Raw genomic sequence first — 288358 nt, forward strand, 5'->3', positions numbered from 1 at the left:
GAGAGTGACAGAGAGAGAGAAAGAGTGAGTGACAGAGAGAGAGAGACAGAGAGAGAGTGAGTGACAGAGAGACGGACAGAGAGAGAGACTGGGTGACTGTCGTGTTTGTATGTTCACCCTGTATCTCTGGATTTCCTATGGATGCTCGGTTTTACTCCCACTGTTGACGATGTGTAGCTTTGATGGGTATATAGGGCAGGGGACTGGGCCTGCGTAATGTGCTCTTTTGGAGGTTTGGTGCAGACTCGATGGGCTGAATGGTCTCCTGCACTGTAGGAACTCGATGGTTCTAAACCTCTTTGCCTCCCTTTGATAAGACACTGCTTGACACCAAGTTTTTGGTCACGTTGGGTATCTTCACTGTGGCTCGATGTCGCATTTTGTCTGTTCACACTTTTGTGAAGTGTATTGAGTTGTTTCAGAGTCATGGCGCAGAACGAGGCCATTGGGCCCAATAAATCCATGCCAGCTTCCCACAGAGCATTTTGGTTACTCCTGCTCCCTCACTTGATTCCTGTCATCCTTCAAATTCTGCTCCGCCCAAGTGCCCACTCAATTCTCTTGAAGTAATTCATTGTTTCTGCTTCCACTAGAGAGAGGCGAGAGAGGCAGTGGGCAGAGTTCCAGGTCTTTGTCACTCACTGCATAAAAACGTTCTTCCTCACATTTCCCTGAATTCCTTGCCCACAGTTTTAACTACTTGTCCTTTAGTCCTTGTGCCATCAGCTTATGAGAAGAGCTTTTTCTTCTGTACTTTCTGCACACCTGCTGTAATCTTGTACACCTCTGTCAAATCCTCCCTCAATTTCCATATTCCAAGATCCAAGTCATTTATATATTGCAAAACAAACATGTCCTCGCACTGACCCTCGGGAGCATCACTCTCCAGTTACCACAATTAGTTGCTTTACCGGTCTTCCTATTCCTTGAGCCTTGTAGCGCACAAAGACGCCGTGAGACGAATAGAGTGAAGTCGATGAGGCTTTATTAAGCGTGTCTGTTCCCCAGCAGCCCGATGGTAAACTGGCCTGCGGGGGAAGACACCGGCTTCTTATACTTCGCCTTCAGGGCGGAGCTTGAGGTCAACGGCCAACCAGGACCCGGGATCTGTCAGCCAATGACATTAGGGCTTCCAGTCCCACATGACCCCCAATACATACTACCACAAGCCTCAATTTGGTTAACCAGCCTTTTTATATGGTACCTTGTCAAACTCATTAAAATCCATATAGACAATGTTCACTCAGTACTCCCTTCATCAACCTTCTCTGTTACTTAATCGAAAAAAATCATTTGGATTAGTCAAGCGGGACTTGTCTTTTACAAATACTTGCTTGGTCTCCTTAATTAACTCCCAACTTCTCCCAAGCTCCTGTTGACTTTTTCGCCCTGATAATGGATTCCATAACTGTACGCACCATAGACTGACCTGCAGTCGCTATCACTGGCATTGCATTGTTTCTTGAATAAGCATGTCATATTCTCTAATCCTTTGCCACTTCCCCCATCTCTAAGGAAGCTTGAAAGATTAAGTGAGACCCACTACCATCTCCACGTCCTTGCTTTAGCAATCTAGAATGCAAACTATCCGGACAAGTGACTTATCAACCCAAGCACAGTACCCTTTGTGGTACCATGTCCATTTCGATTTTCAATTGCCTCCACCTCTATCTCCACTTTGATGTTTTGTGAGATTCCCCTTAGTAAACAGTTTTATAATTCTAGCCTTGCTTTGTATCTCATATCACGCCCTTTGTCCCGAATAGGACTCAATCCTCTTCTTCCCATTTAAAATTTATATGCCAGTAGAAGGTTTTTGGGTTGGATTTGGATGTTTTATTGTCACGTGTACTGAGGTACAGTGGAAAATATTGTTTGACGTAGAGTCCAGACAGATCGTTCCATGCATGAAAAACATCAGACATATGATAAATCCACAATGTAGATACATAGACACAGATATCGGGTGACGCATACGGAGTGTAGTACTACTCAGTAGAGAAAATGCGTGGAGAGATCAGTTCAGTCCATAAGAGGGTCATTCAGGAGTTTAACAGCGGGGTAGAAGCTGTCTTTGAATCTGTTAGTGCATGTTCTCAGACTTTTGTATCACCTGCTTGATGGAAGAGAGAATAACATGGGTGGGAGGGGTCTTTGGTTATGCTGCCCGCTTTCCCAAGAAGGCGGGAGGTGTAGACAGTCAATGGGGCGGGTTCGCGTGATGGACTGGACTGTGTTCTGGGCTTTAGAGTGGTTTCACAGGTCGGCGCAACATCGAGGGCCGAAGGGCCTGTACTGCGCTGTAATGTTCTATGTGTTCACAAATCTCTGTAGTTTCTTGGGTTGAGCACTTGCCATACCAGGCTGTGATGCAGCCAGATATGATGGTTTCTATGGCGCATCTGTAAAAATTGGTAAGAGTCAATGTGGACTTGCCGATTTTCCTTATTTTCCTGAGGAACTATAGGCACTGTTGTGTTTTCTTGGTCGTAGCATCATCGTGGGTGGACCAGGACAGATTGTTGGTGATGTGCACCTCTAGGAATTTGAAGCTGTTAACCATCTCCACCTCGGCACCATTGATGCAGACGGGTGTGTACGATACTTTGCTTCCTGAAGTCAATGACCAGCTCCTTAGTTTTGCTGATTTGAAGGAGAGATTGTTGTTGTTACACCACGCCACTAGGTACTCTATCTCCCTCCTGTACTCTGACTCATCGTTCGAGATCCGATCCACTACGGTTCTGTCACCAGCAAACTTGTAGATGGAGTTGGAGCCAAATTTTGCCTCACAGTCGTGTACAGGGAGTATCGTAGGGGGCTAAGTACCCAGCATTGCGAGGCCCCGTTATTGAGGACCATCATGGAGGAGGTATTGTTTATCCTTACTGATTGTGGTCTATAGGTCAGGAAGTCGAGGATATAATTGCAGATGGAGCAGCCAAGTCCTAGGTTTTGGATCTTTGATATGAGTTTGGCTGGGATTATGTTGTTGAAGGTGGAGCTGTAGTTGATGAATAGGAGTCTGACGTAGGAGTCCTTGTTGTTGAGATGCTTTAGGGATGAGTGGAGCGCCAGGGAGATAGTGTCTGCTTTGGACTAGTTGTGGCGGTTTGCAAATTGCAGTGGATCAAGGCCTGTTGGTCTGCGCAGGATCTGAGTGCATGACCAGGGACTCCGTCAGGACCCGTTGCTTTTCGAGGGTTCACTTTCAATAAGGCCAATCTGACTTTGGAAACTGTGACGGTAGGTATGGTGTGTCTGAGGCTGCTGGGTCAGTTGTCAACGGTTTGTTGGTTTCCTGCTCGAAACGAGCATAGAATGCATTGAGTTCATAGGGGAGGGATTTGGCACAAAGTGTGCAAAGGCTGCAATCCTTATAATTGATCAATCCTAAAAACGACCTTAATTGTGTCGCATTTTGAGGATGTGGTGTTCTAAGATTGCTGCCATCGTCTTTGGTTCCTTATGTAAGCCACATTTATCGATGATATGACCCAGATAATTAATGGATGACTTTGAAAAAGTCAAATCTTTCCTTTTTAACTTTCAGGCTGTGGCTCTGTAAGCACTTCAGAGTACCTTCCAAATCCTCCAAGTGTTCTTGTTCACTTGAACTGGTAATGAGTGTGTCATCTAAATAACATTGTACCCCATTCAGCCGCTTAGAGTTTGATCTATGGATCGCTGAAAAGAGCAGGCACAGATGTTACCTCAAAAGGAAGCCTTCTGTAATGAAACAGGCCTTTGTGCATCACAATGGCTGTGATTTGGCAGCCACATTCATCTGCAGATATACTTGTGAACGATCAATTGTATTGAAGTTTTGCCCTCCAGAAAGTCCAGCAAACAAGTCTTCAGTCAGCGGCAATGGATAATGATCTGCACATAATACTGGGTTAATATTTTTAGAATTTACACATATCCTTACTGAGTATTCACGTTTCAATACAGGCACCAGTGGTGTTGCCCAATCACTTGCAGCAACTAGTTCCTGTTTAGACTAGTCTTTCTGGTTCTTCAACTTTTGGTCTAATGGCGTATGGTACAGTTCTAGCGTTGACACATTTTGGTGTACTGTTTGGCTTGATTTTTAAGTCCACCTCGACTCCAGTCCTTAAATGTAGTGAATCTTCGAACACCACCTTGTATTTCACCAGAACTTGTTGCAAACATAGAAACAAAAAACATAGGTGCAGGAGTAGGCCATTTAGCCCTTCGAGCCTGCACCACCATTCAGTATGATCATGGCTGATCATGCAAATTCAGTACCCCACTCCCGCTTTCTCTCCATACCCCTTGATCCCTTTAGCCGCAAAGGCCACATCCAGCTCCCTCTTGAATATATCCAACAGACTGGCCCCAACAGCTTTCTGTGGGAGAGAATTCCACAAGTTCGCAACTCTCTGAGAGACAAAGGGCGAGATTCTCCACTCCCGCGCCGATTGGGAGAATTGCCTGGGCCGCTAAAATTTCCCGGGACGCCGGTCCGACGCCCTCCCGCGATTCTCCCAAGCGGCGGGAACGGCCTGGTTGAGTTCCGCAGGCCGGAGAATCGCCGGAGACACCCAAAATGGCGATTCTCCAGCACCCCCGCTATTCTCAGGCCCGGATGGACCGAGCAGCCAGGCCAAAACGGCGGGTTCCCCCCGGCACCGTCCGCATCTGGTCGCTGTCGTCGGGAACAACGCGCGAACGCTGGGGGGGGCGGCCTGCGGGGGATGCGAGGGGGGATCCTGCACTGGGGGGTACCTCAAATGTGGGGTGGCCCGCGATCGGTGCCCACCGATCGTTGGGCCGTCCTCTCTGAAGGAGGACTTCCTTCCGCGGCTCCGCAAGATCCGTCCGCCATCTTCTTGCGGGGCGGACTTAGAGAGGACGGCAACCAGAGGTTGGCGCTGGCCAACCCGCGCATGAGCGGATGCCGCCAGGTATGCGGCGCCGGCCGCGTCATCTATGCGGCGCCGCCTTTACGCAGGTGACAAGGCCTGGCGCGTGTATATGACGCGGCCCCGCTCCTAGCCCATTGTCAGGGCCTGAATCGGTCGGGATCGGGGCCGTTTTGCGCCGTCGTGAACCTCAATGGCGTTCACGACGGCGCGGCCCCTTCGGCGCGGGAGTGGAGAATCCCGCCCAAAGTTCTTCCTCATCTCAGTTTTGAACGGCTTACCCCTTATTCTTAGGCTTTGACCTCTTAAGTTGCTCTTTGAATCCAAAAGATGATTTACTACTTTCGGTTGAGTCTAATCTTCACCAACCATGCTCAACCAAATAAAGCTGGAAAATTTCCACATACAACGTGAAGAGGCAACTTCATCATCTGGCCATTTGCTTCTATTTGCAACATACTGCATCCTTTTAATGGTATGACTTCAGTGTACGTCCTCAGGATCACATTTGACGGTTTTAAAGGCAAATGCTTCAGGTTCTGATTATAAATTGTCTCCGGTATTAAAGATACAGCTGTGCTCATAACCACTTCCATTTTGGTCTTGGATATGCCCCAAAATGCTGTTGATTGTCCTCCACCGAGAAGACACTTTGCATCAGCTCCTGCAGTAGCTCAGATATGTTGTCTTAGTGTTCTTGAATTTTGTCTGCTAATTACAGACACGGCTAGCCTGCTTTGATGTGTTTTTTTTCTTGCATGTTCTTGGTGTTCAGAAGTTTTGTGAGCCCAACATGCCTTGGCATTAAGGACCTTTTTGCCACAGGTCTTGCATATACTTGGCTCTACTCCAGCATTCCCCCACTGACTGTCTAACCTGTGTATATCGGTGACATGGTTGTACCCTTGCAACCTTGTTCCTTGCGGTATCCATTTTGTCAATCTTTGTCCCAGCACCCGTCTGAAGCTTGTTTCGTTGCTAGCTCCATAGATATGGCAACTTCCACAGCAGCTTTGAGAGTTAAATCACTTACAGTAAGCAGCTTCCTCTGAAGAACTTCACTGCGGAGTCCACAAACTAGCCTATCACAAAGAGTATCATCAACTGTTGCACCAAACTCACAATGTTTTGGTAACCTTAAAGTTGCTACAATTTGTAAAATGTTTTTACCTTTCTGACTGCAACGGTGGGACGAAAATCTTTCTGCATTCAATAACGGTCTAGGAGAAAAATTCCCCATCTTAAATTAAATCGTCGTGTGTTGAGTAAATTGATGTCGCATCAATTTAATCAGCTTAAATACAACTATGGAATCAGCCGTCAAACCTGACAGACTGGAACTCGATCCGCAGGCCGCGGAGGCGAAATAAATTTTTTCGCACTGGCTTCGATGCTTCAAGGCCTACCTCGCCGCGTCGTCCACGCCATCCGTCACTGATGAACAGAAGCTGAGCCTCCTCCACGCATGGGCGAGCCATCGCATTTCTGTCCAGCTCGACGAGGCCGCCTCCTATACAGAAGCCCTCGTACTGCTCGAACGCCTCTATGTGCGGCCTGTGAACGAGGTCTACGTGCGACACGTCTTCACCACTCGCCGCCAGCGCCCCGGGGAGTCGCTAGATGACTACCTACGTGACCTCAAAGCCCTCGCGCGCGACTGTAACTACCAGGCTGTTATGGCCACTCAGCACATGGAGCTCGCCGTCCGAGAAGTCTACGTGGCGGGTGTCCGGTCGAATTATGTGAGACAGCGCCTGCTCGAAAAAGGAGCCCAGGACCTGGACGACACGGTAAAGTTAGCCACCTCTCTGGAGGTTGCTTTTCAGAACCTTACTGCGTTCCCGGCCGACCACGAGACCCCGTCGTGGACCCCCGACCAGAGACTTCCCCAGGCCTGTGCCGCGCGGCCGCCCGCCCATCATGGGGGGGCTACCCTGCTATTTTTGCGGCCAGTCTCAACACCCCCGGCAACACTGCCTGGCCCGCAACGCGAACTGCAGCAGCCAAGGGCGAAAAGGACACTTCGCCAAGGTCTGCCTGGCCAGGTCAAAAACTCGAACTCACAGACCCGATCCACAGACTCACTGGCCCGCAGACCCCGCAATGTGGCAGCGTGTCTGCTGACTCCGCCCCCTCACAACACGCGCAATTCACGGGGGCCGCCATCTTGGCTATCCTCCCCCACGCGGCCAGCCACGTGCGATCCATGGGGGCCACCATCTTCCTCACCACCTGCCACGCTCGACCAACGGGGGCCGCCATCTTGTCCGCCATCTGCTACGCCGCTCGTCGCGTACAATCTACACGGACAGTCATCGCGGGGCTGCCCCAGCACCTCCGATCACGCCGCCGGCTACCCGCAACTCAGCGCGGTCACCCTGGACCAGTCGTGACTCAAGCACCTCTGGAGCTCCATGATGGCTGTCCGGGTTAACGGGCACGAGATGCCCTGCCTTTTCGACTCCGGGAGCACAGAAAGCTTCATTCACCCGGACATGGTAAGACACTGCTCGCTCCCAATTTTCCCGACGCAACAAACCATCTCCCTCACCTCTGGGTCGCACTCGGTGCAAATCCAAGGGTGCACTGCTGCAACCCTAGCGATACAGGGCACTGAGTACGCTAATTTTAAACTATATGTGCTCCCAGACCTCTGCGCTCCTCTCCTATTGGGTCTCGACTTCCAATGTAACCTCAGGAGCCTTACTCTTAAGTTCGGGGGGCCCCTACCCCCACCCACCATATGCAGCCTCGTGACCCTAAAGGTTGACCCCTCCCCCTCACTTCGCAAACCTCACCGCCGACTGCAAGCCAGTCGCCAGCAGAAGCAGGCGGTACAGCATGCAGGACAGGACATTTATTAGGTCCGAGGTCCAGCGTCTCTTGAGGGAGGGAGTCATCGAGGCCAGCAATAGCCCCTGGTGAGCTCAGGTGGTGATCGTCAAGACCGGGGAAAAGTTCCGGATGGTAATTGATTACAGCCAAACCATTAACCGGTACATGCAACTCGATGCGTGTACCCCTTTCCCCGGATTGCAGACATGGCAAATCAGATCGCACACTACCGCGTGTTCTCCACGGTGGATCTGAAGTCTGCATACCACCAGCTCCCAATCCGTCCGGAGGACTGCCACTACACGGCTTTTGAGGCAGACGGCCGCCTTTTCCATTTCCTCCGGTACCCTTTGGCGTCACAAATGGGGTTTCGGTGTTCCAAAGAGCAATGGACCGAATGCTGCGGGCCATATTTCTGTACTTGGACAATGTCACCATCTGCGGCCATGATCAGCAGGACCACGACGCCAACCTCCACCGATTTCTCCAAACCGCCCAAAAACTCAACCTCACCTACAACAAGGAGAAATGCGTTTTCTGCACAACCAGACTAGCCATCCTCGGCTACATCGTGGAGAATGGGGTCCTAGGGCCCGACCCTGGTCGTATGCGCCCCCTCCTGCAACTCCCTCTCCTTCACTGTCCCAAGGACCTGAAGAGGTGCCTTGGATTCTTCTCCTATTCTGCCCAGTGGGTCCCCCAGTATGCAGACAAAGCCCGCCCACTAATTAAGGCCACAATTTGTCCACTGGCAACTGAGGCCCGCCAGGCCTTCAGCTGCATCAAGGCGGACATCGCCAAAGCCGCGATGCGCACGGTGGACGAGTCCGTCCCCTTCCAGGTGGAGAGCAACGCATCGGAGGTCGCTCTTGCCACCACCCTCAACCAAGCAGGCAGACCGGTAGCGTTCTTTTCCCGCACCCTCACCACCTCTGAAATTCGACACTCCTCGGTCGAAAAAGAAGCCCAAGCCATTGTGGAAGCCGTGCGGCACTGGAGGCACTACCTCGCTGGTAGGAGGTTTATCCTCGTCACCAACCAACGATCGGTAGCCTTCATGTTCGACAATACGCAGCGGGGCAAAATCAGGAACGATAAGATCATGAGGTGGAGGATCAAACTCTCCACCTATAACTACGATGTAGTATATCGCCCTGGGAAGCTCAATGAGCCCACAGATGCCTGGTCCCGCGCACAAGATGACTGACTACGGGCTATCCACGATGACCTCTGCCACCCGGGGGTCACCCGGCCCGTCCATTATATAAAGGCCTGCAACCTGCCCTACTCCACCGAGGAGGTCAGAGCCATGACCAGGGACTGCCAGATCTGTGCGGAGTGTAAACCGCACTTCTATCGACCGGATAAGGCCCACCTGGTAAAGGCAGCCCGGCCCTTTGAACGCCTCAGTATTGATTTCAAAGGGCCCCTCCCCTCCAATAACCGCAATACATATTTTCTCAACATCATAGATGAGTTCTCCCGCTTCCCATTTGCCATCCCCTGCCCCGATATGACCACTCCACTGTCATTAAAGCCCTGCATAGTGTCTTCACCCTGTTTGGTTTCCCCAGTTATATCCACAGTGACCGGGGCTCGTCATTCATAAGCGACGAACTGCGTCAGTACCTGCTCAGTATGGGCATCGCCTTGAGCAGGACGACCATAGAACATAGAACATTACAGCGCAGCACAGGCCCTTCAGCCCTCGATGTTGCGCCGACCTGTGAAACCACTCTAAAGCCCATTTACACTATTCCCTTATCGTCCATATGTCTATCTAATGACCATTTGAATACCCTTAGTGTTGGCGAGTCCACTACTGTTGCAGGCAGGGCATTCCACACCCTTACTACTCTCTGAGTAAAGAACCTACCTCTGACGTCTGTCTTATATCTATCTCCCCTCAATTTAAAGCTATGTCCCCTCATGCTAGACATCACCATCCGAGGAAAAAGGCTCTCACTGTCCACCCTATCCAATCCTCTGATCATCTTGTATGCCTCAATTAAGTCACCTCTTAACCTTCTCTCTAACGAAAACAGCCTCAAGTTCCTCAGCCTTTCCTCATAAGATCTTCCCTCCATACCAGGCAACATTCTGGTAAATCTCCTCTGCACCCTTTCCAATACTTCCACATCCTTCCTATAATGCGGCGACCAGAACTGCACGCAATACTCCAAATGTGGCCGCACCAGAGTTTTGTACAGCTGCAACATGACCTCATGGTTCCGAAACTCACTCCCTCTACCGATAAAAGCTAACACACCGTACGCCTTCTTAACAACCCTTTCAACCTGAGTGGCAACTTTCAGGGATTTATGTACATGGACACTGAGATCTCTCTGCTCATCCACACTGCCAAGAATCTTACCATTAGCCCAGTACTCTGTCTTCCTGTTATTCCTTCCAAAATTAATCACCTCACACTTCTCTGCATTAAACTCCATTTGCCACCTCTCAGCCCAGCGCTGCAGCTTATCTATGTCCCTCTGTAACTTGTAACATCCTTCCGCACTGTCCACAACTCCACCGACTTTAGTGTCATCTGCAAATTTACTCACCCATCCTTCTATGCCATCCTCCAGGTCATTTATAAAAATGACAAACAGCAGTGGCCCCAAAACAGATCCTTGTGGTACACCACTAGTAACTGGACTCCAGTCTGAACACTTCCCATCAACCACCACCCTTTGTCTTCTTCCAGCTAGCCAATTTCTGATCCAAACTGCTAAATCTCCCTGAATCCCATGCTTCAGTATTTTCTGCAGTAGCCTACATTGGGGAACCTTATCAAACGCTTTGCTGAAATCCATATACACCACATCAACTGCTTTACCCTCATCCACCTGTTTGGTCACCTCAAAGAACTCAATAAGGTTTGTGAGGCATGACCTACCCTTCACGAAACCGTTTTGACTATGTCTAATCAAATTATTCCTTTCCAGATGATTATACACCCTATCTCTTATAAACCTTTCCAAGATTTTGCCCACAACAGAAGTAAGGCTCACTGGTCTATAGTTACCGGGGTTGTCGCTACTCCCCTTCTTGAACAAGGGGACAACATTTGCGATCCTCCAGTCTTCTGGCACTATTCCTGTTCAGTATGAAGTCTTACAACACCAGGTTAAAGTCCAACAGGTTTGTTTTGATGTCACTAGCTTTCGGAGCGCTGCTCCTTCCTCAGGTGAATGAAGAGGTATGTTCCAGAAACATATATATAGACAAATTCAAAGATGCCAAACAATGCTTAGAATGCGACCATTAGCAGGTGATTAAATCTTTACAGATCCAGAGATGGGGTAACCCCAGGTTAAAGAGGTGTGAATTGTATCAAGCCAGGACAGTTGGTAGGATTTTGCAGGCCAGATGGTGGGGGATGAATGTAATGCGACATGAATCCCAGGTCCCGGTTGAGGCCGCACTCGTGTGCGGAACTTGGCTATAAGTTTCTGCTCGGCGATTCTGCGTTGTCGCGCGTCCTGAAGGCCGCCTTGGGGAACGCTTACCCGGAGATCAGAGGCTGAATGCCCTTGACTGCTGAAGTGTTCCCCGACTGGAAGGGAACATTCCTGCCTGGTGATTGTTGCGCGATGTCCGTTCATTCGTTGTCGCAGCGTCTGCATGGTCTCGCCAATGTACCACGCTTCTGGACATCCTTTCCTGCAGCGTATGAGGTAGACAACGTTGGCCGAGTCGCACGAGTATGTACCGCGTACCTGGTGGGTGGTGTTCTCACGTGCAATGGTGGTATCCATGTCGATGATCTGGCACGTCTTGCAGAGATTGCCATGGCAGGGTTGTGTGGTGTCGTGGTCACTGTTCTGAAGACTGGGTAGTTTGCTGCAAACAATGGTTTGTTTGAGGTTGCGCGGTTGTTTGAAGGCAAGTAGTGGGGGTGTGGGGATGACCTTGGCAAGATGTTCATTGTCATCAATGACGTGTCGAAGGCTGTGAAGAAGATGACGTAGTTTTTCCTCTCCGGGGAAGTACTGGACGACGAAGGGTATTCTGTCGGTTGTGTCCCATGTTTGTCTTCTGAGGAGGTCGGTGCGGTTTTTCGCTGTGGCACGTTGGAACTGTCGATCGATGAGTCGAGCGCCATATCCCATTCATACTAGGGCATCTTCCAGTGTCTGTAGATGTCTGTTACGCTCCTCCTCGTCTGAGCAGATCCTGTGTATACGGAGAACTTGTCCATAGGGGATGGCTTCTTTAATGTGTTTAGGGTGGAAGCTGGAGAAGTGGAGCATCGTGAGGTTATCCGTGGGTTTGCGGTAAAGCAAAGTGCTGAGGTGACCGTCCTTGATGGAGACGAGTGTGTCCAAGAATGCAACTGATTTTGGAGAGTAGTCCATGGTGAGTCTGATGGTTGGATGGAACTTATTAATGTCATTGTGTAGTCGTTTCAGTGATTCTTCGCCGTGGGTCCAAAGGAAAAAAATGTCATCGATGTATCTGGTGTATAACGTCGGTTGAAGGTCCTGTGCGGTGAGTAGGTCCTGTTCAAACTTGTGCATGAAGATGTTGGCGTATTGGGGTGCGAATTTGGTCCCCATGGCTGTTCCGTGCGTCTGGATGAAGAACTTGTTGTCGAAGGTGAAGACATTGTGATCCAGAATGAAGCGGATGAGTTGCAGAATTGCGTCTGGAGATTAGCAGTTGTCGGTGTTGAGTACTGAGGCTTTTGCAGCAATGCCGTCGTCATGGGGGATGCTGGTGTAGAGTGCCGAGACGTCCATTGTGACGAGGAATGTTCCTGGTTCAACTGGTCCATGGTTGCTGAGTTTCTGTAGGAAGTCCGTTGTGTTGCGACAGAAGCTGGGCGTACCTTGTACGATGGGTTTCAAGATGCCCTCGATGTAGCCAGAGAGGTTCTCACACAAGATCCCATTGCCTGAAACGATAGGGCGGCCTGGTGTGTTGGCCTTATGTATTTTCGGGAGGCATTAGAGATCTCCAATGTGGGGAGTACGTGGGATGAGAGCACGTAGGGTGCTCTGAAGATCTGGATCCAAGGTCTTGATCAGTCTGTTAAGTTGGCGGATGTGTTCCTTGGTCGGATCTGCGGGTAACTGTCTGTAGTGTTGGTTGTTCAGTTGTCGGTATACTTCTTTGTAGTAGTCCGTTCTGTTCAGTACGACAGTGGCCCCTCCTTTGCTGGTTTGATGACGATGCTGCGGTTGGTCTTGAGAGCGCGGATGGCATTGCGTTGTGCTTGGCTGATGTTCGGGGCTGTCTTGTGAATGCGACTGATGAATCTGGCATTGACGCGACTACTGACGGCTTGAGCCTACATGTCGAGTCTAAGGCAGCGGCCTTCCGGAGGGGTCCAATTCGACTCTTTCCTCTTCGGTTGCCGCACCGCAGATCTCTCGGTCTGCTGTTCCGGTTCATTGATAGTCTGCTTGGGTTCGCTGTTGGCCTCTTGGGGTCTGTGGAAGAATTCCCGGAGCCTCATTCGCCTGATGAATTCTTCCGTGTCTGCCGCGAGACTGATGGGGTCCATTTTGGTGGTGGTGCAGAAATTGAGCCCTCTGCTGAGGACTTCGATTTCGTCTGGTTGAAGGGTGGAGTCTGACAAGTTGACAGTAGATTTCCCTGTATTGTTTTCTACTGTGGCCAGGTACGCGGTACATACTCGTGCGACTCGGCCAATGTTGTCTACCTCATACGCTGCAGGAAAGGATGTCCCGAAGCGTGGTACATTGGCGAGACCATGCAGACGCTGCGACAACGAATAAACGGACATCGCGCAACAATCACCAGGCAGGAATGTTCGCTTCCAGTCGGGGAACACTTCAGCAGTCAAGGGCATTCAGCCTCTGATCTCCGGGTAAGCGTTCTCCAAGGCGGCCTTCAGGACGCGCGACAACGCAGAATCGCCGAGCAGAAACTTATAGCCAAGTTCCGCACACATGAGTGCGGCCTCAACCGGGACCTGGGATTCATGTCGCATTACATTCATCCCCCACCATCTGGCCTGCAAAATCCTACCAACTGTCCTGGCTTGATACAATTCACACCTCTTTAACCTGGGGTTACCCCATCTCTGGATCTGTAAAGATTTAATCACCTGCTAATGGTCACATTCCAAGCATTGTTTGGCATCTTTGAATTTGTCTATATATATGTTTCTGGAACATACCTCTTCATTCACCTGAGGAAGGAGCAGCGCTCCGTAAGCTAGTGACATCGAAACAAACCTGTTGGACTTTAACCTGGTGTTGTAAGACTTCGTACTGTGCTCACCCCAGTCCAACGCCGGCATCTCCACATCACTATTCCTGTTGACAAAGATTACAAAGATCAAAGCCAAAGGCTCAGCAATCTCCTCCCTAGCTTCCCAAAGAATCCTAGGATAAATCCCATCCGGCCCAGGGGACTTATCTATTTTCACCCTTTCCAGAATTGTTAACACCTCCTCCTTATGAACCTCAAGCCCTTCATGTCCAGTAGCCTGAATCTCAGTATTCTCTTCGACAACATTGTCTTTTTCCTGTGTGAATACTGACGAAAAATATTCATTTAGCACCTCTCCTACCTCCTCGGACTCCAAGCACAACTTCCCACTACTGTCCTTGACTGGCCCCACTCTTACCCTAGTCATTCTTTTATTCCTGACATATCTATAGAAAGCTTTAGGTCCTTGATCCAACCTGCCAAAGACTTCTCATGTCCCCTCCTGGCTCTTCTTAGCTCTCTCTTTAGGTCCTTCCTAGCGAACTTGTAACTCTCGAGCGCCCTTACTGAACCTTCATGTCTCATCTTTACATAAGCCTCCTTCTTCCTCTTGACAAGTGTTTTGACTGCCTTAGTAAACCACGGTTCCCCTGCTCGACCACTTCCTCCCTGCCTGACAGGCACATACTTATCAAGGACATGCAGTAGCTGTTCCTTGAACAAGCTCCACATTTCCATTGTACCCATCCCCTGCAATTTTCCTCTCCATCCGATGCATCCTAGGCCTTGCCTTACCGCATCATAATTGCCTTTCCTCCAGATATAACTCTTGCCCTGCGGTATATACCTATCCCTTTCCATCACTAAAGTAAACGTAATCGAATTGTCACTATCACCAAAGTGCTCACCTACCTCCAAATCTAACACCTGTCCTGGTTCATTACCCAGTACTAAATCCAATACGGCCTCGCCTCTCGTTGGCCTATCTACATACTGTGTCAGGAAACCCTCCTGCACACATTGGACAAAAACAGACCCATCTAAAGTACTCGAACTATAGCGTTTCCAGTCAATAGTTGGAAAGTTAAAGTCCCCCATAACAACTACCCTGTTGCTTTCGCTCCTATCCAGAATCTTCTTTGCAATCCTTTCCTCTACATCTCTGGAACTTTTCGGAGGCCTATAGAAAATCCCTAACAGGGTGACCTTTCCTGTTTCTAACCTCAGCCCATACTACCTCAATTGACGAGTCCTCATCAAACGTCCTTTCTGCCACCGTAATACTGTCCTTGACTAACAATGCCACCCCTCCCCCTCTTTTACCACCTTCCCTGAGCTTACTGAAATATCTAAACCCCGGCACCTGCAACAACCATTCCTGTCCCTGCTCTATCCATGTTATAACCCCAGGGGAAATGGGTAGGTGGAGAGGGAGAACGCGACCGTCTGGAAGACAGTCCTACTGACCCTGCGGTCCAGGAATCTCCCAGTTTCTCACTGGCAGGAGGTCCTTGCCGATGCGCTCCACTCTATCAGGTCCCTCCTTTGCACGGCCACAAACCAGACTCCTCATGACCGCTTGTTTGTTTTCCCAAGGGGAGCTACCTCAGGGGCCTAGCTTCCGTCCTGGCTGAAGACACCGGGACCAGTCCTCCGAAAACACGTTCGGAGACCGACCCCCTGGTAGAGAGGGTCCAGCTCCTACACTCCAACCCACAATATGCTTATGTCGAACACCCCGATGGCCGACAAGATACCATCTCTCTCCGAGACCTGGCGCCCGCAGGCTCCACCACCACCACCACCGCAGCCCCCACACTATATCCCGTCCAACCCGCCACACCGGTCCACAGGAATCAAGCTGCAGAAGAGCCGCTCCCGGAGTCCATGCCTGTGCCCGCACTGGACCCACATCCACAGCCACCCGGACTGGCTGCAACACCAGTACTTCGGCGATCGCAGCGCACGATCCGTGCACCAGACCGGCTGAACCTATGAGCCCGTCACCGCCGCCAGACTTAATTTTTTAACAGGGGGTGAATGTGGTGAATGTATTGTGCTAATAATTCACCAGTGCATTTGTATCATGTTCTGCTGTTGTGTTATGTTGTTAACCCTGTGGGCTCCATCTATGGGCCATTGTGTGGCTTCACCCACAGGGGGATATGTTGGGGCATGTACGGGCTCCGCCCATGGCTCCTCCCCTTAAGAGGAAGTATAAAGAGCATCTGACCTGCAGGCAGTTCCCAGTATTGTACCAGTCGCAGGCAGGCACTGTTCTAAGCTGATTAAAACCACGGTTTACTTCTCATCGTGTCTTTAAGTGATTTGATGGTCGCATCAGTGGCGTTTGCACATTTTCCCCTGAAGAGGTAGATTTGGGTATAAACCTATATACTCGGTTTAAATTAAACCCAAGGGCTCACATGAGCACCTGCTTGCAGAGACGTAAAAGGTTCTGGAGATAGATAATCTCGGGTCATTGCTACGGCAACAGATACAACTCCCAAGGACTTGTAACTGAGGCAAGAATGCCTGCATTTGCATGGTTGATTGATACCAGGCAGCTACTGCTTCTGTGGTAATCAGAGAACACAGGACAATGGAAGGGAATTTGCTCAGGCATCTACTTAATCAACTAACTGTGAGAGCTTATAGAAAAGAAGAGGCACCTACGTGCCTGGCACCTATTGTGTACGTGCCTTGGTTATGAATGGCAACTATATACATGTATAATGCATTATGCAATCCTAATTTTTAATTGTGAGTGGACATAAGTAATTAATATACACCATTAAAATAATACATTAGTTCAAAAATTATCTAAGACAACACAAAGTATAACTGACCTGCATTTTCTGTGCTCGGGAACTAGCAAAACATCTGGTGGTAGCTTAGTTTCCTGGCTATAGCTTGTAATAAACGTTCAAAGTGGACTTCAGCACTGCAGAAACTGAAGCGGGAGAATCTGGCTAAGAAGGTCGTGCAGTGCTGGTCCGAGGAAACAGAAGAGCTCCTACCTGACTGCTTGGGGTCAGTGGACTGGTCCATAATCAAGAACTCAGTGACCAACCTAAATGAGTATGCCACCACCCTCATAGACTTTATCAGTAAGTGTGTAGAAGACTGCATGCCAAAGAAGGTAGTATGTAAGTTCCCCAACCGGAAACCATGGCTTAATCGGAAGATTGACTCTACTGAAGGCCAAGTCTGAGGCGTTCAAGACAGGTGACTCTGACCTACACAAGAAATCCAGGTACAACCTCCGCAAAGTCATCAGGGATGCCAAGAGACAATATCAGACTAAGCTAGAGTCACAGACTAACATAACGGGCCCTTGTTGGTTGTTGCAAGGATTAAACAACATAACGAGCTACAAAGCGAAGCCAAGTAGAATCTTTGGCAGCAGCGCACCCCTCCGCGATGAATTCAATGCATTCCATGCTCGGTTTGAGCAGGATGTCATCAAACCCAGCAGCCTTGGACGCACCCATACCCACCGTCACAGCTTCCAAAGTCAGATTGGCCTTCTTGAAAGTGAGCCCTCGGAAAGCGACTGGTCCTTGCGAGGTCCCTGGTCGTGCAGTCCAATCCTGCGCGGACCAGCTGGCAGGTGTGTTGGGGGATATCTTCAACCTCTCCCTACTCCATTCCGAGGTCGCTACTTGTTTCAAGAAGACCACCATCATACTGGTGCCAAAGAAGAACCAGGCAACGTGCCTCAACGACTATCGTCCGGCAGCCATGATTTGATTTATTTCTTGTCACGTACCGAAGTACAGTGAAAAGTATTTTTCTGTGGCCGAGGGAACGTACACAGTACGTACATAGTAGACAAAAAGAATAATCAACAGTGAACATTGACAAATTGTGCATCGACAAACAGTGATTGGTTACAGTGCGGAACAAGGGGCCAAGCAATGCAAGTGCAGCATAGGGCGTCGTGAATAGTGTTCTTACAGGGAACAGATCAGTCCAAGGGAGAATCGTTGAGGAGTATTGTAGCTGTGGGGAAGAAGCTGTTCCTATGGCTGGATGTGTGGGTCTTCAGACTTCTGTACCTTCTGCTTGATGGAAGGGTCTGGAAGAAAGCAATGCCTGGGTGGGAGGGGTCTCTGATAATGCTGTCTGCCTTCCTGAGACAGCGAGAGATGAAGACAAAATCAATGTGAGGGTGGCCAAGTTTGTGTGATGCGTGGGCTGAGTTCATCACAGTCTGCAGTTTCTTGCGATCTTGGACCGAGCAGTTGCCATACCAAGCTGTGATACAGCCGGATCGGATGCTCTCTCTGTCACACATTTGGAGAAGTTTGTGAGAGTTGATGCAGACATGCCACATTTCTTTAGCTTCCGTAGGAAGTAGAGACGTTGTTGGGCTTTCTTGACGGTTGCATCTATGTGAGTGGACCAGTTCAGATTGTTGGTGATAGTGACCCCCAGGAACCTAAAGCTATTGACCATCTCCACTTCAGAGCCATTGATGCAGACGGGAGTGTGTGTCGTGCTACGCTTCCTGAAGTCAACGATCAGTTCCTTGGTCTTTCCGACATTTAGAGAGAGGTTGTTTTCGGTACACAATGCAACCAAGTGATTTATCTCCCTTCTGTAGCATCTATCTGACATTTATCATTATGAAGTGCTTCGAGAAGTTGGTCATGAGACACATCAACGCCATACTCCCAGAATGCCTAGATCCATTGCAATTCACATACGCCCACAACCGGTTCATAGCAGGCACCATCTCCCTGGCCCTACACTCATCCCTGGATCATCTCGACAACAAGGACTCCGACATCAGACTCCTATTCATTGACTATAGCTCTGTCTTCAACACCAGCTAAACTCAACTCAAAACTCCAACACCTAGGACTTGGCTCCTCCCTCTGCAACTGGATCCTCAAGTTTCTGACCCATAGACCACAATCCGTAAGGACAAACAATAACACCTTCTCTAGGATAGTCCTCAATACCAGGGCCCTGCAAGGCTGCAAACCTAGCCCCTATTATGCTCTCTATATACACACGACTGTGAGGCTAAATTTGACTCCAACTCCATCTACATGTTTGCTGATGACACAACTGTAGTGGGTCAGATCTCAAACAACGATCAGTCAGAGTACAGGAGGGAGATAGAGAACCTAGTGGAGCGGTGTAACAACAATCACTCCCTCAACGTCAGCAAGACTAAGAACTGAACATTTACTTCAGGAAGCAAAGTATCGTACACACCCCTATCTGCATCAATGGTGCTGAGGTGGAGATGGTTGACAGCTTCAAATTCCTAGGTGTGCACATCACTAACAATTGTCCTGGTCCAGCCATTTCGATGCTACGACCAAGAAAGAGCACAACAGCGTCTATACTTCCTCAGGAAACTTAAGGAAATTTGACATGTCCGCCAATTCGGCATGTTACCAACTTTTACAGATGCACCATAGAAAGCATCCTATCTGGTTCCATCATACAAAGAACAAGAACAAAGAAATGTACAGCACAGGAACAGGCCCTTCAGCCCTCCAAGCCCGTGCCGACCATGCTGCCCGACTAAACTACAATCTTCTACACTTCCTGGGTCCGTATCCTTCTATTCCCATCCTATTCATGTATTTGTCAAGATGCCCCTTAAATGTCCCTATCGTCCCTGCTTCCACCACCTCCTCCGGTAGTGAGTTCCAGGCACCCACTACCCTCTGCGTAAAAAACTTGCCTCGTACATCTACTCTAAACCTTGCCCCTCTCACCTTAAACCTATGCCCCCTAGTAATTGACCCCTCTACCCTGGGGAAAAGCCTCTGACTATCCACTCTGTCTATGCCCCTCATAATTTTGTATACCTCTATCAGGTCTCCCCTCAACCTCCTTCGTTCCAGTGAGAACAAACCGAGTTTATTCAACCGCTCCTCATAGCTAATGCCCTCCATACCAGGCAACATTCTGGTAAATCTCTTCTGCACCCTCTCTAAAGCCTCCACATCCTTCTGGTAGTGTGGCGACCAGAATTGAACACTATACTCCAAGTGTGGCCTAACTAAGGTTCTATACAGCTGCAACATGACTTGCCAATTCTTATACTCAATGCCCCGGCCAATGAAGGCAAGCATGCCGTATGCCTTCTTGACTACCTTCTCCACCTGTGTTGCCCCTTTCAAGGACCTGTGGACCTGTACTCCTAGATCTCTTTGACTTTCAATACTCTTGAGGGTTCTACCATTCACTGTATATTCCCTACCTGCATTAGACCTTCCAAATGCATTACCTCACATTTGTCCGGATTAAACTCCATCTGCCATCTCTCCGCCCAAGTCTCCAGACAATCTAAATCCTGCTGTATCCTCCGACAGTCCTCATCGCTATCCGCAATTCCACCAACCTTTGTGTCGTCTGCAAACTTACTAATCAGACCAGTTACATTTTCCTCCAAATCATTTATATATACTACAAAGAGCAAAGGTCCCAGCACTGATCCCTGTATAGCCGAGTATGGCAGCTGCTCGGCCCAAGATCTGTAAAATTACAGAGAGTCGTTAACACAGCTCAGTTCATCAAGCGATTGTCTACATCCTCCGTTGCCTTGGGGAAGCGGGCAGCATCATCAAAGACCCCTCCCACCTGGCTTATTCATTCTTCCAACTTCTTCCATCGGGCAGGAGATACAAAAGCCTGAGAATCATAGAATCATAGAATTTACAGTGCAGAAGGAGGCCATTTGGCCCATCGAGTCTGCACCAGCCATTGGAAAGAGCACCCTACCTAATCCCATACCGCCACCCTATCCCCGTAACCCCACCTAATCTTTTTGGACACTAACGGCAATTTAATATGGCCAATCCACCCAACCTGCACATGTTTGGACTGTGAGAAAATCGGAGCACCCGGAGGAAACCCATGCAGGTGAGAACGTGCAGACTCCGCACAGACAGTGACCCAAGCGTGAATCAAACCTGGGAACCTGGAGCTGTGAAGCAACAGTGCTAACCACTATGCCGCACTAACAGATTCAAAAACAGCTTCTTCCCCGCTGTTACCAGACTACTGAATGACTTATGGACTGAACTTATTCTCCTTACCTGAGAAAGGACATACTGGCGTTGGATGGTGTGCAGAGGAGATTCAATAGGTTAATCCCAGAGTTGGGGTTGGATTACGAGGAGAGGTTGAGTAGACTGGGACTGTATTCGTTGGAATTTAGAAGGATGCGGGGGGATCTTATAGAAACATATAACATTATAAAGGGAATAGATAGGCTAGATGCGCGCAGGTTGTTTCCACTGGCGGGTGAATGCAGAACGAGGGTGCATACCCTCAAAATAAGGGGAAGTAGATTTAGGACTGAGTTTAGGAGGAATTTCTTCACCCAAAGGATTGTGAATCTATGGAATTTCCTGCCCACTGAAGCAGTTGAGGCTCCTTCATTAAATGTTTTCAAGATAAAGATAGATCGTTTTTTTGAAGAATAAAGGGTTATGGTGTTCAGGTGGGAAAGTGGAGCTGAGTCCACAAAAAGATCAGCCATGATCTCATTGAATGGCGGAGCAGACTTAAAGGGCCAGGTGGCCTACTCCTGCTCCTAGTTCTTATGTTCTTATGAACTGATCTCTTCACACATCTTCTCTACTGCACTCCTGTATGTTTCACCAGATGCTTGTGTCTATGTATTTACATTTTGTATTAATGTATGCCCTATGTTTTGCATGTATGGAAAGATCTGTCTGGACTGTACGCAGAACAATACTTTTCACTGTACCTCGGTACACGTGACACTAAACATCCAAATCCAGGTGTTGTCTGGTCAGTTGGAATGTGAAGTATGCTACTGTTATGGGTGAGGCGTTTTCAGAACCCCAAAATATATCATGGAGTTCAACCAACCTCTCCCTTTAATGTATTTGTTGCTTTTCCTAGCACACGGCTTGTTCCCTAGGAGTGGGATTACAATTATGGACACGTGGGTTTTTAAACACAAAACACTGTTTATTCCATGAACTCAACTTAACATCTTAAATAAACATTGGCTCTCTTAACACCCCTTACTTCAAAGATAACGCCGAAAATATTGCAACAGTAAATAATTCCTCAAAATGTTCCTTCAAATTTCCAAGAGACTTAACATCTTTAAACAGAAACACATCAGGTTAAAGGCTTTACTATTATGAGTTTAAATCACCCAAATGATCCAGAGATAGTCTTTCATGGCAGACATCACAGCAAATCCAGCTCACTGCAAAACAGACACTCCCCAAGCTCTTTTCCTCCAAACTGCAGCTCTCTGGAAACACACAGACACACACAAGCTGCTTTTTCAAACTGAAACTTCAAAAATGGCTGATCTAAAGCCCAGCTCCACCCACTCTGTGACATCACTGTTTTCTTAAAGGTACGTTGCTTAAACATCTATGTCTTAATGGTACTCTCACATGATACTATATTTGGATAACTACCGGTGAAATTTCCACCGTACGCCGCATCCGTATGAGTTTCCTCTGGGCGCTCCGATTTCCTCCAACAGTCCAAAGGTGTCCAATTTAGTTCGATTGGCCATGATACAATTTCCCCTTAGTCTCCAAAGATGTGCAGGTTACAGAGCTGTGGCAATAGGGTGGGGGAGTGGGCCTAGGTAGGGCGCTGTTTTCGAGTGTTGATGAAGACTTGATGGGCCGAATGGCCTCCTGAACTGTAGGGATTCTATGAAATCTTCATGAGTTCCAAGTCTCAGTCTTCAAATGCCTCCATAGCGCCCGTTTTTCCCACCACTTCAGATCCCGGCTCCAAGGGTGTATACTTCAACCAACTTCCTCCCTCCTGAACCTTTTGATTGTATGGCACAAACGATTCCCTTATTCACAAGCAAATAGAATTTCTGCTTGACTATAGTTCGATTTTTCCTCCAGTAGAGGCCTGTGCAGAGTTGGGAGGCTTATGAATCCCCGCTACCCGCGCCCGTCTAGCATTGTCATGTGTGCAGTTCCTGAAACCCAGACTCTACCCATTTCAATGGGAAGCAAGTTTACCAAACTGTCATTCTTCTTTACTCACTGTTGTAGTCAGAATTCTTTTCAAAAACCTTCAGCATCGGTGGTTGTAATTCGTCCGATGTGTATGTACGTCAGAGAGGGGCTGGTTTAGCACAGTGGGCTAAACAGCTGGCTTGTGATGCGGAACATTGCCAGCAGCGTGGGTTCAATTCCCGGACCGGCCTCCCTGAACAGGCGCCGGAATGTGGCGACTAGGGGCTTTTCACAGTAACTTAATTGAAGCCTGCTTGTGACAATAAGTGATTATTTTTATATTATTAGAGTCCGATCCCGAGAATCTTCCTTTGCTCCCGATGCCGTCTCCATCATCTTTGCATAAAATTTTAGGTTGAATTTATATGTATTATATATTTGTGTTAAGAAAGGTGAAAATGCTTTCTGCTTCATTTAAGTTTTGTTTATAAACCTTGGTGTCGAAGTAGACGTGTGACTAAAATGTTTCCTGGTCTTCTGGGTTTGTGTGCGTATGTACGTTTTCTACGAGATCCTACAACCCCTGAAGTTAAAGAGATGGGTTGAAAGTTCAGTGATTCTGGAAAGCAAAGTACAAAAGTGATCCAAGGACGAATACGCAGAAATGGCAGTTGAGAGAGGGGACTGTAAGCTCTCAGAAGAAAAGCTACAGGTCCGGTGGGACAGTAGTTAACCAAATAAGCAGTTATGTGACTCCGTAAAGTGATCAGTTTAGTGCAGGTGCTGCTGAAATCAGTGAACTCAGTTGTTTGGTCTGCAGTTGAAGTTTAGAGTGCGTTTTTGGGTGTCTTGGGGCGAGATACAAGTTGGGTGAGAAGCATCAAGAGAATGCTCATGAATTAACTGGAAGAAAACCATTTGCAACTATGCCAGTCCCTTTGTGTCAAGCCAGTGGTAACTCTTCACTGGCTTATGGTGTCTGTAAAGATATTGTTGGACTAAAGGAATAGTGGGAATTTGAATGATGAACTTGTGATGGTATTGAGATATTTAAAATCTTTTGGTGTGGTGTAATGTAGTTCATTTGTTTAATAGATATTTTATTCTGTTGTGTTAAAAATTCATCAGTTTCCTGTGAATTTGTTCAGTAACCTTCCTCCACGTTTTCTACAGGATTTATCAAGCCAGGTTTCAATCTGGGACCTGGCTTGTCCAGTTTTTTTTTATTTTAAAAAAATATATTTTATTCAAGATTATTTGGCCAAACATAACAGTACGTAGTGTTTCTTTTAAACAACAATAAAGCAATATAAATAACAGTGGCCAGTTTTAAACAAATAAATAAATAATATATGAACAGAAACAAAAACCAAACTAAATGGCAACTGCCTTGTCCAAAATAAATACTCTCCAAAGATACAATCCAACAGTCCAATATACATTACCTAAAACAAGTGCCTATACTACTTGTCCAGTTTTAACAGTTGTTAGGATCATAACAGTTGCCCGATTTAATCCTGTTCTCTAGATTTCCCCCCCAATATCTTTCAAATGAGGCCTCTTCAAGTACATGTCTGCCATTATTAAAAAATTTTTTTTAGAGTACCCAATTCATTTTTTCTAATTAAGGGGCAATTTAATGTGACCAGTCCACCTACCCTTCACATCTTTGGGTTGTGGGGACAAAACCCTCACAAACATGGGGAGAATGTGCAAACTCACAAGGACAGTAAACCAGAGCTGGGATTGAACCTGAGACCTAGGTGCCGTGAGGCAGCAGTGCTAATCACTGCGCCACCGTGCTGCCCCATGTCCGCCATTCGAGTGAATCTCCTCTGTGCCTCGACTTTGGCATCCTCCGACAAAGGTAGTTTCCCGAATTGGTCACAATACCCCACATGAAGTCTAACCATTGATTTGTAGAATCTTATCTTGACTTCTTCAAAGATTTAGAGAAGCTGAGGTTTAAAGAAAGAATTCCAGATGTTAGGACCCAGATGGTTGAAGGCATGCCCACCAAATGTGGAGTAGAGGACGCATAAATTGTCAGAATTAGATTAATACAATATTGAAGTAAATAACCTGAAGAGGCACCCTGACATTGCTGATGCTACCTGGGCACCTTGGCATAGCCAACCTGGCACCGCTGCACTGGCACTGCTGGTGTGCCCAGTGGCACTGCAAGGCTGGCACAGGCACTGCCAAAGTGGCATTCTGCCCACCCAGGGGATGCCATGCCCTTGTGAGGTGGGGTGCGGGGTCAAGGACCTACCAACAGGTGAGTTGGGAGGGGCTGTTGGTCGTGTTGTGAGGTTCAAAAGATCAGGTGCCATTTAAAAATGGCACACCAATCTCTTCCTGCACTGACGAGCGGAGCTCCTCAATGCAGGAAATGTGATTAAGAACAACAAAGAACAAAGAAAAGTACAGCACAGGAACAGGCCCTTCGGCCCTCCAAGCCCGTGCCGACCATGCTGCCCGACTAAACTAAAATATTCTACACTTCCTGGGTCCGTATCCCTCTATTCCCATCCTATTCATGTATTTGTCAAGATGCCCCTTAAAAGACACTATCGTCCCTGCTTCCACCACCTCCTCCGGTAGCGAGTTCCAGGCACCCACTACCCTCTGCGTAAAAAACCTGCCTCGTACATCTCTAAACCTTGCCCCTCACACCTTGAACCTATGTCCCCTAGTAATTGACCCCTCTACCCTGGGGAAAAGCCTCTGACTATCCACTCTGTCTATGTCCCTCATAATTTTGTAGACGTCTATCAGGTCACCCCTCAACCTCCTTCGTTCCAGTGAGAACAAACCGAGTTTATTCAACCGCTCCTCATAGCTAATGCCCTCCATACCAGGCAACATTCTGGTAAATCTCTTCTGCACCCTCTCTAAAGCCTCCACATCCTTCTGGTAGTGTGGCGACCAGAATTGAACACTATACTCCAAGTGTGGCCTAACTAAGGTTCTATACAGCTGCAACATGACTTGCCAATTCTTATACTCAATGCCCCGGCCAATTAAGGCAAGCGTGCCGTATGCCTTCTTGACTACCTTCTCCACCTGTGTTGCCCCTTTCAGTGACCTGTGGACCTGTACACCTAGATCTCTCTGACTTTCAATACTCTTGAGGGTTCTACCATTCACTGTATATTCCCTCCCTGTAGTAGACCTTCCAAAATGCATTACCTCACATTTGTCCGGATTAAACTCCATCTGCCATCTCTCCGCCCAAGTCTCCAAACAACCTAAATCCTGCTGTATCCTCTGACAGTCCTCATCGCTATCCACAATTCCACCAACCTTTGTGTCGTCTGCAAACTTACTAATCAGACCAGTTACATTTCCTCCAAATCATTTATATATACTCCAAACAGCAAAGGTCCCAGCACTGATCCCTGCGGAACACCACTAGTCACAGCCCTCCAATTAGAAAGGCATCCTTCCATTGCTACTATCCGCCTTCTATGACCTAGCCAGTTCTGTATCCACCTTGCCAGCTCGCCCCTGCTCCCGTGTGACTTCACCTTTTGTACTAGTCCACCATGAGGGACCTTGTCAAAGGCCTTACTGAAGTCCGTATAGACAACATCCACTGCCCTACCTGCATCAATCATCTTTGTGACCTCTTCGAAAAACTCTATCAAGTTAGTGAGACACGACCTCTCCTTCACAAAACCATGCTGCCTCACACTAATATGTCCATTTGCTTCCAAATGGGAGTAGATCCTGTCTTGAAGAATTCTCTCCAGTAATTTCCCTACCACTGAAGTAAGGCTCACCGGCCTGTAGTTCCCTGGATTTTCCTTGCTACCCTTCTTAAACAAAGGAACAACATTGGCTATTCTCCAGTCCTCCTGGACATCACCTGAAGACAGTGAGGATCCAAAGATTTCTGCCAAGGCCTCAGCAATTTCCTCTCCAGCCTCCTTCAGTATTCTGGGGTAGATCCCATCAGGCCCTGGGGACTTATCTACCTTGATATTTTTCAAGACGTCCAACACCTCGTCTTTTTGGATCTCAATGTGACCCAGGCTATCTACACATCCTTCTCCAGACTCAACATCCACCAATTCCTTCTCTTTGGTGAATACTGATGCAAAGTATTCATTTAGTACCTCGTCCATTTCCTCTGGCTCCACAGATAGATTCCCTTGCCTATCCTTTGTGACACCTTCTAGCCCTCCTGACTCCTTGCTTAGGTTCCTTCCTACTTTCCTTATATTCCATACAGGCTTTGTCTGTTCCCAGTCTTTTAGCCCTGACAAATGCCTCCTTTTTCTTCTTGACGAGGCCTACAATATCTCTCGTTATCCAAGGTTCCGGAAAATTGCCGTATTTATCCTTCTTCCTCACAGGAACATGAATTCCTTTCAACTGACACTTGAAAGCCTCCCACATGTCAGATGTTGATTTACCCTCAAACATCCGCCCCCATTCTAGGTTCTTCAGTTCCCGCCTAATATTGTTAGAATTAGCCTTCCGCCAATTTAGCACATTCACCCTAGGACCACTCTTATCCTTGTCCACCAGCACTTTAAAACTTACTGAATTGTGGTAACTGTTCCCGAAATGCTCCCCTACTGAAACTTCTACCACCTGGCCGGGCTCATTCCCCAATACCAGGTCCAGTACAGCCCCTTCCCTAGTTGGACTGTCTACATATTGTTTTAAGAAGCCCTCCTGGATGCTCCTTACAAACTCTGCCCCGTCTAAGCCCCTGGCACTAAGTGAGTCCCAGTCAATATTGGGGAAGTTGAAGTCTCCCATCACAACAACCCTGTTGTTTTTACTCTTTTCCAAAATCTGTCTACCTACTGCTCCTCTATCTCACACTGTCTGTTGGGAGGCCTGTAGTAAACCCCCAACATTGTGACTGCACCCTTCTTATTTCTGATCTCTACCCATATAGCCTCACTGCCCTCTGAGGTGTCCTCCCGTAGTACAGCTGTGATATTCTCCCTAACCAGTAGCACAACTCCGCCACCCCTTTTACACCCCCCTCTATCCCGCCTGAAACATCTAAATCCTGGAACGTTTAGCTGCCAATCCTGCCCTTCCCTCAACCAGGTCTCTGTAATGGCAACAACATCATAGTTCCAAGTACTAATCCAAGCTCTAAGTTCATCTGCCTTACCCATAATACTTCTTGCATTAAAACATGCACTTCAGGCCACCAGACCCGCTGTGTTCAGCAACTTCTCCCTGTCTGCTCTGCCTCAGAGCCATACTGGCCCTATTTCCTAGTTCTCCCTCAATGCTCTCACCTTCTGACCTATTGCTCCCGTGGGAGAAGGTCACACTTAAGGTAGCTTCCGCTATGGTTTTTATTTTTTGGACTTTTACAACCTGGTTCACGGGGATTTTGGTTACGTAAAACGGCCCATCGTAAGGGATAAGGAATTTGTTGGCAAAAAATATGTCAAAATCTATGAAGAAGGTTGGTGGCAAGAAGATTCACAGAATTTACATAGAATTTACAGTGCAGAATTCGGCCCATCGAGTCTGCACCGGCTCTTGGAAAGAGCAACTAACTTAAGCCCACACCTCCACCCTATCCCCGTAACCCAGTAACCCCATCTAACCTAAGGGCAATTTAGCATGGCCAATCCACCTAACCTGCACATCTTTGGACTGTGGGAGGAAACCGGAGCACCCGGAGGAAACCCACGCAGACACGGAGAGAATGTGCAGACTGCACACAAACAGTGACCCAAGCAGTAACCGAACCTGAGACCCTGGTGCTGTGAAGCCATAGTGCTAACTACTGTGCTACCTTGCTGCCCCAAGATTGTAGGGGGTAATCCTTCGATGCAGCCAGAAAGCCCACGAAGCTCAGCAGGAGGGAAGGTGGCGTTCCGGCCTTGGGTCTGGCTGCTCATATCACCGTGGAAACGCTAACCCGGGTGATAAATGAACAAAGAAAAATACAGCACAGGAACAGGCCCTTCGGCCCTCCAAGCCTGTACCGTTCATGATACCAACCTTTGCCAAAACCCTCAGCACTGCCTTGCGCCGTATCCCTCTATACCCATCCTATCCATGTGTTTGTCAAGATGCCTTTTGAACGCCGTGCAGGAGTTTGAAAAACTGTTTGTGAAACATTTTGAGGTGCAGGGCAGGGTGATGATGGAAACCCATCAATTGTCTTCAATTGAGGAGGCACTTGGCCAGATTCGGGAGAAGTTGGAAAAGACCTTGGAGACTGAAGGAGCAGGGGGAGGTGCTGAAGGTGTGGAGGCGGCCTTGTCGCGGCGTGGGGATTGTATAACCGTGTTGGAAGCTGAGATGTTGCTGGTGGAAGAGAGGAATCAGTCTGAGGGCAAAGGTGGATGACTTGGAGAACAGGTCGTGGAGATGGAACCCCAGAATCATGGGGTTGCTGGAGGGGCCGAAGCCTACTGAATACTCTTCTCAGATGTTTTCCAAGCTTTGGCGAGGTTGGGGGTTGTCCTTTCCAGAGTTGAATCCGGCCCACTGAGTACTCCGGTGGCAGTGTCAGGCGAATGAGCCACCACGGACGGTGATTATTGGATTCCACAGCTTCCAGGAAAAGGAGCGGGTTCAGCAGTTGGGCAAAGTGAATCGGGACGCGAGGTGCAAGGGAAGCATCATCAGGATACACCAAGATGTCGGAGTGGAGTTGGCGAAGTGGCGTGCGGCTTTTAACAAGGTGGAATAGCGCTATTTAGGAGTGGAGTCAGGTTTGGAGTGGTGTACCCGGTGAGGCGGAGAGTGACTTTTCGGTTGAAAGATCATTTTTTCCAATATGTTGGCAGAGACTTGGACTTGACTGAATGGATTTGATTGGGACTTTAATGGTGATGGGCGGGAGGGATTGTAGTTTGTATCTGTTATATGTTTGTGATTGAAGGGGTTACGGTTGTCAGGGAGTAGTGAAGGCAATGAAATGGGGACTATGTGGCTCCCTGGGGGAGTTTCTAAGTATTGTAAGGGTGTTGGGATTTGGTTACTCATGCGTAGCAGATGGGCTGGGAGGCGTCATTCTTCTTTGTTCTTTGAGCATGCATGCCAGGTGGGGAGGGGGGGTTACCTTTGCTAGCTGTAAAGTTTCTGGTGAACGGGAGTCAGGCAGCGGAAGGGCTGCGGCTTGATGGACCTGCTTGAGCAAGGTTGAGTGAGCCTAGCTTATTTGTTTGGAGGTTGGGGGGAGTGGAGGGGGGGGGAGAAGAGGAGGGAGTCGTTTTTCTGGAAAGCTTTTTCCTGGGTAATGGGAGGGGAGGCTGGGCAACCTTTAGGTGTCTTGCCCTAGGATTGGGGTTGGTGGCTGTCTTGGATGGTCCTGGGCCCTGGCCAGCCGGAGATGGCGAACTTTGTCTTTTACCTTTACGAATTGGTCACAGTCAGTGGGCCGGCGGGGGGGGGGGGGGGGAGGATGCGGTTTATGGTTGGGGCTTTTCTATCTCTTGAAGGATAGGGGTTTGTAAATGTTATTTTATTTTGTTTGTATCGATTTCTTTATTTTGTGTTTTCTATAATGAAAACTTCAATAAAAATTATTTATTAAAAACTTTGCAAGACTTGGTCCCACCCATTGTGGACGGGATCCAGATCGGAGATCTCGTTAGATCTCGCAAGATCATTGGGAATTCTGGAAGAGTACCCTAATTGCCCTTGAGAAGATGGCGTTGAGCTACCTCCTTGAACCTCTGCAGTCCATATGGTGTAGGTCCATCCACAGTGCTGTTAGGGTGGGAGTTCCAGGATTTTCATCCAGTGATGGTGAAGGAACAGCGATATATTTCCAAGTCAGGTGGTGAGTGACTTGGACGGGAACCTCCAAGTGGTGAGGTTCTGAGGTATCTGCTGCCCTCGTCCTTCTATTTGGTAGTGGTTGTGGGTTTGGAAGGTGCTGCCTAAGGGGTTGGTGAGTTACTGCAATGCATCTTGTAGATGGTACACACGGCTGACACTGTGTGTCAGTGGTGGAGGGATTTAATGTTTGTGGAAGAGGTGCCAATCAAGCGAGCTGCTTTGTTCTGGATGGCGTTGAGCTTTAGTGTTTTTGGAGCTGCACTCATCCAGGCAAATGGGGAGCATTCAAAGAACAAAGAACAAAGAAATGTACAGCACAGGAACAGGCCCTTCGGCCCTCCAAGCCCGTGCCGACCATACTGCCCGACTAAACTACAATCTTCTACACTTCCTGGGTCCGTATCCTTCTATTCCCATCCTATTCATATATTTGTCAAGATGCCCCTTAAATGTCCCTATCGTCCCTGCCTCCACTACCTCCTCCGGTAGTGAGTTCCAGGCACCCACTACCCTCTGCGTAAAAAACTTGCCTCGTAGTAAAAAACTTGCCTCGTAATTCATCATTGTACATTCCATCACACTCCTGACTTGTAGGTGGTGGACGTGCTTTGGGAAGTCAGGAGGTGAGTTATTTGCCGCAGGATTGGATGTGAATGTAGAAGGTATAATTAGTAAGTTTGCAGATGACACAAAAATTGGTGTTGTTGATAGTGAGGAGGGTAGTCTGATATTGATCAGCTGGTAAATTGGGCAGAGCAATGGCAGAAGGAATTTAATCCTCTAAGTATGAGGTGATGCATTTTGGGAGGTGTAATAATAGTAAGATATACACAATGTACAATGAAGGTCCCTCGGGAATATTGAGGAACTAAGGGACCTTGGTGCACAAATCCACGGATCCCTGAAGGTGGCAGCACAGGTAGATAGGCTGGTGAAGGAGGCAAATGGAATGCTTGCCTTCATTAGCCGCAGCTTAGAATATAGGTGTGGTAGTATGTATTAGGGGTCATGTGGGACTGTGAAGCCGTGATGCTATTGGCTGACAGATCCCGGGTCCTGGTTGGCTGTTGACTCCTGATTCCGCCCTGAAGGCGGAGTATAAGAACCCGAGCTTCTCCCCGCCGCTCCATTCTGTTGCTGAACTGCTGGGGACAAGTCTCGCTCAATAAAGCCTCATCGACTTCATCTCTACTCGTCTCTCTCGTAAGTCATTGTGCGCTACAATAGGAGCAGGGAATTTTGGTACAACTTTATAAAACGTTGGTTAGGCTACAGATGGAATATTGTGAGCCGTTCTGGTCGCCACACCATTGGAAGGACGTGATCGCACTGGAGAGGGAGCAGAGGAGATTCACCAGGATGTTGTCTGGGATGGAAAGTTTCAGCTGTGAGGGGAGACTGGAAAGGCTGGGTTTGTTTTCCCTGGACAGAGGAGGCTGAGGGGGGATCTGATTGAGGTTTACATAATTATGAGAGGTATAGATAGGATAGATCGTAAAAATATTTTCCCCATGGCAGAAATGTCCAAGACCAGAGGGCAGAGGTTTAAAGTGAGGAGTAAGTGGTTTAGACGGGTCCTGAGGAAACATTGTTTCACCCAGAGAGTGGTGGAAATATGCAGCTCGCTGCCTGAGAGGAGTGGGAATATGGAACATGCTGCCTGAGGGGGCGGTGGAGGCAGGAATTCTCACAACATTTAAGAAACATCTGGACGGACACTTAAATCGCCAAAGCAGACTAAGCTATGGACCAAGTGCTGGTAAATGGGATTAGTATAGATTGGTATTTGATGGTCAGCATACATAGGGTGGGTTGAAGGGCCTGTTTCTGTGCTGTATGACTAATAAAGTTTTTTAATGAAATCTTGTGCCATAGATCTATTTGTTAAAATGATTTATTTTTGAATGTTAATGGTTCCTAACCTGATCGTAAGTATTTGCCCCAAAACTTGGTTTTATGGAGTCTTAAAGTTGTAAAAGCCAAGTGCCCCAGATAGTTTATTAATGTAAGACAGTCCTTCAAACCAAACCCATCCCAGTATCTTCTCGTGTGACTCGTGGCAAATTAATCAGATTCTGCTCCTGCGGTATGTTTATGGGTGTTGTGTTTCACTTATGCTTAAATCACTCAGTAAGTGCTTTCATACAAATGCAAGTTTTTTTTAAACTGATTTAGTCATAATCATCTTCTTTGATTGTTGTTTTGGCAGAATCCTATTTTGGTGATAAAAGCTCGAATGCGGGGAATCGAAGCCTGTTCACCGCTGCCTCGGTGCAGAGCAGTTCTTCACTGAAGGGTTATGATGATGCCAGAATCAGGAAGACTCCTGTGTCCACTACCAGCAGCAGTCGAAATGCAAGGCCCACTTGCAAACTTCGTACTCCACAAACCAGCCATTCAGGTTCACTGATAATCTTATTTTTAAAAAAATCTTTCATCGAAGAATGTTCTTTCTTAGTTCCAGTAGTTAACTGTCATCATTGTCATCAAAGCACCGGTGAACGAAACAGACTTTGATAATTGCCCTTCCCCATTCTATTTATCTCACCTATGGGGGCGATTCTCCGATATGGAGGCCAAGTGTTTGCGTCGTTGTGAACGCCGTCGCGAACAGGGCCCGGGCACAACCTATTCTGGCACAGGGGGCCAGCACGGCGCTGGAGCGGTTCACGCCGCTCCAGCGTCCTTATGTGGCACCAAATGGGCGCTGCGCCAACCCGCGCATGCGCGGGGAATGTCTTACGCACGCCGGCCCCTCACCAACATGGCGGAGGGAGGGGGGGAGGGAGGGGGGGAGGGGGGGGACCCCATCAGAGGCCACCCCAGAGAAGGAGCCCCCCTCCCTCCCTCCCCCACAGCCCTTCCCCTCCCCCCCCCCCCCCCAGTGTTCCCGCAGAGTTCCCGCCGGCAGCGACCAGGGGTGGCCGGCGCCGGCGGGAACCTGTCGTGTCGTAGCGGCCGCTCGGCCCATCCGGGCTGGAGAATCGCCGCTCGCCATTTCTCCGAGCAGCCCGGTGCGAATCGCGCGCCGCTGGTTTCCGGGGGGGGGGGGGGGTGGGAGAATCGCGTGCGGGGGTCAGGGCGGCGTGGCGCGATTTGCGCGGCGCCCCGGCGATTCTCCCACCCGGCGTTGGGGGGGCAGAGAATAGCGCCCTATATCTTTCTCTAACCTTTTATATCCCAGCTATGAGTATGCCCCTGTCCTTCTAGATGGCAGTGGTCGTGTGTTTGGAAGGTGCTACCTAAGGAACCTTGCTGAGTTTCAGCAGAGCAACTTGTAGATAGTACACATGGCTGCCGCTGTTTGTCGGTGGTGGAGGGAGTGAATGTTTGTGGAAGGGGGAGCAATCAATTGTGGTGCTTTGTCGGGAATGGTGTCGATCTTCTTGAGTGTTGTTGGAGCTGCACTTATCCAGGCAAGTGGGGAGTATTCCATTACACTCCTGACTTGTGCCTTGTAGTTGGTAGAAAGGCTTTGGGAGGTCAGGACGTGAATTACGCGCCACAGGATTCCTAGCCTTTGACCTGACCTGGTATCCACAGTATTAATGTAGCTAATCCAGTTGAGTTTCTGGTCAGTAGGAACCCCCAACATGTTGATAGTTCGGGATTCAGTGATGATAATGCCATTGAATGTCAAGGGGTGATAGTTAGATCCTCTCCTGTTGGAGATGGCCATTGTGTGGCACAAATGTTACTTGCCATGTCAGTCCAAGCCTGGATATTGTCCTGGTCTTTTTGCATTTGGACTTGTACTGCTTAAGTGTCTGATGAGCTGCAAATGGTGTTGAACATTGAGCAGTCACCTGCAAACATCCCCACCTCTGACCTTATGATGGAAGGAAAGACATTGATGAAGCAGTTGAAGAACGGTAGCCTTGTGGATAGCACAATTGCTTCACAGCTCCAGGGTCCCAGGTTCGATTCCGGCTTGGGTCACTGTCTGTGCGGAGTCCGCACATCCTCCCCGTGTGTGCGTGGGTTTCCTCTGGGTGCTCCGGTTTCCTCCCACAGTCCAAAGATGTGCGGGTTAGGTGGATTGGCCATGATAAATTGCCCTTAGTGTCCAAAATTGCCCTTAGTGTTGGGTGGGGTTACTGGGTTATGGGGATATGGCGGAGGTGTTGACCTTGGGTAGGGTGCTCTTTCCAAGAGCCGGTGCAGACTCGATGGGCCGAATGGCCTCCTTCTGCACTGTAAATTCTATGAAATTCTATGAACGTTGGGTTTTGGACTCTGAGGACCTCCTGTAGTGATGTTCTGGAGCTGTGAAGACTGTTCTCCAACCACCACAACCACTTTCCTTTGGGCCAGGTGTGTCTCTGACAAGCAGAGAGTTTCCCCCCTGATTCCCATTGAGTCCAGTTTAGCTAGGGCTCCTTGATATCTCACGCGATCAAATGCTGCCTTGATGTCAAGGGTAGTCACTCTCAGCTCACCTCTGGCATTCAGCTCTTTTTTTTTTCCACGTTTGAACCAAGGCTGTAATGAGGTCAAGAGCGGAGTGACCCCGGCGGAACCCAAACTGGGCATCCGTGAGCAGGTTATTGCTGAGTAAGTGTCACTTAATAGCACTGTTGATGACTCCTTCCGTACTTTGCTGACTATTGAGAGTAGATTGATGGGGTGGTAATTGGCTGGGTTGGATTTGTCCTTTTTTGTGCACAGGACATTCCTGGGCAATTTTCCACATTGCCGGGTAGATGCCACTGTTGTAGCTGTACTGGATCAACTTGGCTAGGGGTGTGGCAGGTCCTTGTGCACAAGCCTTAAGGACTATTGCCGGATTATTGGCAGGGCCCACAGCCTTTGCACTATCCAGTGCCTTTGACCGTTTCTTGATATCACGTAAAGTGAATTGTATTGACTGAAGACTGACATCTGTGATGCTCAAGACCTCAGGAGGAGGCTGGAAATGGATCATCCACTCGGCACCTCTGGCTGAAGATTGTTACAAATTCTTCAGCTTTATCTTTTGCACAGATGTGCTGGGCTCCTCCATTGAGGATGGGGATATTTGTGGAACTTCCTCCTCCAGTGAGTTGTTTAATTGTCCACCACCATTCTCGGCTGGATGTGGCAGGACTGCAGAGCTTAGATCTGATCTGTTGGTTGCAGGATCGCTTAGTTCTGTCTATCACTTGCTGCTTCTGCTATTTGGCTCCTGTGATGTAGCTTCATTAGGTTGACACCTCATCTTTCGGCATGCTCTCCTGGGGGAGGGTGGGGGGGTGTTGAATACAATTCTGCTGCTGCTCATGGATGCCCGGCCTAGAGTTGGTAGATCTGTTCGAATTCTATCCCATTTAGCATGGTGGTAGTGCCACACTATACGATGGAGGGTATCCTCAATGTGAAGATGAGGTTATTTGTCCACAAGGACTGAGCGGTGGTCACTCCCAGAAATGCTGTCATGAACAGATGCATCTGCCAGTTGGTGAGGATGAGGTCAAGTATGTTTTTCCCACTTGTTGGTTATTTCATCACCAGCGCAGTCCCAGTTTAGCAGCTCTGTCCTTTAGGATCCGGCCAGCTCGGTCTGTGGTGGTACACCGAGCCACTCTTGGTGATGAGCATCAAAGTCCCCCACCCGGACCATATTCTGTGCCTTTGCCACCTTCTGCTTCCTCCAAGTGAGGTTCGACATGGGGGGAGGGGCGGGGAGTACTGATTCATCAGCTGAGGGGAATAGTACGTGCTAATCAACAGGAGGTTTCCTTGCCCATTTTTCGTCTGGTGAGACATGGTGTCCCGAATCAACGTTGAGGATTCCCAGGGCAACTCCCTCTGACACTGTCCTGCCATCTCTGCCGGTGATCCAGGACATACCAGGAATGGTGGTGGTGGTGTCCGGGATATTATCTGTAAGGTATAATTCCATGAGTATGACTACAGCACTACAACAGGCTGTTGCTCGACGTGTCTGAGACACAGCCTGTTGTAGTACTGTTGTTTCCAGCACCTAGGTTCATTCCTTTGTGTTTTCTTTGTAGCGCCCACTTAAAAGTCAACCACATTACTGTGGGTCTGGAGTCACATGTAGGCCAGACCAGGTGAGGATGACAGATTTCCTTCCCTAAAGGACATTATTGAACTAGTGAATGGTCATTAGATTTTTAATTCCAGATATTGTATTGAGTTTAATTGGTGCCGTGGTGGGATTTGAACCCAGGTCCCCAGGGCGTTGGGTACCCGGGGTCTCTGGATTGTCAGTCCAATACCTCTGTGCCAGCGCCTCCCTCCAATCATTATCACATTCCTGTTTGTGGGAGCTTGTTGGCATTACAACAGTGATCACAGTGATCACACTTCAGAAGCAACTCAGCGGTTGTGCAAGGTGCAGTGTAAATGTGGGTCGTTACTTTCTTCAAAATGGCTCTGTTTGGATTCTCTATTTGTCTGTTTTTGCCCCACTTTGCTTGTTGGTGACCTCACATTCAGTGTTAGCACATCATCAGTAGCTGCCAATCAGCTTTCAGTGTTGAATGATACTTCTGTTATTCCTTTATTTACTTTTTTAATACCCAGGCGTGTGGAGGGTAATTAAAGCTGCAAACACCGGATGCCGAGGTCTGGGAGAGGGTGCAGTGGTATAAGGGATGAGGGACTTCAATTATGTGGAGAAGATTTTTTTGGAGCAGAGATGGTTAAGGAGAGACTTATTAGAGGTGTGCTAAATCTGGAAGGTGTTTGATGGAGTAAATAAGGACGAACTGGAGAGTAACTCACCAGAGGACACGGATATCTGGTGAATGGCAAAGAGAATCGGAAGGGAGATGAGGAGAATTTGTTTTATTGAAGCGAGTTATGAAATGGAATTCACTGCCTGAAAGGTGGTGGAAGCAGATTCATTCGCAACTTTCCAAAGGTAATTGGGTGGCACGGTAGCACAGTGGTTAGCATCGTTGCTTCACAGCGCCAGGGTCCCAGGTTCGATTCCCGGCTTGGGTCGCTGTCTGTGCGGAGCCTGCACGTTCTCCCCGTGTCTGCGTGGGTTTCCTCCGGGTGCTCCGGTTTCCTCCCAGAAGTCCCGAAAGACGTGCTGTTAGGTGAATTGGACATTCTGAATTCTCCCTCAGTGTACCCGAACAGGGGCCGGAATGTGGCGACTAGTGGATTTTCACAGTAACTTCATTGCAGTGTTAATGTAAGCCTACTTGTGGCCATAAAGATTATTATTATTAATAAATCCTTGAAGTAGGAACATTTGTAGAACTATGGGAAAAGAGCTGGAGCATGAGTCTATTTGAATAACTCTTTCAAAGAGCTGGGCACGGGCACAGTGGGTTGAATGACCTGCTTCGGTGCTGTTTCATTCCACATGATATTATTGACGTGGTACAATACAGAAGGCCGGTAAGCTCAGTTGGCTGGATGACTAGTGTGTGCGGATCAGATTAATGCCAAAAGCATGGGATTAAATCCCCTTTACAGCTGAGGTAGACTCAGAGCGTCCCTCCTCACCCTACCCACAGTAAATAACGACAGCACTTTCCAAAGACTTATAACCAGTAGGGCAAAGAGATTGCTCCTCATCTCAGTCCTAAATAACTGACTCCCTTATTCTGAAATCCACCTAACCTGCACATTTTTGGGTAGTGGGGGCGAAACCCACGCAAACACGGGGAGAATGTGCAAACTCCACACGGACAGTGACCCAGGGCCGGGATCGAACCTGGGACCTCGGCGCCGTGAGGCAGCAGGGCTAATCCACTGCGCCACCATGCTGCCCTATTTATACCTTAATCAACGCATGAAGCAGTTTATCTGGTCATTTATTTTGTTGCTCTTCATGGAAGCTAACTATGTGCAAATTGGCTGCACCATTTCCTAATATTGCAACAGTATTTGCACTTCAAACGTACTTCACTGCGAAACACTTGGGCTGTCCTGAGGTGGTGAAAGACACAATGTAAATGCAGTAAGGATAGTGTGGGAAGGAAAGGACAAAATTCAATCCAGTCCACCCAAACTCTCCCATAAAATTGTTTATGAAATTATTTGCACTCTTGACCCACCCAAATACAGAACCCAATGCAAGTTTTAATTTGAATTTCTGGTAAAGCACTGTGTTTTCTTTAATGCAAAAAAACATTTTAAACAAGACAACTGTCAAACTAACAGTCCACATTTAAAATGAGATTTCCTCCCATTTCAGTTTGTTTTTCATTAAGCTGAAACTTGTAGTCTGCACGAACAGACACACATACAAGTAGAGTACGTCAAATCCATCTATCCAAAAACTGGCTTTATCCAAAAGCCAGATGATTTATTCCCATGCTGATAAGGTTAGGGGAGTTGCTGCATTGGCTTGGTGCTGTCCCAGCTGTGACAAATGGAGGATTTTAAGAAAATTAGATTACAAATGTATTGGGCAATTTAAGGATTAAACACCTGGGATTCGAGTGTGATTAACTGCAGTGGTCCTGTTTTTAAAAAAAAAAAGAATTCTGTTTTGCAGGCCCTGGAAGCTTTTAACAGCCAGAAGGTGAAATTGACAGAGAGATGTGTTTTTCAGTCTGGGCAATGCACTGTGTTTTGACTGGGAAAAGTCCATGGGGAGTTAACGTGCTTTCAGCCCTTGGAAAGTTAATTTGTTTTTCAGCTCAGCGAGATGATGTCGGTGCTGGGTGGAGCGAAGGGAGAGAGAGACATTTTGAAAAAAGCTTTTGGGGAAAAGAGTTGAAGTCCGATCTGGCACCGCTTGTTTATTGTTCAGACCACAAGTAAAGGCCGTTCTCTTGCTCAGTAGGATAGTTTAAAAAAGGGTAATAATATTTTAAAGTGGAGCAGTCTTGTCTGAAGACAAGGAAGAGGCTGAAACAACCCAGTTGAAGCAGCTATTTGAAGATATTCAGCCAGAGTCTGAAGGGGTTCCAGCCGGAGCCAAATCTGTTCTGCAAAGCAAGCATGACTCTATGCCCCGCTGATTTGTACGCTGAATTGAGAGCTGTATGTTCCATTTCTTGTTGGGAATTGAGTAGTAGTATTAAGCGGTAATTGTAAGCAGTTTGGGTGGAGGTTAAAGAGTTTAATATTGTATTCATATTAAAGTTTTGTTTGCAAATACCAAAGCCCTATTTTTTCATGCCAGCACTCAACAAAGAACAAAGAAAAGTACAGCACAGGAACAGGCCCTTCTGCCCTCCAAGCTTGGGCTGACCATGCTGCCCGGCTAAACTAAAATCTTCTCCACTTCCGGGTTCCGTATCTCTCTACTCCCATCCTATTAATGTATTTGTCAAGATGCCCCTTAAACATCACTATCGTCCCTCCTTCCACCACCTCCTCCGGCAGCGAGTTCCAGGCACCCACTACCTTCCGCGTAAAAACACTTGCCTCGTACATCTCCTCTAAACCTTGCCCCTCGCACCTTAAACCTATGCCCCCTAGTAATTGACCCCTCTACCCTGGGAAAAAGCCTCTGAATATCCACTCTGTCTATGCCCATCATAATTTTGGAGACCTCTATCAGGTCGTCCCTCAACCTCCGTCATTCCAATGAGAACAAACCGGGTTTATTCAACCGCTCCACATAGCTAATGCCCTCCATACCAGGCAACACCCTGGTAAATCTCTTCTGCACCCTCTCTATAGCCTCCACATCCTTCTGGTAATGTGGTGACCAGAATTGAACACTATACTCCTGGAGCGAATAATTCCTTATGCACAGTCTTATGAAATAAACTAAAATATTGGGGTTTGTCCCAGTGTCCCAACCACTGTCGGGGTCTGGTCTGGGACGGTAATGAGGGTACTGATCAGCTTTACATGCCCGACGATTCCTTGTGCTCCAAGTGGCTGAGTGAACCATGACCCCAACCGCAGGGAAGTGGAGGAGGCATGAGAGAATTATTAAATCCAATCTGTGAGAAGTGAATTACTATAAGCAGTGACAAGGCCATTAACCTAAAGTGCTTTGCAAACATATAATTTGGATTTCCTGTATCCCTTAATCACTGAATTAAGGAGTTCCAATTATTTTTCCGAAAATAAAGCGGCAACGTCTGAAACCTGGCACGACTCGGATCCAAATTGCCGGATTGAGGTACTCTTCCTGTGATAACCTTTTGATGAAAGTTGTCAAAGTGCAATATTGTATTTACTGCAATAAAACCAACTGCTGTTCTATTTGTAGTATTTCTCTCCCGTTTTCTTTTGTATAGTTACTTCTTCTTCAGCTGTCTCTGCGCACGTTATTGCTTCAGTAATTGTTGCTGTGGTAGAGGGCCGTGGGCTTGCTCGGGGCGAAATCGGAATGGCGAGCATTGACATGAAGAGCCCTGAGCTAATATTGTCCCAATTTGCAGACAATACAACATACGCCAAGGTAATATTTTACCAAAAATATCTTCATTTGCTTAGACTTTCCGTACCCTGGGTAAGATATTCGACCATTAACTTAGAAGCGCAGATTTTCACCCAGCACAAGAAGGCCAGTTGGTCTATTGTGACTATGCTGCCATATCTTGCAGCCTCCCATCCAGCTGCTGCTGTGTTCAAGAAGAACTTTGACGAGGAAGGTGGGAGGTGGGATGGGCAATAAATGTGACGTACACATCTTTGGGAGAATCTTTCACATTCCCCCCCAAAAGAACTCACCCTCCACTAATCAACCGAACAATGCTTTTATATGAATAGAACTGGGTTTTGAAGAATAAATAAGGAAGAGCTGTTTTGACTGGCAAGCAGAGCGGGGTCACAGATTTAAGGTCATTGGAAAATGAACCAGAGGGAAGACGAGGGGAATTTTGTTTTTTTACACTTGAGTTTTTATGATTCACAATCTGCCTGGATTATATGGAAAATGCTTGGAAAGGGAAATTTTACCGGACTATAGGGAAATAGCAGGGAGAGTGGGAATAATTGGATAACCATCAAGAGTGTGGACACAGGCACGGTGGGCCAAAGTGGCTTTTATACGGCATAATTCAATGCCTAAATTCACATTAAGATCAGATTGTGAAGGGCAAAGCAGTTGGGATTTTAAAGCAATCTGACAGTGTGCACAGCGTTTTGTTCTTGGGCTAGTCCATGAATTTCCAGATGCATTGAATCAGTCCCAGAACTTGTCATGATGTAATTTGAACGCATTAAAATTCTGGGTTTCTATTCTAGTGCCCGTAACCACTAGGTCAGCATATGCTTAAAAATAATTTTGAGAAAGTAACTACTGATGCAGCAGACAATATATGATAAACAAATATTCACAATCGCTGCTCGACACTGAAATATGTATTTATTAAGTTCTATGGGTTTTTTTTAACGTATGTAAGATATGTCCTGAGATACGAGCTTATCATTTTAGGTGGTAACTTTTTATAAAATTCTGAAATTGTATGATAAAAGACAATGTGCAGTTCTCCTTTGCCATCCATTCCTGCCTCACTGACTTTGACGTAATGTTTTTTTTTGGCAAAAGACATCCTCGGGTACCTCTGCCCATTGCAGTCCCAGAAAATGAACGTTGGGAGCTGCCCGTTGTGAAGGGTATCACACGGAATTATGTAGGATTGGCAGCACGAGACATTCCACAGCAGTGTTTATGCTCTGCTTGAACATCCTCCCAATTTTCCTCATCTAAATTTATCAGCATAACTATTTTCTTCTCCCCTCATAGCTTTTCCTTAATTTTGTATTGGGTAGCGGGTAGCAGGTTCCATAGTCTTGTATATCATATGTATTATATATATTGTGTAACAGGGGTACGTTCTATATAAACTGTGTGTGTTTAGTGATTCATACAGCTTAATCGGGTGAGAGTAGTCCTGTTTGTGTGTATTTCTTTAAAAATAGTCTTCAGTAATTGTTACCTGTTGACTGGGCTGTTTATTCTTACTGGGGTTTCACTTGTCTCCTCACACCAAAACAAAACTATACATCCCCACAAACCTGTTTTCCAAGTTTGTAGAATCATAGAATTTACAGTGCAGAAGGAGGCCATTCGGCCCATCGAGTCTGCACCGGCCCTTGGAAAGAGCATCCTACCTAAGCCCTCGCCTCCACCCCATCCACGTTATCCAGTAACCCCACCTAACCTTTTGGACACTAAGGGGCAATTTTAGCACGGCCAATTCACCTAACCGGCACATCTTTGGACTGGGGGAGGAAACCGGAGCACCTGGAGGAAACCCACGCAGACACGGGGAGAAAGTGCAAACCCCACACAGACAGTGACCGGAGGCCGGAATTGAACCAGGGACCCTGGAGCTGTGAGGCAGCAGCGCTAAGCACTGTGCCACCATGTCGCCCCTTTGGGATAACATCACGCTTCGTGACAGTTACCCTTCAGCATTCCCTTTACAATAGTGAAGTGCTCCAGAGTGTTCATCCTTTTCTTTAGGTGTAACCTCATCCTTGTCATGGGCGAGCCCATTCTTTTCCAATTCAAAAGGTCAAACATGCATTCCAGTAACTGAGAACTGAACTGGGAATCCCCTGCTTATGTTGCACTGTTTTATCATGCTTCATAGGTCATCACTTATTCATCTGTTATTGATATATTAATTTACGAAATAAACAAAATTGTCACAGTACTTTGTAAAATCAATTGGGTTTGAATATTTATTTTACTAGGTGAGGCTATTTCTTGCATTGTGTTTGTTTTACAGGTTATTACCAAGTTGCAGATTTTAACACCTTTAGAAATCATAATGCCAAACACCACTTGTGATAAAGGAAGTGGGACCAAGCTGTTTACACTTATCACAGATAACTTTAAAGTAAGAATGATACCGAGCCTGTCAACACTTTTTTCAATCTGTGTTTTGTTTTTTGGACAACAGAATAGTCAGTGTTATAGTAGCTGTACAATCCTTGGAGATCTCTGAATTCTTCCAGTTCTGGCCTTTTGCACATTCCTGTCTTCTTTCAGACCACCATTCCAACCATGCGGCCAGCGGTCTGAAACCATTCTGACCCTCCACACCTCTGTCCTTTAAAAAGGTCCTTAATGCTGATCTCCTACACATCTGTACGAACATAGGAACAAGGAGCAGAAGAGAGCCATTCAGCCCATCCATCCTACTCCGCCATTTAATAAGATCATGGCTGATCGTTTGGTAGCCTCAAATCTACAAATCGCCTCATCTCCATTTTAGATGGGCAACTCATTTTCAAACAGTTCTCCCACAAGAGGAAACATCCTCTCCGTATCCAACCTGTCAATATCCCTCAGGGATCTTAAAGGTTTCAATCAAGTCTTTTCTTCTATTCTAAACTCCAGTGAATATAAGCGTAACCTGTCCAATCTTTTCCCATAAGACAACCCATCCATTCCTGGTTCAGGAAGATTATTGGGCGTCTTTGTGGCTTTTTCTAAGTGCCTGCCTATTAAGTGCCCAAAAGGCAATCACTTGAAGAAACCTGGCAGTGTAGCTGATGTCATGACCCTAAATGGATCTGCGTGTTATAAGGAGAGCCCCAAAGAAAGACCATTGAAGCAGCTATTTTTGATTCCCCACACACACACACACACACACACACACTCACACACACTCACACTCACACACACTCACACACACACTCACACACCTCGCATGCTCTGGAATTAGGGGCTGGTTTTGCACAATGGGCTAAATTGCTGGCTTGTAATACAGAACAATGCCAGCAGCACGGTTCAATTCCCGTACCAGCCTCCCCGAACAGGTGCCGGAATTTGGCGACTAGGGGCTTTTCACAGTAACTTCATTGAAGCCTACTTGTGACAATAAGCGATTATTATTATTATTAATTTAGAAGAAAGTGCTGTTCCCTTGGTAATGTAGAAAATTCTTAGAAGTCACAGAGTTAACGCTGAGAGACTGGCCTAGAGAAACTATGGGGCACAGTCTCAAGTTAAGTGATTGACCACGTAGGACTGAGGTGAGGAGAAATTATTTAATTCAGTGTTGTAAATTTTTAGAACTCTCTATCCCAGGGAGCTGTGGATTGTTCAGTCTTTGTACACTCAAAATCAATTGATTTTTGGACACTAAAGGAATCGAGGAATATTGGGATGGCGTTGGAATGTGAAGTTGAGGTGGTGATCTTTTTAAAAAAATATATATTTTATTGAAATTTTTTTTTCCCTGAGCAACATTTTTCCCGCTTACAAAACAAGCGAAACGATAACAATAACAAAACAGAAATTTTTTACTTTTTAACAATAATAATAATACACAAGTAACAAAAGCTCATACTCTATTGACCTATCCTCAACTAAACCTCCTCCCCCCTCCCCCCTCCCCCCTGGGTTGCTGCTGCTGGTCATCCGTCTTCCCTCTAACGTTCCCCTAGGTAGTCGAGAAATGGCTGCCACCGCCTGGTGAACCCTTGAGCCGACCCTCTCAGAGCAAACTTTATCTGCTCCAGTTTAATAAACCCCGCCATATCGTTTACCCAGGCCTCCAGTCCGGGGGGTTTCACCTCCTTCCACATAAGTAGGATCCTGCGCCGGGCTACTAGGGACGCAAAGGCCACGACATCGGCCTCTTTCGCCTCCTGCACTCCCGGCTCTTCCGCAACTCCAAATAGAGCTAACCCCCAGCTTGGTTTGACCTGGGCATTCACCACCTGCGAGATCACTCCCGTCACTCCCTTCCAATATCCTTGCAGTGCCGGGCACGCCCAAAACATATGTGCGTGGTTTGCCGGGCTCCCGCCACACCTCCCACATCTGTTCTCCACTCCAAAGAACCTGCTCAATCTTGCCCCCGTTATGTGTGCTCTATGTAGCACCTTAAATTGAATCAGACTAAGCCTGGCGCATGAGGAAGAGGAGTTTACCCTGCTTAGGGCATCAGCCCACATACCCTCTTCTATCTCCTCCCCTAATTCTTCTTCCCACTTTCCCTTTAGTTCTCCCACCGACTCCTCCCCCTCTTCCCTCATCTCTCTGTAAATCTCTGACACCTTGCCCTCTCCGACCCACACCCATGAAAGCACCCTGTCCTGTATCCCCTGTGTCGGGAGCAACGGAAATTCCCTCACCTGTTGTCTAGTAAACGCCCTCACCTGCATATATCTCAAGAAATTTCCCCGGGGTAACTTATACTTTTCCTCCAATGCTCCCAAGCTCGCAAAAGTCCCATCTATAAATAAATCTCCCACCTTCCTAATTCCCAACTGGTACCAGCTCTGAAATCCTCCATCCATTCTTCCTGGGGCGAACCTATGGTTGTTCCTGATAGGGAACCCCAACCCCACCAGGGCTCCCCGCACCCCTCTCTGTCGCCTCCACTGTCCCCATATGTTCAGTGTTGCCGCCACCACCGGGTTCGTGGTGTACTTTTTAGGTGAGAGCGGTAGCGGTGCCGTCACCAGCGCCTCTAGACTCGTCCCTTTACAGGACCTTCTCTCCAGCCTTTTCCACGCCGCTCCCTCACCCTCCATCATCCATCTACATATCATTGCCACATTGGCAGCCCAATAATAATCTCCCAAGTTCGGTAGTGCCAGTCCTCCTCTGTCCCTACTGCGCTGAAGGAACCCCCTCCTTACTCTCGGAAGTTTCCCTGCCCACACAAAGCTCGTAATGCTCCTATCTATTTTATTAAAAAAGGTCCTGGTGATTAAAATAGGGAGACATTGAAATACAAATAAGAACCTCGGGAGGACCATCATCTTAATTGCTTGCACCCTGCCCGCCAGCGATAAAGGCTGCATGTCCCACCTCTTAAAGTCCTCCTCCATTTGTTCTACCAGCCGTGTCAGATTAAGTCTGTGCAAGGTTCCCCAGCTCCTAGCGATCTGAATCCCCAAGTATCGGAAATTTCTTTCCACTTTCCTTAGCGGTAAGCCTTCTATCTCTCTACTCTGGTCCCCTGGATGTATCACATATAATTCACTCTTCCCCATGTTTAACCTAGACCCCGAAAATTCCCCGAACCTCCTCAAAATTCGCATAACCTCTATCATCCCCCCCCGCTGGGTCCGACACGTATAACAATAGGTCATCCGCGTATAACGAGACTCGGTGTTCTTCTCCCCCTCTAGTCACCCCTCTCTCCATTTCCTGGTGTCTCTCAACGCCATGGCCAGAGGTTCAATTGCCAACGCGAACAACAATGGAGACAGCGGGCATCCCTGTCTTGTTCCCCTATATAATCGGAAATACTCCGATCTATGTCGACCTGTAACTACGCTTGCCGTTGGTGCCCCATAAAGTAGTCTAACCCAGCGAATAAACCCGTTCCCAAACCCAAACCTCCTTAACACTTCCCATAAATACTCCCACTCCACCCTATCAAATGCCTTCTCTGCGTCCATTGCCGCCACTATCTCTGCCTCCCCCTCCACTGAGGGCATCATTATCACCCCTAATAGTCGTCGCACGTTAACATTCAATTGTCTCCCTTTTACGAACCCTGTCTGGTCTTCGTGCACCACCCCCGGGACACAGTCCTCTATCCTCGATGCCAGCACCTTTGCCAGCAATTTGGCGTCCACGTTCAATAGTGAAATAGGTCTATACGACCCACACTGCAACGGATCTTTGTCCCTCTTCAAAATTAGCAATATCGTCGCCTCCGACATCGTTGGGGGTAGAGTCCCCCCTTCCCTGGCCTCATTGAACGTCCTCGCCAACAACGGGGCCAACAAATCCACATATTTTCTGTAGAATTCCACCGGGAACCCATCCGGCCCCGGGGCCTTCCCTGCTTGCATGCTTCCCAGTCCCTTAATAACCTCGTCCACCTCAATCGGCGCCCCCAGGCCTGCCACCGCCTGCTCCTCCACTTTCGGGAACCTCAATTGGTCCAGGAACTGCCGCATCCCCTCCTCTCCCTCTGGGGGCTGAGACCTATACAGTTCCTCATAGAAGGTCTTGAACACCTCATTTATCTTTCCTGCCCTTCGCACAGTGTCTCCCCTTTCATCCCTAATTCCTCCTATCTCCCTCGCTGCTGCCCTCTTTCGCAGTTGGTGCGCCAACAGGCCTTTTCCCCATATTCATACCTCCTCCCCTGTGCCTTCCTCCACAGTACCTCCGCCTTTCTGGTGGTCAGAAGGTCAAACTCGGTCTGGAGTCGTCTCCTCTCCCTGTACAGCTCCTCCTCCGGGGTCTCTGCAAATTCCCTGTCCACCCTTAAAATCTCCCCCAGTAATCTATCCCTTTCCTTGGCCTCTGTTTTCCTTTTGTGGGCCCCAATAGAAATCAACTCTCCTCTGACCACCGCTTTTAGTGCTTCCCAGACCACTCCCACAGGGACCTCGCCGTCGTCATTGACCTCCAGGTATCTCTCAATACAGCCCCGCACTCTTGCATACACTCCCTCATCCGCCATCAGTCCCACATCTAATCGCCAGAGTGTTCTCTGCTCCCTGTCCTCTCCTACTTCCAGGTCCACCCAATGTGGGGCATGGTCCGAAACCGCTATGGCTGAGTATTCAGCTTCTTCCACCCTAGAGATCAACGACCTTCCTAAAACAAAAAAATCTATCCGGGAGTACACTTTATGGACGTGGGAGAAGAAGGAATACTCCCTAGCCCTGGGTCTAAGGAATCGCCATGGATCCACTCCCCCCATTTGGTCCATAAACCCCTTAAGTACCTTGGCCGCTGCCGGCCTTCTTCCAGTCCTTGAGCTGGATCTATCTAGCCCCGGGTCCAGCACCGTATTGAAGTCCCCTCCTAAAATCAAATTTCCTGCCTCCAGGTCCGGAATACGCCCCAGCATCCGTCTCATGAACCCCGCATCGTCCCAATTTGGGGCATACACATTAACCAACACGACCTCCATTCCCTCCAGCCTACCACTCACCATTACATATCTACCTCCACTATCTGCTACGATGTTCTTTGCTTCAAATGCTACCCGTTTCCCCACCAAAATGGCCACCCCTCTGTTCTTTGCGTCCAGTCCTGAGTGGAACACCTGTCCCACCCATCCTTTCCTTAGCCTAGCTTGGTCCGCCACCTTTAGGTGCGTCTCTTGGAGCATAACCACGTCTGCCCTTAGTCCTTTCAAATGCGCGAGCGCTCGGGCCCTTTTTATCGGTCCATTTAGGCCTCTCACGTTCCACGTGATCAGCCTCACTGGGGGGCTACCTGCCCCCCTCCCATGTCGACTAGCCATTAGCTTCTCGAGGCCAGTCCCATATCCCGCCTCCGCGCTCCCGCTCGCTCCCCCAGCGTCGCATTCCGCCCCCGACCACCCACTCTTTAGCCATTTTCTTTTGGATTTCCGCAGCAGCAACCCAGTTGTCCCCCCCCCCCCCCCCCCCCCCCCCGCTAGATCCCTATCTAGCTTGATTGCTCCCCCCATATCACTTCCGTAAGTCAGCTGACTTCAACTGACCCCGGCTACTCCTGCTCGCTCCTCGACGCCCCCCCGGTGTGAGGGAACTCCCATCCGCCTTGCGCCTGTTTTCCCGCCTTATTCTTTCTGGCGCGGGAACATCCCTTTACCTGACCCGCCTCTTATGGCGCAGCTCCCTTTCCCCTCCCCCTCTCCTTCCCCATTCTCCGACTATGTCCCGCCTTTCCCCCCTCACCGGCGCCCACATTTCCCCAGTGTCCCCCCCCTTCCCTGTTGACTTCTCGATTAACTTTCACCATCACATTAACAATAACAATAACAGCAATAACAGTTCCCTGCAGCATCAGTCCCTCAGTTCCGGTCCAGTTTCTCTTCATTGATGAAGGACCATGCTTCCTCCGCCGTCTCGAAATAATAGTGTCTCTCCTGATACGTGACCCATAGTCTTGCCGGCTGCAGCATCCCAAACTTCACCTTCCTTTTGTGCAAAACCTCTTTGGCTCGGTTGAAGCTCGCCCTCCTTCTCGCCACCTCCGCACTCCAATCCTGGTAGATCCTTACCACAGCATTCTCCCATCTGCTACTCCGCACCTTTTTAGCCCATCTCAGGACCTCTTCTCTGCCCTTAAGGCGGTAGAATCGCACGATTATCGCCCTCGGTGGTTCTCCCGCTTTTGGTCTTCTCGCCGGGATCCGATTTGCCCACTCCACCTCCATGGGGCCCGCAGGGGCCTCAGCACCCATCAGTGAGCTCAGCATCTTACTTGCGTACGCTCCACAGTCCACTCCTTCCACACCCTCCGGGAGACCTAGTATGCTAAGGTTCTTCCTTCGCGCTCCATTTTCAAGGGCCTCAATCCTGTCAGCACACTTTTTATGAAGTGCCTCGTGCGTCTGAGTCTTAACCGCCAGGCCCGGGACCTCGTCCTCAATACCTGACACCTTCTGCTCCACCACGCGAAGCTCAGTCTCCTGGGTCTTTAAAGTCTCCTTAAGCCCCTCTATTGCCTGTAACATCGGGGTCATTACCGCCTTCTTCAGCAGATCCACGCACCGTCTCACAACCTCGTCCTGCTCAGGCCCCCATGCAACCTGCGATTTCTCTGCCGCCATTTTGTTCTCCACTCCCTCTGACCTTGTGGTTGAAGATTCTTCGGGCTGCAGCCGCCGCCCCGGTTTTTCCCTCCGCTGTTCGGGGGGGACTCCCTTCCCACGCACCTCACATCGGGTTTTTCGGCCGGCAAAGTCCCCGTTGGGGCTCTTAAAAGAGCCCGAAGTTCCGTCGGAGCTGGAGCTGCCGAAATGTGTGGCTAGCTCATTCCCGCCGCAACCAGAAGTCTCGAGGTGGTGATCTTATTGAATGGTGGAGCAGGCTGAATGGATTGTTCGGCACTCTCTTGTTCCTGTTTTCTCCCAAATAACCTTTGGGCTTGAGGGGCTGTCAGCCACCCCTATCTAGTATTGTCCAGGGCGCCTAACCCCATCCCTGATCCTAATGCAAGGCCCTATACAGGCCAGTGCTAAAAACATACTTTGATCACGCAAAGGACCCGAAACAGGAAAATTGCGTACATCTCTCACTTACAACAACAGGCAATAGCAACTCGAATTTATATGTAACTCCTTTAACATTTTGGGAGGATGAATAAAAAAACAGAGTATTACTTACATGGTGAACGACTGCAGAATTCGGAGTTGCAGAGGGACCTAGGTATTCTCGTGTATGAGTCACAAAAAGTTAGGTACAGTATATAATCAAGAAGGCTAATGGAATGCTATTCTTTATTGTAAGAGGAACTGAGCTTAAAGTTATGGATAATATGCTTCAGCTATACAAGGCATTGATGAGACTGCATCTCAAATACTGTGTGCAATTTTAGTCTCATTATTTAAGCACGGAAGTAAGTGCGTTGGAGGAGATGTACTTGATACCTGGACCGAACGAGTTGTCTGATGAGGATAGGGTGGACAGGTTTGGCTTGTTTCCACTGGTGTTTATAAGAGCGAGGGACTTCCGGTGGCGGCCATGGAGGAGTAGGTCGCACATTTGATAGCTCCCGCCTGTGACGGACCTTTGGACCTTTTCCCCCCCCGTTCTTTTCTGGATTTTATGGGATGAATCGGTGAAGAGTGAGACAGTGAGGAGAATTCCCCCTCCGGTGTACGGAGAATTGGACCAGAAGTGGCCATGTGAGAAGACAAAGTCCTATAAGAAAGACGCGAGCAGAGCCGGTAACGTGGGAAAGCATAGCGGAGAGCAAGGGCCGCGGGGAGACGGCACAGTGATCGACGGAGCAGTTGGTGAAGTTTTTCGAGGATTGCTTCGCCAAGCTGAAGCAGGACATGCTGGACCCCATAAAGGCTTCTATTGATCAAGTTGTGCAGAATCACGAGACCCATGGAAGAGCGATCCAGGAGGCGGAGAAAAAGGTGTCTGAGCACGAGGAATACATAACCGTGCTGAAGACCAAGGTGGAGATGATGAACGACTGCCAGAAAAGAATGCAGGAGAAGCTGGAGGACCTGGAGAACAGGTCCAGGAGGCAGAATCTTAGAATTGTCGGCCTCCCTGAAGGCAGGGAGGGATTGGATGCGAGGGCTTATGTGACGGACATGCTGGAGAAGTTGATGGGGGCTGAGGCGGTCCCTCGGCCCCTGGAAGTGGATGGAGCGCACAGAGCCCTCGCGAAGGAGCCCCGAGGGTGATGGTGGTACGCTTTCACCGATTCCTGGACAAGGAACACGTTCTGCGGTGGGCCAAGAAGGAACGGAGCAGCAAATGGGAGAATTGTGAGCTGCGCATTCATCAGGACCTGGGCGCGGATCTGGCCAAGAGGCGAGCTGGGTTCAATCGGGCAAAAACGTCCCCTTTTAAGAAGGGGGTGAAGTTTGGGATGTTGTACCCAGCCCACTTGTGGGTCACACATGAGGAAAGGGACTTCTACTGCGAAACACCAGACAAAGTATGGACTTTTATGAAAGAAAATAAGAGGCTGTTTGGATGGCTAAAGATAACTTTGGCTTTCAGGGAGCTGGTTAGAGGGGCTTTGGGGCTGGTTCTGTTTTTGGGTGGTTTCTTTTTTGCTAAAGTGGCTGTTTCTTCACTGTTTTTTCTGATGTTTGTTTACTGGGGAATGTGATGTTCTTAATATGTTTGTTCAAGTGGGGGGAGAGGGGAGAGAACAATGGGGAGACAGACTGCTTGGTGCCAGGGGCGGGAGCTATCGAGTCAGCGTGGGTCAGCTGACTCACGGAAGCACAGTGGGGGGCGGCGAGCAGGTGTTAAGCTGGAGCTTGGGGTTGGGTTTCTAGTGTTGTTGCTAGGGGGGAGGGAGAGGGGGGGAGCTGCTTTGCTGACAGGGGAGGAACTGTTACTAGGGGACAACTGGGAGGTTGGGGACGGCAACTGCCCGAGGGGGGGCTCGAGGAGGCGGAGGGCACGAGCTAGAGGCAGGCCTAAAAAGGGTAATGGCTAGCTGGCGGGGAGGGGAGGGGCATCGGTAAGCCCCCCCGACCAGGCTGATTACATGGAACGTTAGAGGGTGGAATGGGCCGGTCAAGAGGGCTCGCCTGTTTGTGCATTTGAGGGGGCTGAAGACGGACGTGGCAGTGCTGCAAGAGATACACCTAAATGCTACAGACCAGACGAGATTGAGAAAGGGGTAGGTTGGCCAAGTATTCCGCTCAGGGCTGGATTCAAAAAGGGGGGGGTAGCGATCTTGATCAACAAGCGAGTGGCATTCGAGGCAGGAAGAATCGTGTCAGACAAGGGGGGTAGGTACATAATGGTGAGCGGCAAGCTGGAGGGGGAGCGGGCGGTACTTGTGAACATATATGCTCCGAATTGGGAGGATGTGGAATTTATAAGGCGGGTGTTAGGTAAGATCCCAGACTTAGAGTCACATAATCTGATGATGGGGGGAGATTTTAACACAGTCATTGATCCAGAATTGGACCAGTCAAAATCCAGGACAGGGAGGAGGCCGGCCACGGCAAAGGAATTGAAGGGTTTTATGGAACAGATGGGGGGAGTAGACCAATGGAGGTTTGCACGTCCAAGGGCAAAGGAGTTTTCTTTTTTCTCACATGTCCGACAGTTATACTCTCGCATCGACTTTTTTGTTCTGAGCAGGGCTCTAATACCGAGGGTGGTGGATACTGAGTACTCTGCAATCGTAGTGTCAGATCATGCCCCACATTGGGTGGATCTACGGGTTGGTGTGGAGAGAGGGCAATGCCCGCTGTGGAGACTGGATGTGAGGTTGCTAGCGGACAAAGCGATCTGTGGGCGGGTGAACAAGTCCATCCAGAACTACCTGGAAACAAATTATACGGGGGAGGTCTCTACAGCGGCGGTTTGGGAAGCTCTGAAGGCAGTGGTCAGAGGGGAATTAATCTCGATATGGGCCCACAGAGAAAAGGTGGAACGAGCTGAGAGGGACAGGTTAGTTGAGGAGATACTCCAGGTGGACAGGATACTCGTAGGCCCCGGACGCGGGGCTACTGAGGGAGCGGTGGAGGTTACCGGCGGAGTTTGGGCTGTTGACGACAGGGAAGGCGGTGGAACAGCTGAGGAAGGCAAGGGGGGCGATTTATGAGAACGGGGAAAAGGCAAGCAGAATGTTAGCGCACCAGCTCAGGAAAAGAGAGGCAGCCAGGGAGATGGGTAAAGTAAAGAGTAGATACCCAGTGGTGTTTAAGGACTTTTATAGTAAACTATATGAGTCTGAACCCCCGGCTGGGGTGGAGGGGATGAGGCAGTTTTTGGATCAGTTGAGGTTTCTGAGGGTAGATGAGGATCTGGTGGAAGGGCTGGGAGCCCCAATTGAGATTGAGGAAATAATCGAAGGGCTGGAGGGCATGCAGTGGGGCAAGGCCCCGGGCCTGGCGGCTATCCGGTGGAATTCTATAAGAAGGTTTCAGAGATATTGAGCATTGCTGCTGAGGACATTTAATGAAGCAAGAGAGACGGGAGTCGCAGGCCTCGATTTCATTGATCCTGAAACGGGAGAAGGATCCGGAGCAATGCGGGTCATACAGGCCGATTTCTCTACTGAATGTGGACGCCAAACTTCTGGCTAAGATACTGGCCACAAGGATAGAGGACTGTGTCCCGGGGGTGATAGGGGAAGACCAGACGGGATTTGTAAAGGGCAGGCAACTCAAGGCCAATGTTCGAAGGCTTCTGAATGTTATTATGATGCCCTCAGAAGGAGAGGAGGTGGAGGTGGTGGTAGTGATGGATGCGGAGAAGGCGGAGATCGGGTGGAGTGGAATTACCTGTGGGAAGCGCTGGGAAGGTTTGGGTTTGGTGAGGGCTTTATTGACAGGATGCTGTTGCTCTATCAGGCACCAGTAGTGAGTGTGCGTACGAACCGGCTGAGGTTGGGGTATTTTAAACTACACAGAGGGACGAGGCAAGGGTGCCCCCTCTCCCCGGTACTGTTTGCTCTGGCCATAGAGCCATTGGCCATGGTGTTAAGAGCCTCTAGGAACTGGAAAGGCTGGTTCGGGTGGGGGTGGGGGTTGGGGGTGGAGCACCGGGTATCGCTTTACGCAGATGACCTCCTCTTGTATATTTCAGATCCGTTGGAGGGGTTGGGGGAAGTAACCTGGGGGGGATTTGGCAATTTTTCGGGGTATCCGTTGAACATGGGGGAAAAGCGAGATGTTTGCGAAAAAGCGATGTTCCAGGCAAGAGGACAGCAGAAGAGACTGGGAGAGCTGCCACTTAGAATGGTAGGAAAAAGCTTTCGGGATCTGGGAATCCAGGTGGCCAGGGAATGGGAGACACTGCACAAGTTAAACGGCTGGTAGAGCAAATGGAATGGGACTTAAGAGATGGGACATGCTCCCGCTGTCACTGGCGGGGAGGGTACAGACCATGAAAATTACGGTCCTCCCCAGATTCCTGTTTGTCTTTCAGTGCCTCCCCATCTTCATCCCTAAGGCCTTTTTCAAGCGGGTGAATAAGGTTATTTTGGGCTTTGTGTGGGCGGGTAAAACCCCGCGAGTGAAGAAAGTGTTGCTGGAGCGCAGTCGGGGGGAGGGTGGGTTGGCGCTGCCGAACTTCTGCAATTACTACTGGGCGGCTAATATAGCCCTGATTAGGAAGTGGGTAGCGGGGGAGGGGTCGGTGTGGGAGCGGATGGAGGCGGCGTCATGCAAAGCCACAAGTTTGGGAGCACTGATAACGGCACCTCTTCCGTTCTCACCGGCCAGATACTCCACAAGTCCGGTGGTGGTAACGGCTCCGGTGGTGGTGGCGGCTTTGAGAATCTGGGGGCAATGGAGGAGATATAAGAGAGTGGAGGGAGCATCGGTTTGGACCCCGATTTATAATAACCATCGGTTTGTACCGGGTAGGCTAGATGGTGGGTTCCGGAGATGGCAAAGGGCAGGAATTAGGAGGATGGGGGATCTATTTATAGACGGGAGCTTCCCCAGCTTGAAAGCCTTGGAGGATAAATTTGAATTGCCGGCAGGGAATGGTTTTAGGTATTTGCAGGTGCGAGACTTCCTGAGAAAACAGGTGCCGGCCTTTCCGCTGCTGCCGCCACGGGGGATACAGGATAGAGTAGTCTCCAGTACCTGGGTGGGAGAGGGGAAGGTATCAGATATTTACCAGGAGCTTTCGGAGGCGGAGGAAGCTCCGGTGGAGGAGCTTAAGTGCAAGTGGGAGGAGGAGCTAGGAGGAGAGATAGAGGTGGGTCTGTGGGCGGATGCCCTAAGCAGGGTTAATACATCCTCATCATGTGCCAGGCTTAGCCTGATACAATTTAAGGTAGTCCACCGGGCACACATGTCAGTGACTAGGATGAGCAAGTTTTTCGGGGTAAAGGATAGGTGTGCGAGGTGTGCGGGAAGCCCAGCAAATTATGTCCACATGTTTTGGGCATGCCTGAAGCTTGGAGGGTTTTGCTAAGGCAATGTCCACAGTACTAAAAACACGGGTGGTGCCGAGTCTGGAGGTAGCGATCTTTGGAGTGTCGGAAGAGCCGGGAGTTCAGGGGGCGAAAGAGGCTGACATCCTGGCCTTTGCCTCCCTGGTAGCCCGGAGACGGATCTTGTTAATGTGGAGGGGAGGGACTAGAAGAGTGTAGAGACCTGGGTTAGTGACATGGCTGGGTTTCTCAGTCTCGAGAAGATAAAGTTTGCCTTAAGAGGGTCAATGGTCGGGTTCACCCGGAGGTGGCAGCCGTTCGGCGACTTTCTCAGGGAAAATTAAAATGTCAGCACAAGCAGTATTCCGGGGTGGGGGTAGGGGTGGGGGGTGGGGGCGGGAGGGTGGGGGGGGGTGGAGGAAAGAGGGCCGGATCGTTGTTTGATGGTTGGAGTATGTGAAGATTGGGTTGGGGGTGGTAATGTTTATTATACCATGTTTATGTCATTGTTATTATTATAAACATTTTCAAATACCTTAATAAAAATATTTAAACAAAAAATAAGAGCGAGGGGTGACTTGGCTGAAGCGTATAAGATCCTGAATGGTCTTGACAAGATGGACATGGAAAGGATGTTTCCTCTTGTGAGTGAGTCTAGATCTCGAGGGCAGAGATGAGAAATCCTCTCCCTCAGAAGGTTGTGCGACTGTGGACCTCTGCGCCTCAGAAGGAGGTTGCAACCTCCCATGATGCCTGACAGGCCCATTATCGGTCAAAGATTGACACTGAGCCACATGAGATATTGTGATCAAAAGCTTGGTCAAAGAGGTAAGTTTTAAGAATGTGTAAGAGGAGGGGAGCGAGGTGGAAATGCAGAGCGGTTTCCAGGGTCCAGACAGCTGAAATCATGTTCGCCAATGGTGAAGCGATTAAAATGGTGGAATGCATAAGAGGCCGGAATTGGAGGAATCGGTCGGTGAGTCGTTGGGCTGGGACTGGTTCCAGTGATGGCAGCTGAGGAATGCCAGGAGGAAAGTTAGCACCTGACATTTCATGGCAAAACTATTCAAGGGTGACACATCCATTCCTAAATGAAGAAACTGAAAAGAAATGATGGAATTAAATGCACTTGAGAGTTTGGTGTTTGCAGCTAGTCTGCAATTGATTACACAATTGCCATTAATGAGCCACATTTAGGCATGATGCATTCTGATTTGTGTGGAAACTGTGTGTGCACTTGTTATGCTCAGTTTGATGGAACCTTTATAGGGATGCCAATGCGTGGGGTTGCAATCAAAGACTGATGAATTCTCTCCAGCTCTTGAATGTTTTCTTCCTCTTTCCCACAGAGTGTTGCTCTCAGTACTGTTCAGAGAAAGTACTTTAATGAAACAAAGGGACTGGAATACATTGAGCAGCTTTGCACACCCGAGTTCAGCACGGTGCTAATGGAGATTCAGATGAAGTACGGAATTAAGTTTAAGATTAAAGGCAATGGGTCTAAAGCCCAGAGCTAACTGTTTCACAGCAAGATTTGATTCATAAATACTTTATAAAACAAACAAAGAACTTAAATCTCTGTAGCACCTGTCTCAGGATATTATAGCCAATGGAGTACTTTTTTCTGGACTAGAATTACGCTTTGAAATGTAGGGAAATACAGCCAATTTGTGCCCAGAAAGATCCCATCAAGCAAAAATTAAATGATGGCCACGTAATCGGTTTTAATGATGTTGGTTGAGGGATAGATGTTGGCTGGGACACTGGGAAGGACGTGCTTGCTCTTCTTTGAAACAGTGCCATGGGATATTTTATGTTCCCCAGAGAGGGCAGTCAATACCTTGGTTTAACGTCCTTTCTGAAAGGTGGCACCACTGACCGTGCAGCTCTCCCTCAGTGCTGCACAGAGAGAGTCGGCCTGGATCAATTCTCTGAAAGACGTCTTACAACACCAGGTTAAAGTCACCAGGTGAGTCACCTGATGAAGGAGCTCCGCTCCGAAAGCTAGTGATTCCAAACAAACCTGTTGGACTTTAACCTGGTGTTAACCTGGACTTCTTACTGTGCTCACCCCAGTCCAACGCCGGCATTTCCACGTCAATTCTCTGAAGTGAGAGTGATACCTTTCACGAATTGCACAGAGTTTTGTTTTTTTAGATGATATAATTCTCTCCCGTTTCGGACATTGGCTTTCCACCTGCAGTTCTGATTTCTTGGACACTGGCAGCGCTTGACCCCTCAGCAAGGTGTCTGTTATTAACAGTGACCGATTTTCAACAGCACGGATTTCAGAGCTGAGCCTGATTCTATCCTCCACGCCCTTGCCGCACACCATTCGGGAACGTGAGCTTTGGCAAATCTTTCCTGGGGTACTCAACGCCAGTGGTGGTGCTTCTGTCATTCGACAGCTGGCACCAAGCACGGGGTCTGTTGACGGCCATATCTCCGAGAGGAGGAGCTGAATGGTGGTCAATCGCTGTCCCAATGAAAATAAACCCGAGTAAGAATTACCCTATTTTGCCATTTGGCTGCTTGTCTAGAGTTACTTTGATCGAAGTCTGCAAGCAGAGCACATGTGTCCCTTTTTTGCCATAGCTACAATCTTCCACTCTCACCAGGTTTATGGACACCCGTGCTTATATCTCCCTACGTGGCTTGGTGTCAGATTTTGTCTGATAAAATTTCTGTGAAGCACCTTGGCACTTTAGTTTTGCTTTTTTCATGATTCTATGTAGCTGCATGCGACCTGAGCTCGTAAATGGCCTGGTGGCTGCGGTGAAAAGGACTAGGGGAGATGTTGAGGCACGACACAGTTGAGAATTTGTTTCACTGTTGATTTGCAGGTATTACTGTTTGGCAGCAGCCGCGGCCTTGCTGAAGTATGTGGAATTCATCCAGAATACGGTCTATGCTCCAAAGTCCCTCAAAGTCATCTTCAAAGGGAGTGAACAAACAGCGATGATAGATTCGGCTTCAGCTCAGCAGCTAGAACTGATCATTAACAACAGGGATCCCAGGTACACAGACAAACATGTTATCTGAGGGAGGAATTTCCCAGGTGTGGGTGAAAGACCCGTTTTTGACCAAGGTGAAGTGCCTTAGAGGGAATAGAGAGCCGATTCATCAGAATGATAACTGGACTAATGGGGTTAATACTGATGTTATGGGTCCGGGTTTACAGAACCCCAAAGTATTTCATGGAGTTCAACCGACCCACAGCTTTTAATAGATTGTGGTGTGGGAAGCACACAGCGTGCTCTCCAGGTGTGACACAGCAATTATGGACAAATGGTTTTTAAAACAAAACAATGTTTATTCTATGAACTCAATTTAACCTTTAAAAAACAAATATTGAATATCTTAACACCCATTACTTCAAAGATAACCCCAAAAGACTACAACACTAAATAATCCTTCAAACTGTTCCTTTTAACATCCGAAAGACTTCAATCTTCAAAAACAGACATGAGGTTACCTTCAATATATTTATACTCTTTGGATTTGCAGACATCAACAGACCAGCTCTGTTTCTTCCTGCAGCTCTCAGCAAAACACACAGACACTCCCAGCGTTCTCCTCAAACTGAAACCAAAAGCAGAAGTGAGCTCAGCTCCCCCGACCCTCTGACATCACTTCAGTAATCTGATCAGCTCCATTTCTTAAAGGTACATTGCTGAAACATCCATTTCTTAAAGGTACTCTCACATGACACTGAATAGTAAGAAGTCTTACAACACCAGGTTAAAGTCAGGTGAATTCACCCGATGAAGGAGCTACGCTCCAAAAGCTAGTGATTCGAAACAAACCTGTTGAACTTTAACCTGATGTTGTAAGACTTCTTACTGTGCTCACCCCAGTCCAACGCCAGCATCTCCACATCATCGTTAATACTGAAGACAGGTTGCACAGTCAAGGATAATGGCCTCTTAAACATAGAAGATTAAGGGGTGATTTGATTTGAGGTGTTTCAGATGATTTAAGGATTTGATCAGGTAGATGGGAGAAAGTATTTCCTCTGATGCAGAGTCCAGAATAATGAGGCAATACCTTAAAATTAAGCTAGATCATTTAGTGGTGTTGTCAGGAAGTCAATCTACACACAAAGGACAGTGGAAATCTGGAACTCTTACCCCCCCCCCCCCAAAAAAAAAAACAGCTTCTGCGAGTGGAGGTCAATTGAAAATTTCAAAACTTGTTAAGCCAGGGCATTAAGAGTTACGTAACCAAGATGGATAAATAGAGTTATATTGCAGACCATCCAGGACCGATTTGAATGGTGAAATAAGCCAAGAAGCTGAACGGCCTCCCATCTACTCTCCGTCCCTCTAATACTGCATATCTATTGGAACACTATCTGGCTCTGGCTTGCATTTTCCCCGGTTTCTCTCAAGACTGCTCCATGTGCTTTGCACCACCGTCGCTTCTTTTTTTTAATTAAATATTTTATTGAAAATTTTTGGTCAACCAACACAGTACATTGTGCATCCTTTACACAATATTATAACAACACAAATAACAATGACCTATTTTATAAACAAAAAATGAATAAATAATAAATAACAAAAATGAAAACTAGCCCTAATTGGCAACTGCCTTGTCACAAGTAACACTCTCCAAAAATATAATTTAACAGTCCAATATATAATTATCTGTAGCAACGACCTATACATACTATACAGTATATATTAACAACCCTGAGAGTCCTTCTGGTTCCTCCCCCCCCGATCCTGGGCTGCTGCTGCTGCCTTCTTTTTTCCATTCCGTCTATCTTTCTGCGAGGTATTCGACGAACGGTTGCCACCGCCTGGTGAACCCTTGAGCCGACCCCCTTAGGACGAACTTAATCCACTCGAGCTTTATAAACCCCGCCATGTCATTTATCCAGGTCTCCACCCCTGGGGGCTTGGCTTCTTTCCACATTAGCAATATCCTGCGCCGGGCTACTAGGGACGCAAAGGCCAAAACATCGGCCTCTCTCGCCTCCTGCACTCCCGGCTCTTGTGCAACCCCAAATATAGCCAACCCCCAGCTTGGTTCGACCCGGACTCCTACTACTTTTGAAAGCACCTTTGTCACCCCCATCCAAAACCCCTGTAGTGCCGGGCATGACCAAAACATATGGGTATGATTCGCTGGGCTTCTCGAGCACCTCGCACATCTATCCTCCACCCCCAAAAATTTACTGAGCCGTGCTCCAGTCATATGCGCCCTGTGTAATACCTTATACTGAATCAGGCTTAGCCTGGCACACGAGGACGACGAGTTTACCCTGCTTAGGGCATCTGCCCACAGCCCCTCCTCGATCTCCTCCCCCAGCTCTTCTTCCCATTTCCCTTTTAGTTCATCTACCATAGTCTCCCCTTCGTCCCTCATTTCCCTATATATATCTGACACCTTACCATCCCCCACCCATGTCTTTGAGATCACTCTGTCCTGCACCTCTTGTGTCGGGAGCTGCGGGAATTCCCTCACCTGTTGCCTCGCAAAAGCCCTCAGTTGCATATACCTGAATGCATTCCCTTGGGGCAACCCATATTTCTCGGTCAGCGCTCCCAGACTCGCGAACTTCCCATCCACAAACAGATCTTTCAGTTGCGTTATTCCTGCTCTTTGCCACATTCCATATCCCCCATCCATTCCCCCCGGGGCAAACCTATGATTGTTTCTTATCGGGGACCCCCCCAAGGCTCCAGTCTTTCCCCTATGCCGTCTCCACTGTCCCCAAATCTTCAGTGTAGCCACCACCACCGGGCTTGTGGTGTAGTTCCTCGGTGAGAACGGCAATGGGGCTGTCACCATAGCCTGTAGGCTAGTCCCCCTACAGGACGCCCTCTCTAATCTCTTCCACGCCGCTCCCGCCTCCTCTCCCATCCACTTACTCACCATTGAAATATTAGCGGCCCAATAATACTCACTTAGGCTCGGTAGTGCCAGCCCCCCCCTATCCCTGCTACGCTGTAAGAATCCCTTCCTCACTCTCGGGGTCTTCCCGGCCCACACAAAACCCATGATGCTCTTTTCAATCCTTTTAAAAAAAGCCTTCGTGATCACCACCGGGAGGCACTGAAACACAAAGAGGAATCTCGGGAGGACCACCATCTTAACCGCCTGCACCCTCCCTGCCAGTGACAGGGATACCATATCCCATCTCTTGAAATCCTTCTCCATCTGTTCCACCAACCGCGTTAAATTTAACCTATGCAATGTGCCCCAATTCTTAGCTATCTGGATCCCCAGGTAACGAAAGTCCCTTGTTACCTTCCTCAACGGTAGGTCCTCTATTTCTCTACTCTGCTCCCCTGGATGCACCACAAACAACTCACTTTTCCCCATGTTCAATTTATACCCTGAAAAATCCCCAAACTCCCCAAGTATCCGCATTATTTCTGGCATCCCCTCCGCCGGGTCTGCCACGTATAGTAGCAAATCGTCCGCATACAAAGATACCCGGTGTTCTTCTCCTCCCCTAAGTACTCCCCTCCACTTCTTGGAACCCCTCAACGCTATCGCCAGGGGCTCAATCGCCAGTGCAAACAATAATGGGGACAGAGGGCATCCCTGCCTTGTCCCTCTATGGAGCCGAAAATATGCAGATCCCCGTCCATTCTGACCACGCTCGCCACTGGGGCCCTATACAACAGCTGCACCCATCTAACATACCCCTCTCCAAAACCAAATCTCCTCAACACCTCCCACAAATAATCCCACTCCACTCTATCAAATGCTTTCTCGGCATCCATCGCCACTACTATCTCCGTTTCTCCCTCTGGTGGGGCCATCATCATTACCCCTAACAACCTCCGTATATTCGTGTTCAGCTGTCTCCCCTTCACAAACCCAGTTTGGTCCTCGTGGACCACCCCCGGGACACATTCCTCTATTCTCATTGCCATTACCTTGGCCAGGATCTTGGCATCTACATTTAGGAGGGAAATAGGTCTATAGGACCCGCATTGTAGCGGGTCCTTTTCCTTCTTTAAGAGAAGCGATATCGTTGCTTCAGACATAGTCGGGGGCAATTGTCCCCTTTCCTTTGCCTCATTAAAGGTCCTCGTCAGTACCGGGGCGAGCAAGTCCACATATTTTCTATAGAATTTGACTGGGAATCCATCCGGTCCCGGGGCCTTTCCCGCCTGCATGCTCCTAATTCCTTTCACCACTTCTTCTACCTCGATCTGTGCTCCCAGTCCCACCCTTTCCTGCTCTTCCACCTTGGGAAATTCCAGCCGATCCAAGAAGCCCATCATTCTCCCCCTCCCATCCGGGGGTTGAGCTTCATATAATTTTTTATAAAATGTCTTGAACACTCCATTCACTCTCTCTGCTCCCCGCTCCATCTCTCCTTCCTCATCCCTCACTCCCCCTATTTCCCTCGCTGCTCCCCTTTTCCTCAATTGGTGTGCCAGCAACCTGCTCGCCTTCTCCCCATATTCGTACTGTACACCCTGTGCCTTCCTCCATTGTGCCTCTGCAGTGCCCGTAGTCAGCAAGTCAAATTCTACATGTAGCCTTTGCCTTTCCCTGTACAGTCCCTCCTCCGGTGCTTCCGCATATTGTCTGTCCACCCTCAAAAGTTCTTGCAGCAACCGCTCCCGTTCCTTACTCTCCTGCTTCCCTTTATGTGCCCTTATTGATATCAGCTCCCCTCTAACCACCGCCTTCAACGCCTCCCAGACCACTCCCACCTGGACCTCCCCATTATCATTGAGTTCCAAGTACTTTTCAATGCACCCCCTCACCCTTAGACACACCCCCTCATCTGCCATTAGTCCCATGTCCATTCTCCAGGGTGGGCGCCCTCCTGTTTCCTCCCCTATCTCCAAGTCCACCCAGTGTGGAGCATGATCCGAAATGGCTATAGCCGCATTCTCCGTTCCCCTCACCTTTGGGATCAATGCCCTACCCAGCACAAAAAAGTCTATTCGCGAGTAGACTTTATGGACATAGGAGAAAAACGAGAACTCCTTACTCCTAGGTCTGCTAAATCTCCACGGGTCTACACCTCCCATCTGCTCCATAAAATCTTTAAGTACCTTGGCTGCTGCCGGCCTCCTTCCAGTCCTGGACTTCGACCTATCCAGCCCTGGTTCCAACACCGTATTAAAATCTCCCCCCATTATCAGCTTTCCCATCTCTAGGTCCGGAATGCGTCCTAGCATCCGCCTCATAAAATTGGCATCATCCCAGTTCGGGGCATATACGTTTACCAAAACCACCGTCTCCCCCTGTAGTTTGCCACTCACCATCACGTATCTGCCACTATAGTCTTTGCCTCGAACATTACCCGCTTCCCCACTAATATAGCCACCCCCCTATTTTTTGCATCTAGCCCCGAATGGAACACCTGCCCCACCCATCCTTTGCGTAGCCTAACCTGGTCTATCAGTTTCAGGTGCGTTTCCTGTAACATAACCACATCTGCCTTAAGTTTCTTAAGGTGTGCGAGTACCCGTGCCCTCTTTATCGGCCCGTTCAGCCCTCTCACGTTCCACGTGATCAGCCGAGTTGGGGGGCTTCCTAAACCCCCCCCTTGTCGATTAGCCATCACCTTTTTCCAGCTCCTCACCCGGTTCCCACGCAGCTGTATCTCCCCCAGGCGGTGCCCCCCCGCCCATCCTCCCCCATACCAGCTCCCCCCTCTCCCCAGCAGCAGCAACCCAGTAATTCCCCCCTCCCACCCTCCCCGCTAGATCCCCCGCTAGCGTAATTACTCCCCCCATGTTGCTCCCAGAAGTCAGCAAACTCTGGCCGACCTCGGTTTCCCCCCCGTGACCTCGGCTCGCACCGTGCGACGCCCCCTCCTTCCTGCTTCTCTATTCCCGCCATGATTATCATAGCGCGGGAACCAAGCCCGCGCTTCTCCCTTGGCCCCGCCCCCAATGGCCAACGCCCCATCTCCTCCACCTCCCCTCCTCCCCCCATCACCACCTGTGGGAGAGAGAAAAGTTACCACATCGCAGGATTAGTACATAAAACTCCTCTTTCCCCCCTTTTTAACCCCCCTCTTTGCCCCCCACATTCGCCCCACCACTTTGTTCAAACGTTCTTTTTAATAACCCACTCATTCCAGTTTTTCTTCCACAATAAAAGTCCACGCTTCATCCGCCGTCTCAAAGTAGTGGTGCCTCCCTCGATATGTGACCCACAGTCTTGCCGGTTGCAGCATTCCAAATTTTATCTTCTTTTTATGAAGCACCGCCTTGGCCCGATTAAAGCTCGCCCTCCTTCTCGCCACCTCCGCACTCCAGTCTTGATAAACGCGGATCACCGCGTTCTCCCATTTACTGCTCCGAGTTTTCTTCGCCCATCTAAGGACCATTTCTCTATCCTTAAAACGGAGGAATCTCACCACTATGGCTCTGGGAATTTCTCCTGCTCTCGGTCCTCGCGCCATCACTCGGTATGCTCCCTCCACCTCCAACGGACCCGCCGGGGCCTCCGCTCCCATTAACGAGTGCAGCATCGTGCTCACATATGCCCCGACGTCCGCTCCCTCCACACCTTCAGGAAGACCAAGAATCCTCAGGTTGTTCCTCCTTGCGTTGTTTTCCAGTGCCTCCAACCTTTCCACACATCGTTTCTGATGTGCCTCCTGCGTCTCCGTCTTCACCACCAGGCCCTGTATGTCGTCCTCATTCTCGGCTGCCTTTGCCTTCACGACCCGAAGCTCCCGCTCCTGGGTCTTTTGTTCCTCCTTTAGCCCTTCGATCGCCTGTAGTATCGGGGCCAACAGCTCTTTCTTCATTTCCTTTTTGAGCTCTTCCACACAGCATTTCAAGAACTCTTGTTGTTCAGGGCCCCATGTTAAACTGCCACCTTCCGACGCCATCTTGGTTTTTGCTTGCCTTCCTTGCTGCTGTTCTAAAGGATCCACTGCAATCCGGCCACTTTCTCCTTTTTCCATCCGTATCCAGGGGGGATTCCCTTCTGGTTTACCACACAGTGTTTTTAGCCGTCAAAATTGCCGTTGGGGCTCCTATCAAGAGCCCAAAAGTCCGTTTCACCGGGAGCTGCCGAAACGTGCGACTCAGCTGGTCATCGCCGCACCCGGAAGTCACCACCGTCGCTTCTGTTATCTGATCACCTCCTGCCCTCCACCTCATTGCACACTTCTCATTTTGGGGGTTTCCCACTCACCCCTCTTTACCCTCTTCCTAAGTTGTTCATCTGGGTCATTTAAGAAATAGCAACAGTGATAGGCCATTGGATCCCTTGAGGGTACTCTGCCATTCAATTTGATCATGCTCGATCCAACTGCAACCTTGCTCCACTTTCCTGCCTGTACCCATAACCTTCTTTGTCGATCAAAAATCTGAGCAGCTCCACCTTGAAAATATTCAGTGACCCAGCCCCCACCGACCTCAGGAGTGGAGAATTCCAAAGATTAACGGCCCATTTGAGAGAAGAAATTTTTCCTCACCTCCATTGTCAATGGGAGACCCCTCACTTTGAAATTGAGCCCACTACGTCTCAATCACCCCAGAAGAGGAATCATCTTCTCGCATCTATCCTGTCAAACCTCTCAGAATTTGCATATTTCTCCTCTCATTCTTCTAAACTGCAATGAGTATAGGGCCCAATGTGTTCAAACTTTGTCATAGGACAACCACTTAATCCAAGGAACCAACCTAGCAAATCTTTGAACTGCTCCTAATGCATGAATATCCCTCCTTAAATAAGTAGACAAACACTGTACACAGTAATCTAGGTGTGTTCTCAGCATAGAATCCCTACAGTGCTGAAGGAGACCATTTGGCCCATTGAGTCTGCATCAATCCTCCGAAAGAACACTCTGCCTTGTCTCAGTCCCCTGAACATTGATCATGGCCAACCCACCTAACCGGCACATATTTGAAGTGTAAAGTTGGAGCAAATTTCCCCTTTTTATACTCCAACCCCCTTGCAATAGAGTGACACATTCCATTTGCTTTCTGATTTCTTGCATTTCCTGTCGAAATTTCTGTACTTGCATGTCGAATGTTTGTCATTCATGAACAAGGATATCCAGATCCCTCAGCACTGCAGCATTCTACTGTCTCGGTATTTGAACAATGTTCTGCTTCTCTACTTTTCCCAATAAAGTGAACAATATCACATTTTCCCACATTATACACCATCTGTGTTTATCCCTATGCAGATTCTGCATGTTCTTCTCACAACTTATACTCTTGTGGTTCTCATCAGAGGCAGTTTTTTGTAAGGGCCCCGAAGAATCCAGCATGAGTTTTAAGGATACAAAATAATAAAGTTTATTTACTATAACAATATATACGTAGCAGTAACTTCCCTTGCTACCTTCTCCTTCCTCCTGGTTCCTGGACTGGCCAGCTTATTTATAGTAGGAGTTTCTCCGCCCCCCTCATTGGGGAAGTTCATACTCCCATAGGATTGTGGGATAGTCATTAGTCCCCAGCCAATCGTCAGTAGGCAGGTTATAACATCCCTCCCCCCCAAAGTCCAAGGAATCCAACGTAGGCCCTGGCGAAGGAAGGCGTCGAACTCATTTGGCCGCAGGCCGGACGCCATTTGCACGCGGCGCTGGATCAGGCGGCGTATAACGAGACGGAGACCGGCGCTTCCGTGATGAACGGCGCGGTTGTACATCCACGGCCTGTGGACCCGAGGATTCCCCCTCTGATTCATCCTGTGTCTCCATCTCGGAGTCAGAGTCTGCTGCCTCCGTCATGTCAGCGTCTCTGTCCCCATTCGGTCCCGTCATGACCTGCGCAGGCTTTGAGTGAGGCACCAGTGGAAGATTTGGAGGACTACCTTCCCTTGTTTCTGGCCTTTGCCGCTGTTGAACTGAGCTCCGGGGGCGGGGAATCTTTTGCGGGGATGATCTTCTGAACCGGACGTGGTCTACATGTTTTCGCTGGAGACGACCCTGGGCTTGCACTTGGTACGATATAGGGCCCGTTTGGCGAAAGATTACCCCAGGAACCCATTGGGCACCACCAGCAAAATTCCGCACGAATACTGGGTCACCGGGCGCAAACTGCCGAATCGGACGATGCCGAGACAATCCCGGTCCCTGCCGTTCTTGTGTGCGGCGTACTTTTGCGCCAATGTCCGGGAAGACCATACTAAGGCGGGTGCGAAGTCTCCGGCCCATTAGGAGTTCTGCGGGAGCTACCCCAGTCACTGCACGGGGGGTGGTCCTGTACGTAAACAAAAACCGAGCCAGTCTCGTGTCCATTGATCCGGAAGACTGCTTCTTTAGGCCTCTTTTGAATGTTTGCACTGCACGCTCTGCCAACCCATTTGAAGCCGGGTGGTAAGGGGCAGTGCGGATATGGCGGATGCCGTTCATCTTTGTAAACCTAGCAAACTCCTCACTCGTGAATGGAGTGCCATTATCCGTGACCAGCACCTCGGGGAGGCCATGCGTGCTAAATGATAAACGCATTTTTTCAATTGTTGCGCAGGACGTTGTCCCCTGCATCTTATGCACCTCCAGCCATTTGGACTGGGCGTCAATTAGTAGAAGGAACATGGATCCCTGAAAAGGGCCTGCGAAATCTGCATGTAAGCGTGCCCAAGGCCGCCCTGGCCATTCCCAGTGATGTAGGGGCGCGGCCGGCGGAGGCTTCTTATGCTCCTGGCAAATGGAGCAGTTTTGGGCCACCTTCCCAATGTCGGTGTCGAGGCCTGGCCACCAGACATAACTCCGGGCCAACATTTTCATCTTGGTCACGCCCGGATGCCCATTGTGCAAGTCTGATAATATCAGCTCCTGGCCTTTTTCCGGGACAACCACACGCGTCCCCCACAAGAGGATGCCGTCTTCCACGCTGAACTCTGACAGCTTGGAGGAAAATGCCCGTAACTCGCCTGGGAGCTGTCTATGCTGCCCACCATACAGGACTATGTGCCGAACCTTTGACAGGACTGGCTCCGTCTGGGTCCACTCACGGATCTGTGATGCCGTGACAGGCAAGGTGTCCATAAAATTTAGGGTTGCGACCACCTCACCGGTCGTGGGGGTCGACATGGGGCCGGTCGATAAAGGCAATCGGCTCAGTGCGTCGGCATTTGCTATCTGCGTACCTGGTTTGTGCTCCAGAGAATACTCATATGCAGCAAGCAACAAAGCCCAGCGCTGGATCCGTGCAGAAGTAATGGGCGGTATCGGCTTATCCTCTCTGAAGAGTCCCAGCAGGGGCTTATGATCAGTCACGATAGTGAAATGGCGGCCGTACACATACTGGTGGAAGCGTTTCACCGCGAAAACCACTGCCAGGCCCTCCTTCTCGATCTGCGCGTACTTCTTCTCCGCTGCAGTCAATGTGCGGGAGGCGAAAGCTATCGGTCGCTCGGCCCCGTTCTCCATCTTGTGGGACAGGACAGCCCCAATACCATACGGGGATGCATCATATGTGACGAGCAAAGGCTTTCCCGGATCATAGTGGGTTAGTAACCCAGACGACGACAATTGTTGCTTTACCCCGCCGGAAAGCGGTTTCTTGCGGCTGACCCCAAACCCAGGTGTGATTTTTCTTTAGCAGCAGGTGCAATGGGGCCAGCGTAGTTGCCAGATTGGGGAGGAACTTCCCGTAATAGTTTACGAGACCGAGAAAAGAACGAAGATGCGAAGTGTCAGTCGGGGTGGGGGCATGTTGAATTGCACGCACCTTCTCTGCGACGGGGTGCAGACCCTTGCGGTCCACCCGATAACCTAGGTAGACTACTTCTTTTGCCTGAAATACGCACTTTGTGTGACGTAAACGGACTCCAGCCTCCGAAAGGCGTTTAAGGACAGCCTCCAGATTTTCCAAATGCTCTTGCTCCGACGTACCTGTAATCAACACATCATCTAGGTAGACAGCCACACGTGGTAAACCTCTCAAAATGCCCTCCATAACACGTTGAAAAATTGCGCAGGCAGAGGATACTCCAAAGGGCAACCGTGTATATTCATACAGGCCCCGGTTTGTATTAATCGTTACATATGGTCGGGAGGCAGGGTCCAGCTCCAACTGCAGGTAGGCGTGACTCATATCTAATTTTGTGAATGAGAGTCCGCCTGCAAGTTTCGCGTAGAGATCCTCTATGCGAGGCATTGGGTATCGGTCGAGTCGGGAAACTGTATTCACTGTAAGTTTATAGTCGCCACACAAGCGAACTGTGGCATCTGGCTTCATTACTGGCACAATTGGTGCTGCCCAGTCAGCAAAACGGACGGGCCTGATAATACCCAAACTCTCCAAACGAGTGAGCTCCCCTTCTACCTTCTCGAGCAAAGCGTAAGGCACTGGGCGCGCCCGGAAATAGCGCGGTGTGGCTCCTGGTTCAACTTGGATACGGGCTACGGCCCCTTTTATTTTCCCCAGACCAGGCTGGAATACCTCTGGGTATCGTCCTAGCACCTCAGTCAACCCTCCAGAAACTGTTTGGAGGATGTGCTGCCATTGCAACCGCAAATGGCGCAACCAGTCCCGACCCAACAGGCTGGGCCCATGGCCACGCACTACGATAAGTGGGAAACGCCCCTCCTGGCGTCCATAGACAACAGGGGTCATTGTAGTTCCTGCAATGTCCAGTGGTTCCCCCGTGTAGGTGGCCAACCTGGCCTGTGAGTCAGTTAGTGTAAGGGTCTGTATACCCTGCTTGATGCGGTCGAATGTCCTCTGGGCGATCACGGAGACCGCTGCGCCAGTATCCAACTCCATCTCCAGCGGGTGGCCATTGACCCGTACTGTCACCTTAATGGGGGCCACACGGGGAGCTGCCACACAATGCAGCTGCAGGCAGTCGTCCTCCGTCTCCACGTCCTCAGGAGTGGTCGCCGCAGGTTCATCCACATGGAAGGTACGGCCTCTGGGCTGGTCCCAGTTACGGCCCCTGGGCTGGTCCCAGTTTCGGTCGGAACGACGGCGCCTCTGGCGTCCCCAGGACCGCCGTCCGCGACGGGGTCGGCGCCTACAAGTCTGACACGGACATGGCTCCTCATCCATTGGCTCTGGAGAAGGCTCCCTTCGGGGAGGAATGTCCGATGGCCACTGGCGTTGCCTCGCCCAAGGTACCGCAGGAGTGCGGGGGGACGTTTTTGGGCGGAAAGGGTTTCGCCCCAAGGCATGCACTTCCATTCCCTGTAGCTCCTGTACTCCTCGCTCTGCGCTCTCTCGGGACAAGACTATTTGTATTGCCTGTTGAAAAGTCAATGTTGGCTCCGCTAACAACTTTCTCTGGGTGGCCGCATTGTTAATACCGCAAACCAAACGGTCGCGTAACATTTCTGACAAGGTCTCACCATAGTCACAGTATTCCGCAATCCCGCGTAGCCTGGATAAAAAATCGGCAAGGGATTCTCCAGGGGTCCTCTCAGCGGTATTAAACCGGTAACGCTGGACTATCGTGGACGGGGTTGGGTTAAAGTGTTGCCCCACTATATTCACAAGTTCGTCAAACGTTTTGGTGTCCGGCGCAGCTGGGTACGTAAGGCTCCTAATCACCCCAAACGTATGCGGCCCGCAGGCGGTGAGCAATATGACCACCTGGCGATCGTTTTCAGTGATATTGTTTGCCCGGAAATAGTAACGCATCCGTTGCGTGTACTGGTTCCAGCTTTCCAGCGCAGCATCAAAAACATCCAAACGTCCGTACAGAGGCATGGTATAATAGAAAACAACTTCCAACCTGTATCCAACAAAAATCCAGGGAGGTGGCTTCAGCAGTGTAGACAGCTATTCACTTTAACCCTCGTCGCCAGTTTTGTAAGGGCCCCGAAGAATCCAGCACGAGTTTTAAGGATACAAAATAATAAAGTTTATTTACTATAACAATATATACGTAGCAGTAACTTCCCTTGCCACCTTCTCCTTCCTCCTGGTTCCTGGACTGGCCAGCTTATTTATAGTAGGAGTTTTTCCGCCCCCCTCATTGGGGAAGTTCATACTCCCATAGGATTGTGGGATAGTCATTAGTCCCCAGCCAATCGTCAGTAGGCAGGTTATAACACAGTTGTTCTGAAATTTTAGCCCCACTACCTTCGTCTTCACATGTTGGGGTTTCCAAACTCCCCAGAATTGCCTTGTTGTCTCCGGAAACTGCTGTGAGCTGGGATAAAGCTTTCAGGCTCGAAGGGTTGAATGGCTTCCTCCTGTTCCGAACACTTACTTTGTTGAGTCGTGACTTGTTTCTTTCAGAAGTGAAAGCATTTGATTGCTTGTTTCTTTTCTTTTTGCAGAAATAACCACACGCTGTATGGGGTCCTGAACTACACAAAGACAGCTGGAGGGAGTCGGAGACTTCGCTCGAATATTTTGGAGCCCCTGGTTGACGTGGAGACCATTAACACAAGATTGGATTGTGTCCAAGAGTTATTGGAGGATGAGGATCTCTTTTTCAGCCTTCAGTCCGGTCAGTCGCTTTCTGGGGAAATTAGGCCCGCAGCAATAAGATTCTTCAGTTCTCTGCCTTTAGGCAGGTCTGACCCACTGTGCTGCAACCGCCACCACAGGTAGCAGAAGGAGGCTTGTCCCATATCCACCCAGCCGGAACAGGGTGCTGTTAGCACCAACCTGATCCACACCAGCTGTCAAGCCAACTGGGCCTACGAACCCCCGAAGGAATTGGGACAACATACACATTTACACGCATGCTGTAGTCCAGAGGCATGGATAATTATGGGAGAGGCTCCAAATTCCTTTCCATTATTGGGCTGACGAGGAATCTCCCCTTGCCGCCTGCCGCAGGTGTACAATAAGGATTTAATCGGCCACACGTAGAGAAAATGCTTCATTTTTCGGGGACTAAAACCAGGGACCAAAAATAAATAATAGCCACGAATCCAATAGGGAAGAAACCTATTCTTCTCGAAGGTATTTGAGGTGATGAAAAAAAATGCAGTTAAGGGACAAACTGAATAAACCCATACAGGAGAAAAGAATAGAAGGATATGCTGATGGGATTAGATGAGGCACTTCTAGAACATGGAACATACAGTGCAGAAGGAGCCCATTCGGCTCATCGAGTCTGCACCAACCCACTTAAGCTCTCACTTCCAACCTATCCAACCCCAATAGGGTTAAGGAAAATCCCAAGGCTTTTTACACGTACATAAAAATCAAGAGGGTAGCCAGGGAAAGGGTTGGCCCACTGAAGGACAGGGGAGGGAATCTATGTGTGCAGCCAGAGGAAATGGACGCAGCACTAAATTAATACTTTGCATCAGTATTCATCGAAGAGAAGGAATTGGTGGATGTTGAGTCCGGAGAAGGGTGTGCAGATAGCCTGGGTCACATTGAGATCCAAAAAGACGAGGTTTTGGGCGTCTTAAAAAATATTAAGGTAAATAAGTCCCCAGGGCCTGATGGGATCTACCCCAGAATAATGAAGGAGGCTAGAGAGGAAATTGCTGAGGCCTTGACAGAAATCTTTGGATCCTCACTGTCTTCAGGTGATGTCCCGGAGGACTGGAGAATAGCCAATGCTGTTCCTTTGTTTAAGAAGGGTAGCAAGGATAATCCAGGGAACTAAAGGCCGGTGAGCCTTACGTCAGTGGTAGGGAAATTACTGGAGAGAATTTGCGGACGACACAAAGGTTGGTGGAATTGCGGATAGCGTATGAGGACTGTCAGAGGATACAGCAGGATTTAGATCGTTTGGAGACTTGGGCGGCGAGATGGCAGATGGAGTTTATTCCGGACAAATGTGAGGCAATGCATTTTGGAATCCCTAATACAGGGAGGGAATACACAGTGAATGGTAGAACCCTCAAGAGTATTGACAGTCAGAGAGATCTTGGTGTACAGGTCCACAGGTTACTGAAAGGGGCAACACAGGTGGAGAAGGTAGTGAAGAAGGCATACGGCATGCTTGCCTTAATTGGCCGGGGCATTGAGTATAAGAATTGGTAAGTCATGTTGCAGCTGTATAGAACCTTAGTTAGGCCACACTTGGAGTATAGTGTTCAATTCTGGTCGCCACACTACCAGAAGGATGTGGAGGCTTTAGAGAGGGTGCAGACGAGATTAACCAGGATGTTGCCTGGTATGGAGGGCATTAGCTATGAGGAGAGGTTGAATAAACTTGGTTTGTTCTCACTGGAATGAAGAGGTTGAGGGGTGACCTGATAGAGGTCTACAAATTTATGAGGGGCATAGACAGAGTGGATAGTCAGAGGCTTTTCCCCAGGGTAGAGGGGTCAATTATAGAACATAGAACATAGAACAATACAGCGCAGTACAGGCCCTTCGGCCCACGTTGTTGCACCGAAACAAAAGCCATCTAACCTACACTATACCATTATCATCCATATATTTATCCAATAAACTTTTAAATGCCCTCAATGTTGGCGAGTTCACTACTGTAGCAGGTAGGGCATTCCACGGCCTCACTACTCTTTGCGTAAAGAACCTACCCCTGACCTCTGTCCGATATCTATTACCCCTCAGTTTAAGGCTATGTCCCCTCGTGCTAGCCATTTCCATCCGCGGGAGAAGGCTCTCACTGTCCACCCTATCTAACCCACTGATCATTTTGTATGCCTCTATTAAGTCTCCTCTTAACCTTCTTCTCTCTAACGAAAACAACCTCAAGTCCATCAGCCTTTCCTCATAAGATTTTCCCTCCATACCAGGCAACATCCTGGTAAATCTCCTCTGCACCCGTTCCAAAGCCTCCACGTCCTTCCTATAATGCGGTGACCAGAACTGTACGCAATACTCCAAATGCGGCCGTATCAGAGTTCTGTACAGCTGCAACATGACCTCCTGACTCCGGAACTCAATCCCTCTACCAATAAAGGCCAACACTCCATAGGCCTTCTTCACCACCCTATCAACCTGGGTGGCAACTTTCAGGGATCTATGTACATGGACACCTAGATCCCTCTGCTCATCCATAGGGGGCATAGGTTTAAGGTGCGAGGGGCAAGGTTTCGAGGAGATGTACGAGGCAAGTTTTTTACACAGAGGGTAGTGGGTGCCTGGAACGCGCTACCGGAGAAGGTGGTGGAAGCAGGGACGATAGTGACGTTTAAGGGGCATCTTGACAAATATCATAGATGAATCATATCATAGAATTTACAGTGCAGAAGGAGGCCATTCGGCCCATCGAGTCTGCACCGGCTCTTGGAAAGAGCACCCTACTCAAGGTCAACACCGCCACCCTATCCCCATAACCCAGTAACCCCACCCAACACTAAGGTCAATTTTAGACACTAAGGGCAATTTATCATGGCCAATCCACCTAACCTGCACATCTTTGGACTATGGGAGGAAACCGGAGCACCCGGAGGAAACCCACGCACACACTGGGAGGATGTGCAGACTCCGCACAGACAGTGACCCAAGCCGGAATCGAACCTGGGACTCTGGAGCTGTGAAGCAATTGTGCTATCCACAATGCTACTGTGCTGCCCCTAAATACATGAATAGGATGGGAATAGAGGGATACCCAGGAAGTGTAGAAGATTTTAGTTTAGACGGGCAGCATAGTCGGCGCAGGCTTGGAGGGCCGAAGGGCCTGTTCCAGTGCTGTACTTTTCTTTGTTCTTTGTTCTATCCCCATAACCCAATAACCCCTCCCAACCTTCTTGGTCACTGAGGGCAGTTTAGAATGGCCAATCCATCTAACCTGCACGTCTTTGGACTGTGGGAGGAAACCGGAGCACCCGGAGGAAACCCACGCAGACACAGGGAGAATGTGCAGACTCCGCATAGACAGTGACCCAAGCCAGGAATCAAGATTGGGACCCTAGAGCTGTGAAGCAACTGTGCTAACCACTGTTACCGTGCTGCCCTGCAAGAGAGTCCGGCTTCCAATCTCCCCCTATCACCCATCAAGTTCCTCCCATCCTCCTTCGTACTAACTACCTCTTATCACATACTGAAACTAACAGTAGCCTGACCGAGAGTTGAAAATGAAAAATGAATGAAAATCGCTTATTGTCACAAGTAGACTTCAATGGGCAGCACGGTAGCATTGTGGATAGCCCAATTGCTTCACAGCTCCAGGATCCCAGGTTCGATTCCGGCTTGGGTCACTGTCTGTGCGGAGTCTGCACATCCTCCCCGTGTGTGCGTGGGTTTCCTCCGGGTGCTCCGGTTTCCTCCCAAGTCCAAAGATGTGCAGGTTAGATGGATTGGCCATGATAAATTGTCCTTAGTGTCCAAAATTGCCCTTAATGTTGGGTGGGGTTACTGGGTTATGGGGATAGGGTGGAGGCGTGGACCTTGGGTAGGGTGCTCTTTCCAAGAGCCGGTGCAGACCCGATGGGCCGAATGGCCTCCTTCTGCACTGTAAATTCTATGATAAAGTTACTGAGAAAAGCCCCGAGTCGCCACATTCCGGCGCCTGTTCGGGGAGGCTGGTACGGGATTTGAACCGTGCTGCTGGCCTGCCTTGGTCTGCTTTGAAAGCCAGCGAGTTAGCCCTGTGCTAAACCAGCCCCTATTATAGCACACTGATCCATTGAGCCTAATTAAGACCCTTATTGTGAATGTACAGTCACATAACAAAACAAAGAACAAAGAAATGTACAGCACAGGAACAGGCCCTTCGGCCCTCCAAGCCCGTGCCGACCATGCTGCCCGACTAAACTACAATCTTCTACACTTCCTGGGTCCGTATCCTTCTATTCCCATCCTATTCATGTATTTGTCAAGATGCCCCTTAAATGTCCCTATCGTCCCTGCTTCCACTGCCTCCTCCGGTAGCGAGTTCCAGGCACCCACTACCCTCTGCGTAAAAAACTTGCCTCGTACATCTACTCTAAACCTTGCCCCTCTCACCTTAAACCTATGCCCCCTAGTAATTGACCCCTCTACCCTGGGGAAAAGCCTCTGACTATCCACTCTGTCTATGCCCCTCATAATTTTGTATACCTCTATCAGGTCTCCCCTCAACCTCCTTCGTTCCAGTGAGAACAAACCGAGTTTATTCAACCGCTCCTCATAGCTAATGCCCTCCATACCAGGCAACATTCTGGTAAATCTCTTCTGCACCCTCTCTAAAGCCTCCACGTCCTTCTGGTAGTGTGGCGACCCGAATTGAACACTATACTCCAAGTGTGGCCTAACTAAGGTTCTATACAGCTGCAACATGACTTGCCAATTCTTATACTCAATGCCCCGGCCAATGAAGGCAAGCATGCCGTATGCCTTCTTGACTACCTTCTCCACCTGTGTTGCCCCTTTCAATGACCTGTGGACCTGTACTCCTAGATCTCTTTGACTTTCAATACTGTTGAGGGTTCTACCATTGACTGTATATTCCCTACCTGCATTCGACCTTCCAAAATGCATTACCTCACATTTGTCCGGATTAAACTCCATCTGCCATCTCTCCGCCCAAGTCTCCAGACAATCTAAATCCTGCTGTATCCTCCGACAGTCCTCATCGCTATCCGCAATTCCACCAACCTTTGTGTCGTCTGCAAACTTACTAATCAGACCAGTTACATTTTCCTCCAAATCATTTATATGTACTACAAAGAGCAAAGGTCCCAGCACTGATCCCTGTGGAACACCACTGATCACAGCCCTCCAATTAGAAAAGCATCCCTCCATTGCTACTCTCTGCCTTCTATGGCCTAGCCAGTTCTGTATCCACCTTGCCAGCTCACCCCTGATCCCGTGTGACTTCACCTTTTGTACTAGTCTACCATGAGGGACCTTGTCAAAGGCCTTACTGAAGTCCATATAGACAACATCTACTGCCCTACCTGCATCAATCATCTTAGTGACCTCCTCGAAAAACTCTATCAAGTTAGTGAGACACGACTTCCCCTTCACGAAACCGTGCTGCCTCTCACTAATACGTCCATTTGCTTCCAAATGGGAGTAGATTCTGAGGGAATTGCTCAGTCCACTTGTCGACTTCCAGGACGTTGTTACCCTGCAATTGGGAGCCTGAGGATGCCATGTACCCAATGAGAGCAGATAAGCTCAAGTCAGGAGCACACTAGGTTTTGGCACTCATAAGTGATGCCCCATTGCAGAGGAAGCAGGGGGTCAGCAGTGCTCATCCCAACCAGAGGACACGTGCACATCAGCCTTTCTCTGCCTCTCTCGGGGCAGAGGCCTCACCAGTGACCCTCACCTCTCCAGATAACTCGCTGTCTCCTCCTGGTGAGACTGATTGTGCTGACTGCCTTTGCCATCACCTCCCAGGCATTGTACATGAGGACAGGCTTGAGTCTGCGGCCCACGCTGGGGAACTGGGTGTCCGCACTGCCATGGAGCTGTGGGTCCACCTTGGACTCCTGACCTTGCGGGGTAGGTCTTCTCAGAGCCGTGATGGTGGTTGCAGTGATTGTGTGGTAAGTGGAGCGCTTAAAAACAGTTCCAGCTGGCAGGCTCTTTGATGCTAACTCCGCTCCCAGTGATAAGAACAGGGTCGGGAATTGCTTGGAATGGCCCATTAATATATCCTGAATTGCTCCACAAATAGCACCCCAAACGGGAACCGCAATTCAACACTTCGTCTCCTAAACAGAGAATTGCGCCCAGAGTTTTTACATGGCATTGAATTCACTTACGTGTCAGTTATCCCCGCTGGGAGTGATCTCGGACAATGCCCTTTACAATGTACAGAAAGGAGGGCCAGCTGACCCTGCGGGATCAGCCATCTCTCCCACAACGGTGAGTAAAACACAAGACACAGAACATTCAATGAAAAGTCAATGCAATAGCACATTCACAAGAAAGAAATATCCCCAACTACCATTAATGTGTGCCATCTCAAGGTGTGCATCTAGCTCTCAGACTAAGCTGGTCTCAGGGCAGCACGGTAGCACGAGTGATTAGCACTATGGCTTCACAGCGCCAGGGTCCCAGGTTCGATTCCCTGCTGGGTCACTGTCTATGCGGAGTCTGCACATTCTCCCTGTGTCTGTGTGGGTTTCCTCTGGGTGCTCTGGGGCGAGATTCTCCGACCCCCCCGCCGGGTCAGAGAATCGCCGGGGGCTGGCGTGAATCCCGCCCCCGCTGGTTGCCGAAGTCTCCGGCACCGGAGATTCGGCGGGGGCTGGAATCGCGCCGCGCCAGTTGGCGGGCCCCATCCCGCGATTCTCCGGCCCGGATGGGCCGAAGTCCCGCTGCTAAAATGCCTGTCCCGCCGGCGTGGATTGAACCACCTACCTTACCGGCGGGACAAAGCGGCGCGGTCGGGCTCCGGGGTCCTGGGGGGGCGCGCGGGGCGATCTGGCCCCGGGGGGGTGCCCCCACGGTGACCTGGCCCGCTATCGGGGCCCACCGATCCGCGGGCGGGCCTGTGCCGTGGAGGCACTCTATTCCTTCCGCCTTCGCCACGGTCTCCACCATGGCGGAGGCGGAAGAGACTCCCTCCACAGCGCATGCGCGGGGATGCCGTGAGCAGCCGCTAACGCTCCCGCGCATGCGCCGCCCGGAGATGTCATTTCCGCGCCAGCTGGCGGGGCACCAAAGGCCTTTTCCGCCAGCTGGCGGGGCGGAAATTAGTCCGGCGCGGGCCTAGCCCCTCAAGGTTGGGGCTCGGCCCCCCAAGATGCGGAGGATTCCGCACCTTTGGGGCGGCGCAATGCCCGACTGATTTGCGCCGTTTTTGGCGCCGGTCGGCGGACATCGTGCCGATACCGGAGAATTTTGCCCCTGGTTTCCTCCCATAGTCCAAAGACGTGCAGGTTAGGTGGATTGGCCATGCTAAATTGCCCTTAGTGACTAAAAAAGGTTAGGAGGGGTTAAGTGGGTCAGTGCAGACTCGATGGGCCGAATGGCCTCCTTCTGCACAGTATGTTCTATGTTCTAAATAACCACGATGCACACATGAATTAAATGAAACCAGTGGAATATGACATTTAAATTTGAAACAAATTATGCCACGTTTGTGCTCTCAAGTCTTCTGTTAATGGCAATGGAGTTGGGTAGGCTCGTTGTGGTCATGACAAAGACCACCTTTGTCCTGGAAGCTCTTTTATAGCCCGCCTGTATCTGCTGCATTTTCAGCTGAGCAGGTTTCACCATTGAAAGACTTTCCCCAGTGTGTGATTACATGTGTCTCCCATACACACCACTGGCACTTCAAACTTTAATTGTGGGAAAAGAAAGAGAGCGGAAATGTGGCCCACTTCCTTTTCTGCCATCAGGAACAGCATATCACGGTTAAAATTCCACCCGAGTGCTTAGGCCACTCTTGCAGCTGAAGGCCTGCTCTGTGCTGAGTGACCTGCAGATTCCTACAGTGGACTTGCGTGGTCCCACTTAGTGCAGCAAAGAATTGTGACAGCAGGTTAGCTACTGGTTCATGGCAGTGGAGGTTCCCCTCCAAGTCACTCCCCACCCTGACTTGGAAATATATCGGCCGTTCCTTCACTGTCCCTCAGGCAACATCCTGGAACTCCATAATAGCACGGTGGATGTACCTACACCTCAAGGACTGCAGCGGTTCAAGAAGGCATCTCACCACCACCTGTAGGGCAACTAGGGATGGGCAATAAATGCTGGCCTGACCAGCGACACCCACATCCCGTAAATGAATTAAAAAAAGAAGAATGGGCACCCTTCTCAAAATGACATGGTCTTTGCTAGAAATGGTTGCTGGTAAGCGTGGACCCTTCTGGAGACGGATTCAGCTTCCAAAACACTGCCTTCAGGGGAAGAAATTCGCAATTACGGCCGGGATTCTCTGACCTCGGCTGTTGCCGTCTCGGTGCAAGCAAGAACTGAGAATTTGGAGTCCCAGCCAAAACTCCAATTCACTTCCAGCGGGAGCGGAGAATCCTGGCTTGTGTGTTTTAGAAAGAAGCATTTTAATTATTTCAGTATTCCCCTGATTTTCTGAGAAAATAACAAAAAGTGTCAAACACTAGCTTGGTACAGACCAGTAACAGAGATACATTTGCTGTCTTTCTTGGACACTATGGTGAGTGATGTGGGTTAGAGAGTGGCATCTCACCATTGGTATCTGGGCTCCAGTCCAGCCTCATGCGATGGGGTTGCTGAAGGTCTCCTCTTGTTCAGTGGTAGTAAGAGCCCTATAATGAAATGCGTTTGTGTTTCCCCGAGCCAATTTCTCATGGGCACGAGTCCACGGCAGAAAACTGCCTGGAATTGGGTGGAGACAAGGTGGAGTGCGTTTGCCTTACTTCGCATCTAATTTGGAAGTGCTTGACCCTGACAACATTGATTTATTTATTTTTATTATTTTTATTAAGGTATTTAAAAGTTTTTATAATAACAATAAAAATTACATAAACATGGTATAATAAACATTTCCACCCCCATCCCAATCTTCACACAACCCAACCAAAAACAACAATCCCCCCCCCCCCCACTTTGGAATTCTGCTTCTGTTGACATTTTAACTTCCCCCGAGAAAGTCGACGAACGGCTGCCACCTCCGGGGGAACCCGACCATTGACCCTCTTAGGCAAACTTTATTTTCTCGAGACTGAGAAACCCAGCCATGTCGCTGACCCAGGTCTCCACACCCGGGGGATTCGAGTCCCTCCACATTAACAAGATCCGTCTCCGGGCTACAGGGAGGCAAAGGCCAAGACGTCGGCCTCTTTCGCCCCCTGAACTCCCGGCTCTTCCGACACTCCAAAGATCGCTACCTCCAGACTCGGCACCACCCGTGTTTTTAGTACCGTGGACATTGCCTTAGCAAAACCCTGCCAAAACCCTCTAAGCTTCAGGCATGCCCAAAACATGTGGACATAATTTGCTGGACTTCCCGCGCACCTCGCACACCTGTCCTCCACCCCAAAAAACTTGCTCATCCAAGCCACCGTCATGTATACCCGGTGGACTACCTTAAATTATATCAGGCTAAGCCTGGCACATGATGAGGAGGTATTAACCCTGCTTACGGCATCCGCCCACAGACCCGCCTCTATTTCTCCTCCCAGCTCGTCCTCCCACTTGCCCTTAAGCTCCTCCATTGGAGTTTCCTCCGCTTCCGAAAGCTCCTGGTAAATATCCGATACCTTCCCCTCTCCCACCCAGGTACTGGAAACTACTCTATCCTGTATCCCCCGTTGGTGCAGCAGCGGAAAGGCCGGAATCTGCTTTCTCAGGAAGTCTCGCACCTGCAAGTACCTAAACCCATTCCCTGCTGGCAATTCAAATTTAACCTCCAAGGCTTTCAAGCTGGGGAAGTTCCCGTCTATAAATAGATCCCCCATCCTTCTAATTCCTGCCCTTTTCCATCTCCGGAACCCACCATCCAGCCTACCCGGTACAAACCGATGGTTATTATAAATCGGGGTCCAAACCGATGCTCCCTCCATTCTTCTTATATCTCCTCCACTGTCCCCAGATTCTCAGAGCCGCCACCGGACTTGTGGAGTATCGGGCCGGCGAAAACGGAAGAGGTGCCGTTATCAGTGCTCCCAAACTGATGTCTTTACATGACGCCGCCTCCATCCGCTCCTGACAACATTTATAATAGTGCCTTTTATAGGAGTTTTAAAAAACTAGAAACACCGATTGAGAATTCTGCCAAACATAACTGGCCATCAGGACACATCAGGAGATGAAGTTAGAACATTCTCTCAAAAGTTTTGTCAAACAGGTAGATTTTAAGGAGGGTCTTAATGGAGGAGAGAAAGGTGGAGAGATTTAGGGAGGGAATTCCAGAACTTAGGGCCTTGGTACCAGAAGATCCAGTGACCAATGTTGGGTGAAGTAAGTGGGTAATGGACAAGAAGACAGAGTTTGAGATGTGCAAGGAACCTGGGATTGTAGAGCTGGGGAAGGCTACAGAGATGGGGAGAGAGCGAGGCCTGAGAGAGATCTGAACACGGGGATGAGAATTTAAGATTTGATGCAACTTGTCCTCGAACTTGTTCTCCTTTGGGATAGCAGTTGTTTACGTGAGACAACTTTCCTGACAATGCATGAGTTTAATGTTACTTGTTGGCAGTGTGATTGCATTCCACTAATGCACGTATAAATATATAAACTGTAATTTTGTGCTTTATCTCTGCAGTAATTTCACGGTTCTTGGACACTGACCAGCTCCTATCTGTCCTCGTGCAGATTCCAAAGCAAGACACTGTATGTTTCCTATGCTACTTTCTATAAACTGTTGAGATTTGTTTCCCTAAATATGTATGGTATTGATAAAAATTATTGTGCATCTGGTCCTCCTCCACTTCACTGCCTAAAGGCCGGTCCTGTGATTATTTTGCATTTGACAAAGTACTGCGATTTTTGCTTTGCCAAGGGTCGGACGAGGAGACAGGCCCCGAGTCTGCTTCAGCTGGGTTGGCAATATGAATCTTTGGTATTAATCTGATCCACATGGTAGCCATTTCTGCACCCACCCCCCCCCCCCCCACCCCACACACACACACACACACATGATACAGACCGTCAAAGTTTGCAATGGTAATATGGAGTCTTCTCATATTGCCCTCTAGAGTTCTTGAGTGTAAATTATTTTTGGTTTGAGGTGGATGAATCTTCCAGGCATATTTGATTTATAATTTTGCATTCCTTTAATTAGCTCTGGTTGCTGCTAAGTGATAGCAATGACGCCATACCTTGCATTTATTTAACAGGTTCAGGCAGCTGAATCCAAGATCACAAACTTAATTTACCTGAAACACACATTGGAGTTGGTGGAACCGCTGCAGGTATGGTACGGAGCGAGAGTGCATGTGGAGTGGGTGAGCATCCGAGGGAGACTCTGCCTTGGCAGTGTGATGACTTTATTGATCGGGAATAAGTAAATACAATTATTTTTTTCCTAGCGGTACACAGGAATAAACAAACACAAAATCGAAATAGTGTAGATGCTAGAAATGTGAAATACAAAAAGAAAACGCTGGAGTACCGCATTCAAAGGGTTGTGAATCTTTGGAATTCTCTACCTCAGAGGGCGGTGGATGATTCATCGTTGAATACTTTTAAGACTGGGATAGACAGACTTTTGGTTCCTCAGGGAATTGAGGGATATGGGAAGAGGCAGGACAATGGAGTTAAAACCCAAAATCAGGCTTGATCATATTAAAAGGTGTAGCAGACTTGATGGGCAGTGCAGTCCACACCTGGTCCTGTTTCTCGCGTTCTTGTGAAACGCTCAGAGGGCCGGCAAAATCTGGAGAGAAAAACAGTGAAAGGTTCCAATGACATGTCACAGACCTGAAACATTTCTCTCTTCACAGATGCTGCTTGACTTGAGTACGTCCAACATTTCCTGTTTTTATTTTATATTGAGAATAAGCTGTATCACCCACTCCGCTGGGTAGAGATGTAAACCTGGTGGTTTTCCTTCGATCCTCGCTCTTTCTCCCTGTTTCATGTCTCCGTTCTTGCTGTGTCGAAGGTTACCAATTTGGACTTGATCGTGGGGGAAATTTGCAGACGGCACAAATATTGGCCGAGTAGTGGAGAGTGTAGAGGATAGCTGTAAGCTCCAAAATGGTGTAGATGGGTTGGTGGAGTGGGCAGGAAAGTGGCAGATGGAGTTCAACCCGGGTAAGTGTGAGGTAATGCATTTAGGGAGGTCAAACAGTGAAAGGGAATACACAATAAATGGGAATATACTGAGAGAGGTAGATGAAAGAGATCTTGACATGCAAGTGCACAGGTCCCTAAAAGTAGCAGTACAGGTAGATAAAGTTGTAAAGAAGGAATATGGAATGCTCTCCTTCATTGGCAGAGGTATTGAATACTAAAGTAGGGAGTGTTTGAGACACTGGTGAGGCCACAACTGGAGTATTGCGTGCAGTTCTGGTGACCACATTACAGAGAGGATGTAATTGCTCTGGAGAGAGTGCAGAGACGATTTGCCAGAATGTTGCCAGGACTGGAAAATTGTAGCTAAGAGGAGAGATTGGAGAGGTTGGGTTTGTTTTCCTTGGAACAGAGAAGGCTGAGGGGGTGACATGATTGAGATGTACAGAATTGTGAGGGGTAGAGATAGTCAGGAGGAATCTGTTTGCCTTGGCAGAGAGTTTAAAAAACAGGAGATATAAATTTGAGCTAAGTGGCAGAAGGTGTAGAGGACATGTGGAGAAACATATTTACACAGGGTGGTGGGTGTCTGGAATTCGCTGCCTGAGTTGGTGGTGGAGGCAGAGACCCTAAACTCTTTTACCAAGTACCTGGATCGGCACCTTGGGTGCGGTAAGCTGCAGGGCTATGGATCGGGTGCAGGAAGATGGGATCAGAAAAGGCACCTGGGTGTCTTTGGGTTGGCATGGACAAGATGGGCTGAATGGCTCCCTTCTGAGCTTCTATGGTTCTAACTATAATTAAATATAGCCATGGAGGTTTCATCACATGACTTGGCCAATACATCCATCCTTGGAACTTCCTATGCCATTGGAAAGCAAAATGACTCATTACCTTGACCGTCACCCAGTCATTTCCACCCCTCCCCATCTTCAAGAATTGGTAAAGGGAAATGTTCCAAGAAAATGACTAATACAACTTTTTTAATAGCCCTGTGATATTGTTTTTCCAGCGTCGCGCACACAGCAGCATCCTGGAGATTGAACTTCAATTCCAGCAGACTCCAGGGATGCGATTCTCCGTCCATTCACAGCAGCGGGATTCTCCGGTCCGGCTGCAGAGGATGGGAGATTTAACGAAGCGCCAATTTCTCTGTCCTCGCTAGCAAGGGTAGCGGAGCGGACATGCCACGGAGAATCCCGGCCGCGGTACAACAGTGGTTAGCACTGATGCTTCACAGCGCCAGGGTCCCAGATTCGATTTTCGGCTTGGGTCACTGTCTGTGCGGAGTCTGCACGTTCTCCCCGTGTCTGCGTGGGTTTCCTCCGGGGGCCCCGGTTTCCTCCCACAAGTCCTGAAAGACGTGCTGTTGGGTAATTTGGACATTCTGAATTCTCCCTCTGTGTACCCGAACAGGCGCCGGAATGTGGCAACTGGGGGCTTTTCACAGTAACTTCACTGCACTGTTAATGTAAGCCTACTTGTGACAATAATAAAGATCATTATTGCTGGAAGGTTTATTCAACCAGGTGTGATCCAGGTTCTGTGGCTCCAATGTCACCACTTATACATTTTGCTTCACTTTACTTTGCATGCAAAGCAATTTAATTATGATGAGATCTCGCCTTTGGATTATCGGATCATAATCTCACCCGTCTGCTTTTACTTCCCTTGACCTGGTACGCAATGATTGGATGGAGTTCTTATCAGTACCTCAGACGTTATTATCAAACCAGTTTCAGTTGACTGTTGCATCAGCTGAAAATTACTCCAACACCAGTACCACACAACCCTTATTTAAAAAAAAAAAATTATTAAAGTTTTTTAACACAATTTTTCTCCCTTACAAACAATAACCCCCGCCCCCTGTACCAAAATAACAAGAAATCGCACTGAGCAAGATATATACATGGCAAAATGGTATATTTACATAGCTTTGTACACTGGCCCTCTCCCGCACGTGCCGGTTTCCCCAACCCTTCATGTTGTCTCTTGCTCATCCACCCCCCCAAGCAATCCCCCATTCCCCCCCCCTTCCCAGGACATTCCCCCCCCCCCCCCCGGGTTGCTGCTGCTGCTGACCGACCTTCCTCTAACGCTCCGCGAGATAGTCTAGGAACGGTTGCCACCGCCTGTAGAACCCCTGCGCAGACCCTCTCAAGGCAAACTTTATCCTCTCCAGCTTTATGAACCCAGCCATATCATTTATCCAGGCCTCCACGCTAGGGGGCTTCACCTCCTTCCACATTAGCAAGATCCTTCGCCGGGCTACTAGGGACGCAAAGGCCAGAATGCCGGCCTCTTTCGCCTCCTGCATTCCCGGCTCATCCACTACTCCAAATATTGCTAGCCCCAGCTTGGCTTGACCCGGACTTTCACCACCTGAGATATTGCTCCCGCCACTCCTCTCCAGAACCCCTCCAGTGCCGGGCATGACCAAAACATATGGACATGGTTCGCCGGGCTCCCTGAGCACCTTCCACATCTGTCCTCTACCCCAAAGAACCTACTCAACCTCGCCCCCGTCAAGTGCGCTCTGTGGACCACCTTAAATTGTATCAGGCTAAGCCTGGCACATGAGGAAGAGGAATTAACCCTACCTAGGGCATCAGCCCATAACCCCTCCTCAATCTACTCCCACAGCTCCTCCTCCCATTTACCCTTCAGCTCCTCTACCAGCGCTTCCCCCTCTTCTTTCATCTCCTGGTATATTGCCGACACCTTACCCTCCCCGACCCATACACCCGAGATCACCCTATCTTGAATTTCTTGTACCGGGAGCAACGGGAATTCCCTCACCTGTCGCCTCACAAACGCCCTCACCTGCATATATCTAAAAGCATTTCCCGGGGTATCTCAAACTTCTCCAGTGCCCCTAGGCTCGCAAATGTCCCGTCAATGAACAGGTCCCCCATTCTTCTAATCCCCGCCCGATGCCAGCTCTGGAACCCCCCCGTCCATCCTCCCCGGGACAAACCGGTGGTTACCCCTGATCGGGGACCACACCGAGGTTCCCATTGCACCCCTGTGCCGATTCCACCGACCCCAGATCCTTAGCGTTGCCGCCACCACCGGACTTGTGGTGTACCTTGTCGGCGAGAGTGGCAGCGGTGCCATCACCAACGCCCCCAGGCTCGTTCCTTTACATCTCCATCCTCTTCCATGCCATCCCCTCTCCCTCCATCACCCACTTGCGGATCATCGACACATTTGCTGCCCAGTAGTAGCTCCCTAGGTTGGGCAGCGCCAACCCTCCTCAGTCCCTACTTCGTTCCAGGAACCCTCTCCTTACCCTCGGGGTCCTATTCGCCCACACAAACCCCATTATACTCCTACCTACTCTCTTGAAAAAGGCCTTGGTGAACACGATGGGAAGACACTGAAACACAAACAGAAACCTCAGGAGGACCACCATTTTGACCGACTGCACTCTACCCGCCAGCGAGAGCGGTAACATGTCCCATCTTTTGAAGTCCTCCTCCATTTGCTCCACCAACCTCATCAGATTCAGTTTATGCAGGGCCCCCCAACTCCTGGCTATCTGGATCCCCAGATACCGAAAGCTCCCCTCCGCCCTCAGCGGTAGGTCCCCTATCCTTCTTTCTTGTCCCCCTGCCTGTAATACAAAGAGCTCACTCTTCCCTACATTGAGCTTATAGCCTGAAAACTCCCTTAGAGTCTGCATGACCTCCACCATCCCCTCCATTGGATCCGCCACGTACAACAACAGGTCATCCGCATATAGCGACACCCGATGCTCTTCTCCCCCTCGGATCACCCCCCTCCCTTTATTAGACTCCCTCAATGACATAGCCAAGGGTTCGATCGCCAATGCGAACAACAGGGGTGTCAGGGGGCATCCCTGCCTCGTTCCTCGGTATAGCCGAAAGTACTCCGACCTCCGCCGGTTCGTCACTACACTCGCCACCGGGGCTCTGTAAAGGAGCTTAACCCAACTGATAATCCCTCCCCCGAACCCAAACCTACGCAGCACCTCCTAGAGGTACTCCCACTCTACTCGGTCAAAGGCCTTCTCCGCGTCCCTAGCTGCCACTATCTCCGCCTCTCCCTCCTCCGCTGGCATCATTATCACGTTTAAGAGCCGCCGCACATTAGTGTTTAATTGCCTGCCCTTTACGAATCCCGTCTGGTCCTCGTGGATCACCCCCTGGACACAGTCCTCGATCCTCGTGGCCAGCACTTTTGCCAACAACTTAGCATCCACATTGAGGAGCGAGATCGGCCTGTACGATCCACATTGCAGTGGTTCCTTGTCCCGCTTTAAGATCAAAGAAATTGTCGCTTCCGACATTATCGGGGGCAGGGTCCCCTCCTCTCTTGCCTCATTAAAGATCCTCACTAGTAGCGGGGCCAACAGGTCTACGTACTTCCTGTAGAACTCCACCGGGAACCCGTCCGGTCCCGGGGCCTTCCCCACCTGCAAACCCTTGCTCAGCTCCTCCAACCCAATTGGTGCCCCAAAACCAGCTACCTCTTGCTCCTCCACCCTCGGGAATCTCAGTTGGTCTAGGAATCGTCTCATCCCCCGCTGGGGGCTGGGATCTGTACATCTCTTCATAGAAGGCCTTGAATACCTCGTTTATTTTCGTCGCACCCCGAACCGTGGCTCCCCTTCCATCTTTGTCTCCCCCTATTTCCCTTGCTGCCATCCTCTTACGGAGCTGGTGTGCTAGCATCCGACTAGCCTTTTCCCCTTACTCGTAGGTCGCCCCCTGCGCCTTCCTCCACTGTGCCTCCGCCTTCCCTGTGGTCAACAGGTCAAACTCCGTCTGGAGCCGTCGTCTTTCCCCAAGTAATCTCTCCTCTGGTGCCTCTGCGTATCTCCTGTCCACTCTCAAAATCTCCCCCACTAACCTCTCCCTTTCCATGCCCTCTGTCTTCTCCCTCTGAGCCCTGATGGAGATTAGCTCTCCCCTGACCACCGCCTTCAACGCCTCCCATACCACCCCCACCCGCACCTCCCCGTTGTCGTTGGCCTCCACGTACCTTTCGATACACCCCCTCACCTTCCCACACACCACCTCGTCCGCCAGCAGTCCCACCTCCAGCCGCCACATCGGGCATTGGTCCCTCTCCTCTCCCAGCCCCAGTTCCACCCAGTGCTGGGCGTGATCCGAAACGGCTATGGCCTAATACCCCGTCTCCTCCACCCTCGGGAGGAGCGCCCTGCCCAGAACAAAAAAATCTATCCGGGAGTAGGCTTTGTGTACATGGGAGAAGAAAGAAAATTCCCTGGCCTGTGGTCATTCAAACCTCCATGGGTCCACTCCCCCCATCTGATCCACCTTGGCCGCCGCCGGCCTCTTTCCAGTCCTTGATCAGGAGCGGTCCAGTGCTGGATCCAACACTGTATTGAAGTCCCCTCCCATTATCAGGCATCCTACCTCCAGGTCCGGAATGCGCCCCAACATGCGCTTCATGAATCCAGCATCATCCCAGTTCGGGACGTATACATTTACCAACACCACCCACGTCCCTTGCAACCTACCACTCACCATCACATATCTCCGTCCATTGTCCACTACGATAGTCTTGGCCTCAAATGACACACGCTTTCCCACCAATATTGCCACTATTCTTCGCGTCCAGTCCTGAGTGGAGTACCTGTCCTACCCATCCCTTTTTTTTTTTAATTAAATATTTTATTGAAAATTTTTGGTCAACCAACACAGTACATTGTGCATTCTTTACACAATATTATAACAACACAAATAACAATGACCTATTTTATAAACAAAAAATGAATAAATAATAAATAACAAAAATGAAAACTAGCCCTAATTGGCAACTGCCTTATCACAAGTAACACTCTCCAAAAATATAATTTAACAGTCCAATATATAATTATCTGTAGCAACGACCTATACATACTATACAGTATATATTAACAACCCTGAGAGTCCTTCTGGTTCCTCCCCCCCCCCCCCCCCCCCCCGATCCTGGGCTGCTGCTGCTGCCTTCTTTTTCCCATTCCGTCTATCTTTCTGCGAGGTATTCGGCTACAGGGGCTCAATCGCCAGTGCAAACAATAATGGGGACAGAGGGCATCCCTGCCTTGTCCCTCTATGGAGCCGAAAATATGCAGATCCCCGTCCATTCGTGACCACGCTCGCCACTGGGGCCCTATACAACAGCTGCACCCATCTAACATACCCCTCTCCAAAACCAAATCTCCTCAACACCTCCCACAAATAATCCCACTCCACTCTATCAAATGCTTTCTCGGCATCCATCGCCACTACTATCTCCGTTTCTCCCTCTGGTGGGGCCATCATTATTACCCCTAACAACCTCCGTATATTCGTGTTCAGCTGTCTCCCCTTCACAAACCCAGTTTGGTCCTCGTGGACCACCCCCAGGACACATTCCTCTATTCTCATTGCCATTACCTTGGCCAGGACCTTGGCATCTACATTTAGGAGGGAAATAGGTCTATAAGGACCCGCATTGTAGCGGGTCCTTTTCCTTCTTTAAGAGAAGCGATATCGTTGCTTCAGACATAGTCGGGGGCAGTTGTCCCCTTTCCTTTGCCTCATTAAAGGTCCTCGTCAGTACCGGGGCGAGCAAGTCCACATATTTTCTATAGAATTCGACTGGGAATCCATCCGGTCCCGGGGCCTTTCCCGCCTGCATGCTCCTAATTCCTTTCACCACTTCTTCTACCTCGATCTGTGCTCCCAGTCCCACCCTTTCCTGCTCTTCCACCTTGGGAAATTCCAGCCGATCCAAGAAGCCCATCATTCTCTCCCTCCCATCCGGGGGTTGAGCTTCATATAATTTTTTATAAAATGTCTTGAACACTCCATTCACTCTCTCCGCTCCCCGCTCCATCTCTCCTTCCTCATCCCTCACTCCCCCTATTTCCCTCGCTGCTCCCCTTTTCCTCAATTGGTGTGCCAGCAACCTGCTCGCCTTCTCCCCATATTCGTACTGTACACCCTGTGCTTTCCTCCATTGTGCCTCTGCATTGCCTGTAGTCAGCAAGTCAAATTCTACATGTAGCCTTTGCCTTTCCCTGTACAGTCCCTCCTCCGGTGCTTCCGCATATTGTCTGTCCACCCTCAAAAGTTCTTGCAGCAACCGCTCCCGTTCCTTACTCTCCTGCTTCCCTTTATGTGCCCTTATTGATATCAGCTCCCCTCTAACCACCGCCTTCAACGCCTCCCAGACCACTCCCACCTGGACCTCCCCATTATCATTGAGTTCCAAGTACTTTTCAATGCACCCCCTCACCCTTAGACACACCCCCTCATCTGCCATTAGTCCCATGTCCATTCTCCAGGGTGGGCGCCCTCCTGTTTCCTCCCCTATCTCCAAGTCCACCCAGTGTGGAGCGTGATCCGAAATGGCTATAGCCGTATACTCCGTTCCCCTCACCTTCGGGATCAATGCCCTACCCAGCACAAAAAAGTCTATTCGCGAGTAGACTTTATGGACATAGGAGAAAAACGAGAACTCCTTACTCCTAGGTCTGCTAAATCTCCACCTCCCATCTGCTCCATAAAATCTTTAAGCACCTTGGCTGCTGCCGGCCTCCTTCCAGTCCTGGACTTCGACCTATCCAGCCCTGGTTCCAACACCGTATTAAAATCTCCCCCCATTATCAGCTTTCCCATCTCTAGGTCCGGAATGCGTCCTAGCATCCGCCTCATAAAATTGGCATCATCCCAGTTCGGGGCATATACGTTTACCAAAACCACCGTCTCCCCCTGTAGTTTGCCACTCACCATCACGTATCTGCCCCCGTTATCCGCCACTATAGTCTTTGCCTCGAACATTACCCGCTTCCCCACTAATATAGCCACCCCCCTGTTTTTCGCATCTAGCCCCGAATGGAACACCTGCCCCACCCATCCTTTGCGTAGCCTAACCTGGTCTATCAGTTTCAGGTGCGTTTCCTGGAACATAACCACATCTGCCTTAAGTTTCTTAAGGTGTGCGAGTACCCGTGCCCTCTTTATCGGCCCGTTCAGCCCTCTCACGTTCCACGTGATCAGCCGAGTTGGGGGGCTTCCTACCCCCCCCCCTTGTCGATTAGCCATCACCTTTTTCCAGCTCCTCACCCAGTTCCCACGCAGCTGCATCTCCCCCAGGCGGTGCCCCCCTGCCCATCCTCTCCCATACCAGCTCCCCCCTCTCCCCAGCAGCAGCAACCCAGTAATTCCCCCTCCCACCCCCCCCGCTAGATCCCCCGCTAGCATAATTACTCCCCCCATGTTGCTCCCAGAAGTCAGCAAACTCTGGCTGACCTCGGCTTCCCCCCGTGACCTCGGCTCGCACCGTGCGACGCCCCCTCCTTCCTGCTTCTCTATTCCCGCCATGATTATCATAGCGCGGGAACCAAGCCCGTGCTTCTCCCTTGGCCCCGCCCCAATGGCCAACGCCCCATCTCCTCCACCTCCCCTCCTCCCCCCATCACCACCTGTGGGAGAGAGAAAAGTTACCACATCGCAGGATTAGTACATAAAACCCCTCTTTGCTCCCCACATTCGCCCCACCACTTTGTTCGAACGTTCTTTTTAATAACCCGCTCATTCCAGTTTTTCTTCCACAATAAAAGTCCACGCTTCATCCGCCGTCTCAAAGTAGTGGTGCCTCCCTCGATATGTGACCCACAGTCTTGCCGGTTGCAGCATTCCAAATTTTATCTTCTTTTTATGAAGCACCGCCTTGGCCCGATTAAAGCTCGCCCTCCTCGCCACCTCCGCACTCCAGTCTTGATAAACGCGGATCACCGCGTTCTCCCATTTACTGCTCCGAGTTTTCTTCGCCCATCTAAGGACCATTTCTCTATCCTTAAAACGGAGGAATCTCACCACTATGGCTCTGGGAATTTCTCCTGCTCTCGGTCCTCGCGCCATCACTCGGTATGCTCCCTCCACCTCCAACGGACCCGCCGGGGCCTCCGCTCCCGTTAACGAGTGCAGCATCGTGCTCACATATGCCCCGACGTCCGCTCCCTCCACACCTTCAGGAAGACCAAGAATCCTCAGGTTGTTCCTCCTTGCGTTGTTTTCCAGTGCCTCCAACCTTTCCACACATCGTTTCTGATGTGCCTCCTGCGTCTCCGTCTTCACCACCAGGCCCTGTATATCGTCCTCATTCTCGGCTGCCTTTGCCTTCACGACCCGAAGCTCCCGCTCCTGGGTCTTTTGTTCCTCCTTTAGCCCTTCGATCGCCTGTAGTATCGGGGCCAACAGCTCTTTCTTCATTTCCTTTTTTATCTCTTCCACACAGCATTTCAAGAACTCTTGTTGTTCAGGGCCCCATGTTAAACTGCCACCTTCCGACGCCATCTTGGTTTTTGCTTGCCTTCCTTGCCGCTGTTCTAAAGGATCCACTGCAATCTGGCCACTCTCTCCTCCTTTTTCCATCCGTATCCAGGGGGATTCCCTTCTGGTTTACCGCACAGTGTTTTTAGCCGTCAAAATTGCTGTTGGGGCTCCTATCAAGAGCCCAAAAGTCCGTTTCACCGGGAGCTGCCGAAACGTGCGACTCAGCTGGTCATCGCCGCACCCGGAAGTCGACCCATCCCTTTCTTAACCTGACCTGGTCCGCCACCTTCCGGTGTGTCTCTTGGAGCATAACCACGTCTGCCTTCAGTCCCTTTAAGTGCGCGAACACTCAAGCCCTCTTCACCGGCCCATTCAGGCCCCTCACACTCCACGTTATCAGCCGGATTGGAGGGGCTCACCCCCCCCCCCCCCCCCCCCCCCCCCACCCCCCCCCCGGGCCGACTAGCCATCTCCTTTTCTGGGCAGTCCCGTGTCCGCGTCTCCCTCACCCTCCAGTCCCCCAGCCGGGGGACCCCCGTCCCGACCACCTCTTCTGTGTCCCATTCCCTTTCGGCCAGTGCAGCAGCAACCCTTTCCCCCCTTCCCCCCCCTCCCCTCCCCCCGCTAGACCCCTGTCTAGCTTTTTTGCTCCCCCCATATCACTCCCGTAAGTCAGCTGACACCTGCTGACCCTGGCTTCCCCCACCGTCCCGTTGACCTCCCCGTGTGGGAGTCTCCCAATCAATATACGTTCCTTCGTTCCCCTTCCCGCCTTTCTTCCCGTGCGCGGGGAAAACACCCGTGCTTTCCAAAGCCTGCCCCGCCCCCTCTGGCGCAGCTCCCTTTTCAGGCCCGGCCCCCTTGCCCCCAACCCAGGCGAGGATGAAGGATATTGAGATGGACGATGAAGAGGAGTTCCAGGAGGTCGAGGAGGCCGACCATCAGGCAGTGGCGATGGCCAGACGAACTCAGGAAGTTCTCGTAGCCGACTGATTCATGATGGTGATGGTTCGGGCCGATGATCACGTTGTATCATCTTGAGGTCCTGTCCACGAGCACAGCTCTCCCATTGACTGCTGGCAGCGTACACAGTTAGTGGGGAGGAAGTGGTTGCCCTTAGGTGCAGGAGGTTGATGATGACTTGCAGTGGGGCAGTGCATTGTTCCACAAGGAGATACTGCCTGACTCCTGATGGTTGAAGGCAGCTCGCTTACTCTCAGTGACCAGGGTCACATCATGCTGATGTTGCACGGAGAATTTAATCTCTCCTGATCAAGGCTCATCCTCGGTGATCTGTGCCTTTGGGATTCAGTTTCATCACATGCTGCTGGACAGCATGTGTAGAGAGCACAATGGTTGAGTGACGTTAGCCCTGAGCTTTGTGGGGGATGTCCAAATCACCAATGAGATAGAATTTATCATAGAATTTACAGTGCAATAGGAGGCCATTCGGCCCATCAAGTCTGCACCGGCTCTTGGAAAGAGAACCCTACCCAAGGTCCACATCTCCACCCTATAAAACCCATTGGTCTGAGGTAAGTACCATATTTTATTATATTATTATTATTTTTTATAAAAATTTAATTTAGTTGTTAGCCAGATCTTGGTAGAAAGTTAGAGGAATGGCAGGGAAGGGAGTGCAATGTTCCTCCTGCAGGATGTTTGAGGTGAGGGATGCAGTTAGTGTCCCTGCTGATTTTACCTGCAGGAAGTGCTGCCATCTCCAGCTCCTCCAAGACCGAGTTAGGGAACTGGAGCTGGAGTTGGAAGAACTTCGGATCATTCGGGAGGCAGAAGGGGTCATAGATAGCAGCTTCAGGGAATTAGTTACACCAAAGATTGGAGATAGATGGGTAACTGTAAGAGGGACTGGGAAAAAGCAGTCAGTGCAGGGATCCCCTGCGGTCGTTCCCCTGAGAAACAAGTATACCGCTTTGGATACTTGTGGGGGGGACGACTTACCAGGGGTAAGCCATGGGGTACGGGCCTCTGGCACGGAGTCTGTCCCTGTTGCTCAGAAGGGAAGGGGGGAGAGGAGCAGAGCATTAGTAATTGGGGACTCTATAGTCAGGGGCACAGATAGAAGATTTTGTGGGAGCGTGAGAGACTCACGTTTGGTATGTTGCCTCCCAGGTGCAAGGGTACGTGATGTCTCGGATCGTGTTTTCCGGGTCCTTAAGGGGGAGGGGGAGCAGCCCCAAGTCGTGGTCCACATTGGCACTAACGACATAGGTAGGAAAGGGGACAAGGATGTCAGGCAGGCTTTCAGGGAGCGAGGATGGAAGCTCAGAACTAGAACAAACAGAGTTGTTATCTCTGGGTTGTTGCCCGTGCCACGTGATAGTGAGATGAGGAATAGGGAGAGAGAGCATTTAAACACGTGGCTACAGGGATGATGCAGGCGGGAGGGATTCAGATTTCTGGATAACTGGGGCTCTTTCTGGGGTAGGTGGGACCTCTACAGACAGGATGGTCTAGACCTGAACCTGAGGGGCACAAATATCCTGGGGGGGAGATTTGTCAGTGCTCTTTGGGGGGGTTTAAACTAATGCAGCAGGGGCATGGGAACCTGGATTGTAGTTTTAGGGTAAGGGAGAATGAGAGTATAGAGGTCAGGAGCACAGATTTGACGTCGCAGGAGGGGGCCAGTGTTCAGGTAGGTGGTTTGAAGTGTGTCTACTTCAATGCCAGGAGTATACGAAACAAGGTAGGGGAACTGGCAGCATGGGTTAGTACCTGGGACTTCAATGTTGTGGCCATTTCGGAGACATGGATAGAGCAGGGACAGGAATGGATGTTGCAGGTTCCGGGGTTTAGGTGTTTTAGTAAGCTCAGAGAAGGAGGCAAAAGAGGGGGAGGTGTGGCGCTGCTAGTCAAGAGCAGTATTACGGTGGCGGAGAGGATGCTAGATGGGGACTCTTCTTCCGAGGTAGTATGGGCTGAAGTTAGAAACAGGAAAGGAGAGGTCACCCTGTTGGGAGTTTTTTATAGGCCTCCTAATAGTTCTAGGGATGTAGAGGAAAGGATGGCGAAGATGATTCTGGATATGAGCGAAAGTAACAGGGTAGTTATTATGGGAGACTTTAACTTTCCAAATATTGACTGGAAAAGATATAGTTCGAGTACAATAGATGGGTCGTTTTTTGTACAGTGTGTGCAGGAGGGTTTCCTGAAACAATATGTTGACAGGCCAACAAGAGGCGAGGCCATGTTGGATTTGGTTTTGGGTAATGAACCAGGCCAGGTGTTGGATTTGGAGGTAGGAGAGCACTTTGGGGACAGTGACCACAATTCGGTGACGTTTACGTTAATGATGGAAAGGGATAAGTATACACCGCAGGGCAAGAGTTATAGCTGGGGGAAGGGCAATTATGATGCCATTAGACGTGACTTGGGGGGGATAAGGTGGAGAAGTAGGCTGCAAGTGTTGGGCACACTGGATAAGTGGGGCTTGTTCAAGGATCAGCTACTGCGTGTTCTTGATAAGTATGTACCGGTCAGACAGGGAGGAAGGCGTCGAGCGAGGGAACCGTGGTTTACCAAGGAAGTGGAATCTCTTGTTAAGAGGAAGAAGGAGGCCTATGTGAAGATGAAGTGTGAAGTTTCGGTTGGGGCGATGGATAGTTACAAGGTAGCGAGGAAGGATCTAAAGAGAGAGCTAAGACGAGCAAGGAGGGGACATGAGAAGTATTTGGCAGGAAGGATCAAGGAAAACCCAAAAGCTTTCTATAGGTATGTCAGGAATAAGCGAATGACTAGGGAAAGAGTAGGACCAGTCAAGGACAGGGATGGGAAATTGTGTGTGGAGTCTGAAGAGATAGGCGAGATACTAAATGAATATTTTTCGTCAGTATTCACTCAGGAAAAAGATAATGTTGTGGAGGAGAATGCTGAGCCCCAGGCTAATAGAATAGATGGCATTGAGGTACGTAGGGAAGAGGTGTTGGTAATTCTGGACAGGCTGAAAATAGATAAGTCCCCGGGACCTGATGGGATTTATCCTAGGATTCTCTGGGAGGCCAGGGAAGAGATTGCTGGACCTTTGGCTTTGATTTTTATGTCATCATTGGCTACAGGAATAGTGCCAGAGGACTGGAGGACAGCAAATGTGGTCCCTTTGTTCAAAAAGGGGAGCAGAGACAACCCCGGCAACTATAGACCGGTGAGCCTCACGTCTGTAGTGGGTAAAGTCTTGGAGGGGATTATAAGAGACAAGATTTATAATCATCTAGATAGGAATAATATGATCAGGGATAGTCAGCATGGCTTTGTGAAGGGTATGTCATGCCTCACAAACCTTATTGAGTTCTTTGAGAAGGTGACTGAACAGGTAGACGAGGGTAGAGCAGTTGATGTGGTGTATATGGATTTCAGCAAAGCATTTGATAAGGTTCCCCACGGTAGGCTATTGCAAAAAATACGGAGGCTGGGGATTGAGGGTGATTTAGAGATGTGGATCAGAAATTGGCTAGCTGAAAGAAGACAGAGGGTGGTGGTTGATGGGAAATGTTCAGAATGGAGTACAGTCACAAGTGGAGTACCACAAGGATCTGTTCTGGGGCCGTTGCTGTTTGTCATTTTTATCAATGACCTAGAGGAAGGCGCAGAAGGGTGGGTGAGTAAATTTGCAGACGATACTAAAGTCGGTGGTGTTGTCGATAGTGTGGAAGGATGTAGCAGGTTACAGAGGGATATAGATAAGCTGCAGAGCTGGGCTGAGAGGTGGCAAATGGAGTTTAATGTAGAGAAGTGTGAGGTGATTCACTTTGGAAAGAATAACAGGAATGCGGAATATTTGGCTAATGGTAAAGTTCTTGAAAGTGTGGATGAGCAGAGGGATCTAGGTGTCCATGTACATAGATCCCTGAAAGTTGCCACCCAGGTTGATAGGGTTGTGAAGAAGGCCTATGGAGTGTTGGCCTTTATTGGTAGAGGGATTGAGTTCCGGAGTCGGGAGGTCATGTTGCAGCTGTACAGAACTCTGGTACGGCCGCATTTGGAGTATTGCGTACAGTTCTGGTCACCGCATTATAGGAAGGACGTGGAGGCTTTGGAGCGGGTGCAGAGGAGATTTACCAGGACGTTGCCTGGTATGGAGGGAAAATCTTATGAGGAAAGGCTGATGGACTTGAGGTTGTTTTCGTTGGAGAGAAGAAGGTTAAGAGGAGACTTAATAGAGGCATACAAAATGATCAGGGGGTTGGATAGGGTGGACAGTGAGAGCCTTCTCCCGCGGATGGATATGGCTGGCACGAGGGGACATAACTTTAAACTGAGGGGTAATAGATATAGGACAGAGGTCAGAGGTAGGTTCTTTACGCAAAGAGTAGTGAGGCCGTGGAATGCCCTACCTGCTACAGTAGTGAACTCGCCAACATTGAGGGCATTTAAAAGTTTATTAGATAAACATATGGATGATAATGGCATAGTGTAGGTTAGATGGCTTTTGTTTCGGTGCAACATCGTGGGCCGAAGGGCCTGTACTGCGCTGTATTGTTCTATGTTCTATGTTCTATCCCCATAACCCAGTAACCCCACCCAACACTAAGGGCAATTTTGGACACTAAGGGCAATTTATCATGGCCAATCCACCTAACCTGCACATCTTTGGACGGTGGGAGGAAACTGGAGCACCCGGAGGAAACCCACGCAGACACGGGGAGAACGTGCAGACTCTGCACAGACAGTGACCCAAGCCGGAATCGAACCTGGGACCCTGGAGCTGTGAAGCAATTGTGCTATCCACAATGCTACCGTGTTGCCCAATACATGACTGATGTGTTCTGTCATGGTGAGGGGACACCACCAATGTGCTGGCAACCTTGCAGAGAACAGATGGAACCGGCTCTAAACTGAGCATTCAGCCTTCTGTGGGACAAAAACACAGTTGCCTGAGCAACAGTGACGGCTCTTTGATCTTCAAATTGGTCTCTGAGGTGGGCTCTTGGACCTGGCTGGTGGAGGCCCTGGGTTTCTTCCCAGGTGTGCCGGCAAGGTGAGGGAGATTTCATTAGTGCATGGCAGGGTCCTTCAGGTAAAAGAGACCTAACTCACGTTAGATGAGTGTGATGGATGATGGGTGTTCAGTTCCTCACTTGGTTTGTTGGTGCCCACCTCACCCTCGGCAGGAGCAGTCGAGTTTGTTCCCTGCCAGCTGGAGGGCTCTTTCCTTCAATTCCGAGAGGATTTCCAATTCTTGCATTCCTCCCCCATCTGGAATCTCTCTCGTTTACTGTGAGCCAACTTGTCCTGCATGAAAACAGATGGAGAGAGAGTGACCAGGCCACATGCCGGGGCAGCTGGTAAGGATGCCTTGCGTGTGGATGCTGAATGGGAGTAGGGAGGTAATGAGGAGACTAGAATCTGGAGAGATAAAGATCTGTGATGGAGAGAGAGTGGTGATGTCCTTTGAAGTGTCAGTGAGTGAGCTCCCTGAAGTGTGATGGGTGTATGAGTGATGGAGGGAATGACTCACCTGGCAGAACGGAGGAGATCATTCATCTTTTTTGTGGCACTGGATGGCTGACCTCCCCTGCGGGGAGTTGGCGCTGACCAGCACTGCCACTGCCTCTCATGCTGGGATTGTCTCATTGCTTGCTGGCCTCCTCAGCGTGCATGGGTGGAGTACATCACTACGTTGCTCCATGGCATCCAGCAGCCCGGTGAATGAGGCCTCCAGAGATTGTGGGGCAGACTTCTTAGCAGCCATTCTCTGTGTTGTACCAAGAGGAAGTGGTTGCGGAGCACTAGGGCGGCCTTTTAATGGAGTGCCCGCTGATTGATGTGCTCACATGATGGTGGGGCGGCCAAATCCAAGACGAGCCTCCACAGAGGCAATGTGAAACCCATGGGGAACTTTTCTTTTTGGGTGCTAAAAGTACAGCACAACAACGTGTCACTGCTGCCGGCAAGCTAAACACTGCTTTTCCCGCCCGCTGCCCCATTCTGCCAAAATATGGGAAAGTCCCACCCTAGGCTTTTTTTCTGTCTTAACATTTCGTCTGTAAATATCCAGGTAAGTAAGTCAGAACTATCCAAAATCTCTGGGCGCAATTTAATGGCCGCGTTGCTCTTAAGCCAGAGCGTAACAAGACCGTCAAATCGCAGGCGAGACCAAAAACGAAAACCGCGCCTATCTGTTTGCTATCTAATTGGTCCTCTCCCGTTGGTGAAATCAGGAACCCACTGTAGTGTGGCGAGAAACCAATAATCACCAATTCAGCCCAATCTCCATACAATTAACGGGAGCGTCCCCCGACCTAACGGGGAACGCTGCCGTGATCTAATGGCCTCCCCAACAGGTGGTCACGTGGGTACTGATTAGTACACCAATCTCCCGATGGTGCTGGCCCACTCACCCCACCCCTCCCAGATCTCCCCCACCCCCCAGTGCCCCCTCATTGATCCTCAACATGTTTAGCCTTCCGTGCTCTCCCACTGCGTCAAGGTGTGTCCCTGTGATGCACATCAGAGGTGGAGGCAGCCTACTGCTTACCACGCCCCATGGCCTTCGATGTCCCTGGCAGATGTCCTCTGGGGCTGGAGGGCCATGGCGCACTTGCCGGCGGCACATACCCTGCCGTGCCGCACTGTGCTGGTACTGACTGTGAGACTCGCCGTTGTCAGGAGAGAGGCTTTCGGAGGAGCTGGCAGCCGCTATCGCCACTCCATAGGATGGCTTTGGGTTGATGCCCAGTGACCCCCCCCCCCCCTCCACAGGGCCAGTATCCAAAGGGTCCTGGGGATGGAGGGGCAGCTGGATCGAGCCCTGGCTGCCCCTGCGTCATTTAGCTCTGCCAGCCCTGGCAGCTCCCCAATGTCTATTGAATCCCTTTTCTGATCTGAATGGGGAGAGATAATGGTGAGGTGGGTATGCATATCCCTGTATAGAGCAAAGAGAAATGTCAATACAGAGAACCTTTGGAACTGAGTAACGTTACAGCAGGGATATGAACGAGGAAAGAATCAAAATTGCTGAGTAAAATTTGCTTATAATTGAAATCAGGGGCGCGATTCTCCGACTCCCCACCGGGTCGGAGAATCGCCGGGGGCTGGCGTGAATCCCGCCCTCGCCGTGTCCTGAATTCTCCGCCACCAGAGATTCGGCGGGGGCGGGAATCGCGCCGGTCGGTGGGCCCACCCCTGGCGATTCTCCAGCCCGCGATGGGCCGAAGACCCGCCGCTGTCAACCCTCTCCCGCCGGCGTGGATTAAACCACCTTGTGAACGGCGGGACAAGGCAGCGCAGGCGGGCACCGGCGTCCTGGGTGTGCCCCCACGGTGGCCTGGCCCACGATCGGGGCCCACTGATGGGGCAGGCCTTTGCCGTGGGGGCATTCTTTTTCTTCCGCCTTCACCATGGTCTTCACTATGGCGGAGGCGGAAGAGACCCCCTCCCCTGCGCATGCGCGGGGATACCGTGAGCGGCTGCTGACGCTCTCGCGCATGCGTTGCCCGGTGAAGTCCTTTCGGCGCCGGCTGGCGTGGCGCCAAAGGCCTATCCCACCAGCCGTCGGAGCGGAAACCACTCCGGCGTGGGCCTAGCCCCTCAAGGTGAGGGCTTGGCCCCTAAAGGTGCGGAGAATTCTGCACCTTTGGGGCGGCCCGACGCCGGAGTGGTTCCCGCCACTCCATTACGCTGGAACCCCCCGCCCCGCTGGGTAGGGGAGAATCCCGCCCCAGTTAACCTTTTCTTTCCAGAAATTGTCGATTAATTGTGATCATTGCTTTTGTTGTACAGGGAACTTTGAAAACTTGCAAGACACCATTACTTAAGGCTTATTGCAGTTCACTTGCAGACAGCAGGTAACCGAAATAACGATATTATTATTATGAAAAGATTATTATAAAAGTATTGGCCTTGCCAGCAATGCCCATATCGTGTCATGAGTGAACATGACTTGATTATCCCAAATTGTCCTCGAGACGATGGTATTAAAGTGCCTTCATGACTGACCTTCTTGAACCCTTTAATCTGCTCTGCTATAAGGAGATCAATCCCAGCTTCTCCAGTCTCTCTCTCCACATAAATGAAGTTCCTCATCCCCGGTGCCATCCTGGTAAATATCCTCTTCAACTTCTCTGACCTTTTTAATGTGTCCAGAATTGGACATTTGGGCCGGTGAATTATAAAAAACGTAACATAACTTTTATGCATTTCAGATTTTGTCCCAAGTTCATAAAACTCAGGAATTTGTTTTGTTTTTCAAAACTTACTTTGGTTAACTTTTTAATGTTTCTTTTTAAATGTGTGTTTTCAATAATTCATTGCATTTGTTTTTGCACTGTGAATATTCCAGATTCAACCTCATTCTGGAGCAAATCAAAACTGTCATCAACGATGACACCAGGTACATTAAAGGCTGTTTGAACATGAGGACACAGAAATGCTACGCAGTCAGACCAAATATCAATGAGTTCCTTGATATTGCTCGGCGCACGTACACAGAGATTGTCGATGATGTGGCAGGTACGGTTGTCATATTGGAACCTTACTGTGTCTGATAAATCAAAATGTAACAGTTCAGATAAACAAGTTTAAATAGTTAAAATGGAGCAAAGGTTCCACTTTAAAATTGTGCTGGTCAGATTACAGTTGCACTTTCTGCTCATTTGCAGAATCGTAAACCCTAAATTTTCCATGAACCAGCTTGTGCAATAAGGCCGTGTCATGTTTCATTTTTTTCTTTCCATTATAAGTATGTAAGATGGTAGTCGGATGCAGTTATATTTCACCATCAGCGGCAAATTAATGGTGCTTGACTCCTTTTCTCAAAGAAAGTTGCCTATAAGCATCCAGCAGGATCTGTGATGTGAGTCCCCTTTCTTGACAACAGTTTCAATCTGAGGCCAAGTCAAGGGGATCTCCAGGTGTCTGGGGATATTGGTCTCATCAAATTGGGTGAGCATCCAGTGACCTTTAAGTATCCTCATAGACAGCAAACTGGGCAGTTGAAAGCACCGAATCCCTTCACTTTTAATTTTCATGATGTGGAGATGCCGGCGTTGGACTGGGGTGAGCACAGTACGAAGTCTTACAACACCAGGTTAAAGTCCAACAGGTTTGTTTCGATGTCACTAGCTTTTGGAGCGCTGCTCCTTCCTCAGGTGAATTCACCTGAGGAAGGAGCAGCGCTCCGAAAGCTAGTGACATCGAAACAAACCTGTTGGACTTTAACCTGGTGTTTTAATTTTCAGATAGAGGTTGAATCTAATTTTCTTAAGGTCGAAGCTAAAATATTGTAAACAAAATTCATCAAAAATAATTTATTATTTTAAAATTAAATGTAATTTTATTATTGTAATGGAGACATTTAGCTTTAGCTTCTTGGTGTCAGTGAAGGTGTTTAGCATTTATTATGAACTTGCATCATACCTCAATCAACAAGTTGTAGCCTACCTAAAGGTTTTTACGAGTCTAGCCGCGTAAAATGCAAGTTTTCATCAACTCACTGATTGCTTAAGGATTGCTCTGGGAAAACCTCACCATCACATCTGCTGGTGGAGTGCTGAATGACAGACAACAATGTCTAAATTTCCATGTCATTGTGCATGGGCAGACTCCTGAAGTTCAGTGTGTATGGATCCTCCTGTTTAAATCCGGTTTCCCCTACGTATACCTTTTATTTTCTGGGGTTTTTTTGCTTTCATAACATTTATGCCTTGACAGTTGCTGGGACTTATGTGTTTCAGATGGATTGCACCTTTAATTTAAATTATGGGACATCCCTGGGCAGATGTGCGAAGGGTATCCGCATGGGTTCCAGTTTTGCTTTATGGGGTATGTGGAACATCCTTGTTCCAGTCCTACTCTGGCCCCATCCCACAATGCCCTAATCAGTGCATCAATGACTGTTTTGGTGCGGTTTCATGTTCCCGTCTGGACCTGGGAAAATTATTAATTTTGCTTCCAGTTTCCATCCCTCTATCCCCCTTACATTGGTCCATCTCCTTCACTTCCCTTCCCTTCTTTGACCTTGCTATTTCAATTGCTGGGAAGAGATTGTCCACTAGTATCCATTACAAACTCACCGCCTCCCACAGCAAACCTCATCTACAGCTCTTCACACCCCACATCCTGGAAGGACTCCACCCATCCTCCCAGTTCCTTCGCCTCCATTGCATCTGTTCCGATGATGCCATTTTCCAAATGGTGTTGCTGACATGTCTTCATTCTTCCTTAATCGTGGTTTCCCACCCACTGTGGTCGTTAGGGCCGTCAACCGTGTCCGACCCATCTCTCCCACCTCTGCTTTCACCCTGTCCCCTCCCTCCCAGAACCAGGATAGGCTCACCCTTGTCCTTACTTTTCACCCCACCAGCCTCCACATTCAAAGAATCATCCATCGCCAGTTCCACCAACTCCAGCATGATGCCACCACCAAACACATCTTCCCCTCACTCCGCCTTTCAGCATTTTGCAGGGACCGTTCCCTCCGGGATACCCTGGTCCACTCCTCCATTATCCCTAGCACCTCACCCTCTTCCCACGGCACCTTCCCATGCAATCGCAGAAGGTGTAACACCTGCCCCTTTACCTCCTCCCTGGTCACCGTCCCAGGATGTAAACATTCTTTTCAAGTTAGGCAGTGCTTCTCATGCACCTCCTTCAATCTGGTCTATTGCATTCACTGCTCCCAGTGCGGTCTACTCTACGTTGGAGAGACTAAACGCAGACTGGGTGACCATTTTGCAGAACACCTCCAGTCTGTCCAAAAGCAGGACCCAGACATTCCTGTCCCTGCCATTTCAACTCAGCATCCTGCTCTCACATCCACTTGTCTGTCCTTGACCTGGTGCAATGTCCCAGTGAAGCCCAGCGCAAACTTGAGGAACAGCACCTCAGATTCCGATTAGGCACGTTACAGCCTTCAGGACTTAACATTGAGTTCAACAACATCAGACTGTGAACTCTCTCCTGCACCTTCACCCCATTTTTATTCCTATCAATTTATTTTAATTTCTTCCATTGATCTGTTTTTCCCTCACCATTGTCCGCCCTCCTCCCCCCACCACGTATAAATCTCACCCTATTTCCAGTTCTCTTCAGCTTTGACAAAGAGTCATCCAGACGGGAAACGTTAGCTCCCTTCCCTCTCCCCAGACGCTGTCAGACCTGCTGAGATTGTCCAGTATTTTCCGCTTACGTTTCAGTTCCTTTAAATTCCCAGGCTTTACCGAAACCTCGCTGCTTATTAGTGTTCCAGAATTTTCTGCTAAGAAAGGCGGTCCCCAATTTTGGTTTAATTTGAACTTCGATCTGAACCGAACTCTTTTAAATGTCTCTCTTAGAAAGGGTAGAACTCTCTCTCTCTCTAATACCGTGGCTGGGGTTCACTCCGGGTAAACGGAGCAGGCAGTGTTTTTCACTCTATCCGGCTGGTGAGTGTTTAAAGCTTGAAGACAGCTGGGTGTGTGTGGGGGGGAGGGGGATCTTTCTGGATTTCTCTCCGTGTCAGATTACCAGATCACTCTTAAGGCCTCGTGGAAGCTGCTTCCCTGATACTCTGTTGTTTATCTAAGACAAGCTGTTGGTCAGTCTGCTGGCGTGGGAAGCAAATAGGAAATTGAACAGACCTGAAGCACAAATATTCAAATCTCCGGCCTTTAACAAAGTGCCAACGATATCTCTCAGAGCTACATTAATTTTCCGTATTATGTCTCACTTTTTAACTGTGGAGAATCAGAAATTATTTTTATTTTTGTATTTTTATCTTTCGACCTTAAAAGAAGGGGGATCTGTCAATGTTAGAAATGCAAGTCGCAGGTCGAGCTTCAGAGTGAATTGAGAGCAGGTGATGCTCATTGAAGCTTTTATTTAAAAGCTGGGGATTATTTAAGAGCTGGGGATCCCCTCCCCCATCGGCGGAGAGAGAAACAGTTAGCATTTAAGTTTTGATGAAAATAGTAATAAATATAGTTTAAAATTGTGCAAAACTGATGAGTGTCTTTGAGTCTAATCTGAATGACATGGAAATATGGTTGTGAAAGGCTGTAGCTTTCTCTCCCAGGTGGACTGATGTACACTTTTAATCAGAAAGATGCTAATAGAGATCTGTGATAATTGTGATTCAGCAAAGACCTTGACGCACTTTTCAAACAAAAAATTAACGCATCTCTAAGATAATCGTTGGCACTTTGCTAAATGCCGGAGATTTGAATTGTTATGGGCCAGGGTTTAGAGAACCCCAAAGTGTATCATGGAGTTCACCTGACCCACAACTTTTACTAGATTGTGGTATGGGGAGCACACGGCCCACTCTACAGGTGTGGTACAGCAGAAATGGAAAAGTATTTTTTAAAGCAAAACAATGTTTATTCGATGAACTCAAGTTTAAAAAAAAAATATTTTTATTCTCCTTTTTCACATTTTCTCCCAAATTTACACCCACCAACAATCAGTAAAAAATATGACAATCCCCATAACAATAACAACGATCCCATCCTCCCACCAACCCCCAAACATTAGCCCGCATGTTTACATAAATAAATGACAAAAAGGAACCAGGGATTACCCATAGTCACCCTTAATACACACAGCCCCCCTTTCCCCCAAAACTTCCCCCCCATCCCCCCCAACTAATGTTCAATGTTATCCAGTTCTTGAAAGTGCATAATGAATAATACCCATGAATTGTAGAACCCCTCCATCCTTCCCCTCAGTTCAAACTTAACGTTCTCAAGAATCAAAATTTCCAACAGGTCCCCCCCACCACGCCAGGGCGCAGGGTGGAGAGGCTGCTCTCCATCCCAGCAGGATCCGCCTTTGGGCGATCAACGAGGCGAAGGCTACGATATCTGCCTCCACACCCGTTTCCAACCCTGGCTGGTCCGACACCCCGGATATGGCCTCCCCAGAGACCCAGGTCCAGTTTCACACGCACCACCTTGGAAATTACCCTAAAAACCTCCTTCCAGTAATCCTCTAGCTTTGGACAGGACCAAAACATATGAACGTGATTAGCGGGGCCGCCCCCGCAACACTCACACACATCTTCTAATCCTTCAAAGAATCGGTTCACCCTCACCCTCGTGAGGTGTGCTCTGTATACCACCTTCAGCTGTACTATGAATTCAAGTTAACCTTTTTAAAACATACAGTGAGCATCTTAGCAACCCTTAATTCAAATACAATCCCCAAAGACTGCAACACTAAGTAATCCTTAAGCTGTCCTTTTAACATCCATAAGACTTAAAAAATAAATTTTAACATAAGCACATCAGGTTAAAGTCACTACTGAGAGCAGTTATTAGTTTTAAATCACCAAAGGATCGATTTACAGTTTTTAGATTACAGAGAGAGAGACTAATACCCCTTCTGGCTGTGACTGCAGCTATCCGGCTCTGAAAACGAAACTAAAACACACCCTGCAGCAAACAGCCTAAAACGAAAGTAAAAAAGCTGACAGACAGCCCAGTTCCACCCACACTCTGACATCACTGCAGTAATACCCATTTCTTAAAGGTACATTTCTTAAACACCCATTTCTTAAAGGTACATTTCTTAAACACCCATTTCTTAAAGGTACTCCCACATGACAGAATGTTTGTGCTTGTTTTACAGAACTCTTTGAGTTCAGTGTTCACTCAGATGAGGTAGAAATGAATTGCGTAGAATTACACTGAAATTGCAGCACAGAAACATGTTTGCGTCTATGCTCCACATGAACTCTTTACCCCCCCCCCCCCTCCGCCCCCACCTTCATCCAGTCCTGAAATATATCCTCTGCTTCTTTCTCCCTCATGTGTTCATCCAGCTTTCCCTTAAATGCATCTATACTATTCACTCAGATTTCACTTAAAAAGACATTGCTATTTGTACTGGGACTTGTCTGAAAATCGGCCATTGTGTTTCCTACATTACACCAGTTGCCACATTTTAAAATGATGTTGAGATGCCGGCGTTGGACTGGGGTGGGCACAGTAAGAAGTCTTACAACACCAGGTTAAAGTCCAACAGGTTTGTTCCGAATCACTAGCTTTCGGAGCACTGCTCCTTCCTCAGGTGAATGAAGAGGTGGGTTCCAGAAACATATATATAGACAAAGTCAATGATGCAAGACGATACTTTGAATGCGAGTCTTTACAGGTAATTAAGTCTTTACAGGTCCAAAGGGAGCACCTGGATATAGGGATAATCCCAGGTTAAAGAGGTGTGAATTGTCTCAAGCCAGGACAGTTGGTAGGATTTTGCAAGGCCAGATGGTGGGGGATGAATGTAATGTGACATGAAACCCTCTTCATTCACCTGTGGAAGAAGTGCTCCGAAAGCTAGTGATTCGAAACAAACCTGTTGGACTTTAACCTGGTGTTGTAAAACTTCTTACTGTACATTTTAAAAGTATTTAATGTGCTGTAAAGTACTTTGATACATCCTGAGGTCATGAAAGATACTTCTCTGTTCTTCCTATGATTATTTCTTTCTTTCTACTACTCCGTTTGGCATATTCTCTATACTTGGATTAAAACAACACAGGTCAAATCTCCTTTAGACAAGAAATGCTTTTATCATAGATATTATGTTGTGCTGACTGCATCTTGTTTGGTTTGCTTAATCTGTAAGTGAAACTTCATTAACCCCTGCAAGGCTGAATAATTATGTTCACTGTTGCCTGTTAAATTGAGTAGGAATGATAACCCAGCTGGGAGAAAAATACAACCTGCCTCTGAAAACCAGCTTCAGTACAACCCGAGGATTCTTCATTCAGCTGAGCTCCGAGGGAGCTTCATTCCCGAATGGACAACTGCCTTCAGAGTTCATGAAGGTGCGTTACCCATTGCAGCGTCTATTATCTATGACACCTTTAAAAACACATTCTTAAGTTCTGCAGGGTTCCAGTTACAAAGAAGAATATCTTTGGTGGATATTTCCCACATAACTGTAGTTGGAAAATCAGGCCGAACACTCCCTTTTCGACAATAACAGCCTGCATTTATACTGCTCCTTTGACATGGTAAAACATGGCAAAGTACTTCACAGCAGCTTTATCAAACAACATTTGATGTTGTCCCACATAAAGGGATATTCGGACATGTGACCAAAAGCTTGGTGTTAGGAAAACAAAGATAGTTTTAAGGTATAATATTTGTATTGGCAAACATTAGAAATAAGGTATAGTTTTAAGTGCGTTTAATGTTTTGGTCTCTGGAAGGGTAAAACCTGTAGTTAGATCCATGCTGGACAAAGGTGTTTGTATGTGTACGGTATGTGTGCGGTAAGTTAAGTTCCAACTGTGTTTCTATTGTGCTTAGAGAGAGCTGTGGCATGAGGAACGAATAGCAGTAGCAAGGGCTTTGCTTAGCAACAGGAGGTCACATCCCTTTGTTCTTAGTTTTAACTGGAAGCCAGGGCAGTTGGAGACAGCATCTCGGGGAGTGAACATCTATTAATTCTGTCAGAAGAAAGACTGGATAGGATGGAAGCTGCAAAAAGGCAGGCTTATATTAAAAAAAAGTTAATGTTACAGTCTTTTGAGCAAAGGTTTCATTCCAGGATCTCCTGTCCAGTTATTACATCTACTGGCTTCATAACACTTGGTCAAAAAAGTAGGTTTTAAGGAACATCTCAAAGGAGTGTCAGGAGGGGCAAGGTGGCGAGGCAGACGGGTTTAGTGGTGGTGGGGGGGGGGGGGGGGGGGGGGGGGGGGGGATGGAGCGGCAGAGGCAATACTAAGGGAAAGCTTCACTGCTTTCAATACTGGGCAGAGGTTAACGGAGGTTTGTTTATCTTCTCGGGAGGACATAAAAGGTACAGATGCTACTTGGAGCGAGAGCAGTGGAGTTTCCCCAGGCACCATGTCCAATATTTATCTCTCATTCAGTAATGATCATTCACTATTATGTTGCTATTAGTGGGCACTTGCTGTGTGTAGATTGGCTGACACTTTTCCAATGTTAGGGATATGACCACAATTTAACATTGTTTTTTTGGCAGTGCAGCGAGTTGGGTTGTCCTCTGCTTCTGAAAATTGCGATCCAAGTGCAATTCTTTCCTTCCTCCCTGTTCATATCGGCCTCCAATTAGTAATTTTATTCTAAATCCATGAGTTTAGCAGACAAAGTGACAAAAAATCGTAAGAACTTAATGGTACACGTGCAGAATGTACATGTATAGCCATGTATACTGATATGGATTGATAATTGGTTAACAGATGGGAAACAGAGTAGGAATAAATAGGCCATTCTCAGAGTAGCAGGCTGTTAGTAGTGGGGTATCGCAAGGATCAGTGCTGGGGCCACAGCTGCTCACAATCTGTATCAATGATTTGGATATGGTGACCAAATGTAATATCTCCAAATTTGCTGATGATGCAAATCTAGGTTTGGAATGTATGTTGTGAGGAGGCTGCAAGGAGGCTTCCAGGGGACTAGGACAGGTTAAGTGATTGGACAAGAACATGGCAGATGAAATATATTGTGAATACGTGTGATGCTATCCACTGTGGGGGGAGGGGGCGCTGCTGCGGTTTAGCTCAGTTGGCTGGGCAGCTGGTTTGTGATGCAGGGCAAGGCCCGTATCGACAGGTTATTCATGCCTTCTCATTCGTGGTGAGGTGTGGTGACCCTCAGGTTAAACCACCACCAGTCAGCTCTCCCCCCTCAAAGGGGAAAGTAGCCTTTGGCCATCTGGGACTATGGCGACTTTATTTTATCCACTTTGGTTAAAAAAAAGCAGAGAAGCAGTGTATTTCACGTGGTGAGATGTCGGCAAGGGTTTGTCCAAAGGCTTTTGGGTGTCCTTGCTCATGAGTCACTAATAGCTAGTGTGCAGGTGCTGCAAGCAATTAGGAATGCAAATGATATTTAGCCTTCACTGCAAGGGGACCTGAGCACATGAGTAAAGATGTCTTGTTGCAATTGTACAGACTCTTGGTGAGACCTTACCTGGAGTATTGTGCACAGTTTTGGTCTCCTGATCTAAGGAAGGATAAACTTGCCATGGAGGAAGTATAACAGAGGTTGACCAGGTTAATCCCAGGGATGTCAAGGTTGTCTAATGAGGAGGAATTATGGAAACTGGGACTGGATCCTTCGAGCATTTTGAGGAATGAGAGGCAATCTGATTGAAACTTGAAAAATCCCTACAGGGAGTGAAGGGGTAGAAATAGATGGGATTTACTATCGGAACGAAGGGGGAGGGGGGGCGGCATGGGGGAGAGACTCACTAAAACCAGTTGACACAATCTCAGAATAAGGGGAAGATAATTTAGGACTGAGATATGAGGTTTGCTAGTGTCACATGGGAGGGTTTAAACTAGTACGGCAGGGGGATGGGTACCGGAGCAATAGGTCAGAAGGTGAAAAAATTGAGGGAGAACTAGGGAATAGGGCCACTATGGCTCTGAGGAAGAGCAGACAGGGAGATGGTGCTGAAAACAGCGGGACTGGTGGCCTGAAATGCATATGCTTTAATGCAAGAAGTATAACAGGTAAGGCAGATGAAGTTAGAGCTTGGATTAGTACTTGGAACTATGATCGTGATGCCATTACAGAGACCTGGTTGAGGGAAGGACAGGATTGGCAGCTAACCATTCCAGGATTTAGATCTTTCAGGCAGGATAGAGGGGGATGTAAAAGGGGTGGAGGAGCTGCGCTACTGGTTAGGGAGAATACCACAGCTGTACTGCGGGAGGACACCTCCGAGGGCAGCGAGGCTATATGGGTAGAGATCAGGAATAAGAAGGGTGCAGTCATAATGTTGGGAGTTTACTACAGGCCTCCCAGCAACCAGCGGGAGATAGAGGAGCAGATAGGTAGACAGAGTTTGGAAAGGAGTAAAAGCAACAGGATTGTTGTGATGGGAGACTTTAACTCACTTAGTGCTAGGGGCGTGGACGGGGCAGCGTTTGTAAGGAGCATCCAAGAGGGCTTCTTAAAACAATATGTAGATAGTCCAACTAGGGAAGGGGCTGTACTGGACCTGGTATTGGGGAATGAGCCCGGCCAGGTGGTAGAAGTTTCAGTGGGGGAGCATTTCGGGAACAGTGACCACAATTCAGTAAGTTTTAAAGTGCTGGTGGACAAGGATAAGAATGGTCCTAGGATGAATGTGCTAAATTGGGGGAAGGCTAATTCGAACAATATTAGGCGGGAACTGAAGAAACTAGATTGGGGGTGGATCTGGGAGGCTTTCAAATGTCAGTTGAAAGGAATTCAGGACTGGCATGTTCCTGTCATAGATTATCATAGAATTTACAGTGCAGAAGGAGGCCATTCGGCCCATCGAGTCTGCACCGGCTCTTGGAAAGAGCACCCTACCCAAAACACACACCTCCACTCTATCCCCATAACCCAGTAACCCCACCCAACACTAAGGGCAATTTTGGAGACTAAGGGCAATTTAGCACGGCCAATCCACCTAACCTGCACATCTTTGGACTGTGTGAGGAAACCGGAGCACCCGGAGGAAACCCACGCACACACGGGGAGGATGTGCAGACTCCGCACAGACAGTGACCCAAGCCAGAATCAAACCTGGGACCCTGGAGCTGTGAAGCAATTGTGCTATCCACAATGCTACCGTGCTGCCCCGAAGAAGGCAGTGTGGAAGAAGGATAAATATGGCAAATTTTGCAATCCTTGGATAACAAGAGATATTGTAGGCCTCGTCAAAAAGAAAAAGGAGGCATTTGTCAGGGCTAGAAGGCTGGGAACAGACGAAGCCTGTGTGGAATATAACGAAAGTAGGAAGGAACTTAAGCAAGAGGTCAGGAGGGCTAAAAGGGGTCACAAAAAGTTATTGGCAAATAGGGTTAAGGAAAATCCCAAGGCTTTTTACACGTACATTAAAAGCAAGAGGGTAGCCAGGGAAAGGGTTGGCCCACTGAAGGATAGGCAAGGGAATCTATGTGGAGCCAGAGGAAATGGGTGAGGTACTAAATGAATACTTTGCATCAGTATTCACCAAAGAGAAGGAATTGGTGGATGTTGAGTCTGGAGAAGGGTGTGTAGATAGCCTGGGTCACATTGAGATCCAAAAAGACGAGGTGTTGGGCGTCTTAAAAAATATTAAGGTGGATAAGTCTCCGGTGCCTGATGGGATCTACCCCAGAATACTGAAGGAGGCTAGAGAGGAAATTGCTGAGGCCTTGAGAGAAATCTTTGTATTCTCACTGTCTTCAGGTGATGTCCCGGAGGACTGGAGAATAGCCAATGTTGTTCCTTTGTTTTAGAAAGGTAGCAAGGATAATCCAGGGAACTACAGGCCGGTGAGCCTTACTTCAGTGGTAGGGAAATTACTGGAGAGAATTCTTCGAGACAGGATCTACTCCCATTTGGAAGCAAATGGACGTATTAGTGAGAGGCAGCATGGTTTTGTGAAAGGGAGGCCGTGTCTCAGTAACTTGATAGAGTTTTTCGAGGAGGTCACAAAGATGATTGATGCAGGTAGGGCAGTGGATGTTGTCTATCTGGACTTCAGTAGGTCCTTTGACAAGGTCCCTCATGGCAGACTGGTACAAAAGGTGAAGTCACACGGGATCAGAGGTGAGTTGGCAAGATGGATACAGAACTGGCTAGGTCATAGAAGGCAGAGAGTTGCAATGGAGGGATGCTTTTCTGATTGGAGGGCTGTGACTAGTGGTGTTCCGCAGGGATCAGTGCTGGGACCTTTGCTGTTCGTAGTACTTATAAATGATTTGGAGGAAAATGTAACTGGTCTGATTAATAAGTTTGCGGACGACACAAAGGTTGGTGGAATTGCGGATAGCGATGAGGACAGTCAGAGGATACAGCAGGATTTAGATTTTTTGGAGACTTGGGCGGAGAGTAGGCAGATGGAATTTAATCCGGACAAATGTGAGGTAATGCATTTTGGAAGGTCTAATACAGGTAGGGAATATACAGTGAATGGTAGAACCCTCAAGAGTATTGACAGTCAGAGAGATCTAGGTGTACAGATCCACAGGTCACTGAAAGGGCCAACACAGGTGGAGAAGGTAGTCAAGAAGGCATACGGCATGCTTGCCTTCATTGGTCGGGGCATTGAGTATAGAAATTGGCAAGTCATGTTGCAGCTGTATAGAACCTTAGTTAGGCCACACTTGGAGTATAGTGTTCAATTCTGGTCGCCACACTACCAGAAGGATGTGGAGGCTTTAGAGAGGGTGCAGAAGGGATTTACCAGGACGTTGCCTGGTATGGAGGGCATTAGCTATGAGGAGAGGTTGAATAAACTTGGTTTGTTCTCACTGGAACGAAGGAGGTTGAGGGGTGACCTGATAGAGGCCTACAAAATTATCAGGGGCATTGACAGAGTGGATAGTCAGAGGCTTTTCCCCAGGGTAGAGGGGTCAATTACTAGGGGGCATAGGTTTAAGGTGCAAGGGGCAAGGTTTAGAGGAGATGTACAAGGCAGTTTTTTTACACAGAGGTTAGTGGGTGCCTGGAACTCGCTGCTGGAGGAGGTGGTGGAAGCAGGGACGATAGTGACGTTTAAGGGGCATCTTGACAAATACATGAATAGGATGGGAATAGAGGGACATGGACCCCGGAAGTGTGGTAGATTGTAGTTTAGACGGGCAGCATGGTCGGCGCAGGCTTGGAGGGCCGAAGGGCCTGTTCCTGTGCTGTACATTCCTTTGTTCTTTGTTCTCAAGAGGGTGGTGAATTTTTGGAATTCTCTACCCCGGAGGGCTGTGGAAGCTCAATTATTGAGCATGTTCAAAACAGAAATCGACAGATTGCTAAATATGAACGACATCAAGGGATATGGAGATAGTGCGGGGAAGTGGCATTGAGGTCGGTGATCAACCGTGATCTGATTTAACAGTCGAGCAGGCTCGACAGGCCAAATGACCTCCTCCAGCACCTATGCCCCTACTTTTCCAGCCACACACCTTGTGTATTGAGCAGGCAGGGTCCAGGCATTTAACTGGCACAAGGCAGCGTAGTAATTTTAAATCGCTTGCCGGTCTCCTGCATAGGCAGCCGCGTGGGATCCTGGCCTGACTTGTTGCACAAAGCTTCTGTTGTAACTTATGAATTCCTTTCCAGGTCACCGTGATGAAGAACACCTACAATTTCACTACAGCCGACTTAATTAAAATGAACGAACGGTGCCAGGAGTCTTTGCGGGAGATTTACCACATGACGTATCTGTAAGTAGATTAGGAATATTCATAAAGCAACATTTGTTCTTTCAAGAAAGCTGGTATATTCTTGTCACACATGGCATGAAGCCAAAAATGAAATTTAAGCTAAGAATAAATTGTATTGAATGGGAGTCGGTGGGTAGCATTCTTGCCTCCATGTCAGAAGGCAGTGTGTCTCACTCTAGAGACTTAAGTGAAACATCCAAGCTGACATTCCCATTGCCATTGCAGTACTGAGGCCGTGCTGCACTGTTGGAGGAATTGTCTTTCAGATGAGATGTTAAACTGAGCCCTGACCTACCTCGCAGATGAGAGTAAAGGATCAGCACGGTAGCACAGTGGTTAGCACTATGGCCTCACTGCTCCAGGGCCCCAGGTTTGATTCCCGGCTTGGGTCACTGTCTGTGCAGAGTCTGCACGTTCTCCCCGTGTCTGCGTGGGTTTCCTCCGGGTGCTCCGGTTTCCTCCCACAGTCCAGTGATGTGCAGGTTAGGTGGATTGGCCATGCTAAATCGCCCCTTAATGTCCAAAAAGGTTAGGTGGCGTTACGGGGATAGGGTGGAGGTGTGGGCTTGGGGTGGGGTGCTCTTTCTAACAGTCAGTGCGGACTCGATGGGCTGAATGGCCTCCTTCTGCACTGTAAATTATATGATCCCACGTTACTATTTCGGAAAAAGAGTGAGAATGCCTCCTGGCGTCCTGGTCAATATTTATCCCTCCACCAACAAAGTCTTTCTCACATTGCTGATTGTAGGACCATGTACATAAACTGAGTGCTATGTTCCCTCCATTTTAATAAAGTATTTGTGTCTAAAGTCACTTGGGGCTTCCTGAGGTCCAAAATACAAGACTTTCTTTGAATGTATTTAACCATGTCAGACAAATAAACATTGATATTGACTGAGTTGGCAGCCAGGAACTTGCGGGCAGTTAAATTAATCTAGTTGGCTTAATATTAGTTTAGTACTTGCCAATGTGTTATCTGCTGCTCTATTTTTCACAACCCATTAATGAAGCCTAATTTGGCTTGCTAGCAACCTGAAATTTAATTGTTTTCTGTGTCTTTCTCCAGGGTAGTTTGCAAACTCCTCAGCGAGATCTACAAACACATCCATTGTCTGTACAAGCTGTCTGACGCAGTTTCCATGTTGGACATGTTGTTGTCCTTTGCGCACACCTGCACAATTTCAGACTACGGCAAGGATGTTTTCTGTTCTTTTTATTGCAAGTTTTAATAAGTGTTGGAGAAACAAACCTAACCTTACTGTAATTTTAGCACAAAGAAACAATTTTTCACATTTAGCCAAAATTCATTTCCGGCAATTACCTACAGTGCCTCTGTTTCTGTTATGTTTGAGGTAAAATGGAACAAGCTGGAGCTCTCCAGTAAAGAGAATGCTGAGGAATGACCGGTAGCACGGCAGCATTGTGGATAGCACAATTGCTTCACAGCTCCAGGGTCCCGGGTTCGATTCCGGCTTGGGTCACTGTCTGTGCGGAGTCTGCACATCCTCCCCGTGTGTGCGTGGGTTTCCTCCGGGTGCTTCGGTTTCCTCCCACAGTCCAAAGATGTGCAGGTTAGGTGGATTGGCCATGATAAATTGCCCTTAGTGGTCAAAATTGCCCTTAGTGTTGGGTGGGGTTACTGGGTTATGGGGATAGGGTGGAGGTGTGGGCTTGGGTAGGGTGCTCTTTCCAAGAGCCGGTGCAGACTCGATGGGCCGAATGGCCTCCTTCTTCACTGTAAATTCTATGAAATTCTATGAATAGAAATCCTAAAAATTATCAGAGTTTGATGGGATATATAGACCATGCTTCCACATTTGGGGGCGATTAAAATAAAGGCTATAAATATAGGATAGTCACAAATAAATTCAACAAGACGTTCAGAAGGCATTTCTTTACCCAGCGAGTAATGAGGATGTGGAACTGACTAGAATTAGTGGTTGAGGTGAACAGCATAGACGCATTTACGGAAATGCTGGGCAAACACGAGGGAGAAAGGAAGAGAAGGTTGCAATGAGATGAAGAGGGGCCGAGAGAAAGATTGTGCGGAGCATAAACTCAGCATGGGCCAGATGGCCTGTTTCTGTGCTGCACATTCCCTGTAGTTTGCTGTCCTGAAGGTGTTGGCTTACACACACAATTCCTTGTGTGTGAAGTACCCTCTGGTACCTGCTCCTCATGGCTATTCTGCGTGCATGATTCTGGACCGAGTTAAGCAAAGTATTAAGCATTCTCCTAAATTCCAAAGGCTATAGGCCCAACTTGTTCAACCATTCTTCACAAGGCAAGCTCTTCATCCCATGATTGAATCGAGTGAACCTTCCCTGAACTGATTCTAGCACAATCGTAGGGTCATCTTTGAGCCTGCGTTAGCCGTCAGCGTAAACAGCAACGCACAATCGCGTGAGAGTCGGGAAACTAGTTTCCCACTGGCGGGATCGTTTCCTGATATTCCCAGGCAGTGCCCTTGCCTTGCAACCTAGCAGTGCTAGATTCCACCCGATATAGATTTTTCAAATACGTAGACCAAAATTTTAGAGTACTTTAGATGTTGTCTCAGCAAGTCATGTACAACTACAGTAAAACCTCCTCACTTTTATATTCCATTCCCTTGCGATAAATGCCAACATATCATTTGTCTAATCGTTTTCTGTGCCCACACTTTAAAAATATTTTTTATTCTCCTTTTTCATTTTCTCCCAAATTTACACCCACCAACAATAACCAATAATCAGTAACAAATATGTCAATCCCCATATCAATAACAACGATCCCATCCTCCCACCAAACCCAAACATTAGCCCGCATGTTCACACAAACAAATGACAAAAAGGAATTAGGGATCACCCATAGTCACCATTAACACACACCGCCCCCCTCCCCCCAACCCTCCCACCCATCCTCCCCAACTAATGTTCGATGTTATCCAGTTCTTGAAAGTGCAATGTGAATAATGCCCATGAATTGTAGAACCCCTCCATCCTTCCCCTCAGTTCAAACTTAACCTTCTCAAGAGTCAAGAATTCCAACAGGTCCCCCCTGCCACGCCAGGACAGAGGGTGGAGAGGTTGCTCTCCAACCCATCAGGATCTGCCTTCGGGCAATCAACGAGACGAAGGCTGCATCATCTGCCTCCGCGCCCGTTTCCAACCCTGGCTGGTCCGACACCCCAATATGGCCTCCCGGGGGCCTGGGTCCAGTTTCACATGCACCATTTTAGAAATTACCCTAAAAACCTCCTTCCAGTAATCCCCTAGCTTTGGACAGGACCAAAACATATGAACGTGATTAGCGCGCCCCCCCCCCCCCCCCCCCCCCCCCCCCCGGCAACGTTCACACATATCTAAGTTAGGGCGCTCGAGAGTTACAAGTTAGCTCGGAAGGACCTAAAGAGAGAGCTAAGAAGAGCCAGGAGGGGACATGAGAAGTCTTTGGCAGGTAGGATCAAGGATAACCCAAAAGCTTTCTATAGATATGTCAGGAATAAACAAATGACTAGGGTAAGAGGAGGGCCAGTCAAGGACAGTAGTGGGAAGTTGTGCTTGGAGTCCGAGGAGATAGGAGAGGTGCTAAATTAATATTTTTCGTCAGTATTCACACAGGAAAAAGACAATGTTGTCGAGGAGAATACTGAGATTCAGGCTACGAGACTAGAAGGGCTTGAGGTTCATAAGGAGGAGGTGTTAGCAATTCTGGAAAGTGTGAAAATAGATAAGTCCCCTGGGCCGGATGGGATTTATACTAGGATTCTATGGGAAGCTAGGGAGGAGATTGCTGAGCCTTTGGCTTTGATCTTTAAGTCATCTTTGTCTACAGGAATAGTGCCAGAAGACTGGAGGATAGCAAATGTTGTCCCCTTGTTCAAGAAGGGGAGTAGAGACAACCCCGGTAACTATAGACCAGTGAGCCTTACTTCTGTTGTGGGCAAAATCTTGGAAAGGTTCCCCACGGGAAATGCCTTTAGATATATGCAGGTGAGTGCTTTTGTGAGGCGACAGGTGAGGGAATTCCCGTTGCTCCCGGCACAAGAAGTCCAAGATAGGGTGATCTCGGGTGTATGGGTCGGGGAGGGCAAGGTGTCGGAAATACACCAGGAGTTGAAAGAAGAGGGGGAAGCGCTGGTAGAAGAGTTGAAAGGTAAATGGGAGGAGGAGCTGGGGGAGGAGATCGAGGAAGGCCTGTGGGCTGATGCCCTAGGTAGGGTTAATTCCTCCTCGTGTGCCAGGCTCAGCCTGATACAATTTAAGGTGGTTCACAGAGCGCACTTGACGGGGGCGAGGTTGAGTAGGCTCTTTGGGGTAGAGGACAGATATGGAAGGTGCTCAGGGAGCCCGGCGAACCATGTCCATATGTTTTGGTCATGCCCGGCACTGGAGGGGTTCTGGAGAGGAGTGGCAGGAGCAATATCTCAGGTGGTGAAAGTCCGGGTCAAGCCAAGCTGGGGGCTAGCAATATTTGGAGTAGTGGACGAACCGGGAGTGCAGGAGGCGAAAGAGGCCGGCATTCTGGCCTTTGCGTCCCTAGTAGCCCGGCGAAGGATCTTGCTAATGTGGAAGGAGGCGAAGCCCCCCAGCCTGGAGGCCTGGATAAATGATATGGCTGGGTTCATAAAGTTGGGAGAGGATTAAGTTCGCCTTGAGAGGGTCTGCGCAGGGGTTCTACAGGCGGTGACAACCGTTCCTAGACTATCTCGCGGAGCGTTAGAGGAAGGTCGGTCAGCAGCAGCAGCAACCTTGGGGGGGGGGGGGGGGGAAGACGACGTCCTGGGGGTGGGTGGGGAGACGACGTCCTGGGAGGGTGGGGGGGAGACGACGTCCGGGGAAGGGGGGACTGCCTGGGAGGATGGATGAGCAAGAGATAACATGAAGGGTTGGGAAAACTGGCACCTACGGGTGAGGGCCAGTGTACAAAGCTGTGTAAATATATCATTTTGCCATGTATATACCTTGCTCTGCACGATTTCTCGTTTTTTTTGTTACGGGGGGGGGTTATTGTTTGTAAGGGAGAAAAATTGTGTTAAAAAACTTTAATAAATATATTTTAAAAAAATAATCTTGGAACAGTTCATAAGAGATAGGATGTATAATCATCTGGAAAGGAATAATTTGATTAGAGATAGTCAAGGGTAGGTCGTGCCTCACAAACCTTATTGAGTTCTTTGAGAAGGTGACCAAACAGATGGATGAGGGTAAAGCAGTTGATGTGGTGTATATGGATTTCAGTAAAGCGTTTGATAAGGTTCCCCATGGAAGGCTACTGCAGAAAATACGGAGGGATGGGATTCAGGGTGATTTAGCAGTTTGGATCAGAAATTGGCTAGCTGGAAGAAGACAAAGGGTGGTGGTTGATGGGAAATGTCAGCCTGGAGTCCAGTTACTCGTGGTGTACCACAAGGATCTGTTTTGGGGCCACTGCTGTTTGTCATTTTTATAAATGATCTGGAGGAGGCGTAGAAGGATGGGTGAGTAAATCTGCAGATGACACTAAAGTCGGTGGAGTTGTGGACAGTGCGGAAGGATGTTACAAGTTACAGAGGGACATAGATAAGCTGCAGCGCTGGGCTGAGAGGTGGCAAATGGAGTTTAATGCAGAAAAGTGTGAGGTGATTCATTTTGGAAGGAATAACAGGAAGACAGAGTACTGGGCTAATGGTAAGATTCTTGGCAGTGTGGATGAGCAGAGAGATCTCGGTGTCCATGTACATAGATCCCTGAAAGTTGCCACCCAGGTTGAGAGGGTTGTTAAGAAGGTGTATGGTGTGTTAGCTTTTATTGGTAGAGGGATTGAGTTTCGGAGCCATGAGGTCATGTTGCAGCTGTACAAAACTCTGGTGCGGCTGCATTTGGAGTATTGCGTGCAATTCTGGTCGCCGCATTACAGGAAGGATATAGATTTACCAGAATGTTGCCTGGTATGGAGGGAAGATCTTATGGGGAAAGGCTGAGGGACTTTAGGCTGTTTTTGTTAGAGAGAAGGTTAAGAGGTGACTTAATTGAGGCATACAAGATGATCAGAGGATTGGATAGGGTGGACAGTGAGAGCCTTTTTCCTCGGATGGTGATGTCTAGCACGAGGGGACATAGCTTTAAGTTGAGGGGAGATAGCTATAAGACAGATGTCAGAGGTAGGTTCTTTACTCATAGAGTAGTAAGGGCGTGGAATGCCCTGCCTGCAACAGTAGTGGGCTCGCCAACATTAAGGGCATTCAAATGGTCATTGGATAGACATATGGACGATAAATGAATCGTGTAGATGGGCTTTAGAGTGATTTCACAGGTCGGCGCAACATCGAGGGTCGAAGGGCCTGTACTGCGCTGTAATGTTCTATGTTCTATCTTCTACTCCTTCAAAGAATCGTCTCATCTTCGCCCTCGTGAGGTGTGCTCTGTATACCACCTTCAGCTGTATCAGCCTCAACCTCGCGCACGAGATGGAGGCACTCACTCTCCGGAGCACCTCACACCAGAACCCCTCCTCCATATTCTCTCCCAACTCTTCCTCCCACTTTGCTTTGAACCCTTCCAGTGGTGCCGTCTCCTCTTCCAAAAAAGCTCTTTAAACCGCCAACACTACCCCCTTCTCCAGTCCCCCTGTCGTTAGCACCTCCTCCAGCAATGTGGAGGCCGGCTCCACCGGGAAGCTTTGTATGTCCTTTCTGGCAAAATCTCAAACCTGCATGTATCTAAACGTTCCCCCCTGCTCCAGCCCACACTTCGCTTCCAGCTCCTTCAGCCCTGCAAACCGACCCCTAAGATACAAATCGTTTAGTGTCTTAATCCCCTTTTCCTCCCATTTCCGAAAATTTCCATCCCACCTCCCTGGCTCAAATCTGTGGTTCCCCCGAATCGGCATTTCCCTTGACCCTGCCCCCAACCCGAAGTGTTGGCGAAACTGCCTCCAAATTCTCAATGAAGCTATTATTACCGGACTCCCTGAGTATTTCCCCGGGGCTATCGGGAGCGACGCTGTTGTGAGTGCCCCACTCCCGTGCAATCTGCACCCCCAGGTACGTAAAGTGAGTCCCTGCTCTACGGAATGGCAGCCCCCCCATCCCCAGCCAAGACACCACAAAATACTCACTCTTGTCTAGATTTAGTTTGTACCCCGAGAAAGACCAAAACACTCGAAGCAGCTCCAATATTCCCTCGATCGACACACTCGGTTCCGACACGTATAACAGCAAGTCGTCGGCATATAAGGACACCGTATGCTCTATCCTCCCCGCACTATTCCTTTCCATACCCCCAAACTTCTTAATGCGATGGCCAACAGCTCAATCGCGAATGCAAACAGCAGGGGGGACATAGGACACCCCTGCCTAGTCCCACGGTGGAGAGAAAAGTATTGCTGTGCCCACACACGAAGATTTTGTGACTCATGTGGAAGACTGAGAGGTGATCTCATTGAAACATATAGGATTCTTAAGGAGTTGACAGGGTAAATGCTGAGGGGATGTTTCCCTCATGGGAGAGTCTAGGACCAGAGGGCATAGTCTCAGAAGAAAGGGGTGCAATTTAGGACTGAGATGAGGAGGAATTTGTTCTCTCAGAGGGTTGTGAGTCTTTGGAACTCCTTGCCACGGAGAGGTGCGGGAACAGAGTCTTTGTGTATATTTAAAGCTGAGATAGGTAGATTCTCATTCAGTAAGCGCAGACAGATGGGTGACCGTGAGAAAGGGCAGGCAGTCAGTGCAGGAATCCCCTGTGACTGTCCTCCTCTCTAACAGATATACCTTTTTGGATACTGTTGGGGGCGGGGGGGATAGCCTATCAGTGGAAAACAACAGCAGCCAGAACAGTGGCACCACAACTGGCTCTGTTGCTCAGCAGGGGAGGGCAAAGTGTAGGAGAGCGATAATTATAGGGGACTCTATAGTAAGGGGTGCAGATAGGCGCTTCTGTGGACAGGAAAGAGACTCCAGGATTGTGTGTTGCCTCCCTGGTGCCAGGGTCAAGACCATAAGACATAGGAGCAGAATTAGGCCACTCGGCCCATCGAGTCCGCTCTGCCATTCAATCATGGCTGATATTTTTTCATCCCCATTCTCCTGCCTTCTCCCCATAACCCCTGATCCCCTTATTAATCAAGAGCCTATCTATCTCTGTCTTATAGACACTCAATGATTTGGCCTCCAAATATGGAAGGGGGGTGGGAACCAGAGCGTTAGCTGAGAAGATGTCATCACTGAAGGGGAAATAGAGAACAAAAATAATAGAACATTACCCTCAGGCAGAGCAAAAAAGGTGACAAGTGTGAGAAGGGACGTGGTCAATGCAGGACTGAGGGTGTTGTACCTAAATGCGCGCAGTACACGGAACATGGTAAATGAGCCTGTTGCGCACATTGAAATTGGCCGGTACGATGTTGTGGGCATCACAGAGAAGTGGCTGCAAGGGGATCAGGACTGGGATCTAAATATCCAAGGATATATGTCCTATCGAAAGGACAGGCAGATGGGCAAAGGGGGCGGGGTTGCATTGTTAGTAAGGAATGAAGTTAAATCTATAGCAAGGAACGATATAGGATCAGAAGGCATAGAATCTCTATGGGTAGAGTTGTAGAATCGCAAAGGTAAAAAGACCCTGATGGGAGTTATGTACAGGCCCCCTAGCAGTAGTCAGGATGTGGGGCAGAAAATAAATCAGGAGATAGAGAAAGCATGTAAAAAAGGCAATATTACAATTATCATGGGGGACTTCAATATGCACGTGGACTGGGAAAATCAGGTTGTAGTGATCCCAAGAAAAGGAATTTGTGGAATGTTTAAGAGATGGTTTTTTGGAGCAGCTTGTGACAGAGCCTACTAGGGAACAGGCAATTCTGGATTTGGTGATGTGTAATGAGGCAGGCTTGATTAGGGAACTTAAGGTGAAGGAACCCTTAGGGAGCAGTGCCCACAATATGATAGAATTTACCCTGCAGTTTGAGAGGGAGAAGCTGCAATCAGATGTAACGGTATTACAATTAAATAAGGGTAACTACAAAGACATGAGGGAGAAGCTGGCCAGAGTTGATTGGAAGAGGAGACGAGCAGGGAAGACAGTGGAACAGCAATGGCAGGAGTTTTTGGGGGTTATTCGGGAGGCACAGCAGAAATTCATCCCAAGGAGGAGGAAACATGTTATGAGCAGGACAATGCATCCATGGTTGACGAGGGAAGTCAAATACAGCAGAAAAGAAAAAGAAAAAGCATACAAAGTGGCAAGGATTAGTGGGAAGCCAGAGGATTGGGAATCATTTAAAAGTGAGCAGAGGACAACTAAAAAAGCAATAAGGGGAGAGAAGATGAAATATGAGTGCAAGTTAGCTACTAATATAAAAGAAGATAGGAAGAGTTTCTTTCAATATATAAAAGGTAAGAGAGAGGCAAAAATAGACATTGGACTACTGGAAAAAGTGGCTGGAGAAGTAATAATAGGAAACAAAGAAATGGCAGACAAACTGAATAGTTACTTTGCATCAGTCTTCACGGTGGAAGACAACAGTGGGATGCCAGAGCTCCAGGTGAATCGGGGGGCAGAGGTGAGTGCAGTGGCCATCACTAAGGAGAAGGTTCTGGGGAAACTGAAAGGTCTAAAAGTGGATAAGTCACCTGGACCGGATGGACTACACCACAGGGTTCTAAAAGAGATAGTGGAGGAAATTGTGGAGGCATTGGTGGTGATCTTTCAGCAATCACTGGAGGCAGGAAGGGTCCCAGAGGACTGGAAAGTGGCTAATGTAACACCACTGTTTAAGAAGGGAGGGAGGCAGAAGACAGGAAATTATAGGCTGGTTAGCCTGACTTTGATCATTGGTAAGATTTTAGAGTCCTTTATTAAAGCTGAGATCGCGGAGTACTTGGAAGTGCATGATAAAACAGGACTGAGTCAGCACGGCTTTGTCAAAGGGAGGTCATGTCTGACAAATCTGTTAGAGTTCTTTGAGGAGGTAACCAGGAAGTTAGACAAAGGAGAACCAGTGGAAGTGATGTGTTTAAATTTCTGTTAAGCCTTTGACAAGTTGCCGCATAGGAGACTGTGAAATAAGTTTAGAGCTCATGGTGTTAAGGGTAAGATCCTGGCATGGATAGAGGATTAGCTGACTGGCAGAAGGCAGAGAGTGGGGATAAAGGGGTCTTTTTCAGGATGGCAGCCGGTGATTAGTGGTGTGTCTCAGGGGTCTGTGCTGGGACCACAACTTTTCACAATATACATTAATGATCTGGAAGAAGGAACTAATAATAATAATAAGAATCGCTTATTGTCACAAGTAGGCTTCAATGAAGTTACAGTGAAAAGCCCCTAGTCGCCATATTTCGGCGCATGTTCAGGGAGGCTGGTACGGGAATTGAACCCGCGCTGCTGGCCTTGTTCTGCATTAAGCCACTGTACTAAACCAGCCCCAACTGAAGGCACTGTTGCTACGTTTGCAGATGATACAAAGATCTGTCGAGGGACAGGTAGTATTGAGGAAGCAAGGGGGCTGCAGAGGATTTTGACAAGCTAGGAGAGTGGGCAATGAAGTGCAAATGAAATACAATGTGGAAAAGTGTGAGGTTATGCACTTTGGAAGGAGGAATTTAGGCATAGACTATTTTCTAAATGGGGAAATGCTTCGGAAATCAGAAGCACAAAGGGACTTGGGAGTCCTTGTTCACGATTCTCTTAAGGTTAACGTGCAGGTTCAGTCGGCAGTTAGGAAGGCAAATGCAATGTTAGCATTCATGTCAAGAGGGCTAAAATACAAGATCAGGGATGTACTTCTAAGGCTGTATAAGGCTCTGGTCAGACCCCATTTGGAGTATTGTGAGCAGTTTTGGGCCCCGTGTCTAAGGAAAGGGTGTGCTGGCCTTGGAAAGGGTCCAGAGGAGGTTCACAAGAATGATCCCTGGAATGAAGAACTTATCGTATGAGGAACGGTTGAGAGCTCTGGGTCTGTATTTGTTGGAGTTTAGAAGGATGAGAGGGGATCTTATTGAAACTTACAGGATACTGCGGGGCCTGGATAGAGTGGACGTGGAGAGGATGTTTCCACTTGTAGGAAAAACTAGAACCAGAGGACACCATCTCAGACTAAAGGGACGATCCTTTAAAACAGAGATGAGGAGGAATTTCTTCAGCCAGAGGGTGGTGCATCTGTGGAACTCTTTGCCGCAGAAGGCTGTGGAGGCCAATTCACTGAGTGTCTTTAAGACAGAGATCGGTTCTTGATCAATAAGGGGATCAGGGGTCATGGGGAGAAAGCAGGAGAAAGGGGATGAGAAAATATCAGCCATGATTGAATGGCAGAGCAGACTCGATGGGCCGAGTGGCCTAATTCTGCTCCTATGTCTTATGGTCTTATGGAATGAAAGGTTATGGGGAAAGGGCAGGAAAGTGGATGTGAGGGACGGCGGATCAGCCGTGATCCTATTGAATGGTGGAGCAGGCTCGAGGGGCCAAATGGCTTACTCCTGTTCATATTTCTTATGGTTTTATGTACCAAGGCAGAAAGATCCCTCTGGAGCACTGAGTTCTGCAATCTCTCCATTTAAATAAACTTCTTCCCATCAAAGTGGAAAAGATCACATTTTTCTACATGATACTATACTCTTCCCATCTGCCAAGTTTTTGTCAACGTACTTAACGTGTCTATACCCATTTGCAGACTCTAGCCAGCGAAGCCCACATCCTGTAAAAATTAATTCAAAAACAATTCCCCAGACTCATTTCCTCGAGGCTCAATGCGTGCTTTGGTCCCTCTTTCCTTATTGAAATACTTGTAGAGTCCCGTATCAGTTTTTATATTACTAGCTAGCTTTCTCTCATACTCCAATTTTTGGCTATTTTCCGGTTCTTCAGATCTGACCAGCCTATTGGCCTACCACTTTCCTTTTCCAAATTATAGTGCTTCTTTCAATTTGATGTTATCTTTAACTTTCTGATTTGATCATGGGGTGATGTATCCATTTCAAAGAACCTTTCTTTCTCACAGGGTAAAGTTTCAGCTGAGTTATTAAATATATAATTATCCTACCTTTTAACATTTATTCCGGTTTAAAACCCTAGTATTAGATACACACTGTGTATCTTTCCTTCAAACTGAATGCGATATTCTATCATGTTATGATTGCTATTACCTAGAGGCTCTGGGGTTTTCTCCCTAAACCCCTCTACTTCTTCAAGATGCTTCTGCAACTTACCTCTTTGACCAACCTTTGGCCACCTGTCCTAATATCCCTTTTGTGGCTTAGTGCCAAATTCTGTTAGATCGCTCCCAGTGAAGTGCCTCAGGATGTTTTATTCCATTAAATGTGCGATGTAAATTCAAATTGTTGTTGAAATCTCTGATTGACCCCAGTCTAGACTGAAATCAACTACCTCATGTCAAGGAATATAACCTAGAACCATCTGATTTGAGTGGATATGTGCAGTACTGGATAGTGCCTCTACTCTGCAAAGCCATTGAATTAACAGTATGGATTCACTGGGGTTTGCAAGAATGTGAGGGGATCTCATTGAAACATTTAAAATTCTGAGAGGACTGAACAAACTGGATACAGAGATGATGTTCCCCCTGCCTGGGGGTCTAGAACAAGGGGCCACGGTCTCAGGTAGGCCATTCCGAACTGAGATGAGGAGAAACTTCTTTATTCAGAGGGTGGTGAAGCTGTGGAATTCTCTCCCACAGAAGGCTGTGGAGGCCAAGTCACTGAATATATTTTAAGAAGTAAATAGATAAATCTCTGGACTTTGAAGGGATCAAGGGGCATGGGGAGAGTGCTGGAACATAGAGTTGTGATAGACGATCAACCATGAACATACCTGAATGGTGGCACTTGCTTGAAGGGCCAAATAACCTACTGCACTAGGACTTGGAGTAAATTACAACTAGCCAGTAGTTACTCTGCTTCTATGCATTCCCACAGTCAGACAATTCTGTTTATAATTTTAAGGTAATTGACAAAAGAACGATAGGGGCGATGAAACTCTTTCTGTGCACCAAATTGTTATGGTCTGAAATGCACTGTTCAGCACTCCCATTCTCCTCATCAAGATATACAACGAGCCCGGTGGTAGCGGCCACGCTGAGAATGTGGACCCAGCTGAGACAACACTTCGGGATAGCCAAAATGTCCCCCATGGCTCCCATATGCGGCAATCACAGATTCCCCCCAGCCATGCTGGAAACCACCTTCGAAAGATGGAGGTGGGACGGGGGCACATTCACAGTCGGGGACTTATTCATAGGGCACAGACTGGCGACACAAGATGAACTGACGAGGAAGTGGAGGCTAGCAAAAGGACAGGAAGTGAAACACCTCCAAATAAAACACTTCCTCCGCAAAGAGACGGTAGGGTACCTCGGGGCCCCAGAAACCACACCACTAGAGGACCTGATAGGCACAATGATGTGGAGATGCCGGCGTTGGACTGGGGGGAGCACAGTACGAAGTCTTACAACACCAGGTTAAAGTCCAACAGGTTTGTTTCGATGTCACTACTTTCGGAGTGCTGCTCCTTCCTCAGGTGAATGAAGAGGTCTGTTCCAGAAACACATATATAGACAAATTCAAAGATGCCAAACAATGCTAGGAATGCGAGCATTAGCAGGTGATTAAATCTTTACAGATCCAGAGATGGCACAAGCAGCGAGAAGGGGGGGGCTATGTGGGAAAATATACGGACAGCTACTGGACAGAGCCCGGACTCCACTGGACGAGACCAGACAAAAATGGGAGGACGAACTGGGGACAGAGGTACAAACAACAAAGAACAAATAAAATTACAGCACAGGAACAGGCCCTTCGGCCCTCCCAGCCTGCGCCGATCCAGATCCTTTATCTAAACCTGTCACCTATTATCCAAGGATCTACTTCCCTCTGTTTCCCGCCCGTTCATATACCTGTCTAGATGCATCTTAAATGATGCTATTGTGCCCGCCTCTACCACCTCCGCTGGCAAAGCGTTCCAGGCACCCACCACCCTCTGCGTAAAAAGCTTTCCACACACATCTCCCTTAAACTTTCCCCCTCACCTTGAAATCGTGACCCCATGTAATTGACACCCCCACTCTTGGAAAAAGCTTGTTGCTATCCACCCTGTCCATACCTCTCATATTGTTGTAGACCTCAATCAGGTCCCCGCTCAACCTCCGTCTTTCCAACAAAAACAATCCTAATTTACTGAACCTTTCTTCATAGCTAGCACCCTCCATACCAGGCAACATCCTGGTGAACCTCCTCTGCACCCTCTCTAAAGCATCCACATCCTTCTGGGAATGTGGCGACCAGAACTGCACGCACTATTCCAAATGTGGCCTAACCAAAGTCTTATACAACTGTAACATGACCTGCCGACTCTTGTACTCAATACCCCGTCCGATGAAGGCAAGCATGCTGTATGCCTTCTTGACCACTCTATCAACCTGCGTTGCCACCTTCAGGGTACAATGGACCTGAACTCCCAGAGCTCTCTGTACATCAATTTTCCCTAGGACTCTTCCATTGACCGTATAGTCCGCTCTTGAATTAGATCTTCCAAAATGCATCACCTCGCATTTGCCTGGATTGAACTCCATCTGCCATTTCTCTGACCAACACTCCAATCTATTTATATTTTGCTGTATTCTCTGACAGTCCTCGCTATCTGCAACTTCACCAATCTTAGTATCATCTGCAAACTTGCTAATCAGACCACCTATACCTTCCTCCAGATCATTTATGTATATCACAAACAACAGTGGCCCGAGCACGGATCCCTGTGGAACACCACTGGTCACCTTTCTCCATTTTGAGACACTCCCTTCCACCCTACTCTCTGTCTCCTGTTGCCCAGCCAGTTCTTTATCCATCTGGCTAGTACACCCTGAGCCCATACGACTTCACTTTTTCCATCAACCTGCCATGGAAACTTTATCAAATGCCTTACTGAAGTCCATGTATATGACATCTACAGCCCTTCCCTCATCAATTAACGTTGTCACTTCCTCAAAGAATTCTATTAGGTTTGTAAGACATGACCTTCCCTGCACAAAACCATGCTGCCTATCACTGATAAGTCTATTTTCTTCCAAATGTGAATAGATCCTATCCCTCAGTATCTTCTCCAACAGTTTGCCTACCACTGACGTCAAGCTCACAGGTCTATAATTCCCTGGATTATCCCTGCTACCCTTCTTAAACAAAGGGACAACATTAGCAATTCTCCAGTCCTCCGGGACCTCACCCGTGTTCAAGGATGCTGCAAAGATATCTGTTAAGACCCTAGCTATTTCTTCCCTCGCTTCTCTCAGTAATCTGGGATAGATCCCATCCAGATCTGGGGACTTGTCCACCTTAATGCCTTTTAGAATACCCAAAACTTCCCCCTTCCTTATGCCAACTTGACCTAGACTATTTAAACATCCATCCTTAGCCTCAACATCCATCATGTCCCTCTCCTTGGTGAATACCGATGCAAAGTACTCATTAAGAATCTCACCTATTTCCTCTGACTCCACGCATAAATTCCCTCTTTTGTCTTTGAGTGGGCCAATCCTTTCTCTAGTTACCCTCTTGCTCCTTATATACAAATAAAAGGCTTTGGGATTTTCCTTAACCCTGTTAGTCAAAGATATTTCACGACCCTTTTAGCCCTCTTTATTGCACGTTTGAGATCTGTCCTACTTTCCCGATATTCCTCCAAAGCTTCATCAGATTTAAGTCGCCTAGATCTTATGTATGCTTCCTTTTTCATCTTAGCTAGTCTCACAATTCCACCCGTCATCCATGGTTCCCTAATCTTGCCATTTCTATCCCTCATTTTCACAGGGTCATGTTTGTCCTGCACTCTAATCAACCTTTCCTTAAAAGACTCCCATATTTCAAATGTGGATTTACCCTTAAAGAGCTGCTCCCAATCCACATTCCCTAGCTCCTGCCGAATTTTGTTATACTTGGCCTTTCCCCAATTTAGCACTCTTCCTTTAGGACCACTCTCGTCTTTGTCCATGAGTATTCTAAAACTTACGGAATTGTGATCGCTATTCCCAAAATAATCACCGACTGAAACTTTAACCACCTGGCCGGGATCATTCCCCAATACCAGATCCAGTATAGCCCCTTCCCGAGTTGGACTATTTACATACTGCTCTAAAAAACTCTCCTGGATGCTCCTTACAAATTCTGCTCCATCCACGCCTCCAACACCACATGAGTCCCATTCAATGTTGGGGAAGTTAAAATCTCCCATCACGACCACCCTATTGCTCCTACATTTTTCTATAATCTGTCTACATATTTGTACCTCTACTTCACGCTTGCTTTTGGGAGGCCTGTAGTAAAGTCCCAACAATGTTAGTGCACCCTAACATGGGGACTCTGGGGCGAAGCACTGAGCAGGGTGAACTCCACCTCCTCCTGCACAAGGCCTACCTAAGGAAGGTGGGGAAACCATGAGAGATGAGGGGGGGGGAGCTACTCCCCCCTTTTTTCTTTTTTTTCTCTCCACTCTGTCCGGAAAATAAAACAAAAGCACAGCCGAAGCTAAACCTCTCTGTATAATAAAGGAAATTAACGCGGGCGAGAGAAATGTGATGTGTATATATACAACTGCTTATAAATATGGGAAATGCCAATAAAAAGATTTATTAAAAAAAAAGAATTTGATGGTAGGACATCCTGCATTACTAACCTTTGAATGTAAATAAAAGGGGCGGGATTCTCTACTCCCGCGCCGAAGTGCCCACGCCGTTGTGAACGCCGCCGAGGTTCACGACGGCGCGAAATGGCCCCTATCCCGACCGATTCAGGCCCTGACAATGGGCTAGGATCGGGGCTGCGTCATCTACACGCGCCAGGCCTTGTCGCCGCGTAAAGGCGTCGCCGCATAGATGACGCAGCCGGCGGCGCATAACTGGCGTCACCCGCACGTGCGTGGGTGCCGTCCTCTCCGAGTCCGCCCCGCAAGAAGATGGCGGATGGATCTTGCGGGGCCGCGGAAGGAAGGAGGTCCTCCTTCAGAGAGGACGGCCTGACGATCGGTGGGCACCGATTGCGGGCCATGCCACATTTGAGTTACCCCCCGGTGCAGGATCCCCCCCCCCCCCCCCCCCCCCTTTGCAGGCCGACCTCCCAGCATTCCCACGCTGTTCCCGATGGCAGCGACCAGGTGTGGACGGCGCCGGGGGGAACCTGCCGTTTTGGCCTGGCCGCTCGGCCCATCCGGGCGTGAGAATAGCGGGGGTGCCGGAGAATCGCCATTTTGGGTGTCTCCGGCGATTCTCCGGCCTGCGGAACTCGACGGGGCCGTTCCCACCGCTCGGGAGAATCGCGCGAGGGCGTCGGACCGGCGTCCCAGGAAATTTTGGCGGCCCAGGCGATTCTCCCAACCGGCGCGGGAGTGGAGAATCTCGCCCCAGGTTCCCTTTGTAACTATGTACACCATTGTAAATAAGGAAATGTGATAATGCAAACTATGGACACGGATGCGGGGACAACCTGGGATATATTATGTTGTTGATGTGCTTATTGTTCTTGTTCTGTTTTTTAAATTGATGTGTTATGTAAATTTTGATATTGCGTTAAAATTCCAATAAAAATACTTTAAAAGAGATGAAATGCACTGTTGAAAACTGTGGTGGAAACAGATTCAATAATAACTTTCAACAGGAATTGGATAAATACTTGTAGTAGAAACTATTGCAAGGCTTTACGGAAAGCGCAGGAGAGTGGGACTGATTGAGAAGCTCTTCAGAGCTGGTGTAGGCACAATGTGCGTATGATTCTATGACAACAATTCATTAGATGTACATTTGAATCCAACCTTAGCAATCCTCAATAACTAATAATTACAAGGGTAACTGTACAGAAAAGTTGGTATTTCTTCCTTGTGCCATTTGCTGGCACTTTGCTCATGAGTTCTTATAATTGGTCAGTGGAAAATAGATGGAAACACATCCACATGCTAGTCCCAGGCTTTGATCCTTGTTATGGTGGACTGCTGAGAAAATTCAGGGAACTAATATTAAAATCCAACCAGGTTTTCATCATTGGTTGTTCTTGGTTTTCTAGTGCGTCCGGAATTCACCGACACGTTGGCTGTTAAACAGGGACGACACCCTATTCTCGAAAAGATATCTATGGAGAAACCTGTTGCTAATAACACATACATCTCCGATGGCAACAACTTCATCATCGTCACTGGGCCCAACATGAGTGGAAAGTCAACCTACCTTAAACAAATTGCCCTGTGTCAGATTATAGCCCAGATTGGTGAGTAATAATAATAATCTTTATTAGTGTCACAAGTAGGCTTACATTAACACTGCAATGAAGTTACTGTGAAAATACCCTCGTCGCCACACTCTGGCGCCTGTTCGGGTACACAGAGGGAGAATTCAGAATGTCCAATTCACCTAACAAGCACGTCTTTCGGGACTTGTGGGAGGAATCCGGAGCACCCGGAGGAAACCCATGCAGATACGGGTAGAACGTGCAGATTACGCACAGACAGTGACCCCAGCCGGGAATCGAAACTGGGACCCTGGTGCTGTGAAGCAACAGTGCTAACCACTGTGCTACCATGCCGCATGTTGTTGCAGCTATGCCCAGAATTGCAGAGCAGTCAACCAGGGATATACAAACTAGAATATCAAAGATCCAGAGTATTAAATGAAGTTTACAACAGGGTGGGAATGAATGTTGATTTATGTGCTTAGTAAGTTATTTGGCAAATAGTTTTTGGGGCAGCACGGTAGCATAGTGGTTAGCACAAATGCTTCACAGCTCCAGGGTCCCAGGTTCGATTCCGGCTTGGGTCACTGTCTGTGCGGAGTCTGCACATCCTCCCCGTGTGTGCGTGGGTTTCCTCCGGGTGCTCCGGTTTCCTCCCACAGTCCAAAGATGTGCAGGTTAGGTGGATTGGCCATGATAAATTGCCCTTAGTGTCCAAAATTGCCCTTAGTGTTGGGTGAGGTTACTGGGTTATGGGGATAGGGTGGAAGCGTGGACCTTGGGTAGGGTGCTCTTTCCAAGAGCCGGTGCAGACTCGATGGGCCGAATGGCCTCCTTCTGCACTGTAAATTCTATGATCTATGATTGACTGACATACTGAACACAGAGTGTGAATACTTGTTTGGAGGGGTTGACACTCAGATGCAGAGCGAATGATTCAAAGGTTAAGGGATTTAAATTCTTAACTTTAAAGGAAAAAGTTATTTTGTTCCCAGTTTTCTCCCCTCTTTCTCTCTCCAGTGTGTACAAGTCATTTTTCATCCACGGACCAAGCAAGCATTTGTTAGAATATTACTCCAGCAGGGGGTGAGAAAAACTTCTCCTCACCCCCAGTCATCTCACTTTGCTAAAGGAGCCATCGAACCATTTTTATTAACAGCAGGTTACAAAAGCCAACTAAAGAAATTACACACAAATACTTCAAATACCAGTCGCATTGGAAAAGAAAAGGCTGAAGGGTGACTTGATAAGAGGTCTTTAAACCTATGGAGGGATTTAATAGGGCTAAGCATAGAGAAAATGTTTCCATTTGTGAGAGAGACCAAAACTGGTGCCATTAATATTAGTGAAGGTTTGTGTGGAGCCTAAACACCGGCATGGACCAGTTGTGTTTCTGTGCTGTGAATTCATTTGTATAATTCTGAAAGAAACTCATGACAAACATTGTAAAATTCATAAAGCAAATGCATATGTGCTTTGAGGAATATGGAGAAGTTAGAGGATCAATATGTAAGATTCTCTTTTCTGCCGTGCTAGGTTCCTTCGTTCCAGCTGAGTATGCCTCATTTCGAATAGCCGATCAGATCTTTACCAGAATAGGTGTAGACGATGACATTGAAACAAACTCATCAACCTTTATGAAGGAGATGAAAGAGGTGCCAAAAATCTACTTTATATGCCCTATGGTTCTTTTTGATGATATCCTGTTCATGGTAATTTATGTTGGATGTAGAAAGCGTCAGAATCATCTGTTGGTACGATGTCTGCTTTTACCTAATAAACCAAGCTGATACTCCAAGGCTGCACTGAGGGAGTACTGAACTGCCAGAGGTGCTGCCCTTCAGATCAGCTGCGAGTGTTGTCACAAGACCCAAGATCCTGCAGCACTATTTTGAAAAGGACCAGGCGTGATCTCTCTGGTGTCCTGACCAATATTTATCCATCAACAACTTTCATGGAAAACAGATTATAAGAACATAAGAACTAGGAGCAGGAGTCGGCCATCTGGCCCCTCGAGCCTGCTCCGCCATTCAATGAGATCATGGCTGTTCTTTTGTGGACTCAGCTCCACTTTCCGGCCCGAACACCATAACCCTTAATCCCTTTATTCTTCAAAAAACTATCTATCTTTATCTTAAAAACATTTAATGAAGGAGCCTCTACTGCTTCACTGGGCAAGGAATTCCATAGATTCACAACCCTTTGGGTGAAGAAGTTCCTCCTAAACTCAGTCCTAAATCTACTTCCCCTTATTTTGATGCTATGCCCCCTAGTTCTACTTTCACCCACCAGTGGAAATAACCTGCCCGCATCTATCCTATCTATTCCCTTCATAATTTTATACGTTTCTATAAGATCCCTCCACATCCTTCTAAATTCCAACGAGTACAGTCCCAGTCTACTTAACCTCTCCTTGTAATCCAACCCCTTCACCTCTGGGATTAACCTAGTGAATCTCCTCTGCACACCCTCCCCTATCTGCTCATAATAATTTATAATCTTTATTATTGTCACAGTAGGTTTACACTAACACTGCAAAGAAGTGAAAATCTCCTAGTCGCCACATTCCGGCCCCTGTTTGGGTACACAGAGGGAGAATTCAGAATGTCCAATTCACCTAACAGCACGTCTTTCGGGACTTGTGGGAGGAAATCGGAGCACCCGGAGGAAACCCATGCAGATACGAGTAGAACGTGCAGACTCTGCACAGACAGTGACCCAAGCCGGAATTACTTTGCTGTTTGTGGGAGGTTGTTTTGCACAAGTTGATGACATTTCCTAAAACAGTGACTGTACTTCAAAAGTATTTCATTGGCCGCGAAAGTGCTTTTGAGATATTAGAAGTCGTGAAAATGCAAATTGTTTCTTTATATCACAACTAAGCAACACTTTTGCAGTGCTTTGAAATAATATTGGTCTCCTTTTCTGAAGAAGGATGTTCTTGCTCTCGAGGGAGTGCAGCGAAGGTTTACCAGACTGATTCCAGGGATGGCGGGACTGACTAGGTTAGGACTGTTTTCGCTGGAGTTCGGAATGAGGGGGATCTCATAGAGACTTATAAACTTCTATCAGGACTGGACAGGGGAGATGCAGGGAGGATGTTCCCGATGGTGGATGTGTCCAGAACCAGGGGCGTCATTCTCCGACCCCCCAGAGGGTCGGAGAATGGCCGTTGGCCGCCGTGAATCCTGCCCCCGCCGGTTGCCGAAGTCTCTGAAGGGAGAAAAGTCGGCGGGGCGTTAATGGCGCCGCTGCCGCGGAGAATGTCACGGGTCTGCGCAAGGCAGCCGATTTTCGGCCTGCCGATTTTCGGCCTGCCGATATTCTCCCTTCCGGATGGGCCGAAGTCCCGTCGACGTGATGACCGTTCACGTCGACGTAAATTAAACCTCCTTTTCATCGGTGTGACCCGGTGCTCCAGGTTCACGCCGACCAGCGTGGAGGTGAGTGACGGCCTGGGGGGTTGGCTCTGGGCAGGCGATGGCGTGGCCGCAGTCTGAATGCGTGAGGAGAGGTGTGTCTCGGCTTGTGTGTGTGTGCGGCGGGGGAGGGGGGTGGTTAGAATAGGCTGGGCTCCGGGGGAGTGCCGGGAGGGGGTCCGTGCCGGGGAGGGGGATGGGGATGTCCGTGCCGGGGTGGAGGTTGGGGGGGGGGGACCGTGCTGGGGAGGGGGATGGGGGTGTCCGTGCCGGGGTGGAGGTTGGGGGGGGGTGTCCGTGCCGGGGAGGGGGATGGGGGGGTCCGTGCCGGGGAGGGGGATGGGGGGGGGGGTCCGTGCCGGGGTGGAGGTTGGGGGGGGTGTCCGTGCCGGGGAGGGGGATGGGGGGGTCCGTGCCGGGGAGGGGGATGGGGGGGGTCCGTGCCGGGCAGGGGGATGGGGGGGTCCGTGCCGGGGTGGAGGTTGGGGGGGGGTCCGTGCCGGGGAGGGGGATGGGGGTGTCCGTGCCGGGGTGGAGGTTGGGGGGGGGGGGGACCGTGCCGGGGAGGGGGATGGGGGGGGGGTCCGTGCCGGGGAGGGGGATGGGGGGGTCCGTGCCGGGGTGGAGGTTGGGGGGGTGTCCGTGCCGGGGAGGGGGATGGGGGGGTCCGTGCCGGGGAGGGGGATGGGGGGGTCCGTGCCGGGGTGGAGGTTGGGGGGGGGGGGTCTGTGCCGGGGAGGGGGATGGGGGTGTCCGTGCCGGGGTGGAGGTTGGGGGGGACGGGACCGTGCCGGGGAGGGGGATGGGGGGGGTCCGTGCCGGGGAGGGGGATGGGGGGGTCCGTGCCGGGGTGGAGGTTGGGGGGGTGTCCGTGCCGGGGAGGGGGATGGGGGGGTCCGTGCCGGGGAGGGGGATGGGGGGGTCCGTGCCGGGGTGGAGGTTGGGGGTGGGGGTCTGTGCCGGGGAGGGGGATGGGGGTGTCCGTGCCGGGGTGGAGGTTGGGGGGGGGGGGTCCATGATGGGGGGGGGGTCCGTGCCGGGGTGGAGGTTGAGGGGGGGGTCCGTGCCGGGGAGGGGGATGGGGGGGTCCGTGACAGGGAGGGGGATGGCGGGGGGGTCCGTGCCGGGGAGGGGGATGGGGGGTTCCGTGCCGGGGAGGGGGATGGGGGGTAGGGTCCGTGCCGGGGAGGGGGATGGGGGGGTCCGTGCCGGGGTGGAGGTTGGGGGGGGGGTCCGTGCCGGGGAGGGGGATGGGGGGGTCCGTGCCGGGGTGGAGGTTGGGGGGGGGTCCGTGCCGGGGAGGGGGATGGGGGGGGTCCGTGCCGGGGAGGGGGATGGGGGGGGGGTCCGTGCCGGGGAGGGGGATGGGGGGGTCCGTGCCGGGGAGGGGGATGGGGTCCGTGCCGGGGAGGGGGATGGGGGGGGTCCATGCCGGGGAGGGGGATGGGGGTGTCCGTGCCGGGGTGGAGGTTGTGGGGGGGGGTCCATGCCGGGGAGGGGGATGGGGGGGTGTCCGTGCCGGGGAGGGGGATGGGGGGTCCGTGCCGGGGTGGAGGTTGAGGGGGGGGTCCGTGCCGGGGAGGGGGATGGGGGGGTCCGTGCCGGGGAGGGGGATGGGGGGTAGGGTCCGTGCCAGGGAGGGGGATGGGGGGGTCCGTGCCGAGGTGGAGGTTAGGGATGGGGGGTCCGTGCTGGGGGGGGTCCGTGCCGGGGAGGGGGATGGGGGGGTCCTTCCCGGGGTGGAGGTTAGGGGTGGGGGTCCGTGCTGGGGGGGGGGTCCGTGCCGGGGAGGGGGATGGGGGTGTCCGTGCCGGGGTGGAGGTTGGGGGGGGGTCCGTGCCGGGGAGGGGGATGGGGGGGTCCGTGCCGGGGAGGGGGATGGGGGGGGTCCGTGCCGGGGAGGGGGATGGGGGGGTCCGTGCCGGGGAGGGGGATGGGGTCCGTGCCGGGGAGGGGGATGGGGGGGTCCATGCCGGGGAGGGGGATGGGGGTGTCCGTGCCGGGGTGGAGGTTGTGGGGGGGGGGGTCCATGCCGGGGAGGGGGATGGGGGGGGGTCCGTGCCGGGGAGGGGGATGGGGGGGTCCGTGCCGGGGTGGAGGTTGAGGGGGGGGTCCGTGCCGGGGAGGGGGATGTGGGGGGGGTCCGTGCCGGGGAGGGGGATGGGGGGGTCCGTGCCGGGGAGGGGGATGGGGGGTAGGGTCCGTGCCGGGGAGGGGGATGGGGGGGTCCGTGCCGAGGTGGAGGTTAGGGATGGGGGGTCCGTGCTGGGGGGGGGGGGTCCGTGCCGGGGAGGGGGATGGGGGGGGTCCGTGCCGGGGTGGAGGTTGGGGGGGTGTCCGTGCCGGGGAGGGGGATGGGGGGGGGTCCGTGCCGGGGAGGGGGATGGGGGGGGGGGTCCGTGCCGGGGAGGGGGATGGGGGGGTCCGTGCCGGGGAGGGGGATGGGGTCCGTGCCGGGGAGGGGGATGGGGGGGTCCGTGCCGGGGAGGGGGATTGGGGGGGGGGGGGTCCGTGCCGGGGTGGAGGTTGGGGGGGGTGTCCGTGCCGGGGTGGGGGTGGGGGTCCCTGCTGGAGAGGGGGATGGGAGGGCAAGTGAGTTGGTCCACCTGGCCAGGTGCCAGCTTCCAACAGTTGGACCCATGCGGTCCATGCCACCTGGCTGGGGGGAGGAGGGGATATGGGCAATGATGACATGTCGTCGTTCCCCTCCCCCCACCAGGCCGTCATGTTTTCAGATCATCCAGCGATGTTGGCCGCCGTGGCGGCAGCCGCTCATGTCAATGTTGCCCTGGATGAGGAGGAGGAGGAGCGTGCCAGAGAGGCGGCGCAGGCTGCTGCAGAGGGGCAGGCGGCAGCCGCCCAGGCTGGAGGGACACCCGACCGACAGGACGAGGAGGGGGAGGAGGACGTCGCTGCCCCACAGCAATGGAGGCACACGAGGGCGCCCCGTGTGTACCGGCCCCGGCAGTCATACCAGGACCTCACAGACCGGGAATGCAGGAGGAGACTCCGGATGAGCCGGGAAACCGTGGCACACATCTGCCACCTGCTGGCACACCTGTCACCGCGTGGCACTGGCGTGGGACACCCTCTCCCCGTGTCCGTCAAGGTTACGGTGGCCCTGAACTTTTATGCAACGGGGTCATTCCAGGCACCGAGTGGGGAGCTGTCCGGCATATCGCAGACATCTGGGCATCTGGGCAGTGACAGATGCCCTATATGCCATGGCGCACCGCTACATCCGCTTCCCCGTGGACCGGGCCAGCCAAGATGCCCGGGCTGTGGGCTTCTCTGCCGTGGCCGGGTTCCCCATGGTCCAGGGCGCGATCGATGGGATGCACGTCGCCGTGCGGCCACCTGCAGATAACAGGGCCGTGTTCACTAATAGGAAGGGGACCTATTCGATGAACGTACAGGTGGTCTGCGACCACCGCATGATGATCCTGCACGTCTGCGCCCGTCACCCAGGCAGTGTACACGACTCATTCGTGTTGTCGCGGTCATCCATCCCCGGCATGTATGAGGGACGCCATCCCCGGCTGAGGGGCTGGTTGCTGGGCGACAGGGGCTACCCATTGCGATCGTGGCTGATGACGCCTATACGGAGGCCACGCAATGAGGCGGAGAACCGCTACAATGATGCCCATGTAGCGACAAGGGGAGTGATAGAGAGGTGCTTTGGCGTGCTGAAGATGCGTTTCAGGTGCCTGGACCTCTCTGGGGGCGCCATTCAGTATTGGTCAGATAGGGTCGGCCGCATCATTGTGGTGTGCTGCGTCCTGCACAACATAGCCCAACAGAGGGGCGATGTGCCGCAGGCAGAGGAGGGCGGAGTGGAGGAGCAGCAGGAAGAGGCGCAGTCCTCCCCAGATGAGGGGGATGGGGGTAATGGTCAGGGCAGACGGGGTAGACACAGGCGGGTGGCTGTCCACCGTTACCGGCTGGCCCAGCGGGCACGGGACAGACTGACAGCTTCACTGACTAGATGGGCGTGGGAATCGGGTAGTATGGCCACAGACCGCACACCATGGCAACAGCCGACCACCCACACCCCCCACCCATCCACCCACCCAGCACCCTCATCCCCCTCCCAACCCCACCCACCCCACCCACATGCACACCACCCCCCCCCATTGCCGATCCACCGGCGGCACAACGGGCCGGGCTCACACAGTTGCGGGTGGACGCGTGTCTATCGCAGGCCATGGCGGATGATGACAACCCGCCCTGCGGTGAGCTCCTGGCTCTACATCGTTGGACTATGTCTGACCCATGGCCACAGTACCACCATCCACCCGGACCATCCCTGCATGCGGCTGTGACACTGCAGCGCACGGTCCCGTCCTCTGCCCGGGGGATGTTGATGGCGGCCCAGGGGGAAGGGGGCAGACTCACCTGGGGCTGAAGTAAGACCACCCCTCACACACACACTTGCGCTCAACGTACATGACACCCCCGCACACTTTGGACAGAGCACAAAGGCAGCTTCTGTCGGTGTAACATTGACTTTAATAACCAAAGGAGTTCATGCACGTGCCCTAGCCCCTAAAACTCATCTGTGCCCTGCAACCGTGCCAACTTACTCAGTGACTAATTGTTTGGCCTTACGGGCCCTTTGACTACGTCTACGTGGTTCCCCAGACGGTACAGCAGAACTGGAGGTGGACTCCTGTGATTCCTGCCCTCTGACACTGGATCCCTTTGGCGGCCGTTTCCTGGGGCGTCCTGGCCTAGATGGGCCAGGCTGCGGCCCGGGCGACTGGGATGGCGAGCTGCGAGCTGGGTGCCCGATGGCCCCCAGGCCTCTACATGGGTGGGGGATGCGAACAGACTGGCCATCCGACGCCCCCCTGACATCTGGCGCTGCCAGTCCTGGAGGCCCGTGCTGGTATCGACAGGGGTCTGCAGGTTTGCAGCCATGGAGCCCAGGGGGTTGGCAAACCCTGTCTGTAACAGTGCGACGCCGGCTCGCACATGGCCACTGGCGCCGATGCCCTCAGCGATGGCCTGCTGAGACTGGGCCATGGCCTGCTGAGACTGGGCCATGTCCTGCAGAGACTGGGCCATGGCCTGCTGAGACTGGGCTATGGCGTTGACCGCCTCTGCCATCTGGCGCTGGCACTGGCTCATGGCCTCCTGTGAGAGGGCAGCCATTTCATGGGCCACAGGCGCCGCCTGCACGGAAAGCCCCAGGCCTCGCAAACCGTTCCCCATGTCTGACACCGTCGCACCCATTGCCTCCACCGCGGACGCCACCCGTGCGGTGTTGGCCTGGGTGGCACGCATGACCGGCACCACTCCCAGCTCCGGGACGCGGGTGGACTCCTCCACCTGCGACCGCAGCCGCCGCAAGCCGCCCGTCACCCTCTTCGCTTGTCTCCGGGTCGGTGGTTGCATCGGATCTATGTGTGGGTGTGGTAACTCCAGGAACCCGGGATCCATCTGGGCGGCAGATGTTCGCTTGGGCTGGGCTGCCCTCCGACCGCCCGGCCCCTCTGCTGCTCCTACCTCCACCTGCTGTACCGGGACGGCTGTGTTGTGCGCACCAGTGAGTGTACCAGACGCCTCATCACTAAAGTGCTCAACCGAGGTGAGTGTTTCTGCGATGGTGGAGGGTGTTGGTGACAGCAGTGGCGTTGTGTCGTGCTCTTCGTCCCACTCTGAGTCCATGGCACTTTGGGGTGGGGGTTCGTCTCCACCCATCCATTCTGAGTCACTGTCCGGTATTTCGTCTTCCTGGGTAGTGCTGTCCCGGGTACTGCTGTCCCGGGTAGTGGTGTCCCGGGTAGTGGTGTCCCGGGTAGTGGTGTCCCGGGTAGTGGTGTCCCGGGTAGTGGTGTCCCGGGTAGTGGTGTCCTGGGTAGTGGTGTCCTGGCTCGGATGTGACGGGGGCCTGTGGCTGCCCCCCTCATCGCTGGGTGGTCGCTCCCGCACGTGACGGGGGTGTCGTCTCCCTGTTGTTCCAGGTCTCTCCGTCTCCCGTGGTGTGCGAGGGACATCCTGCGGGCGTCGCATGCTGGAGGGTGCGGGTCTCTCCATCTCCCGTGGTCGCCGAGGGGCATCCTGCGGGCATCGCATGCCGGAGGGTCCGGGTCTCTCCGTCTCCCGTGGCCTCCGAGGGGCATCCTGCGGGCGGTCTGCATCTGCGGGGATGGGTGCCTGGACGTTTGGTCCTGCGATACACAATGAAGCATGCATGGTTAGACATCAGGCAGTGATCAGGTGATACGGGGGAGGGGGATATAGGGGAGGGGGGATATGGGGACGGGCTGTCGGTGGCTCACTTGCTACTACGCCCCCGACCTCTGCATCAGCAACCTCCTGGTCCTCAGGTCCACCAGCCAGTTCCAGGGCCCTTTCCTGGTGTTCGGTCAGTGGCCTCTCATCAGCGGGGCCTCCTCCAGTCCTCACATGCTCCCTATTGTTGTGTGCGCGCTTCTCCTGTTGGGGGGGGGGGTGGCAGGGGTAAAAGGCAACACTGTTAGGCAGGTATATGAATGCACGCCATCGGTTGCGCGTGCATTGCAGAGGTTAAGGTTAGGGCTGGATTCACTTGGGGATATGGGGGAGGGGGGGATGTGGGGGAGGGGGGATATGGGGGAGGGGGTTATATGGGGGAGGGGGGATATGGGGGAGGGGGGATATGGGGGAGGGGGGATATGGGGGAAGGGGGATATGGGGGAGGGGGGATATGGGGGAGGGGGGGATATGGGGGAGGCTCACCCTGCCTGCTCTGACGAGGTCGTTCACCTTCTTGTGGCACTGGGTGCCTGTCCGTGGTGTCAGGGCCACAGCAGTGACAGCCTCTGCCACTTCTCTCCACAGACGCCGGCTGTGGCGTGGGGCAACTCTGCGGCCGTGCCCGGGATACAGGGCGTCCCTCCTCTGCTCCACCGCGTCCAGGAGCGCCTCCACATCGCGTGACTCGAACCTCGGGGCTGAGCGGCGGCCAGCCATCCAGTCGGGTGTTGCGGTCGGGTGTTGCGGTCGGGTGGGGGTGAGCAGCGCGGCCTTATGAGCCGTCACGCCGTGCGGCGCGTATGACGCTGCACAGCGTGAACCACTGCGCAAGCGCGGATCCCGTTACGTCGCTGCTAGCCCATTTCAGGCCGGAGACTATCGACCCATTTTTCCGACGTGACGCAAGTCGGATTTGCGCCGTTTTTTGCGCCGATCGGCGGACTTTCCGCCGATAACGGTGAATTTCGCCCCAGGGGTCACAGTCTGAGGGTACGGGGTAGACCATTTCGGACAGAGATGAAGAGACATTTCTTCACCCAAAGAGTGGTGAGCCTGTGGGATTCATTACCACAGGAAGTAGTTGATGCTAAGACATTGAATATATTCAAGAAGCGGCTGGATATAGCACCTGGGATCCAGGGTTTTGGGGAGAAAGCAGGATTAGGCTATTGAGTTGGATGATCAGCCATGATCGTGACGAATGGCAGAACAGGCTCGAAGGGCCAAAAGGCCTCCTCCTGCTCCTATCTTCTATGTTTCTATAATCTCATCATTTCTACCACCATGGACGCTACCCAATTTGTTTAATTTATTTGGAGCAGTTCTCTTACCCGACTAAGGGGAAGCTAGTCAAGGGAAAGGAATAAAAGGTTATGCTGATAATGTGAGTTACGTTTGAGTGGGAGGAGGCTCTTTCGGAGCATAAACATCAGCACGTGACCCGTTTGGCCGTACATTATAACTTACTTTGCAGCAAAGTGACAGAATCGCTGCATCTCTTAGTCCTGAAATCAGACAGGCCATCTCCCTGTAAGTACCTGTCTGTCAGAATGTGTATAATATGTTTAAAGATTATGTTATATAATAGGTGAGCATTGTATATTTTTGCATTTGATGATTTATTTCAAAAAAAATTCTGTATTTTTTTACAGATAACATACATCATGCATAATGTCACTGATAAATCTCTCATTATCATTGATGAATTGGGTAGAGGAACCAGTACAGAGGAAGGCATTGGGATCTGTCATGCAGTCTGTGAATTTCTGCTCAGTTTCAAGGTAAAGGATTTGGTCATTTAAGTCTTTGTGTCAATGATCTTTGAAATTTACAAGGATGATACCAGAAATTAAGAGATTATACATATCAGGAAAGATTGCGCAGGCTGCAGTTCTTTTCTCTATAAAAGAGAAAACTGAGGGATAACTTGATGGAGGCACTTAAAATTATGAAGGTGTTTCATAGGGCAGAGTTTTGCAGTCCCTATTGGTAGGTTTGCAGGTGGGAGGTGTTATGGGCCAGGGTTTAGTAAACCCCAAAGTGTATCATGGAGTTTACCTGACCCACAACTTTTAATAGATTGTGGTATGGGGAGCACACGGCCCACTCTACAGGGTGGTACAACAGAAATGGAAAAGTATTTTTTAATACAAAACAATGTTTATTCTATGAACTCAAGTTAACCTTTTTAAAACATAACATCTTAGCAACCATTAATTCAAATACAACCCCCAAACACTACAACACTTAAGTAATCTTTAAGCTTTCCTTTTAACAGCCATAAGACTTTTAAAAACATAACCTTTAACAGAAGCACATCAGGTTAAAGTCACCACTGAGAGCAGTTATTAGTTTTAAATCACCAAATGATCGATATACAGTCTTTAGATTACAGAGAGGGATTCATACACCTTCTGACTGTGACTGCAGCTGTCCAGCTCTGAAAACAAAACTAAAACACACCCTGCAGCAAACAGCCTAAAATGAAAGTAAAAAGCAGGCAGACAGCCCAGCTCCACCCACACTCTGACATCACTGATAAACACCCATTTCTTAAAGGTACATTTCTTAAACACCCATTTCTTAAAGGTACTCTCACATGACAGAGGGTCTGTAAAATTGCCTGCCCACCTCAACCTATCCACAATTTTACAGCGGGTAGGTAAGGCCGAGGGTACACTGTCTGCCCTCGACCCAGTTGCGGCTCTTAAGTGGCCAATATTTGCCACAAGCTTTTGGCAGGCAAACAATGTCTGCAAGAGATATCCTGGCAGAGGCGTGGAAGACCACCCTGCTCGGGACTTGGGCAGGAAAGGAGCGGGGCCCACCACCATGGGCCCACTTTCTGGATCATTGTGGGCGGGATTCACATCGTAACCTCTCACGAAACTGCGTGGAATCTCGCGAGGCATTGTGAGCGGGTAGATCCTGGGAGCGGGGCTTCCCGGCTTTCAACTGCCACGCTGCGCCGTGGCGAGCTGCTTTTCCGGCACATGGTTGTTGGATCGCGCCCACGATACTACGTGTAAATTTAAATGCCCTTACAGTCACCTTTGTTGAAATGGTTTCGTGAGATATTTGTCACTTGGAACAGACTGTTTTCTTTCTATTCAGGCATTCACACTATTTGCTACTCACTACTTGGAAGTCTGCCAGCTGGATGCTCTGTATCCCAACGTGGAAAACAACCACTTTGAAGTTCAACATAATCAAAGCAACACCGGAAACTACCATAAGATTATCTACACGTACATTCTCTCCAAAGGATACACCGAGGAGAAAAACTATGGTAAGGTGCACTGCAGAACATGAGAACGTTGGAACAGGAGGAGGCCATTGAGCTCCCGGAACCTGCTCTATCATTCACTTGTGGCTGATTGGGACCTCAGCCCTATTTACTTCATATCCATGTATGCCCTCAAGTGTTTGTTAGGTTCTTCAAAACTAAACTTTACTCTTAACGTTGATGAAAATAATTTTTTTGATTTAAACATGCACATACTTGACAGGTATTGATCCTACCCCTGGACTAACTTTGTCCGGTGCTGATGTATACAAAAGCTCATTTGTCCTCTCATCACAATTAAGATAAATTGTGGCAGTTTTGACTGCAGCACAGGAATTGACCTGCATTTCATGTTGTTTTGTTTTGGGTGTTGAATTTAAAATGAGAAACTCAAGTATCAAGTGACGCGAGTTGGAATGGAAATAGGTGATCTAACTTGGAACAGCAATTGAGATTCCAAACTGGCCGCATCATAACATGAGAAGTGTCTGACAAATCTGTTAGAGTTCTTTGAGGAGGTAACAAGGAAGTTAGACAAAGGCGAACCAGTGGACATGATTTATTTAGATTTCCAGAAAGCCTTTGACAAGGTGCCGCATAGGAGACCGTTAAATAAGTTAAAAGCCCATGGTGTTAAGGGTAAGATTCTGGTATGGATTGGCTGACTGGCAGAAGGCAGAGAGTGGGGATAAAGGGGTCTTTTCAGGATGGCAGCTGGTGACTAGAGGTGTGCCTCAGGGGTCTGTGCTGGGTCCACAACTTTTCACGAAGGGTGTGCTGGCCTTGGAAAGGGTTCAGAGGAGGTTCACAAGGATGATCCCTGGAATGAAGAACTTGTCGTATGAGGAATGTTTGAGGACTCTGGGTCTGTACTCGTTGGAGTTTAGAAGGATGAGGGTGGATCTTATTGAAACTTACAGGATACTACGTGGCCTGGATAGAGTGGACGTGGAGAGGATGTTTCCACTTGTAGGAAAAACTAGAACCAGAGGACACCATCTCAGACTAAAGGGGCGATCCATTAAAACTGAGATGAGGAGGAATTTCTTCAGCCAGAGGGTGGTGAAACTGTGGAACTCTTTGCCACAGAAGGCTGTGGAGGCCAATTCACTGCATGTCTTTAAGACCGAGATAGATAGGTTCTTGATTAATAAGGGGATCAGGGGTTATGGGGAGAAGGCAGGAGAATGAGGATGAGAAAATATCAGCCATGATTGAATGGCGGAGCAGACTCGATGGGCCGAGTGGCCTAATTCTGCTCCTTTGTCTTATGGTAAGAGAGAATAACCCGGGTGGGAGGGGTCTTGGATTATGCTGCCCGCTTTCCCCAGGCAGCGGGAGGTGTCGACAGTAATTTGATATTTTGATTTGTTTCTAACCCGTAAAGTTTTCCTCTGGGCTCTGTCATTTAATTCTCTCAAATATGTAGCCAATTGTGTAATTTTTCATTCTTTCCATTGAGTAATTTTATTGCAACATTTGCAACATAAGTTTTGTCTTAATTTTAAAATTCCCAGTTTCCAGAGCAATGCGGTGACTATTACTCCTACTTGTGGTTTTGTTTTGTAACGCATTTCCCATCTTAACTTGCCCTTTCTTGGGGTCCCATTGAGTACCAATAGTTTTCCCCGAATGCTGTCTAAAAATCTTTAATTTATCTGATAAGTTTAGTACGTATCCCAGGCTGCTTGTAAGTGCTCCCCACATTTTAACCCATCTAACCTACTCCTACCTAGTCCTAGCTTTTTCCCTTCCTTCTTCTAACTTGATCCTTATTTTTCTCTGGAGTGTAGTCCTCTTTCTTCGTCCGGACAAGTATGTCTGTATTATGTTTTCCATCTGAAAATTAAAATGAACAGGTCAAGGGTGGAGAGGGCCCTATTCTTTAATTTGTATTTTCTATTTTTGTTTGGATACTCCAGAAGTGCCCTCTCCATGACTTCCGAATTTCCTTTGCCATCATTTCTTTCCTTTTTCTTTTTTAACTGGTTTGTTTTCCTTATCATTTATGTACATCATACTGTCATGTGAGAGTACATTTAAGAAATGGGTGTTTATAAATGGGTGTGTATATAAATATCTGTAGTGAGAGCACCTTTAAGAAATGGATGTTTACTACTGCAGTGATGTCAGAGTGGGTGGGGCTGGGCTGTCTGTCAACTTTTTACTTTCATTTTAGACTGTTTTAGTTTCGTTTTTAGTGTTGGAGCTGAAGCCAGACCAAGCAGGTGTACTGCTGTTCTCTCTGCCATCAAAATACTATCTCTTGATCATTTGGTGAATTCAGAATTATAAACGTTCTCAGTAGTGAATGTAAACCTAATGTGCTTCTGTTGAAAGGTGTTTCTTCTGTCTTCTGGATGTTGTTTGGGAAGTTATTAAGGATTACTTAGTGTTGTAGTCTTTGGGGGTTGTATTTGAATTAATGGTTGCTAAGATGTTCACTATGTTTTAAAAAGGTTAACTTGAGTTGATAGAATAAACATTGTTTTGCTTTAAAAAATACTTTTCCATTTCTGGCATACCACACCTGTAGAGTGGGCCGTGTGCTCCCCATACCACAATCTATTAAAAGTTGTGGGTCAGGTGAACTCCATGATACACTTTGGGGTTCTCTAAACCCTGGCTCATAACAAATTGGGGGCTCATCCGAGATAAAAGTCTATCTATTGGATTGGCTTAGTGAACTTAAAGACAGTGAAGGGTGAGCATATTGTGGTTGCTTTTCAGGTGTGGTATTTTAGTTTAAGTAGGGAGTGTATTGTGGACAATGGCTCTTTCAGAGGCTCTGACATTTTTGGGGGTGGAGACGGTCACACGCAGTACCTTACGGACAGAGACTAAAAGCAGACTGTTAGATTTGGCAAAAAACATTGTAGTTAACATTACCTGACAAAATGCAAAAAGATGAGGTAATTATGGCGATGGTTAAGCATTTAAAGTTGCCTGAGATGCAGCTTGACTCATTGGAAATGGCAAATTAAACAAATGGAACATGAGAAAGAATTAAAGCAGCTTGAATACGAAAGAAATAGGGAGGAAAAAGAAAAAGGAAGGGAGATACAGATCAGGGAAAAAGATAAAGAGAGAGTTTGAACTTCAGAAAGTGGCCATGAAACATGACAGTCAGTTAAAATAGGCAGGCATAAAGGGAAACGTACAGTTGGATGATAGTGAAGAGGATAGTGAGAAAGAGCGTCAAAGCCAAAGGCTTGGTGGGAATCTATTTAAATATGTCCAAGCATTGCCAAGGTTTGGCGAGAATGAGGTGGAAGCCTTTTTCATTTCATTTGAGAAGATAGCTAAACAAATGAAATGGCCACAGGACATGTGGGTAATACTGATTCAAACAAAGCTGATCGGTAGGGCTAGTGAAGTGTTTGCATCACTACCGGAGGAGGTATCTGGGACGTATGAGGTGGTGAAAAAATCCATCTTGGCGGAGCCACCCGTGCTAGCTAACTAAAGTCGGCTAGTGAACGGAGGTGAGGTGAGAGGAGGGCTGCGGACATTGGAGCCTGGTTAGCAGGTTTTGAGGGGTCTAGGAGGCGAGCGAGGTGGGGGGGAAGGGATTGATGCTGGGAGATGTTTTTTCGAGCAGAAATGTAGGGGGGAGGTTTTGGGAGGGGGGGATGGGTTTCGATGTTAATAATAGATAGGGGCTGGTCAGGCTCGTGGGGCAGGGTCCGGTGATAAGATGATGGTGGATAAGAAGGGTGGGGGGGGGGTGAGAGACTCCAGTTAGGATAGTCACGTGGAACGTGAGGGGGTTAGGAGGTCCGCTCAAGAGGTCAAGGGTGCTGGCGCATCTTAAAAGTTTGAAAGCCGATGTAGCAATGCTGCAGGAGACTCACTTGAGGGTGAAGGACCAGGTGAGACTTAAAAAGGGCTGGGTTAGTCAGGTGTTTCACGCTGGATTTGACGGAAGGGCTCGAGGGGTAGCAAAAGGTCAGCAAAAGAGTACGCTTCCAGATGGAGAAGGTGGTGGCAGATCAGGGGGGTAGATATGTGATTGTGACAGGGGAGCTGGAGGGGAGGTTAGTGGCGCTGTTAAGTGTATATGGCCCCAATTGGGATGATGGCGCCATCCCCGACTTGGACACACACAAACTGATTGTGGGGGTGGTGACTGGAACTTGGTGCTGGAGCCAAGATGGGACAGGTCACGGCCGCGCACGCTGGTCCCATCAAGGGGGGCGAAGGCGTTGGCTGGGGTAATGGTGGAAATTGGAGGGGTGGACTCTTGGAGGTTTCTGCACCCGAGGGAATGGGAGTACTCGTTTTTCTCAGCAGTCCATAAGGAATACTCGCGGATCGACTTTTTCGTGGTGGGGAACGCTTTGCTGGCTGGGGTTAAAGGGTCGGAATACTCGGCAATTGCAGTGTCAGATCATGCTCCGCATTGGGTGGATATGGTACTGGAGAAGGGGGTAGCGCAGAGGCCGGGGTGGAAAGTAGATGTGGGGACTTTTGGGGGACCAAGTGTTCTGTGACAAAATTGAAAAGGTAATTAAGGAATATGTAGGTTTCAAGTGTACGGGCGAGGTGTCGACGGCAGTTGTCTGGGAGGCTCTAAAGGCGGTGGTGAAGGGGAAGGTGATTTTGTTTAAGGCCAGGGTGGTCAAAGAGGAGAGGTTGGAGCGGCAGAGGGTAATAGATGAGATGTTGGAGGTAGACAGGAGTTATGCAGAAGATGGAGACCCAGCAAAGCTGGAAAAGAGGAAGGAACTACAGGCGAGCTTTGGCCGACTATCTACCAGGAAGGCGGTGCGGCAATTGAGACGAGCAAGGGGGGCAGTTTACGAACATGGAGATCAATATGTTAGCAGGTCAGCACCGGAGGGAAGCAGTGGCAAGGGAAATTGTTCAGGTGAGGGATAGGGCAGGTTGGTGGTCGCTCCGGATCTGATTAACAAGGTTTTTGAGGCATTTTATGAGAGTTGTACAGGTCAGAGCCACCTGGGGGAGACCATGAGATGCAGGAATTTCCAGATGGGTTGGAGTACCCGAGGTTAGGAGAGGGGGACAGGGCTACATTAGAAGGAGCGATAGTGGAGCAGGAGATAAAGGATGCTATTGGGAGGATGCAGTCGGGGAAGGTGGCAGGGCCGGATGGGTTTCCGGTGGAATATTATAAAAAATTCAAGGACAAGCTGGCACCCCTGATGGTGGGTGATGCACTATCAATTACCACAAAGACGAGAGTAGTGGAATAATCATGGCTTTATTGAGCAAAGATGCTGTGCCTCCTGTAGCTGCTACCAGAATGGCTGCAGCACCGGTGAGCACACACATTTATACGCCACCTACTGGGCGGAGCCAGCAGGCAGGGATTTACCCATGTACCTCTAGTATATGTGTCTTACTGTAATACATATAATACTGCTAGTGGTGACTACCATAGTGGGGATGTTTGAAGAGGCGATAGGGAAGGGGGTGTTGCCACAATCCTTGGAGCGGGCATCGATTTCCCTGTTGCTAAAAAAAGATAAGGATCCGACGGAGTGTGGGTCATATAGGCCCATATCGCTTCTGAATGTGGACGCAAAAGTATTGGCGAAGGTACTGGCGGGTAGGTTGGAGGAGTGCCTCCCGAAGGTGACAGGTGAAGATCAGACGGGGTTCGTGAGAGGGAGGCAGCTCTTTTCAAACGTTAGAGGGTATTGAACGACGTTATGGCACCGGCGGAGGGGAAGGAAACAGAGGTGGTTGTGGCATTGGACGTTGAGAAGGTGTTTGACCGGGTAGAATGGGGGTACGTGATGGCAGTGCTGGAGCGGTTTGGGATTGGACCAAGATTTGTGAACTGGGTAAAGCTACTATATAAGGAGCTGAGGGCGAGTGTCCGCACAAACAACATCAGCTCGAGATACTTTTCTCTCCACCGTGGGACTAGGCAGGGATGTCCTATGTCCCCCCCCCCCCCCTGCTGTTTGCACTCGCGATTGAGCCATTGGCCATCGCATTAAGAAGTTCGGGGGTATGGAAAGGAATAGTGAGGGGGGGGATAGAGCATAGGGTGTCCTTATATGCCGATGACTTGCTGTTATATGTGTCGGTACCGAGTGTGTCGATAGAGGGAATATTGGAGCTGCTTCGAGTGTTTGGGTCTTTCTCGGGGTACAAACTAAATCTAGACAAGAGTGAGTATTTTGTGGTGTCTCGGCCGGGGGTGGGGGCAGGGGTGGGGGGCTGCCATTCCGTAGAGCAGGGACTCACTTTAGGTACCTGGGGGTGCAGGTTGCCCGGGGGTTGGGGGGGCTCCGCAGGTACAACATTTCTAGTTTGGTGGGGAGAGTGAAAGCTGATCGGGCAAGGTGGGCTGGTCTCCCTCGGTCACTGGCGGGTCGGGTTTCAGCACCTGCCGATTCTCCTGCCAAAGGCTTTTTTCAGAGAGATTGAGGGAAGGATTACGTCGTTCATATGGGGAGGGAAGGTGGCCAGAGTTAGAAAGGTGCTGCTACAGAGGGGAAGGCAGGCAGGGGGTTTGGGTCTCCCGAACCTGATGTATTACTACTGGGCGGCGAATATGGAGAAGGTGCGGAGCTGGGTCAGAGGGGTTGATTCCCAGTGGGTCAGAATGGAGGAGAGTTTGTGCAGGGGGTCAGGATTGAAAGCTCTAGCAACAGCGCCGCTCCCGATAGCCCCGGGGAAATACTCAGGGAGTCCAGGAATAATAGTTTAATTGAGAATTTGGAGGCAGTTTCGGCAACACTTCGGGTTGGGGGCAGGGTCAAGGGAAATGCCGATTCGGGGGAACCACAGATTTGAGCCAGGGAAGTGGGATGGACATTTTCGGAAATGGGAGGAGAGGAGGATTAAGACACTAAAAATGTGTTTCTTAGGGGTCGATTTGCAGGACTGAAGGAGCTGGAAGCGAAGTATGGGCTGGAGCAGGGGGAAATGTTTAGATACATGCAAGTTCGAGATTTTGCCAGAAAGGAGATAGAGCTTCCCGGTGGAGCCGACCTCCACATTGCTGGAGGAGGTGCTGACGACAGGGGGATTGGAGAATGGGGTAGTGTCAGTGGTTTACGGAGCTATTTTTGAAGAGGAGAAGGCATCACTGGAAGGGATCAAAGCAAAGTGGGAGGAAGAGTTGGGAGAGGGTATGGAGGGGTTCTGGTGTGAGGTGCTCCGGAGAGTGAGTGCCTCCACCTCGTGCGCGAGGTTGGGGCTGATACAGCTGAAGGTGGTATACAGAGCACACCTCACGGGAGCGAGGATGAGCCGATTCTTTGAGGGAGTGGAAGATGTGTGTGAACGTTGCGGGGGAGACCCCGCTAATCACGTTCACATGTTTTGGTCCTGTCCAAAGCTAGAGGGTTACTGGAAGGAGGTTTTTAGGGCAATTTCTAAAGTGGTGCACGTGACACTGGACCCGGGCCCCCGGGAGGCCATATTCGGGGTGTCGGACCAGCCAGGGTTGGAAACGGGTGCAGAGGCAGATGTAGCCTTCGCCATGTTGATCACCCGAAGGCGGATCCTGATGGGTTGGAGAGCAACCTCTCCACCCTGGTCCCTGGCGTGGCGGGGTCCTGTTGGAATTCTTGACTCATGCGAAGGTTAAGTTTGAACTGAGAGGAAGGATGGAGGGGTTATACAATTCATGGGCATTATTCATTATGCACTTTCAAGAACTGGATAACATCGAACATTAATTGGGGGTTGGGTGGGAGGGTTGGGGGGAGGAGGGTGGTGTGTGTTGATGGTGATATGGGTGATTCTTGATTCCTTTTTGTCATTTGTTTGTGTGAACATGCGGGCTAATGTTTGGGGTTTGGTGGGAGGATGGGATCGTTGTTATTGATATGGGGATTGACATATTTGTTACTGATTATTGTTTATTGTTGGTGGGTGTAAATTTGGGAGAAAATGTGAAAATGGAGGAGAATAAAAAATATTTTTTAAAAACCCCATCTGATGGAGTTATTTGATCGACTTCAGGAGGCGGGTTTGGTGATAAACGTAAGAACATAAGAACTAGGAGCAGGAGTAGGCCACCTGGCCCCTCAAGCCTACTCCGCCATTCAATGAGATCATGGCTGATCTTTTGTGGACTCAGCTCCACTTTCCGGCCCAAACACCATAACCCTTAATCCCTTTCTTCTTCAAAAAATTATCTATCTTTATCTTAAAAACATTTAATGAAGGAGCCTCTACTGCTTAACTGGGCAAGGAATTCCATAGATTCACAACCCTTTAGGTGAAGAAATTCCTCCTAAACTCAGTCCTAAATCTACTTCCCCTTGTTTTGAGGCTATGCCCCCTAGTTCTGCTTTCACCCACCAGTGGAAACAACCTGCCTGCATCTATCCTATCTATTCCTTTCATAATTTTATATGTTTCTATAAGATCCCCCCTCATCTTTCTAAATTCCAACGAGTACAGTCCCAGTCTACTCAACCTCTCCTCGTAATCCAACCCCTTCAGATCTGGGATTAACCTAGTGAATCTCCTCTGCACATCCTCTAGTGCCAGTACGTCCTTTCTCAAGTAAGGAGACCAGAACTGAACATACTACTCCAGGTGTGTCCTCACTAACACCTTATACAATTGCAGCATAACCTCCCTAGTCTTAAACTCCATCCCTCTAGCAATGAAGGACAAAATTCCATTTGCCTTAATCACCTGTTGCACCTGTAAACCAACTTTTTGCGACTCATGCACTAGCACACCCAGGTCTCTCTGCACAGCAGCATGTTTTAATATTTTATCATTTAAATAATCCTTTTGCTGTTATTCCTACCAAAATGGATAACCTCACATTTGTCAACGTTGTATTTCATCTGCCAGACCCTAGCCCATTCCCTTAGCCTATCCAAATCCCTCTGCAGACTTCCAGTATCCTCTGCACTTTTTGCTTTACCGCTCATCTTAGTGTCGTCTGCAAACCTGGACACATTGTCCTTGGTCCCCAACTCCAAATCATCTATGTAAATTGTGAACAATTGTGGGCCCAACATTGATCCCTGAGGGACACCACTAGCTACTGATTGCCAACCAGAGGAGCACCCAATAATCCCCACTCTTTGCTTTCTATTAATTAACCAATCCTCTATCCATGCTACTACTTTCCCCTTAATGCCATGCATCTTTATCTTATGCAGCAACCTGTTGTGTGGCACCTTGTCGAAGGCTTTCTGGAAATCCAGATATACCACATCCATTGGCTCCCCGTTATCTACCGCACTGGTAATGTCCTCAAAAAATTCCACTAAATTAGTTGGGCACGACCTGCCCTTTATGAACCCATGCTGCGTCTGCCCAATGGGACAATTTCCATCCAGATACCTCGCTATTTCTTCCTTGATGATAGATTCCAGTATCTTCCCTACTACCGAAGTTAAGCTCACTGGCCTATAATTACCCGCTTTCTGCCTACCTCCTTTTTTAAACAGTGGTGTCACGTTTGCTAATTTCCAATCCGCCCGGACCACCCCAGAGTCGAGTGAATTTCGGTAAATTATCATTAGTGCATTTGAAATTTCTCTAGCCATCTCTATTAGCACTCTGGGATGCATTCCATCAGGGCCAGGAGACTTGTCTACCTTTAGCCCCATTGCTTGCCCATCTCTACCTCCTTAGTGATAACAATCGTCTCAAGGTCCTCACCTGTCATAACCTCATTTCCATCAGTCACTGGCATGTTATTTGTGTCTTCCACTGTGAAGACCGACCCAAAAAACCTGTTCAGTTCCTCAGCCATTTCCTCATCTCCCATTATTAAATCTCCCTTCTCATCCTCTAAAGGACCAATATTTACCTTAGCCACTCTTTCATTTTATATATTTGTAGAAATGTTTACTATCTGTTTTTATATTCTGAGCAAGTTTACTCTCATAATCTATCTTACTCTTCTTTATAGCATTTTTAGTAGCTTTCTGTTGCCCCCTAAAGATTTCCCAGTCCTCTAGTCTCCCACTAATCTTTGCTACTTTGTATGCTTTTTCCTTCAATTTGATACTCTCCCTTATTTCCTTAGATATCCACGGTCGATTTTCCCTCTTTCTACCGTCCTTCCTTTTTTTTGGTATAAACCTTTGCTGAGCACTGTGGAAAATCACTTTTAAGGTTCTTCACTGTTCCTCAACTGTTTCACGATAAAGTCTTTGCTCCCAGTCTACCTTAGCTAGTTCTTCTCTCATCCCATTGTAATCTCCTTTGTTTAAGCACAAAACACTAGTGCTTGATTTTACCTTCTCACCCTCCATCTGTATTTTCAATTCCACCATATTGTGATTGCTCCTTCCGAGAGGGTCCCTAACTATGAGATCATGAATCAATCCTATCTCATTACACAGGACCAGATCTAGGACCGCTTGTTACCTCGTAGGTTCCATTACATACTGTTCTAGGAAACTATCGCATATACATTCTATAAACTCCTCCTCAAGGCTGCCTTGACCGACCTGGTTAAACCAATCGACATTGCCTGCCCCACCATAATGTTACTATTTGGTGGCCTATAGACTACTCCTATCAGTGACCTTTCCGCCTTCCTATTCCTGATTTCCACCCAAATGGATTCAACCTTATCCTCCATAGCACCGATGTCATCCCTTACTGTTGCCCGGATGTCATCCTTAAATAACAGAGCTACACCACCTCCCTTACCATCCACTCTGCCCTTCCGAATAGCTTGATATCCTCGGATATTTAACTCCCAGTCGTGACTATCCTTTAACCATGTTTCAGTAATGGCCACTAAATCATAGTCATTCACGATGATTTGCGCCATCAACTTATTTACCTTATTCCGAATACTACGAGCATTCAGGTAAAGTACACTTATGTTGGCTTTTTTACCTCTGTTCTGAATCTTAACACCTCGATCAGTAACCTCCTAATTTATATTTCCTCTTAACTTTTCTCCTAATTTTCCTTGTCGTTGAACCTATATCTTCATGTAATAACCTGCCGCGTCGCTTACCATTAATGTTTTTACTTCCTGTTTTATTCCTTTTAGTATTCCTGGGCCTATTCACTGAGCTCCCCTCAGTCACTGTACCTTGTACTGTCGCCCTTTTTGATTTTTGACTCTGGCTTCTCTGCCTTACACTTTCCCCCTTACTGCCTTTTGTTTCTGTCACTGTTTTACTACCTTCCAACTTCCTGCATCAGTTTCCACCCCCCTGCAACATTAGTTTAAACTCTCCCCAACAGCTCTAACAACCCCCCCCCCCCCCCCCCCAGGACATCGGTTCCAGTCCTGCCCAGGTGCAGACCGTCCGGTTTGTACTGGTCCCACCTCCCGCAGAACAGGTTACAATGCCCCAGGAATTTGAATCCGTCCCTCTTGCACCATCTCTCGAGCCACACATTCATCCTATCTGTCCTGACATTCCTACTCTGACTAGCTCGTGGCACTGGTAGCAATCCTGAGATTACTACCTTTGAGGTCCTACTTTTTAGTTTAACTCCTAACTCCCTGAATTCAGCTTGTAGGACCTCGTCCTGTTTTTAACCTATATTGTTGGTGCCTATGTGCACCACGACAGCTGGCTGTTCACCCTCTCCCCCCCCCCCCCCCCCCCCCCCCCCCCCCCCACCCCCCAGAATGTCCTGCAGCCGCTCCGAGACATCCTTGACCCTTGCACCAGGGAGGCAACATACTATCCTGGAGTCTCGATTGCGTCCGCAGAACCACCTGTCTATTCCCCTTACGATTGAGGCCCCTATCTCTATAGCCCTGCTATTCTTCCTGCCCAGCTGCGCAGCAGAGCCAGCCACGGTGCCATGAGCCTGGCTGCTGCTGCCTTCCCCTGGTGAGCCATCTCCCTCCACAGTATCCAAAGCAGTATATCTGTTTTGCAGGGAGATGACCGCAGGGGACACCTGCACTGCCTTCCTACTCTTGCTCTGACTTTTGGTCACCCATTTTCTATCTCCCTCAGTACCTTTCACCTGCAGTGTGACCAACTCGTTAAACGTGCTATCCACGACGTCCTCAGCATCGCGGACACTCCAATGTGAGTCCATCCGCAGCTCCAGAGCCGTCCAGCGGTCTACCAGGAGCTCCAACTGGACACACTTGCACGTGAAGGAGCCTAAACCTAGCCAAAAGTGAATTTGGAAAAGCCCAAGTCACTTTCCTTGAGGAGTTTCCGATACCCTCGAGACGAAGGGAAATAATGCGATTTCTTGGCATGAATGGATTTGATCGAACATTGGTGAAATACTTTTGTAGCGTGGTTGCTTCACTGATGGACTTGCTGAAGAAACATCGAAAATTTCAGTGGATAGCGGACTTTTAACAGGCATTTGACTGCCTGAAAGCTGTAATAACCAATGCTCCTGTGTTGGAGAATTACAAGGGACTCTGTGGTCAGATTGAACGAAAGTATCCGACTTTAAAGAGAAATGCCGAGGCATAGAGAAATGGATGGATCGTGCAGAGACCTTCTTGTTCAAAGAGACTATCAATCGAAAAGGATTCCAGTTAGAGGAAGAAGAATAAAAATGGACTATATTATTATACCAGTTTGCATGTGTTGTTTTTTGAAATGAAAAAGTATATTTACTGTGTGCATTTGTTAAAGGATAGTGAAAAGGTGAAAAATGAAACCATCTTCAAGTTGATGGTTTATTTTTTTTCTTGGGGGGGAGGTGTCATGTGAGAGTACCTTTAAGAAATGGAAATGTAGAGGAGCAGAGAGATCTTGGGGTCTATGTTCATAGATCTTTGAAAGTTGCCACTCAAGTGGATAGAGCTGTGGAGAAGGCGTATGGTGTGCTAGCGTTCATTAACAGAGGGATTGAATTTAAGAGCCGTGAGGTGATGATGTACTGTACAAAATCTTGGTAAGGCCACATTTGGAGTACTGTGTACAGTTCTGGTCGCCTCATTTTAGGAAGGATGTGGCAGCTTTGGAAAAGGTGCAAAGGAGATTTACCAGGATGTTGCCTGGAATGGAGAGTAGGTCTTACGAGGAAAGGTTGAGGGTGCTTGGCCTTTTCTCATTAGAATGGAGAAGAATGAGGGGCGACTTGATAGAGGTTTATAAGATGATCAGGGGAATAGATAGAGTAGACAGCCAGAGACTTTTTCCCCGGGTGGAACAAACCATTACAAGGGGACATAAATTTAAGGTGAATGGTGGAAGATATAGGGGGGATGTCAGAGGTAGGTTCTTTACCCAGAGAGTAGTGGGGGCATGGAATGCACTGCCTGTGGAAGTAGTTGAGTCGGAAACATTAGGGACCTTCAAGTGGCTATTGGATAGGTACATGGATTACGGTAGAATGATATAGTGTAGATTAATTTGTTCTTAAGGGCAGCACGGTAGCATTGTGGATAGCACAATTGCTTCACAGCTCCAGGGTCCCAGGTACGATTTCGGCTTGGGTCACTGTCTGTGCGGAGTCTGCTCATCCCCCCCCTTGTGTGCGTGGGTTTCCTCCAGGTGCTCCGGTTTCCTCCCACAGTCCAAAGATGTGCAGGTTAGGTGGATTGACCATGATAAATTGCCCTTTGTGTCCAAAATTGCCCTTAGTGTTGGGTGGGGTTACTGGGTTATGGGGATAGGGTGGAGGTGTTGACCTTGGGTAGGGTGCTCTTTCCAAGAGCCGGTGCCGACTCGATGGGCCAAATGGCCTCCTGCTGCACTGTAAATTCTATGATAATCTATGATTAATCTCGGACAAAGATTCGGCACAACATCGTGGGCTGAAGGGCCCTGTTCTGTGCTGTATTTTTCTATGTTCTATGTTCTAAATGGGTGTTTATAAATGGGTGTGTATATAAATATCTGTAGTGAGAGTACCTTTAAGAAATGGGTGTTTATTACTGCAGTGATGTCAGAGAGTGGATGGAGCTTGGCTGTCTGTCAGCTTTTTATTTTCGTTTTAGGCTGTTTGCTGCAGGGTGTGTTTTAGTTTTGTTTTCAATGTTGGAGCTGAAGCCAGACGAAGCAGGTGTACTGCTGTTCTCTCTGCCATCAAAAGACGATCACTTGATCATTTGGTGAATTCCGAATTATAAATGTTCTCAGTAGTGAATGTAAACCTAATGTGCTTCTGTTGAAAGATGTTTCTTCTGTCTTCTGGATGTTGTTTGGGAAGTTATTAAGGATTAAACCTGACAAGGTACCGCATGGTAGGTTGTTGCAGAAGGTTAAAGCTCACGGGATCCAGGGTGAGGTTGCCAATTGGATTCAAAATTGGCTGGACGACAGAAGGCAGAGGGTGGTTGTAGAGGGTTGTTTTTCAAACTGGAGGCCTGTGACCAGTGGTGTGCCTCAGGGATCGGTGCTGGGTCCACTGTTATTTGTGATTTATATTAATGATTTGGATGAGAATTTAGGAGGCATGGTTAGTAAGTTTGCAGATGACACCAAGATTGGTGGCACAGTGGATAGTGAAGAAGGTTATCTAGGATTGCAACGGGATCTTGATCAATTAGGCCAGTGGGCCGACGAATGGCAGATGGAGTTTAATTTAGATAAATGTGAGGTGATGCATTTTGGCAGATCGAATCAGGCCAGGACCTACTCAGTTAATGGTATGGCGTTGGGGAGAGTTATAGAACAAAGAGATCTAGGAGTACAGGTTCATAGCTCCTTGAAGGTGGAGTCGCAGGTGGACAGGGTGGTGAAGAAGGCATTCGGCATGCTTGGTTTCATTGGTCAGAACATTGAATACAGGAGTTGGGACGTCTTGTTGAAGTTGTACAAGACATTGGTACGGCCACACTTGGAATACTGTGTGCAGTTCTGGTCACCCTATTATAGAAAGGATATTATTAAACTAGAAAGAGTGCAGAAAAGATTTACTAGGATGTTGCCGGGACTTGATGGTTTGAGTTATAAGGAGAGGCTGGATAGACTGGGACTTTTTTCCCTGGAGCGTAGGAGGCTTAGGGGTGATCTTATAGAGGTCTATAAAATAATGAGGGGCATAGATAAGGTAGATAGTCAACATCTTTTCCCAAAGGTAGGGGAGTCTAAAACTAGAGGGCATAGGTTTAAGGCGAGAGGGGAGAGATTCAGAAGGGCCCAGAGGGGCAATTTCTTCACTCAGAGGGTAGTGAGTGTCTGGAATGGGCTGCCAGAGGTAGTAGTAGAGGCGGGTACAATTGTGTCTTTCAAAAAGCATTTAGATAGTTACATGGGTAAGATGGGTATAGAGGGTTATGGGCCAAGTGCGGGCAACTGGGACTAGCTTAATGGTAAAAACTGGGCGGCATGGACTGGTTGGGCCGAAGGGCCTGTTTCCACGCTGTAAACTTCTATGATCTATGATTACTTAGTGTTGTATTCTTTGGGGGTTGTATTTTAATTGATGGTTGCTAAGATGTTCACTGTATGTTTTAAAAAGGTTAACTTGAGTTCATAGAATAAACATTGTTTTGCTTTAAAAAATACTTTTCCATTTCTGCTGTATCACACCTGTAGAGTGGGCCGTGTGCTCCCCATACCACAATCTATTAAAAGTTGTGGGTCAGGTTAACTCCATGATACACTTTGGGGTTCTCTAAACCCTGGCCCATAACAATACAATTAAGGGCCTGTTAAGCCTCCTCCTTCTATCATTGCACCCCTGAGTGAGATTCGAAGAATCTCAAAGTCCTCATTTGCTCGCTCAGTGATCCAATCTGGTCGAAACTGTACCCTGATACATTTCGGGTATTGCTACTGTTTTTACTTCAATTCCTTTATTTTTTTTATTATGACCGGATCTTTATGAGAGGTAAGTTCCGAACATGACATTCTAACTTTTATCATCTGTCCTATCTATGCTACTAACGGGTTTTAATTCACTGTCTTCCCACTCTACTTCATCACATAATCCTAGTCAGTGCAGTAATCCCCTGACGCTCATAACCAAACATTCCTTTTTCCCTTGTCAAATTGGTTTGGGGATATGATCTATCCTGTGGCACGGCATCATTGCGGTGATACAGTCTCTAAACACTGTTAAGCTAATTTTACGTCCCCAGATCATCCCAACGTTGTTTAAACTATGTACTCCCTCATTAATTGGGACTATAAGTTTGTCACTTCTCCACAATCCTGCACATCTTTTCAGAATTACATCGACGTCAGCTAGGTTTACTCTGCAGTAATTACAGTTTGTCACTATCATACCATCCCATATACAGTTACACCTCTGTTATGGGCCAGGGTTTAGAGAACCCCAAAGTGTATCATGGAGTTCACCTGACCCACAACATTTACTAGATTGTGGTATGAAGAGCACACGGCCCATTCTACAGGTGTAGACTGTTTGGGGTCTACAGTTGCCCCCAAAGAATACAACACTAAGAAATGCTTTAAGCTTTCCTATTAACATCCATAAGACTTAAAACACCTTTTACCAGAAGCACATCAGGTTAAAGTCACTACTGTTATTAGTTTTAAATCACCAGGATCGATTTGCAGTCTTTAGATTACAGAGAGATTCATACACTTTTGGCTGTGACTGCAGCTATCCAGCACTGAAAACTAAACTAAAGCATACCCTGCAGCAAACAGCCTAAAATGAAAGTAAAAACTGACAGCCCAGCTCCACCCACTCTATGACATCACTGCAGTAGTAAGCAGCCATTTCTTACAGGTACTCTCACTACAGATATTTATATACACACCCATTTATAAACACCCATTTCTTAATGGTACTCTCACATGACACCTCCCCCCAAGAAAAAAAACCCATCAACTTCAAGATGGTTTCATTTTTCACCTTTTCACTATCCTTTAAGAAATGCACACAGTAAATATACTTTTCCGTTTCAAAAAACAACAAGGCAAACAGGTATAATAATATAGTGTTATGGGCGAGGTGTTGTCAGAACCCCAAAATGTATCATGGAGTTCAACCAACCTCTCCCTTTAATGGATTGTTGCTTTTGAAGCACATGGCTTGTTCCCCAGGTGTCATATTACAATTATGGACACGTGGTTTTTAAAACAAAACAATGTTTATTCCATGAACTCAAATTAACCTATTAAATAAACATTGGATCTTTTAACACCCCTTACTTCAAAGATAACCCTGAAAATAATACAACACTAAATAATCCCTCAAAATGTTCCTTCAAACATCCAAAAGGCTTCAAACCTTCAAAACAGTAACACACCAGGTCACAGAATATATACATTTTCTGTGTGATGGCAGAGATATATCAGCTTGGTTGACTTCAGCTCTAGCACCTAGCTTTTCTTCCTGAAGCTCTCTGGAAACACACAGACACACCCAAGCTGCTTTTTCAAACTGGCTTTCTCCCTTCAAGCGACTCACAGCAAACCAGAACTTCTCAAGCTGCTGCCTCAAACTGGCTTTCTCCTTTTAAGCAGCTCACAGCAAAACAGCCAGGCGCTTTTAAACTGCTCTCAGCAAAACCAGCCTGGCACTTTTCAGCTGCTCTTAGCAAAACTGAAACCAAAAGCAGAAGTGAGCTCAGCTCCCCCCACTCTCTGACATCACTGTTTTCTTAAAGGTACATTGTTTACACATCCATTTCTTAAAGGTACTCTCACATGACACCTCCCCCAAGAAAAAAAAACCCATCAACTTCTAGATGGTTTCATTTTTCACTTTTGCACCATCGACTAAGAAATGCACACAGTAAAAATACTTTTTTGTTTCACAAATAAAAGCAACACACGCAAACAGGTATAATAATATAGTCCATTTTTCTTTGTTCTTCTTCCTCCAACCGAAATCCTTCTCGATTGACAGTCTCTTTGAACAAAGTCTCTGCACGATCCATCCATTCCTCTACTCCTCGGCATTTCTCTTTAGAATCAGATACTTTAGTTCAATCTGACCACAGAGCCCCTTGCAATTCTCCAATACAGGAGCATTGGTGATCACAGCTTTCAGGCAGTCAAATGCTTGTTGAAAGTCCGCTGTCCCTTTAAATTTTTGACATTTCTTGAGCAAGTCCATCAGTGGAGTAATCACGCCACAAAACGTTTGCACAAATGTTCGATCAAATCCCCTCATGCTAAGAAATTACATTATTTCCCTTTGTCTTGAGGGTATCGGAAACTCCGCAAGGAAAGTGATTCGGGCTTCTCCAAATTCATTTTCGGCTAGATTCATCACCGAACCCGTCTCCTGAAGTCGTCGAAGAACTCCATACGATGTTTTAAATGTTCTTTCCATGTCTGGAAGTTGAAAATAAAAGCAGATTGTCCCACTTTCTCAATGCAATCCTTCAAACATGGGATAGGGTAAGAGTCCGTTCTTGTAACTACATTCACCTTTCTATAGTCCTCACACAACCGTTGGGTACCGTCTGGTTTAGGTACCATCACTATGGGTGAGTTCCATTGGCTGCAACCCACTTCAATTGTGCCATTTTTAAGCATACTCTCAATCTCTTTGTTAACCTGTGCCAATTTTAAAGGATTAAGTCTATATAGATGTTTGATAGGAACAACATTTCCCACATCTACATCATGTATAGCCATTTGAGTACATCCCATTTATCTCTACAAACTTGCCCATGTGATATCAATAACTCTTTCAGGTCAGTTTGTTTTTCCTCTGGAAGGTAACAACAATTTATCCCAATTTTTAAGAATATCCTCATTTTCCAATTTAATTTGAGGTATGTCAAATTCACAGTCATCTGGATTTGGTTCGTCACTTTCAGTTAGAATCATTAAAACCTCCTCCTTTTTCTCTCCTTCCCTTTCAAAGTACCTTTTAAGCATTCACATGATACACTCATTGAATCTTCCTTCTATCTGGTGTTTTTAGCACATAATTCACCTCACTTAATTTCCTTTCAATCTATTACGGTCCACAAAACCTAGCTTTTACAGGCTCCTCTACCACTGGTAACAACACTAAAACTTTATCCCCATTGGCAAAACTACGAACTTTGGATTTCTTGTCCGCTACCCGTTTCATCACATTTTGTGCAACTTTCAAATGTTGTCCAGCCAATTCACCTGCTCTATTTAATTGTTCCCTAAATTTTGACACATAATCCAATTTCCGATTTCTCACCCACCAATTTTTCCTTAATCAATTTAAGTGGTCCTCTTACCTCATGACCAAAAATTAGTTCAAAAGGACTAAATTTGGTAGACTAATTTGGTGCATTCCTAATTGCAAACAATACAAATGGAATTCCTTTATCCCAATCCTCAGGATAATCGTGACAATAAGCCCTGAACATTGTCTTTAATGTCTGATGCCACCTTTCTAACGCTCCCCGTGATTCTGGATGGTACACAGTTAATTTAAATTGTTTTATTCCTGAGTTATCCATAACTTCTTTGAATAACCTTGAGGTAAAATTTGATCTTTGATCCGATTTTATTTCTGTGGGTAGTCCATATCTAGTAAAGTATTTAAGTAACTCCTCCACAATCTTTTTAGTTGTAATATTACGAACTGGAATGGCCTCTGGAGACCTAGTAGACACATCCATTATAGTCAAAAGATATTGATTCCCACTTTTTGTTTTAGAAAGCGGTCCTACACAATCAATTAGCACCCTTGTAAAAGGTTCCTCAAATGCTGGAATGGGTATTAAGGGTGCTGGTTTTATCACTGCTTGAGGTTTCCCTATCATTTGACATGTGTGATATGATAGACAAAATCTAACTACATCTTTATGTAGTCCAGGCCAATAAAAATGATTTTGGATTTTAGCTTGAGTTTTCCTTATTCCCAAATGACCTCCCCTTGGTACCTCATGTGCAACTCGCAACACCTCCTTTCTATACCCTACCGGCAATACTACTTGATGAATTTCTGCCTACTTTTCATCTGCCTGCATATGTACAGGTCTCCATTTTCTCATCAAGACATCACTTTTACGGTAATAACACTCTGGTATACACTCAGAATCCTCTTCCATGTATGCTTTCAAATACATCTGTTTTATTTCTATATCTTTTTGTTGTAACTCCGCCAATTTTCCTGAACTAAAAATATCCGCCTCATCCTCCACCTGTTCTTGTTCTTTTTCAACCATCTGATCAAAAATCGTTTCTGATAATTGCACTTCATCTTTATCTTCACTCCCTGATTTTTCCTCTTGTTTTAACCTGTGACTTTGCGACCTTGTTACTACACAATCTGGAACAATCCCAGGATATTCGTCCTTCAACACTTCAGTTGTCTGATTTTCCACTGGCTTATCAACCACAGTAGGCATTACTCCCACCTGCGATCCAGCTATATCATTACCCAAGATAAACTGTATTCCTGGACAAGATAGTTTCTCTATTACTCCTACTACCACTTCACCACTCTTTACTGGACTTTCCAACCTTACCTTATATAATGGAACACTACTCCTCTCACCCTGAATTCCACATATTACCACCTTTTCTGGCAACATTCTTCCCAAACTACATAACCCCTCATCTCTTACCATTAAAGATTGACTAGCCCCCGTATCTCTTAAAATAGTGACTTCTTTACCTGCTCCTCCTGATACACATGAGTAAACTTTACCCACACAAGTAAATGCTTAAAAGAGATCTGGCACCTTCTTATCAATCACCTCTTGATCAGGCTGGACAATCTTTTGCATCTATTTCGCTTCACTTGGTCTTTCCTTCACCACTCTAACAAATCCCACTGTCTTATCCTGTTTTACCACATCAGCCGTCCCAGTACTTTTCTTCAGCCACCAACACTGTGACTTTACATGGCCTAGTTTATTACAGTGACAACATTTGAAACTTTTCATTTCTTTTCCACCCTCCTGGATTCCTTTTTTAATCTGAGGTAGACTCTCATTATCTCCCATCAGATCACCTTTACCTTTACCACTTGAGTATTTCTCATGTCCCCAATTTCTATCCTTCACCGGCTGAAACTGATGTCGGAACCCAATCTTTGATTTATGAACTAATTCATAATAATCTCCCATTTCTGCTGCTAACCTCGCAGTTTTAACCCTCTGTTCTTCCACATGAGTTCTCACTACATCAGGAATTGAATTTTTAAACTCCTCCAAAAGTATAATTTCTCTGAGAACTTCATACGTTTGGTCTATTTTCAAAGCCCTTATCCACCTATCAAAATTACTCTGAGCCTTTCAAACTCCATGTATGTTTGACCAAATTCTTTCTGTAAATTTCTAAATTTTGTCTGTAAGCTTCAGGCACTAACTAGTTCATATGCACCTAAGGTGGATTTTTTCACCTCCTCATACGTCTCAGATACCTCCTCCGGTAGTGATGCAAACACTTCACTAGCCATACCAACAGCTTTGTTTGAATCAGTAATACCCACATGTCCCGTGGCCATTTCATTTGTTTAGCTACCTTCTCAAATGAAATGAAAAAGGCTTCTACCTCCTTCTCGTCAAACCTTGGCAATGCTTGGACATATTTAAATAGATCCCCACCAAGCCTTTGACTATGACGCTCTTTCACACTATCCTCATCACTATCATCCAACTGTACGTTTCCCTTTATGCCTGCAAATTTTATCTGACTGTCATGTTTCATGGCCATTTTCTGAAGTTCAAACTCTCTCTTTATCTTTTTCCCTGATCTGTATCTCCCTTTCTCTTTCTTTTTGTTCTGCTAGGGCTATTCTTTCTGTTTTCCTTCTCTTTCTTTTTCCTCTCTCTCTATATCTCTTTCTCTTTCTGTTTCCTCTCTCTTTCGTATTCAAGCTGCTTGAATTCTTTCTCATGTTCCATTTGTTTAATTTGCAACTGAATTTTTGCTCTTTCCAATGAGTAAACTTTCTCTCGTTTAGTCTCCCGGCTCTTCTCTCTCTCTTTCAGACTCCCGGTTCCTCTCTCACTCTTTCAGACTCCCGGCTCCTCTCTTTCAGACTCCCGGTTCCTCTCTCACTCTTTCAGACTCCCGGCTCCTCTCTCTCTTTCAAACTCCCGGCTCCCCTCTCTCTCTTTCAGACTCCCGGCTCCCCTCTCTTTCAGACTCCCGGCTCCCCTCTCTCTCTTTCAGACTCCCAGCTCCCCTCTCTCTCTTTCAGACTCCCGGCTCCCCTCTCTCTCTTTCAGACTCCCGGCTCCCCTCTCTCTCTTTCAGTCTCCCGGCTCCTCTCTCTCTCTTTCAGTCTCCCGGCTCCTCTCTCTCTCTTTCACACTCCCGTCTCCTCTGTCTCTCTTTCACATTCCCGTCTCCACTCTCTCTCCTTCGAACTCCCGGCTCCTCTCGCTCTCTTTTAAACTCCTGGCTCCTCTCTCTTTCAGTCTCCCGGCTCCTCTCTCTCTCTTTTAGTCTAACGGCTCCTCTCCCACTCTTTCAGACTCCCGTCTCCTCTCTCGCTCTTTTTCAGTCTCCCGGCTCTTCTCTCTCTCTTTAAGACTCCCGGCTCCTCTCGCTCTCTCTCAGACTCCCGTCTCCTCTCTCGCTCTTTTTCAGTCTCCCGGCTCCTCTCTCTCTCTTTCAGTCTCCGGGCTCCTCTCTCCCTCTCTCAGACTCATGGCTCCTCTTGAGCTCTTGTCTGGATTTTCACTAACCCTTTGTGTGAAGAAGTGCTTCAGGCGTTGTCAATGAATGACCTAGCTCTAGTTTTTAACATTTCCTGCCACTGTTCTGACCTCTCCCACGGGAGAAAGGAGTTTCTCTCTATTTCAGTGAAATTCTTTAATCATCTTACAAATATTGATAGATTGCCCCTTAATTGAGAGATTCTATACTCCTAAGAATACGGTGTGCTCTGAAAATGAAATAAAAGTCGCCATCGTCCCAGAGGACCGTAGGCTGCTCGCCCCTTTGAGGGAGGGAGAGAGATCTGACTGGTGATTTAACTGAGGGCCATCACCTCAGGCAAGGGGCAAGGTTGAGAAGGCGGGACCTTCATGCATAGCTTCAGCCGGTACGGGAATTGAACCCACGCTGCTGGTGCCACTCCACATCACAAACCAGCCATCCAAATCAAAGGTTTGTGCGATTGCCCGATTGATGTTCTCGGTGAATGAGGCTGCATGCAGCAAGAAAAAGCACCCTATAGACTTAACGCCTTGTCTCTCGCCAAGTATTCATGTACAACAGCAGAGGCAATGATTGATGGCCCACCAATAATGCCCATACATATCCTTTAGGTTAATAAATTTTAAACAAAGCAGAATGGGCTGAACACTTGAGAATCCAAGCTAACAACATAGGATAGACGCAAAACCAGGCTCCAACCAGCACTTAAACATCCACACCGTCCATCGCTCGTCCACCTCTGGTGGACCATGGCTGTCTGACATGCAGCAGCAACTCACCGAGACTTCTGTGAGAGAACTCCCCAAACTCTCAACCTCTGCCACTTGAAAGGACAATGGCCCCAGGTGCATGGGAACAACATCCCCTCAAAGTCACTTGGAAATATATAGGTGGTCCTGCAAAATCCTAACAGCCCTTCAGCATCTTCACCACGTGGACTTCAGCAGATTGAGACGGTGGCTCACCACTACTGTAGCCATCTGGGATGGCCACGTCCCGATTACAAAATGGAGACTTGCAAAGAATGCAGGGAAAATTGGACAATGCTAAGAAACAAGCAGGTGCAAGCTCTGTCTGTTGATTAGAACCTTAACGGCTCAGACAGGACAGAAACTACCAAACGATTTACATACTAATGAGCCATCTCCGGGGACAAAAGGGAAACATTTAGATACACAATGTTAGGACAGACTCCCCGGCGCCAGAAGAAGCTAAGACAAAGCTGACTGACAGTCACCAGGACACGCCCAGCGATCAGGGAACCACCCCTCTATTGGAGGAAAATCGATACCAATGATTGGGAAAGACCCAATTAGTTGAGCCAAGTTCAAGGCCCGCCCAAAAGAGCGCGAAGCCCTTTTGAGTATAAAAGGTATCCCCCAAGGGAGAACGCCCTCCTTTGGCTTTGGCTCGCAGAGAAGAGAGAGACCAGCCTAGCAGCTACAGCAGACCAAGTAAGTTCCAAGTCAACGCACGGTACGAGATAGACACTCCTAGTTGCTACCCTGTAAACAGCTCAACCCAGCAGCCTCAGAACCAAGCAACGGCCATTGTTCCTCTGACTGAGTGGGCGCCCGAAGCTAAGTATAGGCCTTAGTAATAGTGGTAGTTTAGTTTGTAGAGTTTATGCATGAGTAGATTTGACTGTGTGTAAATAAATGAGCATTGCTTTTGAACTTACTAACTGGTGTATTGAGTCTTTGATCTGAACCTTGTGGTGGTGTCGAAAGATACCTGGCGATTCTTGAGCAAACGTGATTAAATAAAGCCAAATTAAGAACCAACCAAAAGAGAGCAACACCACCTTCTCCAGGGCAATTTGGAATGGACAGTAAATGTTAGGCTAGCCACCAACATCCATATCCAGAGAATGGACATTTAAGACCTATTTACTTATTTGGACAAGTTAACCAAAACCAATGTGAAAGAAGTAACAGCGATGAAGGTAAGAAATATGTATTTGGAATTAAATTCACAACCAGAGTTACTTTGATCGTAACATTTGTTTACTTCATATTCTGTGTAATCCAATACCACATGTAGTATTTTTGTTTGTTCGCTTTCTTGACCCATGAGGCCCATATACTACTGCTCTGAATGTAAATATTAGCTGTCCTACAATTCTACTCTTGCTTAATGTCATTTTTTTTCACTTTTTGCATGAGGTTTGAAAGCTGCTGAAGTTTCATCTCTTCCCCCATCAATTGTGCTCGATGCTAAAGAAATTGCGTCTCAGATTACCAAACAAATATGGGTGAGTGTGATTAAAACAATGGGTACACAGCTCTGGTTGGATGTATTCATTATCTAATCCCTAACCTCCAACATATCCCTCACAATCCTACCATTTCTTGCCTAAGATACCCCATTGTTTCCCCTATTGCTCTCCCAACATGACCATCCTGGTTGACACCCTGCCCTCGCACTACCCCCACTGATCTCCCAACATGTCCACCCCACCTTCACTTCACTCTTTTGGTCTCCCAACTTGTCCATCCTGGTGACATCCTGCCTTCACATCCCTCCTCCCCTTCCCCACCTCTCAGCATGTCTATCATCACGATGCACCAGTTTCCAATACCCAAGTGCAAAGAAAACAACCTCTTTGTTACTGGATTGGATGATTCTTGCCACTGTCAATTTTCTCATCTCCAACATTTTTACAAGTTATAAATGAAAGTTCACAAAGAAAATTTTAATGTCCTTATGATTTTATCCTGGGTATTGCTCATAGCAATATTCTGGAGTTCCGAGCTCCGGTTGGATGTATTCACTGTCTTATCCCTGTATCCCAGGAGATCTCACTTTTCTGATCAGTTCACCATGTGAGGTCTTGTCAAATGCCTCAATGAAATCCATGTAGACAACATCCACTGTACTACCCTTATCAATCCTCCTTGTTACTTGCTCAAAAAAAAATTCTATTAAGTTAATAAGACGCAATCTTCTCCGAACAGAACCGTGTTGACTATCCCTGATCAATCCGTGCCTTTCTAAGTGAAAGTGTATTCTTTGTCTCAGAATTGTTTCCAATAATTTGTCCACCACTGAAGTCAGACTGACCGGCCTCCAGATTTCTGGCCTGTCCCTCACACCCTTTTTATATCATAGAATTTACATGGCAGAAGGAGGCCACTCGGCCCATCGAGTCTGCACCGGCCCTTGGAAAAGGCACCCTACCCAAGCCCACACCTCCACCCTATCACCATAACCCAATAACCCCACCCACCTTTTTGGACACTAAAGGTAATTTAGCAAGGCCAATCCACCTAACCTGCACATCTTTGGACTTTGGGAGGAAACTGGAGCACCCGGAGGAAACCCACGCAGACACGGGAGAACGTGCAGATTTCCAATCATCTAGTACCTCACCTGTATCTAATGAGGATTGGAAAATGAGCCTCAGAGCATCTACTATTTCCTCCTTGGCTTCCTTCAACAACCTGGAATCCAATCCATTTGGCCCTGGGTATCTAGCCACCTTCAAGATGCTCCAGTATATCCTTTCTCACTGTGCTTATGGTATCTAACATTTCACATAGGAATTTAATTTATGGGATGTGGGTGTCGCTGGCTAGGCCAGTATTTATTTCCCATCCCTAATTGCCCTTGAGAGGATGGTGGCGAGCTGCCTTCTTGAACCGCTGCAGTCCATGTGGTGTAGGTACACCCACAGTGCTGTTGGGGAGGGCGTTCCAGGATTTTGACAGCAGCCAATTTGTGCACAACAGACTCCCAGAAGGATCAATGTGATAATAACCATACTATCTGTTGAATATTGGTTGGGAGGTAAACACTGGCCAGGACATCAGGGAGAACTTCTTTTCTTCAGACGGTGCCCTGGGTTCTTTTATGTCCACGTGAGAGGGCAGGCAGGAGTCTAATGTCTCATCTGAAACATCTGTCCCTCCAACAGTGCAGCATTCCCTTAGTACTGCACTGTGAATACTAACTTGGATTATGGATTTGAGTCCTGGAGTTGGAGTTAAATTCACAACCCTCTAACACAGAGATGAGATTTCTCCACACCGAGCCATGGCTAATAAAGAAGGCTGCGATGTTTCCCATCTTGTAAGTTTGCCTGGTGATTCTGTGGTAAAAGTGTGACTCCTTGATTTTTGCTAAATTGCAGTGTAAACAGAGAAACACTGCTGAATCTCTACAGCAGAGAGCAATGCATCATCTGGCCACCCGACTGGTGCAGGCAGCAAGGAACTCCTGCCTGGATCCAGACCGTTTGCGGATGTACCTAATGGGCCTCCGTAAAAGGTACGAAGGAGACTGTCTTGCAGCCCGACAGTCGCCACAGGCAGATACATGCCTCTCAGAACAATTTAGCTCCAAACAGTAATGGAGTCGTTAATAATCTGATGTTTCAAAGCGTTGTTGTTACTTGAGAAAAGTATTGCCCATGGTTTTCTGTCAAAATAAAGGTGTTATTAATGTGCGGAGTGTTCGGTGACTTGTGACAAGGGAGAGAGAGAATTGGGAATTGCCACAAGCTGCTGGCCCATTTGTGTCACTCCCGAAAATGGCATCTCACCGTAACTTTGTGAAACTCAGCAGCGAGGTTGCTACACTTGTGATTATCCATTAAACTTGTTAAAAAGCCAGGGCAGCTACTTAACCCTTTTCAGTAAGATTTATGTTCTGCTTTATTACTTAACCCTCTGCTTCAGAAGTAGAACAGTTGAAACTTGGGAGTTTCATTTCTGTAGGTCATAAATGTTTGTTGGAAATTTGAATTTCTTTACCTTTCCTCTCTGCCTTCTCTTCCTCTCAACGCAATCTCCTTGTCTTCCCCTCTCTTTATTTCTTTCTGCCCAATTCTTCCTCTTATAGTTATCTCAATCTTTAAACCTCATTGGTCAAACAGGCCGATTGTTGGTCTTGACATTCACAAGGACCCCAGATACCTCGATTCCTTCACCGTGCCATCGTTGCCTCGCACTGCAAGCAAGTTGCGGTGCTAATTCCATTTCAGCTGAGCGATGAGGCGAAAAGTCCCAACTAACTGAGTGTGCAGCGCAGGATGCTGAGTTCCACACGTCCTGGGTCAGCGCTTTATCTGAGACTTGATTTGGGGTAGAAACTTAATTTGTAAATGGTTCGCTTTTTGAATTTTAATATAATCTAAGATTCTGTGAAAAGTTTGAAAACCTTTTCTAAATGGCTGGTCTGGGGAACAATAAAACAATTGCAAAAGTTGCTGGAAATTTTGGGTTTATTGCATGTTGCTAGTGATAGAACACGGAACACGATGTAAATGCTGTAATAATGAATCGGTTCTTCCTTTTCTCTCCTGAAGGGTCGGGTTTTTTTTTCTCTTCTTTGTTCTGTTGTCCCCGGCCCCAATCTGCAGCCGAGAGAGAGGTAGGTGGGGGAGGGGGTAGGGAGATCTTTTCACCTTTTATCTTTCCAAGTTCAAGTAATTCTGAAGTGATTTGGGTAGTGGCAGCAAGGATATTCCTCTAGGCAGCCCGCTGCTGGTTAGCAGGCAGTTTCTAATACACATTCTGCAGAGGTGGAGGAGCTCGCAAACCTCTTGATATCTTGTCACAGGAATGCAATTCAACCAGTTGGAGATGAGAGGTTGCTGTCGAAAGTTAATATACGCCTGCAAACAGAAGCAAGAAGGAGAGAGTATGTTAAACTGGTAGCGGTATCTTACATAGCCTTGATCCTTCTCTGTATTTTTCCTTTTTTATTTGCTCTTCTTTCCTGAAGCTGTTTGAAATTGCCTTGATTTTAAAATGATCTCCCTTGTAACCAAATCCCTCCATGATCTCATTCTTTCCCCATCTCTTCCAGCCCACCCGAGCCCTTTCAGATCATTGTGCTTCTCCAATTCTGGCATCTTGAGTGATGCGCAATCAATTACACTCAAGATGAAGTGATTCCATAACTGAAGGCTTTAATCTGCTAGAACTCTTCCCCAGCAGCTTTGATACAGAAAGTGAAGGCTGCTGGGACGGCACCGGTTCTTATACTCCACCTCGCAGGGCGGAGCTATGTACAACAGCCAATGGTAGGCTCCTGGGTCTAACCAATGGCCATCCACCTCTTAGGTACCGCAATACCTGGTATTACCACAATGAGGTGTTTCAATTTTAATCATTGGTTGCCTGGCCCCGAGTCCTGAAATTTTCGCCCTAAACCTCTCTCTCTCTGTCTCTCTCCATTTTTAAGACCCTCCTTAAAACTCCCTCCTTGACCAAGCGGTTTGTTATCAGCCCGACTGCAACCTTCTGTAATTTAGGTCTGATTTACACTCCTGTGTAAATGGCACCTTTTACCAGGTTAAAGGTGCTACATTCATGCAACCTTTTGTTCACCTATGCTGGAGGAATGGTTCTGAGATGTTGGATATTCTCTGGCACCTAGCCAGGGGATGAGGTTTTAAACCACAAAACTTTACCAAAGTCACCAGTCAGTTCACTCATCAGCGACAGCAAGGCTCCCACCCCATTCCCCACCTGACACCGAAATTACTCTCTCTGTAACTGGGTCTCCCCCCATGGTTCCCCCCTATCATTGTGCCTATACCATAAGGATTGCAGTGATTTAAGGTAGTGGCTCAGTATCTTCTCAAGGACAGTCACAAGGTGCTTGGCCAGAGACCTCTGAAGACGGCAGGACTGGGGAGTCCAGCAAAGGCATAGGGGACACTTGACTTTATCAGTCGTGGCATAGATTATAAGAGCAGGGAGGTTATGTAGGCCACAGCTGGAGTACTGTGTGCAGTCAGAAAGGATGTGATTGCAATAGAAAGGAGGAAGTTCATCAGGATGCTGCCTGAGATGGAGCTGAGAGGCTGGATAAGCTTGGGTTGTTTTCATCAGCAGAGAAGGCTGAGAGAGGACCTGATTGAGGTGTATGAGATTATGAGGGGCAAGGACAGGGTGGATAGAAAACAGCTGTTCCTCTTAGTTGAAGGGTCTTTAACAAGGTGAAAGACCTTTGAGGTTTAGAGGGCGGTGGGAATCTGGAATGCGCTGCCTGGGAGGGTAGTTGCGGCAGGAAACAATCTTTGGATGAGCACTTGAAATGTCAAAACGTTCAAGGCCAAGTGCTGGGAAATGGGATTAGAATAGTTTTATTGGTGTCGGCTTGATGGGCTGGAGGGCCTCTTCTACACTGTATGATTCTATTCTACAATCAGTGTTGGACAGTCAATGCTGGCCTTGCCAGCAATGCGGATATCCCTTGAACAAATACAAGTTTTCTGTCCTCTCCCGATGTGTACCTCCATTCCCCCCTCTCTTCCTCCTTATGTTGTTCTCCCTCAAAGAGTGGCAGTTAAGAGATTAAATAAATGTCTTCAAAATGTTGAAGGGTTTAGTTTGAATAGCTGGAGAGGGAACTGTTTTTCTGATAAGTGCATCGTTAACCAGAGGTCACTGATTTAGACAGAAACTAAAACGTGAGCACAAAGAACTGGAGGAGATTGAGAAAAACATGCAGGATGGTTAGGATCTGGATCACTGAGAGGGTGGAGGAGCTTTCAGAAGGTATCTGGACATTTGCAGAGTTACGGGGTGGGGGTGGTGGTGGGGGGGGGGGGGGGGGGGGCGCGGGGGGGGGGGAGAGTGCTGGGGTGTGGAACTAAATTGGACAGAGCCAGTACAGGCATTAGGGGTTGAATTGCCTTCAAAACTGAATGCTTCCAAATTTCCAAATGCATCAATAAGAACTGAGATTCTCCTATCAAATCTGAAGCTTGGAGAATTTAGCCCCGGTGTTCCTCTCTCTCCTCGCTGGAAAGGACTGCTCTGATCCGTCCCGGACTGGGGATCCTGGTCACAAGAAGGGCCAGTGCAACGTTCCCTTCAACACAGACTGTGTGGTGTCTCCAGAAAAAGATAGGTTGGAACGTCCTATTTGTGTCCTTATTCTCCATTAGTTTCGCACAATTAGAACAATACCTACCCCTCCACCTACCCACCCCTCTCTTTTGACAGAAGCTCCAGAATTCCCTGGCCATTCTCCACGTGCACAGGAGAAAACCCATCGGGCAAGTAACAACAACAGGAACTTACAATTATGTAGTGCTTACAACATAGTTAAACATTCCAACATGTTTAGCCAGAGCACTATCACGCAAACTTTTGACATAAGGAGATATTAAAATGACAGGCAACCAAAAGCTTGGTAAAAGAGGTCGGGAGCAGCGAGAGAGTTCTGGGAGAGAATTCCAGAGTTTGGGACCCAGGCATCTGCAGGCACGGCTGCCAATGGCGGAACGATGAAAATTGGCCGTTGTGAGAATTGGGGGAGCCCAGGGTTTGGTGATTATAAGGCTAGAAGAGCTTACGAAGACGGAACGTGAGCAAGGCCTTTGGACTGTGAAAAAGCAAAGATATTAACTCCAAACAAAAAAATGAGTCTCTGTCATTCTTGCACGGCCGCCAGCAGAACGTACCTTAATCTGTGAGACATGTATTCGATACGTCACTCTCACGCATAAACTGAGACACAGTTTTGCCTCCTCTATTATGTGCGTCGACTCAAAGTCATGCACCCTTGCTATTGATGTTGGATAGAAGAGAATGATGAGGATTGTGGACATGGGACTTTCCTCCCTCTCCAGTATCCCATACTGGAGTAAAATCTTCAGAATGTCTGACTGCCTGTTTTGAGCTACAAAGTGTAAGGGGGTCACTCCGCACAGTGGGTTTGGATTATACACCGGTGTAAAGGTCCTGCAACGTAAACAGGAAATTCAGAAACCCATTTAATAACGGCATGTTAAAAGAAGCTTCTACTATAGTTTATTATTTGCTTTATAATCTTTTTAAAATTACACATTATTTGGGCAGCACAGTAGCACAAGTGGATAGCACTGTGGCTTCACAGTGCCAGAGTTCCAAGTTTGATTCCGGCTTGGGTCACTGTGCGGAGTCTGCACGTTCTCCCCGTGTCTGCGTGGGTTTCCTCCGGGTGCTCCGGTTTCCTCCCACAGTCCAAAGATATGCAGGTTACGTGGACTGGCCATGCTAAATTGCCCTTAGCGTCCAAAAAGGTTAGGAGGGGTTATTGGGTTATGGGGATAGGGTGGAAGTGAGGGCTTAAGTGGGTCAGTGCAGACTCGATGGGCCGAATGGCCTCCTTCTGCACTGTATGTTCTCTGTTCTATGTTCAAACGCGCAGGATCCCAGTGAACATTGATGCAAAGGTTATTGAATGTTAGGATGGTTCTTACATTTACAAGCGATGCCATTTATTGTAATTTTGAAAACCAAGTAAAGAAAAGGATTATCTGCGGCACGATTTAATTATGCAAGTTTTAATCTTGGATTTATTTGAATTCCTGAAATGCAGACATGAGAGAACCAGGAGCTTACTGAGTAGACTGGGACTATGATCTCATTGAATGGCAGAGCAGGCTCGAGGGGCCAGATGGCCCACTCCTGCTCCTAGTTCTTATGTTTTATGTTTTGACAATAAATAACAGGAATAAGTTGCATTCCAAAGCACGTTTTAGAGCAAAATGTCCCATGGCACTTTACAGGGGAGAATGCCAGACTAAGGTGACACCAAACCATAACAGGAGGTATTTGTATAGGTGCTTAATCAAAGAGGTGGGTTTTAATGGAGGGCAGAGAGATTTAGGGAGGAAATTCTGCAACTTGAAGTCAAAGTGACAATTCATGGAGCGGGATTCTCCGTCCCACCAGCCCTGTTTTCCTGCGCTGTGAGCCCCCGCTGGCAGCGGGATTCTCCGTCCCGCCAGCCCCGTTTCCCTGCGCTGTGCGCTCCCGCGGGCAGCGGAATTCTCCATGTGCGCTCCCGCCGGCAGCGGGATTCTCCGTCCCACCAGCCCCGTTTTCCTGCGCTGTGAGCCCCCGCCGGCAGCGGGATTCTCCGTCCCGCCAGCCCCGTTTCCCTGCGCTGTGCGCTCCCGCGGGCAGCGGAATTCTCCATGTGAGCCCCCGCCGGCAGCGGGATTCTCCGTCCCGCCAGCCCCGTTTCCCTGCGCTGTGCGCTCCCGCGGGCAGCGGAATTCTCCATGTGCGCTCCCGCCGGCAGCGGGATTCTCCGTCCCACCAGCCCCGTTTTCCTGCGCTGTGCGCTCCCACCGGCAGCGGGATTCTCCGTCCCGCCAGCCCTGTTTCCCTGCGCTGTGCGCTCCCGCCGGCAGCGGGATTCTCCGTCCCACCAGCCCCGTTTTCCTGCGCTGTGCGCTCCCGCCGGCAGCGGGATTCTCCGTCCCACCAGCCCCGTTTTCCTGCGCTGTGCGCTCCCGCCGGCAGCGGGATTCTCCGTCCCGCCAGCCCCGTTTCCCTGCGCTGTGCGCCCCCGCGGGCAGCGGAATTCTCCATGTGCGCTCCCGCCGGCAGCGGGATTCTCCGTCCCACCAGCCCCGTTTCCCTGCGCTGTGCGCCCCCGCGGGCAGCGGAATTCTCCATGTGCGCTCCCGCCGGCAGCGGGATTCTCCGTCCCACCAGCCCTGTTTTCCTGCGCTGTGCACTCCCACCGGCAGCGGGATTCTCTCCCCTGCTAGCCCTGTTTTCCTGCGCTGTGCGCTCCCGCCGGCAACTGGGTAAAAAATGATGCCAGTGGACCCAAGGAAAGGGAATTCATTGAATGTTTACAGGAGGGCTTTTTGGAACAGCTTGTGATGGAGCCCACGAGGGAACAGGCCATTCTGGACTTAGTGTTATGTAATGAGCCAGACTTGATTGAAGATCTTAAAGTAAGGGAACACTTAGGAAGCAGTGATCATAATATGGTAGAATTCAGTATGCAATTTGAAAGGAAGAAGGTAGAATCAGATGTAAAGGTGTTACAGTTGAATAAAGGTAACTACAGGGGCATGAGGGAGGAACTGACGAAAATCGACTGGGAGCAGAGCCTAGTGGGAAAAACAGTAGAACAGCAATGGCAGGAGTTTCTGGGAGTAATTGAGGACACAGTACAGAGATCCATCCCAAAGAAAAGAAAGGTTATCAGAGGGGGGGTTAGGCAGCCCTGGCTGACAAAGGAAGTTAGGGAATGCATCAAAGCAAAAGAGAAAGCCTATAATGTGGCAAAGAGTAGTGGGAAGTCAGAAGATTGGGAAGGCTACAAAAACAAACAGGATAACAAAGAGAGAAATCAGGAAAGAGAGGATCAATTATGAAGGTAGGCTAGCCAGTAACATTAAGAATGATAGTAAAAGTTTCTTTAAATACATTAAAAACAAACAGGAGGCAAAAGTAGACATTGGGCCGCTCCAAAATGACGCTGGTAATCTTGTGATGGGAGACAAGGAAATAGCTGAGGAACTAAATAAGTACTTTGCGTCAGTCTTCCCAGTAGAAGACATGAGTAATATCCCAACAATTCAGGAGAGTCATGGGGCAGAGTTGAATATGGTAGCCATCACAAAGGAGAAAGTGCTAGAGAAACTAAGAGGTCTAAAAATTGATGAATCTCCGGGCCCAGATGGGCTACATCCTAGAGTTCTAAAGGAGATAGCTGAAGAAATAGTGGAGGCGTTAGTTATGATCTTTCAAAAGTCACTGGAGTCAGGGAAAGTCCCAGAGGATTGGAAAATCGCTGTTGCAACCCCCGTGTTCAAGAAAGGAACAAGGAAAAAGATGGAAAATTATAGGCCAATTAGCCTAACCTCGGTTGTTGGCAAGATACTAGAATCCATTGTTAAGGATGAGATTTCTAAATTCTTGGAAGTGCAGGATCGGATTAGGACAAGTCAGCTTGGATTTAGTAAGGGGAGGTCATGCCTGACAAACCTGTTAGAGTTCTTTGAAGAGATAACAAATAGGTTAGACCAAGGAGAGCCAATGGATGTTATCTATCTTGACTTCCAAAAGGCCTTTGATAAGGTGCCTCACGGGAGACTGCTGAGTAAAATAAGGGCCCATGGTATTCGAGGCAAGGTACTAACATGGATTGACGATTGGCTGTCAGGCAGAAGGCAGAGAGTTGGGATAAAAGGTTCTTTTTCGGAATGGCAACCGGTGACGAGTGGTGTCCCGCAGGGCCACAGCTGTTCTCTTTATATATTAACGATCTAGATGACGGGACTGGGGGCATTCTGGCTAAGTTTGCCGATGATACAAAGATAGGTGGAGGGGCAGGTAGTATTGAGGAGGTGGGGAGGCTGCAGAAAGATTTAGACAGTTTAGAGAGTGGTCCAAGAAATGGCTGATGAAATTCAACATGGGTAAGTGCGAGGTCTTGCACTTTGGAAAAAAGAATAGAGGCATGGACTATTTTCTAAACGGTGACAAAATTCATAATGCTGAAGTGCAAAGGGACTTGGGAGTCCTAGTCCAGGATTCTCTAAAGGTAAACTTGCAGGTTGAGTCCGTAATTAAGAAAGCAAATGCAATGTTGTCATTTATCTCAAGAGGCTTTGAGTATAAAAGCAGGGATGTACTTCTGAAGCTTTATAAAGCATTAGTTAGGCCCCATTTAGAATACTGTGAGCAATTTTGGGCCCCACACCTCAGGAAGGACATACTGGCACTGGAGCGGGTCCAGCGGAGATTCACACGGATGATCCCAGGAATGGTAGGCCTAACATACGATGAACGTCTGAGGATCCTGGGATTATATTAATTGGAGTTTAGGAGGTTGAGGGGAGATCTAATAGAAACTTACAAGATAATGAATGGCTTAGATAGGGTGGACGTAGGGAAGTTGTTTCCATTAGCAGAGGAGACTAGGACCCGGGGGCACAGCCTTAGAATAAAAGGGAGTCACTTTAGAAAAGAGATGAGGAGAAATTTCTTCAGCCAGAGAGTGGTGGGTCTGTGGAATTCATTGCCACAGAGGGCGGTGGAGGCCGGGACGTTGAGTGTCTTTAATACAGAAGTTGATAAATTCTTGATTTCTCGAGGAATTAAGGGCTATGGAGAGAGAGCGGGTAAATGGAGTTGAAATCAGCCATGATTGAATGGTGGAGTGGACTCGATGGGCCGAATGGCCTTCCGCTCCTATGTCTTATGGTCTTATGGGATTCTCCGCCCCGCCAGCCCCGTTTTCCAGCGCAGTGCGTCCCTGCCGGCAGCGGGATTCTCCGCCCCGCTAGCCCTGTTTTCCCGCGCTGTGAGTCCCCGCCGGCAGCGGGAACCTCCGTCCGGCCAGCCCCGTTTCCCAGCGCGCTCCCGCCGGCAGCGGGATTCTCCATCCCGTCAGCCCTGTTTTCCTGCGCGGCGTCTCCCTGCCGGCAGCGGGATTCTCCGTCCCGCCAGCCCCGTTTTCCTGCGCGGCGTCTCCCTGCCGGCAGCGGGATTCTCCGTCCCGCCAGCCCCGTTTCCCAGCGAGCTCCCGCCGGCAGCGGGATTCTCCGTCCCGCCAGCCCCGTTTCCCAGCGAGCTCCCGCCGGCAGCGGGATTCTCCGTCCCGCCAGCCCCGTTTTCCTGCGCGGCGTCTCCCTGCCTGCAGCGGGATTCTCCGTTCCCACAGCCGCCCAACGGGTTTTCCCATTGTGGCCACGCCGTCTGGAAACGCGCGGGTGTGAGTGCGCTGCCGGCCGACCCGGAGGATTCCGCCCACGGGGAATGCCGCATGTATTTGCTTTTGAAGTCACAGCATTTATTGTCATTGTAAAAGGGTGAAACGGTCAGCAGATGTTTCTCAAAGTCCTATTCTCTTCCGAGTGTCTGACCAGAGCTTATTACAGATGGAGCAACAAGGAAATTTGAGGTGGAACTCCATTGTCGCTTTGAATGGCAGCAGTGAGTCAGTCTTGCTGCTTCATTGGAAAGGTTTGAAAGGGAGAAGCTGTTTCCACTTGTGAGGGAGACCAGAAATAGGAGTTATAAAAATAAAATTCTCGCCAATACATCCTGCAGTGAATTCAAGAGAAACATCGAATCCCTACAATGCAGGAGGCTGCATTCAGCCCATCGAGTCTGCACCGACCCTCCGAAGGAGCACTCTACCCAGGCCTATGCTCCCGCTCGATCCCCGTAACCACACCTGACCTTTGTTTTTGGACACTGATGATCAATTTAGCTTGACCAATCCAGCTGACCTGCACATCTTTGGACTGGGAGGAAGCCAGAGCACCCGGAAGGACCCACGCAGACACGAGCAGAACTTGCAAACTCCACACCGAAGGTTGGAATTGAACCGGAGTCCCTGGCGCTGTGAGGCAGCAGTGCTACCCACTATGCTGCCTTTATCCGTCTTTTAAACATCTCGATCCAGAAAGTGCGGGGATTATGGAACTTGCCACCACAGAGTGGTTGAGAGAAATAACATAGATGCATTTAAAGGGTTTAGATAGAGTAAAAAAGGAGAAATGGTTTTCAGTGACAGCTGAATTGGCAACCAGAGGACACAGGCTTAAGGTGATTGGCAAAACGATCAGAGGCAACATGAAGAATCACTGTTTAAGCAGGGATAAAAGTGTTATTGAATGCAATACTTGAAAGGGTGGTGGATGCAGGTTCGGGAATAAGTTCCAAAGGAAAAATATTGGAGAACTATATGGAGAGAGCAGGGGAGGAATAAATTTGGTAGCTCTTTCAGAAAGCCAACACGATGGGCTGGCACATCGTGGCCCACTCTGTGCTGTATCATTCTGTGACTTTAAAGAGTGCTGGGAGAGGAAGATCCCGCGGAGACTTGCCTTCCTGAACTTGCAGTGTGTCAGCTGTGCAGCAGGGACGTTCTGGCTGGGCCTGCTAGAACGTGTTGGGAGAACTCTCAGTTGGGCAAAGGTATTCCAGCTGGAGACAGGCTGTCTGGAAGTGAAAACAACAACTGCGTTCTCAGCCTCAGAATAAACAGCAAATTCAGTGTCTCATTGTGGGGTTTAATTATGTTTGGAATTGTTCCAGTAGTGGGTTTTTCTTTGTCGCAATGTTCCAAGCTCTGTCACAAATAGAACCACCAGCCAATATTTTTTTTTGTGTGCAGCACGGTAGCATTGTGGATAGCACAATTGCTTCACAGCTCCAGGGTCCCAGGTTCGATTCCGGCTTGGGTCACTGTCTGTGCGGAGTCTGCGCGTTCTCCCCGTGTGTGCGTGGGTTTCCTCTGGGTGCTCCGGTTTCCTCCCACAGTCCAAAGATGTGCAGGTTAGGTGGATTGGCCATGGTAAATTGCCCTTAGTCTCCAAAATTGCCCTTAGTGTTGGGTGGGGTTACTGGGTTATGGGAATAGGGTGGAGGTGTTGACCTTGGGTAGGGTGCTCTTTCCAAGAGCCGGTGCAGACTCGATGGGCTGAATGGCCTCCTTCTGCACTGTAAATTCTATGATGATGAAAACTCAGGTTTTCAATAAAATAACAGCAACTTGCATTCATGTAGCACATTTAACAAGAGGAAATGAAGTACCTCACAGGAGTGTAATTAACTATTATGCAGTAAAATATTATTAAATTACACTCAACATTAACCTGGCCAGGAATTGATTCACCTCCAATTGTTGATTGAAAATATCACCTCTGGCTCAGTCACTGGCACCCTTGCTTCTCCAGAAAATTATGGGTTAAAGTCCTATTAAAGACACCCAAGCTTGAATATCTATGCTGATACTCCAGTTATTTAGGGAGTTCTGCAATGTCTGAAGGGTCACCTTTAGGTTGGAGCGTTGAACTGATCCCCATTTATCCTCTCAAGTGGATGCAAAAGATCCCATTTCCCCCCAAAAAAGATCAGGAGAGCTCTCACTTTCTCCCCCCCCCCCAACATGTCATGACCAATATTTATCCCCTCAACCCCCACCATTAAAATCAGGTTATCTGGTCATGACTGCATTGCTATTAGTGGGATCTTCCTGCGTGCACAATTGCTGCATTTCCTCCATACAGCAGTGGCTGCCTCCAATAAAGGACATAATTGCTAAAAAGCACTTTGAGATGTTGTTAAAGATGCAGATAAAAGGGCAGCACGGTAGCGCAGGTGGTCAGCACAGCTGCCTCACTGCACCGGGGTCCCAGGTTTGATCCCGGCTTTGGGTCACTGTCCGTGTGGAGTTTGCACATTCTCTCCGTGTTTGCATGGGTTTCGCCCCCACAGCCCAAAGATGTGCAGGGTAGATGGATTGGCCACGCTAAATTGCCCCTTAATTGGAAAAAATGAAATGTGCACTCCAAATTTTTTTAAAAACGCAAGTCTTTTCAAATGAAGGAAAGACCAGATTCGACATTCTAAAGCGCAATCAGATGTGGATCGATGAATGATAATTTACACACAGACGTTCCACAATTCCCAGTAAATTACCTCCAGATCAATGCCAGTTGGTTTCCCCTATCTCCTAGATAGCTGGCGGTTCTCTCCAATAGTTTTTGCACCAAGGGGGGGTTGACTTTACGGGCAAACAGCCAGTACAGGATGGTGTTGATGCAGATCTCTGTGAACTCCAAGTAGAAGCTGAGGCACCTCTTGTCGCGGGGCCAGTGGACGAAAGCGATGTAATCGGAGAGGAGGGAATCGAAACCCGGCGCGTCGACGTGGCGAAGGACATGCGACAAGGTGTGGTAAATGAGTGGCTCCCAGTTGCGATACACCGGACCCAGTATCCTCTTGACTGCCACTTTCTCCAGCAGCTCCCCAAACACTGTCTGTCGCACTTCCGGCCCCTTACAGCACCTTTCAGCGTCGTCAGACATGCCCCTCCAGGACACACGTAGAAAGCAGGGTTTTAGCACCGAGTCTCCTCTCACTGAACGCACAAGGGCCCTCTGACTTTATACAAAGCCTCAAACCAACTGTGACATTTTCCTTTGTGACATAAGCTCGATTTTGACATAGTTCCTCGGGTGACATCACACAATGTCCTAAAACCAGAAAGCACCTCAAACTCATGAATGCGTTTGATAGGGTAGATGAAGGGAAATATTTCCACTTGTGGGAGACTTGAAAGTTAATGCCTTTACTGCAAGATCATCACTAATAAATCCAATAGTGAATGCAAGAAATAAAATATGCACCCAGGAAGTGGTGGGAATATAAAACTTGCTCAGAAGTAGCTGAGGTGAATAGTATTTCAGGGGAAGGTAGTTTGTACATGAAGCAGAAAGGAATAGGAGGAAATTCTAATGGGGTTTGATGAAGGATGGGGAGGACGCTTGGGTGGAACCTCAGCGTGGGCCAGTTAGACCAAAGGGGCTGTTTATGCACTGGATTATTCATAGTTCCTTTTCATGGTAGCCATGATGTGGAGATGCCGGCGTTGGACTGGGGTGAGCACAGTATGAAGTCTTACAACACCAGGTTAAAGTCCAACAGGTTTGTTTCAAACACTAGCTTTCGGAGCACTGCTCCTTCCTCAGGTGAATCACCTGAGGAAGGAGCAGTGCTCCGAAAGCTAGTGTTTGAATCAAACCTGTTGGACTTTAACCTGGTGTAAGACTTCTTACTACCCTTTTCATGGTGGGCAGACAGTTTCTATGGATTGGGTTTCTAATATCTACCTTTCCTTGCTGAGCGTTCCTCTCACTTTAGAGCAGCAATTCTCAAAAGCAGCGGTTTAAATCATTTTTTCTGGACATTTTCCTCATATTGGGAAGGGCAGATATATCATAAGATCATAACACTGTGAACTGTTGTGCAATAACTTTTTAATCTGGCACCAAAAGAAAGGCCTTTTGGAAATCCACATATACTACATCAGCTGGCTCCCTGTATCCATCCTGCTTGTCATAAACTCAAAGAACCTCAAGAAATTTGTCAAACATGATTTCCCTTTCACAAAACGGCATTGTCACTGCCTGATCGTATTATAATTTTCTAAATGTGTTGCGACTCACTCATTAATAATGGATTCTACTGCTTTCCCAACGATAGAAGTTAAGATTACCTGGCCTTTAATTTCCTGCTTTCTGTCTCCCTCCTTTCTGGAATAGAGGTATTATTTGTGCTTTTCCTATCCACGGCGACCTTTCCAGAATAGGGAATTTTGGAAGATCCACTATCTCTGTAGCCACTTTCTTTACAATAATGATAAGCTTTTATTGTCAAAAGTATGAAGTTACTGTGAAAAGCCCCTAGTCGCCACATTCCGGCGCCTGTTCGGGGAGGCTGCTACTGTAATTGAACCTGCGCTGCTGGCCTTGTTCTGCATCACAAACCAGCTGTCTAGCCCACTGAGCTAATAGCAGGTTACAAAGACCCAAGGATGCAGGCCATCAGGTCCAAGGGACCTCAGCCGTTAATCCAAATGAGTTTTCTCTAACTTTTCTCTAGTGGGCGTGCTCATGTTGAGCTCCTCCCTCCCTTCTGCTTCCTGAATTATTTTTTTCTGCTCTCAGGATGCTTTCTGTACCTTCAACCGTGAAGATGGATGTAAAACACTTGTTCAAAGTCTCTGCCAATTCCTTCATTCCCATTTTTAATTTCCCAGGTTCATAATTTCAAGAACCAACACTTACTTTAGCAACTCTCTTGTTGCATACTTTTGTAGAAGCTTTTATGGTCTGTTTATATGTTCTTGTAAGTTTTCTCTCATATGCCAATTTCCCAAAGTTGCCCTTTGCTGGTTTCTAAACTTTTCACAATCTTCTGGGCTACCACTAATCTTTGCAGAATTGTACATTTGATGCCGTCCTTAACCTCCTGTGTTAGCCATGGTGCATCCTTGTAGAGTCTTTCTCACTGAATATATCGTCGTTGAGATGTCTGTCACTTCTTTAACCTATTTTTGATTCCACTTTTGCCAACTATGTCTTCTTACGCTTGCAATTGTCTTTTCGGTTTAAGACAATATTTTCAAACCTAAATTTATCACCCTCAAACCCTCAATCACTCTTATCCAGAGGATCCTTTACGATGAGATCATTAATCAATAATATAATAATAATCTTTATTATTGTCACAAGTAGGCTTACATTAACACTGCAATGAAGTTACTGTGAAAATCCCCGAGTCGCCACACTCCGACACCTGGTCGGGTACACAGGGAGAATTCAGAATGTCCAATTCACCTAACAAGCACGTCTTTCGGGACTTGTGGGAGGAAACCGGAGCACCCGGAGGAAACCCATGCAGACACGGGGAGAATGTGCAGACTACGCACAGATAGTGACCAAAGCCCGGAATCGAACCTGGGACCCTGGAGCTGTGAAGTTGCAGTGCTAACCACTGTGCTACTATGCCGCCCACGGTGCCCACTTGAGGCATTCAAGAAGGCATTCGATGATTGGTTGAATAAAAACACTGCTGGGGTAGGGGGAAAAGGCAGGGGAAAGGTACTAAGTCATGATGCTCTTTTGGATATGGTCCATTGATGAGCCAATGGCCTCCTACACTGGTACAGTTCTGTGTCTCATTACACGTTACAAGGTCTAAATTAAACAGCTTCTTCCCTGCTGTTACCAAACTCCTAAACGACCCTCTTATGGGCTGACCTGATTGACACTACACCCCTGTGTGCTTCACCCGATGCCGGTGTTATGTAGTTACATTGTGGACCTTGTGTTGCCCTATTATTTACTTTATTTTCATGTACTTAATGCTCTGTTTGAGCTGCTTGTAGAAAAATACTTTTCACTGTACCTCGGTACACGTGACAATAAACAAATCCAAATCCAAATCTAACCTGTTCTAAGAAACTGTCCGACATATACTATGAATGCATCTTACAGGATATACACCTGCTAATTTGATTCATCCAATCTATCCGATTGAAATCTTCCACAATTATTACATACATATGAATTAGGAGCAGGAGTCAGATTCTTCACCCCTCAAACCTGCTCTGCCAATCAATTAGACACGTGGCCAACCCACTTACCCTGCACATCTTTGGGTTGTGGGGGTGACACCAATGCAGACATGGGGAGAATGTGCAAACTCCACGCGGACCATAACCCGGGGCCGGGATCGAACACGGGTCCTCAGTGAAATGAAAAAATGAAAATCGCTTATTGTCACAAGTAGGCTTCAATGAAGTTGCTGTGAAAAGCCCCATGTCGCCACATTCCGGCAACTATTCAGGGAGGCCGGTACGGGAATTGAACCGTGCTGCTGGTCTGCCTTGGTCTGCTTTAAAAGCCAGCTATTTAGCCCAGTGTGCTAAACCAGCCCCTAGCCAGTGTGCCATGTGGCAGCAGTGCTAACCTCTGCGCCACCTGGCCGATCAGATTTTAACCTCAACCCCACTTTCCTACCTACCCCCATCGACCTTTCATTCCTTTACCCTACCTTTCTTAAAAGTCCCCTTTATTGATTTATAGATGTTCTACAGTGTAGCTGCTGTCAGGAGGTCTATAAACCACTCCCATCAGTGACTTTCTTTGCTCTTTAGTCTCCACACAAACTGATTTTATATTTTGATCCTCCAATCTCTCTATACTGTACTGATATCATCCTTTATTAACAGAGCCACCCCACTTCCTTTTCCTTTCTTCCTGTCCTTCTGAAATGTCAAATACCCCTTGAATATTCAGGTCAAAGCCCTGGTCACCATGCAGTCATGTCTCTGTAATGGCTATAACCATACTCATTTATTTCTATCTGTGCTATCAATTCATCCATCTTTTTATGAATGCTGTGTGCATTTAGATAAAGAGCCTTTAATTCTGTCTTGTCGCTATTTTTACCCACTCTGACGTTATTTGCTGGTTCATTCTAATTACCCATATTGTTACACTGCCTTGTCCTTCTTAACATTCAAAATCTTCCCCTGGGTGAACCCTCCCCGCATTGTTTAGTGTAAAACCCTCGCTACAGCCAGAGCTACAAGATTCATCAGTATACTGGTCCCAGTGCAAACCAGATGAAGGCTGTCCCAAGGGTTGGGCTCCCTCTTTCCCCAGTACCGCTGCCAGTGCATCACAGTTAAAAATCTATTTCTCCAACAGCAATCTCGAATTAGTATTTGAGTTCCTCAGGCTAGTGTCCTAGGCCCAAATATCTTCAGCTTCACCAATGATCTTCCTTCCATCATAAGGTCAGAAATGGATATTCGCTGATGACTGCACAATGTTCAGCATCATTCGCGTGTCCTCAGATGCTGAAACAGTCCTTGTTAAAATGCAACTAGACCTGGACAATATCAAAGCTTGGGCAGAATAGGGGCAAGTTATATTCGCGCCACACAAGTGCCAGGTAATGACCATCTCCTACAAGAGAGGATCTAACCATCACCCCTTGACATTCAATGGCATTACCATTGCTGAATCCCCCACAATCAACATCCTGGGGGTTACCATTGACCAGAAACTGAACTGGATCCAGGCATATAAATACTGTGTCTACAACAGCAGGTCTCAGTGATTAACTCACCTCCAAAGCCTGTCCACTATCTACAAGGCACAAGTCAGGAGTGTAATGGAATACTGTCCACTTGCCTGGATGAGTGCAGCTCTAACAACACTCAAAAGGCTCAACACCATCCAGGACAAAGCAGCCCTGCGTGATTTGCACTCCTCCCTTAAATAGAATATAGAATTTACAGTGTAGAAGGAGGCCATTCGGCCCATCGACTCTGCACCGGCCCTTGGAAAGAGCACCCTACCTAAGCCCACCCCCCCACCTTATCCCAGTGACCCCACCCAGCCCAACCTTTTTGGACACTAAGGGCAATTTAACATGGCCAATCCACCTAACCTGCACGTTTTTGGTCTTCTGCAAACATTCAATCTCTCCACCACCGACAATCAGTGGCAGCCGTGTGTACCATCTACAAGATGCACTGCAGTAACTCACCAAGATTCCTTAGGCAGCACCTTCTGATTTTACAACTACTACCATCTAGAAGGATGAGGGGAGCAGACACATGGGAATACCACTACTTGACACCAACCTGACTTGGCACTATATTGCCATTCCTTCATTGTCCCCTGGTCAAAATAATAATAATAATCTTTATTGTCACAAGTAGGCTTACATTATCACTGCAATGAAGTTACTGTGAAAAGCCCCTAGTTGCCAAACTCCGGGCCTGTTCGGGTACACAGAGGGAGAATTCAGAATGTCCAATTCTTTTTTTTTTTTTTAATATTTTTATTAAGGTTTTTTAACAACACAATTTTTTCCCCTTACAAACAATAACCCCCCCCCTCCCCCCCCGTAACAAAATAACGCAAATTCTCCCTGAGCAAGATATATACAAGGCAAGATGGTATATTTACATAGCTTTATACACTGGCTCTTGGCCGCGCGTACCGTTTCCCCCCACCCTCCATGCTATCTCCCGCTCGTCCATCCCCTCAGACAGTCTCTCGTTGCCCCCTCCCCCCAGGGTTGCTGCTGCTGCTGATCGACCTTCTTCGAACGCTCCGCGAGATAATCTAGGAACGGTTGCCACCGCCTGTAGAACCCCTGCGCAGACCCTCTCAAAGCAAACTTAATTCTCTCCAGTTTTATGAACCCCGCCATGTCGTTAATCCAGGCCTCCAGGCTGGGGGGCTTTGCCTCCTTCCACAGTAGCAAGACCCTTCGCCGGGCTACTAGGGACGCAAAGGCCAGAATTCCGGCCTCTTTCGCCTCCTGCACTCCTGGCTCATCCACTACTCCAAATATTGCTAGCCCCCAGCTTGGCTTGACCCGGACTTTCACCACCTGGGATATTACTCCCGCCACTCCTCTCCAGAACCCCTCCAATGCCGGGCATGACCAAAACATATGGACATGGTTCGCCGGGCTCCCTGAACATCTTTCACATCTATCCTCTACCCCAAAGAACCTACTCAGCCTCGCCCTCGTCAAATGCGCTCTGTGAACCACCTTAAATTGTATCAGACTGAGCCTGGCACACGAGGAAGAGGTATTAACCCTACCCAGGGCGTCGGCCCATAGCCCTTCCTCAATCTACTCCCCCAGCTCCTCCCATTTACCTTTCAGTTCTTCTACTAGCGCTTCCCCCTCTTCTTTCATCTCTTGGTATATTTCCGATACCTTGCCCTCCCCGACCCATACCCCCGAGATCACCCTATCTTGAACTTCTTGTGCCGGGAGCAACGGAAATTCCCTCACCTGTCGCCTCACAAAAGCCCTCACCTGCATATATCTAAATGCATTTCCCGTGAGTAACTCAAATTTCTCCTCCAGTGCCCCTAGACTCGCAAATGTCCCGTCAATGAACAGGTCCCCCATTCTTCTTATCCCCGCCCGATGCCAGCCTTGGAACCCCCCCGTCCATCTTCCCCGGGACAAACCGGTGGTTACCCCTGATCGGGGACCACACCGATGCTCCCATTGCACCCCTGTGTCTTCTCCACTGGCCCCAGATCTTTAATGTTGCCGCCACCACCGGGCTTGTGGTGTATTTTGTCGGCGAGAGCGGCAGCGGTGCCGTTACCAACGCCCCCAGGCTCGTTCCTTTGCAGGACGCCATCTCCATCCTCTTCCATGCCGCCCCCTCTCCCTCCATAACCCACTTACGGATCATCGCCACATTTGCTGCCCAGTAGTAACTCTCTAGGTTTGGCAAAGCCAACCCTCCTCGGTCCCTGCTGCGTTCCAAGAACCCTCTCCTAACCCTCGGGGTCTTATTTGCCCACACATACCCCATAATACTCCTACCTACTCTCTTGAAAAAGCCCTTCGTGATCACGATGGGGAGGCACTGAAACACGAACAAAAACCTCGGAAGGACCACCATTTTGACCGACTGCACCCTACCCGCCAACGAGAGCGGGAGCATATCCCATCTTTTAAAATCCTCCTCCATTTGCTCCACCACCCTCGTCAAATTCAATTTATGTAGGGCCCCCCAACTTCTGGCTATCTGGATCCCCAGATACCGAAAACTCCTCTCCGCCCTCCTCAGCAGCAGGTCCCCTATCCCTCTTTCTTGGTCCCCTGCCTGTAGTACAAAAAGCTCACTCTTCTCTACATTAAGCTTGTAGCCCGAAAACTCTCCAAACTCCTTCAGAGTCTGCATGACCTCCACCATCCCCTCCATTGGGTCCGCCACGTATAGCAGCAGGTCATCCGCATATAGCGATGTCCGATGCTCCTCTCCCCCGCGGACTATCCCCCTCCATTTCTGAGACTCCCTAAGTGATATGGCCAAGGGTTCGATCGCCAATGCAAACAACAGGGGGGACAGGGGCACCCCTGTCTCGTCCCTCGGTACAGCCGAAAGTACTCTGACCTCCGCCGGTTTGTCACTACGCTCGCCACCGGGGCGCTGTAAAGGAGCTTAACCCATCTAATAAACCCTCCCCCGAACCCAAACCTGCGCAATACCTCCCAGAGGTACTCCCACTCTACTCGGTCAAAGGCTTTTTCCGCGTCCATAGCTGCCACTATCTCCGCCTCTCCCTCCTCCGATGTCATCGTTATCACGTTTAAGAGCCGCCGCACATTGGTATTTAACTGCCTGCCCTTTACAAATCCCGTTTGGTCCTCGTGTATCACCCCCGGGACACAGTCCTCAATCCTAGTGGCCAGCACCTTCGCCAATAGCTTAGCATCCACATTGAGGAGCGAAATCGGCCTGTACGATCCACATTGCAGTGGATCCTTGTCTCGCTTTGGGATCAGGGAGATTTTCGCCTCCGACATTGTCTGGGGCAGGGTTCCCTCCTCCCTTGCCTCGTTGAAGGTCCTCACTAGTAGCGGGGCCAGCAGGTCCACATATTTTCTGTAGGATTCCACCGGGAACCCGTCCGGCCCCGGGGCCTTCCCCGCCTGCATGCTCCCCAAACCCTTACTCAACTCCTCCAGCCCAATTGGTGCCCCCAAACCAACCGCCTCCTGCTCCTCCACCCTCGGGAACCCCAGCTGGTCCAGGAATCGCCTCATCCCCCCTTCCCCCACTGGGGGCTTGGACCTGTACAGCTCTTCATAAAAGTCCTTAAATACCTTATTTATTTTCGTTGCACTTCGTACCGTGGCTCCCCTTCCATCTTTGATTCCCCCTATTTCCCTCGCTGCCGCCCTCTTACGGAGCTGGTGCGCCAGCATCCGACTAGCCCTCTCCCCGTACTCGTAAGTCGCCCCTTGCGCCTTCCTCCACTGTGCCTCCGCCTTGCCCGTGGTCAGCAGGTCAAACTCCGTCTGGAGCCGTCGCCTTTCCCCAAGTAATCTTTCCTCCGGGGCCTCTGCGTATCTCCTGTCCACCCGTAAGATCTCCCCCACTAACCTCTCCCTTTCCATTCCCTCTATCTTCTCCCTATGAGCCCTGATGGAGATCAGCTCTCCCCTGATCACCGCCTTCATCGCCTCCCATACCACCCCCACTTGCACCTCCCTGTTGTCGTTGGCCTCCAAGTACCTTTCAATACACCCCCTCACCTTCCCACACACCACCTCATCGGCCAGCAGTCCCACATCCAGCCGCCACAGCGGGCGTTGGTCCCTCTCCTCTCCCAGCTCCAGTTCCACCCAGTGCGGGGCATGGTCCGAAACGGCTATGGCCGAATACTCCGTCCCCCCCACTCTCGGGATGAGCGCCCTGCCCAGAACAAAGAAATCTATCCGGGAGTAAGCCTTATGCACGTGGGAGAAAAAAGAAAATTCCCTGGCCTGCGGTCTTGCAAACCGCCATGGGTCCACTCCCTCCATCTGATCCATAAACCCCCTAAGTACCTTGGCCGCCGCCGGCCTCCTTCCCGTCCTTGATCTGGAGCGGTCCAGTGCTGGGTCCAGCACCGTACTGAAGTCCCCTCCCATTATTAGTCCTCCTATCTCCAGGTCTGGAATGCGCCCCAACATGCGCTTCATGAATCCAGCATCATCCCAGTTCGGGGCGTATACATTTACCGACACCACCCACGTCCCTTGCAACCTACCGCCCACCATCACATATCTCCCTCCATTATCCGCTACGATAGTCTTGGCCTCAAATGACACATGCTTTCCCACCAGAATTGCCACCCCTCTATTTTTTGCGTCCAATCCCGAGTGAAATACCTGTCCTACCCATCCCTTTCTTAACCTGACCTGGTCAGCCACCTTCAGGTGTGTCTCTTGGAGCATTGCCACATCTGCCTTCAGTCCCTTCAAGTGCGCGAACACTCGAGCCCGCTTCACCGGCCCATTCAGGCCCCTCACGTTCCACGTTATCAGCCGGATTGAAGGGACTCTCACCCCCCGCCCCCCCGCCGACTATCCATCTCCTTTTCTGGGCCAGTCCCTTGTCCGCGTCTCCCTCACTCTCCAGTCCCCCAGCTGGGGGACCCCCGTCCCAGCCACCTCTTCTGTGTCCCGTTCTCTTTCGGCCAGTGCAGCAGCAACCCTTTCCCCCCCCCCCCCCCTTCCCCACCTCCCTCCTCTCCCCCCCCCTTCCGCTAGATCCCCGTCTAGCTTTTTTGCTCCCCCCATATCCCTCCTGTAAGTCAGCTGACACCTGCTGACCCCGGCTTCCCCCGCCATCCCTTTAACCCCACCGTGTGGGTCTCTCCCAATCAATGTACATTCCTTTGTCCCCTTCCCGCCCTTTTTATTTATTTATTTTTTGCCGCGCGCGGGAAAAGCCCCGCGCTTCCCAAAGCCTGCCCCGCTCCCCATGGCGCTGCTCCTGTCATGGCCTTGTCCCTCTCCCCCAGCCCATATATCCTTTCCTGCGCATGGTTGACCCCCTATGTACAACAAACATCATAATTCACCCCTCAAACACCCCCCTCCCACACAAACCCTCAATTAGAGTCCAATTTTTCAGCTAATATAAAGGTCCACGCCTCTTTGGGCGTTTCGAAGTAGTGGTGTTGGCCATTATGTGTAACCCACAGTCGCGCTGGCTGCCGCATTCCAAATTTCACCCCTTTCCGGTGCAGCACCGCTTTGGCCCGGTTGAAACCCGCTCTCCGCTTAGCGACCTCCACGCTCCAGTCCGGGTATATTCTGATCTCCGCATTGTCCCACTTGCTGCTCCGTTCCTTCTTGGCCCATTTCAGGACCCTCTCTCTGTCCGTAAACCGGTGAAATCTCACCACCATCGCCCTTGGCGGCTCTTTTGCATTGGGCTTCCTCGCTAGCACTCGGTGCGCCCCATCCAGCTCCAGCAATCTCGGGGGGCCTCCACACCCATCAGCGTCCCGATCATTGTGCCCACATATGCCGCGGCATCAGCCCCCTCCATTCCTTCTGGGAGACCCAGGATCCTCAAGTTGTTTCTCCTTGATCTGTTCTCCAGGTCTTCGAGTCTTCCCGCAGGGGCTGTTTAGCACAGGGCTAAATCGCTGGCTTTGAAAGCAGACCAAGGCAGGCCAGCAGCATGGTTCAATTCCTGTAACAGCCTCCCCGAATAGGCGCCGGAATGTGGCGACTAGGGGCTTTTCACAGCAACTTCATTTGAAGCCTACTTGTGACAATAAGCGATTTTCATTTCATTTTAACATATACATTCTGGAATGACAGAATCCCTACAGTGCAGTCGGCCATTTGGCCCATTGAGTCTACACCAGCCCTCTGAAAGAGCAGCCTACCTAGCCCCACTCCACCTATCCTATTCCCGTAACCCCATCTATATCTTTGGACACTAAGGGCAATTTATCACGGGCAATCCACTTTACCTGCACATCTTTGGACTGTGGGGGGAAACCGGAGCACCCGGAGGAAACCCACGCAGACACGGGGAGAACGTGCAGACTCCGCACAGACAGTGACCCAGCGGGGAATCAAACCTGGGACCCTGGAGCTGTGAAGCAGCAGTGCTAACCACTATGCCACCGCGCCAGTCAATCAGAGTTTGACTACTATCTAAATTGTAGCTTGAGAAACACCTAACAGAGATTCCCACCTGTATGAAATTGCGAAGTTTCCTGGGCTCAGTGCCCCCGGCCTGAAGTGATCTCAGCTTGGCTGCTGCCAGGACTGTCCCTGCCCATCGACCATCTTGTTAATAAGCGGAAGTGAAGCCACAGCAAGGCCTGTGACCAGTTGACTGGCTGTCCCAGGGTGCTGACCAAATGGGGTGTTTTCTGCAATTCCAGCACCGGGAGGCAGCACCGACATTCCCATGTCAGGGTGAGGGCTGCCGGACGCTGCCGAGCCTCCCCCACCCCTCGGGGAGCCAAGCTGTCGAGCCCAGCCCAACCAGCTACTGTCTGGGGGGGGGGGGTCTCAGATCCCAGGGCCGCGTTTATTCTGTTGCACCAGACTGGTTATAAAAGCATCGATTTGGAGCTGGAACAGCCTCTGGATGTCCCTCTGGTGCTGCCGGAGGTCGGGCGGCTGCTTGTAGCTCAGGACCATCTGGTGGAGGAGGCGAGCCCTCTCCCGTTTGGACATCACCACCCGGACACGGCCACTCTCCTTGGGTCCCACCATCGCCATCGGCATGTCAACAGCCAGCTGGCGCCGCCACTGTGAGCTCCTCCTCGGGGCTCTGGGGCTGCTCCACATACGGTCCACCTGTCCAGGGCACCTGGCCAAACCCTTCTGCCCCAAGTCTCTCGCAGAACAGAAACGAGGAACAGGGGGCAAGACCTGGGATGAATGGGAAGGAGATGAGCGGCTCCTGATCAGTGGAGGCCTGAGCACCGCCTGCCTGGTTAACGTGGGTGCAGAACTGGCATGGGGAGGTGACTTGTGTCCTTTCTCTCTGGCTGCAAGGTGGTCTCTTACTGCAACACAGGAAGCCCTGATTGTCCGCCCCTCCCTGGTAAAGGAGTCCAGGGATCTGGTGCAATCGACAGACGGTTTGCGTTGGGATTTCGTGCTTGGTCCATCCTCCCTCTCTTTTGGCCCATCGCTAACTGAGTTACAACGGGGATCAGTGCTGCTGGGCAGTAATGTTCTCGCCCCAGAGTTTGTCCGGAACTCAAAGCCTTTACACCAGCTGGTGCTCGATTTCTGAAGACTCTTGCAGTCAAGAAGCAAAGGAGCCCTGTCCCGTGCAGACACCAGAGAACCTGCCAAGGGTCCCCTGCTGAATTCTAACCCCTTCGCTTCGAGGCCCAATCTTTCCTCCCTCCACGGCTGTCGATTCAGACTGGGGTGGGCTTTGTTTCTGATGCTTTGCCACCCATCTCTTCCTCTTCCAGTCACCCTGCCCGCTGGCGTCCAGTCTTCGAGATTGGGATGCCTCTCAGCGTCTAAGCCATCTCTTGGGGTCTCACACACACTGTGTGGGAGGGCAGGGTTTAGCGGGATGTCCATTTTGTTGATTCCACTGGGCACCTTCCTGCATGTGGCCATTCCTGATGTCTCTGGGAGAAGGGGCTTTGATGCAGGCTCCTCAGCTGGGGCAGGTCTGGGCAGCGCCCTGTCCAGTTCCTGCTGGAGTCCTCCATCCTTCAGACCCCAACCACTTGTCCCTCTGCCCTGCTCCCCCTGAGGGGGTCTGCCTGCCGCCTCCCTGTGGCCGGCTGCAGGTGCAGGGGGCACACTGTGGCCAGCGATGGCCTGGGTGACCCAGAGCTCCCTCCTCACCCTCTCCATCTGCCTGTCAATCAGCTGCAGGGACTGCACCCGTGCGCTCTCGATCATCTCAATCTGCAGGTGGCATTTCCTCCTCTCCTTGCTGTTCCTCATGTGAGCTTGCAGCAGCCTCTCGCCCGCACTGCCTCTGCCACCCATGGGCAATCATGCCAACACCACACCAGTCAGCTCGCAGCCCCCCGGACCACCCTCCTGCCCCTTCCTCCCTGAAGCCGAAACTCCGCAGCTCCCAGACCTTTGCAGAGACCCGACTTGGACATGCGCACAAAGCCTGCTCGCTGTCAGAATGATTAACTCTTTCAGCACCTTCGGGGATGAAGGACGGAGACTCGGCAAGGAAAATACCGGCATTGGTACAACAATCTGAATAATGCGTTGGATTTGCATTGTCTATATTGGTCAGCGAAAAATACTGTTAGATTGCTCCATCTTGGCAATTGAAATTTACAAGATGTTGCAATTGCACTTTGACTGACCCGCAGGAGTTGATGTGCCACCTTCTCCCCCCCTGTCGGGGCTGACGCCAGGCCAGTTGTCGGTAGATAGGGCCTTTTCTCTGCCCTGATGCATTATGGGAATACTAGGCGCCATCGCTGTCTTTGTTAAACCAACCCCTCCCTGGCTTCTGCAAACCCACCATTGGGAACCCTTGGGGGGAACAGAAGGAAAAGGGGCCCGGGAGGGGGAGGATTTGGAGGAAGCTTCAAAACCATGGCTCCTTCACCCACACAGCCACTGCACAGCCTCTGAATGAGGGGGGATCTCATAGAAACCTGTCACAAGTGGGCCTGCATTAACACTACAATGAAGTTACTGTGAAAATCCCCTCGTCGCCACACACTCCGGCGCCTGAGGGAGAATTCAGAATGTTCAATTCACCTGACAAGCACGTCTTTCGGGAATTCTGCCGGGATTAGACAGGGTCGATGCAGGGAGGATGTTCCCGATGGTGGGGGGTGTCCAGAACCAGGGGTCACAGTCTGAGGATATGGGGTGGACCATTTAGGACTGAGGAGATTGTTGAGAGGGGAGGCGAAGAAACAAATAAAAGAAGCAAAGAGGGAGGCTGAAAAGAGGAGAAATGTCTTCACCCAGAGAGTGGCGAGCTTGTGGAATTCATTACCACAGGAGGCAGTTGAGGCCAAAACATTGCATGTTTCTGAGAAGCAGTTAGATATAGCACTTAGGGTGAAGGGGATCAAAGGATATGGGGGGGGGGGGGGAGGTAGGAGCAGGGTATGAGTTGGAGGCTTTGACAAAGAGTCATTGGACTCGAAGCGTTAGCTCTTTTCTCTCCCGACAGATGCTGCCAGACATGCTGAGATTTTCCAGCATTTTCTCCTTCGTTTCAGATTCCAGCATCCGCAGTAATTTGCTTTTATTGATTGAGTTGGATGATCATAATGAATGGCGGAACCATCTTGTATGTCTATTTATAAAAACAAGCCTTATTTAAAATCCAATATGTCCGTACATAATTCAGGGGTGTGCTCCATGGCACCTTATAAATAGTGTCGTTACAAGAGCAGGTCAGAGATTGGGATCCTATGGCGAGTAACTCACCTTCTGACTCCCCAAAGCCTCTGCACCATCGACAAGGCACATGTCAGGAGTGTGATGGGATACTCTCGCCGTGCCTGAATGAGAGGAGCTCCAACAAGACTCAAGAGGCTCAACACCATCTACATTGGTCCATGTGACTATTGATTCTTGCCTGCATTATTGTTTCTAGAGTTTCCCACGAATGAATTTAAACTGACTGGCCTGTAGTTGCTGGACTCATCCGTGTTTGCACAAGTGTATAATGTTTGCAATTCTCCAGGCTTCTGGGGCCACCCCTAGGCAAAGGAAGACTGGAAAACTATGGCCAGTGCCTCTGCAATTTCCACTCTCACTTCCCTCAATATCCTTGGATGTATTTCATCTGTTCCCGGTACCTTGTCAGATGGCGTATTCAATATCTCCTTCTCGTCAAACTTAAACCCATCTAGTGGCAAAATTACCTTCTCTTTCACCGTGGTCTGTGTTGCATCAGCTTCCTTGATAAAGACAGATGCAAAGTATTCATTTAACAACTCAGCTATTTCCCCTCCCTCCATGTGTGAATCCCCTTTTAGATCGTAATCGGCCCCACTCCCCCTTTGATCACCCTTTTACTGTTTATTTGGCGACAGAAGACTTTGGGATTCCCCTTTCTGTTCGCTGCCAGTCTCTTTTCATCCTCCCTCTTTGCTTCTTTTACTTGTTTCTTCACCTCCCCTCTGAACAATCTATCTTTAGCCTTGTTCTCAATTATATTGTCTACCTGTCAAGAGCACACATTTCCTTCTTTAGCTTGAGACCTACCTCTTTTGAAATCCAGGGAGTTCTGGATTTATTTTTCCTTCAAATAAAAATGAAAATAAAAACTTTTGGCAACCGCAAGGCAAAACCAAATTTAAGAATGGAGTAAAGGCATAAACATACCTGAGGAGGAAAACTGTGGCGGGGGCCGCCGTGCCGGAGTCACACCAGGTGATGTTTAACACAGAGGTCACCAGCACGGTGCAAGCCAGTGTCTTACAAGATGGAAGGCTGCCATCAAGAGGGAAAGTAATGTTGATCACAAATCTAACAATCCGATGGTGTGAAAGGACATTTGCTTTTACTACTCTCTGGACATACATTCAGGGTTAAGTGCTTTCCGTTCATCCCCCTTCATCCTTGAGTGACTTTGAAGTGGTCAGCTGTGAAACTAACAGAAAGCACTTAACTCTGAAGTGGTCCAGGAGTTGTCAATTAAAGCTTGATGTTTATAAACATTGCAGTTAATTTCACAGCTGGCCACTTCAAAGTTACTCAACCATGAAGGGAGATGAATGGAGCAATGCTGACAGCTGAGTGTGCGTGGAAGCTGTCAATCTTAGCCTAGTTATGTCAACATAAAAGAGAAATTAATGAACCTCTTGCAGATCAAAGGCCAGGGGGAGGGGGGGGGGGTTTAAAACCAGCTGATTTGTTTTCTCTTTCCAGGTGCTCTTTCCTCTGTCTGAGCCACCTGATGTATTGCCTAGGTGAGTGTTAAAGCAGTGATTTTTTTCACTGCCTCTGTCTGGACTGCTCTCTAGCCTCTTCTGGGGGGGGCTTCCTGACAGGAGTCTCTCTTCTCGGGGGCATCCTACCAGTGGTATTTCTTCTGGGGGATTCCAGACCGGGGTCATTCCTCGGGGGGTGGGGGGGGGACTCCGTGAGGGAGGTCTATCTATTTAGGAGGGCTCTGTGGGGGTCTCTTTATTTAGAGTTCTCGGGGGTCTCTTTAATTAGGTGTCGCTGGTGGGGATGCAGTGGGGAGGGGTCTGGTGGGGGTGGGGTGGGCAGGTCCTGCATTGTGAGGGGGAGGGTGACCCTCTGGTGGACTTTGGGGCATCTCCATCAATGAGATGGTCCACCTGCACCAATTCTTGCCCACATGATTCCCGGCCCAGAGGACGAGAATCACGAGGGCCTGGCGAACATGGTGCCCAGCCTGGCAAAAGGATGAAAATGGGTCTTCATTTTGTTGTTCATGAAAATATTTTATTGAGGCATTTATAATTGTAACACTTTTCAACAGTAACATCCAACAGAACACAATTGAAATAACCATCACCCCCCCAAACCCCAACCAACATGGCTTCTAAAAGCACACTGTCCCCACACCCTCAGGGCTGCCACTACTACCGGGTCTGTGGAGTACCAAGCCGGCGAGAACGGCAGAGTGGTAAAAGAGGGGGAGGGGTGGCATTGTTAGTCAAGAACAGTATTACGGTGGCAGAAAGGACGTTTGATGAGGACTCGTCTACTGAGGTAGTATGGGCTGAGGTTAGAAACAGGAAAGGTGAGGTCACCCTGTTAGGGGTTTTCTATAGGCCTCCGAAAAGTTCCAGAGATGTAGAGGAAAGGATTGCAAAGATGATTCTGGATAGGAGCGAAAGCAACAGGGTAGTTATGGGGGACTTTAACTTTCCAAATATTGACTGGAAACGCTATAGTTCGAGTACTTTAGATGGGTCCGTTTTTGTCCAATGTGTGCAGGAGAGTTTCCTGACACAGTATGTAGATAGGCCAACGAGAGGCGAGGCCATATTGGATTTGGTACTGGGTAATGAACCAAGACAGGTGTTAGATTTGGAGGTAGGTGAGCACTTTGGTGATAGTGACCACAATTCGATTACGTTTACTTTAGTGATGGAAAGGGATAGGTATATACCGCAGGGCAAGAGCTATATCTGGGGGAAAGGCAATTATGATGCGATGAGGCAAGGCTTAGGATGCATCGGATGGAGAGGAAAACTGCAGGGGATGGGCACAATGGAAATGTGGAGCTTGTTCAAGGAACAGCTACTGCGTGTCCTTGATAAGTATGTACCTGTCAGGCAGGGAGGAAGTGGTCAAGCAAGGGAACCGTGGTTTACTAAAGCAGTCGAAACATTTGTCAAGAGGAAGAAGGAGGCTTATGTAAAGATGAGACATGAAGGTTCAGTTAGGGTGCTCGAGAGTTTCAAGTTAGCTAGGAAGGACCTAAAGAGAGAGCTAAGAAGAGCCAGGAGGGGACATGAGAAGCCTTTGGCAGGTAAGATCAAGGATAACCCTAAAGCTTTCTATAGATATGTCAGGAATAAAAGAATGACTAGGGTAAGAGTAGGGCCAGTCAAGGACAGGGATGATGTGCGTGGAGTTTGAGGAGATAGGAGAGTTGCTAAATTAATATTTTTCGTCAGTATTCACACAGGAAAAAGACAACGTTGTCGAGGAGAATATTGAGATTCAGGCTACTAGACTAGAAGGGCTTGAGGTTCATAAGGAGGAGGTGTTAGCAATTCTGGAAAGTGTAAAAATAGATAAGTCCCCTGGGCCGGATGGGATTTATCTTAGGATTCTCTGGGAAGCAAGGGAGGAGATTGCTGAACCTTTGGCTTTGATCTTCAAGTCATCTTTGTCCAAAGGAATAGTGCCAGAAGACTGGAGGATAGCAAATGTTGTCCCCTTGTTCAAGAAGGGGAGTAGAGACAACCCCGGTAACTATAGACCAGTGAACCTTACTTCTGTTGTGGGCAAAATCTTGGAAAGGTTTATAAGAGATAGGATGTATAATCATCTGGAAAGGAATAATTTGATTAGAGATAGTCAACACGGTTTTGTGAAGGATAGGTCGTGCCTCACAAACCTTATTGAGTGCTTTGAGAAGGTGACCAAACAGGTGGATGAGGGTAAAGCAGTTGATGTGGTGTATATGGATTTCAGTAAAGCGTTTGATAAGGTTCCCCACGGTAGGCTACTGCAGAAAATACGGAGGCATGGGATTCAGGGTAATTTAGCAGTTTGGATCAGAAATTGGCTAGGTGGAAGAAGACAAAGGGTGGTGGTTGATGGGGAGTGTTCAGACTGGAGTCCAGTTACTAGTGGTGTACCACAAGGATCTGTTTCGGGGCCACTGCTGTTTGTAATTTTTATAGTACGAAGTCTTACAACACCAGGTTAAAGTCCAACAGGTTTGTTTCGATGTTTATAAATGACCTGGAGGAGGGCGTAGAAGGATGGATGAGTAAATTTGCAGATGACACTAAAGTCGGTGGAGTTGTGGAGAGTGCGGAAGGATGTTACAAGTTACAGAGGGACATAGATAAGCTGCAGCGCTGGGCTGAGAGGTGGCAAATGGAGTTTAATGCAGAAAAGTGTGAGGTGATTCATTTTGGAAGGAATAACAGGAAGACAGAGTACTGGGCTAATGGTAAGATTCTTGGCAGTGTGGATGAGCAGAGATATCTCGGTGTCCATGTACATAGATCCCTGAAAGTTGCCACCCAGGTTGAGAGGGTTGTTAAGAAGGTGTACGGTGTGTTAGCTTTTATTGGTAGAGGGATTGAGTTTCGGAGCCATGAGGTCATGTTGCAGCTGTACAAAACTCTGGTGCGGCCGCATTTGGAGTATTGCGTGCAGTTCTGGTCGCATAATAGGAAGGATGTGGAAGCATTGGAAAGGGTGCAGAGGAGATTTACCAGAATGTTGCCTGGTATGGAGGGAAGATCTTATGAGGAAAGGCTGAGGGACTTGAGGCTGTTTTCGTTAGAGAGAAGGTTAAGAGGTGACTTAATTGAGGCATACAAGATGTTCAGAGATTTGGATTGGGTGGACAGTGAGAGCCTTTTTCCTCGGGTGGTGATGTCTAGCACGAGGGGACATACCTTTAAATTGAGGGGAGATAGATATAGGACAGATGTCAGAGGTAGGTTCTTTACTCAGAGAGTAGTAAGGGTGTGGAATGCCCTGCCTGCAACAGTAGTGGACTCGCCAACACTAAGGGCATTCAAATGGTCATTGGATAGACATATGGACGATAAGGGAATAGTGTAGATGGGCTTTCGAGTGGATTCACAGGTCGGCGCAACATTGAGGGCCGAAGGGCCTGTACTGCGCTGTAATGTTCTATGTTCTATGTTCCAACGGGCCTGATATATATAAGAGCAATTCGTCCTTCGAGATCCTCTGCTCCACCCCCCTCGTACTATCCCCTGCCAGACCTTCGAAGCTCGCAACGCCATTGCCAATGGCTCTATGGCCAGGGCAAACAGCAGTGGGGAGAGTGGACATCCCTGCATCTTCCCCCGGTGAAGCCTAAAATACTCCGACCTCACCCAATTCGTGCGCACGTTTACCACGGGTGCCTGATAAAGCAACCGGACCCAGTCCACAAATCCCTGGCTAAACCCGAACCGTCCCAGGATCTCCCATATGTACTCCCACTCCACCCGGTCAAAGGCCTTCCCTGCGTCCATAGCCAGCACCACCTCAACCTCGCGCCCCTCTGTCGGCATCATGATAACGTTGGGGCAGCATGGTAGAATTGTGGATAGCACAATTGCTTCACAGCTCCAGGGTCCCAGGTTCGATTCCGGCTTGGGTCACTGTCTGTGCGGAGTCTGCACATCCTCCCCGTGTCTGCGTGGGTTTCCTCCGGGTGCTCCGGTTTCCTCCCACAGTCCAAAGATGTGCAAGAGCCGGTGCAGACTCGATGGGCCGAATGGCCTCCTTCTGCACTGTAAATTCTATGATAAAAAAAAGAGCCTCCTAATACTGGTCGCCAGATTCCGCTCCTTAACAAACCCCGTCTGATCCCCCTTTAACCTTTGGAACACAATCCTCGATCCGTGTGGTAAGGATCTTTGCCAGCAGTTTGGCATCCACATTCAATAAGAAGATTGGTCTATATGACCCGCAGTTGTCTGGGTCCTTGTCCCGCTTCAAAATGAGAGAGATTGATGCCTGCGACACTGTCGGAGGGAGCATGTCCAGCTCCTTTGCTTCGTTGAAGGCCCTTACCAACAGCGGTCCCTGCACCCCCGAAGACTTCTTATAAAATTCCACTGGGTACCCGTCCGGTCCTGGGGCCTTACCTGCATCGCCTCCAGCCCCTATATTACGTCCCCAAGCCCAATTGGGACCACCCAGGCCCTCTACCAGCTCTCCATCCAGCCTTGGGAACTCCAGCCCCCCAAAAATCACCTCATCCCCTCTTCTCCGGCTGGGGGGTTCCGATTTATACAGCTTGCTGCAGAAATCTCGAAACACTTCATTCATCCCCGCTGGATCCAAAACCACTTTCCTCCCCCGTATCTCTCACTTTCCAGATCTCTCTCGCCACCTCCTGCTTCCTCAGCTGGTGCGCTAGCATCCTGCTCGCTTTCTCCCGGTACTCATACACTGTCCCTCTCGCCCAGTCTGCTCGCTTTCTCCCCGTACTCATACACTGTCCCTCTCGCCCAGTCTGCTCGCTTTCTCCCCGTACTCATACACTCCCCCTCTCGCCCATCCTGCTCGTTTTCTCCCCGTACTCATACACTCCCCCTCTCGCCCATCCTGCTCGCTTTCTCCCGGTACTCATACACTCCCCCTCTCGCCCATCCTGCTCGCGTTCTCCCCGTACTCATACACTCCCCCTCTCGCCCATCCTGCTCGCTTTCTCCCCGTACTCATACACTCCCCCTCTCGCCCATCCTGCTCGCTTTCTCCCGGTACTCATACACTGTCCCTCTCGCCCAGTCTGCTCGCTTTCTCCCCGTACTCATACACTCCCCCTCTCGCCCATCCTGCTCGCTTTCTCCCCGTACTCATACACTGTCCCTCTCGCCCATCCTGCTCGCTTTCTCCCCGTACTCATACACTCCCCCTCTCGCCCATCCTGCTCGCTTTCTCCCCGTACTCATACACTCCCCCTCTCGCCCATCCTGCTCGTTTTCTCCCCGTACTCATACACTCCCCCTCTCGCCCATCCTGCTCGCTTTCTCCCGGTACTCATACACTCCCCCTCTCGCCCATCCTGCTCGCGTTCTCCCCGTACTCACAAACTCCCCCTCTCGCCCATCCTGCTCGCTTTCTCCCCGTACTCATACACTCCCCCTCTCGCCCATCGTGCTCGCTTTCTCCCCGTACTCATACACTCCCCCTCTCGCCCATCCTGCTCGCTTTCTCCCCGTACTCATACACTGTCCCTCTCGCCCAGTCTGCTCGCTTTCTCCCCGTACTCATACACTCCCCCTCTCGCCCATCCTGCTCGCTTTCTCCCCGTACTCATACACTCCCCCTCTCGCCCATTCTGCTCGCTTTCTCCCCGTACTCATACACTGTCCCTCTCGCCCATCCTGCTCGCTTTCTCCCCGTACTCATACACTGTCCCTCTCGCCCAGTCTGCTCGCTTTCTCCCCGTACTCATACACTCCCCCTCTCGCCCATCCTGCTCGCTTTCTCCCGGTACTCATACACTGTCCCTCTCGCCCAATCTGCTCGCTTTCTCCCCGTACTCATACACTCCCCCTCTCGCCCATCCTGCTCGCTTTCTCCCCGTACTCATACACTCCCCCTCTCGCCCATCCTGCTCGCTTTCTCCCCGTACTCATACACTGTCCCTCTCGCCCAGTCTGCTCGCTTTCTCCCCGTACTCATACACTCCCCCTCTCGCCCATCCTGCTCGCTTTCTCCCCGTACTCATACACTCCCCCTCTCGCCCATCCTGCTCGCTTTCTCCCCGTACTCATACACTGCCCCTCTCGCCCATCCTGCTCGCTTTCTCCCCGTACTCATACACTGTCCCTCTCGCCCATCCTGCTCGCTTTCTCCCCGTACTCATACACTGTCCCTCTCGCCCATCCTGCTCGCTTTCTCCCCGTACTCATACACTGTCCCTCTCGCCCATCCTGCTCGCTTTCTCCCCGTACTCATACACTGTCCCTCTCGCCCAGTCTGCTCGCTTTCTCCCCGTACTCATACACTCCCCCTCTCGCCCATCCTGCTCGCTTTCTCCCCGTACTCATACACTCCCTCTCGCCCATCCTGCTCGCTTTCTCCCCGTACTCTTACACTCCCCCTCTCACCCATCCTGCTCGCTTTCTCCCCGTACTCATACACTCCCCCTCTCGCCCATCCTGCTCGCTTTCTCCCGGTACTCAAACACTCCCCCTCTCGCCCATCCTGCTCGCTTTCTCCCCGTACTCATACACTCCCCCTCTCGCCCATCCTGCTCGCTTTCTCCCCGTACTCATACACTCCCCCTCTCGCCCAGTCTGCTCGCTTTCTCCCGGTACTCATACACTCCCCCTCTCGCCCATCCTGCTCGCTTTCTCCCCGTACTCATACACTGTCCCTCTCGCCCATCTTGCTCGCTTTCTCCCCGTACTCATACACTGTCCCCTTGCCCATCCTGCTCGCTTTCTCCCCGTACTCATACACTCCCCCTCTCGCCCATCTTGCTCGCTTTCTCCCCGTACTCATACACTGCCCCTCTCACCCATCCTGCTCGCTTTCTCCCGGTACTCATACACTGTCCCTCTCGCCCAGTCTGCTCGCTTTCTCCCCGTACTCATACACTGCCCCTCTCGCCCATCCTGCTCGCTTTCTCCCCGTACTCATACACTCCCCCTCTCGCCCATCCTGCTCGCTTTCTCCCCGTACTCATACACTGCCCCTCTCGCCCATCCTGCTCGCTTTCTCCCCGTACTCATACACTCCCCCTCTCGCCCATCCTGCTCGCTTTCTCCCCGTACTCATACACTCCCCCTCTCGCCCATCCTGCTCCCTTTCTCCCCGTACTCGTACACTCCCCCTCTCGCCCATCCTGCTCGCTTTCTCCCCGTACTCAAACACTCCCCCTCTCGCCCATCCTGCTCGCTTTCTCCCGGTACTCATACACTGTCCCTTTCGCCCATCCTGCTCGCTTTCTCCCGGTACTCATACACTCCCCCTCTCGCCCATCCTGCTCGCTTTCTCCCCGTACTCATACACTCCCCCTCTCGCCCATCCTGCTCGCTTTCTCCCCGTACTCATACACTGTCCTCTCGCCCATCCTGCTCGCTTTCTCCCTGTACTCATACACTCCCCCTCTCGCCCATCCTGCTCGCTTTCTCCCGGTACTCAAACACTCCCCCTCTCGCCCATCCTGCTCGCTTTCTCCCCGTACTCATACACTCCCCCTCTCGCCCATCCTGCTCGCTTTCTCCCCGTACTCATACACTGTCCTCTCGCCCATCCTGCTCGCTTTCTCCCGGTACTCAAACACTCCCCCTCTCGCCCATCCTGCTCGCTTTCTCCCGGTACTCATACACTGTCCCTCTCGCCCATCCTGCTCGCTTTCCCCTGGTACTCATACACTCCCCCTCTCGCCCATCCTGCTCGCTTTCTCCCCGTACTCATACACTCCCCCTCTCGCCCATCCTGCTCGCTTTCTCCCGGTACTCAAACACTCCCCCTCTCGCCCATCCTGCTCGCTTTCTCCCCGTACTCATACACTCCCCCTCTCGCCCATCCTACTCGCTTTCTCCCCGTACTCATACACTCCCCCTCTCGCCCATCCTGCTCGCTTTCTCCCCGTACTCATACACTGTCCCTCTCGCCCATCCTGCTCGCTTTCTCCCCGTACTCACACACTGTCCCCTTGCCCATCCTGCTCGCTTTCCCCTGGTACTCATACACTCCCCCCCTCGCCCATTCTGCTCACTTTCCCCTGGTACTCACACACTCCCCCTCTCGCCCATCCTGCTCGCTTTCTCCCGGTACTCATACACTCCCCCCCTCGCCCATTCTGCTCACTTTCCCCTGGTACTCATACACTCCCCCCCTCGCCCATTCTGCTCACTTTCCCCTGGTACTCACACACTGTCCCCTTGCCCATCCTGCTCGCTTTCTCCCCGTACTCATACACTCCCCCCCTCGCCCATCCTGCTCGCTTTCCCCTGGTACTCATACACTCCCCCCCTCGCCCATCCTGCACGCTTTCCCCTGGTACTCATACACTCCCCCTCTCGCCCATCCTGCTCGCTTTCCCCTGGTACTCATACACCGCCCCTCTCACCCTCCTCAGCTGTCCCACCGCCTTGCCCGTGGATAGGAGACCAAATTCCAATTGTAGCCTCTGGCGTTCCTTCAGAAGCCCTTCCTCTGGGGTCTCTGCGAACCTTCTGTCCACCTGTAGGATTTCTCCCACCAGCCTCCCTATCACCACTCGCTCCACCTTGTCCTTGTGCGCCCGAATAGAAATAAATTCCCCCCTGATAACTGGCTTCAGTCCCTCCCAGACCGTACCTGCCAACACCTCCCCCATATAATTGATTTTTCTATACCCCCGGATGGCTTCCCTCACACACCTCCTCCTCTGCTAACAGCCCCACATCCAACCCCCATGCGGGTGCTGGGCCCTTCCTTTGCTCACTCGCAGGTCCAGCCAATGTGGGGCGTGTTCCGACTCCACTATTGTTGAATATTCACCATCTATCACCTCTGCCAGCAGCGTTTTGTTCAGCACAATGAAGTCTATTCGGGAATACACCTTGTGTACATGGATTAGAACAAAAATTCTTTCCCCCTCAGCCTCTCAAATCTCCACGGAACCCCCCCCCCCATGCGCCCCCCATGCACTCCATGAACCCCCATAGCTCCTTAGCCATAGCTGGTACCTTCCCCAACCTAGAATTTGTCTTGGATCCAGGACCCTGTTGAAGTCCCCCCCCACAATCAGCCAATGAGAATCCAAGTCCGGAATCCTCCCCAGCACCCGCCTCATAAATCCCACATCCTCCCAGTTCGGGGCATAAATACTCACCGGCATTCCGTCCAGTTTCCCACTAACCATGACATAGCTACCCCCTGGATCCTCTATATTCCTCACCTCGAACGCCATCCGCTTATTGACCAAAATCACCTCCCCTTTGGTTTAAAGTCCAACCCCGAGTGGAATACTTGCCCAACCCACCCCTCCCTCAACCTGACCTGATTCCCCACCCTCAGGGTGTCTCTTGCAGCTGGGCCCCATCAGCCTTCAGTCACCTCAACTGTGCAATACATAGACATAGACATAGACATAGAACATACAGTGCAGAAGGAGGCCATTCGGCCCATCAAGTCTGCACCGACCCACCCTATTTTCACCCTACCCCCCTAACTCAATAACCCCTCCTAACCTTTTTGGTCACTAAGGGGCAATATTAGCATGGCCAATCCACCTAACCTACATGTCTTTGGACTGTGGGAGGAAACCGGAGCACCCGGAGGAAACCCACGCAGACATGGGGAGGACGTGCAGACTCCGTCCGCACAGACCCAGCGGGGAATCGAACCTGGGACGCTGCCGCTATGAAGCCACAGTGCTAACCACTGTGCTACCATGCTGCCCTCTTGGGCCCTCTTGACTGGCCCATTGAAACCTTAAACGCTCCACGTGACCAGCCTAGTCCCTGCACCTCCCTTGGCTCGTCCTCGGGCGTCCACCGTCATCAACCCTCCTCCTCCTCCATTTTAAAGGCCCCACCCCTGTCAGCAGTACTAACCCCCCTCCTCCCCAGATCCCCCAGCTCCTCCCCATCCATCCTCCCCTTGCTAACCTTCAGCTCACCCCCCAATGCGCTTCTGTGAACCAGCCCGCCCAGATAGCCTGGCAGCTCCCGCCCCTGGTGCCTAGCATCCTACCCCCCACTGATTCCCCTCCCCCCGCTCAAACATTAGTGCAAACAATAAACAGGAACAGAAAAAATAAACCAACCCCCCATCCCTTGACCAAGAACAAATGAAAAAAGAAAGAACTGAAACCAGAAACACGGGAAAAAAGAAATGGCCCCGAACGAAAGATTTACAGCAGCATTGCAACTCCTCCACCAGAGTTCAAGATGCACCTTCTCCCGCCAGTTCATCGTCTCTCATAAACTCCACTGCCTCCTCCGAAGGTCCAAAATACAGCTCCCGGCCCCCATATCACCCAAAGGTGCACCAGGTGCAATAGTCCAAACTTCACCCCCTTCTTGTAGAGGGCCGCTTTGACCTTATTAAAACTTGCCCACTTCTTGGCCAGCTCTGCATTCAGGTCCTGGTACACGCGAATCTCACTGCCCTCTCTGGCACTACGCCTCGTCTGCCTGACGCACCTCATGATTCGCTCCTTATCAAGGAACCGGTGCAGCCGCACCACCATCGCCCTCGGCGGCTCGTTCCCCCCGGAGCCTCCTCATCAACTCGGTCCACCTCCAACGGCCGGTCAAACGCACCTTCACCAAGCAGCTTCTCCAGCATCCCCCCCACGTACGCGCCAGCATCGGCCCCTTCGCACGACTCTGGCAGACGCACGATCCGAATATCCTGCCTGCGTGACCGGTTCTCCAAGTCCTCCACCTTCTCCTCCAACCGCTTCTGGTGGCCCCACATCAGCCCCATCTCCGCTGCCATCGAGGCGAGCTATTCGTCGTTCTCCCCTGTCAGCTCCCCAACTTCTGGATTGCCCGACCCTGAGCTGCCAGTCTCGTCTCCACGCGGTCAACCACCACCTCGATCGAGTCCACCGCCTGGACCAGGTCCTCCAGACTCTCCTTTCGTTGCTGGGTGAACTCCTCATTCAAGAAGCTCACCAGCTGCTCCGCCGACCACTGAGCCGGCAAGGCCGCTTCCTGCCCCTTCGCCATCTCCACGTGCATTTCCAGCTCCACACCCACTTCGACCAACTTGTTCCTTCTTTTTCGGGCACTTCTGGTCCTCAGCTCCATAAACCAGAGGGCCAATCTCCTCCACTCACACTCCTGAACCTTTTCCCGCCTCACTTCCACTTGAAAACCGGGGGAAAAGCCCAAGAAAGACCGCCACGAGCGGGAGCTACCAAATGTGCGACCACTCACTCCATGGCCGCCACCGGAAGTCGATTTCACTGTACTGTTGACTGTTTAATGTTTAATGGGTATTTAGATTTTTTTGAATAAATGAATTGTTGTAGCTTTGTGTTTGTACCGACATTCTGCAGCAAAAAGGTGCCTGTATGTGTATGGCACGGTGTCGTTTGATAGTTATTGTGATATTCCCCGGTGCCCAGCGCACCTGGTTGGGTCCCTCGACTTGGCGACATCGCTGTCGTGTTAATCACCCTGGGATAACACGGGCTGCAACTGGATGCAGTTGTACTTGAAAGTAGACTCCAAACTGTGATGTTGGTTCGATACGCTTTATTGAACTTGTTAAGCAGTGCACACAGTCCGCTGTGGGTTTGACACTCGTGTCTTTTATAGCGCCTTGGCAGGCGGGATTGCTGCCAGATCGGTGGCCTCGTGGTGCGAGGTGTCTGGCGGAGGCATAACAACATATGGAAAAGTAGGATCTGTTGGTGGGCAGGCAACTTTGCGCAGTGCCCTTCTGTTGCGCCTGACAATGGAACCATCAGCCATACGAACTACAAACAATCTGGGAGCAGCCTGTCGAACAACAACAGCTGGAGCTGACCAGCCTCCATCAGGTAGCTTGACCCAAACAGCATCTTCTGGAGGTAGCACAGGCAAATCGGTAGCATGAACATTGTACGTCAGCTTTTGCCGGTTCCTGAGTTGCTGCACCTTTTGCAGCACTGGGAGGCGAGCCAGGTCTGGTAAGTGTGTGGCTGGAACAGTCGTGGGCAGGTCTCTATTCATGAGGAGTTGTGCCGGAGACATACCGGTGGACAGAGGGGTTGCCCTGTACGCCAACAGCGCAAGGTTAAAGTCAGAAGCTGAGTCCGCAGCCTTGCAGAGCAGTTGCTTCACTATATGGACCCCTTTCTCAACCTTCCTGTTGGACTGCGGGTAGTGTGGGCCTGAGGTAATGTGGTTGAATTGGTACGACTTAGCGAAATTGGACCACTCTTGGCTGTGGAAGCAGGGACCATTGTCACTCATGACAGTGAGTGGAATACCATGCCTGGCAAATATCTCGTTGCAGGCCTTGATGACTGTCCTTGATGTGAGGTCTGACAGCTTCACAACTTCCGGGTAAGTTGAGAAGTAACCTATGATGAGCACATAGTCGCGCCCATTGGCTGAAAAAGGTCGATTCCCACCTTGGACCAGGGAGAGGTCACGATCTCGTGTTGCTGGAGTGTTTCTTTGGCCTGAGCAGGCTGGAAGCGCTGGCAGGTCGCACAATTGAGGACCATGTTGGATATGTCCTGGCTGGTTCCAGGCCAATAGACAGCCTGCCGGACCCTGTGCCTACACATTTCGACACCGAGGTGTCCCTCGTGGATTTGTTTGAGCACTAAGCTCTGCAGACTGTGAGGAATAACGACACGATCGAGCTTGAGGAGGATCCCCTCGACGCCGTCAGGTCGTCCTTCACATTGACGAACTGAGGGCATTGCCCTTTTTGCCAGCCATTTGCAAGGTGGTGCATTTCCCGCTGCAGAAGAGGGTCTTTGGCAGTCTCTTCACGAATGCTGATCACTCTTCCATCTGAGGCCGGGAGGTTGCTGGCACACAGTCAACCTGTTCACAGGGCGAGCTGATGGAGCGGGACAGGGCATCCGCAATTATCAGCTCCTTGCCTGGTATGTATACCAACTCAAAATCGTACCTTCGGAGTCGAAGGAGAATGCGCTGAAGCCTGGGCGTCATGTCATTCAAGTCCTTATGAATGATATGGACCAAGGGTCTGTGGTCAGTCTCCATTGTGAAGGTTGGTAGACCATAGACGTAGTCATGGAACTTTACAATGCCGGTTAGGAGGCCCAAGCATGCTTTTGTATTTGGGCGTACTTCTGTTCAGTAGGAGTCATGGCCCTTGATGCAGAAGCAACTGGACCCCAGGACGAGGAGTCATCCCTCTGGAGGAGCACCGCACCAATGCCGTCCTGGCTTGTGTCCGTGGAGATTTTTGTTTCCCTGTCTGGGTCAAAAAACGCTAGTGCGGAGCAGTGGTGAGCTTTGCTTCGAGCTCGAGCCACTCTGCTTGATGTGTGGGTAGTCACTGGAATGCAGTGGACTTCTTCACCAGATGCCTGAGAGCTGTGGTGTGTGAGGCCATGTTGGGAATGAATATTCCCAAGAAGTTCACCATTCCGAGGAAGCGTAGTACCGCCTCCTTGTCTTCCGGGGTCTTCATGGCATTAATGGCCTTGACCTTGTCTGAATCTGGTTGCACACCCTGCCGGGATATCTGGTCACCCAAGAACTTGATGGTTGACATGCCAAAGGAGCACTTGGCTTGTTCAGCTTGAGGCCGTTTGCATGGACACGTCGAAAGACTTGTTTGAGACGAGATATGTGTTCCTCGGGGGTCGTGGATCATATGATTACATCATCTACGTACACACACACACCCTCAATGCCCTCCATCATCTGCTCCATGATCCTGTGGAAGATTTCAGAGGCTGAGAGAATGCTGAACGGCATACGGTCTAACAGTACCTGCCAAATGGTGTGTTGAACGTGCAGAGCTTCCTGCTGGACTCGTCCAGTTGTATCTGCCAGAAACCAGGCGATGCATCTAGCTTCGTGAAGAATTTGGCGTGTGCCATCTCACAGATCAGTTCCTCCCACTTCGGGATCGGGTAGTGTTCCCGCATTATGTTCCGGTTAGGATCTTTGGGATCTACGCATAGCCGCAACTCTGCAGAGGGCTTCTTCACACAGACCATCGAGCTGACCCAGTCAGTCGCTTCCGTCACGTTGGAGATGGTGCCCTGGTCTTGGAGATCCTGTAGCTGTGCCTTTAACCATTACTTCAGAGGAGCCGGCACCCGGCGTGGTGCATGGATTACAGGCGTGGCATCAGGCCTGAGTAGGATCTTGTAGCAGTATGGCAGAGTACCCATTCCATCAAACACATCCGGATATTGAGCAAGGATGTCAGCCTGAAGATCCACATTGGAAGAAGACATGGCATGGACTCGCTGCACGAGGTTGAGTAGCTGGCATGCATGGGCACCCAGCAGGGATGCCTTATCAGGCCTGGCGATTTCGAATCGCAGTGTGACATTGACGGTCTTGTTGGAGACGAATAGATGACAAGATCCGAGTGCAGTTATGGCATTGCCATTATAATCGAGGAGCTGGCAGGCTGGCGGAAGAATTTTGGGTTGCTTTTTAATGCGGTCAAAATCAGAGATTGGCAGAAGCACCAGTGTCCAGCTTGAACTGGATGCTGCATTGATTTACGTGTATGACAGCACGCCATTCATCCGCGGAATCCACGTTGAGGATAGACAGGCGTCTTGCTGAATTTGAGGAGGCATTCTCTTTTTTTAAAAAAATATTTTATTGAAAACTTTTGGCCAACCATCACAGTACATTGTGTATCCGTTACACAGTAATATCACAATATAAATAACACTGGCCAGTTTTATAAACAAGAAATAAATAATATATAAACAAAAACAAAACTAAATGGCAACTGCCTTGTCCCAGATAAATATTCTCCAAAAATATGTTTTAACAGTCCAATATGCAATTATCTATAACAACAACCTATACATATTATACTTATATACTTATATATTAACATCCCTGAGAATCCCTCTGGTTCCTCCCCCCCTCCCCCCCCCCCCCCCCCCCGGGTTGCTGCTGCTGTCTTCTTCTTTTCCATTCCCTCTATCTTTCTGTGAGGTATTCGACGAACGGTTGCCACCGCCTGGTGAACCCTTGAGCCGATCCCCTTAGGATGAACTTAATCCGTTCCAGCTTTATAAACCCTGCCATGTCATTTATCCAGGTCTCCACACCCGGGGGCTTGGCTTCCTTCCACATCAACAGTATCCTGCGCCGGGCTACTAGGGACGCAAAGGCCAAAACATCAGCCTCTTTCACCTCCTGCACTCCCGGCTCTTCTGCAACCCCGAATATAGCCAACCCCCAGCTTGGTTCGACCTGGACCCCCACCACCTTCGAAAGCACCTTTGTCACCCCCACCCAAAACCCCTGTAGTGCCGGACATGACCAGAACATGTGGGTGTGATTCGCTGGGCTTCTCGAGCATCTCGCACACCTATCCTCTACTCCAAAAATTTACTGAGCTGTGCTCCAGTCATATGCGCCCTGTGTAACACCTTAAATTGTATCAGGCTCAGCCTGACACACGAGGACGATGAGTTTACCCTGCTTAGGGCATCAGCCCACAGCCCCTCCTCAATCTCCTCCCCCAGCTCTTCTTCCCATTTCCCTTTCAGCTCATCTACCATAATCTCCCCCTCGTCCCTCATTTCCCTATATATGTCTGATACCTTACCGTCCCCCACTCATGTCTTTGAGATCACTCTGTCCTGCACCTCCTGCTGCCTCACCTGTTGCCTCGCAAAAGCCCTCAGTTGCATATACCGGAATGCATTCCCTTGGGGCAACCCATATTTTTCGGTCAGCGCTCCCAGACTTGCAAACGTCCCATCTACAAACAGATCTCTCAATTGTGTTACTCCTGCTCTTTGCCATGTTCCAAATCCCCCATCCATTCTCCCCGGAGTAAACCTATGTGTCATGATATTCAAACACACACATCATGATGGACACACCAACAGGCAAATCAGAGCACACAACACCACAACCAATCACACACAAGAACACCAACCACATAAAAAGCACGAGCACGACACCTGGTGGTCAGTAGGTCTGGGGACAAAGACACGGAGAAGAGCTGTTACAAAATCACAAACAGGGAATCCCCACGTGCAGAGTGTCAAGACAAAACTGTACATAGTAAGTTTAAATAAAATAGCGTTGTACCATATACAACCGTGTTGGCTCATCTGTGTGTCAGAACACCCAACACCACATGGTACAGGAGTGGATCGATACCTGCCAACTAACCTGCCATTCTGGACATGGACCGCACCGACAAACCGCAACCGTTGCAAGTCGCGGGGAACCTAGGTACCAATTGGAAGCTCTTCAGGCAGCAATTTGACCTGTACATCCGTGCCACCGAAAAACAGAGTGCCTCGGATGAAACGAAGATTGCAATGCTCCTCTTCTACGCAGGTCAGCACGCCCTTGACGTCTTCAACTCACTGGTGTTCGAAGAAGGCGAAAACCAATCCAAATATGACACGGTCATCCTCAAACTGGACCAGCACTTTAAAGTTGAAGTAAATGAAAGTTTTGAAAGATACCTCTTTCAGCAACGCCTGCAAGGTAAGGAGGAGCTTTTTCAACCCTTTTTGACGCACCTCCGGATTCTAGCGCAGTCCTGCGGTTACGGCACCACCACAGAGTCCATGATCAGGGACCAGATTGTTTTTGGCGTTGCCTCTAGTGGCCTACGCCAGCAGCTTCTTAAAATAAAAAGCCTCACCTTAGCATCTGCTGTGGAAGCCTGTGTCCTCCACGAAAATGCTACCTGCCGTTTTGCCCGATTTCAGGCGCCCGAGTTGGCACGGAGGGGGTCCCCAGCCGTCGAATCGGCAAGCCAGGCCGCCCACGACGTCGAACGCATCCAGGCCGTCGATTACTTCCCGACCCACGGCCCGGACGACAGCGGCCGCTTCCCGCGCTTTTCGCGGTCTCCCGCGCTGGTGCGCGCCAAAAATAACGGCCACATCGAGGGACGCACTGCGCAGGCGCGCCCACCGCAAGATCGCACTGCGCATGCGCAGTGGCGCAACGAACGCCGTGACGTCATGACGTGCGGCAATTGTGGAGCTCTACATTTAAAAGGGCAATGTCCTGCAAAAAACCGACAGTGCCTCAGATGTGGCAAGATGGGCCACTACGCTGCCCACTGTCGTTCGGCTCAACCCATGGATCCGGCACATCCCCGACAATCTCGCAGACAAGTCAGGACCGTCCAGCCCACGCATCAAGACTTCCAGTTAAGTGATGCAGATGACCAGGATGCCTTCCGCGTTTCCGTCATCGATGTCAACAAGGTCAATGCCATCAATCCAGCCGATGAGTGGTGTGCCACCCTGACGGTCAACCGATCGCGCGTCACCTTCCGTCTGGACACCAGCGCATCCGCCAACCTGATTGCATATTCTGCAGTCCAGGCCATGAAGGTCAAACCACCCATCACGCCATCCCGGCTCAAGATGGTTGACTATAACGGGAACGTCATCCCGTCCATAGGATCTTGCCAGCTACAGATAACTCACAAGATGCACATGGCCACACTCCCCTTCGAAGTTGTCGGCTCATCAAAAGACTCGTTACTGGGCGCACAGGCGTGTAAGGTCCTTCACCTGGTGCAGCGCATTATGTCTCTCTCTCCAGATGAGATATCCGACTTCCCGGATGCTGAGTTCCACGCAAATCTCCATTCCCTCCTTGCTCACAACCAGGAGGTTTTTGAAGGCATGGGGACATTGCCATACACGTACAAGATTCGACTCAAACCGGACGCCATCCCTGTCGTTCACGCACCTCGCAGGGTTCCTGCGCCACTCAAAGACCGCCTCAAGTTACAACTGCAGGATCTTCAGGACCAAGGGGTCCTATCCAGGGTCACGGAGCCCACGCCATGGGTCAGCTCCATGGTCTGTGTAAAGAAGCCCTCTGGCGAGCTCCGCATATGTATAGATCCTAAAGATCTGAATAACAACATCATGCGGGAACACTATCCCATCCCGAAACGAGAGGACCTCACCAGCGAGATGGCGCAAGCCAAAATATTCACCAAATTGGATGCGTCCAAAGGATTTTGGCAGATCCAATTGGACCCGGCCAGCCGAAGACTATGCACATTCAACACCCCTTTTGGCAGATTCTGCTACAACCGGATGCCATTCGGCATCATTTCAGCATCTGAAGTTTTCCACCGCATTATGGAGCAGATGATGGAAGGCATCGAAGGGGTACGTGCATATGTGGACGATATCATCATTTGGTCCACCACTCCGCAGGAACACATGCATCGTCTACGACGTGTCTTCACCCGCATACGACAAAATGGCCTGCGTCTCAACCGTGCGAAGTGTGCCTTCGGCCAGACGGAGCTGAAATTCCTCGGGGACCACATCTCACGGTCAGGGGTCCGTCCCGATGCAGACAAAGTTAGCGCCATCACAGCCATGCCACGGCCGGCTGACAAGAAGGCTGTCCTAAGATTCCTGGGCATGGTCAACTTCCTTGGGAAGTTCATTCCCAACCTGGCTTCTCATACAACGAATATGCGCCATCTCGTAAAAAAATCGACAGAATTCAACTGGCACCAATCGCATCAGCGGGAATGGGAGGAGCTCAAGCACAAACTGGTCACGGCACCAGTGCTGGCGTTCTTTGACACGACTCGCCCTACAAAGATCTCAACAGACGCCAGCCAATCTGGTATTGGAGCGGTACTCCTGCAAAAAGACAGCACGTCGTCATGGGCCCCGGTTGCATATGCTTCACGAGCCATGACCCCTACCGAACAGCGCTACGCGCAAATAGAAAAAGAATGCCTGGGCTTGTTAACTGGACTGGACAAGTTCCACGACTATGTGTATGGCCTGCCACGATTTACGGTTGAAACTGACCACCGCCCCCTGGTCAACATCATTAACAAAGACCTGAACGACATGACCCCTCGCCTCCAGCGCATCTTACTTAAACTCAGGAGGTATGATTTCGAACTGATCTACACTCCGGGGAAGGATCTCATCGTGGCGGACACTCTCTCCCGAGCAGTGAGCACACCACCAGATGCGGAGGGGTTCGTGCGTCAAATTGAGGCACACGTAACTCTGACAGCAGCAAATCTGCCAGCTGATGATCCTAGTCTGGCCCACATACGCGCAGAGACGGCGACTGACCCCCTTCTGCAGCGAGTGATGCGCCACATGACGGAAGGGTGGCTCAAAGGGCAGTGCCCCCAGTTTTATAATGTGCGAGATGACCTTACCAACATAGACGGGGTCCTTATGAAATTAGACAGGATCGTTATTCCGCACAGCATGCGCCAGATGATTCTTCATCAACTACACGAAGGCCACTTGGGCGTTGAAAAATGCAGACGAAGGGCCCGAGAGGCGGTATATTGGCCGGGTATTAATGAAGACATAGCCAACATGGTGCTCAACTGCACAACCTGTCAGAGGTTTCAGCCGGCGCATCCTCCGGAGACGCTTCTACCACACGAGATGGTGACGTCCCCCTGGGCGAAGGTGGGTGTTGACCTATTTCACGCGCTCGGCAGAGATTACATCGTTATTATAGACTACTTCTCAAACTACCCGGAAGTCATGCCTCTCCATGATCTGACGTCGTCCGCAGTCATTGGGGCCTGCAAGGAAACATTTGCTCGCTATGGCATTCCAAGGACTGTCATGTCAGACAATGGACCCTGTTTCGCCAGCCGTGAATGGTCGTCCTTTGCCGCAGCATATGGTTTCACTCATGTGACATCCAGCCCTCTACATCCACAATCGAACGGGAAGGCTGAAAAGGGTGTCCACATCGCCAAGCGGCTCCTGTGCAAGGCGGCTGCTGCCGGATCGGACTTTAACCTCGCCTTGCTGGCCTATCGATCGGCCCCGCTATCCACGGGTCTCTCGCCAGTGCAGCTACTAATGGGTCGCTCCCTCAGGACGACGGTACCTTCCATCCTGGCACCAACAACAGACCATGAGACGGTTCTTCGGAACATGCAAATGCAGCGTGATCGCCAGAAAAGTCGGTACGACACACGAGCGACGGACCTGCCCCCCCTGTCCTCCGGAGACAAAGTACGCGTCCATCAACCGTATGGTGGCTGGTCAGCATCGGCCGAAGTCCTCCGACAAGTGGCTCCCCGCTCGTTCCTGGTTCGCATGCCGGATGGTTCAGTGCGTCGCCGCAATCGGCGCGCCCTTCGCCGACTTCCACGCTCACAGCCACACAGTACGCACACGCCAGATCCTCAACAGGCTTCCGAGGATGACTTTGTGGAGCTGCCGCACATCACACCCTTTCCATCGCCACCCATGGCCATGCCTGCACAGCAGCCGGTGGTTCTTGATCCACCCTTGAGGCGGTCAACCCGAACTCGTCACAAGCCCATTAGACTGGACTTATAATACCGTTCATATGTCTAACAAGTTGCACAATTTTACATGATAACCTGTTGTTGTTTATCGTTCCAGATATCGTCTGACTGGACAACTGTTCAAGTTTTTTTTTCTCTCGTTCGCATTCATGTTATGTTATGGTACAACTTGGTTCATGTGACGCACCCGACATCGCCCCATGTAAATAGTTCCGTCATATGCACATGCTGTACACGACACACACACACTCTTAGATGCACTCACGACGCGATCATATTTATTACCACGTAGGCACATATCTTTGTAAAAAGGGGGGATGTCATGATATTCAAACACACACATCATGATGGACACACCAACAGGCAAATCAGAGCACACAACACCACAACCAATCACACACAAGAACACCAACCACATAAAAAGCACGAGCACGACACCTGGTGGTCAGTAGGTCTGGGGACAAAGACACGGAGAAGAGCTGTTACAAAATCACAAACAGGGAATCCCCACGTGCAGAGTGTCAAGACAAAACTGTACATAGTAAATTTAAATAAAATAGCGTTGTACCATATACAACCGTGTTGGCTCATCTGTGTGTCAGAACACCCAACACCACACTATGATTATTTCTTATCGGGGACCACACCGAGGCTCCCGTCTTTCCCCTATGCCGTCTCCATTGCCCCCAAATTTTCAGAGTAGCCACCACCACCGGGCTTGTGGTGTATTTCTTCGGTGAGAACGGCAACGGCGCCGTCACCATGGCTTGTAGACAAGTCCCCCGACAGGACGCCTTCTCCAATCTCTTCCACGCCGCTCCCTCCTCTTCTCCCATCCACTTACATACCATTGAGATGTTGGCGGCCCAGTAGTACTCACTCAGGCTCGGTAGCGCCAGCCCCCTCCCCTATCCCTACTACGCTGCAAAAATCCCTTCCTCACTCTCGGGGTCTTCCCGGCCCACACAAAACTCATGATACTCTTCTCAATCCTTTTGAAAAAAGCCTTCGTGATCACCACCGGGAGGCACTGAAACACAAAGAGGAATCTCGGGAGGACCACCATTTTAACCGCTTGTACCCTCCCTGCCAGTGACAGGGATACCATGTCCCATCTCTTGAAGTCCTCCTCCATCTGTTCCACCAACCGCGTTAAGTTTAACCTATGTAATGTACCCCAATTCTTGGCTATCTGGATCCCCAAGTAGCGAAAGTCCCTTGTTACCTTCCTCAGCGGTAAGTCCTCTATTTCTCTGCTCTGCTCCCCTGGATGCACCACAAACAGCTCACTTTTCCCCATGTTCAGCTTATATCCTGAAAATTCTCCAAACTCCCCAAGTATCCGCATCATCTCTGGCATCCCCTCCACCGGGTCCGCCACATACACCAATAAATCGTCCACGTAAAGAGATACCCGGTGTTCCTCTCCTCCCCTGAGTACTCCCCTCCACTTCCTGGAACCCCTCAATGCTATGGCCAGGGGCTCAATCGCCAGTGCAAACAGCAACGGGGACAGAGGACATCCCTGCCTCGTCCCTCTATGGAGCCGAAAATACGCAGACCCCCGTCCATTCGTGACCACGCTCACCCTCGGGGCCCTATACAGCAACTGTACCCATCTAATATACTCACCTCCAAAGCCAAATCTCCTCAACACCTCCCACAAATAATCCCACTCCACTCTATCAAATGCTTTCTCGGCATCCATCGCTACCACTATCTCCGCTTCCCCCTCTGGTGGGGGCATCATCATTACCCCTAGCAGCCTCCGTATATTCGTATTCAGCTGTCTCCCCTTCACAAACCCAGTTTGGTCCTCATGGACTACCCCGGGACACAATCCTCTATCCTCATTGCCATTACCTTGGCCAGAATCTTAGCGTCTACATTTAGGAGGGAGATAGGTCTATAGGACCCGCATTGCAGCGGGTCTTTTTCCTTCTTTAGGAGAAGCGATATCGTTGCCTCCGACATAGTCGGGGGCAGCTGTCCCCTTTCCTTCGCCTCATTAAAGGTTCTCATCAGTATCGGGGCAAGCAAGTCCACATATTTCCTATAAAATTCGACTGGAAATCCATCCGGTCCCGGTGCCTTCCTCGCCTGCGTACTCCTAATTCCTTTCACTACTTCCTCTATCTCGATCTATGCTCCCAGTCCCACCCTCTCCTGCTCCTCCACCTTAGGAAATTCCAGCCGGTCCAGGAAGCACATCATTCTCTCCTTCCCATCCGGGGGCCGAGCTTCGTATAATCTTTTATAGAATGCCTTGAACACTCCATTCACTCTCTCCGCTCCCCGCTCTATCTCTCCTTCCTCATCCCTCACTCCCCCTATTTCCCTCGCTGCTCCCCTTTTCCTCAATTGATGGGCCAGCAACCTGCTCGCCTTCTCCCCATACTCATACTGTACACCCTGTGCCTTCCTCCATTGTGCTTCTGCAGTACCCGTTGTCAGCAAGTCAAATTCTACGTGTAGCCTTTGCCTTTCCCTGTACAGTCCCTCCTCCGGTGCCTCCGCATATTGCCTGTCCACCCTCAGAAGTTCTTGCAGCAACCGCTCCCGTTCCCTACTCTCCTGCTTTCCTTTATGTGCCCTTATTGATATCAGCTCCCCTCTAACCACTGCCTTCAGCGCCTCCCAGACCACTCCCACCTGGACCTCCCCATTATCATTGAGTTCCAAGTATTTTTCAATGCACCCCCTCACCCTTAGACACACCCCTTCATCTGCCATTATTCCCGTGTCCATTCTCCAGGGTGGACGCCCTTCTGTTTCCTCCCCTATCTCCAAGTCTACCCAATGTGGAGCGTGATCCGAAATGGCTATAGCCGTATACTCCGTCCCCCTCACCTTCGGGATCAACGCCCTTCCCAAAACAAAAAAGTCTATTCGCGAATAAACTTTGTGGACATAGGAGAAAAACGAAAACTCCTTACTCCTAGGTCTGCTAAATCTCCACGGGTCTACTCCTCCCATCTGCTCCATAAAATTTTTAAGCACCTTGGCTGCAGCCGGCCTCCTTCCAGTCCTGGATCTCGACCTGTCCAGCCCTGGCTCCAGCACCGTGTTAAAATCTCCCCCCATTACCAACTTTCCCACCTCTAGGTCCGGGATGCGTCCTAGCATGCGCCTCATAAAATTGGCATCATCCCAGTTCGGGGCATATACGTTTACCAAGACCACCGCCTCCCCCTGTAATTTGCCACTCACCATCACGTATCTGCCCCCGCTATCCGCCACTATGGTCTTTGCCTCAAACATAATCCGTTTCCCCACTAGTATAGCCACCCACCTGTTTTTCGCATCTAGCCCCGAATGAAACACCTGCCCCACCCATCCTTTGCGTAGTCTAACCTGGTCTATAAGTTTCAAGTGCGTCTCTTGTAACATAACCACGTCTGCCTTAAGTTTCTTAAGGTGTGCGAGTACTCGTGCCCTCTTTATCGGCCCGTTCAGCCCTCTCACATTCCACGTGATCAGCCTGGTTGGGGGGCTTTTTACCCCCCCCCCCTTGTCGATTAGCCATCCCCTTTTTCCAGCTCCTCACCCGGTTCCCACGCAGCTGTGTCCCCCCCAGTCGGTGCCCCCCCGCCCACCCCACCCCATTCCGGCTCCCCCCTCTCCCCAGCAGCAGCAACCCAGTAACTCCCCCCTCCCACCCCCCCCTGCTAGATCCCCCACTAGCGTAGTTACACCCCCCATGTTGCTCCCAGAAGTCAGCAAACTCTGGCCGACCTCGGCTTCCCCCCGTGACCTCGGCTCGCACCGTGCGACGCCCCCTCCTTCCTGCTTCCCTGTTCCCGCCCTGATTATCATAGCGCGGGAACCAAGCCCGCGCTTCCCTTTTGGCCCCGCCCCCCATGGCCAACGCCCCATCTCCTCCACCTCCCTTCCTCCCTCCACCACCACCTGTGGAAGAGAGAAAAGTTACCGCATCGCAGGATTAATAACATAAAACTCATCTTTACCCCCCTTTTTCCCCCCTCTTCGCCCCCCATACTCGCCCCACCACTTTGTTGCAAACGTTCTTTTTTAATAACCCGCTTATTCCAGTTTTTCTTCCACAATAAAAGTCCACGCCTCATCCGCCGTCTCAAAGCAGTGGTGCCTCCCTTGATATGTGACCCACAGTCTTGCCGGTTGCAGCATTCCAAATTTTATCTTCTTTTTATGAAGCACCGCCTTGGCCCGATTAAAGCTCGCTCTCCTTCTCGCCACCTCCGCACTCCAGTCTTGGTATACGCGGATCACCGCGTTCTCCCACCTACTGCTTCGAGTTTTCTTTGCCCATCTAAGGACCATCTCTTTGTCCTTAAAACGGAGGAATCTCACCACTATGGCTCTAGGAATTTCTCCTGCTCTCGGTCCTCGTGCCATCACTCGGTATGCTCCCTCCACCTCCAGCGGACCCGCCGGGGCCTCCGCTCCCATTAACGAGTGCAGCATCGTGCTCACGTATGCCCCGACGTCCGCTCCCTCCGCACCTTCAGGAAGGCCAAGAATCCTTAAATTATTCCTCCTCGCGTTATTCTCCAGCACCTCCAATCTTTCCACACATTGTTTATGGTGTGCCTCGTGCATCTCCGTCTTCACCACCAGGCCCTGTGTATCGTCCTCGTTCTCGGCTGCCTTTGCCTTCACGACCCGAAGCTCCCGCTCCTGGGTCTTTTGCTCATCCTTTAGCCCTTCGATCGCCTGTAGTATCGGGGCCAACAGCTCTTTCTTCATCTCCTTTCTAAGCTCTTCCACGCAGCGTTTCAAAAACTCTTGTTGTTCAGGGCCCCATATTAAACTGCCACCTTCCGACGCCATCTTGGTTTTTGCTTGCCTTCCTTGCCGCTGTTCTAAAGGATCCACTGCAATCCGGCCACTTTCCTCTCCTTTTTCCATCCGTATCCAGGGGGGATTCCCTTCTGGTTTACCGCACAGTGATTTTAGCCGTTAAAATTGCCGTTGGGGCTCTTATTAAGAGCCCAAAAGTCCGTTCCACCGGGAGCTGCCGAAACGTGCGGCTTAGCTGGTCATCGCCGCACCCGGAAGCCTTGAGGAGGCATTCTCACATGTAGTGATGATGCCCACACGATAGGGGGACTTCAGGCAGTCGTCCTCTGGATCCGTAGTGCCACCAGGATCAGAATCCAGTAAACCTTGCTGTACACATCGAAAGCGCTTGTGTTGGAATTGGGATCGCTAGCCCTTGACTGGAGGTACAGACCTGCACAAGGCTGCATAATGTCCAGGCTTCCCGCAATTTAAACATCGCCTGCCTTTTGCAGGGCATTGCTGCTTTAAGTGGGCGGTGCTGCAATTCGGGCACATCATGATGTTGACGTCATTACGCTCCGCGCGTCGTTGCACATGCGCAGTGCGGTCAGCCGACGTTCGCACCTGCGCAGTTTGGTTTTCGGCCGCTTCGTTCTCCCGTTCATGTTGCGCATGCGTGGGGCTCTGGGAAAAGCGCGCGAAATGGCCGCTTTCATCGATACTGAGGCGCCGCATCCGGGCGATGGCCTGTACTCTCTCTGCCCCGTGGGAGGCAAGTTTTTCGTAATCTGCCGATTTGAGACGGGAGTACCGATTTCTCGCATGCCCATGCACTATACACGTCTCGATTGCGACCGGCAGGGTCATGTGCTTAATTTTGAGGAGTTGCTCCCGCAAGGAATCGGAGTGCACCCCAAACACGAACTGATCCCTGATCATGGAATCAGCGGTTGCACCATAATTGCAGGACTGCGCTAATATACGGAGATGAGTTAGAAAGGATTAAAAAGGTTCATCCTTACCCTGAGGCGTTGCTGGAAGATATAGCGCTCAAAGCTTTCGTTTGTTTCGACTTCACAGTGACTGTCGAACTTCTCCAAAACGGTCTTGAATTTGGTCTTGTCCTGGCCGTCGGTAAAATAAGCGAGTTGAAACTCTGGATGGCTTGGTCCCCCGCAGTTGACAGGAGCAGCGCGATTTTTCTGGCATCGGACGCATCCTCGATGTCAGAGGCCACAATGTAGAGAAGGAACCTCTGCTTGAAGACCCGCCAGTTGGCGCTGAGATTGCCGGAGATCCGTAGCTGTGGAGGACCTTCTCCAGGCCGCTGGAAGGCACTTGCTGGTCGTCACGGAATCACTCGAGGTAAATCACTTAGAGATAGTAGACTACTGGTACCATGTTGTGTTAATCACCCTGGGGTAACACGGACTGCAACTGGATGCAGTTGTACTTGAAAGTCGACTCCAAACTGTGATGTTGGTTCAATACGCTTTATTGAACAATACAGCAGTGCACACAGTTCGCTGTGGGTTTGACACTCTACTAATCTAAGTGTGCTTATTATAACTAACTAGACCAGACTAGCTCTGAGCCACGTGTAGAAGGTGCTAACTGATATATACACCCTGACTGTCACTACAGTTGTCACCAGTGGAAAGAGGCAGAGTGTTGATGCCTCGTGTGTTTTATAGTGGGAGACCACCTTCTAGTGTTCTGCCTGGTGATTGGTTGTGTTCTGTCCTGTGTGTTGATTGGCTGTACTGGGTGTCTGTCACTGCCTGTCTGTATCTCATTATGTGCATGTGTGCATATCATGACAATCTCCAACCTGTCTCCAGCATATTCGCCTTTGTGAGATTGGGAGTCGGAGGGCCCTGAATCAGACAAGTTGACATTCCACGGGAATACATGCCCCACCTTCCGCTCAATTTTGTGCAGGGGGTGCCGTGCTCCGCCTGCTGTCTGTTGTGGGCAGGGCGCGCCCCATCTCGCTCTCAGACTGGCACTTTAACAACTTGCTGCTGGAGGACGAGTGATGCCTGGGCTCGTTTCGTCACTTCTGCGCCGGTTGGGGAAGGAATCGGGGAGCCTTTCCCCCCCCCCCCCCCCCTTGCGGCTCTGGCGAGATGCGGGCAAGACTCGTGGCCGGGTCGAGGGGGGGTTGGGGGGGGTCGACAAAAAAGCAGAAATCCAGGGTCGAGGAATTGGAGAAGGAAGTGCTTGACCTGAAGTCAGATGTCGCTCAGCCTGATGACCCAACTCAGTGTGCAAGAGGCCGCTGCACACCCTGATTACCCGGCCGCTCATCATTCCGGGGAGGGACGCAGAGGGGGGCGCCGGAGACAGCTCAAGGTGCACAGGTGTCATTGGTCGTTCGAGGAGGTGTCGGACAGCAGGTGCCAGAGGAGGCGCCACCTCAACATGGAGACTGTGCGACATCTTGCAGACTTGGCATCACTTGGAGCAGGACACCCACTCCCGGTGGCCGTGAATAGCACTGCAGCCCTGAGCCTTTATGCTGTGGGTTCATTCCAGACCCCGAGCGGGGACCTATGTGGCATCTCACAAGTTGCAGCCGACAAGTCCATTCGTGAAGTCTCAGATGTCCTGTATGCCCGGCAGCTGAGGAGCTGATCTTTGAGTTGGACCGAGCCCACAAAGATGCCCGGGCAGCAGGATTCTCCACCACTGCCTGGGTGCCCCAGGTCCAGGGGGTAATTAATGGCACGCATGTCACCTTGCACGCACCGGGCATCAGGGAGTGTCCTTCATTAACAGGAAGGGGTTCCACTCCCTGAATGGTCAACCACCACCTTTGGATCATGCCTCGTGTGTGCACGTTTCCCATGGAGTGTGTACGACAGCTACATCCTGGGCACTCAGAGATCCCCTGTGGACAGAAAATTTGCATCAGTGCATTGCGGTCACTGTATCCAGGCGGTGTACCTGAGTAAGACACCCTCCATGTTCAAGTGAAGGCAACCATCCAGCAAAGGGCAGCAAAGTGGAGCCGATGATTGGCTGTTGCGGAGAAGATTTCCATCAGTGCATTGCGGTCACTGTATCCAGAAGGTGTACCTGAGCAAGACACCCTCCGTGTTCAAGTGAAGGCAAGCATCCAGCAGAGGGCAGCAGAGCAGAGCCGCTGATTGACTGTTGCAGGGAAAATTTGCATCAGTGCATTGCGGTCACTGTATCCAGAAGGTGGTTTGTGGAGGAGCTGTTGTCAAGTGACAGTTAAACCCCAAACACTTCTTCAGTGTGTCCCTCCCTACCTCCTCCTCTAACCAAAAAAAAACCAGTCACTGTAAGGATCCCAGCCGAGTAAAGATCAAGAAGGAGACTCGAGGGCAGGTAGAAGTAGAAAGAAGTTGAACCGTGATGTCACAGCCAGCAGGTAAGTGATTGGCTGGTGACTGGTAAGTAGTTTTTCTTTTCCCTGAGGTGTGTTGATAAGGTAAGGTTTTTCTATTTCTATTTTTTCTTTTTTTATTGTGTAATTGGTAACAATTTTTCTTTTTTTTTTTTCCTTTCTCATTTATCTATTATTTGATATTATAGTTGGACTAAGTTAAGCTTAAGATTAAAAATGGCAGGAGATATCAGACCCGTGTTATGCTCCTCTTGCTCGATGTGGGAGCTCAGAGACGTGGCCGATGCCTCGGACTCCTTCACGTGCGGGAAGTGTGTCCAGCTGCAGCTCTTGTTAGACCGCATGGCGGCTCTGGAGCTGCGGATGGACTCACTTTGGAGCATCCGCAATTCTGAGGAGGTTGTGGATAGTACGTTTAGCGAATTGGTCACACCACAGATCAGGATTGGTGAGGGAGAAAGGGAATGGGTGACCAGAAGGGAGAGAAAAAGCAGGTAGGCAGTGCAGGTGTCCCCTGCAGTCATCTCCCTCCAAAACAGGTATACCGTTTTGGATACTGTTGGGGGAGATGACTCACCAGGGGAAGGCAGCAGTAGCCAGGTTCATGGCACCTTGGCTGGCTCTGCTGTACAGAAGGATGGGAAAAAGAGTTGAAGGCCTATAGTCATAGGGGATTCAATCGTAAGGGGAGTAGACAGGCGGTTCTGTGGTCGAAAACGAGACTCCCGAATGGTATGTTGCCTCCCAGGTGCATAGGTCAGGGATGTCTCAGTTTGGCTGCAGAACATTCTGATGGGGGAAGGTGAACAGCCAGTTGTCGTGGTGCATATAGGCACCAACGATATAGGTAAAAAACGGAATGAGGTCCTACAAGCAGAATTTAGGGAGTTGAGAGCCAAGTTAAAAAGTCGGACCTCAGAGGTAGTAATCTCAGGATTGCTACCAGTGCCACGTGGTAGTCAGAGTAGAAATGAAAGAATAGGCAGGATGAATGCGTGGCTTGAGAGATGGTGCAGGAGGGAGGGGTTCAGATTTTTGGGACATTGGGAGCGGTTCTGGGGGAGGTGGGACTACTACAAATTGGACGGTCTACATCTGGGCTGGACAGGAACCAATGTCCTTGGGGGTGCTTTTGCTAACGCTGTTGGGGAGGATTTGAACTAATGTGGCAGGGGGATGGGAACCAGATGAGGAGGTTAGTGGACAGTAAGGAGGTAGTAACTAAAGCCTGTAAGGAACTAGATCATGAAGTCAGCGTGGCTAAGGGGAAGAGTAGGCAGGGAGCAGATGATGAACGCAAAGGGACTGGTGGTCTGAGGTGCATTTGTTTTAATGCAAGAAGTGTAGTAGGTAAGGCAGATGAACTTAGGGCTTGGATTAGTACCTGGGTGTATGATGTTATTGCTATTACTGAGACTTGGTTGAGCGAAGGGCATGATTGGCAACAAAATCTCCCAGGATATCGATGCTTCAGGCGGGATAGAGAGGGAGGTAAAAGGGGTGGAGGAGTTGCATTACTGGTCAGAGAGGATATCTCTGTGCTGAAGGAGGGCACTATGGAGGACTCGAGCAGTGAGGCGATATGGGCAGAGCTCAGAAATAGGAAGGGTGCGGTAACAATGTTGGGGCTGTACTACAGACCTCCCAACAGCGAGCGTGAGATAGAGGTACAAATATGTAAACAGATTATGGAAAGATGTAGGAGCAACAGGGTGGTGGTGATAGGAGATTTTAATTTTCCCAACATTGACTGGGATACACTTAGTGTCAGAGGTCTAGATGGAGCAGAATTTGTAAGGAGCATCCAGGAGGGTTTTCTAGAGCAGTATGTAAATAGTCCAACTCGGGAAGGGGCCATACTGGACCTAGTGTTGGGGAATGAGCCCGGCCAGGTGGTTGAAGTTTCAGTCGGGGATTACTTTGGGAATAGTGATCACAATTCCGTAAGTTTTAGAATACTCATGGACAAAGATGAGAGTGGTCCTAAAGGAAGAGTGCTAAATTGAGGGAAGGCCAACTGTCATGATATTCAAACACACACATCATGATAGACACACCAACAGACAAATCAGAACACACAACACCACAACCAATGACAGAAAGATATAAAAGCACAGACACAACCCCTGGTGGTCAGGAAGAGCGGCAGAGGAGAACCAGGACACAGCCATAGCCGGGGACACTCAGGGAGACAGCACGTGCAGAGTATCCAGAACGAACTGTATTATAAGAGTTATAATAAAATAGAGTTGTACCACATACAGCTGTGTTGGCTCATCTGTGCACCAGAGCACCCAACACCACATGGTACAGGAGTGGATCGATACCTGCCGGCATACATCCAGTGTACAGAGACAACCAGCAGTGCCCAGACATGATGTACGAGCTCCCGGTTCCGCAGGCGCTCCAGTGCGACGGCGACCTCCACGAAAACTGGCGGCGATTCCGGCAAATGTTCGAATTGTTCCTGGCGGCAGCTCAACTCCAAGACCTGGATGACAAGGAAAAAAATTGAATTTCTCCTCATCGTCGCCGGTGCAAGGGCAAGAGCAATGTTCAGAAGGTTCAGGTTCTTCAGGAGGCAGCAAAGGCACGATTACCAGGCAGTCATGGGCAAATTCGCCAAGTACTGTGAAGAATACGCAATCCAATGGGGACTTAAAGGTAAGAAAAGCGGCAGTACTCACCTCGTGGCTGGGATCCCGGAGCCCGAAATCCCGGGCTTAAGAAAAGGCTGGGTCGAGGTCGACGGCCATCTTGCTAAAGGTATAACGCTAGCAAAGTTGCGCGAGAAGTGCGCAGAACCGGAAGTTTCGTTTGCGCATGCGCGCGATGCTGCGCATGCGCAGTCAAGAAAACGGCCATCGGTAAAGGAACAGCGATCTGAGCATGCGCAGTCGCTTCCTACGTGCTACATACCGAGCGTCAGGATGTCAGAGGCCCCAGACTGCACCAATTTAAAAAGGAAATGTCCCAAATCCAATTTAAAAGGGAAACGTCCCAAATCAAAAAAACAAAAATCTGTTCAAGCTGTAAAACAACCTTCCCTCACCTGGAATGACAGCGCAGTGCCGCAAATTGACCCAGGAGATGAATTTTACCTCCGAAGAACCCTCCGACAAGCAGTTACCTACGCACAAGCCGATGATTCCGACCTTGAATACTTCGATGACGATTTTTACAGTGTTTCCGGACCTCGCGAGCCCAATGATAGCTCCGTGGTCCTATATGACTATGACTCGGACGAACCTTTCGTGTTGCACATTGGCGGCCCCCACATTGAATCCGACGCAGATGCGGATTCATTTTTCGGATTTGAGGATCTTCAACCCAGCAGATATGACGTTCCAACTTATCAGTACCGGATGATGCTGCAGCCTGACATTACCAGACAGGGAGCGGTGCAAGCACACGGAGAGTGCCCTGCTGCCACACAGAGCGTGGTCCACGTCCCGCTCAACGTTCCCGACTCTATGAAAGAAGACATGCAAGACTCCAGAGTGCAGTCCTCGCATGAACCAGAAGTGACTCCAGTGTCACAAGCTTCCACAGCAAGCTCGTGGACAGCCTCCACGATAGAAGCAACGCAAGACTCCAGAGCGCAGTCCTTGCACGAACAAGAAGTGACTCCAGTGTCACAAGCCTCCACAGAGAGCTCGTGGACGGACTCCACGATGGAAGGAACGGAAGACTCCAGAGCGCAGTCCTTGCAGGAACAAGACCATGAGGGTCTAGCAACCTCTCCTGACCAACCAGCGGCAGACGATGCAAGTCTGCCATGCTCCCGTGAACAGCAAGAAGGCTATAACAGCCTACCATGCTCCACTACACAGCAGCATGACCATGACGGTCTCTCATGCTACAATAAAGGGCACAGCGCTGAAGACTGTTCAAGCACAACTGAAGACAAGCCAAAGGAATCGCCTCGTCCAAGCCCGAAGAAAAAAGGTTTATGCGCTGACCTTCAGGATCATTGTAGCCGAACAGAGATTAATAATGCAGCACGGCCACAGAAGGATGCTGAGGATTTCCTAACGAAATTAATTGTATGTTTAACTTGCAAGGAGCAGACTGAGAATTGCCAGTGTTTTAGTACGGATCGAAAAAATGGACAAGACATTGATCCTCAGGTAATGGAAATAACACAACCTGACTCATATCCACGGCAGGGACAAATGTCTCCCTTCAACACAATGCCGCAAAATCCCAACTTCGGAGACCAGCAGTTAGTCAGTAATGACTCTTCAAACCTGGAAGGGAACATTAATTGCATTGAACCTATACACACTCCACTGATTATTGAGCAGAACATTGGAGCAAGAATCCTGAGGACACCGACATCGAGTAGCCAGATAACGAATTTAACACCCACAGCAGTTTCAAGTGAACCAAGTGTGCTTTCCACTAATGATGAAGATGCAGATAAGGTCGAACCGATTATCCATTGTACCACACTAACCCCAGTGCTCAAGCAGTTATGTATGGGGAGTATGATGTGGGCAATTGAGAACAGTAAAAAAGAGACTGTGACCATGCCAGTCCCAGCAAAATCAGACCCAGAGACCATGAAGGCATGTACATCAAACAAAGTTACATATGAGGTACCTGAGAAGAAAAGTGAAACGGAATGTTCTTTGGAAAATGGTACAATGTCGATAGAAACAGTGGATACTATATTCGAGACCATACATATGGGAGAATTTGGGGGTAATAAACAAGGTTCTGCAATGTCTGGGGGAAGATTTAAAGTTCGAAAGAAGAAAAGCCCAAATGAAGGACAATGGCAAGACAATGACAGTCCACCGACATGGTGTGCACCACCAGATGAAAACTCTGACAATTTACCCAACCCTAGTGAACAGCAAGCTGCTAATGACGATCTATCCACGGGATGTGAGACGAGTGACGACAGCATCCCACTTCCCATGCAAAAGGTGCAAGGTGACAGACCTCGCCTAGTGCGTACCAAGGCACTCAACGATCACGGTGGGACCACTGACGACTGCGGTGGCGGCGCACCGCTTCCACCCTCGATGGCTCGAGCCTCTCCACTGGTTGGTGCATTCCTGCATGTTCCGACTCCAGAAGTGCAGCTTCAGGGAATCTCGGCTGCCTCCAGTGAACCTGTTGGGACTCCGGATGGGGGGCATCGACGGAAGGCAGACCGGACTCCAGATGGGGAGCAGCCAAGCGCCGACTCTGATCTGCGCATGCCAGACCTTGCTCCGGGCGGGCGGTGTCGCGGCCTCGGTGATGGCACGCTCAGGGTGACTGCAGATGCCACGGCGACAGGGAATGGATCGCGTGGCAGTCCCACTGGGTCGGCAGTGGCAACCAGCACCGGCGGTCCAAGATGGACACACCAACTCGCGCCATCGCCAGACGTTGATGCGAGCAACAATTCTCTATCCAAGGCGACATGCTTCGACGTTTCTCTGCGGAGTCGCCCTTCCGGCACAGCAGGTGGCCGGAACCAGCGTACACGGTCTTGGCCAACTTCCACATCTGGCACAGTCATCGCCTTGCATGATATTAGTGATGGTGCTACTTCAATGGCAACGACCCATCGGCTACAAGATGCCGTCCACCACAAACATAAAAAGAAAACAGACTCCACCTTGTTCCTGGCATGCAGGGCGGATGGATTGGTGCGTAGGCGCAATCAGCGGGCTCTGAGCCGCCTTCCACGCTCGCAACTGCACCGTACGCACACGCCGGATCCTCCACTGGTTCCCAAGGATGACTTCGTGGAGATGCCACGGATCATGCCCCTTCCATCGCCACCAGAACCAAACCACAGCCAGGGCACCACTAACAAAGATGTTGAATGTCATATTTGCAAGAATGAAAAAGACCAAGCACTGCAGGAAGTACAACAAATGGTAAAGTAGAGACTTCGGCAACAGCATCACCTCCAACAGTCCAAGGTGAACCAGTGTGACCACAAATCTCCACAGCTGAACCGGCTTGAGGACCAGCCCATTCTTGAGGCGGTCACCCACTAGACTGGACTTATAACGCTGTTAATACGTTCAAAAAGTCAAACACTTCTGTATTATAACCTGTTGTTGTTTATTGTTCCAGATATCATCTGACCAGACCAATGTTCAAGTTTTTTTTTTTTCTCTCGCATCCAAGTTTTGTTATGGTACAACCTCGTTAGTGTGACGCACCCGACATCGCCCCATGTAAATAGTTACGTCATAAACACACGCTGTACACAACACAAACGCACACTCTTAGATGCACTCACGACACAATTGTATTTATAACCACGTAGGCACTTGTCTTTGTAAAAAAGGGGGATGTCATGATATTCAAACACACACATCATGATAGACACACCAACAGACAAATCAGAACACACAACACCACAACCAATGACAGAAAGATATAAAAGCACAGACACAACCCCTGGTGGTCAGGAAGAGCGGCAGAGGAGAACCAGGACACAGCCATAGCCGGGGACACTCAGGGAGACAGCACGTGCAGAGTATCCAGAACGAACTGTATTATAAGAGTTATAATAAAATAGAGTTGTACCACATACAACTGTGTTGGCTCATCTGTGCACCAGAGCACCCAACACCACACCAACTATACCAAAATTCGGCAGGAGCTGGGAAATGTGAATTGGGAGCAGCTGTTTGAAGGTAAATCCACATTTGATATGTGGGAGGCTTTTAAAGAGAGGTTGATTAGAGTGCAGGACAGACATGTCCCTGTGAAAATGAGGGATAGAAATGGCAAGATTAGGGAACCATGGATGACAGGTGAAATTGTGAGACTAGCTAAGAAGAAAAAGGAAGCATACATAAGGTCTAGGTGACTGAAGACAGATGAAGCTCTGGAAGAATATCAGGAATGTAGGACCAATCTGAAACGAGGAATCAAGAGGGCTAAAAGGGGTCATGAAATATCTTTAGCAAACAGGGTTAACTAAAATCTCAAAGCCTTTTATTCATCCATAAGGAGCAAGAGGGTAACTAGAGAAAGGGTTGGCCCACTCAAGGACAAAGGAGGAAAGTTATGCGTGGGGTCAGAGAAAATGGGTGATATTCTTAACGAGTAGTTTGCATCGGTATTCACCGAGGAGAGGGAAATGATGAATGTTGAGGTTAGGGATAGATGTTTGATTACTCTAGTTCAAGTCGGCATAAGGAGGGAGGATGTGTTGGGTATTCTAAAAGGCATTAAGTTGGACAAGTCCCCAGGTCCGGATGGGAACTATCCCAGGTTTCTGAGGGAAGTGAGAGAGGAAATAGCTGGGGCCTTAACAGATATCTTTGCAGCATCCTTGAACACGGGTGAGGTACCGGAGGACTGGAGAATTGCTAATGTTGTCCCCTTGTTTAAGAAGGGTAGCAGGGATAATTCAGACAGTTACAGGCCGGTGAGCCTGACGTCAGTGGTAGGGAAGCTGCTGGAGAAGATACTGAGGGATAGGATCTATTCCCATTTGGAAGAAAATGGGCTTATCAGTGATAGGCAGCATGGTTTCACGATAGCGTCATTTAAGATGTATCTAGACAGATACATGAATGGGCAGGGAGCAGAGGGATACAGATCCTTAGAAAATAGGCGACAGTTTTAGATAGAGGATCTGGATCGGCGCAGGCTTGGAGGGCCGAAGGGCCTGTTCCTGTGCTGTGATTTTTCTTTGTTCTTCTTTGTTCTTTGTCTCGGACAACAGCACTCATGAGGCTGACCTCATGCTCGAGGCTTTCCACTGTGGTCGCCACCCTAGCGCCCGTGGACTTTGGGACTCCTCCAATCGGCCATGCACTCGCCAGAGTGTAGCGGACATCCCCTCCAGAATTTCGCGGCCATGTCCTATCATCTGTGTCAGCTCCGGGAGAACCTTGTCCAGAGGCTCGGCATCTGACTGGGACCCGGCTGGGTCCTGGGATCCCGCAGACCTCCGACTGCTGTCTCTCCTGGGGGTTCCTGCCGCCACCTGATGGGCATCAGCAACTGTGTGGTGCTCACCAGATTGTGCCCCAGATTCCTGACCACTAATGTTGCCCAGCGAGGGTGTGTGTCTGTGCGCTGGGGGAGGGTGGGAATGACAGCTGTGACGCCTCGAAGGTGATCTCCTCGGAGCTCTCCTCCAAAATGTTATATTGGGCGGCGGGGGAAGGGCGGTGGGGGAACTCCGGATGACCCGGCCCCATCAGGTGGAGGTCCTGCGAGACAATGTGGTCAGTGAAAGGGTTGGCTCATTTTGTCTGACATGAACAACTCATTTGGACCGGGTCAGCTCAGTGAAGGGGCAGGCCAACCTCGCTGTCCGTGACTGCGCTCTCCTTGGCCAACCCAGGGCTCGTTCCTCACTGGGGGTGAGGACTCTGATGTGCGGAACCCCACCGCCCGTCTGGGCCCTTTCCCGTCTATTCTGGGCTAACTTCTCCGGCAGGGATAGAGGTGGGACATTTTGAGCGGCTCCTGGGAAGAGTTGGTGATTGCCAGACTGTGCTGGGGCACAGGTACGGTAATATTCTGTGGGAGGGTGCGAGGTGCCAGTATTGGGGGGGGGGGGGGGGGCAAGAGAGGTGGTCAAGGGTTGGCAGGCGGGACTGAAGCCAGGGCCCGGTGTTAACGTACCCTGACGGCCCGGTGTAGGTCGTTGGTCTTCTTCCTGCGCTGGACGGCGGTCCTCCTGGTCACGCTGCCCAAACCGACAGCCTCCTAGGTGGCATTGGCGGCCCTGCTGCTCGCCCTCCAATCCCCCTCGGAGGAACAGGGTGTCCCGTCTCGCATCCACGGCATCCAGCAGCCTGGCCAGATTGACATCTCCGAAGTGTGGTGCGGGTCTACGCGGTGCCACGGTCGTGTGCCGGCTGGGAGAGCTGGTTCGGAGGGAGTGGTTTACGAGCAGCTCCCCCTTGTTAGTGGGGAGATGCCGGGCGTAATTCCGGCAAATCAGCTGGCGGGACTGCCAGTTTCGCCGCGAAGCTTGTGGGGGATCATTTACGGCATTGAGTGCCGTTAAATACGGGCTGTGGTATCGCCGGCTCCGCCGTCGGAAAACACCCAGGAAGTAGCGGCCAATATAGCACGTAGCACTTTTCCTGTTAAATCGCGCCCACTAAATATAAATCGACATTTTCGCACCAAGAAAACATGACAAATGTCCTCCAGTTTTGTGCACTTTCTGCCTCACAAAGTTGGTTTGCGATATCTGAGTGAAGGATTTCCACGGCGTCAGTACAGTTGAGCTGAGGGTGAAGAAGAATGGGGAAAAAGAGCAGCTGGGTGAGAGCTGGGGAAGGGGGAATCTGAATTAAACCAGGAACACATGTGGACAATATTCAGAACACAAAGGCAAGCTGCTTCTGCCGGCGCAAACATTGAGGAGGATGTCGAAACAACAAACTCTGGGATTGGTGGGAAGGTGAGAAAGTTTTGTTAAGGCTCCCAAATTCTTAACTTTGATGAGGAATTTGAATTGAAGGTGACAGAAAGGAAGAAAAAGACTTTTCTTTCTATCGAGTCTTTCATGTCCTGGAAAACCTCAAAGTGCTTTCTAGCCAGTGAGACACTTTAAATGTCATCCTTGTAACGCCGGAATAACAAATGAATTTTGCCCTTTTAGATTGAGATGAGCCAGAAGGTGCTTTTACGGGAGTTGAAGTTCCTGACAAACTGAATCACATTTTCTCCCAATATCCTTGATGACTGTGTTTGGACATTAACAGGAACTCCCCAGGGTGTTGTGGAGGCTTCCAGGGTGGCTCCATTCAACAATTCATTTAATGGTTAATTTTGGAAAATGTGGACCTTTTTTTAACCTTTTTTGAAACGTCTTATAATCAGAGAACAATCATTGAAGCTAATTGACAAAAGAAGCAGAGGGGGAGATGAGGAGGATGTTTTTTACACAGCGAGTTGTTGTGAGGCAGAGGGGGAGATGAGGAGGATGTTTTTTACACAGCGAGTTGTTGTGAGGCAGAGGGGGAGATGAGGAGGATGTTTTTTACACAGCGAGTTGTTGTGAGGCAGAGGGGGAGATGAGGAGGATGTTTTTTACCCAGCGAGTTGTTGTGATCTGGAAGGTGCTGCCTGAAAGGGCGGTGGAAGCAGATTCAACAATAACTTTCAAAAGGGATCTGGATAAATAATTGAAAAGAAAACATTCACAGAGCTGTGGAAAAAGAACAGGGGGCACTGGGACCCATTGGAGAGCACTTTGAAAGAGGCAGCACAGACAAGGTGGGGGCGAATGGCCTCCTTCTGAGCTGTATCATTCTCTGATTCTATCATCACTGAAGATGATTGATTGATTGATACATGTACCGAAGTACAGTGAGATGTGCTTTTCTGCGGCCAAGGGAACGTACACAGTACGTACATAGTAGACAAAAAGAATAATCGACAGAATACATTGCCAAATGGTACATTGACAAATAATGATTGGTTACAGTGCGGAACAAGGGGCCAAACAAGAGCAGCATAGGGCGTTGTGAATAGTGTTCCTACAGGGAACAGATCAGTCCGAGGGGAGTCGTTGAGGAGTCTAGTAGCTGTGGGGAAGAAGCTGTTCCTGTGTCTGGATGTGCGGGTCTTCAGACTTCTGTATCTTCTGCCTGATGGAAGGGTCTGGAAGTGGGCAAAGCCTGGGTGTGAGGGGCTCTGACAAAGCTGTCCCCCTTCCTGAGGCAGCGGGAGGCGTAGACAGAATCAATGAGAGGATGGAACATGGAACTTCTTTTTTTAAAAAAAATATATTTTATTCAAAATTTTGTGGCCAAACATAACAGTACATAGTTTTTCTTTTGAACAACAACAAAGCAATATAAAATAACCGTGGCCAATTTTAAACAAATAAATAAATAATATATAAACACAAAAACAAAAACAAAACCAAGTGGCAACTGCCTTGTCAAAAATAGTTACTCTCCAGAGATACAATCCAACAATCCAATATACATTACCTATAACAAGTGTCTATACATATACAATGACATCCCTGAGAGTCCGTCCGGTCCCCCCCGCCCCCCCCCCCCCCCCACCCCCCTGGGTTGCTGCTGCTATCTACTTCTTTTCCATTCCCTCTATCTTTCTGTGAGGTAGTCGACGAACGGTTGCCACCACCTGGTGAACCCTTGAGCTGAACCTCTTAATACGAACTTAATCCGCTCTAACTTTATAAACCCTGCCATGTCGTTTATCCAGGTCTCCACACCCGGGGGTTTGGCTTCCTTCCACATTAACAATATCCTGCGCCGGGCTACGAGGGACGCAAAGGCCAAAACATCAGCCTCTCTCGCCTCCTGCACTCCCGGCTCTTCTGCAACCCCGAATATAGCCAACCCCCAGCTTCGACCCGGACCCCGACCACCTTCGAAAGCACCTTTGCCACCGCCACCCAGAACCCCTGTAGTGCCGGGGCGTGACCAGAACATGTGGGTGTGATTCGCTGGGCTTCTCGAGCATCTCCCACACCTATCCTCTACCCCAAAAAATCTACTGAGCCGTGCTCCAGTCAAATGCGCCCTGTGTAGAACCTTGAATTGTATCAGGCTTAGCCTGGCACACGAGGACGATGAGTTTACCCTACGTAGGGCGTCAGCCCACAGCCCCTCCTCAATCTCCTCCCCCAGCTCTTCTTCCCATTTCCCTTTCAGCTCATCTACCATGATCTCCCCCAACATGGAACTTCTTTGATCAAGATTGACTTCATAGAATCTTTGAAAGAGGTACCCAATCAGACCCCCTCCGCTACTCTTTTTTCACATCCCTCTTTTCAATCCCTGTGCGATTATGGGCCAACCTTGTCTAGTGAAGTTAGTACTGCTGGGTAAGCAGTCGGTAGCCAATGTTATTGGAATAATATGCTTGAATATTGTGCTACTTTTCAGCATTACCTCGAATGCTGTGACAACAAATGTCAATCATGTTTTGAAGATACCTACATGACATTTACATCTCTATTTTAACCATTGGTCATTTATAATGTGCCCCCATGTTCTTCCTCATTGCTTCAATTTCCACACAACAGGTTAATTCAATGTGTAAATAAACTTGACATCATTAAGACACTTTCCTTCTCTGAGACGCAAACATTATTAACACATTCTTGTAAAGGCGGGCATGGTGGGTATCACTGCTGCCTCACAGCGCCAGGGACCCGGGTTCAATTCTGACCTTGTGTGACTGTCTGTGTGGAGTCTGCACGTTCTCCCCGTGTCTGCGTGGTTTTCCTCCAGTTCTCCGGTTTCCTCCCACAGTCGAAAGACGTGCAGGATAGGTGGGGTTGCGGAGATTAGGGCAGGGCAGTGGGCCCTGGGTGTGATGCTCTTGAAAATGAAATGAAAATTGCTTATTGTCACGAGTAGGCTTCAATGAAGTTACTGTGAAAAGCCCCTAGTCGCCACATTCCGGCGCCTGTTCAGGGAGGCTGGTACGGGAATTGAACCGTGCTGCTGGCCTGCCTTGGTCTGCTTTCAAAGCCAGCGATTTAGCCCAGTGTGCTCAACCAGCCCCTTTCGGATGGTCGGTGCAGACTCGATGGGCCGAATGCCTCCTTCAGCAGTGTCGGGATCCTGGGAATCGATGAATTAGGAGAAACAGGTTGACACTGAAGGAAGAATTTCGACACGATAGTTAATGCACTAGGTGGCAGTCTAAGCTGCAAAATCCAACAGTGGAGAAATTATTCCCTGTCCAAGGATTTTGTGTCTCTCTCAGTGATCATATCCATTCATTCAATTTGCATGTTGATGAGAGTTTTGCATATGTTGTTGACAGTCGTCTCTTTTGCTATCTTGACGAAGTCTAGACAGAAACCATTTGAGTAATAAAATAACATCAAACAATCCGCCAAGGTTGGAAATCTAAAACAAAGCGAGAAAATATTGAGCAGAATCGCTGAAACCGTCCTCCGTGATTTTCTTATCTCTGGATTCAACTATTAATAAAATAATAATCTTTATTGTCACAAGTAGGCTTACATTAACACTGCAATTAAGTTACTGTGAAAAGCCCCTAGTCGCCACGTTCTGGCGCCTGTTCGGGTACACAGAGGGGTACACCATAGAAAGCATCCTATCGGGCTGCATCACAGCCTGGTATGGCAACTGCTCGGTCCAGGACCGCAAGAAACTTCAGAGAGTCGTGAACACCGCCCAGTCCATCACACGAACCTGCCTCCCATCCATTGACTCCATTTACACCTCCCGCTGCCTGGGGAAAGCGGGCAGCATAATCAAAGATCCCTCCCACCCGGCTTACTCACTCTTCCAACTTCTTCCATCGGGCAGGAGATACAGAAGTCTGAGAACACGCACGAACAGACTCAAAAACAGCTTCTTCCCCACTGTCACCAGACTCCTAAATGTCCCTCTTATGGACTGACCTCATTAACACTACACCCTGTATGCTTCATCCGATGCCGGTGTTATGTAGTTACATTGTGTACCTTGTGTTGCCCTATTATGTATTTTCTTTTATTCCCTTTTCTTCCCATGTACTTAATGATCTGTTGAGCTGCTCGCAGAAAAATACTTTTCACTGTACCTCGGTACAAGTGACAATAAACAAATCCAATCCAAGAATTCAGAATGTCCAATTCACCTAACAGTACGTCTTTCGGGATTTGTGGGAGGAAACCGGAGCACCCGGAGGAAACCCACGCAGACACGGGGAGAACGTGCAGACTCCACACAGACAGTGACCCAAGTCGGAATCGAACCTGGGACCCTGGTGCTGTGAAGTAACAGTGCTAACCACTGTGCTAGCGTGCCACCCTACTACATTGTTCTCCTGGATGGGCCCCTATCCTCTCTACCCACCATAAACCTCAACTCATCCAACAGCCTGCTGCCAATTCGCATCAAAGTCACATTCATTCCTCAGCTCTGTGCTGACTGATGAGGGTGACAGGACCAACAATCCCTCCATTTTAACACTCTCATCCTTCACATTCAAACTCCTCCATGGCCTCATCCAATTCCCTTTGTGATTGAATCTGCTTCCAGCGCCCTTTCAGGCAGCACCTTCCAGATCACAACAGCTCGCTGGGTAAAATGTTCCTCCTTATCTCCACCCACCATCTCTCTTTTTTGTTGGCCAATTATCTTTAATCTGTGTCCTCTAGTCACTGGCCCTCCTGTGAGTGGGAACAGTTTGGCATTATTTACTCGATCAAAACTTTCATAGTTTTGAACACCGTCTAAACACAAGACTTCTTATCAGCTTCAATCAAACCCCCACATTTTCCTGAAATTACAGAAGCAGGTTTTTTTTAGCCTATGCTTTAAGTGGGAAGCAAAAAAGTTTGTTTTTCTTTCCTTAAAGAATAAAACGAGGGCAAGAGAATCCTAAGAGTTTGATAAACCGTAGCTAGTTGAAAGTTGTGGCATGTTGGAAGGAGAGACCACTGAATAATTTATATTAAGCACACCTGCAGACTGTATGTGATTTCTGTTAAGGTTCAGAGATAAGCTAATGTTAATTTGAGAGATTTATTTTTGTATCTGGAAAAAGATTGACAAAGCACAATGACTGTCAGTTAGCACGTTCTTCCTAACTCAACTGACAGTCATGGGGCATGGACATGTCCCAGTCCCGGAATCTATTTAACTGCTTCATCACAAGATGTTAAATCTCTCCTCATAACTGTCAAAGACAAGGCAACTGGAATACTGAAGATAGTGTGGTTGGATGTACATGCACTACTGGAGTGTGTGCACTACTGGAGTATGTGCACTACAGGAGTATGTGCACGACGAGTATGTGCACTACTGGAGTGTGTGCACTACTGGATTATGTGCGCGACTGGAGTATGTGCACTACTGAAGTATGTGCACTAGTGGAGTATGTGCATTACTGGAGTGTGTGTACTACTGGAGTACGTGTACTACTGGAGTATGTGCACTACTGGAATATGTGTACTACTAGTGTATATGTGCTACTGAAGTATGTGCACTGCTGGACTATGTGTACTACTGGAGTATGTGCACTACTGGAGTATGTGCACTACTGGAGTATGTGCACGTCTGGAATATGTGTACTACTGGACTATGTGTACTCTGGAATATGTGCACTACTGGAGTGTGTGGACTACTGGATTATGTGCACTACTGGAGTATGTGTGCTCCTGGAATATGTGTGCTCTGAGTGTGTGGACTACTGGATTATGTGCACTACTGGAGCTATGTGCTCCTGGAATATGTGTGCTCTGGAGTGTGTGTACTACTGCAGTATGTGTACTACTGGAGTGTGTGTGCTACTGGAGTGTGTACTACTGGAGTATGTGTACTACTGGTGTATGTGTACTACTGGAGTGTGTGTACTACTGGAGTATGTGTACTACTGGAGTGTGTGTGCTACTGGAGTGTGTGTATTACTGGAGTATTTGTACTACAGGAGTATGTGCACTACTGGAGTATTTGTGCTACTGGAGTGTGTGCACTACTGGAGTATGAGCACTACTGGAGTGTGTGCACTACTGGAGTATGTGTACTACTGGAGTATTTGTGCTACTGGAGTAAGTGCACTACTGGAGTATGTGTACTACTGGAGTATGTGTACTACTGGTGTATGCGTACTACTGGAGTATGTGCACTACTGGAGTATGTGCACTACTGGAGTATGTGTACTACTGGAGTATGTGCACTAATGGAGTATGTGTACTACTGGAGTATGTGTATTACTGGTGTATGTGTACTACTGAAGTATGTGTACTACTGGACTATGTTTACTACTGGAGTGTGTACTACTGGAGTATGTGAACTACTGGAATGTGTGCACTACTGGAGTATTTGTGCTACTGGAGTGTGTGTGCTACTGGTGTATGTACACTACTGGAGTATGTGTACTCTGGAGTATGTGTACTACTGGAGTGTGTACTTCTGGAGTATTTGTGCTACTGGAGTATGTGTACTACTGGAGTGTGTGTACGACTGGAGTATGTGTACTACTGGAGTATTTTGCTACTGGAGTATGTGCACTACTGGAGTGTGTGTACTACTGGAGTATGTGCACTACTGGAGTGTGTGTACTACTGGAGTATGTGTACTACTGGAGTATGTGCACTACTGGAGTATGTGCACTACTGGAGTATTTGTGCTACTGGAGTATGTGCATTACTGGTGTATGCGTACTACTGGAGTATGTGGACTACTGGAGTGTGTGCACTCCTGGAGTATGTGCACTACTGGAGTGTGTGTACTACTGGAGTACGTGCACTACTGGAGTGTGTGTACTACTGGAGTATGTGTACCACTGGAGTATGTGCACTACTGGAGTATTTTTGCTACTGGAATGTGTGTACTACTGGAGTGTGTGTGCTACTGGAGTATGTGCACTACTGAAGTATTTTTGCTACTGGAGTGTGTGTACTACTGGAGTATGTGCACTACTGGAGTATTTTTGCTACTGGAGTGTGTGTGCTACTGGAGTGCGTGTGCTACTGGAGTGTGTGCACTACTGGAGTGTGTGCACTACTGGAGTATGTGTACTCTGGAGTATGTGCACTACTGGAGTATGTGTACTACTGGAGTGTGTGTACTACTGGTGTATGTGCACTACTGGAGTGTGTGCACTACTGGAGTATGTGTACTCTGGAGTATGTGCACTACTGGAGTGTGTGTACTACTGGAGTGTGTGTACTACTGGAGTATGTGCACAACTGGAGTGTGTGCACTACTGTAGTATGTGCACTACTGGAGCATGTGTACTACTGCAGTGTGTGCTGTACTGGAGTGTGCACTACTGGAGTATGTGTACTACTGGAATATGTGTACACTGGGGTACGTGCACTACTGGAGTATTTCTGCTACTGGAGTGTGAGTACTACTGGAGTACGTGCACTACTGGAGTGTGTGTACTACTGGAGTATGTGTTCTACTGGAGTATGTGTACTACTGGAGTATGTGCACTACTGGAGTATGTGCACTACTGGAGTATGTGTACTACTGGAGTATGTGTACGACTGGAGTATGTGTACTCTGGAGTATGTGTACTACTGGAGTATGTGTACTACTGAAGTATGTGCACTGCTGGACTATGTGTACTACTGGAGTATGTGCACTACTGGAGTATGTGCACTACTGGAGTATGTGCACGTCTGGAATATGTGTACTACTGGACTATGTGTACTCTGGAATATGTGCACTACTGGAGTATGTGCACTACTGGAGTATGTGTACTACTGGAGTATGTGCACTACTGGAGTATGTGTACTACTGGAGTATGTGTACTCTGGAGTATGTGTACTCTGGAGTATGTGTACTACTGGAGTATGTGCACTACTGGAGTATGTGTACTACTGGAGTATGTGTATTACTGGAGTATGTTTACTACTGGAGTATGTGTACTCTGGAGTATGTGTACTCTGGAGTATGTGTACTACTGGAGTATGTGTTCTACTGGAGTATGTGTACTACTGGAGTATGTGTTCTACTGGAATATGTGTTCTACTGGAGTATGTGTACTACTGGAGTATGTGTTCTACTGGAATATGTGTTCTACTGGAATATGTGTTCTACTGGAGTATGTGTACTACTGGAATATCTGTTCTACTGGAGTATGTTTACTACTTGAGTATGTGTTCTACTGGAGTATGTTTACTACTGGAGTATGTGTTCTACTGGAGTATGTTTACTACTGGAGTATGTGTACTACTGGAGTATGTGTTCTACTGGAGTATGTGCTCTACTGGAGTATGTGCACTACTGGAGTATGTGCACTACTGGAGTATGTGTTCTACTGGAGTATGTGTAACTACTGGAGTATGTGTTCTACTGGAGTATGTTTACTACTGGAGTATGTGCACTACTGGAGTATGTGTTCTACTGGAGTATGTGTACTACTGGAGTATGTGTTCTACTGGAGTATGTTTACTACTGGAGTATGTGCACTACTGGAGTATGTGCACTACAGGAGTATGTGTACTACTGGAGTATGTGCACTACTGGAGTATGTGTACTACTGGAGTATGTGCACTACTGAAGTATGTGCACTACTGGAGTATGTGCATTACTGGAGTGTGTGTACTACTGGAGTACGTGTACTACTGGAGTATGTGCACTACTGGAGTATGTGTACTATTGGAGTATGTGTACTACTGGAGTATGTGTACTACTGGAGTATGTGTACTCTGGAGTATGTGTACTACTGAAGTATGTGTACTATTGGAGTATGTGTACTACTGGAGTATGTGTACTACTGGAGTATGTGTAATACTGAAGTATGTGTACTACTGGAGTATGTATACTACTGAAGTATGTGTACTCCTGGAGTATGTTTACTACTGAAGTATGTGTACTCCTGGAGTATGTTTACTACTGAAGTATGTGTACTCCTGGAGTATGTTTACTACTGAAGTATGTGTACTCCTGGAGTATGTATACTACTGAAGTATGTGTACTCCTGGAGTATGTGTACTCCTGGAGTATGTGTACTCCTGGAGTATGTGTACTACTGGAGTATGTGTACTCCTGGAGTATGTGTACTACTGGAGTATGTGTACTCCTGGAGTATGTTTACTACTGGAGTATGTGTACTCCTGGAGTATGTTTACTACTGAAGTATGTGTACTCCTGGAGTATGTATACTACTGAAGTATGTGTACTCCTGGAGTATGTGTACTCCTGGAGTATGTGTACTCCTGGAGTATGTGTACTACTGGAGTATGTGTACTCCTGGAGTATGTGTACTACTGGAGTATGTGTACTCCTGGAGTATGTTTACTACTGGAGTATGTGTACTCCTGGAGTATGTTTACTACTGAAGTATGTGTACTCCTGGAGTATGTGTACTCCTGGAGTATGTGTACTACTGGAGTATGTGTACTACTGGAGTATGTGTACTCCTGGAGTATGTGTACTACTGGAGTATGTGTACTACTGGAGTATGTGTACTACTGAAGTATGTGTACTCCTGGAGTATGTATACTACTGAAGTATGTGTACTCCTGGAGTATGTGTACTCCTGGAGTATGTGTACTCCTGGAGTATGTGTACTACTGGAGTATGTGTACTCCTGGAGTATGTGTACTACTGGAGTATGTGTACTACTGAAGTATGTGTACTCCTGGAGTATGTTTACTACTGAAGTATGTGTACTCCTGGAGTATGTGTACTCCTGGAGCGTTGTCGTCCTGATTTATGTGATTTTTGTCATTGCTTTATTTGTGTATTTTAAATAGTTTTGAACATATATTTAATCAGTCAGATTTTTAATGATCCTGTTTTTCTTTTTCTTTTTAATTCGCCATTCTGTAATAAACAAGCAATTAATTTCCAAACGGACAATTGAATTTGAACTGAATTAACCAGTGGTTATTGTTGTTGCTGAAGTGGGTGGATTTGGACGTGTTTGTCTGACGGGCGGTTAGCGCGGTGTTGGGGTAAATGGGCTGGAAAGGTTTGAAGACAAAGAGGTACGGGAGTATTTGCTTCACCCCTGTCTATTCCTGGGGTAGCTGAATGACTCGGATTTGGGCAGACGCAACACAATCTGCTGATTTGCTCTCGTCAGAAAGGGATTTGCAAGAACAGCAAAGAAAGGAAGAGAGATGTGTGGAATCAGCAGGCAGGTGGTGGGTAATATTTACTGTGGTTGAAGGTGCAAGTGAGCATATTTTGAAAGGACAGCCAGGACACTCACAGTTGAGAAGAAAATGCAGACAAACAGACAGACCCAAGGGGTCAATTATATAAGAATGAAAGGTTTGCATTTCAATAGCGCCTTTCGCAACCTCAGGATGGCCCGACGTACTTCGCAGTCAATGAAATATTTTGAAGTGTACTCACTGTTGCAATGGAGGAATTTCAGCAGCCAATCTGTGCACAGCAAGATCCCACACACAGCCATGTGAGAATGGTCAGATTGTTGGTTAAGGGGAAAATGTTGGTTAGGCGGAAACTGCCTTGCTTTGAAATACTGCACGGGGTCTTCCACATCGCCCCAGGGGGCTTCGGTTTAATATCTAGAACGACAATTGAATTTTTCAAAGAGGTGACCAGGTGTGTAGATGAGGGAAATGTATTTGACGTAGTCTACTCGGACTTCAGCAAGACTTTTGATAAGGTTCCACACGGGAGACTGATAGAGAAGGTAAGAGCCAAGGAAATTTGACAAATTGGATCCAGAATTGGCTGAGTGGCAGGAAGCAGAGGGTGATGGTCGAAGGGTGTTTTTTTGACTGTAATGCTGTGCCCAGAGGGGTCCGGCAGGGATCAGTGTTGGGGCCCTTGCTGTTTGAACCGTGCTGTTTGTGGTTTATATAATTGATTTAGATGTGAATGTCAGAGGGCTGATCAGTAAGTTTGCGGATGATACGACAATTGGTGGGGTGGCAAATAGTGAGGGGGATAGCCTTCGATTACAGGGTAATATAGACGGGCTGGTCAGACGGGCTGGTCAGTGGCAAATGGAATTCAATCCGGATAAGTGAGAGGTGATGGACTTGGGCACAACAAACAAGACAAGGGAATACAGCTTCACAGCTCCAGGGTCCCAGGTTCGATTCCCGGCCGGGTGACTGTGGAGTCTGCACGTTCTCCCCGTGCCTGCGTGGGTTTCCTCCGGGGGCTCCGGTTTCCTCCCACCAGTCCCGAAAGACGTGCTTGTTGGGTGAATTGGACATTCTGAATTCTCCCTCAGTGTACCCGAACAGAGTGTGGCGACTAGGGGATTTTCACAGTAACTTCATTGCAGTGTTAATGTAAGCCTACTTGTGACAATAATAAAGATTATTATTATTAAACAGCGGGACCCTGGGAAGCACCGAGGGTCAGAGGGACCTTGGTGTGCATGTACACTGGTCCCTTAAGGTAGCAGGGCAGATGAATACAGTGGTTAAGAAGGTATATGTTATACTTGCCTTTATTAGCCGAGGCATAGAGATTAAGAGCAGGGAGGTTATGCTGCAACTGTGTAAAACGTTGGTTAGGCCACAGTGAGAGTATTGTGAGCAGTTCTGGAATCCACATTATAGGAGGGATGTGATAGCACTGGACAGGGAGCAGAGGAGATTTACCCGGATGTTGCCTGGGCTGGAGAGTGTTAGTTATGAAGAGAGATTGGATAGACTGGGATTGTTTTCCTTGGAGCAGAGGAGACTGAGGGGGGACATGATTGAGGTGTTTAAAACTATACAGGGCACAGATAGAGTAGACAGGAAGAAACGTTTCCCCTTGGGGGAGGGATCAATAACCAGGGGGCAGAGATTTAAGGTGAGGGGTGCAGCTGTTCAAGAAAGCAGCTCACCATCACCTTCCCAAAGAACTTTGGGATGGGTAACAACTGTGGACCAAGCCGAACCACGTCCACACCCAGTGAGTGGATAGAAAGATAACTATAGATTTTCCTCAGTGTTGCATGAAACAGTCTGTTTACATTACCCACTCAGGCCCTGGAATGGTGCTTAAACCCTGCAACCTCTGTGTCATGTTGGGATATGCTCTTCGGGTGTTTGGCTCCTCTGGGACCTTGTCAAAGTGGTCAATTGTTCATGGTTGACCTAACCCAATGAAATTTGGTTATCTTCACCCAGAATCCAGACGCAGCCCTTCCAGCAGGCGATAGCCCCCTCAGCACGGACTGCAACTCACAGCCAGGAGCTGCTGCTTCAGTGAAACACAACTACTTTTAACAATTAAACCTCAAAGGGACGAACCTCTTCATCTTCAAATCACAACATCATGAGTCGAATCTTCCAAAGAATGAGTTTGTCTCAGGCATTTCAAAAGTTTGTAACTTGATTCAAACTTTTCTGCAAAACGTTATAAAATGCGTTGCTCTCTCTTTTCCATCTTGCCAAACTAACTTTCTCAAACAGTGCGCTTGGAGCGATACGTGGATTAATATCTGGCAGCAGGTATTTTAAACTGAGGGATTCAGTGTTGCTTTTGCATCTTGAACTTTGATCCAGATGTACCACGCTGTTTAAACTGTTCAGTCATGTAGCTGGATACAATATGTTTGTCTGAAATTTCATAACTAACTCTAAACTCACAATTGTTCTGGAAAACCATGCTTTAATGTTTGACCTCATCATCAGTGAGCGATGTTACTCCTTTTATTTTGTCTTGATTGGGTAATTATTGGGGGAGTCAAAATTCTGTTCAATGTTATTTCAGACACATTAAAATTAAATATTATCAGCCATGGTTCAGTCTAGCCTTCTCGCTTTCAAGTCACAAGGTTCTACATTGAGATTCCATTCCACAGTCCTCAACAGTAATCCAGGGTGGTACAAATAATGCAGGATTGAGGGTCAGTACAAGGGAGTGCTGCACTGTCAGAGGGTCAGTACTGAGGGAATGCCGCACTGTCAGAGGGTCAGTACTGAGGGAGTGCTGCGCTGTCAGGGTCAGTACGAGGGAGTGCTGCACTGTCAGAGGGTCAGTACTGAGGGAGTGCTGCACTGTCAGAGGGTCAGTACTGAGGGAGTGCTGCACTGTCAGAGGGTCAGTACTGAGGGAGTGCCGCACTGTCAGAGGGTCAGTACTGAGGGAGTGCCGCACTGTCAGAGGGTCAGTACTGAGGGAGTGCTGCACTGTCAGTGGGTCAGTACTGAGGGAGTGCTGCACTGTCAGGGGGTCAGTACTGAGGGAGTGCTGCACTGTCAGAGGGTCAGTACTGAGGGAATGCCGCACTGTCAGAGGGTCAGTACTGAGGGAGTGCTGCACTGTCAGAGGGTCAGTACTGAGGGAGTGCTGCACTGTCAGAGGGTCAGTACTGAGGGAGTGCTGCACTGTCAGAGGGTCAGTACTGAGGGAGTGCTGCACTGTCAGAGGGTCAGTACTGAGGGAGTGCTCCACTGTCAGAGGGTCAGTACTGAGGGAGTGCTGCACTGTCAGAGTGTCAGTACTGAGGGAGTGCTGCACTGTCAGAGGGTCAGTACTGAGGGAGTGCTGCATTGTCAGAAGGTCAGTACTGAGGGAGTGCTGCATTGTCAGAAGGTCAGTACTGAGGGAGTGCTGCACTGTCAGAGGGTCAGTGCTGAGGGAGTGCTGCACTGTCAGAGGGTCGGTACTGAGGGAGTGCTGCACTGTCAGAGGGTCAGTACTGAGGGAGTGCTGCATTGTCAGAAGGTCGGTACTGAGGGAGTGCTGCACTGTCAGAGGGTCAGTACTGAGGGAGTGCTGCACTGTCAGTGGGTCAGTCCTGAGGGAGTGCTGCATTGTCAGAAGGTCGGTACTGAGGGAGTGCTGCATTGTCAGAGGGTCAGTACCGAGGGAGTGCTGCACTGTCAGAGGGTCAGTACTGAGGGAGTGCTGTATTGTCAGAAGGTCGGTACTGAGGGAGTGTTGCACTGTCAGAGGGTCAGTACTGAGGGAGTGCCGCACTGTCAGAGGGTCAGTACTGAGGGAGTGCTGCACTGTCAGAGGGTCAGTACTGAGGGAGTGCTGCACTGTCAGAGGGTCAGTACTGAGGGAGTGCCGCACTGTCAGAGGGTCAGTACTGAGGGAGTGCCGCACTGTCAGAGGGTCAGTACTGAGGGAGTGCCGCACTGTCAGAGGGTCAGTACTGAGGGAGTGCCGCACTGTCAGAGGGTCAATACAGATGGGCAGTTTGGTCTCCCCATACTGCACCATTTTCCATGCTTAAAGAGTTCACATCACCATTTGAATAGAGTTGAGCATCGCTCTGAATCTCTAAATTTTAAGTTCTAAAATTTGTAGCAGATTTTTAAGATGAAATAATGAGCCTGAGCACAATTAAACACTAAGCAGCAACAGATTACATTAAATGAAGTCTTTAATGTGGAAAAGAATGATCCAAAGTGCTCCCTATAATTGTGTCGTAAAATATATAACTTAATTTCATTTTGATATATAATTATGATATACGCAGGCCGCAGTTTTGAGTTTGACAGCTTGTGTAGACCAAATAATGAAAAGCTTGCAACTGACAGAATGAGTCTAATCTTTTATAAATGACTTAACTGCACATTGAGGTAGAATTCTGCCTTTACCGCCTGGCTGGTGATCTGACGGAGAGAATCCCGGTGGGGGCTGCAAACTGTAATGGGAGGTTTAAGCTCAGACCATGAACGTGGGAACCCACTTGCCAATCCTGCTCTTGCAGAGATTCTCACACAGGCTTTTTGGAGAATTTTTTTCCAACAGGTTTCTGGATCGCAGGGCCAGCTGGATGGCCCTCCATACCGTGCCGGTCTCCCTCGCTACCTGTCCGTTTCCCCGGGGGTTATAGCTGGTCGTTCTGCTGGAGACGATACCCCTGCTGAGCAGGAACTGACGCAGCTCATCACTCATGAATGAGGATCCCCTGTCACTGTGGATGTAGGCGGGGAACCGAACAGAGCAAAGATTGTGTTTAGGGCTTTAATGACAGTGCCAGACGTCATGTCGGGGCATGGGATGGCGAAGGCGAATCTGGAGTATTCGTCGATCACGCTGAGAAAATATGTGTGACGGTCGGTGGAGGGGAGGGGGCCTTTGAAGTCCACGCTGAGGCATTCAAAGGGGCGGGAGGCCTTCACCAGGCGCGCGCGGTCCAGCCGGTAGAAGTGCACTCCGCACAGACCTGGCAGTTCCCGGTGATTGTCCTTACTTCCGCGACGGAGTAGGGCAGGTTTCATGCCTTGATGGAGTGGTACAACCGTGTGACTCCTAGGTGACAAAGGCTGTCGTGCAGGGCCCGGAGTCGGTCTACCTGTGCGCTGGCACATGTACCTCGGGATAGGGCATCGGGGGGTTCGTTGAGCTTACCGGGGTGATACAAAATCTCGTAATTATAGGTGGAGAGCTCGATTCTCCACCGCAAGATTTTATCATTTTTGATCTTGCCCCGCTGTGTGTTGTTGAACATGAAGGCTACCGCCCGTTGGTCAGTGAGGAGAGTGAATCTCCTGCCAGCCACGTAATGCCTCCAATGCCGCACAGCTTCAACGATAGATTGGGCCTCCTTTTCGACCGATGAGTACCGAATTTCTGAGGCATGAAGGGTGCGGGAAAAGAATGCCACGGGTCTGCCTGCCTGGTTTAGAGTGGCGGCAAGGGCGACGTCTGATGCATCGCTTTCTACTTGGAAAGGCAGTGACTGGTCCACTGCGCGCATCCCGGCCTTGGCGATATCTGCTCTGATCCGGGCGAAGGCCTGTTGGGCCTCGGCCGTCAGGGGAAACTGGATGGACTGTATGAGTGGGCGAGCCTTGTCCGCATACTTTGGGACCCACTGAGCGTAGTACGAAAAGAACCCCAGGCAGCGTTTGAGGGCCTTGGGAGGGGGAGCTCCATGAGGGGGCGCATGCGGTCGGGATCGGGCCCTAGAACTCCGTTCTGGACCACATAGCCGAGGATGGCTAAGCGGTTCGTGCTGAACACGCACTTCTCCTTGTTGTAAGTGAGGTTTAGGAGAGTGGCGGTGTGGAAAAATTTAGCGAGGTTGGCGTTGTGGTCCTGCTGATCATGGCCGCAGGTGGCGACGTTGTCTAGGTACGGAAAGGTGGACCGCAACCCGTACCGGTCGACCATTCGGTCCATCTCCCTTTGGAAGACCGAGACCCCGTTTGTGACACCGAAAGGGACCCTAAGGAAGTGGTACAGGCGGCCGTCTGCCTCGAAGGCGGTGTATGTGCGGACCGATTTACGGATGGGGAGCTGGTGGTAAGCGGATTTCAGGTCCACCGTTGAGAAGACCCGATACTGCGCAATCTGGTTAACCATGTCAGATATGCGTGGGAGGGGGTACGCGTCGAGCTGCGTGTACCGGTTGATGGTCTGGCTGTAGTCCACGACCATTCGGTGTTTCTCCCCAGTTTTAACTACTACCACTTGAGCTCTCCAGGGGCTGTTGCTGGCCTCGATGATACCTTCCCGAAGCAGCCACTGGACCTCGGACCTGATGAAGGTCTTGTCCTGGGTGCTGTACCGTCTGCTCCTGGTGGCGACGGGTTTGCAATCTGGAGTTAGATTGGCAAAGAGGGAAGGTGGGTCGACCTTTAGGGTTGCGAGGCCGCACACAGTGAGGGGTGGTAAGGGCCCGCCGAATTTCAGAGTTAGGCTCTGGAGGTTGCACTGGAAGTCCAGGCTGAGGATTAGTGCAGCGCAGAGGATAGGGAGGATGTAGAGGCGGAAGCTGCTGATTTCTACTCCCTGGACCGTGAGCGTGACCGTACAGTACCCCCGGATCGCTACGCAATGGGATCCGGAGGTCAGGGAGATTTTTTTGGTTGGCGGGCTGTATCGTGAGGGAGCAGCGCCTTACCGTATCCGGGTGTATGAAGCTTTCGGTGCTCCCGAAGTCCAGCAGGCAGGAGGTTACATGTCCGTCGACTTTCACGCTAGTGGATGCGTTGGTCAGGTTATGCGGCCGAGACTGGTTGATTGACATGGAGGTGAGTCTTGGTTGGTCGTGGGGTAATGGGGCGGCTGGTGAGCTCCGGTCCTGGAACGCTGGTGGGGCCCATGTGCTGAGGGGTAGACAAGATGGCGGCGCCCGTGGAACGCACGTGTTGCACGGAGGGGAAGATGGCGGCACACACTGGCCGCACGTGGTCTGAGGGGGGGGATGGCTGCGCCCATTGTCCGTGACCGAGGGGGGTCGGGGCGATAGCGGCTACTGAGCGGGCCTGGCACACCGCGGCGGAGTGGCCCTTCTTCCCGCAGGCTTTACAAAGGGCAGCGCGGGCCGGGCAACGTCGGCAGGGGTGCTTCTGTTGGCCGCAAAAATAACATCGGGGCCCCCCGGGGTTCGCTGGCTGGCGTGCAGCGCAGGCGTATTGGGTGGGCAGTGCCCCCGCTGGGGCGGCTGACTGTGGGGTCCACGAAGCGTAGGAGGGGTGGGCCGCGCGGCTGGGGGTTTTGGACTGGACGTTGCGCAGGGCGACCGTCATGGAGAGTTTTAGTTTCTGCGAGGTCGCGCGTGGCCCCTTCTAGGAGTCGCTGGCCGATGAGATCTGACCCAATTCCAGTCACAAAAGCGTCCCGCATAAGGTGGTCTGAGTGTTCCGTGGCCGTAACGGCCTGACAGTCACAGTCCCGGACTAGCGGGATTAGGGCCCACCAGAAGTCTTCCATGGACTCACCAGGGAGTTGAGAGCGAGTGGCGAGTGCGTGCCTGGCGAAGAGCGGGTTCGTCTTCTGTGCGTAGTTGTCCTTGAGTCGAGTCCTGGCTTCGGCGTAGTTCGGCGCGTCCTGGATTAACGGAAAGAGTTTGGAGCTCAACCTGGAATATAAAATCTGAATCTTCTGAGACTCCGGAACAGGGGTTGGTGCCGCGTTGATATTTGCTTCGAGGCAAGCTAGCCAGTGCTGGAAGTCCTTTCTGGCGCCGCTTGAGTGAGGATCCAGCTGCAGGCGATCCGGTTTGATATGGAGGTCCATCCTTATAAACTAATAGCAATAAATTGAGGCACGATCAATTGGACAAAGACGATAGTTGAATCCAACTGAGGCTTTATTGCTACCAGATGTGTGGCCTCCCACAGCAGCTGGAGAAATGACTGCTGGCTGGAGGACACACATATTTATACAGGCAGGGACTACCGGCGAACCTATAGTACAGGTCCTACCGTACATCATCTAATACAGGTGCAACAGTGGTTCACCACAAGTGGGAAGAATGTAGAACTCTCCCACAGGGAGTTGGGAGAATGTGGGACTCGCTCCCACGGGGAGTGGGGAGAATGTGGGACTCGCTCCCACAGGGAGTGGGGAGAATGTGGGACTCGCTCCCACGGGGAGTGGGGAGAATGTGGGACTCGCTCCCACAGGGAGTGGGGAGAATGTGGGACTCGCTCCCACAGGGAGTGGGGAGAATGTGGGACTCGCTCCCACAGGGAGTGTGAAGAATATGGGACTCGCTCCCACAGGGAGTGGGGAGAATGTGGAACTCGCTCCCACAGGGAGTGTGAAGAATATGGGACTCGCTCCCACAGGGAGTGGGGAGAATGTGGAATTCGCTCTCACGGGCAATGGGGAGAATGTGGGACTCGCTCCCACAGGGAGTGGGGCGAATGTGGAATTCGCTCCCACAGGGAGTGGGGAGAATGTGGAACTCGCGCCAACAGGGAGCGGGGAGAATGTGGAACTCGCTCCCACAGGGAGTGGGGAGAATGTGGAACTCGCTCCCACAGGGAGTGGGGAAAATGTGGGACTCGCTCCCACAGGGAGTGGGGAGAATGTGGAACTCGCTCCCACAGGGAGTGGGGAGAATGTGGGACTCGCTCCCACAGGGAGTGGGGAGAATGTGGAACTCGCTCCCACAGGGAGTGGGGAGAATGTGGAACTCACTCCCACAGGGAGTGGGGAGAATGTGGGACTCGCTCCCACAGGGAGTGGGGCGAATGTGGAACTCGCTCCCACAGGGAGTGGGGAGAATATGGGACTCGCTCCCACAGGGAGTGGGGAGAATGTGGAACTCGCTCCCACAGAGAGTGTGAAGAATATGGGACTCGCTCCCACAGGGAGTGGGGAGAATGTGGGACTCGCTCCCACAGGGAGTGGGGAGAATGTGGAACTCGCGCCAACAGGGAGCGGGGAGAATGTGGAACTCGCTCTCACAGAGAGTGGGGAGAATGTGGGTCTCGCTCCCACATGGTGTGGAGGGAATGTGGAACTCACTCCCACAGGGAGTGGGGAGAATGTGGAACTCGCTCCCACAGGGAGTGGGGAGAATGTGGGACTCGCTCCCACAGGGAGTGGGGAGAATGTGGGACTCGCTCCCACGGGGAGTGGGGAGAATGTGGAACTCGCTCCCACAGGGAGTGGGGAGAATGTGGGACGCGCTCCCACAGGGAGTGTGAAGAATATGGGACGCGCTCCCACAGGGAGTGGGGAGAATGTGGAATTCGCTCTCACGGGCAATGGGGAGAATGTGGGACTCGCTCCCACAGGGCGTGGAGGGAATGTGGAACTCACGCCCACAGGGAGTGGGGAGAATGTGGGACTCGCTCCCACAGGGAGTGGGAAGAATGTGGAACTCGCTCCCACAGTGAGTGGGGAGAATGTGGGACTCGCTCCCACAGGGAGTGGGGAGAATGTGGGACTCGCTCCCACAGGGAGTGGGAAGAATGTGGAACCCACTCTCGCAGGGAGTGGGGAGAATGTGGGACACGCTCTCACAGGGAGTGGGGAGAATGTGGAACTCGATCCCACAGGGAGTGGGGAGAATGTGGGTCTCGCTCCCACTGGGAGTGGAGGGAATGTGGAACTCACTCCCACAGGGAGTGGGGAGAATGTGGGACTCGCTCCCACAGGGAGTGGGGAGAATGTGGGACTCGCTCCCACAGGGAGTGGGGAGAATGTGGGACTCGCTCCCACAGGGAGTGGGGAGAATGTGGGACTCGCTCCCACAGGGAGTGGGGAGAATGTGGGACTCGCTCCCACAGGGAGTGAGGAGAATGTGGGACTCGCTCCCACAGGGAGTGGGGAGAATGTGGGACTCGCTCCCACAGGGGGTGGGGAGAATGGGGAACTCGCTCCCACAGGGAGTGGGGAGAATGTGGGACTCGCTCCCCCAGGGAGTGGGGAGAATGTGGGACTCGCTCTCCCAGGGAGTGGGGAGAATGTGGGACTCGCTCCCACAGGGAGTGTGAAGAATATGGGACGCGCTCCCACAGGGAGTGGGGAGAATGTGGAATTCGCTCTCACGGGCAATGGGGAGAATGTGGGACTCGCTCCCACAGGGCGTGGAGGGAATGTGGAACTCACGCCCACAGGGAGTGGGGAGAATGTGGGACTCGCTCCCACAGGGAGTGGGAAGAATGTGGAACTCGCTCCCACAGGGAGTGGGGAGAATGTGGGACTCGCTCCCACAGGGAGTGGGGAGAATGTGGGACTCGCTCCCACAGGGAGTGGGAAGAATGTGGAACCCACTCTCGCAGGGAGTGGGGAGAATGTGGGACACGCTCTCACAGGGAGTGGGGAGAATGTGGAACTCGATCCCACAGGGAGTGGGGAGAATGTGGGTCTCGCTCCCACTGGGAGTGGAGGGAATGTGGAACTCACTCCCACAGGGAGTGGGGAGAATGTGGGACTCGCTCCCACAGGGAGTGGGGAGAATGTGGGACTCGCTCCCACAGGGAGTGGGGAGAATGTGGGACTCGCTCCCACAGGGAGTGGGGAGAATGTGGGACTCGCTCCCACAGGGAGTGGGGAGAATGTGGGACTCGCTCCCACAGGGAGTGAGGAGAATGTGGGACTCGCTCCCACAGGGAGTGGGGAGAATGTGGGACTCGCTCCCACAGGGGGTGGGGAGAATGGGGAACTAGCTCCCACAGGGAGTGGGGAGAATGTGGGACTCGCTCCCCCAGGGAGTGGGGAGAATGTGGGACTCGCTCCCCCAGGGAGTGGGGAGAATGTGGGACTCGCTCCCACAGGGAGTGGGGAGAATGTGGGACTCGCTCCCACAGGGAGTGGGGAGAATGTGGGACTCGCTCCCACAGGGAGTGGGGAGAATGTGGGACTCGCTCCCACAGGGAGTGGGGCGAATGTGGAACTCGCTCCCACAGGGAGTGGGGAGAATATGGGACTCGCTCCCACAGGGAGTGGGGAGAATGTGGAACTCGCTCCCACAGAGAGTGTGAAGAATATGGGACTCGCTCCCACAGGGAGTGGGGAGAATGTGGGACTCGCTCCCACAGGGAGTGGGGAGAATGTGGAACTCGCGCCAACAGGGAGCGGGGAGAATGTGGAACTCGCTCTCACAGAGAGTGGGGAGAATGTGGGTCTCGCTCCCACATGGTGTGGAGGGAATGTGGAACTCACTCCCACAGGGAGTGGGGAGAATGTGGAACTCGCTCCCACAGGGAGTGGGGAGAATGTGGGACTCGCTCCCACAGGGAGTGGGGAGAATGTGGGACTCGCTCCCACGGGGAGTGGGGAGAATGTGGAACTCGCTCCCACAGGGAGTGGGGAGAATGTGGGACGCGCTCCCACAGGGAGTGTGAAGAATATGGGACGCGCTCCCACAGGGAGTGGGGAGAATGTGGAATTCGCTCTCACGGGCAATGGGGAGAATGTGGGACTCGCTCCCACAGGGCGTGGAGGGAATGTGGAACTCACGCCCACAGGGAGTGGGGAGAATGTGGGACTCGCTCCCACAGGGAGTGGGAAGAATGTGGAACTCGCTCCCACAGTGAGTGGGGAGAATGTGGGACTCGCTCCCACAGGGAGTGGGGAGAATGTGGGACTCGCTCCCACAGGGAGTGGGAAGAATGTGGAACCCACTCTCGCAGGGAGTGGGGAGAATGTGGGACACGCTCTCACAGGGAGTGGGGAGAATGTGGAACTCGATCCCACAGGGAGTGGGGAGAATGTGGGTCTCGCTCCCACTGGGAGTGGAGGGAATGTGGAACTCACTCCCACAGGGAGTGGGGAGAATGTGGGACTCGCTCCCACAGGGAGTGGGGAGAATGTGGGACTCGCTCCCACAGGGAGTGGGGAGAATGTGGGACTCGCTCCCACAGGGAGTGGGGAGAATGTGGGACTCGCTCCCACAGGGAGTGGGGAGAATGTGGGACTCGCTCCCACAGGGAGTGAGGAGAATGTGGGACTCGCTCCCACAGGGAGTGGGGAGAATGTGGGACTCGCTCCCACAGGGGGTGGGGAGAATGGGGAACTCGCTCCCACAGGGAGTGGGGAGAATGTGGGACTCGCTCCCCCAGGGAGTGGGGAGAATGTGGGACTCGCTCTCCCAGGGAGTGGGGAGAATGTGGGACTCGCTCCCACAGGGAGTGTGAAGAATATGGGACGCGCTCCCACAGGGAGTGGGGAGAATGTGGAATTCGCTCTCACGGGCAATGGGGAGAATGTGGGACTCGCTCCCACAGGGCGTGGAGGGAATGTGGAACTCACGCCCACAGGGAGTGGGGAGAATGTGGGACTCGCTCCCACAGGGAGTGGGAAGAATGTGGAACTCGCTCCCACAGGGAGTGGGGAGAATGTGGGACTCGCTCCCACAGGGAGTGGGGAGAATGTGGGACTCGCTCCCACAGGGAGTGGGAAGAATGTGGAACCCACTCTCGCAGGGAGTGGGGAGAATGTGGGACACGCTCTCACAGGGAGTGGGGAGAATGTGGAACTCGATCCCACAGGGAGTGGGGAGAATGTGGGTCTCGCTCCCACTGGGAGTGGAGGGAATGTGGAACTCACTCCCACAGGGAGTGGGGAGAATGTGGGACTCGCTCCCACAGGGAGTGGGGAGAATGTGGGACTCGCTCCCACAGGGAGTGGGGAGAATGTGGGACTCGCTCCCACAGGGAGTGGGGAGAATGTGGGACTCGCTCCCACAGGGAGTGGGGAGAATGTGGGACTCGCTCCCACAGGGAGTGAGGAGAATGTGGGACTCGCTCCCACAGGGAGTGGGGAGAATGTGGGACTCGCTCCCACAGGGGGTGGGGAGAATGGGGAACTAGCTCCCACAGGGAGTGGGGAGAATGTGGGACTCGCTCCCCCAGGGAGTGGGGAGAATGTGGGACTCGCTCCCCCAGGGAGTGGGGAGAATGTGGGACTCGCTCCCACAGGGAGTGGGGAGAATGTGGGACTCGCTCCCACAGGGAGTGGGGAGAATGTGGGACTCGCTCCCACAGGGAGTGGGGAGAATGTGGGACTCGCTCCCACAGGGAGTGGGGAGAATGTGGAACTCGCTCCCACAGGGAGTGGGGAGAATGTGGGACTCGCTCCCCCAGGGAGTGGTGAGAATGTGGGACTCGCTCCCCCAGGGAGTGGGGAGAATGTGGGACTCGCTCCCACAGGGAGTGGGGAGAATGTGGGACTCGCTCCCAAAGGGAGTGGGGAGAATGTGGAACTCGCTCCCACAGGGAGTGGGGAGAATGTGGGACTCGCTCCCACAGGGAGTGGGGAGAATGTGGGACTCGCTCCCACAGGGAGTGGGGAGAATGTGGGACTCGCTCCCACAGGGAGTGGGGAGAATGTGGAACTCGCTCCCACAGGGAGTGGGGAGAATGTGGGACGCGCTCCCACAGGGTGTGTGAAGAATATGGGACTCGCTCCCACAGGGAGTGGGGAGAATGTGGAACTCGCTCCCACAGGGAGTGTGAAGAATATGGGACGCGCTCCCACAGGGAGTGGGGAGAATGTGGAATTTGCTCTCACGGGCAATGGGGAGAATGTGGGACTCGCTCCCACAGGGCGTGGAGGGAATGTGGAACTCACGCCCACAGGGAGTGGGGAGAATGTGGGACTCGCTCCCACAGGGAGTGGGAAGAATGTGGAACTTGCTCCCACAGTGAGTGGGGAGAATGTGGGACTCGCTCCCACAGGGAGTGGGGAGAATGTGGGACTCGCTCCCACAGGGAGTGGGAAGAATGTGGAACCCACTCTCGCAGGGAGTGGGGAGAATGTGGGACACGCTCTCACAGGGAGTGGGGAGAATGTGGAACTCGATCCCACAGGGAGTGGGGAGAATGTGGGTCTCGCTCCCACTGGGAGTGGAGGGAATGTGGAACTCACTCCCACAGGGAGTGGGGAGAATGTGGGACTCGCTCCCACAGGGAGTGGGGAGAATGTGGGACTCGCTCCCACAGGGAGTGGGGAGAATGTGGGACTCGCTCCCACAGGGAGTGGGGAGAATGTGGGACTCGCTCCCACAGGGAGTGGGGAGAATGTGGGACTCGCTCCCACAGGGAGTGAGGAGAATGTGGGAGTCGCTCCCACAGGGGGTGGGGAGAATGGGGAACTCGCTCCCACAGGGAGTGGGGAGAATGTGGGACTCGCTCCCCCAGGGAGTGGGGAGAATGTGGGACTCGCTCCCCCAGGGAGTGGGGAGAATGTGGGACTCGCTCCCACAGGGAGTGTGAAGAATATGGGACGCGCTCCCACAGGGAGTGGGGAGAATGTGGAATTCGCTCTCACGGGCAATGGGGAGAATGTGGGACTCGCTCCCACAGGGCGTGGAGGGAATGTGGAACTCACGCCCACAGGGAGTGGGGAGAATGTGGGACTCGCTCCCACAGGGAGTGGGAAGAATGTGGAACTCGCTCCCACAGGGAGTGGGGAGAATGTGGGACTCGCTCCCACAGGGAGTGGGGAGAATGTGGGACTCGCTCCCACAGGGAGTGGGAAGAATGTGGAACCCACTCTCGCAGGGAGTGGGGAGAATGTGGGACACGCTCTCACAGGGAGTGGGGAGAATGTGGAACTCGATCCCACAGGGAGTGGGGAGAATGTGGGTCTCGCTCCCACTGGGAGTGGAGGGAATGTGGAACTCACTCCCACAGGGAGTGGGGAGAATGTGGGACTCGCTCCCACAGGGAGTGGGGAGAATGTGGGACTCGCTCCCACAGGGAGTGGGGAGAATGTGGGACTCGCTCCCACAGGGAGTGGGGAGAATGTGGGACTCGCTCCCACAGGGAGTGGGGAGAATGTGGGACTCGCTCCCACAGGGAGTGAGGAGAATGTGGGACTCGCTCCCACAGGGAGTGGGGAGAATGTGGGACTCGCTCCCACAGGGGGTGGGGAGAATGGGGAACTCGCTCCCACAGGGAGTGGGGAGAATGTGGGACTCGCTCCCCCAGGGAGTGGGGAGAATGTGGGACTCGCTCCCCCAGGGAGTGGGGAGAATGTGGGACTCGCTCCCACAGGGAGTGGGGAGAATGTGGGACTCGCTCCCACAGGGAGTGGGGAGAATGTGGGACTCGCTCCCACAGGGAGTGGGGAGAATGTGGGACTCGCTCCCACAGGGAGTGGGGAGAATATGGAACTCGCTCCCACAGGGAGTGGGGAGAATGTGGGACTCGCTCCCCCAGGGAGTGGTGAGAATGTGGGACTCGCTCCCCCAGGGAGTGGGGAGAATGTGGGACTCGCTCCCACAGGGAGTGGGGAGAATGTGGGACTCGCTCCCAAAGGGAGTGGGGAGAATGTGGAACTCGCTCCCACAGGGAGTGGGGAGAATGTGGGACTCGCTCCCACAGGGAGTGGGGAGAATGTGGGACTCGCTCCCACAGGGAGTGGGGAGAATGTGGGACTCGCTCCCACAGGGAGTGGGGAGAATGTGGGACTCGCTCCCACAGGGAGTGGGGAGAATGTGGGACTCGCTCCCACGGGGAGTGGGGAGAATGTGGGACTCGCTCCCACAGGGAGTGGGGAGAATGTGGAACTCGCTCCCACAGGGAGTGGGGAGAATGTGGGACTCGCTCCCACAGGGAGTGGGGAGAATGTGGAACTCGCTCCCACAGGGAGTGGGGAGAATGTGGAACTCGCTCCCACAGGGAGTGGGGAGAGTGTGGGACTCGCTCCCACAGGGAGTGAGGAGAATGTGGAACTCGCTCCCACAGGGAGTGGGGAGAATGTGGGACTCGCTCCCACAGGGAGTGGGGAGAATGTGGAACTCGCTCCCACAGGGAGTGGGGAGAATGTGGGACTCGCTCCCACAGGGAGTGGGGAGAATGTGGGACTCGCTCCCACAGGGAGTGGAGAGAATGTGGGACTCGCTCCCACAGGGAGTGGGGGAATGTGGGACTCGCTCCCACAGGGAGTGGGGAGAATGTGGGACTCGCTCCCACAGGGAGTGGGGAGAATGTGGAACTCGCTCCCACAAGGAGTGGGGAGAATGTGGGACTCGCTCCCACAGAGAGTGGGGAGAATGTGGGACTCGCTCCCACAGGGAGTGGGGAGAATGTGGGACTCGCTCCCACAGGGAGTGGGGAGAATGTGGGACTCGCTCCCACAGGGAGTGGGGAGAATGTGGAACTCGCTCCCACAGGGAGTGGGGCGAATGTGGGACTCGCTCCCACAGGGAGTGGGGAGAATGTGGGACTCGCTCCCACAGGGAGTGGGGAGAATGTGGGACTCGCTCCCACAGGGAGTGGGGAGAATGTGGGACTCGCTCCCACAGGGAGTGGGGAGAATGTGGGACTCGCTCCCACAGGGAGTGGGGAGAATGTGGGACTCGCTCCCACAGGGAGTGGGGAGAAGGTGGGACTCGATCCCACAGGGAGTGGGGAGAATGTGGAACTCGCTCCCACAGGGAGTGGGGAGAATGTGGGACTCGCTCCCACAGGGAGTGGGGAGAATGTAGGACTCGCTCCCACAGGGAGTGTGGAGAATGTGGGACTCGCTCCCACAGGGAGTGGGGAGAATGTGGGACTCGCTCCCACAGGGAGTGGGGAGAATGTGGGACTCGCTCCCACAGGGAGTGGGGAGAATGTGGGACTCGCTCCCACAGGGAGTGGGGAGAAGGTGGGACTCGATCCCACAGGGAGTGGGGAGAATGTGGAACTCGCTCCCACAGGGAGTGGGGAGAATGTGGGACTCGCTCCCACAGGGAGTGTGGAGAATGTGGGACTCACTCCCACAGGGAGTGAGGAGAATGTGGAACTCGCTCCCACAGGGAGTGGGGAGAATGTGGGACTCGCTCCCACAGGGAGTGTGGAGAATGTGGGACTCGCTCCCACAGGGAGTGGGGAGAATGTGGGACTCGCTCCCACAGGGAGTGTGGAGAATGTGGGACTCGCTCAGCCTTGGCACCTGGGGGCAGCCAGGGTCTTGCACAGAGATTTTCAGAATCTGGGTCTTGTGGTCACAGGCGATCTGAACATTGGCAGAGTGGGACCGATTCTGTTCCAAAAGTACCCGGCTGACCGGCTGACACACTGATGACCACAGCCGGCGGCTCTTTGGCTGTGGGGGGACCCAGCAATCGCTGCAAAGCCTCCAGCTCACTCAGCCTGCCGGGATTGGTTGCTCCGGTAATGATGAACGTGAATTCCCATCTGAACAGGGCATCAGTGACAAGCTGGATACACCTGTGGGCAGGTGATTGGGACACCCCACACAAATCCCCCACTGAACCCGGAAAGACCCAGGTTAAAGAAATTGTCAGCCACTGTGACCACCAGAGCCACTGGCATTGGGTGTGAAATCTCAGCAATAAAGCAGCAAACTCTCACATGGGGTGAAATTCTCCGGTATCGGCGCGATGTACGCCGACTGGCGCCCAAAACGGCGCAAATCAGTCAGGCATCGCACCGCCCCAAAGGTGCGGAATGCTCCGCATCTTTGGGGGCCGAGCCCCAACCTTAAGGGGCTAGGTCAGAGCTGGACGAATTTCCGCCCCGCCAGCTGGCGGAAAAGGCCTTTGGTGCCCCGCCAGCTGGCGCGGAAATGACATCTCCGGGCGGCGCATGCGCGGGAGCGTCAGCGGCCGCTGACGGCATTCCCGCGCATGCGCAGTGGAGGGAGTCTCTTCGGCCTCCGCCATGGTGGAGACCGTGGCGAAGGCGGAAGGGAAAGAGTGCCCCCACGGCAGAGGCCCGCCCGCGGATCGGTGGGCCCCGATCGCGGGCCATGCCACCGTGGGGGCACCCCCCGGGGCCAGATCGCCCCGCGCCCCCCCCAGGACCCCGGAGCCCGCCCGCGCCGCCTTGTCCCGCCGGTAAGGTAGGCGGTTTAATCTACGCCGGCGAGACAGGCATTTTAGCGGCGGGACTTCGGCCCATCCGGGCCGGAGAATCGCGCGGGGGGGCCCGCCAAGCGGCGGGGGCGGGATTCACGTCCCCACCGAATATCCGGTGCCAGAGACTTCGGCAACCGGTGGGGGCGGGATTCACGCCAGCCCCCGGCGATTCTCCGACCCGGCGGGGGGTCGGAGAATCTCGCCCCTGAAGTCCGAACAACTTGCACACGGCATTAAACATAAATGAAATGAAAATCACTTATTTTCACAAGTAGGCTTCAAATGAAGTTACTGTGAAAAGCCCCTAGTCGCCACATTCCGGCGCCTGTTCGGGGAGGCTGGTACGGGAATTGAACCGTGCTGCTGGCCTGCCTAGGTCTGCTTTCAAAGCCAGCGATTTAGCCCTGTGCTAAACATGTTATCCTCACGACCGCTGTGCTGACTGACTTCGATTGGCTCCTAATCTGGCAATGCCTCGATTATAAAATTCTCAACATTGTATTCAAATCCCCTCCGAGATCCACCCCCTATCCCCCCCCCCCCCCCCAACCTCTGTAATCTCCTTGTGATGAATGGTTACTGTACCCTTAACTCCATGTAGGTGATGCCCCTTTAAGACCGGGTTTGGAACCCTGGGGGACTCCGCCTCTGGCTCCGCCCACCAGGGAGCCGTATATAAGATGACGCCCTGTAGGTGGCACTCAGTAAGCACATGTCTCGGTCACTGACTAGTTCTCTGCTTATTAAAGCCTTCATTGACCGTTCTACACTATCGTGTCGTTATTGGGCTGGTTTAGCTCACAGGGCTAAATCGCTGGCTTTGAAAGCAGACCCAGGCAGGCCAGCAGCACGGTTCAATTCCTGTACCAGCCTCCCCGAACAGGTGCCGGAATGTGACGACTATGGGCTTTTCACAGTAACTTCATTGAAGCCTACTCGTGACAATAAGCGATTTTCATTTCATTCATTCATTATTGAGGGTACTACACTCCTTCAGCGCCACACTCCTCAACCATCTCTCCAGTTCATGCCTCTTGGACACTGCTGAGTTAAATCACTTCACCAGCGATGACCGTGCCTTCAGCTGCCAGTGCCCTCCATCCCTCCCTCTCTCACTCCCTCCATCCCTGCCTACCTCCCTTCCTACCTCCCTCTCCATCTCCTTCCCTCTCTGCCTCTTTCCTTCTCTGCCTCCTTCCCTTCATCCCTCTCTACCTTCCTTCTTCTCGATCTCCCTCTCTCTCTCTCTCTCTCTGCCTCCTTCCCATCCTCCCTCTCTACCTCCCTCCCTCGCTACCTCCCTCTCCTCCTCCAAACCTTTGACTAACCTTTTGGCCACTTGCCTAAATATCTCCTTACTTGGCTTGATGTCAAATTTTATCTGGGAGTCATCACCGTGAATGTTATAAGAGTGCGTTGTTGTTTCAGGAAATGTAAACAATAATCTACTTTGAGTATAGGATGTAATCTGCATCCCAGTTGTCATGGTTCCTATGGTTGAATAGTTCACTGTGCTAAGCTGACATCTGAAGAACGGTTTAATTAGGTAACTTCTAGTGTTATTATTATGCATCTTCTTATTTAAATCCATTGCTGATGTCATCAGTAAGTGCTGTGACATCATTAGTTGGTGTTATTTGTGTATATTCGTATTTAACTGCCGTTGGTTCTAATTCTACTCTGTCACTGTGATTTTAATGTTTAGCTAGTTGCTCCCATTCTTGAGTCTGCACTGTATTTTAAACTTGGTTATTTTTAGATATTAAACAAGATTAACTTTAAGATTAACGCGTTTCGACGACACCTTTTTATGGCCAAGTTACCACAGTGACTGTAAATGTCAACCAGCTGTTTCCCCATGGTGGACGGGTCAACAGCCAGGACATGGGGAGAGAAAAGTTAGTTCAACAACTAAAATAATGATCTTCCAGGCTATAGAGTCAATCCCGAGTGTAATCATTGTACATATATCTGGAAATTTTACATCCCAAATCTTTACTTGTAGAGAATTACAAGACATCCGAATCAAATGGAAAATTTGTGTTTTGCAATCCAGCATTTCGGAAACGTCTTCTGCGTATCATCAATCTGTCATTAACCAAACTTCTCCCCAGTGCAACGTTAAAGCAACTATTGACCTCCACCTGGCTCTCCTCTTTGAAAGCGCACCTTAAAATCTTTGACCTATCTTTTGGTCACCAGTCCAAAATCTGCTTCCAGATGTCAAATATCCCAGTGGTCATTATTCAAAGAAGAGGGACCGTGTTACTTATCTTCTAGCAGCAGTGATGGCAGAGCGGGGCACCTGGGCGTCGAATCCGAGGTACAGTGGGGATGATAAAAAAGGTGCAAAGAGGTAAGTCCCGCCTAACATACCTCACAGCAGCAGTGGGGACCATCGGGTCCAACATTCAGAGGTGGCATCAAAGGGCCACGAAAACAGCTGTAAGTGAAACCTGCAGAGTATTTTCTTACTGTTTTTAAAGTGTAATATATTAGCTTAAATAAGGTAGGGACATTCAGTTATAATAGAAGTGTTTTGAAATGAAGGAAAGTCCCGAGCTTAATTAAATTCTCTGAAAGGGAGTAACTAGTTTAATCTAGAGAGAAGTCATGGTCGGAGATCTCAGACCCATGGTGTGGTCCTCTTGCGCAATGTGGGTGATGTGACAGTGGGCGACCAGATCGGGGATCGCAATTCCCTCAGATTTAGTATTGTTATGGAAAAGGCCAGAGATAAATCAGGACTAAAAGTTTTAAACTGGGAGAAGGCAAATTTTACAAATTGATTTTGGGTAGTTGAATCACCCACAGGGGTGATTTGGATGAGGTGTACTGGACAAGACTGATAAATAATAAATCAGTGGCTAACCAGTGGGAAGCAGTAAAGCTCCTTAGGGTACAAAGCAGACATGTCCCCTCCAAAAATAATCTAGACCCCCATGGTTGTTGAGAAAAATATAGGAGAAGATTAAAAACAAAAAGAAAGCTTATGATGATCCCAAAAACCCCGGGCAGGATTCTCCGACCCCCCGCCGGGTCGGAGAATCCCCGGGGGGCGGCGCGAATCCCGCCCCGCCGCCACGACGCCGGCTGCCGTGTTCTCCGGCGCCGGTTTTCGGGTGGGGATCATGCCGCGCCGGTCGGGGGGGCCGTTGGCAGTGGCACCCCCGGCAATTCTCCGGGCTCCAATGGGCCGAGCGGCCGTCCGTTTCCGGCCAGTCCCGACCTGGCAGGTAGGTTGGCTGGTGCAGTCCTCGGGGCGGGGGGGAGGGGGGGGGGGGGTGGGGGCGCGGGGGGATCTGACCCTGGGGGGGCCCCCACGGTGGCCTGGCCCATGATCGGGGCCCACCGATCTGTGGGCAGGCCTGTGCCATGGGGGCACTCCTTCCTTCCGCGCCGGTCCCTGTCGGGCTCCGCCATAGCCGGCGCAGAGAAGAACCCCCCTGCGCATGCGCCAGAATACGCCGGCCGGTCTGCGCATGCAAACTGCGTATCTATCAGTTAGATACCTGCAGTATATCTCCGTCGTCATTCGCATCACTAGTGCTTGCATTAGCTCTCTGCAGTGAAATAGGAACCACGCCGGCGATTCTGCGCTTGCGCGAGATCACGCCGGCCCTTCGCCGCATGTGCTAACTCGCGCAGTCCTTTCGTCGCCGGCTGGCGTGGTGCCAACCGCTCCGGCGTGCACCTCGTAACCCAATTACCTAGTAATCCCCGTAACCCAATAACCTCTCTTAACCTTTATGGGCACTAAGGGCAATTTGTCATGGCCAATCCACCTAACCTGCACGTCTTTGGACTGTGGGAGGAAACCGGAGCCACCGGAGGAAACCCACGCACACACGGGGAGAACGTGCAGACTCCGCACAGACAGTGACCCAGCGGGGAATCGAGTCTGGGACCCTGGCGCTGTTAAACCACAGTGCTAACCACTGTGCTACCGTGCGAGCTAACTCCCCGTCATCTTGAGCGATTCACTCAGGACAGACTGCTGGTTAGGAAATAAACAGCAGTGTCCTATTCTCTCTCTTGGGAAAGCTACTCTAGTGGAGTAGGAACCGGGTGGGTGTTGCCCCACCGGCAAGAGAGAGAATCACCTGGGTATTGGTAGGGGTCTGGAGATCTGTGTGATATAAGTCTCAGGCTGTCGGTTAGGAATAAACGGCAGGCTTGAATCAGTGCTCTCTTCAGTGGAAGTGTCCCAGTGCGACATCCCCTGGCCTCTGAAGTTTCAGTGCCAGCTGGAGAGAGACACACACAGACATTCAAACCCCAGATATCGGCCTAGTAGTGGAGTAGCGGAGATGGCACCCTCTACAATGGCGACCGCGGCAGGACCCCGGTGGTTTGGAGTATGTGACTTGGCAGAGGGGGTGAGGGAACGAAGCAAAATGGAGGAGAGAATATCCTCGTATTTGTGGCAAAAGGTCAACCTCACCAAACCTTGGGTTTCAGAATTAATCAATGCGGAGCAACCGGTAATGGCAGCGGCTGCATGGACAGACAGTAAGGCGCACAAAAGGCACTTGGAGAAGGCAGTTTGGCTGGTTTGCCTGTCCGAGCAGGTAGTCAAAACAGAGGATAGGGTCGAAGAGTTAGAGCAGGAGTTGAGAGAAGTGAGGGCCAGCGCAGGGGACAGCGCTAGCGCAGCGGAACGACTGCGGGAAGAAATGGCAGAAATGAAACAGGAAAGCGAGTCTAACCGGTGTGAGAAGGACTATCTCCACTGCCAGATAGTGGAGGGTAAAGAAAAGGAACGGAGGCTCCAGGAACTCTATGCTCGGAGTACAGAGCAGTGTAGGAAGCTGGAGGGGAAGTTCCGGGACATCCAGGCAGCGTACCGAGTGGCTCGCGAGGAAGTAGGGGACTGTGCCCATGGGCCGTGCCAGGCACGAATAACGGAGTTGGAGGAGGCCTTGTCCAAGGTCAGGGGACAGATACACCTGGTAGGTCCAGGGGGGTCCCCAAGGGGCAAGGTGCTCCTCGCAGCGGATGATTCCCCACAGGCCAAGGGGAAGAGACCGCCTCCTGAGGCACCGGGATCGTGCTCGGGTCGGCAGGCGGGGAACGGACTGCACGTTCAGGGGCAAGTCCAAGGGGGGTCGGCAGGGTACCCCCAGCTGGCGGCGTGTCCGCCTGGTTTCGTATGTGGGTCCCCATGGGATGGGGACAGACCGCTGCCTGGGATGCCGGTGATGGGGCCGGGTCAGCAGGTAGGGTTTGGACCGCCCGGTCAGGGGCAGGTCCAAGGGGGGTCAGTGGTGTATCCCCAGATAGCGGCGTCTCCTATATGGGTAGCTAGCCCGGGGACAGGGGGGCTACCCAACGAGGCAGGAGAGCTGGACAGTGGGGAGGAGGAGCAGGAACCCCAGGTAGGGCAGATGTGCCCTGTCAGGCAAAGGAGGTATGGTCCCCCGGCGGGGATGGCAAATAGGGGACCGGTTGAGGGCGACATTATCGTTCCTCATGGGGCATCCGCGCTCAGGGGGATGGTGGCCCACGTTCCCAGACTAACTCAAAGGGGGGATCCGTCGCTGCATTTTATGGAGGTGGAACAGGCAGCCAACATCAATGACTGCGACGAAGGGGAGCAAATAAAGATGCTCCTGATAACCCTAGATGCCCAGCTATGCAGGACAGTGACCTCTGGGAATGGGGGAAGACCCGACACCTGGGCGGCAGCACAGACTGCTGTTCTGGAGGCAATGGGCTTGAATCTGGGGAGCCCTTTCATGAGGGTGGGGGAAACCAAGCAGCAACCAGGGGAATCTCCCACCATGTTCGCAGACAGACTGTGGACTGTCTATATGGAGGCATGCGGGGTTCAAGCGGATAGACGGAATTTAGGGGAAAGAACCGCCCACTGGCTGAAGACCCTAGTTGCCAACTGTCTCCCTAACGTTAGGGCAAAAGCCGAACACTGGTTCAACCCGCAGAGTCCGGACCTTAATGAGGAAGAGGTCCTTAGGAAACTTACCCTCGCATATCGTAATGGGGAGAGGGGTGAGGACAAGCCCCTTAAGGGTAGGGTGCATGAAATCGCGCCAGCAGCCCCTAAGAGAGAGTGGAAGCATGAGGGCACCCGGACCTCCGACGAGAAACCGGTATGCTACGGGTGTGGGAAGGCCGGGCATTTCAAGAGGGAATGTAAAAACCCTAGCAAGCAGGAGAGGGCTCCCGCAGTAGAGAGTCAGACCCCGGCGGCAGGAGCAGCTGCCCCGGAAACCTTCGAGGTAAAGAAACTTTTAGCCTTTTTGCAGAGCCTAGCAGCTGGGTCGGGACAGGTGGCAATGGCAACGGGCCAGGGCCTGCCCGCACCCACACCACAAGAACCCGTATGACTACCCAGGGAGCAGCCTCAGGAAAAAGGGAGCGCAGGGGTAGTTCTAGCCCCAGACCCTGGTCCGGTCCAGGTGCAGGGTCCCATTCTGGAGGCTGCCTCAGCGGCTATTTGCAGTTTAAATCCCTTAAGGTGGGACCCATGCGAACGCCACATCAGTCAATTTAAATTGTTCCACCCCATAAGGGCAAGAAAGAGCAAGGTGGGGGGAAGACTGGGGGTGGTAGTGGAGAAACCGCCTGCAGAATTGACGACGGTGGGGGAGGTCCCTGACCCCACGACCACACAACCGGTGACAAGGTACTGTCCCCAAGGGGCAGTCCCAAAGAGACCGACAGTGCTGCAAGCACCCAGCCCAGGGACAGTGATGATTCCCAAGCCCTTCCCTGTGGGTCAGGTGGCCTGCCTTAGTATAGAGGCTAAGGAGGCGGAGGAAGTGGAGGTATCACCTTGGGTTTGGGAACCAGTCAGGGGACGAAGGAGCAATCGGGTCTCCAAGCCCCCGGTAAGATGGTCCCCATCCCATCTCCCTGTCACCCGGTCCCGCAGTAAGGGGACCCGAGTAGAAGGGAGCGATGAGGGATCACCGAACCCTGTTGGGAAAGGAGAGGCAAGGGGCAGCCCGAACCCCCGGGAGGGGACGGTCTGGCCCGAGCCGTTGGACCAAACAGGTGGACTGCCCCAGTTTAGCGGGGCACAGTTTTAATTTGGCCACCCGGAGACGGGTGGCATTGTATATATCATATTCCTTTTTCTTTCCCCCTGCTAGTTCTAATTAGTGTGTAGTTGTGTGTAAAGTATTTAGGATCGTGGGAACACAGAAGCGCCTGGTGCAAGGGTAAAATGATGAAGCACCAGGCACTAGGACCCTGGGGAGCCGGGCTGTGGACACAGAACAGGCTGCGGCAACTTCAAAGCGGGAGCTGCTGCTGCCACTGGATAGAACCCATGCACTTTAAGGTAGGTAGGGCTGTAGAGGCAAGAATGTGTTTTGTTTTTTTACAGATGGGGCACCCGACGATGTGGAGTTTGAGGATCTTGGCGATGGTGGGACCGGGAGAACTCCGCAGAGGCGAGACAGAAGAGTCCTTCGACTGACCGGGTTAGGGTGACTGAGGGCAGGCGGGTGTGTTTAACCTGTGAGGGGGACGTTCCTTTGGGGAGATGGTGGTGGCCCAGGAAGCTGAGGCTGGACATGAGGGATCGGTCCTCGGACTGGGAACGGACTGGACAACACCTAACGGACCATCACGGGGTCACCGGGTAGGATCACCGTTTGCGGGGATAAGGGGTGGGCTTCTGACCAGGGCATTTATTTGTGTTCATGGGGATCTACCGAGGCATGTCCACAAGGGGCACTAATCACTTTTTGTAAGGTGGTGGCAGAACCCAGGGAACGGGATAAATTGACCGCAGTGGGGAGGGATGTGTAACGCCCTGGGAAGGGATGACTGTAGAAGATACCGAACTGCTGGTTCAGGTAAAGCGACCCCTGCCCACAGCCCAACCGATCGACCCTCACAACTGTCCGATCACCACCAGGGGGGGGCCTGAGAATGGTTTAGTGTCTGCCCCACAAAGGAAATGTTGTACAGGGGGTACATTGTGCTGTCGCCTCAGTTGGACTAAACCTCTCAGCTGCAGGTATCGACGATGGAGAGTAAATGAAGAGCCCTCATCGGGAAGAAGCGAAGTGCAGCCAAGAAAGGAGGATCCTTGGTGAAATAAACAGATGCAATTGTAAATAGTTGTATGGATTCGCGGGTTACAGGGACCCTTACGTTTGGGGTTCCGGTGATATATGTACAGGGACCCTTACGTTTGGGGTTCCGGTGAAATGTGTATATGTTACTGTCTGCTTAAATTAGATATGGTCTTGTCTTTCCCTTTCATTGAAACCAGGGGTAGCCTAGACTAAGGGAACTGTCTTGGGAATTGTAATTTCGCATGTTGCTGAGGGGGGGACCTACGGTCCACACAAAGGCAAACAATTGCCCTTCACCTGTGTCGATACGGTCCAAGCAGGTAGGGACGTATCGAAGGGGCATCTGTAAGGTTTTCGGGCAATTCGGCCCTTTTGGAGAAACTCAGAGACTGTAAACTGACTTTCCAGCCAAGGGAACAGAACCAGTTTTCCCAGCAGGCTTGGCCCGCTGAGCTGAGTAGGGACATAAACACATAAATATTTGCAAACACCCCCCTAGGAGCTACAAGGAAGAAGGAGCCAGACAACAAGATAACATCAAAACACAGACAAAGGGGCACGGGAATACACAGGAGGCTTGCATGCAAGCAGGACAATGGGATGGTCATAGCCCCATGCAGATGTAAATGACCTGGCCTCCACCAGAGCAGAATCCAATCAACACCCCATCAACATAGCAGCGATCTCCAGAGCAGATGGAAGTCTTTGAAAATCTTCAAGGGAGCTCAACCTCGTTATCTCAAAAAACAGACTGGAGGCGGACCTAGGGGAGGTACTCCCATCTCGACAGGTCTGACCGGCTCAAAGGGGGCAGGACCAGCGGGAACTTTAAACCTTACCTTTTTCAATGCAAAAGGGGCTGGCCGACCACAGGACAAAGCCAGGTAAAACAATATAAAAGGGGCTGTGTTTTCGATTGGGGGTCTCTTCGTTCTTGGCTCGACCTCTGCACCCCTGACTTGACCTCTGCAGCCTGTGACCGTAAGTACTCTGCAGCAGCTTGCGAAACTCCCTTGACTTTAATAGTGGTTGAGGCTTTGGGGAAGGGAACTTGTTTTGTGCCTTGTGATATTGCTAAAACCTGTGTAATCATAAGAATTTTCGTTGTGTCCGCTATATTACTTTTGAATAGACTTAGTTGTATTAGAGCATAAGATTTTATTGTGTTTCTTCTGTTGATGATTTTGACCTGGGTTTTACAATAAACCTTGATTTGATGATAATTGGAGTTGTTTAAATTCTTCAATCCTTCACCAGCAATCTCTGACCAAGTCATTGTTAAAATACTCCTCACCTTAATTCCGGGTTCAAGAATCGAGGGTCATCTTGAGCGATTCACTCAGGACAGACTGCTGGTTAGGAAATAAACAGCAGTGTCCTATTCTCTCTCTTGGGAAAGCTACTCTAGTGGAGTAGGAACCGGGTGGGTGTTGCCCCACCGGCAAGAGAGAGAATCACCTGGGTATTGGTAGGGGTCTGGAGATCTGTGTGATATAAGTCTCAGGCTGTCGGTTAGGAATAAACGGCAGGCTTGAATCAGTGCTCTCTTCAGTGGAAGTGTCCCAGTGCGACATCCCCTGGCCTCTGAAGTTTCAGTGCCAGCTGGAGAGAGACACACACAGACATTCAAACCCCAGATATCGGCCCAGTAGTGGAGTAGCGGAGATGGCACCCTCTACAGGTGGAAAGGACAGGAAAGTGGCACATGGAGCTCAAGTCAGATAAGCATGAGGTCATGCATTTAGGGAGGTCAAACCATAAAGGGGAACATATAATAATTGGGAATATAACATAAGAACATAAGAACTAGGAGCAGGAGTCGGCCATCTGGCCCCTCAAGCCTGCTCCGCCATTCAATGAGATCATGGCTGATCTTTTGTTGGATCAGCTCCACTTTCCGGCCCGAACACCATAACCCTTAATCCCTTTATTCTTCAAAAAACTATCTATCTTTATCTTGAAAGCATTTAATGAAGGAGCCTCAACTGCTTCACTGGGCAAGGAATTCCATAGATTCACAACCCTTTGGGTGAAGAAGTTCCTCCTAAACTCAGTCCTAAATCTACTTCCCCTTATTTTGAGGCTATGCACCCTAGTTCTGCTTTCACCCACCAGTGGAAACAACCTGCCCGCATCTATCCTATCTATTCCCTTCATAATTTTATATGTTTCTATAAGATCCCCCCACATTCTTCTAAATTATTGAGAAGGGTAGATAAAGTGAGAGATCTTGGTGTGCAAGTGCACTGGTCCCTAACGATAGCAGTACACCTTCATTGGCAGAGGTATTGAATACAAAAGTAGGGATTGTATGAGACACTGGTGAGGCCAAAACTGGAGTATTGTGTGCAGTTCTGGTCACCGCATTGCAGGAAGGACGTTATTGCTCTGGAGGGAATGCAGAGGAGGTTTATAAGAATTTTGTCAAGGCTGGAAAAGTGTAGCTACCAGGAGAGGTTGGGGTAATTTTCCTTGGAACAGAAAAGCAGAGGGCGTGACATGATTGAGGTGTAGAAAATTGTGAGGGGTAGAGACGGAATCTGTTTGCCTTGGCTGAGAGTTCAAAAACCAGGAGATTTAGATTCGAGCTAAGTGTCAGAAGGTGTAGAGGGGACATGAGGAGAAACATATTTACTCAGAGGGTAGCAGGAATTCACTGCCCGAGTTGGTGGTGGAGGCAGAAACCCTGAACTCTTTTAAAAAGTACTGGGATTGCCACCTTAAATGCGGTAAGCTGCAGGGCTATGAACTGGGTGCAGGAAGATGGGATTAGGACGGGCAACTGGGTGTCTTTGGGTTGGCATGGAAAAGATGGGCCGAATGCCCCCTTCTGTATCATTCCTATGGTCCTGTGGTTAGGCCCAGGAGAAAGTCATTCAGACCCTTCACTCAGTTAGAAAATAGCTGACCTACAACTTAACTCCAACCACCCTCATTGATTCCAAAACCCTTCGCATCCTTACCTCACAATGATCCATCAGGCGCAGGTTGGAAATTTTCAATTGACCCTCAGCTTGAGCAGGGTTTTGGGAAGAGAATTCCTGATTTCCACTCCCCTGCAGGATTGCCCCACCAGCAGAAATAGACTCTCTCCATCTACCCTATCTGCTCTGACAATCAGCTGAAACACCTCAGCTAAATCACCTCTTAATCTCCTGTGCTCAGTGTACAAGTCTAGTCTGTGCAATCTGCCCTCATAATTGAATTCTTTTTCACTCTGGTATCATTCTGGAGAACCTGTGTTGCACCCATCCCACGGTGACATAGAGAATCTTCCTTTGCCAAAAAGTTAAACATCTGACCATTTATTCATCTGCTCACCCTTTGTGGGATCTTCCTACACACAGATTGGCTTCTGTCTTTATTGAAGTGGCTCCACTTCAAAAGTAATTCCTCAGCCAGACGGAGGACTGTATCACCCTGGAGGATCGAGATACTGGCGCTGTATATCTGAGTGTTTAGTAAGCGGGCAGGTGGGCAACAACTTTGAAGGCAGCAAGTTCCTTGCAGCTATGCCATGAATGGCGATCATTAATATAGCCTTTCGAGAACAATTTATAATCCCATCAAGACTCATGGAAATCCCCGTAAAAGCCTCTCTGTCTAACTTTTCAGAACCTCCTTTAATTGCAAAGGAGTTCTCAGGATCATTGAGCAATAATTAGTGGTTTTCTTCGCTCTAATGGGCAGTATGCTGTAAAACACAACTTCAAAGATAGCACCAGTCAGATGGATAAGACTGAGATATCCTGCAAGTTTGATTGTTCTATTTTTATGGTACTGCCTCAAGGAGAATAGGCAGCTGGCTGATTCATAGAACATAGAACATAGAACAATACAGCGCAGTACAGGCCCTTCGGCCCACGATGTTGCACCGAAACAAAAGCCATCTAACCTACACTATACCATTATCATCCATATGTTTATCCAATAAACTTTTAAATGCCCTTAATGTTGGCGAGTTCACTACTGTAGCAGGTAGGGCATTCCACGGCCTCACTACTCTTCATAACACAATTATACTAAAATTGGCTTGCATTGGTAAACAACCTCCAAAACACACCGTGAAACAGCTAATCGGCACAGTAAATTCCTTTGTCTACCTAATCAGGCAACAAGAGTTCAAAGCTCCTTTGTCTTACTTTAACATCCTGTTTGAGTAAAACAACCACGGTGCCTTACAGACACGTTTATCAAACAAAATTTGACACCAAGGGAGGATTTTGTAGATTAATTCATGGGATGTGGGCATTGCTGGCTAGGACAACATTTATTGCCCATCCCTAATTGCCCTTGAGAAGGGCAGGTGACCTAAAGAGGTAACTTTTAAGCAGCATCCTGGAGGGTAAGCGAGGTGGAGAGGTTGAGGGCAGAGATTCCAGAGATCAGGGCCCAGGTAGCGGAAGGCAGGGCCACCAATGGTGGAGCGATGGAAAGAGACTGCGATTGCAGGAGTGCAGAATTCCCAGAGGGATGTGGGGCTCGAGAAGGCGGCAGAGGTGGGGCGGTGGAGGGGTGGGGAAGCGATTTGAAAACAATTGGGAGACTTCTTAAGATGAGGCGTTGCTTAAACAGGAGCCAGCGTGGGTCAGCGGGCACAGGGGCGATAGCTGAATGGGACGGTAGAAGTTAGAATGAGGTGGGTAGAGATTTAGATCAGCTCAAGTTATTGGAGAGGTGAAGATGGATGGCGAGCCAGGATAATAATGGAATGGCTGGCTCTGGACGAAACGCATGCAGGGGTGAGGGTTTCAGCAGTAGAAGAGCTGAGGAATGAGTGGCAGACCACATGAGGCGCAGATGAAAGAGGTAGAGATGGACACAGTGGTTTAAGGAAGGAATTGCAGAGCTTGGGGCCCAAGCAGCTGAAGGCAGGGTTGCCGAAGGTGCATTGATTAAAATCAGAGATGTGCAGAGAGCCAAGTTTGGCGAAGTGCCGAGATCTCAGCGAGCAATAAGAAGGCAATCAGAGAGCTTCAGGGGTCAGACAAGATCTGGGGTAACGATCTTTATCAAAAAAGCGCAAGCTTGTTTGCATCTAATTGACTAAATGCTTGTGCAGATTCCCATTTCTTAGTTGATAGATTTCAACATCGCGTGGTATATAAAACGTAAATGAAAGAAGTTAAGTTTGGTAATATTTTGAAACTGTCACAGACTTTCACCAAATTAAACCCAGTTGCTAGCTAGTTGTGAGTGCAGCTGGAGGTGATACATACCAGGGACTGGAGATTTACTTTAGCATCGCAATACCCTGGTTGTTCAAAAACTCCCTTTCCCTCCCACACACATCTTTGCTCAGAGATGCCATCCCTCTAATGCTCCCTTCATTACGCTGCTGTTTACCATCGCAGTTTGAATTGGGCTGTTATATTTAAAGAGGCCAGATGACAACTACATCCTCAAGTGGAGTTCCCACTTTAGTGTTCCTCTGCACCGCATGTGGAATATTTAAACTGCCGAGATCGGCGACCAGGCTGTGGGGACCTGGAAATTCCGCATGTAGCTCTTTCTGCACATTTCTGTAATTTGCCTTCTGCCTCCTTCCTGTTATTTGGTGGCCTGCTGGATACAATGTCGTAGGAGCTTTATGGAACTGTCATGTGAGAGTACCTTTAAGACATGGATGTTTAAGCAATGTACCTTTAAGAAAACAGTGATGTCAGAGAGTGGGTGGAGCTGAGCAGTTCAGCCATTTTGAAGTTTCAGCTTGGAGTAATAGAGCTTAGGAGTGTCTGTGTTTTGCAGTGAGCTGGATTTGCTGTGATCTCTGCCATGAAAGACTATCTCTGGATCATTTGGGTGATTTAAACTCATAATAGTAAAGCCTTTAACCTGATGTGATTCTGTTTAAAGGTGTTAAGGCTCTTGGAAGTTTGAAGGAACATATTGAGGAATTATTTACTGTTGTAATATTTTCGGAATTATCTTTGAAGTAAGGGGTGTTAAGAGATCCACTGTTTATTTAAGATGTTAAGTTGAGTTCATGGAATAAACATTTGTGTTTAAAAACCCATGTGTCCAAAATTGTAATCCCACTCCTAGGGAACAAGCCGTGTGCTAGGAAAAGCAACAACTACGTTAAAGGAGAAGGTTGGTTGAACTCCATGATACATTTTGGGGTTCTGAAAAGTAATTATGTAGTTTGGGAAGAATGTTGCCAGAAAAGATGGTGATACGTGGAATTCAGGGTGAGAGGAGTAGCATTCTATTATATAAGGTAAGGTTGGAAAGTCCAGTAAAGAGTGGTGAAGTGGTAGTAGGAGTAATAGAGAAACTATCTTGTCCAGGAATACAGTTTATCTTGGGGAATGATATAGCTGGATCGCAGGTGGGAATGATGCCTACTGTGGTTGATAAACCAGTGGAAAATCAGACAACTGAAGGGTTGAAGGACGAATATCCTGCGATTTTTCCGGATTGTGTAGTAACAAGGTCGCAAAGTCACAGGTTAAGACAAGAGGAGAAATCAAAGAATGAAGATGAAGTTGAAGTGCAATTATCAGAAACGATTTTTGATCAGATGGTTGAAAAAGAACAAGAACAGGTGGAGGATGAGGCGGATATTTTTAGTTCAGGAAAATTGGTGGAGTTACAACAGAAAGATGTAGAAATAAAACGGATATATCAGAAAGCATATTCGGAAGAGGAATCTGAGAGTATACCAGAGTGTTATTACCGTAAAAATGATGTTTTGATGAGAAAATGGAGACCTGTACATATGCAGGCGGATGAAAAGTGGGCAGAAGTTCATCAAGTAGTATTGCCGGTAGGGTATAGAAAGGAGGTGTTGTGAGTTGCACATAAGGTACCAGTGGGAGGTCATTTGGGAATAATGAAAACTCAAGCTAAAATCTAGAAACATTTTTATTGGCCTGGACTACATAAAGATGTAGTTACATTTTGTCAATCATGTCATACATGTCAAGTGATAGGGAAACCTCAAGCAGTGATAAAACCAGCGCCTTTAATACCCATTCCAGCATTTGAGGAACCTTTTACGAGGGTCATAATTGATTGTGTAGGACTGCTTCCTAAAACAAAAAGTGGGAATCAATATCTTTTGACTATAATGGATGTGTCTACTAGGTTTCCAGAGGCCATTCCAGTACGTAATATTACAGCTAAAAGGATTGTGGAGGAGTTACTTAAATTCTTTACTAGATATGGACTACCCACAGAAATTTAATCGGATCAAGGATCAAATTTTACTTCAAAGTTATTCAAAGAAGTTATGGATAGCTTTGGAATAAAACAATTTAAATCAGGGCAGCACGGTAGCACAAGTGATTAGCACTGTGGCTTCACAGCGCCAGGGTCCCAGGTTCGATTCCCCGCTGGGTCACTGTCTGTGCGGAGTTTGCACGTTCTCCCCGTGTCCGCGTGGGTTTCCTCCGGGTGCTCCGGTTTCCTCCCACAGTCCAAAGACGTGCAGGTTAGGTGGATTGGCCATGCTAAATTACCCATAGTGTCCATAAGGGTTGGGAGGGGTTATTGGGTTGCGGGGATAAGGTGGAAGTGAGAGATTAATGTGGGTCGGTGCAGACTCGATGGGCCGAATGGCCTCCTTCTGCACTGTATGTTCTATGTAATCTATGTAAAAAACTGCGTGCCATCCAGAATCGCAGGGAGCGTTAGAAAGGTGGCATCAGACATTAAAGACAATGTTGAGGGCTTATTGTCACCATTATCCAGAGAATTGGGATAAAGGAATTCCATTCGTATTGTTTGCAATTAGGGATGCACCTAATGAGTCGACCAAATGTAGTCCTTTTGAACTAATTTTTGGTCATGAGGTAAGAGGACCACTTAAATTGATTGAGGAAAAATTGGTGGGTGAGATTTCGGAAATTACACTATTGGATTACGTGTCAAATTTTAGGGAACGATTAAATGGAGCAGTTGAATTGGCTAGACAGCATTTGGAAGTTGCACAGGGGTGTTAAGAGATCCAATGTTTATTTAAGATGTTAAGTTGAGTTCATGGAATAAACAGTGTTTTGTGTTTAAAAACCCACGTGCCCATAATTGTAATCCCACACCTAGGGAACAAGCCGCGTGCTCGGAAAAGCAACAAATACATTAAAGGGGGAGATTGGTTGAACTCCATGATACATTTTGGGGTTCTGAAAGCGCCTCACCCATAACAGAACTTTAATTCAAATCAAACAGATTTGCCCCCTCAATGACATCATCCTTTTCCATTGCTATAATCATTTCCAAAGGCAACAGGATCGGTACCCACAAGACACGGATTAAAGATAAGCGGCAAAGGAACCAGAGGCGCCACGATGAGGAATTTTATTTCCACGGCGAGTTGTTGTGATCAGGACAGCGTTGCCCGAGAGGGCGGTGGAAGCAGATTCAGTAATAACTTTATAAAGCGAAAACGAAGGCACCGTGAGCCAAATGGCTCTTTCGTCCGATGATTGGATATAAATAACATTTCCCCTCCTCCAGCCCAACAAAAACAGTCACAAGAAATATTCAATAATAAGATGCACGTCAAGAACTTGAGGCCATTATATGCCTCTCTGCAATTAATTTTGGAAACCAACAAAAAATCCAGACACACATCATAAATCATAATGTGCTGAAATGAGTCTTGATGATTTTCAAACTTTGTTGTCCACTTGACTAAGCGGCTCTTCTCATTTATTAAACATGGGCCAGATTTTTCCTCTTACAAAGAGCGAGGGGCAGGCCAATTTTCCGCGATCATTTACGATGTGCTGGGACAATTGACGGAACATGTCGTCCAGAATTTACATCTGCGAGACAGGCGGTGGCAGTGAGGAAAGCCCCCGGCTCTGCTTGCCCGCCCGCCTCGGGGAAATACGGGATCTTCATTGCATTCCCGGCCTGGGAAGAAGGGCAGAGACAGGCACGGGGGCTGGTCGGTATGAAGGCCCAGCTCGGTGTCAGTTAAAATAAAAACACAAAGGCCTTCATCTTCACCCCCAAAACACTCCCCATGCCAAGCTCTGCCCTTCCACTCACCCCACTGGCCCCTCATGTCACCCACACCAAGATCTGCCCTTGCATGCACCTCCACTGTGGCCATTCATATCCCAATGCCAAGCTATGGCACTTCCATGCCCATTGACTCACCATGTACTTTCTCGAACCAATGAACGCTATGGTATATTGTGGAATGCATAACAAAAACTTTGAAAAAAGTAAACCATTCATAACTTACTTCGATGTATAAAAAAAAGTTGAGAGTACCAACTAACAAAAGTGTCAATCAGCCAGGCACTTTAAAGTATTAATAACAAAAACTAAAAACACTTGAAACCACTTAACTTGTATAAACAAACATTGTGAAATTGACAACAGAGATCGGCGAGCGTGAGCTGTCAATCAGAGGGTGGTTGTAGAGGGTTGTTTTTCAAACTGGAGGCCTGTGACCAGTGGTGTGCCTCAGGGATCGGTGCTGGGTCCACTGTTATTTGTGATTTATATTAATGATTTGGATGAGAATTTAGGAGGCATGGTTAGTAAGTTTGCAGATGACACCAAGATTGGTGGCACAGTGGATAGTGAAGAAGGTTATCTAGGATTGCAACGGGATCTTGATCAATTAGGCCAGTGGGCCGACGAATGGCAGATGGAGTTTAATTTAGATAAATGTGAGGTGATGCATTTTGGCAGATCGAATCAGGCCAGGACCTACTCAGTTAATGGTATGGCGTTGGGGAGAGTTATAGAACAAAGAGATCTAGGAGTACAGGTTTATAGCTCCTTGAAGGTGGAGTCGCAGGTGGACAGGGTGGTGAAGAAGGCATTCGGCATGCTTGGTTTCATTGGTCAGAACATTGAATACAGGAGTTGGGAAGTCTTGTTGAAGTTGTACATGACATTGGTACGGCCACACTTGGAATACTGTGTGCAGTTCTGATCACCCTATTATAGAAAGGATATTATTAAACTGGAAAGAGTGCAGAAAAGATTTACTAGGATGTTGCCGGGACTTGATGGTTTGAGTTATAAGGAGAGGCTGGATAGACTGGGACTTTTTTTCCCTGGAGCGTAGGAGGCTTAGGGGTAATCTTATAGAGGTCTATAAAATAATGAGGGGCATAGATAAGGTAGATAGTCAACATCTTTTCCCAAAGGTAGGGGAGTCTAAAACTAGAGGGCATAGGTTTAAGGTGAGAGGGGAGAGATTCAGAAGGGCCCAGAGGGGCAATTTCTTCACTCAGAGGGTAGTGAGTGTCTGGAATGGGCTGCCAGAGGTAGTAGTAGAGGCGGGTACAATTGTGTCTTTTAAAAAGCATTTAGATAGTTACATGGGCAAGCTGGGTATAGAGGGTTATGGGCCAAGTGCGGGCAACTGGGACTAGCTTAATGGTAAAAACTGGGCAGCATGGACTGGTTGGGCCGAAGGGCCTGTTTCCATGCTGTAAACTTCTATGATTCTTCTATGATTCTATAATGTTTCCTATGGGGAGCAGGTGTTTTACTACTCTAATAGATATCTGGGTTTTCAGCCTAGTTTCATTAGAAGGACAAGGGCAGTGGCCACATGGGAACCCCACCACCTGGAAGTTCCTTTCCACGCCACACACCACCCTGACTTGGAAATATCTCGCCGTCCCTTCACTGTCGCTGGGGCAACATCCTGGAACTCCCTCCCTAACAGCACAGGGGCTGGTTTAAACACCACCATGGACTAGATGGGCTGAATGGCCAGTCTCTGTTCTGTACATTCTTATCTTTAAAGAATGGGATTTCAGTGGATAGCACTCAAAGAAACAAATTTATTTTAACAGCTGAAATACTGAAGATTCCCGAAAATGTTTTCTTTAAGGAAAAGATTCCCTTAATAGGGGCTGGTTTAGTACAGGGCTAAATCGCTGGCTTTTAAAGCAGACCAAGGCAGGCCAGCAGCACGGTTCAATTCCCGTACCGGCCTCCCCGAACAGGTGCCGGAATGTGGCGACTAGGGGCTTTTCAGAGTAACTTCATTTGAAGCCTACTTGTGACAATAAGCGATTTTCATTTCATTTTATTTTCATTTCAGTGGGTTCACGCCATATGGATTCAAAAAGGCAGGTCACCCCCAACTTCCCAAGGGCAAGTAGGAATGGAAAATAATTGCTGGCTTTATCCCTCACTCTGTGAACAAATATTAAAGATCCCATTAAGTTTGAGCTGATCTCCATTAGGGCCCACAAGGAGAGGAGGGAGCAGAGGGAGAGGGAGAGGCTGGTGGGGGAGATGGTGAGGGTAGACAGGAGGCATGCGGAGGTGCCTGAGGAAGGACTGTTGAGGAAGAGGCGCAGCCTCCAGGCCGAATTCGACCTGGTGACCACCAGGAAGGCAGAGGTGCAGTGGAGGAAGGCCCAGGGGGCGATTTATGAATATGGGGAAAAGGCAAGCCGGATGTTGGAGCATCAGCTTCGGAAGCGGGACGCAGCTAGGGAGATCGGGGGAGTTAAGGCCAGGGGAGGGAGTGTGGTGCGGAGTGGGGTTGGCATCAATGGGGTCTTCAGGGACTTTTATGAGGAATTGTATCGGTCCGAGCCCCCACGGGAGGAGGGAGGGATGGGCCGCTTTCTGGACCAATTGAGGTTTCCGAAGGTGGAGGAGGGACTGGTGGCGGGATTAGGGGCCCCGATTGGGCTGGAGGAGCTGATCAAAGGGATAGGGAAAATGAAATGAAATGAAATGAAAATCGCTTATTGTCACAAGTAGGCTTCAATGAAGTTACTGTGAAAAGCCCCTAGTCGCCACATTCCGGCGCCTGTTCGGGGAGGCTGTTACGGGAATTGAACCGTGCTGCTGGCCTGCTTTGGTCTACTTTCAAAGCCAGCAATTTAGCCCTGTGCTAAACGCGGGTAAGGCCCCGGGGCCGGACGGTTTCCCGGTCGAGTTCTATAAAAAATATATGGACCTGTTGGGCCCGCTGTTAGTTAGGACCTTTAATGAGGCAAGGGAGGGGGGGGGCTTTGCCCCCGACGATGTCTCGGGCACTGATCTCCTTGATCCTGAAGCGGGACAAGGATCCCCTGCAGTGTGGGTCTTACAGGCCGATTTCGCTGCTAAATGTAGATGCCAAGGTGCTGGCGAAGGTCTTAGCCACGAGGATTGAGGATTGTGTGCCGCAGGTCATCCACAAAGACCAGATGGGGTTTGTGAAGGGGAGGCAGTTGAACGCGAATGTGCGGAGGCTTCTGAACGTTATCATGATGCCGGCGAGGGAGGGGGAGGGGGAGATAGTGGCGGCGATGGACACGGAGAAGGCCTTCGATAGGGTCGAGTGGGGGTACTTGTGGGAGGTGCTGAAGTGGTTTGGGTTTGGGGAGGGGTTTGTCAGGTGGGTCAGGCTGTTGTGTGAAGTCCCGAGGGCGAGTGTGGCCACAAACAGGAGGCGGTCCGAGTACTTTTGGTTGCACCGAGGGATGAGACAGGAGTGTCCCCTGTCCCCCCTTCTTTTCGCACTGGCGATTGAACCCCTGGCTATGGCACTGAGGGAGTCGAGGAACTGGAGGGGGTTGGTGCGGGGTGGGGAGGAGCATAGGGTGTCGCTCTATGCGGACGACCTGCTGCTGTATGTGGCGGACCCGGTGGGAGGAATGCCAGAGGTAATGAGGATCCTGAGGGAATTTGGGGATTTCTCGGGGTACAAGCTCAACATGGGGAAAAGCGAGCTGTTCGTGGTTCACCCAGGGGACCAGGAGAGGGGGATTGGCGAGCTCCCACTTAAAAGGGCGGAGAGGAGCTACAGATATCTGGGGGTCCAGGTGGCCAGGAGTTGGGGGGCCCTGCATAGGCTTAATTTCACAAGGCTGGTGGAGCAAATGGAGGAGTTCAAGAGGTGGGACACGTTGCCGCTGTCCTTGGTGGGTAGGGTGCAGTCAGTCAAAATGACGGTGCTCCCAAGGTTTTTGTTCCTGTTCCAGTGCCTCCCCATGTTTATCCCGAAGGCCTTTTTCATGCGGGTCAACAGGAGCATAATGGGGTTTGTGTGGGCGCGAGGGACTCCGAGGGTGAGAAGGGTGTTCCTGGAGCGGAGTAGAGATAGGGGGAGGCTGGCGCCTCCCAACCTCTGTGGGTACTACTGGGCCACCAATGCGACAATGGTGCGCAAGTGGATGATGGAGGGGGAGGGGGCTGCATGGAAGAGGTTGGAGACGGCGTCCTCGTGGGTACGAGTCTGGGGTCGCTGGCAACAGCGTCGCTGCTGCTCCCTCCAAGGAGGTATACCATGAGCCCGGTAGTGCCGGCTGCCCTCAAAATCTGGGGGCAGTGGAGGCGGCACAGGGGGGAGGTTGGGGTCTCGGTGTGGACCCCAATACGGGGGAACCACCGGTTCATCCCAGGGAGA

The 288358-nt window shown here is 49.9% G+C and overlaps 2 protein-coding genes across 4 annotated transcripts; one reads left to right on the top strand and one right to left on the bottom strand.

The window, feature by feature from the left end:
- The first annotated feature begins 28987 nt into the window (after positions 1-28987).
- msh4 (mutS homolog 4) lies at positions 28988-174150 on the top strand. The gene is made up of 20 exons (XM_072512839.1): positions 28988-29186; positions 32844-33035; positions 40801-40964; positions 43246-43356; positions 57110-57225; positions 58604-58777; positions 71947-72119; positions 82674-82741; positions 83248-83322; positions 102181-102245; positions 102740-102909; positions 109068-109204; positions 115434-115537; positions 116604-116728; positions 133551-133751; positions 135249-135367; positions 145024-145152; positions 146486-146660; positions 171211-171299; positions 173178-174150. Exons 1-20 carry the CDS (start codon positions 28988-28990, stop codon positions 173394-173396), a joined length of 2805 nt encoding a protein of 934 aa, XP_072368940.1. The 3' UTR covers positions 173397-174150.
- Positions 174151-174251: 101 nt separating this feature from the next.
- LOC140426020 (ankyrin repeat and SOCS box protein 17-like) lies at positions 174252-198515 on the bottom strand. 3 transcript variants are annotated; one of them, XM_072510299.1, is made up of 3 exons: positions 185230-185660; positions 177468-177747; positions 174252-174662 (listed from the first exon to the last, which is right to left on the bottom strand). In XM_072510299.1, the coding sequence occupies exons 1-3, from the start codon at positions 185616-185618 to the stop codon at positions 174456-174458; spliced, it is 876 nt and encodes a 291-aa protein (XP_072366400.1). In that variant the 5' UTR covers positions 185619-185660; the 3' UTR covers positions 174252-174455. The 3 variants fall into 3 exon arrangements, 1 of the variants encoding a protein (XP_072366400.1); XR_011948109.1 differs by lacking the exons at positions 177468-177747; positions 185230-185660 and adding an exon at positions 196640-198515 and having other exon boundaries at positions 174543-174662; XR_011948110.1 differs by lacking the exon at positions 177468-177747 and having other exon boundaries at positions 174595-174662; positions 185230-185297.
- Positions 198516-288358: the final 89843 nt, after the last annotated feature.

This window comes from Scyliorhinus torazame, chromosome 7, assembly GCF_047496885.1.
Source record: "Scyliorhinus torazame isolate Kashiwa2021f chromosome 7, sScyTor2.1, whole genome shotgun sequence".
Lineage (NCBI taxonomy): Eukaryota > Metazoa > Chordata > Chondrichthyes > Carcharhiniformes > Scyliorhinidae > Scyliorhinus > Scyliorhinus torazame.

Excerpts from the sequence above, each read along its gene's own strand:
- msh4 (XM_072512839.1), top strand. The coding sequence starts at position 28,988 with ATGGAAACCCATCAATTGTCTTCAATTGAGGAGGCACTTGGCCAGATT. Across the intron at positions 82,742-83,247 it reads AGATTCCAAAGCAAGACACT|GTTCAGGCAGCTGAATCCAA; the intron begins GTATGTTTCCTA and ends TTTATTTAACAG. Across the intron at positions 116,729-133,550 it reads CTGCACAATTTCAGACTACG|TGCGTCCGGAATTCACCGAC; the intron begins GCAAGGATGTTT and ends TTGGTTTTCTAG.
- LOC140426020 (XM_072510299.1), bottom strand. The coding sequence starts at position 185,618 with ATGTCTGACGACGCTGAAAGGTGCTGTAAGGGGCCGGAAGTGCGACAG. Across the intron at positions 177,748-185,229 it reads CAACTGGCATTGATCTGGAG|GACCTTTACACCGGTGTATA; the intron begins GTAATTTACTGG and ends TTTACGTTGCAG. Across the intron at positions 174,663-177,467 it reads TACATGTCTCACAGATTAAG|GCGTATATTAACTTTCGACA; the intron begins GTACGTTCTGCT and ends TTCTGTTTGCAG.